This window comes from Mus musculus, chromosome 16 (assembly GCF_000001635.26).
Source record: "Mus musculus strain C57BL/6J chromosome 16, GRCm38.p6 C57BL/6J".
NCBI classification, from domain to species: domain Eukaryota; kingdom Metazoa; phylum Chordata; class Mammalia; order Rodentia; family Muridae; genus Mus; species Mus musculus.
The window spans coordinates 97,510,928-97,790,490 of NC_000082.6; the positions used below are offsets into that span (position 1 = coordinate 97,510,928).

General features: G+C 46.2%; 2 protein-coding genes, 2 long non-coding RNA genes and 1 pseudogene across 10 annotated transcripts; 1 reads left to right on the plus strand and 4 right to left on the minus strand.

The window, feature by feature from the left end:
* The first annotated feature begins 25,153 nt into the window (after window positions 1-25,153).
* On the plus strand, window positions 25,154-49,974 carry Mx2 (MX dynamin-like GTPase 2; annotated as a pseudogene). Its single transcript, NR_003508.1, has 14 exons — window positions 25,154-25,246; window positions 27,691-27,802; window positions 33,541-33,733; window positions 34,685-34,822; window positions 35,398-35,552; window positions 35,820-35,958; window positions 36,411-36,609; window positions 39,970-40,048; window positions 40,469-40,591; window positions 40,997-41,139; window positions 45,034-45,192; window positions 45,675-45,751; window positions 47,593-47,841; window positions 49,412-49,974. The product of NR_003508.1 is annotated as an MX dynamin-like GTPase 2, transcript variant 2 (transcript).
* A 3,780-nt stretch (window positions 49,975-53,754) lies between these two features.
* Tmprss2 (transmembrane protease, serine 2) lies at window positions 53,755-148,614 on the minus strand. Of its 3 annotated transcripts, none has more exons than XM_006523064.3 (14): window positions 148,565-148,614; window positions 88,328-88,395; window positions 85,813-86,032; window positions 80,497-80,583; window positions 79,893-80,012; window positions 67,603-67,729; window positions 65,289-65,399; window positions 61,078-61,121; window positions 59,448-59,616; window positions 57,967-58,142; window positions 57,481-57,576; window positions 56,669-56,811; window positions 56,096-56,248; window positions 53,755-55,224 (listed from the first exon to the last, which is right to left on the minus strand). In XM_006523064.3, exons 2-14 carry the CDS (start codon window positions 88,340-88,342, stop codon window positions 55,213-55,215), a joined length of 1,473 nt encoding a protein of 490 aa, XP_006523127.1. In that variant the 5' UTR covers window positions 88,343-88,395; window positions 148,565-148,614; the 3' UTR covers window positions 53,755-55,212. The 3 variants fall into 3 exon arrangements, with proteins under 3 accessions (XP_006523127.1, NP_056590.2, XP_006523128.1); NM_015775.2 differs by lacking the exon at window positions 148,565-148,614 and adding an exon at window positions 100,092-100,268; XM_006523065.2 differs by lacking the exon at window positions 148,565-148,614 and adding an exon at window positions 99,710-99,732.
* A 1,220-nt stretch (window positions 148,615-149,834) lies between these two features.
* On the minus strand, window positions 149,835-159,780 carry Gm41512. 3 transcript variants are annotated; one of them, XR_876311.2, is made up of 3 exons: window positions 159,313-159,780; window positions 156,029-156,289; window positions 149,835-155,178 (listed from the first exon to the last, which is right to left on the minus strand). It is a non-coding gene; the product is annotated as a predicted gene, 41512 (long non-coding RNA). The 3 variants fall into 3 exon arrangements; XR_876309.3 differs by having other exon boundaries at window positions 149,835-153,917; window positions 154,989-156,289; window positions 159,313-159,775; XR_876310.2 differs by having other exon boundaries at window positions 149,835-151,352; window positions 151,989-156,289; window positions 159,313-159,772.
* A 53,468-nt stretch (window positions 159,781-213,248) lies between these two features.
* On the minus strand, window positions 213,249-219,259 carry Gm41513. The gene is made up of 3 exons (XR_876314.1): window positions 219,094-219,259; window positions 218,414-218,504; window positions 213,249-213,378 (listed from the first exon to the last, which is right to left on the minus strand). It is a non-coding gene; the product is annotated as a predicted gene, 41513 (long non-coding RNA).
* Window positions 219,260-231,005: 11,746 nt separating this feature from the next.
* On the minus strand, window positions 231,006-252,852 carry Ripk4 (receptor-interacting serine-threonine kinase 4). Of its 2 annotated transcripts, none has more exons than NM_023663.7 (8): window positions 252,601-252,852; window positions 244,141-244,432; window positions 240,567-240,715; window positions 239,166-239,215; window positions 237,096-237,254; window positions 236,366-236,469; window positions 234,933-235,197; window positions 231,006-233,317 (listed from the first exon to the last, which is right to left on the minus strand). In NM_023663.7, exons 1-8 carry the CDS (start codon window positions 252,780-252,782, stop codon window positions 232,158-232,160), a joined length of 2,361 nt encoding a protein of 786 aa, NP_076152.2. In that variant the 5' UTR covers window positions 252,783-252,852; the 3' UTR covers window positions 231,006-232,157. The 2 variants fall into 2 exon arrangements, with proteins under 2 accessions (NP_076152.2, XP_011244456.1); XM_011246154.2 differs by lacking the exon at window positions 252,601-252,852 and adding an exon at window positions 252,153-252,557.
* Between the last annotated feature and the right edge of the window lie 26,711 nt (window positions 252,853-279,563).

Consider the following 279,563-nt stretch of genomic DNA (forward strand, 5'->3'; position numbering starts at 1 on the left):
GAAACCAGCCAGCATAGGTGCTGTTTGGGGAGGCTGTGGAAGCTTTAGGAGGTGAAGCCTTGCTTGGGGAACTCTCAGAAGCAGAGGCGCTTTAAGGGTTTATAGCCACACACTCCACTTCCCGTTCTTGCTATCTGCTTCATGTGTGTAATTAAAAACATCATCAGCCAGTTTCCTGCTCCTACGGGCATGCCAATCCCTTTCCTGCCATTCTGCACTCCAGCCCTCTGGAACCATAAACCAAAGTAAACGCTTCTTCAAGCTGATTTAAGTCACAGCATTTATCACAGCCACAGGAAGGTAGCCAACACTTGGCCTGGAGTATTCCAACAGAAAACATATTTCTCAAAGGTAGTCCTTACAGACATAAAAGGAAAGTATCTCAGGGGACAGAAAATGCTGCTTCTCATTGGCATAGGGTTGCAGGAACCACTACATATAGGAAATGCAAAGGAAAGAGACAGACAGAACTTTTCAATAGGCCAAGACTGCATTATTGGATCAGCAAGGGCTCACAGCCTTTTCATAAGATAAAGGCTGAAAACATTTAGAGGGTTGGATAGCATGTATATATACATAGGTAGCTACCAGGAAGTTATAGCTGTGTGTGAGTGTTTTAACTGGAAGCAGGGTGGGCTATTTTTTGATACATGAACACATGAACACATTGTTTCTGCAAGTGGGGCTCAATCATCAGGCTGGAGACAAGCAATTCTTCATGGCCTGACCTAGTTACTCATGACCTGAGGCTGTTAGCCAACAATACACACTCCAGAACCTAGTCATCAGGTCAGGTGCATAGGCCTGGTTCCAAGCAAGCCTATTTCCTATTCTTTATCCCTGGAAAGAGAGACCTGGTGCTCACCCAACAAGGGTTGCTCTGTCAGAAGTCAGATCCCACAAGACAGAGGCTAGGACTGAACATATCTCCCTCCCTTCTGAGCTATGAGAGAACTGAAACCATTGTGACAGAAGAAAGGAAGGTCTTGCCCTCCATTGCCTAAGCAATGTCACCTGCAGCCAGTCCCCCAGTCAGAGATATACAGCCTACCTGTCCCCAGCTGGTGTGACCACACTCCATTCTTAGATTATAGAGTTGCCCTTTCTCTGGTGTCATTCCTTCCAAACAGCCACCACCACAGCCTTGAATGAGAACTTCACAAGCCCTCCAGGCACTAGGACAGCGCCTGGAAGTGCTCACTTCTGCTCTGTGGAATGTTCTGGAATCCTCTCCGGTGAGGCGGCCTTCGCTGGTGGCCCAGGCAAGGTCCTAGTTTCCCGTTGGGTTTCCGACATGAGCACAGACATGAACCAAGGCCTCAGCACCCACCTTATCTGGGTTTAGCAAGCCCAGGAGTGAAAAGCGACTCAGGACCCACGCAGTGAGAACTAGTCGGACTAGCCGACTCCCCTCATAAGCGTCCCCTGCGTGAGGAAAGCCCTGGCTGGGACCAGTGGTGTCCTGGATCCCTTGGCCCAGCCTTCCCCTGACTCCTACCCACCTCCTCCACTGGGACCCTTGGTCCTCACCACTTTGTTGGCTCCAGCCCCTATGGGCCCGGAACAGCCGCGCCCTTGCCATGTGCCTAGACCAGCTGACTCCGCAGTGCTCCGCCCTCTGTTCCTGTTGCCCCACAGCGCCCCCTTGTCCTTGCCTGCGCTCTGTGCAGCCTCTTCCGCCTTAAGGCTCCCAGAGAGGAAGGCCTGCGCTGTGGGGACGGACCCCTTTATGAGGCCTGTGCAACCTGCAGGGATATGACCTGAGTGGCAGCCAGGCTCTCAGGAGGGTTACCTGGGCCTGTGAGACTTCACCCATTTGGGAAGCCCACAGGAATGCAGCCCTAGAATGGAAAAAGCCCCCTCCCCTGACTTTAGGGGTGTGTGTTGGTCTTCTGGGGCCTGGAAGGCTCATTCAGTACTCTGGAAATCACTGCCCATTCCTAAATGCTTTGCTGAAGCCAGGTTCTATGCCTCTTCTGATGTCCTGAAGCCCTTATATTTAGGAGTACAGACTGAAGTGCTTTTAAAGTAATTTCCTTATACTAATGTTTCATGGAAATGCATCCAACATCTTGTCTTCTCATCCAAGCAAGAAAGCACTTTCATGTCTTTGTTACAAAGTGGGATTAAGGACAGTTTCCTGGCCAGGAATCTGCAGATTTGTGGCCTCCTGGAAAGGTGGATTTCTCCGCATCCCACCCAGGACTCCAGTCCATGTAGAATAAATTCCTTATCCCAGCAGGAGCTAGAAGCCAGAGGATTAGGAGTTCTGCCACTTAGTGAGTTCAAGGCCAGCCTAGGCAAATTGTAATGGTGTCTTAAATTTTTTCCTGAAGTCCCGGATGCCATCTGTGATGCAGATATGGTGTGAAAGATATCAGGAATCTCAACAGAACTAGGATGCATGTTTCTACCTAAGCAGAACACTGGTTCTTTAGCCTGTTCCACGCTGGGATTAGTGTTATCAAAACTCTGCACTGTAAGGTTGTAGATAAGATTAAAGGACACTGCCCCTCAGCCTCAGACTGTGGTGTGTGTGTGTGTGTGTGTGTGTGCGCGCGTGCGTGCATGCGCTCATACACACACACACACACACACAAGTTTTTGGGTTTTGTTTTGTTTTTTGGGGTTTTTTTTGTTTGTTTGTTTGTTTTGTTTTTTGTGACCCAGAGTTCACCTTTGCTGGCCAGCCAACCTCTAGGATCACAGCTCAGTTAGCATGGACGATGTTGCCGCCCTGCACGTTGATGGGTCATTCTCTGCTGAGGGGCCTCTCTGTGTGCATGAGATCGCTCTGCAGCCATCCGATCTATGTCCTCTTGATGGCCAGGGCCACTGGCTATTGTCTCTAGGAACAAATATTCGAGGTTGAGTGCTCCTGTGGTTCACAATAGGAGTGGAGAAGGGAGAGCCTCCCTGACTCTAGGACAAACAAGGAAGAGGCCTGAGATCAGCAAGACCTGCTCTCTTAGAACAGTAGCCCATCTGCCAACACCTAAGTGATGCTTGATCTAGAACTGTGGGGACTACTACATGCACATGAACACTGTTGTTGTTCCCTTTACTAAGCCTCTATTCTTCGTCTGCATCTGAATGGTATGTGTCAGATGTCAGAGGGAAGGGGCCTGGAAAGGACTCTTCAAGGGTTGCCTATGTCCGGCATAGCTAGACAGGATGAGGCAGGGCAGGGAAGCCTGATTGAGGGGGGCACCTTAGTGATTATCCTCATTGGAAACTAGAGCAATAAGCTGGCTGCTGTCACAGAGGTCCTGCTCTCTGAACCTTGCAACTGACTTTCATGCCAGTTTAGGATAAGTGTAATAAGGAAATAATAGACTGTCCACAGCTCTCAGAACCCAGGTGAGGTGTCTCCTGACACAGGACAGGTGGGGACAGAGGCCAGGCTAAGTGACTGCCTGCCACCATGACAGGGAAGGCAGCAGGGACAGTGTGGAAATGGGCTATGGCAATGAATGGTCAGTGGGGTCAGTGGGCCTGGAGTATTTGTCTCAGCTCACACCTTGCCTCTCAGAACTCTCCTAGTTTCTGCCTTCCACTCCTTCACAGCACCACGCACCATGTCAAACACTCATCATCCCCTTCTTGTTGGTCTCAAGTTCCCTGAGATTTGGGTCTTTGGCCCAGAATTTCCAGGACCTAGTTCAGGCTTGAGTCACAACCCACTCCACAAATATTTGTGGTGTGACTGAATGAAGTCTGCAAACAGGCTAAGAATCTTGTTTAACGATAACCAAAGAGCCAACTGTTTTTTCTTCCTCTTCCTCTGACAGTTGACTTAGTGCCAACTAACCTGCTTATCAAAGAGTGACTCTGGATTTTCCCAGTAAGGATGGAAGGGGTGCCCCAGGGATCCCGTTGCTAGGGCTCCATTCTATTAGCAGAATTCACTCTGTTCCAAGGACTGCCTTGTTCTGTTCAGTGACCTCATAACACCACCCTCTGTTCATGAAGAAAATGATGCTTGGAACAAAAAAAAAAAAAAAACGCACAAAAAAAACTTTGTAAATAAAATAAACAGATGCCTTGTAAACCACCAGGGGTTTGACTGATAACTTTAATATAACAAATAACCACTGTGGGTACCCTGCTTAGAAAAGCATCCCAAAAAGCCACTGAGATGATACAGACTCTAAGTCAGGGATGCTGCATGCTGAACTAGCCAAAGTCTTAGGGAAATGGCAGTCAAAGTAAGGGTAAAGCTAGTTTATCCCTTAAATGGATCCCCAGGACTACACAAATAATCTAAACATAAATTGGACATTGCAATGGTGCTGGGTGATGTCTGAGAGTTTTGTTCTCCTTCACCTGTAACTGATGCAAATCATTTCCTGGCGTGACTTAGAACTGGTTCTGTCTAGATGGGAGTGGTAGCTTAATGACTTTCCTATACACCTACACAAAATCCCCATCAGAACAAACACCTCTTATAATGTGGATGGGGCAATCTTGCAGCTCACAGGAGCTGGACCAGGCCCAGTCTCATTTATTCCAGTTGTGCAGACCCTGGCTTGCTGGTGATGACATGGTAGCCACCCCCAGCCCTGTACACAGCACTGGACTCCAAGGCACCTGAAGACAGGAGAATGACAGATGTGTATCCAGAGAAGTATATCCAGAGAAGTGGAGCCAGGTCAGGCTGCAGTGCTTGATTTTGGGTCTTCTGTGGAACGAGGCTACTAAGGCAAGTGCTTATGTCAAAGTGGCACAGCCAGGGGTGGTATCAAGGCGAGGGCAAGGGGAAAGCCAATCCAAGAGTTCAAAAGACAGATCATCAGAACAAGTTGGGTGAGAGCAGAAAGCTTTGAGCTGTTGAGAAAACAAAACAAATGAATAACCAATGCAGAGCAGGACAGGGAGAGGTCAGAAGGGCTCTGGTTCCAGACTGCTTTGTGAAGGTTTTCTACCATCCAACAAGGCAGACCCCAAGGGAGTTAGGGGTTGATGATAGATAGGCTGTCCTGAAGGAAAGAATACATATCCTTCCAAGCACCCAGGCCGTAGACCATGTCAACCAGCCTGCACCAGGAAGAAATCCTCAGTTCCAAATGCTCACGTGGCCATGATCAAAATCAGAAGGAGAAGGAATTTTTGCCTGACAGAATATGCAGTATAAATTCCTTGATGTCAAAGAAACTAAATAGGAAATTTAGAAAACAGTGTTTAGAGAGTAGTGAGACATGACATGTCAGAATATATGAAATTCAATTAAATCTGTGTTCACAGCAACACAAGATAGGTGAAAACTCCCTTCCCATTAACAATAGGAATAAAAACTAGGGGCTGGAAAGAAAATGCTTGCTGCTTTTTTAGAAGATGTTGGATTGTTCCCAGCAACCACATCAGACAGCTCCCAAATGTCTGTAACTCCAGCTACAGGGAATCTCACACCCCTCTTCTGGTTTCCTTGGCCACAGAGCATGGACTCCTCACAACTGGCACACTAGTGAGTTGCCTTTTCCAGTAAAAGTAACCAGTTGCTGGGGCTAGGGAGATGGCTCAGTGGTTAAGAGCACTGACTGCTCTTACAGAGCTTCTGAGGTCAATTCTCAGCAACCACATGGTGGCTCACAACCATCTGTAATGGGGATCCGATGCCCTCTTCTGGTGTATCTGAAGACAGCAACCATGTACTCACATATATTGAATAAATAAATAAACAAATAAACAAAAAAATCGTTCTTTGTTTGTTTTTTTTTTAAAGTCACCAGTTGGCATATACTCAGCTAGCTTGACTGCAGAGATGTGTCCAGTTCTCTGACAGTGTCAGTCATGCCACGTCCAGTTGCTACCCTCACCATTGTAAGTTCTCACTGTGTGGCAGGCCCAGCGAGCTCAGTGTTTGAGAAGAGGACAATGGTCCTAACTTTGAATTATTTGAGGAACTTGGTTCCCTGTGATGGTTTTAGTTCATTAATCTTCAGCAGTTGTCTGGAGTAGCAGACAACCACGTGAGGAGGTCAAATGAAAAGGAGTGTTGTGGGCTCATAGCAAGGCCTATGTTTCCAGGAACTTGTAGAAATGACCAGAATTTAAATAGTAGAAGGCATTGGACATACAAAAAAGATACTTAAATCCTCATGTCTGTCCCCAGAGGGCAAAGTGAGCTGCATTAGTGGAGAACTAGTCACATCTGGGCATTGAAACATGGGGGCCTTTTGAGTCCATATTTTTTATGATGTGTAGGGCAGCGTCCCATCAGCAGGGATTATACTTGTCCTAGGTTACTGTCCGTTCATGTCACTACATAAAGCAACTTGGGAGAAAGATTTATTTAACTTACAGGTCTGAAGGGGAGGCAGAACAGAAGAAAAACAGGAAGAACCTAGAAGGAAGAGCTGAAGCAGAGGTGATGGAGAAATGCAGCTTACTGGCTTTCTCTCCATGGCTTGGTGATAGAGACTTGCCCAAAGGTCCTGATCAGGATTTTTGTGGTCCTACCCATCACTGACCTATCACTGTCTCAACTCCAACTTTCCATGCCAGGTAGTCTGAATAGTTATAAGAGCACTATAAAATTTATTCTCCCTCTGGCTGACACCAGGCCTTGGTATTTTCCTTCTTCTAGCATGGAATTTCTGGAGAAATTAATCAAGACTTCAGAATGGTACCTGGCACCTAGCATCATATGAGTCTTTGTTGTAAGTGATAAGGCACAGCCCTGTACCACTTAACAATAGGTTTAAGGAATGTGCTCTTCTTCTGGCTAAGGTTCTTCTGAAATTCTAGACAGAAATAACAGACAGACAGGTGCAGTTTCCATGAGCATGGGCACCCTGGCATTCCAGAGGTTCACCAACTGAGCATCTAAATCCAAAGGCCTGTGACTCTTAGCCTTGAGACTAGTGGCCTATGGCTTTCAGACATGGAGACTTATTGCCTCAGGTACTAATGGCAGGGCTTCACTATCCTGGGATTTCTTGGCAGGCATTTACTGTTGTGTGTGCAAAACATGGCTTATTCTCTGGGCCTATAGGCACTGCAGCTCCTGAGCCCTGGTGTGGGAATTAATCATTAATCATTGATGGCTCCTGAGATCTTCTTGTGCAGGCCCTTGCAGCCTTTTAGTCTGGGCTTGTCTTATGCTTTAGGCTGTTTGAAGCCTCTAGTTCTCCACAGTCACAGCTGTTATAGTCACAGCATCTAACCTGCAGTCTCTTCTCCAGAACTTTAAAGTTTTCAACTAACCTTTAGATTTGCAACTCAGAGCTCCAGGTTTGGGGCCCTCAGCTCAAGATGGCTCAAGAATACTTAACCACCTCTTCATCTTGGATCTTAGGGTAACAGGCCCTCCAGTTCTGGTGACTCCAGAACTCTTTGGCCATTTCCTTGTAAGAGCTTCTGCTGGGCTGAAGCCCCAGTGTCTTGCTAGTTTTTCAGACAACCAGCCCAGGCTTCTTAATGAAGATAACACATGGGCAAAGAAAACACCCTGAAGAAGGCCTTTCATGAGCCTAATGTTGCAGGTGTACATTACATGCAAAAGGGCTTCTTGGCTAACCTACTAGGCACACTGTTTACCTAGCTAGAAAGGAGGTGAGGGATACCCTTTTCAACTTGAAATTCCTGTTCATCACTGCACTGTTCCCAGTTCCACCAGTTGCTGGCTTCACATGAAGCCAAACATGGATCACCCCACTCCACCCTCAGAAAGGGCCAATCAGATCTTGCGTTGCAACAATGACAAACTTTCTGTTGAGTCATTGGAGAAATGTTCCTCCCGATTTAGATTTGAATTAGAATCACTTCAAAGGAAGCAGTGTCATCTAGGTTGTCTTTCCTGAAGTGGCCATGACTGGAGGAAGGTCTCCTGGAGCAGGAGCTAGGGCCCCGGCAGCAGAAGCTATAATGCTCATTATAGTTGGACTGCAGTTTCCTTATGAAGTGTTCAAATCAACCATGATGCTGTGATGACACTCTGGACTGTCACCAAAAGGGGAAGGTCTCCTCTAGGAAGCAGCAAAATAAATAAGTAAATAAGTAAATAAATAAATAAATCTGTCTGCTGTCTATCAGAGTTATCTTTCTGACAGTTTATCCCACTTAAAGGAAAAGTAAACACTAGTGGGTGCTCACAATGAGGTCTTGTATTCAGCACTGACGCTCTCATCATTATTAACCCCTAACAAAATCCCCCATAGAGGGATGAGTTCATGAACTTGTCTCAGAGAGTCAATCATGTGTTTTACAAAGGTACTCACTAACACTAAGATAGCTTTGGTGTCTCCATGGATGATGGGACCATTTGAGCCATGTCCTCCTATGTATCCTTAACCAAAACATCACATGTGGCTAAGACTTAATGTTTGAGCCAAGAACTGCTCTGTCTTTCTGTGGATGGCTTGCCTCCATCCATGAGTTGATGAGATGATAAGACTCAGGGTAGGGAGTTCCATACCCTCCCTGCCTGGTCCATGGCTGCCTCTGTCAGCCATAACCATCTTTTTCCTCTAACTCTGGCTCCCTGGAGGCATGGAGACACATGCTGATCAGAGAGCTGGGATCACATGTCACATGCAAAGCTTGTGCCACATATAAAGCTCAGTTCTGAAGAGATACTAACCCAGCCTGAGGTTGCCTACTCCGTGAGTGTCAGATCTGTCTGGGAGATGAGGAGGCCCTGCTATCCCAGAAAGACTGAAAGTCAACATCATCCTCACCCTGGGTCTAACTCAGGGTGACGACAGGACCACACACACATGTCACTCTTGCTCTGCAGTTGGATGAGAGTCCTCACTCTTTGCTTCATAGGTCTGAACTCTCCTCAGAAGCCCTATCTTGCTGTCTTCCTGTGGTATTTATATCTAGAAGAAGAAGAAAAGAAGAAGAAGAAGAAGAAGAAGAAGAAGAAGAAGAAGAAGAAGAAGAAGAAGAAGAAGAAGAAGAAGAAAGAGAGAGAGAGAGAGAGAGAGAGAGAGAGAGAGAGAGAGAGAAAGAAAGAAAGAAAGAAAGAAAGAAAACAAAATGAAACTCTTACCCAAAAAGACAGTCTGCCTCAGTGTCTCTTTTGAACTCTAAATCTGAAGTTTTACTTATAAATTTGAAAATAAAAAATAGAAAAATTAATACAACCCTTCCTGTCATATTGTGGTGATTTGAATGGGACTATCTGCCCACAGTCTCTGGCATTTGAATAGTTGGTCCCCAGTTGGTGGTACTGTTTATATTGTTGGTTGTACATAAGGTATGACCTTATTACCATTATTGGAGGAAGTATGTCCCTTAGAACAGGCTTTGGAAGTTTAATGACTTGGAACCATTTCAGATTCACTTTCTCAGCCTCCTATTGTGGTTTAAGACGTGAGCCTTCAGCTCTCATCTTACAGCTTGAGTTGATTTGCCTTCCAGCTCTCATGCTTTCCCCACCATGATGCTGCTGAGCTACCGTCCTTCTGGAATTGTAAGCTCAAACAAACTTTCAGTACAATAATAGAAAAATAACTAATATGCCAGTCCATGAATGGAGGAGTTTGTGAATCTGAGACAGTGCTCTGATGTGAACATCTTGCCTCATAGAATCTGTCCGCTGTGCTAATCCACAAATTATATTGTACCTCACAAACTGTTCTTGCCCTGCTTTCTGGAACTGAGCCACTTCCCCAAAGGCAAATATTTGCTTATGTGTCTAGTGTCACCACTTCCCAGTTCAGAATCTCAGAAACTCAGCCATCCCTCAACTTTATTCTGAACAATGGGATTAAATGGAACATGGGTTGTTCTCAACCCCTAAGAGGCACCCTATATGGTTTCCCACACAAAGTATCACCCAAAGAACATTCTACCAGGAGATACCCCATATTCAAGCTCATTTGTCCTTTGCATATAGAGCATCAAATCACACCAAACATCATCTTACTAACCCAAAGTAGCCAACAGTTTACACTTAATATTCCAACAGCACAACAGCAAAAAAAAATATGGCCCACCCAACATTCTGTAGAGCCTTGAGGCGTGCTGGGCAAGTTCTGACCTGAGGAGATCAACTCAATTACAGAAACCATGATCCCTGCAGGCTGCACACGGGAGCCTCCTCATCTCTGAAGATCTGATCTGTTGGAAGTTTTCCTATACTTCATGGAGATCATGAAGAAATCCTGCGAGAAAATTTTCGACATTAGAAAGATGATGCAAGGCCACTAGAAGGAGACATGGTGTTCCCCTGGTGTGGAGGGAGATCCCTGCCAGGAAGCTGCCACCTATACCTCCTTCCTGAAGAGATTTCCCTAGATCTCTACCCAATTCTGTAACAGAACCCTCTCCTTCATTAAGACCCTTCAGATGGCTCTGCCCTTCCTTAGTGGCCCTGTATTTCCTGGAGGTGGCTCACTGGTGCTAGGACTGAGTTCTGTCTATAGCTATCCTATCTGTCTCACCATGGAGTAGGGATTTGGGTAGAGTCTCTTTGAAGCCCCAACCCAGCACCAGACCCTACTGTCTAGGCCTTGACTCTTCTCCATAACTATAGCATAGGCTGACAACAAGAACTAATTTCTAGAAAACTAAAGTCTTTACTAAGGATTTTGTGAGTAGCTGAAGAGAAATAAGCCCTGTCTTAGTATTTCTATTACTGCTACCTAACACCATGACCAAAAAGCAAGTTGGGAAGCAAAGTGCTTATCTGGCATACATTTTAAGATCATAGTCCATCATTGGAAGAATTCAGGATAGAAGCTCAAGCAGGGCTAGAACATGGAGTCAGGAGCTGATGCAGAGGCTGTGAAGAGGCTTCCCATGCCTTGCTCAACCTGCCTTCTTATAGAACGTACTTGTGTCAAGTTGACACACAAAACCAGCCAGTACAAGCCCCATTGGCATGATATTCAGAGTGTAACAACCAGCTACATGTCCTTATACCACACCCAATATGTTCAGCCTAAACAGTGTGTTTTTCACAAGCAGCACCCTATTCAGAGCTTTGTGTAGTACACAGCAACTGTTGGCAGATATGTGCATTCCCATCCAAAGGACTGTGGGCCCAAAGTCACAAGTTACTGTTGTGCCCGAGTCCACAGGAAACCCAGACGAGCCCAAGAATTTCGATGTCTGCTGCAACTTATAAAAGAGTCTTTTATTGTTTCAAGTTCAAACTCGGATTGCCTGCCTCGCACTCACCGCGTGAATTCTGGCAATTAATCCTGAGTCCAGAAAACACTGGGTTTATATACAGTATAGTTAGGAATCCCCTGAATGTTGGTTAATGGTGTTTGTTCAAGGACTAATTTTATGGTCAGTCATAACTGTGACCTCTGATTGCCTTTTCTCCATGATTTAAACGTGAGGCCCTAATCTCCCTTGAGCTTGTTATTTCTCTAAGGTCTCAAGGACAGGCACCTAAAGAGTTCTGCTGCTTATCAGGAGGAGTGCTGGGTTTTGACAGAGAGGATATCTCTCAATGTTTCCTCAGGATGTCTTTATTAAATGGGGAGTTTTATGGGTAGTGCCATTCTAACGCTAGGGGAGAGGCCAGGGAGAGGGAGGGGCTTGCTGCAGGAGAATGCAGCACAAAAACCAGCTGTCTGAACATCTGTGCTTGCCTCAGGCTAGAGTGATGATGGGAGCTTCTGGTGGGTAAGGGGGCATGGGGGGTGGGGAACGTAGAAGCAAACTAACTATCCACAAGACTGAAGTTTCTCTAGTATCAGTAATTCAGGGGTTACAACAGTTACCATTGCCTGACTCTGGATACTTCCTCGTACAGACGAAGGTTCAACTACTACTTTCACAGGCTTTGTGTTGATGAGGCTGAATGTCACTGGACGTCCTATTTGAAATATGCAGAGTTAGCTGGGCATGGTGGTACATGCTTTTAATCCTGGCACTCAGGAGGCAGAGGCAAATAGATCTGTGAGTTCAAGGCCAGCCTGGTCTACAAATCAAGTTCCAGGGCAGCCAGGGCTGTTGCATAGAGAAATCCTGTCTCCCAAACCCAAAAGAAAGAGAGAGGGTGAGGGAAGAAGAAGAGGAGGAGGAGGAGGAGGAGGAGGAGGAGGAGGAGGAAGAGGAGGAGGAGGAAGAAGAGGAGGAGGAGGAGAAGGAGGAGGACGAGGAGGAAGAGGAGGAAGAGGAGGAAGAGGAAGAGGAAGAGGAGAAGGAGGAGGGGAGGGCAGGGCAGGGCAGGGCAGGGCAGGGCAGGGCAGGGCAGGGCAGGGCAGAGTGATAATGGAGAAGATAGCTCCTGATATCACATAGAGGCTTAACCAAAATTGTTCCTGATAGCATGGGTAACACAGAAATAGAGCCTTCATTAGTCCCACTGAAATTCAGTGTTTGTTGGTGCAATTCATTCTGGCACCAGCAGAGGGCAAACACAGCAAACCAGCTTGAAGTTTGTAACCAGTTTATTGTAGCCTCCCATAAGCCTGAAGCAGGCTGAGCCTGACCTTGTCCTTGCTGCCACTAAGGAGATTATCTAGGGTGGAGCCTTCCTCCCTAGATCACTCTATTGTTCTGCCACTGCCGCTGTTCTTCAAGATACTGCTACCTGCTAAGAGGCCCTGGATCTCTTCTGGAGACTATACCCTATCCTGCACTCATCACCTGCAGCTGGTTCCAAGGATGAGTTAGAGGGAATGGACTTCCCCTCCCCCCTCTTTTATAAAGCATGTCCGCCATTAGAAATTTGAACCTTGAGCAGACTAGTTGTCTTGGTTCCATTATTTCTCAACCCGCCTAGGCTCCCTCTTTTCTTTCAGTTCCAAGATGCCTTCCAGGCTCGAACCCAGACATGTGAGCCGCTGGCCAGCCCCAACAGTTTATCTTCGATTATAGAATCAGAACAGTTCTCACTCCACCAAATAGAACCAGTGTTCTTAAAGCAGAACAGGAGAGGCCTCTGACACAGAGAATAACTGGCTCTAAAACAAATGGAAGCTGAAAGGGCAAAGAGACAATGTCATGTCTTTCCAAGCAAACACAGTAGCTGAGTGGCTAACCCCAGGCTAACTTCAGTGACTGTCACTATGAAAACCAAAGGGTGAGTAGGATTCCTCATCACATGAGAACTGAAGTTCCAGGGAAAAGCTCCATCTGTGCTGAGGATCTTGCAGATGACTGACTGACTGACTGACGACTGACTGACAAAACTTCACTATCATGGGCAGTGGAAATTGTGCAGTTTGAAAGACAAAATAGTCTTGGACTAACTTTCGTCCCCTGAAAAGCCTTTTATTGCCTGCCTCTATGCATGACTGTGGGGTGAAACTGAAAGGAAATAAACCTTGAGACCTGTGATTCATGTAATTTATGTCAAATAGCCCAAAGAGTTGTTTGTGAGCTTTGAAACCGGGGGCTGAGAACATAGCAGAACAGGCCAGGACATGCCCGGGCAGGCCCGTGGTTACATGTCCTGACTGGCCTAGTGCCTCCCTATCTCCCGCCCTTCTGACAGTCTGTTAATGTTTAAATGGACCAATCACGTGAAACCACACCAATTCCTCCCCAGCCCCACCCCTTTTCTATAAAAGTCCCTAACTTCCAAGCCTTGGGGTCGAAACCACTGTCTCCTGTGTGAGATACGTTTCGAACCGGAGCTCCGCCATTATGGCTCCACCATGTGGTCAACACCTCTGTCTCCAGCGGGAGATATGTGTCGGCCTGGAGCTCCGTCATTAAACTACCTCATGCTTTTACATCAAGATGGTCATCTGTTCGTGATTCTTGGGTGCACGCCGAACAGTAATTGAGTGGGGGTTTCCCCACTAGGTTCTTTCAAAACCTTTTGGGCTGTATTAAACTAGTACCACTAGCACCTACCCATGCCAAAATTAATCAAGTTCTTAGACCTGCAGCAGAGGTTCCCCCTGCCCCTTGCCATAGCCTGCTCATTCATGTCCCTACCAATGCCATTGGTAAATGCATCCAGTTCATGACTTTCTCTGCTCAATGACTTTACATAAACGTTCCTGTTAGCACTTTCACGGTAGAACCTTGTTGGGTAATAGCACAGGATTACAGAGGAAGGGCCAAGGGGAGCTTCAACACCGATAGCTCGGATGATACTAGAGTTGGCTCCCTCCTCACCCCCAACCTGACACCATGAAGCCAGCTGCCCCACCATCAACCCTAGTAAGAATTTATTACCCTGACAGGTATCAGGCTTCACTCCTTGTCTGACATTATAAAGCAACACACACACACACACACACACACACACACACACCCTACTCCCCTTGAGTATGCAGATGAAGCATCTTCCTGTCCTGGCCAATGGTGTAAAGACACACAAACCCCAGAGACCTTAGCCACCTCCCTGGGGAAATAAATACCCCCCTCCAATAAACTGAACCAATTCTCCAAAACTGTTCCCAGGTGTGGGTTCTTTGCCCAGGCACTCATGACTAACATGCCTGTACCCACTCACACCTCACTCGCCACTAAGCTTCTCTCCCTCCAGTCCAGCCTGGTGCACAACAGATCTGACTACCCTGAGGGAGAAGTGGACCTGAGGTGGCAGAACATATCATTTAAGATACTCTAAGTCCATTTCCTGACCATGCTCACTCACATTTGGCACAAGATAAATTCCCTTTCTTTCTTTTTAAAAATATATTTAAAGATTTGTTTATTTTATTTATATGACTACACTGTTGCTGTCTTCAGACACACCAGAAGAGGGCATTAGATCAGATTACAGATGGTTGTGAGCCTCCATGTGGTTGCTGGGAATTGAACTCGGGACCTCTGAAAGAGCAATCAGTGCTCTTTAACCACTGAACCATCTCTCCAGCCCCTCAAGATAAATTCTCTCCTGTTCCCTTTGGAGTAAGAGCTGGGTTTTGCATCAACCTTTGCAATGAACCCAGAAGGTTGGCTATGTATATATGCTCTTACAGAGTAGGAGGTCAGGATATATTTCACAGAAGGACTGGAAATGAGGATGCAATTTAGAAATCAAGTATGTGTCCTGAATATGGGACCTCACCAATATCTCAAAGCCTTCAAGATCTGGTTCCTGTTGCCCAGGCAAGAGGGCCAGTTTGACAAGGCTAGTGCTCATGGAAGAGCTGAACTTTACATTCTGCTTCTTCCCCATCAGGCACAGTTTGCGATGCCTCTTGCTGGGTCACAGGCCTCCTACACTCTGCAGCATTAAAGCAGCCCTGAGAGGTCTTGTCTGGGCTCTGGGAATGGGGTCTCTTCCTCCTACTGGGCCCCAAGGCTCCCCATAGCTCCTAGTCACAAGGAAGCCAGACAGAGCTGAAAGTTCCAAGGGTCCTTGCTACAATACTGTGCACCCCCACCCCACCCCACCCCCAGGAAAATTTAACATTGTTAGCACTGTTTTTTGTTTGTTTGTTTGTTTTTTAATTAAGAAAGCTGCCTAGCTGTTGGTATCTGTCCTTTGGCAGTTGGCCAGGTGACCGTGCTGCTCAGAATGAGCCTCCTAGAAGTTCCTCTCTGTGGACCCTGCTTGAAGGGTCTGTATATGACAGGGAAACCCCTGATTACAAGTCCAGAGTCTTCTATCTTTGCAGGGTGACGTGGAAATCTCTGGTTTCTTTGGAGACTTGGCTGTGTCATGTGATGTTATTCTGGAAGCTGTCTTATGAGAGGATGTTTTGCTGAGGCAGACACTTGAGAAGTCATGTGACATTTGGAAAGAGTATGCATTGAACCCAACAGACAGTGAATGATGCTTTTGCCTTGGTTTGCCTAACGACACTTCACTGGCCTTTGCTGGTCTTTGCTTGTTGTGACTTCATGGAGAGAAATGCACCAAAGAACTTTTCATGATATTCTGACTGCTTTTTGCTGTTTCTGTGGACTTGTGCCAATTTAGCAGAGAGCTTCAGTTTCTACTGGATCATGTGTGGTGTTTGCAGGTTGGACTGGACTGCTGCTGCTGATTCGTGTTTGATGTTTTGGACTGGACTGCTGATATCCTGACAATAAATATGGGAATCATCCCCAGAGAATTACTTCTGAAGAGGTTCACATCCCCCTTGTCCTATTAACCATCTTTCTCCCTACCTTTGGTTGGTGGGCTATGGGGTGGGGGGAGGGATTGATGCACCTAAGAACCCTAAAAATAGGTTTTGAAAATTCTAAGCCTACCCAGGGTGAGGTGGAGATGGCACCTGCTCTCAGCTCCATTCTCTGTGTTCCCTTGGTTCTGGATCTTTCCTGAATGAAAGGCTTATAATTAAAAATCTATACATAGGTAATCTTGGCACAACACACTATATATGTGACTCAGCTCTTCTTTAGAATATACTGTGTATGTGTATAACTCAAATTCAACTCTTGTCTGAGAAAATAGATTTTTTAAAAATAGCAACCATGTGGCTCTCCTTCATCTTGGCTGATGACCTCACCAAGATGGAAGCAACCATGTGGTTGACAGCCATCTTTATTAAAGTTAAAGGGCACATGCCATGTAACTTTAGCATCGTAAGATGACCACATGGTATAAAGCAACATTTATAAACATTTATAAAACATTTCGATCTCCTCTTAAACTAAGGAAACAACAACTAGTCTCTAAAATAATTTGGATTGGTATGGAATTTTTGCCTGATACATTTTTAAGGTTATAAAGGTCTATTCAGATGAACAAAAACGGACTCAGATATTTACACCTATTATTGTCTTTGCTTACTGTTCAACACCAGGCTTCTAGAAAATTAAAGTAAGTGACAACTATGTTTAATAAATAAGATATAGTTGATAAATAAGGTTTATAAATTCCTAAGGTCTACTCAGGTTTACAGTAATATTTATCTAGCTTCTTTGTCTTTGTCCAAGTTGTTAAGCTTTAGTTATTTAGATAAACTGAGCCATACAAAAAGACAGTAATATTCTATGATGGTGCACTATAAAATGATCATAAAAAGAAGAAAGAAAAAAGAAAGGAAGAAATTCCCAGTCTCCCTCTGTATTTATGGTTTATTCATAGTTTAATGTTTCATTTTGATGGTAAAGAATATTCAGTTAAGTCGATTCAGATTTTAGGACTCAAATTTAACAGGGATAAAGCTGTAAAATCCTAACTTACAAAAGCTATTAACTTATAAACTGTTTGTAATACATTTAGTGACAAGCTTCATTTAGCCTCCTGTATGTGTTTTCAAGTTTAAGCCTAAAATAGTGTGTATTTAATAGATAATGGTCCTCAAATTCTTCAGAAATCTGCTGACTATAGGACTTACATTGTTTAATGAGAAAGCTTTCCATTAGAGAGGGAAATGTTCCTAGTAGGAGCACTATGGTCTCCAAAGAATATAGATGGGGCCCAACGACAACCCCATCTGAATTGTAGTAAAACTAACTGCTGGGGAAAACTGCCCAGTGCCTCACCTGCTGCCAGTGTTGAGGCCCTACTCCCCTAGCAGAACTGTAGCCATTTTGTTCATGCCTGCAGCCAGCTGTCTTATGCTTTACTAGGAAACTTTCTCATGCTCACATTGATTGCATGTTCTGTTATGTTCTATGCTTTGGAATCCTTGAAAACCAGACACAACACAGATAAGTTAGAACTGCTTTGTATAGTTAGTCACAATAAGCTTGGATCTGAACCAACCACCTGGCAACACTTCCTGCAGCCACGTATAGCTCTTATGGTTTTTGCCCTTATAAGCTGCCCCTGGGATGGACCCCAACATATAAGAGACACCTGCAGCAATATAAGAAGTCATTTGTAATAAAACTTCTATTTTGAATATGGGTCAAATAAAGTTTTAAATTTCTGAGCTCTCCCTGAGAATTGACATCCTACTTGACAAAAAGAAACATGTATGTAGGTACCTGACATCCTGGTTAGCATGTTAAGACATGAATGCTAGGCAAGTCAAGTTGCCCCACCACAGGTGAATAACTCAGCAGTGGGAACAGGATAAATGTACAATAAAAACATGTTTCTATGGAAGTCTCCTGTCTTAGTCAGGGTTTCTATTCCTGCACAAACATCATGACCAAGAAGCAAGTTGGGGAGGAAAGGGTTTATTCAGCTTACATTTCCATACTGCTGTTCATCACCAAAGGATGCAGGACTGGAACTCAAGCAGGTCAGGAAGCAGGAGCTGATACAGAGGCCATGGAGAGATGTTCCTTACTAGCTTGCCTCCCCTGGCTTGCTCAGCCTGCTCTCTTATAGAACCAAGACTACCGCCCAGAGATGGTCCCACCCACAAGGGGCCTTTCCCCCTTGATCACTAATTGAGAAAATGCCTGACAGTTGTATCTCATGGAGGCATTTCCTCAACTGAAGCTCCTTTCTCTGTGATAACTCCAGCTGTGTCAAGTTGACACAAAACTAGCCAATACATCTCCTATCCTAAATCCTTATTGGTGGAATAACTTGGCACAGATGTTTGTGGATTTCTGGCTTAAATGCTTTGTAGGATTCTGGTTCAGGAAAAAAAAAAAAGTCCTGTGTGGCAGAGGAAGACTTACCGTAAAGTCCAACCAACGCCATTTTGTGTGAGACCAGGGGCCAAACTCCAATTCCAGAAGGAAAATCAGAGTCCTCCTGAGCAAACATCCTATGGCAACTTACCCCACCCCACTTAGCAACAGCCAGTCAGGCTAGAATAGCATGGTCAAGGTACATATAGATAACTTAAGGCACCCTGCAGAGAATAGATAGCTTAGCCACCTTGCTCATCCAGATGGTTTTGTTCCTATATTCAATTCCTGCAGAGTATGCCTTTTTTTTTTTTTTTTTTTTTGGTTGTTTTTTTTTTTAAAGACTGCCAGAGGTTTTACATTTTAATGACATAAAAAAAAATTCACAAATCCAAAGGTTTTATAAAAAAAAAGAAAGAAAGAAAGGGAAGGGAAGGGAAGGGAAGGGGAAGGGGAAGGGGAAGAAGGGGAAGGGGAAGGAGAAGGGGAAGGGGAAGGAAAAGGGGAAGGGGAAGAAGGGGAAGGGGAAGGAGAAGGGGAAGGGGAAGAAGGGGAAGGGGAAGAAGGGGAAGGGGAAGAAGGGGAAGGGGAAGAAGGGGAAGAAGGGGAAGAAGGGGAAGGGGAAGAAGGGGAAGGGGAAGAAGGGGAAGGGGAAGGGGAAGGAAAGGAAAGGAAAGGAAAGGAAAGGAAAGGAAAGGAAAGGAAAGGAAAGGAAAGGAAAGGAAAGGAAAGGGGATTTAGGACTTATTAACAAGAAGAAATCTGTCTAAAATTTTCTCTGGCTGAAAGGACTTTTAACACCAATGTGATCAACTACCTTTGATCGAATGTACCAAATGATAAATAGTTTTCATATGTATTAATCCATATACTATAATTATTATCATTTGAGTTACACATACAGACATTGTAAAGAATATGAGCTCAGAGTAATTGTTTTATTTTACATCTGATCAAAGTTTATCTGGGATTTTTTTTCTTTTTTCTTTTCTTTTTTTCACAGTTTTTTATAAATTGGATATTGTATTTGTTTACATTTCAAATGTTTCCCCTCTGAAAACCCCCTATCCCATCTCCCTTTTCCCTGCCTCTATGAGAATGCTCTCCCACCCACCCACCCACCCAGTCCCACCTCACTGCCCTAAAACTCCTCTACACTGGGCATCAAGCCTTCAGAGGACCAAGGACCTCCCCTCCTATTGATGCTAGGTAAAGCCGCTTAAACTCCTCAGTCCCTCTCCTAACTCTCCATTGGAGTCCCTGTGCTCAGTCTGATGGTTGGCTGCAAGCATCCACATCTGTATTGGTCAGGATCTGGCAGAGCCTCTCAGGAGACAGCTGTATCAGCCTCCTGTCAGCAAGCACTTCTTGGCATCAGCAATAGTGTCTGGGTTTGGTGTCTGCATGTGGCACGGATCTCCAGGTGGGGCAGACTCTGGATGGCCTTTCCTTTAATATCTGTTCCACACTTTGTCCCTGTATTTCCTTTAGACAGGAGCAATTCTGGGTTAAAATTTTGGAGATAGGTGGTGGTCCCATCCCTTAACCGCGGGGCCATGCCTAACCTCTGGATATGGTCTTGACAGGTTCTCCATCCTCTTTGTAGGGTATTTCAGCTCATGTCATCCCCGTGGAGTTCTGGGAGGCTCTTGCTTTCCTGGCATCTGGGACTTTCTGGTTGCTACCCCCAGTTCCCCATCCCCTATTGCTACACACCTCTGTTCAATTTCCTGACTCTCCGTACATCTCCTCCATACCTGATTCCCTCCCTCTTTTTCCCCTTCCCTCCTCACTTCCTCCCAAGTCCCTCCCACCCTCTACTTCCCTTGATTATATTGTTCCCCCTTCTAAGTAGGACTGAAGTAGGGACTGGTCGGTTGATATTGTTGTTCTTCCTGTGGGCTTGCAATCCCCTTCAAAGCCTTCAGTCCTTTCTCTAACTCCTCTATTAGGTGCCCTGCACTCAATCCAATGGCTGCTGGATGCAGCAGGCCACTAAGGACCAAGGTTGGGGGTACAGAGCAGAAAGTGGCTGCTATAGACTTGAGCACCCAGCTGGTTGGGCCAGGTCAAGGTCCAGACAAACACTTTGGGAAAGAATACTCTTCCCTGGAGTGTTACAGTTCGATGAGATAGGCACTCTCAGATGATCTTTGGTGAAATAACTCATGCACTTTATTGCTTGTGAATAGGATCTTATAAACATCTTGGAGTGGGTTGGGATCTAGAGACAGATGCTTTCCATTGGCTTGGTCTGAGAGGTTAGGTGCTTCATCTGCACATGGAAGGACTTCAGGTCCTATGTGACTGATTGTCACAGTCCTCTCAATGGGGCACCTTGGTCATGTGTTCCAAGACAGGAACCTGGTTGGGAGTGGATTTAAGTGCGTACTATTCTCAATTATGAGAATTTCTGGGGCTCATGAATCTGCTCGACCTAACCAGTTTTTCTGTCTGGTGGTACAGTCCAGTGCCCCACAGTTCTCTCATAATCTGCATCCTAGATGGCTTCAAAGCAGCTAGCTCTACGGTCCAGCCTCACAAACTGCTCCAATGTGCCTGCACTTCCCTAACCTGAGAAGGTCCCAGAAAGCCTGGTCAGCAAGTGAAACAGCTTACTCTTCCTAGCCTTGGCCAGCAATCCAGCTTTCTTGGGTCCCTAACAAAGGCACATGAAAGTCAGCAGCAAGTAGTCATAGAAAAGATTACACCTTCTCTTATCATTTATTTATTATTAATAGGAGGCTGGGATGTTAGAGGTGCCCACTAACATGGTCTTAGTTTAGGTTTCTATTGCTATGAAGAGACACCATGACTAAGGTAATTCCTATAAGGGATGACATTTAATTGGGATTGGCTTACAGTTTCAGAGGTTATCATCCTGGCAGGAAGCATGTCAGCATCCAGATAGACATAGTGCAGGAGAATGAGCTGAGAGTTCTACATCTTGGTCCAAAGGCAGCCAGGAGGGGAATCTCTTCCAGGCAGCTAGAAGGAGAGCCTCAAAGCCTATCCCCACAGTAACATACTTCCTCCAACAAGGCCACACCTACTCCAACAAGGCCACACCTCCTCCTAACAGTGCCACTCCCAGGGCCAAGCATATTCAAACCACCACACACATCAAAACAGATGCTGGCTGCCAGGTTCTCCCAGCACCCCTAAGTTTCACCTGTTACAGGGTCCTCTTGGCTGGCATATCCCAGCCCCTATCCTGAACTCTTCAGTCCAGGGCTGGCCTTTCCTCCCCTTCAGGCTCCTTGGCCGCTATATAACTCAGTTATTTTGACTATTCCAGTTTCTTGGCCCAGGCTACCCTTCTCAGTTGGTGGCTCTTCTCCCCTTGTTCCTGCCCCTTTTCTCACATGCCCAGGCTCAGGGTCACATTCACTCTGGACTCTCCCAGATGTCTATGCCTCTAACTGTTCTCTCCCTTTTCTGTACAATAAGCTTTCTCTTCTATCATACCCAGAAGCAGTCATGTCTTTCCTTTTCTTTTTCTTTTTCTTTTTTCTTTCTTTCTTTTTTTTTCCATTAAAGGGGAAGATGGCATTTGTGTTTTAGGGGAAGGAGAAGGGGGGCACTGCCACAATGATACGTCTCAGCTTACACTGGAAATACTGTCCTGGTGAGTCCAAAGTGCCCAGTTTTGTGGACCATGCTTCCACTTTATGGAGTAGGTTTACTGTTATTTTATTTTTTTTCAAAGCCTTCTCTGAAAGGTTGCTTCTTAAATGCTCCAATCTACCTTCTAGCCCACCATCCATCAGAGATGGTGGAAAAGAAAGGATACAGGGAGGTGGACATGTTTAGAAATGGTTCTTTGGAGAAAATCCTATCTGCACTGTCAGAAAGTCAGTAGTTCAATTCACAGGAATCAGCAGCAGCAGCTCTATCCACTTGTAAACACTTCACAAAAATATCAGCAATCTAGTTCAGTAGTGTTGGGATAGCAGCAGCAGTGGTCTGACCTAGCAGAGACAGCCAAGCCTCAGCCAAATCGGCATGAGTCAGTAGCAGGGACTCCCTCCAAACATCATGTGTCCTCCACAGGTGTTGCCTCAGCATGTGAGTCTGACTTAGCAAAACTCCATGTGAGTCTTAGCTGTAAATCACTCTGCCAATCAGCTTGAGTTTGCAGAAGTGGCAAGAAGCCATAGCATATACCATGGCCAAGGCAACTTGTTTTTTGGTGCATTTCTCTCTGTGGAGTTCCAACAAATGGAGCTCAACAATGCAATGTAAGGGGGACCAATGTCACTAGTGAAGAATCCTTTATTACATGTCCTTTCACACGCTTGCTTTAGCAAGACATTCTTTCACCTGTGTCTCCTTAATGTTCCTTCACTTGTTTGCCCCAGCAAAACACCATCCAACACAACTGACTTTTCAAAGAACCCTTAAGTCTCCACTTCAGTTGACATTTGGGCAAAGTATCTGAAAATTACACACACCCCTTTGCTGGTGTTTTAGTTACTTTTCTATCGTTGTAATAAAACACCATGGCCAAGGCAACTTGTAGAAGGAAGGGTTTATTTGGACTTACGGTTTTAGAAGGATAAGAGTCCAGCCTGAGAGGGTAGAGGCCGAAAGCTGGACCAGCAAGTACGCTGAAAGCTTACATCATGAGCTACAAGCACAAAGCAGAATGAACTAGAAATAACATGAGTCATCAAACTCTCAAAGCCTGCCCCAGTGACACATTTCCTTCAGCAAGATCACACCTCCTAAATTATCCAAACAGTGCATGTTCAGTTTGAGCCCAGTTTACCCCCTCCCTACCCCCCATGATCCAGTAAACTCCGTTCCTCCTTCTCTCTCCAGCCCTACCTGTCCACTCAGAAAGCCTCCAATCAAAGAAAAGTCACCAAAAGCCCAGTTCTGCATTCCTGATAGCTATTGTGACCCCCCCCCCCACCGAAGTTGCTAGCCACCCAGATCCCCACCTTATGTGGCCATACCTGGGCACAAACCCAGTCTGTAGCAGACACGTCTTTTTCCTCTTGCTGAGAGCCATTCCCAAATAAACCTGCCCTTTTAAATTTTTAATTTGGCTCGAATTGGCTTATTTCATCCGTGGTGGAGGAAACCTATTAGTGCCGTCAACCGGGCGGGGGTTCCAAGTGTTCAAATGTCCAAGACTATAGGGGACATCTCATCTAAACCACCACAGTGATGACCTGCCTACCTGCTGTGTATTTGGTAAGCATCTCCAGCTGTGTATTTGGTAAGTAGAAAAGATGATTGGGAGAAGCAGGACCTGGTGGTTACCACACCTTCCCTTTCTGTCAGGAAACTGGATGTGAGCTCTGGCTATGGGCTGTCTCCTCCCCCCTCCCCCATCCCTGGCACAGTGCTCTTGTTCCACTACCCTTCCACCCATCCTCTAATACAAATGCAGAGCACACTCTGCATGCATCTGTGCCCTGTCTGCTCTGTCCTCAAGCTTTTCTTCAGTTCAAACACTGCAGAGGCAAGGATAGAACATATGCAGTGCAGGTCGGGGTTTACTCTGCAATTCTTTCAGTCCTAGACACCAGCAAAACTGTGCAGGCTGCTGCAGCATGGCAGCCAGAGTGCAGAATTACTGGCAGCCTTAGGCAGGTGCTTGTCCTACCATCTCCAAGGCCACCGATCCCAGGCAGCCCAGTTCTTTCCCCTGTCTCACACACTCTTCTAGGCCTCTTCCTCTCAGCACTGCTCACTGATAACACCTCTTGCCCCTTCTCCGGGAGCTGTCACTTCCCTGAGGTCACCAGCCCCAGGGATTCCAGCTTCCCTCCAGCTTCCCTCTGGGCTTCTGCCCAGAATCAGGCAGGCACAGGCTGAATTAAGTTCCCCAAGAACCAGAGAAATGAAAGTGAAACTAAGTAGGAGCTGAGCTGAGAAAGGCAACAGGGAGAGAGGGAGAGGGAGGGAGTAGGAGGGAAAGGAGCTAAACAAATCAGAGCACTGGGTGTCATCGTCTGAGGTCACTGAACCTGCCTTTCCCATCATAATGATTTCTAGGGCCAAAGAACATTGTATGCCAGGAACCATGCTTGATCCCACTCCTGTGAGCCACCGGCACGGACCAGGTGCTAGCCACCAAATCTGCCCTCACCCTTGGGGCTGAGGTCAAGACCCTGTGACATGGTCTACTCTAAGAGGACCCTGGTTCCCAGGGCAGGCAGCCCAGGGAAAGGGCTTCAGCAAGCAAGTCTAAGGGCTCTGAGGACAGACACTGACTTCCCTGAGCTGGGGGATGTTCTCTGCAGAGCAGGGCTCTCCTCTGGAGAGAAGGGCAAGGTGCAGCAGGCCCCAGAAGGCCAGCACTTCTCATCCTCACCAGCCCTGCAGCAGCAGTGTGCTCAGACCTCTAAACCTGTAGTCACAAGGGACCCAGAAGGGCTGGCAGGACTCCTCAGTGATTCCTGGTATGGTTTGTCTCTGACCCTTCCTAGTGCAGCTGGAAGAATCCAGTGAAAAGAGAAAGTTAGTCTAGGTTGTGTTCAATTGAGAGGAAGTCAGGCTGAAGGCTCAGCACAGAGCTGGGGAGGGGGATGGTCCTGGGAAAGCAGGCAGCCCTCTAAACTGGTGTCCATACTGCACGTGTCTTGGTGGGCTGAGCCTACAATATCAATTTCCCAACCTCAGGACCCAGCCAAGGCCCCCTTAGGGTGAGTTTCCTTTCTGAGCTCCATTCATGTGTGGTGGGGGTGGGCAGAAAGCTCAGGCTTTTTCTCTAAGTTTCAATTCTCCTCTGGAAGGGGCGGAGCCAGCACTATTTAAAGAGGTCTGAGCCCTGGCAGCTGCACACTCTGTCTCCAAGCCGGGAGGGGTGAGTATTGCACAGGATTCTGTGGAGGGATAGAGGATACCTTCTAAGGCTTCTTTGTAGACACTGGTAAGTACAGCAGGGCATTTGTTGGTGCTGTAACAATAATGGGGACAGTGACAGTTTGTGTGTGGTGTGGGAGGACAGCAAGCTCAGGCAATCTCTCTAAGTTTCCATTCTCCCTGGGAAGGGGTGGAGCCAGCACTGTTTATAGACACTGGAGCCCAGAAAGCCAAGCACTCTGTCACTAAGCAGGAGACTGGTGAGTATCACCCAGGCCTAGAGGACACCCCATAGCTCAGGGCAAGGATGCCTCTGGATTCCTTGTGGATCCTGGGGGGTGGGGTGGGTACTGTGGGACATTTCTCAGTTCTATTAAAATAAGGGGGTCAGTGTCAGCACAGGTTGTTGCGATTATAAAAAGATAAAAAGATATTAAGATTTGTTCTATGAGGGTGTGATGAGATGTGGGGAAAGGGCATATCCCGGCAGGCCCATGCCAAGGCATCCCTTCCCCCTGAAGGACCAGCCACAGGACAGTAGAGTATAGAATATAGTTTATTCAGGACATGGGGAGGGGAGTTAAGAGGGTAGAGGAGGCAGAGAAAGGCAGAGAGAGGAAAAGAGTAGAGAAGTAGAAGCTGGCCATGACCACATGGAGAGAGGGGGAAAGGAAATGGGGACAGACTGGGAGTAAGAGGGCAAGAGGCAAAGGAGAGAAGCTGGAGTAAGAGAGAGAGAGGAGGGGGCAAGCAGCCCCTTTTGTAGTGGGCCAGGCCTACCTGGCTGTTGCCAGGTAACTGTGGGGAGGAGCACTGACTGACTGGGGAGGCTGCTGACTGTTAACTGTGGGGTTGGAGTTTAGACAGAATACTGGTGGAGCTTCTGGGCTAGACACAGTGCTCCACCCAGCTGCTGATTGTGGGAGCAGTCTGAAATAGCTCCCCAAACCGCAATTATCTCTGCTAGGAGGCAACAGGAGAGGATGGGGTCCCAGGGCCTCCTGGATCTGGGGCTAAGGCCTAGTAGATAAGAAGTTCCAGATTCCCTGCTGTCTGGGCCAGGAGTCCATGAGAAATCAGATGGAGGTCTCTTGTTAAGAGGAAGCCAGGTGACCCAGGGGCAGGCTTTGAAGTGCAGACAGCCTGCTTTGGGAACCCTGCTGGAAAGACTGACAGAGGATCTGTGTAGAGAAAAGCATCTGTCCAGGGACTTCCTGGTCCCTAGATAGGACATGCTCTGGGTGGTCTGAAGACCTACCTCTGCTCAGAGTGCAGGTGTCCCTCAGACCTTCCATTCTCAAAGGCTCAACTGCAGGGGACATGGAGGACAGGAACCCTGGAGAAGAAAGGGCTTTTGAGCCTCTCTGTGGTCACTTTAACACCCTGATGGACCTGGGAAGGCTCCCACTCTTGGCATTTTAGAGTTGCTCTGGACAGGCATGGTTAGGGGTTCTGACAGTGAAAGGAGCTGGATTCTGCTCCCATGTTCTTGTTTCCAACTGGGCTGAGGATATATCCCCAACAGGGAGCCCTGCCACAGGGATCTTTTTTAGTATAACTGATAGGTGGCATATAGTGTCCACACAAATGTCCACTACATGCTGTAGAGTAGAAGCAAGCCAGCCATCCCGAGGACAGAAGGAATAGGCACAGGTCTGCCTTTGTAGGAATGCTTAGACCCCGCACACCTGTTTACTTGTGTGTGCCTGACCATGACCTTCAGGTGAGGCATGAACCTGCAAGAAATGTGGTCGTCTCTGTGCGATGTGTTCTGCAGTGGGAAAGAGTCAAGAAGTGGGGAGACAGGAGGCAAGGGTGTCCTGCAGGTCCACTGAAAATTAGGGTTGATCCAGTGTTGGGAGTAGCTTCTACTTGACAGGGCCAAGATCTGGATGGGCTGATGAAGTCACCTCAGGTTGACCGGACAGCTGGCTATCCAGGACACTGAATGTGCAGAAAAAGCTGTGACCTTTCAGGTTTCTCTGCGCCAAAGATACACCAAGTCTCAAAAGCGACTCAGGAGAATTGTACATGCTTGTGATTTGCAAACAGAACACAGGGTTTAGATCCCAGAGAAGGAAACAATGGAACAGACACCTAAGTCTTGGTCACTAGGAATCTTTGGTCATGGGACACAGGCTGGGAGCAGTGATGTCCCTTGATTGTGCAGCAAGACTAATCAAGACAGCCATGGACTAATAGATAAGGCTCAACTGAAGTAAAGGGGTGTTCACTCTGGAGCCTGGGTCCCCTTTAATATATGGTCTTTCCAAAGCTGTGTCTGAAGGATTTTTTTAGACTAACAGACTCCATGAGTGCCTTTAGAATTACTCTCCTTTCATGATCCCCTCCCACATGAGAAACAAACACCCGCCTTTCCAGAAGGACCCTGGGATGGGATGGGAAGGAGAGAGTGGAGGTTGTAATGTTGGTATCTTTGTTGTAAATCCTAGCCAAGGTCCAGAAAATTGTATTCCAGACCTTTTAATTTATAATATTCATTTCCCACAGAGTACCCAACTGAGAGAAGAAATAAAAGATGGTTCTTAGCACAGAAGAAAACACAGGCGTTGATTCAGTCAACTTACCCAGTGGAGAGACTGGCCTAGGAGAGAAAGACCAGGTATGACCCATGTCCATCTGAGGACTGCTCCTTTATGTCATACCCACTGGAGATGGAGAATGCATCCTGGGGTAGGATGCAGATGTGCCTACTGTTATCTTTGCTTGGGCCAAGGCAAGACCAGTGGCCCTCTTGTGCCCTTCACTGAATGTGTCCAGGATTTTATCTTGCTCTGGGAAAGGTAGTATTATTAGGGACTGGCAGGGCCCTGGACAGTGCAATGTTGTCCCCTGTCCATGCCATGGGTGTGTCTCCAGCTACAACCCTTGTTAGGACTCACTGAGACATTACCTCCTGGGAGAAGCCACTTGGTGTCTGTTTTCCTAGAGCTGGGATGCAGTTTTGCTTTGCTTTGAATCAAACCTGATCTCTAGAAGGAGACCCCCTCCCCAGCATAGTCCCAGTCTGACCCAGTCAGCTATCTGACCTTGGGAGTGTCTACCTCCCTTTAGCACTGGGTTTTCTGTTTCCACAGTGGGATCGGCAACATGGCTGTTGAGAGGAGTCAGTACAGCTGATGTTGGTACTCAGAACTGTGTTGTCATTTCCTGTTAGAGACACTGGGATGCCTGGCTGCCTGGCTATGTAGAGCTCAACACTTTTAAAATCAGTATTAACAACAGGGTCAAAGGTCAAAGGCAATGAGAAGGATCAGTGTCTCTCCCTAGATTTGTTTGCATTTCCTTCCTGCCAGGCTACAACCCTCAGAGTGAGGGGCACAAGAAACTCGCACTCAATACATTGGTCAGCTTTTTATTGGTGTGACCAAGTTCCTGACAAAAATCAACTTATAAAGAGGAAAGGTTATTTGGGTTACAGTTTTGGAGATTACATCCCATGCCCATTAGATGCCATTGTTCTACAAAGCTGATATCTAATGGCTGGGAAAGAAAAGAGAGGTAGAAGAGGAAGGCTTGGAGTCCAGGTTCATTTCAAAGCCATGATGCCTATAGATAGTACCCTCCCAGCTGCCCCCAGCTATTCCAATCCATCACCTCCCAAGAACAACCAGTTGGGGACCAAACCTTCACCAGGAGGTCTTTGGGGGATGTTTCAGATCTAAACTCATATACACTCACACTCGCATGCTTTGGGAGCGGCTATCTATGGTTACTTAGCACAATCTCTAGACAGATAGGTAATGAGTTTTTGATTTGGGTGTTTTCAGGCCCACAGTAGCAGCACAGTCTCCTCTTGTAAGAGTCCTAGGGTGGGAGCCACTTGATTTCACAGGCACAGGTATGCTCTGTTAGAGGAGCAAGTGAGACTCTTATACCTCTTGGGGGCAGAGCTGTTGTTAGCAACAAAGCCCTAAAGGACCTGGTGCTGCGGTACTGGGAGCAAGGCCCGGAGTGTAGGGGTACTGTTGTTAAAAATCCTTTCCTAGGGGAGACAACAACATATGCCCCTCCTTCTAAGGTCCTAAGGACAAGCCAAGGTGCAGTTCAACCAGCATTCATAAAGGAACCAATGCATTAATTAGGCTTCCCTGCAGAGCAATGGGTAAGGGTTTACAACATGAATGTGAGTGGTCTTAAAGCAACCACAGTGGAAGGTCTGCACCCAGTGGGGATGATGGCTCCCCAAGGCTATGTAGAGGAAGTCCCCTCCCCTCATTACTCCTCACATGTATCCTCTAGTCCTATCTCAGTCCCATGATACTCTCCTCCTTCCTCATGTGAGGGAAGTCCAACAGTTTACAAAGTTGGAAAGGAAATGGCTATGTGGCTGTGTAGACAGCTTCAACACAGGTTACATAAAGCATGGGGAACAACTTAGGAAGAGGCAGGCAAATGATACTGAAAAGTAAGGCTATGGTTGCCGAGAGCCTGAGGCAGAGGGGCCTGCTGGAGGGGAAAGTATGAGAGAGGTGAGGTGTGGATGGAGTGTCCTGACCCTGGCAATAGCTCTTTCCCTCACCTGGGGGTGGGACACCTGCACCTTCGATTATTGCTCTATTTTATCAACTGTTGTGAAGGGATGATACAAGGGCATGACAAAAATGTTGCCAGGACTCAGACTCACCGCTGGGCACCAAGGGCACAGTGAAGTCTCAGACCCAGCCACCTAGCAGCTACCCTGAGAACATTCAGTGGGGTCAGACCACAGCTGACTAGGGAGTCAGTGTTGTCTGTGTTAGGTTGAAACCCTGGATTAATCCTTTGTCAAAGATATACTTTGCAAACATTTGCTCCCTAGCTGATGCTCCCCCCGCCCCCACTTTGGAGACGAGGTTGCTCTGATGACTTTACGAGTTCTTGTCTGGCTTATGCCTTTTGGGCCATTTTTAAGAAACCAAGATCTAACCCATATTTGTAGATTTTGTTGTTCTTTTCAAGAATGTCTACATTTTATGTCTTTCCCATCTATGTCTATGATGGATCATGAGTCAATTTTTAGATTAGTTTTCCCTCCCTCCTTTCCTCCCAATTCTTTCCCCTCTCCCATCTACCCCTCCTCCGTTTCTCTTCAGAAAAGGGCAGACCTCCCATGGATATCAACTAGCCATGGCCTATCAGGCTACAGTAAAACTAGGTACCTTCTCTTCTATTAAGGCTGGATGAGGCAACCCAATAGGTGGGAAATCCCAAAATCAGGTACCAGAGTCAGAGATAGACCCTGTTCTCTAAGAGTTTCAAAGAATACCCCTCTGCCTCAGGCTCTTGGCAACCAGAGCCTTACTTTTCAGTATCGTTTGCCTGCCTCTTCCTAAGTTGCTCCCCATGCTGTATGTAACCCATGCTGAAGCTCTCTGCACAGCCACATAGCCATTTCCTTTCCAACTTTGTAACATAAGTGCAATGAACCTGGGTCAGACCCATGCAGGCACCCTGGTTGGTTGTTTACTATACTTTATGATGTAACATAGCAATGTAGGTTTTTTTTTAAGTGTAGACAGTGAAATGATCCAATATTGCTTAGTGAAAAACTGGCCCTTTCCCAGATATTCCCTTTGTATCTTATCAATGTCAGTTTCACATAGTGACTTTCAGGGTTGTATGTCGTGTTCCACTAATACCATGTTCCATTCCGTGAAATATTACCTTCTCAGTTACAACTTTATCACCACCTTGGGGCCAGAGGTGTCCATCCTTTCACTTTGTAACTCTGTTTTAGAGTAATTTTGCTTGTTGGAGCAGAATTTAAGCCATTTATATTTAATGTACTGTTAGATGAGAACAGTCATTGCTATTTGTTTTTTTATATGAAGCATTTTTCTCCCTTTCCTTATATTTTTCCACCTTTGGGACTAAACATCTATATTTTAGGGGTGCATACCATATCCTCTGCTGACTGGTTCACTAGTTAGTATGAAACTATATAGTGTTCACCTTTATCAAACACAATAGGTCTACCTCTGAAGGACACAATAACAACTTCCCATGTGGTTTAAGAACCCTTTCTCTGCTATTGGCCTCCATCCTATCTGTCATGGTCTTCCTTCTCCATTCATCAGAAACCCCACAATGCATTGCTGCTGTTTATATTCAGCTACCATCTAAGGATAGTGAAGTCCTAAGAAACTGGTGCCAGTCACCCGCTGCTTGTGGTGTCTGATCCATGATATGGAGTTTGGATGTCTCTTCTTCTCTTCTTTCTACATGTTCCTTCTGTATGCAGGACACTGTTTACAATTCCTGCCATGTGGATGGGATGAATTTGTTCAGGTTTCATAAATGGAAAGTCTGTATTTTGCCATTGTTTTCTGGGTTGATATTTATAATAATCATCTCCTGATTTTCATGAGAAAAGCCCAGGGGAATTTCAGAATAGAATACAGGTTATCTGACTCCTAGATGGTCACATTTCAATCAAGGTGCTTACCTCTCAAATTTTATTTTTTTTCACCTAAATTATGGGGTCTATTGATAACAGAGCACTTAAATTTAATTTAATATAGCTTAGTTTAATTGCTTTACCATAGGGATGGAAGAGATATGTACAAAGTGCTCAGTGACAACAACTCTAAGCTAAACTCTCATCTTCCTTTTTAACATAGTTGCAATTTAATTAACACCTCTAAAAATTACATAATTAAATAGATAATTTTTTAAAAACTTCCTGGCTTCTTCCATTTTATAAGGTAAAGACCACATTACTGGTCAAAGACATACTAATTCCAAGTTATCAAGCATTTATTTCCAGTCCTCCATGTAGCTTCATTCTTGCCCTCAAAAAGATATTTTTGCTGAGTATAGCAGCCTAGGTTCATGGTGGTTTTGTCAGCAATATGAATATTTTTCAAAATGGAGTTATAACCCAGTAGTTAAGATATTTTGGCAAATGCCACCCTACTGTTTTCACACTTCCATTATTTCTGATAAGAAATTGGCTATCAAGCTTGTCTTTGTTCCTCTGTATGTAAGGGGTCATTTTCTGACTACTTTTAATATCTCCTATTTATAACTAGTTTTAAGTAATTTGATTCAAATGGACCTTGATGTCAGTGTGTGTGTGTGTGTGTGTGTGTGTGTGTGTGTGTGTGTGTGTTCCTGAGGCTTGTTGACTTTCTTCATCCTTTTGGTTATGCTTATCATTAAGGAAGTAAGGCCCTGGCTCTCAGTAGGTAGTAAGGGGAAAGTAGTTCAGGGTAACAACAGTAAGCTCTCAAACATGTCATCATGAGAACACAGGCTCTGATTAAAAGGGGGATTAAGGGTTAAATGGGTGGAATCTGGAGCACTGGGGAAGATGCGTGTAAGAGCTATGAGGAACAAGCCAAACAAGTAGAATAAGAAGCCGGGCTCTCTCTCAGCAGGCACACAGGAAGCTCTTGAGGATATATGTAGGGCATGATCGACCTTCTTATGTTTTGGCTTTTAATGAGGCTAACTGTAACAGAGTAAATTGTATATAAGGATGGCTTCTAATAAGAATCTTGCATTAGGGAGACCATCTCAGATCACCCCACAGACAAGAAGCCAAATACGAGGTAACCAAAACAGACTGTAGTAACAACTTGATAAGTGTGATAGTTTTCTACTGTAGTGGAGCTACAAGCTGATCAACATGAGAATAAAGAGAGTTTAGTATAGTAAGCACCACTGGAGATCTATGATGTGTGTGCATCTCAAAGGGGGGTGGTAACCCTTCAGAGCAACCAATAGCTGGGGGATTGTCATTATCAAAGCAAAGCTGGAGTCAGAGATGGATAGAATTGGGCTTTAATTACTCCTAACTGAGCAGGCATAACATAAACAGTATATATGATCATCTCCCTGGTTGAGCCAGAGGGCATGCATAGAGTATGTGCCCTGCCATATAAAAACTGTGGACAAGGGAAACTGAATGGCTTTACTTCTGCCTTGGAAACCCATGTTACTCTCTTTGTCTCTGTCTCTCTGTCTCTGCCTCTCTGTCACTCTCTCTCTCTCTCTGCCTCTCTGTCTCTGTCTCTGTCTCTCTCTTTCTCTCTCTCTCTCTCTCTCTCTCTCTCTCTCTCTCTCTCTCTCTCTCTCTCCCCCCTCTGGAGATAGTGAATCTGGGGTTACCTTTGCAGGTTCATTACTGATAACCAGGAGCATTTTAGGTGCTTGGGCCATGCACAATATGGATCCTGTCCCTTTCATCATCAAGACAGAAGAATCAACATTTTTTGTATTTCCTTAAATATATTTTTACCTATTTCTTACTGTTTAGAGAATTCTAACAACACATATATTGCTCTTGAACTCTTTTGGCTTTGCTGGAACATCTCCTGTAGAACATGACCTCACTCTTGCTTTCCCCTCATATAGGAGTCTGTGAACAATCTCTGCAGTCAGTATGAGGAGAAGGTGCGGCCCTGCATTGACCTCATCGACTCCCTGCGGGCTCTGGGTGTGGAGCAGGACCTGGCCCTGCCTGCCATCGCTGTCATTGGGGACCAGAGTTCTGGGAAGAGCTCTGTACTAGAAGCACTGTCTGGAGTGGCCCTCCCCAGAGGCAGTGGTGAGAGCTCAGTGTCTATTGCTTTGCTAGGCTATGGGCCCAGGAACTTCAAGGGTAGAAACAGGTCCCCTCCCAGTTTGGAGATAGCAAAATAAAGGTCAAGGTGCTCTTATTTTTTGGCTTGTGGTTCAGTCTTATAGCTTCTTCCTCCTCTCACAAGGGCACCAGGTTCAGGGTCAGTCACTTGGGTTCCACCCTTACAACTTCTGAAGCCCTCCATCAGCCTACATTACCTCTTTTTGGGCTCTGTATCCAACAGAGCCACTCCAAGTGTTGGGGCCGATCACATGTGCTGAGGGTGGGGCAGCTTTCAGTCATCACACTCTCCCATTGTACATTTTGAGAGTCACATGAAATCTGAGTTTGCAGGAGCTCTGACTGAGTGGGTCAGTTCCCAAACCCCTTCCTTTGAGGTAACTGCTCCCTTCAGAGAAGAGTCTGGTGTCCAGGTTAGTGTTGCTGTATAAATTCTATGGCTGAGGCAGTCATTGGGCACCCAGGGTACCAACTGGTTCAGGAACCCAGGTGAAATGCTATAGACATGACAAGAGTTGAAAGGAAATCATAATACGAGGCATGATGAAGTGACCTGAGGGACACAATGACCAGGATGTGTAAGCTAGTAGGACATGCTAGGTATGTTAAAGGTTCTACCAAGGTCCCTATGGAGCTGAGAGTGCCACACTAGGAAGAATCCTCCTAAGGGTTCCTTAGCTATCAGCCTAAATGAATTGGTAGCTTTTACCCCAAATATATATCCATGACCTGGGTTCTTATTCCCAAAATATAGACCTGAGGTCACTCTGGACAGGCAGCATCAGAATGAGGCCAGATATTTCCATTCCCAGCATCTCTGCAGATGAGAGTGTGAAGGTGTGGGCACCTCTAGTCTAAGGCCCCATATTGGTGTGTGTAGCAGAACACTGGATTAACATGGACCTCATCTTATAGGTATTGTCACCAGATGCCCTCTGGTGCTGAAATTGAGGAAGCTGAATGAGGGAGAGGAGTGGAGAGGCAAAGTCTCCTATGATGACATCGAAGTGGAGCTCTCTGATCCTTCAGAGGTGGAAGAGGCCATCAACAAGGGTCAGTATTCTGTTTCTCCCTTCTCCTCTGACTGTCAACACTGTGTCTTGAGTCAGTGGAGAAATGCTGAGTCTTTCTGTCAGGACCTTGCTCCCTTCATAGCTGCTATCACCTAGGACCCCTGCACAGAAGAGGCTTCGAATTCCTTCTCTGTGGCTGTGGCACAATTCCTCTCAGAATGCCCTACAGGAGGATTTACATTCTATCCTGGATTCAGAGGGTTGTGTCCATGGTCACCTTTTCCTATGATCCTGGGAAGAGCACTATTGTGACAAGAACAAGTGGAGCAGACAGGAAACAGAATGCCACAGAAGAGACCAGAAATAAGACATATGGACTTGTCCCTAATAACCTACTTTCTCTAGTGTAGTCCCACCTCCTAAAGTGTCTAGAAGCTCAAAATATGACCAGCTGAGGACCAACCCAACTTTTCAGTGCAGGAGCCTGTGGGGTCACTGCATAGCCAAGGCATGCTTTTCCAGAATTCTCTGGAATAAGATCCCCTCCATCTGCCCTCTAGGCTCCTTATCCTACCCCACCAAGCTTGACTAGGCTATCTTTTTCCTCCTTTCTAGGTCAGAACTTCATTGCTGGGGTAGGTCTGGGGATCAGTGATAAGCTCATTAGCCTGGATGTCAGCTCCCCAAATGTCCCAGACCTGACTCTCATTGACCTGCCTGGAATTACCAGGGTGGCTGTAGGCAACCAGCCTGCAGACATAGGACGCCAGGTGAGACTTTAGACCCTACTCTGGCACACTGGGCTGCAGGGGTGCTGGAGTATGCCCAGGGCCATGCCTAAGAGAGACCTTGTAGAATTGGGAGTAAGACTGGATAGCTAGGCTTTACCACAACCTCAACGTTTGATGGAGACAGGAAGACAGATGGGTGCAGTCCATGGAGGTCAGGGCCTGAACCTTGAAGCAAGTGGATAGTCAGGACCATCTCTTTCTGGATCCTGTCTCCATAATTAAGAGTCATCATCTAATTTATTACAGATCAAGAGACTCATCAAGACATACATCCAAAAACAGGAGACCATCAACCTGGTGGTGGTCCCCAGCAATGTGGACATTGCCACCACAGAGGCTCTGAGCATGGCTCAGGAGGTGGACCCTGAAGGGGATAGGACCATAGGTAAGGAGAGTGGGAGATGACAGTGGTGTGTGATACAAGTGAGATACATCTCCTGAATCCAGATAGACCATGCTCAGGGTCTAAATGAGGCCAGAGACAGGGAGCCTCCTCATCTCATCTCCCTGGTAGAAAAGGCCTGGAGGAAATCATATCTACTGAGACTCATGGGGCCAGGAGCCATGGTAAAGTCCATGGCAGAGTGAAAAATGAGCAACTGTTGTCTGGGTGGTGGCCATGGAAAGGTACTGAGGCATATGCAGATGACAGAGGGGCTTGACTGTCTTCACAAAGCCACGTACACAAGTCTCTGTGTGTGGGTTTCCATCTTGCATGGGGTTTGTATAGATCATGTCTGCCTCAGCCAAGGATGAGATCCTGGTGGCCAGTGAGAGCTGAGCTTCCTGCTATCTCGGAGCAGTGTGTGTCCTCTGATCTCAATGCCTGTCCTTCAGGGATCTTGACCAAGCCCGATCTGGTGGACAGAGGTACTGAAGACAAGGTCGTGGATGTGGTGCGGAACCTGGTGTACCATCTGAAGAAGGGCTACATGATAGTCAAGTGCAGAGGTCAGCAGGACATCCAAGAGCAGCTGAGCCTGACTGAGGCTCTTCAGAATGAGCAAATCTTCTTCAAGGAACACCCTCATTTCAGGTGCCTCTGCCATACTGTCCCATGTAGTGAAAATTGCTTGTCAAGAGAAGACCTGACATGAGGGGTGTGTGTGTGTGCAACAGCCTGAGGATGATATCACCTTGAGAACCACTGTAGAATTTTCCTTAAGGAAAGAAAAATGTACAAAGTAGTTCTTAAAGAGTATTAAGTAGTGAAAAGGGGAAGGGGACTTGCCAAAGTACCACAGTCAAATGCTACAGGCACCAGAGTCACAACTAGAACAGAGCAGAGGAAAAGTTGGAGACCCAGATCCTGGCCGTGCCTTTGACATGTCATAAAGGTAGACTCAGTTACGAGAGATATCAGTTCAGCCATCTATGTCAGGATGACTATTCAGTATCTCCAGAAAATAATGTCAGGCTATTGCTTGATACATTGCAGCAAGACAAAGGCTGGCCAGCAATAGACATAGGTTATAAGAGCTGAGCTTCCAAATGCACCTGTCGCCGATGGCTTAAAATCCCGCAAGACCTTTGGAACTTCCTACTGCAGGAACATTCTCTTTGAAAAGAAAAGGCTGTCCTAATCTTAATGGGAACTGTTTGATTTTTTTTCCCATTTAGTGTGATATTGGCTATAGGTTTTTCCTATATAGCCTTTATTAGATTCAGGCAAGCTCTTTCCACCCCAAGCTTCTCCATGACTTCTGTCCTGAAAAGGATATTAGACTTTTGTCAAAGCCTTTTTCTGTGTCTACTGAGATGATCATGTGATTTGTCTTTGAGTTCATTGTGTGATGGATAATCATGAATTGATTTACATATGTTAAACCATCCTTATATCACTGGAATGAAGCCAACTTGGTTGTGATGAATGATATTTTTGTATGAGTTTCAATTTGGTTGTCAATATTTTATTGAGAACTTTTGCATATTTCTTCATCCAGGAGAGTGGACTGTAATTTTCTTGTTTATGTTTTGTGTTTATCTGGATTTGGTATCAAGGTAATACTGGAAGCTATTCTTCATTTTCTATTTCATGGAACATTTGAACAGTACTGGTATGAATTTCTTGAAGGACTGGTAGAATTCTGCAGTGAATCCATCTGGTCCTGGGCCTTTCTTAGTTGGGAGAGTTCTTATTACTGTTTCAATCTCATTCCTGGTTATGGGTCTGTCTAAACTGTTTATTTCAATATGGCTTAATTTCAGTCAGTATGTTGAATACGTCTAAAATTTTACCCATGTCTTTTGGGCTTTTCAGTTTCTATAGAATATATAGATTTTTAAAAGATTGTCCTTATGAGTTCCTGCACTGAATCTATTGTAATATCTCTCTCTCTCTCTCTCTCTCTCTCTCTCTCTCTCTCTCTCTCTCTCTCTCTCTCCCCTCTCTCCCCCCCTCTCCCTCTCCTTCCCTCCCTCCCTCCCTCCCTCCCTCCCTCCCTCCCTCCCTCCCTCCCTCCCTCCTAACTTTGGTTAATTTAGCCAAAGGTTTGTCAATCTTGTTTATCTTTCCATTTCATTTCTGGCTGTCCTGGAATTCACTATGTAGACCAGGCTCACAGAGAGCACTACCATGCGTGGGTTTGGTGTTGATTTTGTGGTGTTCTTTGACCTCTTTTGATAGACTATTATGGTGTTGCCTATTTATTCCCCATAAATTCTTGAGTATGTTTATCCTTCTCTTCAGATCCCAGTATGATTAACAGTCATAAATTCCCTAAGTCTGTTTTTATCTTGGAAGTTTTTATTTCTCCGTCAATTTTAATAGATAGCTTTGGTGAGTGTAATAGTCTAGGTTGACATTTGTGCTTTTTCAGAATTTGGAATACATCTTTCCAAGTTTTCCTGGCTTTAAAAGTTTCCATTGTGTGCATGTTTTTAATCCCAGCACTTGAGAGGCAGAGATAGGTGGATTTCTAGGAGCTAGAGATCAGCCTAGTCTACATAGTGAGTTTTAGGACAACCAGGGACTACATAGAGAGACCCTGGTTCAAAATAATCAAAACAAAAGCTTCCATTCAATTCCATTTCTATTCTAGTATGTTTGTTATGTTTTTTTTAAATCTGTTTAAATAAATTGACCAGTGTAGAAATTGGGTCCCTAATAAGAGTAAGCTGTCACAGCAGGAAGAGTTCTAACGTCCTTATGCCTTGTATTCCAAGCATAACAGTGCCCTGTGTGAACACAGATTCTGGCATGAGACTAGTATAGCTTCATGCCTTTAAGAGCTCATGGCATAAATCCTGTCTTGGGCCAGGGTGAGTCTCCCCACTTTACTTGTTCATCACGCATATGCAAATACATGTCAGTGAATTTGTATAGAGACCTGGATCTATATGTATTGTATATATTTCTGTGTATTATGTATGTGAGTGTGCATATCTGTACTCATATGTGTAGCCTATATTGGAAGGGTATGAATATTAATATGTATTATACATGTATATTGCAGGTGTTTTGGGGAGTCCTGCTTAGGGTTTAACACAGTATAGTACAAATCACTGTACAGTACAAGGCTGCTAGCCTGTTTTCTGGGGCAGTCCCTCAGGTAGCCATCTAGACTCACCTGTCTTCCCTGCCTCTGTGTCTCTATCACATGGCTCTCTCCACTGTCTCTATCTCCCAGTACTGCTCCTGTTCTTCCTCTGCTTCAGCTCTAGCCTTCATCTCTTTATTCAGCAAGAGCCACACTCATTTCTCATACAAAAAAGTTATTACAGCTTACTCACTCTAAGACTGTCAGTAGCAGGCAGGACTGTACTCTCTGTCTATAGCTGGCCAGATTGAGAGCTACATGACCTCCCTCTTGGGAGCTTGCTTTTTAACATGATAATCTCAGAGAATCATCCTTTTGGGCAGATGACAAAGTGATAAACATTTCCATTTAGAAAGTAGGTATTGTGAGCTATAGAAATGACAGTACCATATATACTGCCAGCAACTGGCACTGCCAGCACAGCAATTAACCATCGAGAATACAGGGACGTACCTTCATAGCCAGTTGATAAAATGTCTATGGGGATAGGTTACTCCAACACATGTAATGTGTCTGTTTACTCACTTACCACACATGGAAGGTTGTATGTTTGTGTGCGTGTGTTCATGTGTATCACACATGGACAGGGATGTGTGTGCTATGATAACATATATGTAGTTGTGTACATGTGTTTTGTGGAAAGCAGATTTTACTCTGATTATTACATGAGCCAAGGTGGATCATTGCAGCCCACTGTAGAACTATTCAAGCTGATTCCCCTGCATCATTCCACAAACCCACCTCTGAGTAGGTATCCCATTCACTAATAATACCCAAACTGCCCTGACCTACCCACAGCAGGCTGCAGACTTGTTTTCTGGCCAGGTCTGATGGAACCCTCTCTCCTGTTCCCTCAGAGTTCTTCTGGAGGATGGGAAGGCCACAGTGCCCTGCCTGGCAGAGAGACTGACCGCAGAGCTCATCTCACACATCTGTGTAAGCTATAGAGATCCTGCTTGGAAACAAGAGTTCTTGGCACCTGTTGACCTGTTGAAAACAACACATAAGTTTAGGAGTCTTGTGTTGTTCCAACATCTTCTGTTTTAGAAGCTACTAGAAGGTGCTTTGTGGCATTTTCCTACAGAGAGTTCATGTATCTGACAGAAGGAGTTGTCCCTGGGTGGCTTTTTTCAGGAACCAACCATATATAGTGGACAGGTTTATGTACCAGATGGAGGGTGGGCAAACCTGGGTGGAAAGAGATACTTCTCAAGTACTGCTTTGCACCAGGAAAATTGTCTCAGCACCTTAGAATGTTGTTGCCCATGTGTCATGATGACTGTGTAGAGTAGGCTTGGGGCCTCCTTTGCATTCCAGTCTTAATTTCTATATTCCATTCACCTCTCTCCCTTTCAGAAATCTCTTCCTCTGCTAGAAAATCAAATAAAGGAAAGTCACCAGAGTGCAAGTGAGGAGCTGCAGAAGTACGGTATGGACATACCAGAAGATGACAGTGAAAAAACTTTCTTCCTGATCGAAGTGAGCATTGTCTATGTTTCCAGACATGGGGACTACATCACTCTCTACATAGGAATCTGTCTGATGCTCTTTAGATCTCATGTCTCCAAAGCTGATAGAGATGTACCCTGCCCACTTAGTGTTAAAAAGGGAGTCAGGACAAGACCATCATTGAGTCCAGGGTGAAGCTGGGTGGCATTTTTTTAACCACACTGAAAGAAGAGTTCTCCCTAAGTATCTTAAAGGAAGAGGGGGTAAGGGAGATACTTCCTGCTGCAAAAACCCCTTCTCCATACTGTTCTGCTGGGGCCCACCCACGAGGATGAGGTGATGCTCCTGCCTTCAGGGTACACGTGTCCTTTCGATAACTTATCCATTACTTGAAAAAAATATCTCTGCTTATATTGACGTTTTTCTTCTTGACAGAAAATCAATGCTTTTAACCAGGACATCACTGCCCTAGTACAAGGGGAAGAGAATGTGGCAGAGGGAGAATGTCGCCTATTCACCAGGCTCCGAAAAGAGTTCTTGTCCTGGAGTAAGGAGATCGAAAAGAATTTCGCAAAAAGGTGGGTATCTTGTTCAATCTGTGCTGCTATCCTTAACAATCTTACACTCCATTGTTATAGACACTAGAAGTTCATCACTCACAGTTCTGGGTGCTAGGAAGTCCCAGGTCAAGACATCAGAAGATGGGGTGTCTAGTGAGGTCTTCATTTCTGCTTCCAAGATGATCTACCTGGTCTTTGTGTGAGGAAGATGAGAATCAGCTGCCTCTGTCCTCTGATCTGAGGACACACATCTCCTCTGTGAGGATGGGGGAATCATGCCCTAGTCACTTCTTAAAGACTCACTTTTCGATGCCAGTGTACTAGAAATGAAGTTCTACTTATGAACTTGGATAATGCATCAAGATAAGGACCTGACAACAGACCAAAGTACAGATACTACCTGTCTTAGTCAGGGTTTCTATTCCTACACAAACATCATGACCAAGAAGCAAGTTGGGGAGGAAAGGGTTTATTCGGCTTACACTTCCATACTGCTGTTCATCATCAAGGAAGTCAGGACTAGAACTCAAGCATGTCAGAAAGCAGGAGCTGATGCAGAGGCCATGGAGGGATGTTCTTTACTGGCTTGCCCAGCCTGCTCTCTTATAGAACCAAGACTACCAGCCCAGAGATGGCACCACCCACAAGGGGACCTCCCCCATTGATCACTAATTGAGAAAATGCCTTACAGCTGGATCTCATAGAGGCACTTCCCCAACTGAAGCTCCTTTCTCTGGGATAACTCCAGCCTGTGTCAAGTTGACACACAATACTAGCCAGTACACTACCAAAGTCTAACTTGGTGAAGCAAAGAGGGTTTGGGGGGAGGTTACTTACAGGGATATGGGTGATTACAGGCACAGAAATGACTCAGAGACATCTGTGTCCTCAAAGCCCGCCCCAGAATATGTGATTGCCCATGGTGATTGCACAGCCTGCAGGCAGCTTAAAAGGTTGGAGAGTGTCCTTTCTGGGTAGTTCAATTGGTCTGAGACTCTGCCAGGCAGCTTGACTTATCTATGCTTCTGCCAGGCAGCCCAGTTTATCCAAGAGTGACTCTCAACAGTTCCTGTTGTTTATATACACTTGAGGAGGGGGCCTAGCGAATCTTATCAGTTTCAGGGATTTCCTAAAACCTTTCAGTTGTTTACTTCCAGAGTTTAAGGAACTTCCCAGTAGGTTGTAGTATTTTACTTCCCTTAGGAACATCCTATTTTTTTTTTCACAACCTTTTTAACATCTCATGCCTTAGAAGCATCCCTCCAAAATGAAAAGTTTTAATCTTGGAGAAAACTGCTGCCTGTGCAAGGCCTTCAGTCTGGGGTGTCTCAATGTGTTTCATTATGACAATGAGAAGATAATATAAGTGCTTGTAGCCCTCTACCTCTGCAGTACCCCACTTCTCCATCTTCATATCTTTGGAATCTAAAGCAGGGGAAATGTGTTATAAATCTATTCTTTCATCATATATCAGTGCTGACATGGCTAAGAGGAAATCCAAAGGACTTTGCCTTCCTTGAAGTTGTTTGATGAAGACATAGAATTGACTTGAACCAGTCAGATTCAGACAATCAGCTTCCCTTGGCATGAGTGTAGGATATATAAAGTGGAATGCTCTATTTCCTGCAGGTCACATGTAGAATCCATTAGTAACCTAGTGGAGAATGTGATGGGTGATCAGTTTGGGTAGTGATGTGCCTCTGTAGAGAGCTTTATGAGACACTTATTTAAAGGCTGTAACTTTCCATGTCCTCACTGGGCCCACCGTTTCTGGTGTCACTACTAAGCCTAGACAGCTGAAGCTGGACACTATAGGCTCTGTAGTGTGTCTTCACTCCAGGGAACAGCCACTGTCCGGTTTCAAATCTTGAGAGGTGTCTGCCACTATATCTGATAAATGAGGGGAGGGGCAGTTAAAGAACAGAATATGAAGCAGCTTTACAACTCCAAGATACAAGAACAAGATCCAATTAGAAAATGGGCAAAGGACTGTAAAAGGCATCCTGAAAAGAAGATATACAAATGAATAATAAAACACTCAAAAGATGTATGACCAGAGACCATCGGAAATGCAAATGAAAACACAGGAATAATTCATGTCCCAGGCCCTAGGCAAAGTAGAATCAGAAAGGCAGACATTACCAGATGCTGGAGAAAAGGCAGGGAAAAAGGAAACCCTGGTGTACTGATGGGGAATGTGAAATTACCATTTCACATCTACAGTTGCTGTAGATTACAGGAGTGACCCCTCAGAGAAGCAAACACATGCTTCCCACTTCCACTCCCAGGGGGATTTGAAAAAATGTCTATAGGAAATAGACAGCATACAAGTCCTTTTGCTCTAAACCTGACATTTCTCCCCAGGTCTTTACAAGTCTTCTACTCTAAGTATTTATGCATTCTTGTCAATCCCTGTAAGAGCACAAGTCAGAGTGGATTAGAGACCACCCTAACAGGCTCCTTTATAGTTAGTCAGTACCTTTAAAAACAATCATCTGCAAATAGGGCCACCTTGAGGTGCTAGGTGGTTAGAACCACAACACAAGAGTTTTGAGGAAGGCAATTCAGCTCTTAGTGTCTCAGTGGAGTGTTTTAACCCACAGAAAGGCATAGAAGGAGTGGAGCCACAAGGTACTTGGCTGATGAGCCTTGCATGCAGGATACTGAGTGAAAACCACCAGTCACAGGGTGTGTGACAAGCCTGTGTCTTGTAATTCCATTTTAAAGACACCCAGAATATACATATGGTGTAGACAGAGGGAGAGCACAGGCTGCAGAGTTGGAGATGGAATAAGGTGAGATATCAACTGCTAGTAAGAATAGTGGTTCCAGGGGTGACAGAAACTTCCTAGAACCAAGGGTAAGACTGTAGAGCTTGACTTACAACTCTCTGGATAGATTCAATGTCTTGTTTAATGATGTAAGCTTTCTTTTAATTAACAAATATTCTTTGGAGGCTGGAGCAATGGCTCGGTGACTGTTCTTCCAGAGGATTTAGGTTTCTTCAGCACCTACATGGTGACTCACACAACCAACTGTAACTCCAATCCCAGGAGATCTGACACTCTATTCTGGCCTGTGGAGGCACTGTATGCACTCTGTGCACAGACATACATGCAGGCAAAACACCCAAACATATAAAATGATAAAAACAAAACAACAACAAGCATAAACAAACAAAAAATGAATTATCAGCTTATCACAGAGAAAGCTGGTGCCATCTGAGTCTGCTTCCTACTTCCAGCAGAGGGGAGAGGGACTAAGTGTTTTGTGTCATGAACAGGGGAACAAGTCACACTGGGACATCAGATGCCTATTTCCCCTGTCATCCCTTGATGAAGGTGCCTCTCCTCCCACCCAGCTCATGATGCTGTCTAAGGGTCACAGGGCCTAGTGAGCCATGTGCTCTGACCCTTCTTCTTTGGTCAAAATCCAGTTGGATTTATAAATTCACATGCTCAGGTCTTTTTGAGGCTGCATTTTCCTCTGGTTTCCAGATAGATTCTGCCTTTTGCCTTAACTGAGAAGTAACCTTGAGACTGCATTCTTCTCTATAACCCTGAATATTTTTCTTTCTTTCCTCTTTCTTTTAAAGATTTATTTATTTATTTTATGTATATGAGTACACTCTCACTCTCTTCAGACAAACAAGGAGAGAGCATAAAATCCTACTACAGATGGCTGTGGGCCACCATGCAGCTGCTGGGAGTTGAACTCAGGAACTCTGGAAGAACAGTCAGTGTTCTTAACTGCTAAGCTATCTCTCCAGCCCTGCACCCCCTGCATTTTTCAATATGCAGGCATTTATTTGTTTCACTTTATCTTGGTAAATTCAGAAAGATCAGAATGAGTTTGTTTAGAAAAATCTGCAAGATGGTTTTATAAACAAGTTGCTGTTGCCTCCTATTATAGGTTATGCTGTTTTATATAATGAAGTCTGGGCATTTGAAAAGCAGTATCGTGGACGAGAATTGCCAGGGTTTGTGAATTACAAAACATTTGAGAACATTATAAGAAGACAAATCAAAACCCTGGAAGAGCCAGCTATAGAAATGCTGCACACGGTCACTGGTGAGTGCTGCTCAGGGCTTCACTGGAGAATGCTGTTGTTGCTCTTAGCCATTTTATTTCTGGGGTGGGGACACTGGCAGTGCTGCACCTCAGAGCTGTCTGTCAGCATTGGTTCTAGGCCAGTGTCAGATTTTCTGTGATCTTGGATACTACTGTGGTGTTCAGGAATCCAATCTATTCTGACACTGTGGGAAGATTTGCTGTCAAAAGACAGAGTCACGAAACCTCCTAGGCCCTTCGCTCAATCCTATAAGAGCACAGCCAGTGTCCTTCATTCAAGGTGATGGCCACCCTTCTCCTGCAAATATATTATCTCTGGAAACCTAAGTGTGCTTCTCTCTTCATTGGGCAAAGAGAAGAGAAAGGAGGGAAAGATCAGGAGAGCACCCACATCCCTCATCTCTGCCCCGGTTTTGCATCGACATAGCGTGAACATGTTACCCCTTACCACATTAAACTGGTTTTTTCCTCTCTTCAATCAGAAATTGTACGAGCTGCCTTTACAAGTGTTTCTGAGAAAAATTTTTCTGAGTTTTATAACCTCCACAGAACTACCAAGGTAAAAACCAAATTGTTATTTTTAAAGCATAATGAATATAACAGTAGAGAATCAGTATTTTGGACTGAGGTTATTTCTGCTTTTCTGTGCTTAATTAGCCTCCTGCTTAAATTTTAATGATGACACTGCTGGTGCTGTCTGACTAAAATGGGGGCATGGAGAGGAAGGAGAATGGAGGGAGGAACAGAAGGAGAGAGGATTCAGAGATGAATGCTGACATCCACAAATGAACACCCTGTCAGGGAGACTCACAGACTCATGTTTTAAAGACACTCCTCACATTGAGTGAAAGGTGACAGATATGGGACTCAAAGGGGGACATTAAGATGGATTATGGGAAGTAAGACATTTATTAGAAAAGTTGTTAGTGTTATAGACAGACAGTATACCAGTTGCTCTGAGGAAAGTCAGGCCCGAGGGCCCCAGACACTCTGACAGGGATCTGATGAGGAATGAAGCACACAGAACAGACTTGGGTCCCTTATAAGTCTCTGAGGAAGGAGGAACATTTTATAATCATGTAGCCATGCTCTCTGATACCCCAGCAGGCAAAAGGGAAAGGGGTAGGGGAATTGTGACCACTGGTAAGCGTCAGATAACCAGAGTAGCCTTTCAGTGTCCTTTGACATGTGCGATGTGTCTTAGAAGACTTACTTCCCAAAGTGAGAAATCCAGGCATCTGAAAGCCCATTGGCTTAATAGGATAGCTGATATTCTGTGAAGCAGAGGGAAAGGAAGGGCTGCTGGATTCTTGGGGCCAGAGTCGTAGTCTGGGCTGGATTCCATCAGTGAGAATGCTGAGTGAAGGCTATCCTCTATGGCTGTCCTTAAAGCCCAGGACATGATGGCCATAGATGACTGACCTAAAGTGAGCCCTTCTTATATCTGCACATTCTCTGGTAGAAGCTACTTTCTGTAGATGTCAAAGCTTCTAAAAAAGCAAGGAGAGTAGTTGGGTCAGAGCTGAGAGTCTACACAGGTCCCAGCCTTTGCCTGCCTGTATTCCTTGGTTGTGACCAAATACCTGATAAGAACAACTTAATAAGGGTTTATTTGGGCTCGTGGTTTGAGGGGGTATAGTCTGTTGTGGCCAGAAAGACAAAGCAGTAGGAATGTGAGGCAGCTAGCCACACTTCTCTATTCAGAAAACAGATGAATTCTGATATTCAGAAGCACAAACTATAGGATTGTACTGCCCACATTAGGCTGGATTTTCTATCTCATTTAAACATCTCTGGAAAAACCTTCTCAGACATGCTGGGATATAAAATCTTGTGTGATTCTAAATCTAGTCAAGGAGCTGGGGAGGTGATTCAATAGTTAAGAAAGCTTACTGCTCTTAGAGAGGACTTGGGTTCAGTTCCCAGTACCCACAACCAGTAGCTCCAGTTCCAGGGATCCAGACCTTTGAAGGTACTTACATGAATATGGTACACAAACACACACACACACACACACACACATACACACACACACATACACACACACACATACACACACACACACACACACCACATACAACACAACATACATAAAATAAATAAACAAAAAAGTCTTTAAATCCACTCAAGTTGACACTGAAGATTGACCCTTGTAGTAGGGGACTACTCATACCTGACTCAGTTTCCCCTGGTTTCTACCTTCAGCTCAGGTGACCTCCGCATAGCTGAGCTGAGCAGGGGGAGTGGGGGTGGGTGGGGTGGGGGGAGAGTGACAGGGGAGGAACAAGGACTGCTTCCAGGTAATGACTGCTTTTATTTCTGCCTGGTGGCTTGATGCTTGTGGATCTGTTGGATGTCCTGTGTTCTTACTCCATGGTAAGCATTTCTCTTTCTTTGCAGTCCAAACTTGAAGACATCAGATTAGAACAAGAAAAGGAAGCAGAGATGTCGATCCGACTCCACTTCAAGATGGAACAAATTATCTACTGCCAGGACCAGATTTACAGAGGAGCCTTGCAGAAGGTCAGAGAGGAGGAAGCTGAGGAGGAGAAGAAGACAAAGCATGGCACTTCCAGTTCCTCTCAGTCCCAAGATTTACAGACCTCATCCATGGCTGAGATCTTCCAGCATCTGAATGCCTACCGCCAGGTAAGTGTGTGAACACATTGGAACTGGGTTTTAGGCCACTTGTTCCCTTTGTTTCTGTGTGTCTCTCTGTGTAGGGTATAAGTCTGCAACGGGTTTCAGGACAACTCTGCCCTACGGCACCTAGGTGAGCCTCTGGGAAGTGGTTCTAATTCCTTCAAATGAAAAGGTAGCTTAGAGAAACAGACATCTGCCTTTTATGGTCCATGTGGCTCCTGACTGTGACTCTGAGAATATCAGCTTTCTTCTCTGTAAGATGTGGTTTCCCCATCCTGAGCACCAGTGATGGAGTGTAGGGCCCTTAACAGTGTTGGGATTCCATGCACTCATTAAGTAGACGCTAGATCCTGACACCTGTTTAGTGGGGCATACATCATGTAACCCAGTTAACAGCAGGTCCTACTCAGCTAGAGCCACAGGGACTTGAAGCAGCCACACAGAGGATGTCATGGTTACCTTCTCGTGTACAGACCTTTGTTCTAATCACTGGCTGCTAGAAAGCCAGCCTTGCCATGTGGCCAAGCCCATGATTCCTGGGTCCTATGGCCTTGCACCTGTAGATAATCAGGTTTGCTATCTGTCTCTGGGACTCTGACAACTCTAGGGACTTCAATAAGTGGTGGAGTGGAGGTTTTATCCTTCCCAATGGGCTTTTTTTCTCAGAGTATAACGTCCTCAGTGTCTCTACATGTCATACTGTGGATCAGAGCTTGTCTGTAGACATCATCCCTTCCTTTTGGCCAAGGCTCTATTCCCACCCAAAGCACCCATGACTGGATATCTCGGGTCTCTGTGCCTTCTTGATGCCCCTCAGCTCTGCACCTCACTCTTTCCCATTGCCTCAGCCCTCTACCAGGACACTGAGGGGCCTGAGGGAGGCCTGTATCTGCCCAGATCTCACTTCTCAGAGATGACATGGGCCACACCCTAGCCATCTGTCCTATGTCCTGCCATGACTTGAAGTTTCTACCCCAACTGTGACCCAGTACTTATCCCTTGTCTGGCATCTTCTTACTCTGGTGTCTTGTGACATCCATTTAACCATCTCCAGAAGGCCATGGTCATGGTATACTTCTATTCTAAAGAAGAAAAATGAGTACCTGGGAGACACCAGATAAGAAACCAGCAGCAGATGACATGTAACTTGGAGAGCAACCTGTCTCAAGACTGGGAGAATTGAGCTGTTAGCTAGGACAGTGGATGGGGCAGGTGGGGGCTGACTTCCTTCAGGCGGTTCATTTAGACTCTGCCTAGCCATACTTCCCTTCTATTGAGAAGTTTGGGTCTTAAGGACAGGTGAGCAATGCTCTTAGCAGAGCAGTCAGCTAGTTTGAAATGGAATTGGGGTGTCTTTGTGGACTGTGTTCCACTACATACTACTCTTTTCCATTGAGAATCCATTTGATGGTCAGGGAAACTGATGGAATCCAAAGTCTAGCTGCCACTTTGGACCTGCTCTGCCAGGGCAACTGAGGGGCCTGAGGGAGGCCAGTATCTCACTACTCAAAGATAGCATGGTAAGCTCAGGCTCCCTGCACCTCTCCCTCAAGCCTTGTGTGTCTCCCTCTACTAGGAGGCTCACAACCGCATCTCCAGCCACGTTCCCTTGATCATCCAGTATTTCATCCTGAAAATGTTTGCTGAGCGGCTGCAGAAGGGCATGCTCCAGCTCCTGCAGGACAAGGATTCCTGCAGCTGGCTCCTGAAGGAGCAGAGTGACACAAGCGAGAAGAGGAAGTTCCTGAAGGAGAGGCTGGCAAGGCTGGCCCAGGCTCGGCGCCGGCTAGCCAAATTCCCTGGTTAAGCTGGCTCTGTCCTTCCCTGTGTTTCCTGGATTGTGATTCAGGGACAGAAGGGCTCCTGCCTTTCCTGGTAGCTATACCACCAGCCTTTATGCTCTGATAAGTGCTAGCACTCAGATTTGAAGGAGCTTTCTGCTCACTCTGAGATGAGGAAGAGAAAGAGGCTCTCAAAGCTCAGCAAGTAGATGGGTAGAGGAAGCCACTTTGCTAATAAGACAACGGCTTCACCCTGAGTACTCTTCTTGCCCACCATTTAGCACACTGCTAGAAATAAATATTTGATGTACAAATGGGAGCTGCCTGTTGCATTCCTTAATAAACCACTTTTCTTTGACTCACTTTGAATTGGGGGAAGGGTTTGCACAGGACTGCAGAGGGTGGAGGGCAAATGTGGAAAAAAAAAAAGGATGACTAAAGCCCCTTGGAATTGGGAACCAAGGAGGGTTTACTTCCTAAGGACCACAGCAAGTGAAAACAAGCTTGGAAAGACAAACTATCAAACATGTGTGCACATGCTTTGTGCACATGGGCAATGGTCTGCAGGGAGTACAAAGCAGTCTCAGTGTGAGCAGCTGTTGGAGGTTCTGCATTCACAGCTGCAGTAGAAAAACCATCCAGGGTAGGACCAGGTCAGTTAGGGAACCATACTCTCCCTGAAGAGCTGCAGAGTCCCTCCATGACTAGGAGATGAGTAGATAAGCCTAACCCTCAGATTGGCTCTCCCAGAACCCGGCTCCAAATCTACACAGCACTTCCTGACTTCATGTTTAAGAAGCCTTAGGTCACAGAACTAGCTGAAGTCAGATGCCCAGGTTCATTGAAGCACTGAAGCATCCGGAATACCGGACCCAGGAAGGAGAAGATGCTCCCAGTAGGGAGGGAGAGGAACAAGGAGCTGAGGGACATTCTACAAGAAACACGATGAAGAACACAAGGCACAGTGAGAATTCCAGGAAAACTGCCTGCCTCAAAAGCGCCTTGCTCTCTGAGGAGACCAGCTGTGTAGCCCACTCTTAGATGGCAGCTGGGCAGTTGACTAACCACCCTGTGCCCTCCTAACAGATCCCACCCTACATGTCTTCTGACCTTTGAAACCATCACTGACTTTGGGAGGTTCTAGCATAGGCTTACAAGGATGCTAGGAAGACAGTGGCCACTATCCATTTGCAGTTCCACAGCCTGGGCCACCAATAGGCCTCTCCAGGACTGACTGACTACTTGTCATTCCTAATGTCACTGGAGCTCCCAGAGGCTGACTACAAACTGGAGCTTGAAGTACCCAAACCTTTTGTCACAGGAGATTCTGGGAGAATATGGTGGGCAGGGAGTTTAAACATCTCTGACTCAAGTGTATGTCCTGTCAGCCTGTTGCCTTAGGAGTTTCCACATCCAGTCCTAGCTCCATCTTATAGAGACATTAGATTCTGATAGACCAGAAACAGTCAGAGGCATCCAAGTATCAGATGTACCTTGCCTGGCTGTATTGGTTCCCTGGATATATGGGGGGGGGGGGGGGGCAGGTGAGAGTCTGTGGTATAAAGGGGATAGTTTATGTAGCCTGCTGGGTGTGGTTCTCCCAAAGAGCCAGGAGGATGATCCTTTGAGGCTATAAAGAACAAGTGTCCAGACTCTATCTCTGTGGTGATCAGAACCCAGAGTGAGGGCTCTGGGACCTCTCTATGAGATTCTAGCCCTAGGAGAAGCTAGGTTCAGGCCAAAGCTCATCAATGACTCCAGGATGACAATCACATCCAAGCTATTGTCACCTGCTGTGTACCACCTGCCTGACATGGTGTTAGAATTTGTAGCTTATCTTTTAGACCCTCAACCCAGGAAGGAGAGTATTATAGAATAAGCCCTGGTGAATATTAGAGTGGGGACATTTGGTATAGTAAGGGGAGTAAGAGAAGGCCTAAAAGGCCTAGACCAATATTAACAGACTGCAGTAAACTGAACGCTGGGGCTGGCATGCTTCAGGGGCTCAACACATGTGTGATGGGGATTCTTATGAGCTTTGTTTCAAAGGTCTTGTGAACATGATGTTTTCAACGAGAAGAGTCTTCTGCTTTCTATATATCCTCTTCAAGTGGAGCATATACTTGCCACCAGCCAGCCAGCAGAGCCCCACAGCAAACCTGGTATCAAGGGAAGGAAGTTGATGTGAGTGTAACCCAATTACCAGGTGATAAAAGATCTGATGAGCCAGCACCCCAGCAGTGTTCCTCTCAGACTCACTATATCCAGGCCAGGCAGTGATGTGTCCCCTCTGTTCCCATAGTGGATGCTTCAGTGTTCCAGCTTGTTGGGCCTCAAATACCACGACTGCAGGCTGATGTATTTAGGATAAGCCAGAAGCCCCCTGAGGGGAGTTCTCAAGTCTTCTTTCCAAGTACAGAGCCATTGTCAAACACTGCACCCACCCAAGTAAGCCCAGGTTACATCATGCCGCATTGTCACCACTCTATACTGTGACTGGACAAAGTTGCACTGCAGGTGTGGCTCTGGAACCACAACCTTGGCCTGAGTGGAAAATAGCTTTGAAATCAGGGACCTAGATCGCAGGAGAATCTCAGAGACATGAGCTCAGGCAAAACTGTCATCCCCAAATTCAGCTAAGCAGTGATCATTTCAAGGCTGGGTTCAGCTCCTTACCCAGCTATGAGGAGCCGCCAAAGCTGATTCCTACTCTAATGAGAGGCTGGGTTAATTTACACTCAGAAAATTAATATTGTTGTTTAACTACACCAACATCAGTGTTTTCCTTGTCTTGTTACTTTAGGCTTAATCTTTCAAGTGAAGTCAGCACTGTATACAAATGAAATTTCTCAACATGGAAGGAGGAGACATCCCAGCTTGTTTGCCCATGGAAGCATTTTATACCAGCATCAGTCTTCACTGTCCTCAATGTGATTGTAGTAACCCCAAGGCAGGAATCTGCAGCTGTGAATGGGCATGACCCAGTGACAGCCAGTAGCTAACACTTTGCTTGCCTTTCCAGCACACATGCTGAGGCAAGTCCTTCCACCAGCAATTTACTGCCATAAGTTACCTTTTTTGCATGTTTGCATTTTCATTATAATTTTGCTGCTGCAAGCCCCAAACACAGTGCTGCATATCTGTAATGTATTCTCAGCCCCATATGGCAGAAGCAGCTAATGGGAACATGTTAGGGAAGGTTTGTTCAGGCTGAGATAGGAGTCTGACGAATGTGGGTTAATTGGTGAGGAATCTACAGGGTAAGTTAGATATGCTGCTTAGAGATAGAGATGTAGCCCAGTTAGTACAGTGCTTACCTAATACCCAGGAAGCTCTGGGTTCAATCCCCAGTACCACATAAGATCGAGTGTGGAAATACATGACTTTGATTCTAGCACTCTGGAGGTAGAAGGAGAAAGTCAAAGTTACCCTCCCTGTATCTATGTATCTCTTTTCTTTCAATCTATGTAGCATTTGAGGCTATCTTGGTGGTCTTATACATAAGGTCCTGCTGGAAGGTAAGGCAAGAAGGGAGAATGGTGTCACCGCAGAAATATATGTGTGTTAAGAACTACAAGCAGGGTGGCTTTTAGCTCTTATGTAGAAGACCACATCCATCCTTTTCCTATTCATAGTCCCAACTACAGGGAAGAGAAGTGTACACTGTATGAGGCAGCATCTCTGTCACCATGAACCATCTGGGACTTTGGAAAGAAGTCACAGGGTACAGATGCTGGACTTAGTCTATGTCAGGTTGCCTGATGATGTGGGAGCCTGGAAATGTGTCTCCATAGCTAAGGGCCTCCACATGGCAGCTATATAAAGAGGCTTTACTAGGTGCCCAATCTGCTCTTTTTCAGGGCCAAGGGGCTATGAGGGAGACCTAAGGAGGAGCTGAGATGGTGTGGTTCTTGGAGTTGGACTTTGGGAGGCTGTGTTGGGGAGCTGGTAGTAAGGCTTTTGCAGGAGTCACTGGAAAACTATGTCCAAGCACAGGGGTCAACCAGGGCCTGCCAGTTCTGGGGTAGTGCTCTGACAGCATCTGTCCCCAACCTAGCAGCAGCACTGACATCCTTTTGGAACTAGGAACTGTAGCCTGGCCTTGCCCCTGGGGCACAACTACAGAGCCGACAAGTAATTAAAAGAATTATATACTTTATTCATATATTTCACAGTGGAATCTCACAGCTCAGAACAGACACAAAGCAGGAAATAACCAACCAACAGCAAAGACAAGGAGAGCTAAGGAGGGGACAGGTTCTCACACTTCAAGGTGCTTGCACATTTAGTCTGTATGTAGGTACCTTACAGCATCTAAGAAGGTCCCAGAGGACGCATGAGGGAGTTTTCTTTACATGGAGTGGTAACCATTCCCTAGGTGGGAGACTTTCCCCAGCAAAGATGGAGTCCCAGTTATGACCCATTCACTGCCTTCTGAAGAACCAGGCAGAGAGAAGGAGGCAGAGCCTCACCGTGGGTAAGACATTCATACTTCATATTTGGTAATTCTGGCATGGCTTTCCTGGTATAAACCCAGGGCCAGAAGAAGACAGAAGACAATGATCTCCTCTCTTTCATCTTTATCTGAAGCTAGGAACTTCTAATCTCATTGCCAGTCTACAGAACAACCTAACCATCTGGAAGAGGTCTAGTGTCTGAGGCACAATCACACAGTCCAAATGCAGGTGAACTCCAGACATTCATCCACTCTAGTGTCCAGGTGCAGTGAGGTAGTAAGAGAAGAAACACAACCCAGAAGCAAGGTGACTGAAATCACAAGTCCCTGATTCTGATGGACCTGAGCCTCCATTTGATTAGCTGAGCTATACAGGCTCCATCAGGTACTAGGCCATGCCTGTAGCCAAAGCTAAGAGGTAAGTTTCAGGCTCTGAGAGGCTGAGAGAAACAGTAGTGGGGAGCCAAGAACCAGACTGAATAACACCATGTAGAGCTCACCCAAGGGACATGCCGGCATTAGCTTCTTGCTCTGAGAGATCTGCCTAGGCCCTTAGCTTGGGAAAGCCTCCATCACCCTTGGAAAGGGCCGTCATGTCAACATGCAGGAGAGCAAGCCCTTTACTCCCAGCCATGTTCACCCAGGCTGTTAATGAAATCATGACAGTATGACCAGCCCAACCTGCACAGCAGATTTAGGCCACAGGCAATGGGTAGCTCTCACTCTCAAGGTACCTGTTCCTGGGCCCAAGGCCCTGCCTGGCCTCCTTACTCTTTCTCAGGTCATCAGGTTACTCAGAGGTCATAGTCCTTAGTGATCCAAAAAAGGCCTGAGCATGAGCCCAAAAGAAGTTCCAACATGAGAGTGCCACCCTCCTCTGCCTTTGGCCCTATGTGCCCAAACCCAACAGAATCTGGTCATCCATTCTGGTGGGAGCTGCAGAAGTGGCCCAGGGGTGGGGCACTGAAGCCCTCACAGGACCAGGGAGCACAGTCAAACAAGTCACTGTTTAATAAAAGTGAAAGGCCCTTCGAATCATCTCAAAAGGTACATTGTGCACAGGAAGTTAAAATTCAGGCCCTTGGTTTTCTTGCAGAAGGTTGTTGAAGACAAAGGAAGTCTGGGACAAAGCCACGTGGATTAGCTGTTCGCCTGTGCAAATAGGAAGAAGAGATAAGGTTATTCTCCTATGACAGACAAAGCTCAGTGCCCTCAATTCTGCCCCCTCCCTGTAGTCTCCTCTTTGTGCCCATCAGCATAGTCTGACTTGTCCATTCCCAACTCTTCCAGGAGGACTTTCCCTCAAAAGATGTGACACCGTGGACCCAGGTGTCATTGCATTGACACAATCAGGCTTCACAGCAATACCTCAGTCCCATTCTTTCTTTATCGGACAGATACTAGGAGAGATGCTCTTTCCCTAAGAAACCCTCCATCTTTTTGATCCCTGGAATGGAAGGAGCTGGAGATCTAACAGATTGTAGTGATAAGCCAGGAGGGTAGGCTCACAGGAACTCCTGGGCTTCTTCCTTGCTGTGCAACCTCTCCTGGACCCAAGTTGGGGAATTGAGATCTCTAGTCACCTCTCTCCCTCTGAACATGAACATAATGCCCCTCAAGAGACTCCTCTGAGGAAGAGTACCATTCTGACTATTCTATCACCCAAGTATGTGAGTGGGTGAAGGTTGGGTAGGTGCCTGGCTTTGCTGACCCTGCACTAAAATGGGGGGCCAAGGGGATTCTATGAGTCCAGCTCTGCCATCAGCGCTAGCAGGAAGGCCAGTAAGGTTGACACTGCCTCTCTCTAGATATACAGGCACCATAGGCCTAGAGTGGGCATATAGAGGGATTGAGAAATCATAGGGATAGGGAACAGAGGGGTGAAAGGATCTGGAACAGAGGGGTGAAAGGATCCAGGAGAAGCTTGGGTCATGAAAGTGTCTGCTTTCTGCCAAGGTGCAATCCTCCCAGATCCACGACTTGAGCTCAAGAACATGGACAGCCCAGGAATAGAGGAAATTACCCTCATTTGCTGGTAGATCCAATCTGTAAATACCGTCACGTTCCCGTATACTCCAGGTCTGAGTGCCTTGGCACAGCCCGAGCCCCAGCTCGTGTCCCCAATCAGCCACCAGATCCCATTCTTCAAAGTAACCAGCGGCCCTCCACTGTCTCCCTGGGGAACACAGCAAGTTACTGAGAAGAAAAAGGCACACTAAACGGTATATGCAGAGAGGACACTGGATATGAGAGAGGGTATGGATATGTCTCCCCTGAAGGTGGTAATGGTCACAGAGACATAATCCAAAAGGTTATATTGGTGCATGGCAGTTACAGTTAGCAAATGCATGGCAGAACACACTTCAACCACACCAACACTTGTGCCAAGCTAAAGCTTCTCTGGAGACCATAGCATGCCCAACCCTGGTTTCTGCCAGAGGTATAAATGTTGCCAGTGGCCACATCCCTCCCCACAGCTGTTCCCAGCTGGTTCCATGTCCCTGAGAGGTATCTCTGATCCCAGAAGAGCCCCCATGTCTCCCAGGGGCTCAGTGGGAACTGCATATTCAAAGGTTAAATAAAAACTCACAATTACCTGGCAAGAGTCGACAGACCCCTGGAGGAAGCCGGCACAGATCATGGCTGGTGTGATTAGGTTGTTGTATATGTATTTACTATTACATTTGGAGGGCTCGATCAAGGGTACCATGGCAGCATTCAACACGTCCGAGGTCTTCCCTAACAACAGAGGCATCAGCCAGCAGCTCTTGTGGACATCTTCCTCAAGAGGCCCATATTCCATGCAGATGATCGAATACCACTCTCCCCTCCTCCCTCCCTGTAATGGTTAACATTGATTGACAGGCTCTAGAATCAACTAGGAGACAAACCTCTGAGCATGTCTATGAGGGGATGTCTAGAGTGGGTGGATCAAGGAGGGAAAATGCTCTAAATTTAGCTGGGTCCAAGACTGAATAAAAAGGAGAAAGTGAGATGAGTATCAGAATTCATCTCTCTCTTCCTGAGTCCTGAATATATAGATGTGACCTGACATCATGTGCTCCTGATACCATGCCTTTCCCAAATGATGGATGGCACCTTCAAACTGTGGACAATAAATCCTTCTTCCCTTCAGCTAAGGAACTCCCTTGAGTTACTTTTGTCAAGAATTTTGTCACAGGAATGAGGAAGTAACTAGTATACTCCCTCAGTCCATCAAAATGTCAAGCTCTCTTCCTATGTGCTAGGTAGGGTTAATTTGATGATGTAATCGAATGGGGAAAGCAAGATACATAGCTCATGTAAATTGTCCAAAGCCAGAAACCACTGAATAACTGAACTGGGATTCAAATGAAGGGGTCCCACTGTGGAAATCAGTGTCCCATCCTGTGTGACCCAAAGCCTCACCTTTCTCATAGGTGGCCCCCCACCCCGAAATCCAGCATTCCTGGTCTAGGTCTAGCATCATGCCTGGGTTCGGCAGACACACTGGCTTCACTAGATCTGTTTAAAGAAGAGCAAAAGGTGAGTTAACAGTTGTCTTGGGAGTGATGGCTCAGTAGTTAAGAACACAAGGACCCATGTTTGATTCCCAACACTCACATGGTGGCCCACAACTGTCTCAAGAAATTTGACACCTTTTTCTGGCCTCTGTGGGAACCAGGCACGCAAATGGTGCACAGATCATAATTATAGGCAAAACACCCATGCACATAAAATAAGTTAAAAAAATTTTAACCATTTTTAAAACCAGCAATCTTTACAAATTATCAACCAGATGGCCTCAGCGGGAGAGGATGTTGTCCCCCAGGGACACTAGTGATGTCTGAAGCCAGTTCTGATCCACACAACCAGGGGGCGCTACTGCCCTCTAGTGGGCTGAGTCTCACGTACCATTAAAAGCCAAAGGTGTCTGCAGCTTCATGAGAGCAATGTCGTTATTCTTGGTCTTAGAGTCGTAATTTGGATGGGAAATTACTTTTTCTACCTGGTGTCTACTTCCATAGAACATGAGAGACTGTCTCAGAATTCCCGCAAATGCCGTCCAGTACCTCGGGCTGCTGAGGGGTCTGAGAGACAGAAGGGCAGACATGGAAACTCAGGACTACAGATATGAGGTGTTCACTTCAGTCTTTAAAACACATATGCTGAGTCCTGGAGTAAGATGACAGAGTCACAGAGTGAGGCTGGGGCAAGGAACTTCTCACTTCCCTCCCACCTCCCCATAGCTGAATGGCTCCCCAAGGATTCTGTTCCTTCACCCATCTTCTGCACCAGCCTACAAATAGAGCGACACCTTTCTGTGATACTTGAGATCACATCCTGACGAGCCTGGGTCTCACTAATCTTTATATGCTGGAGCATTTACTGACACAGGGGGTGCTTAATAAATGTGTACTGATGGACATACTTGGAGTCTTATCACTATCACGTTTTTCTTTCATCTGGGGATTTTCTTTGAAACTTCTAGCTTCAACCACTGGAGGAACCTCAGAATCTGGGATGCATGAGGAATGAAGGTACACTCCCAGGAAAGATAGCTTCCCTAACTTCCCAGCAGTGCCAGGGAGGAAGAAGAGAAGGGCACTCCTGTGTGGTAGTAACAGGCTAAGAGACATTGAGTCATCTGTCCAAGGGCACATAGCCAGAGAATGGCTGGGCCAGAAGTTGAGTCAGACTGAGGCTCACTTAAGGCAGAAAGTGCCCAAAATCTAATAAAGATATGATTTTGTTCTAAGTGGGTTGTACCTGTACACTCAGGAGCCTGGGGCATAATTATTCTTTTGAGGCCAGCCTGAACTAGATAATAAAACCCTTGGAAATGAAGAGAGGAGAGGGAAGAGGTGGAAAGAAAAGATGGAGGGAGGATGGAAGATGGAACAGTGTCTTTGGCAAGAGCTGACACTATGCAATATGGCGTAGTCACCTTTCCTGCCCACCTGTGAGGGCAATGCCAAGACAGAGGGTATCTACACAGGCTCCCAGAGAACCTACTAGGATAGTGTGAGGTTGTCAAAGTAGGCTTCGCCCTGAGATTAGCATCCAGGAAAAATGAGACTGATAGAGCAGGAGCTCTCAGAACTCATAGATGAAACATATCTAGTCACAGTGATGCTGATAATCATCCCTATCCCAGGCTGGGATGCAGCAGCAGGCAGGAGATACCATGGGGACATTTGTGTAATGAGTGGATGAAGCTGTGCACCTGTAGCACACATGTCCCCCACACAGCAGCACTGTCACCCCAGCAGGACATGGGAGCTGCCACACAGCTTGGTGTGGATCACATGGTGGCAGAGCCACACTCCAAACCCAAAAGTCTGGGCCACATGACTCCACTCTACTACCCTAGACTTCACAGAATGGAGGCATACTCTTCCACACAGTGGGCGGCCGTCACAATCCACTCGGGGGTGATGATGGAGCCTCCGCAGACGTGGACGCCTTGGACGTGCAGGCTGACCTGCCAGGGCCAGTCTCCTGGTGAGGCATTCAATCCACCCACAATCCTGCTCTGGCGTTTCACTGAGCGAACCCCGCATTCTGAGGGTGACAAGCATAAGTCAGGTGTCAGTCAACAGAACAGAAGACACCAGGGCCAGCACAAAGCCAATCATGTGTGCTCCAGCCAGCTGCTTTTCTCTGGCCTCACCAGGCAGTGGGGCCATTGCTGCCTCTGTTTTCCTATTATTAGGAATTTGAATAAGCAAGTGGCAAGTAGATGGTCACCTAGGTCCCCAAGGGGCCACTCCTTCCCTGGCTGGAACACAAGCTAATTCTTATTGCTATCTGATTCCATCAGATCTCTGACAGGATTAAGAAAGCCCTGGGTAACAGGCTCCTCATGGAGACTGACACACTCAGCACCCCAACCCCCAGTGAGGGAGGAGGCAAGTGAGGGTTTCAGCAGGAGTTATAAAGGGGAGCCAAGAGGTGAGTGTGTGTGAGGTGACTCAGTAGGTAAGTGAGGGGCAATTGGGGTAGATGAAAGCTGACCCTCCTCCACCCCCCCCACCCCCCACCCCCCAGGAAATAAAACATAGAGGTTCTTTGCTGAGCAGGGATGAGATCTACTTCAGGGTGAACAGTTCCTGCCAGCCTGAAGATGGAGCTCTTGAAACTTCACACCTGTGGGTCAAGTTTTCAGTTGAGAGAAGCCAAGGTAATATAAGAAGTAGATGGAGATATCCTGGGGTGCTGGAAGGCCCCCAGGCTAGTGGCTGGTGTTGGGGTAATAGATGAGCAGGCCTGATGTGTCTCAGCACAGTATGGGGCAGGACTTCTGGAAGGCATCCTTTAAGTGCCAGCTACACCTCTGTGAGTGACTGTGAGAACCCATGAAGCACATGTAGACAAAGGGGCTAACAACAGTGCTCTCCTAGCTGTGCAATAAGGGGGCCTTAAGGAGATTCAGAGCTCCTTTGCTAAAGTGTAGGCTTCAAGTCCCGGGCCTAGGCTGGACATCTATATTTATCTAGTGTGGGGTCCATGAGTAATTCACGCATACACACAAGCACACACACACACACACAGAGAGAGAGAGAGGGGGGGGGGTCTCCAGTTATCCCCTAAGCAAGCTCCCGAGGGAAGGTAGAATGCATGCAGGCATGCTTGATGTCAGCTCTCCTCCGGAAGCTATGTCCAGCGGAAGACTGAATGATACTGCTCTGGCTTTGGCCTTGGCCAGGTCACTGATTCTGAGGCTTCAGGCTCACCTACAACTCACATTCTTCTGCTTCATGGAGAAGGATCCACTAAGGCCCCCTATTCATTATGGCACCTAAAAGCAAGGCCTATCAGTATCCAGCCACCACCCACACTACAGTGCAGCAAAATGTCAAATCAGAGATCCTAGTGTAAGCAAGAGGCCTCAAGGCACATCCTTGCTGGTTCCTGGAGACCTTCTCTCACCATATCCCAAGCCCCAGGGACATTTTCCCAAAAACGACAGACTGGATCCTACTCAGAAGCATAGAAAAGCACCATTAAGAAGTACTCACTCACCTATACAGCGCAAAGAAACCACCATGCGGGATGAACATGAGTCACTGGAAAGAAAAAAGGACTCTGGTTACCAAGGCAGGGAGAGACACCGGTGTCTTCTCCTGGTGTTGCCTCCTTCCCACTACTAATGACCCTAATGATATGACTAGACCTGCATGAAGACAGTGGCAAAGACTGGATTCAGTCAGCGTACCAGACTCAGAGTCTAGCTATGCAACCTTGGGTGTGATGCTTACCCTCTCTCAGCCTCTTCTCAACAGGTAGAATAAGATAACAACCCAAGTTGATCACTGATCTGCACCATGTCAAAATTTTAAAACTTTGGAGCTCCTACACAATACCACAAATGACCTAACCACATGTGAAGTGTCACAGTCAGGTTAGAATGTAATGACCTTCAGTTTATGCATATGAGGTATACACAAGAGCTAGAGAGCTGGCTCGGTGAGTAAGGGTACTGGCTTCCAAATCTGAAAGTCTGAGTTTAATCCCTGAAATCCACATAGAAAGGACTGATTCCTCTGACCTCTGCCTGTGTGCCATGACAGCACCCCCACCAAATACACGGACTAAATAAATTTTAATAAATAGGAGAATACATGAAATAAATGAATTCTGTCCTTAGATTTGATTCCTAGCCCAAGGTTATCTCATACATAAGTATTTTAAAAATCTAAAATCTGCAGGGGCACAGGTGAGCTGGCCCCAAGGGTGCAAGCATAGGAAAGCTGACCCCACAACATGTCGGCTGTCCTGTGGGTAGGTGAAGGAGAGAAACCCTTCCTCTCCACCTTGCCCCTTGCCATCTGCAGGCAGGAGAGCTGGCCCTGAGGTCATAAGAGTGGGAGAGCTGGCCCTGCCCCTCACTAGCATTCTAGAGAGAGGGCCCTGCATCCTGCCTGGGCAGAACAATAGAACTGGCCCTACTGGTGTGGGCATGGGTGAGCTGGCCCCAAGGGCATGGCAGCAGGAGAGCTGGCTCTGCCCTTACCTAGCTGCAGAACTGGGTGAGCTGGGGCAGTGCTGGGGAACCTACCCTGGTGGTGTAGGTGCAGGAGAAATGGCTGACTGACCAACTCAGCTACTATACAAATCCAGATCTAGGGCTTTAAGTTGGCCCACCCCAACATCTACCCCATCAATGAGCTGCTGGAGTCCATGAAGGAACCAGTCCTATAGAACCAAAGCTGCAGGATCTCCTAGACAACAACAGTATACCTGAAAAGAGTCCAGGTGAGGATCCAGAACGGACAGTATGTAGCAGAAGCCAGATGACTTGAAAATGAACATTTGCAAGTAAAGATGTGTGGACATACTATGGGACACATGACGACACACTACAACTTCCTCAATGATATCTTTTTTTCTTTGGTAGGGGGAGGTTTCAAGGGAGAAGGGTGGGTATAAAGGAATGCAGAGATGAGTGGAATTAGGGTGCATGATGTGAAATTCACAAAGAATTAATAAAAAGTTAAATTGAAAATTCTGAACTCCGAAATTCTTTCTGCCCCCAACATTTCAGACAAGAGAATTCAAACCTTGGTACCCACTAGGAAACCAAGGATTTTGGCTTGGTGGCGAGGGCAACTCAGGTTTTACTTCTGTCCATGTATAACTTAAAATTATTCTCTAGTTTGGGTGTCATGACAAATTTCAGTGTTAGAGTGTCTGAGGCAGGAGGATCACCAGTTCAGAGCTAGCCTGGGTTATACAGCAAGACCCTGTTACAAACAAATGAGCAGCCATCCATTAGTGTCATCAGGAAGTTGTCTGGAAACTTCTGATTTCCCTGGAGGGCTTTACATGTAAACCACAGATCACAACATAACCAACACCTTGGCAGGGATAGAAAAAAAATAAAGTCACTCAGTTGGGTGTCAAACTTCCCACGTTGTGCATGAGAAGGAAGAATCATTGAGTTCTGTCCTATAGACACTGTCCCTGGTGCACTTAAGAGGCCAGAGCATGCTCTGATGGCATCAACTGCCAGCTGTGATTCTGTGGATAACGGTTGATTTCCCACACATCAGTGTTCCACCAGGCCACTTGGACAGATAGAGGCTCACATTCACGAGCCCACTTCACTGTCACCTATACACACACTGAATAGGGACCTTTCCAAATCCCCAAATAAGGAGCTCCACTCACCTGACCTGGCTATCTTGTGCTTTCACCCAGGTACCAGGTAGGAAGCCTCAAAAAGGGAACAATGGAAAGAGGGTATTTCTGCATCATATGACTTCACAAAAGCCTTGGCTTTGAACACATACCATGGACACTGTACTGAGCACACAGTCAGGCCATATGCACCAATGATTCCCTCTGCAAATGCCTCACTGGAGGGTCTAGACTTCTTTGTATAGCAAGCTGTAGAATGTTACTGTAATGCCTCATTTTTGTGTATAAACTATTCAGGTTCAATTGTAGAATACAGGGACTCCTGTGTATGTAAGTAAATTCACATCTTTCTAATTTATATTGTGCTACACAAACAAATGCATCTATCTCATTTATTTTTGTATGCAAGTTTGATTTAATCTTTAAACCATATATTCATATACATACACACACATATATATACATATATGAATACATACATACATACATACATACATACATACATACATATAAAATTGTATGGAGATAAATTGCTTTATGATTTATTACCAGTAAACATTTTATTTGTATACCTATCTTATAATCCCACATACCTGAGAGGTCACATAATATATTCTTGGGTGAAAAAGGGTCACAACTTTAAGAAACTCAATACTGGACAATAGCTTTCCTGTCAGCCACCTCTGGAGTTGTGAAGGCCCTCACCTAGGCTGGCAACCTGAGCCTCCCCCTTTCTGCTGTGCTCCCTTCTGCACCAGAAGCCTGCACCTCCTATTTCCTCCCTTCTACACCTGCTGACTCTTCTAGGCCTGAGTTCTTGTGGAAGACAAAGAGCCATTCAACTCACAAAAAGCACCCTGACTCCTATGCTCAGCCCTGCTGTCTGGGTGAACACCTGGCAGGGTACTGCTCTCCAGGAAGGCCAGCCCTGCCACGTTCTCAGGGACAGCCAGCCTACATCAGGACATGCTGGCTGGTGGCCACCAAGAAGATAAGCTGCTCAGTAGAGATGTGGAGTGAGTGATTAGTTCTCCAGCCCTGATATGTAGTAGCATCTGACTGCTGGCCCTAGGGGCAGCTGAGTCACCTGGAGGAGAGCAATGAGGCCCTGGGGGGAAGAAATCTCTGCACAAAGAAGACATCATGGGTCCCCAATATCAAAACCATCGGAAAAGAGCTAAGGCCCTGTAAACTCACCCACAAATGATGGTTGTCTCTATCCCCCCTCCAAACTCACAACAGTTTAGCCATCAGTCCTATTATCTGTGGTTTGGGTACAGCAAATGTTTATTGAACTAGCCACCCTATGTCATCCTCTCACTGACAGTCATGGGTTAGAGCCAAGGACCAGAAAGTCTCTTGAATTCCTGGTGCCCAATGCTACAGTGTCATACAGTTTGTCCCTCTGAGCTTATGGCAGAAAATAAGCCCCAGAGTCACGGTCCTGAGTGCAGAGACTTGGTGTAACTGTGATCCTCAATGGTGGAGTTTTGTGAAATTGAGTCACTGAATTCAGGAGTCTCTATGACAGAGCCCTGGTGGCTTCATAAGGACAAGAAGAGAGGCCACACAGGGCTTACCATTCCTGACATGCTGAGATGTGGCCCAGAGACCCTGCTAGAGCTATGCCATGACATATGGATCTTCTATTTCTAAGAGCATGAGTCAATACAATAAAAATCAAAACAAAACCATTTTCTTTATAAAGAAGTCAGCTTTAGGCATTTTGTTATAGTAACTAAAAGCCAACCAACATATACCCTAGCACAGTAAATATACCTTCCAGTGTCTGGAGAATGAAAACCAAACAAACAAACAACAATGAAAGTCTAATCTCATTTCACAATGTTAGCTATTACTAACAGTAGGTCACACAGTAGAGATTGAAACCAAAATGACAGAGTACCATGTAAGTCACAGAAGTTGGTAAGAATAAAGTCAAGGTCATTGCAAATCCTGTTTCTATTTTCCAGCAGTGTGAAACACTGCTTACCTCCACCCAAAACAGTCTAGAAAAATCAGCTCAGGAAGGCAGTGCCTGTGAGATTCCCTCATCCCTCTCAAATTCTGCAAATCAAAGGAGCCCTTCATACCTGTGGTAGAGTTTTTTATAGAGGTCAACGTTGCCTGAGCTCACATTCAGCTTCATAAAGCTCGTTGCCCCGCTCTGGTCTGGTATCCCTTGGCTAGAATAAAAATTGTTCCTGGAAAAAAAGACAGAAAATCTTACTGAAAATAATGCTTCAGGCGTATCAATTCACAGAGCATACTCTGCATCACAGAGCCACCCTTTGATGATGGTTGCAATAAAAGGGACACATGAACATTCTAGAAAACAAAACCCAAGGCCAAATTCAACCATGCTGTCTGAAAACCATTGTCCAATCCAGAAACCTTGCAAGGTTAGAGTCTCCCATCAGCTGTGTTTCAGACCCGGGTTGAGCTAGGACAACAGGATGCTAAAGATTCCCAAATACACACTGTCTAATAAAATGTACAGATGTTAGCCTACCTGGTTATAAAATTTCCACTGGTTCTAGATATGGGGGTATCATTGTGTACGTAAAAACTCTGAGTCACACATGATATTTGTGTGTGTAGAGAGCAGAGTTCAACACTGAGCCTCTACCTCAGTTGCTCTCCACCTTATATTTTTATATTTTACAAAGTATTTTGTTATTTTATATGTCTGCATATATATGTGTATATATGTGTGTGTGTGTGTGTGTGTGTGTGTGTGCGTGCGCGCGCACACATACATATATATCCTACATATACCTAGTGCTCTCAGAGGCCAGACAATGGAACTGAATCCCCTAGTACTAGAGTTACAGATGGTTGTGATACTCTATGTGGGTGCTGGGTATCAATCAGAGGTTCACATGTTTTTGTGGCAAGCGCTTTACTTACTAAGCCATCTCCCCAACCCTATAGGGTGGCATTTTGAAGCGTCTCATTAGCTAAGATGCCAATTTTCACACCATAGACCAACTCACCTTTGAGAACTGACGAATAGAATGCCCTACTGTGCATAGGACCCCATGGAAGAAAAATCCTCATTAACATCAGAGCTCTCTTCCCAGGCTTAAGGCCTGCCATACTTCATGAGAGCCATAGTCTGGGTGTGGTTCACCTGCTGAGAGGACTCTGCAGTGGTGAGATGTGGCAGGAACTTTAAGTAACATTTGTGTAGTAGCAACTCCACTCCTACAAAGGGATCAATTCTGTTCTAAGGGATCCACTTTAAGTCTCTGAAGAACAGACCATTCCACAGCAGATCCAGCCCCCTCAATCCTCTCTACCACATGTGCTCATCAGCTCTCCCACTTTTCCACCACGAGGTGAATAAGACCTTCACCAGAAGCCAGCACGTGATCTTTGATTTCCTCCAGAAGGGTGAGCTAAAATGAACCCCCATTCTCTATAAAGTATTCAGCCTCAAGTGTTTTGTTATAGCAGAGGACACTTTGCAATGCTGGAACCCCTGGCCAGGAAGTGATGGCTGGAGATATTCCAATATTCCATCTCAACCTTGTCAAAGTCTCTGGTTGCTGCACATAGGAAGAAATTCTTTTTTTCTCTTTCCTTTCTCTTTTCTTTCTTTCTTTCTTTCTTTCTTTCTTTCTTTCTTTTTTTCTTTCTTTCTTTCTTCCTTCCTTCCTTCCTTTCTTTCTTTCTTTTTCTTTCTTTCTCCCTTTCTCTCTCTCTTACTTTTTCTTTCTTTCTCTCTCTTTCTCTTTCTTTCTTTCTTTCTTTTTTATCTATCTATCTATCTATCTATCTATCTATCTATCTATCTATGAACACATTTCTCTGTGTAGCCAAGAATTTTCTGGAACTCATTCTGTAAACCAGGCTAGCCTCAAAATCAAAGATCCAACTGCCTCTGCCTCTGCCTCTGCCTCTGCCTCTGCCTCTGCCTCTGCCTCTGCCTCTGCCTCTGCCTCTGCCTCTGCCTCTGCCTCTGCCTCCTCTGTCTCTGCCTCTGCCTCTGCCTCCTAGGTGCAAGGACTAAAGGTGTACACCACCATCACCCAGCAGAAAGGAATTCTTAAATGTGACTCTGCTCAGGTCTCTTCCATGCCCAAAGTCTTCAGTGGCTCCCACTTACAGTGAACAGAACAAAGTCTCAGCTTATCTGATGGACTGTGACCTATTTTTCTTGTTTTGTACCCTTCCTCCTGGCACCCCAGCACTCAATGGGCATTCCCAAGTAGCCAGGAAAGATGTAGGATGGGTGCAGTGAGGTGAGGTTGACAGTAGCAGGGGATGAGTTTGCCCTCTGCTTATAGGGCCAGCTTTAGGAAGGTGACAAGTGTCTGCAGCATCCAGTCCCTGAGAGCTGGAGAGAGAGTCTTTAAGTGTCATTATGATGGCATTGTGTCCCTCCTGGGCTGCCATACTCACTTGTATCCCATGTCTTTACATGCTGCTCTCCCGTAGCTCTCACTCCAATCATCCTGGCACACGGGATACCAGGCTTTCCTCTGAGATGAGTAAACCTGGAGGATGAAGCTTTGTCCGTAGAGACGAACTGTTGAAGGAGAAAGAAATGTTCCATGAGTTCTTAACTCTAAACCTGTATCTTCTGATTGTTGCCCTACCCCAACACTGCCCATGCACACCATTACAGCTTCTTCCTAAGGCTATGGCTGCACACAAAGAGGGACCATGAATCTCTCTGTTCCTCTGATCGAAAGCATTCTAAAGGAATTCCAGACAGATATTCAGACATAAATTCTTCACAATGGCCCACAGCCTGTCAGTGACCACAGGAGTGGAAACATGCCAGAGTCATAGTGGAAAGTCATTCAGCTGTCACTGGGAGCCAGGCTCTGACAGGATCAAGCTCTGACAGGAGCCATTATACGAATGAGCCTTGAAGGCATGACAAAATGTGAAGGAAAATCACAGCTTAAGGCAACCTCAAACACATGAAATGTCTGGGCTAGAAAACCTAAGAAAGGGCTGGAGAGATGACTTGGGTCATTAAGAACACACAGAGCACACTGTAGAGCACCCAAGTTCAGTTCCCAGCACCTATGTTGGGTAGTGTTGGGAGCAACCTAGAGATGTTGGGAGCAACCTTGTTTGAACATTAACTGCCTTGTCAACCATAAGTGCTTACTGGTACAAAGTCTTGGCCTCTGTGGGAAAGTAATAGCACAATTGAGAACACCTGGCCTCTGTGGTACTGCCCCCCAGTTGAGAACAAATAGCTTTAGATCTTGTAGACAGGTACCTAGCAACCCGTTCTATTCTGTTCCTCCTGCTGAGCTTTTTACCTAACCAATACCCCAAAGAACAGGTGCATTCTCCCAGAAACAAAGTGACCCCCCTCCACCTCCCTTACCCCATATCCTGCTTCTATGAGTATATAACCTGTGTGGGAATAATAAAAATGTGCCAGCTTGATCAGACCTCCTGACTTGCTGTCCATTCTTCATGTTTCTTGTCCCCCATTCTCTCTACAGGTGATCCTCAGACCCTGTTCGACTGTCCCAAGGGTCAGGTCAGGATAGCTCAAAACAACCTGTTACTGTAACTTCAGGGAATCTAATGCATACTTGTTCTGGCCTCCTGACAGTGCACTCATGTGGCATACACACACTGAGAAATACACATACACATACACATACTTTTCTAAATCTATTTTAAAATAAAATATTTAAAAAGGGGGAGATTAGTAATTCCTTGGGACCTGAGCAAGCCTGGTTTAAAGAAGAAGAAGAAGAAGAAGAAGAAGAAGAAGAAGAAGAAGAAGAAGAAGAAGAAGAAGAAGAAGAAGAAGAAGAAGAAGAGAATAAAACACAGAGCAACACAAAGTCCCTACCAAGCTTCCGTTTTGAACAAGTTGATCTCACATCCAAATTCCATGCCCTGGCAGAACACTCAGGTCCCTGAGTGTTGAACTGATCATTTGCATTTTGCTTCAAAAGGCACCAGCTCTTTCATTTAAAGACTAACATACTTAGATGCAACTAGGATCTTCCTTACTCAGCTCTGATCTCTAGAGAGATCTGCATATCCCAGCATTCAAATGATTTGTCATCTGATAGACTTGAGAGAGTGGCCAACTCAGAGCAGACTCTTAGGTACCTGGTGGGTCACCCAGGAGATAAGGAGTTTACAAGAAGAATCTTCTAAACAGTACCACACCAAAGAGAGTTGGCTGTCAAAAGACAGGGCCACATGACCAGGGGAAACAATAAGATCTGGTCAAGCCCTGGCTCACTTCCAACCTGGCCCTGACTCATTGGACAAATAGCCTGACACCTTAGGGTCCCCTCTCAGAGGGTGATCATTTGGGGCCCAACTGTCTCTTTTGTTTTGCTTTGCTTTGCTTTGCTTTGCTTTGCTTTGCTTTGCTTTGCTTTGCTTTGCTTTGCTTTGCTTTGCTTTGCTTTGCTTTTTCAAGATAGAGTTTCTCTGTATAGCCCCGGCTATCCTGGAACTCACTTTGTAGACAAGACTGGCCTCGAACTCAGAAATCTGCCTGTTTCTGCCTCCTGAGTGCTGGGATTAAAGGCGTGAGCCACCATGCCCGGCTCCCCAACTGTCTTCTATGACTTCAGGGATGAGTGAAGCCACAGAGCATGTGTGTTTAGTGGATATATAAAACTCTGCTACAAGCTGGGCAATAGGATGTCAGTCAGTACTTAAGAGAAACCACAAAGCTATGAAAAGCCATACAAAAATCCCAATCACAGACTGCAAAAAGAACCGACTCAATCCAAAAGGTCTACACCTCACAGAACATCCAGCACAGAACATTCTGGAACAGCTAAGTCAAAGATCTGAGACTGCCAGGGGACACTGAGGGAAAAGAACATGCAGGGAACAAGAGGCTTAGGGCAGGGCAATCAGGGTGTATGTACAGCTCCCAAGGAGATATTTTAAGAGTTAGGACTTTTCCCCTAATTCTTACAGAGCTATAAGTGATAACTCAAAATTTATGTTTGTGGGATCCAAGGTGGTTAGTGTCCATTATGACACATCTCCACTACCAATTGAGCATGCTTGCCTCCTTTCCTCGAGCTGGGTTCCTTCTGTGTATCCTTCTCCTGTCTATGGTGAGGACACTTAGGATGGGCTCTGTCAATGTCTTAGAAGAGGGCTGCTGATCACAGTCACATCTCACAGCTCTTCAAGTTTTCTGACAGTTTTGAGAAAGACTCAGTAAAATGAATAAGGAACTGGTAGGTTCTGGTGTTCACTCATTCCCTACCCTTGGGAAGAAAGTGTCATGCACATCAGCACTCTCTCTCTCTCTCTCTCTCTCTCTTACACACACACACACACACACACACACACACACACATCCTTTTTTTTTTTTGGCTTTTTGAGACTGGGTTTCTCTGTGTAACAGCCTTGGCTGTGCTGGAAATTATTTTGTAGACCAGGCTACCAGGCTAGCCTTGAACTCACAGAGATCAGTTCATCTCTGCCTCATGAATGCTGGGACTAAAGGCATGCACAACCAAGCCCAGTTTCAATGCACATTCTTAAACATGTCACATTTAAGAGCAAACATGAAGGAGAGGGTGAAAGTATGCTATTCCCATCTATACGGGCATACACCATGCAAGGTCATCTGCCCCTTTTATATGAAAATTATAAACTGCACAAACCTAAACCTCAAACAGAAATGCCTTCCTAGCAGCTCATGTTGTGCTAATCCTACTGCCTACTCACAACCTAAGTATTGCATCCTAGGCATTGAAATCTAGACCTCAGAAGATCATGAGTTGAGATCAACTTGGGTAACTTAATGAGACCCTGCCTCAAAAAAGTAGGATATGCACAGGAATGCAGGGTAGTGGTAGAATGCCTGCCTTCCATGTGGTCCTAATTTCCACCTAGTGTTGAAATAAAATGAAACGAAAATTTGTTGCTCATATATAGACAAGAACAGAAACGGAGTGGTATTTACTGCACATGACACCTTAGCCATTCTCAACATAGACCCTGCCCTCTTTTCCTAAAACATTTGCTGCCACCCAAAGAAAGGGAAAGAGTTATCTTAAGCTCTAGGCACTGTATCTCCCAAGCACACATCCAAGCTGAGGAGCCAGGGGGAACAGAACAGGCATCAGTCCACTCAAGTGAAAACAGCCAGGCCCCTTGGGAATTTCTTTGAGACAAGACCAACGCCAAGGAATCTAATGCACACAGGGCATGGAGGAGGGTATGCAGCAGAAAGCTGCCCCACCCAAAGTCAGCCCTAAATAAATAAAACCCACCTTGGACAACTAGGTCTGTGGGATTTTTTTTTTTACCCCAAATTCTAAGATGACTGGAGATCATTTGGGTGGAGACAGCAAAGCTAAGGAGATTCCTGTAGAGATTCGGTCAGCAATATGAACTTCCTATTTAGGAGAATGGCTCCTGGGTTGGGACACATCTGAACTTAACAGAAAGTCAGAGAGGAGCCATGGCTAGCCTCAGCCCCTGGGCATGGGCAGTGCTTGGGGAATGAGTTCCAAGAAAGGCAGAAAAGCAGGACAGGACAGCTGCTGCAAGGCAGAGACAGCAACTCACTGTCAGCTGCAGAGCCAGGGAAACACAGGGTCTATACCATCTCATCCCCCCTTCAACATGGAATGCCACACACACTCGGAAATGCCACGCACTCTGGTCAAGTCTGCTTGACAGGCTGAAAAGTCTTTAAGCACTCAACAAGGAAAAGAGTTTCAAGGAAACTCACCTCCTGGAGCTTTGGTGTTCTCATTTACCCATATACTCATACTCTATTCCCATGTTAGTCTGGTGTATGGAACAACGAGCTCTCTTTTAATATTTTATTATAAATGCCCTTTAAGATTAAATTCTGTTATAGTTAAGTCTCCCCAATGTTCCAAGGTCCCAGAAGCCAAGCTTAGAATCCTGTAAGAATGCAGTAAGGAAGTTAACCTATTAGGTAACTAATTAAGCATTACAAAAGATGGAGCCAGTAGCTCAGAGCTGGTCTGCAAAATATTTACTAAGGACAGTAGCAAATCTCACCCAAACAAGGGAATACCATGAAAGAGGCAGGGAATCCCACTGAAATAGAAATCTTCAGTACAGGCTACATTGCATATTAGAAGCAAGTTGGTAAATTCTTCTGACAAATGGAGAGTCTCCAGTTACTTAAAAGTTACACTCATATAAGAATTTAGCAAGGCCTAGGAGATAGGGGGGTTGTGATATTGCATTATTCATGAGGTCTGCTAAGAGCAGAAACCCCTGGTGTTAGCCTGTTCACAAGGATCAAAGGTATAGCACTAGAGTGTGAAATCCTTACCTGTCACTAAGCTGACCCTAGGTAAGACTGCTTTATCTTTATTGTAAACATTTACCTGGTTCCTGTAAGTCCTTTTGTAGTCATTCCTTTGTTTTGTATCAGGTAACTTCAATGTACCTTGCCTGCTGTGACTTCCAACCCCTTGTATTTTCTTTACTATATAAGACTGGTGTTCACTTTGTGAGAATACATTCAGATTCTACACAATCTCGTGTGTTGGTGTGTCTGTCACCCGCCGACGCCTTGTCCACCTGCCCCAGAGACTCGTTCCACACAGACAAAGGAACCCAGAGGGTCTGCAGCAATGGAGCAGCCAGACAGCAGGCTTTGCCCACAATGCCAGGATGTCAAACAGTTTAGCTTCAGACTCTGGAACATGATTAGCACAACCCTGCCCCTTAGGTGTCTTTCTTGGGCCCAGTCTCCTGACTGTGCTTGAAGTCAGCTTCAAAAATTAACAGCACAAGATAGACAAATCCATTCAAGAAGACTCAGTGGGTTAAGAAGCATGCCATCAAGCTGAATTTGATCTCCCACAATCCTCATGGTGAAAAGAGACCCAATTCCCATAAGCTGTCCTCCACCTCCACACATGCATCGCAGCATCGCCGTTCCTGCCATACGCATAGGAAGTAAATTTATATTTTAATTTTAAAAGTACAAAATTAAAACTTCTTCAAAGGGATATCACCTTGTGCCTGTTATAACAGAATGGCTGTCATTAAAATTTTTTAACATAACTTGTGCTGGTGAGGGTGAAGAGAGAAGAGAGCCTCTGAAATCAGCAATGGGATTATAATGTGACTAGCCAGCGGATGAAAAACAATATAGAGGTTTCTTGAAACCATGAGGACAGAATTATCACATGATCAAGCAATCCAGCTTCTAGAAAGGAACCTAAGCATCCATCAGCTGGTGCACGAACGAAGAAATGTGCTACATGCACACAACGGGCTAGGATCCAGCTATCAAAAGAATGGAACCCTGCCACTTTGTGACAATACAAACGACCTTGAGAAACTCTGCACTGTCAGTTCAGAAAGGGAAGCACCACAAAGACATGGGATCCAGGAGTCATATTCACTGCAGCTGAGGTCAGAGTACTGCTCACTAGGAGTGGTTGGGGACAGCTTGTCAAAACACACAAAGTATTAATTACACAGGAAGAATGAGTTCAAGAGATCTTTAGTACAAGATGGTGGTAAGTACTAACAGCACACTGTCCATCCAAAGAAAGACCACACAAGTCCTCCATAAACATAAGAGCTCAGGGGATATATGTTAAACAGCGTGACTGCCCCATCCGTGGGGGTACATGTATAGAGACATCACACTATACCAGACAAACGTGACACATCTTAGCTTGTCAGTTATTAAGTAAATAATTTAAAGAAAAAAGCAAATATATGTTGAGAGCTATTAAGACAATACAATTGTCCTGATCTCTGAATTGGGCCTCTCCCCCTCGAGAAGAAAAGGGGGTCAAAAGTGGGCCACCGATGCACCACTCCGAGAACAACCACAGATTGTTCCAGCCCTAAGTCAGCACTGGATGTCCTGACCTCAAGATGCACCCTGATACCACCAAGTTCCTGCTTCCCCGAGCAGTCGCCAAAAGAAAAATTTCCGCTGCCCCATTCCTCCTGCTGAGAAGTACGTCCCCTTTTGCTTGTGCATTTAAGCCTTGAGCCTTGCTAATACAGTGACACCTTGATGTTATTCAGAATGGTTCCATGTCCTTCTTCGCACTTGGTGTCCATCTTTTCTCCCCCCCCCCCCAATTTGGTTCTTAAGAGAAGGTCCCCTTGAGACCCTCCAATAACTGGACCTGCTGGACGGGTCAAGTGGCACCAGACGTGGGGTACGAGGCATGACCACCCTCCGGACAACGGATTCAAGAGGTACCATGCAGACAGTGAGACAGTTCCCCGCCACTTTGCTCGAGTGTTGCAGACATAGAGAGGTAAGCCTAGGCATTCAGTTGTTGTCCCATTTACCATGGGGAAGGTTCTGTCCAAAGAGGCAGTTTTTATTCAAGAGATGAAGGGGTCTCTTAAGGAGAGAGGGATAAAAGTTAAGAAAAAGGATTTAATAAATTTTTTTTGTTTTGTGGACGAGAGATGTCCATGGCTGGTATTGAATGGTCCTGAAATACACCCTTTAACTTGGAATAAAGTAGGCAAAGATATCAATGCTTTGATAAAACAAGGAGAAGATGTCCCTGAGTCCTTTTTTAGCTATTGGGGAATAGTCAGAGACCTCCTTAAACAGTCAGAAGAGGGCGGAGAAGGCGCCTGCCTCTTAGCCCTTACTGAAGATTTTTTTAGAAAACTCCCATTCGCTGTCCCGTAAAAGTGAAACCAAACCGCCAATGCCTCAGCCATAGTTGATAATTGATGACCCTATTCCTAAAGATTCCCTCCCTACTCCCCTTGCTCCCCAGGCTAGGTCTGCCTCAGGAGAAAAGAGTACTCTTCAGCCCTCAACAAAACCCAAGAGAACTTATCCGATTTTATATAAAGAATTGTCAAATGACCCCCTTGATTCCTCCTCTGAGGCGGAACTTGATGAAGAGGCTTTCAATTATGAACGGGACCGCTATGGTCCGGGACCCGGTGCCTATGTTGCCATGGAGCCCTTTAAACACCACCCCCTCCTTACTTGCCCCCCATTTCCCCTACTGCTCATCCCATATCACTGGCTTCTCCATCCGTTCAGCGATTACTTCAAACTAAGAGAGAGCTTCAGACTCAGATTACCAATCTTAAAAATGTTCTAAGACTTCAAAAGGAGCTATAAGACCTCAGCCTAGAGACTCAGAGTCTACAAAGAGCCCTCATGGGGAACCTTCAAGGTCCCATCTCAAAAAAAATCTCAAACTGGCCGCAAAGGTCCCTCTCAGAAACAAGGGAATAAAAAAATGGCTTTTCCTGTCCTCACTCGAGCTCCAGCCCATCAGGCTACTCCAGGTCATGAGGACCCCCCCCCCCACTGGCTCCTCTGATAAAGATCAGGGGGAACCAGAGAGTGATGAAGAGGAGGATCAAGCAAACTCTGATTCCGATGAGGGTGGCATGTCCCCCGATGAAGGGTTAGACACCAACAGCCAACCAGGCTACAAAAAGCTAAAACTGAGACATGTAAAAGGTCTTCATTCAGCAGTCAAAAATTATGGGGTTAATGCCCTGTTCACAGTATCTATATTAGAAGGTTTAGCAGGAGAAGGCTACTTGATACCCAATGAATGGAATAAAGTTGTTCAGTCTGTCCTCACTAGAGACCAATATTTAACTTGGAAGTCAGAGTTTGTGGACAGAGGAGAAAATTTGGCTGCAAATAATAGAAAGATTATACAAGGGCCCCAAGAGTCCTATGCGCAGTTCATTGCCAGATTGCAAGAAGCAGCTGAGAGAATTTTGGGACCTGAGAAAAGTGAGGGTCTGTTAGTCTGACAACTTGCTCTTGAAAACGCCAATTCAGCATGTAGGGCTGCCCTGAGAGGTAAACCCAAGAGTTTAGATATAATGGTATGATCAAGCTTTGTAATGAGGTAGATGTGTTTTCCCAACAAGTTTCTAAGTCTATCAACCTGGCTATTGGGGCTGCCTTACAACTAAATAAAGGAGAAAAAACTTGCTATAGATGCAACCAACCTGGACATTTTGCTAGAGGATGCCCTACACAAAGACAGAGCACCCTAGTCTCAACCATGCCTGTTACCCAACAAAAATCCCCCCCCCAGTCTTTGCCCTAAGTGAAAGAGAGGTCGCAATTGGGCACAAGATTGCCGATCTAAGACTGACATTGACGGGCCACCCACTCCCTGTGGTCCAGGGAAACGGCCAGAGGGCCCCCCCTGCGGAGCCCATCTCCCCTGATGACAACTGCAGACAACCCCTTAGCCCCCACGGGAGATTGTGCAGGGCCACGGCAGGGAGCACAGGGTTGAACCTGTATTCCTCCACCACCAGGATTATAACTCCTGAGGAGGGAACAGTGGTCATTGAAACAGGTGAATTTGGGCCCCCTCCCCAAAAGACATTTTTTTCTCGTCATCGGCCGAGTGTCCAGACTTTTACAAGGCCTAACAGTGACTCCTACAGTGGTTGACACCGACTACCATGGGGAGATAAAAATCTTAGTCGCCACCATGCAGGGACCACTTACCCTTAGGGCTGGAGAGCGCATAGCCCAAGCCCTAGCACTCCCACTATTCGGCCATTTCCCTTATATGAAAGAGGAACGAGGACCATCCTCCCTGGGATCCTCAGAAGTCTACTGGGCACAGAAAATAACCATTCACGGCCCATGATGACTTTGTTTATAGAGGACAAACAGTTTCAAGGGCTCCTGGATACCGGGGCAGATGCGACAGTAATTTCCTCAACACATTGGCCTGCAGCCTGGCCCTTACAGCCCACTAAGGGATGGTGTAATCCACTGATCCTAAAATTTACTGCTAAGAGGAGGAACTTAGAGGCTTGGAAAAGTTCTCGCCCTCTCACCTGGGGCCTAAGATTGTATCAAGATAACTATGATAATGGCCTGACCTTTAAGGTTCAGCTTCTTAAAACCATCCCTAATAATCATAAAGCATCCATAGGACCTAACCCCCAATTACATCACCCTAAACCCCCAAACAATCCCCAACTTCCAGGTACCCGCCCCCCTGTTCCTGCCCCAGGATGTGCTGTGACCCTATTTCAGCCCACTCTACCTGAGGGGGCCTCCTTTTCCACTGATTTACTGTGGTCTATATTGAATGCTTCTGCTTTAGCCTTGCTGGATAAGACACAAAGAGATAATGTGTCAGAATTTGAAGATTGTTGGATGTGCTTTTCTGCTTCCCCGCCCTTTTATGAGGACATAGCCTTATTTGGAAATTTTACCCTGCTTTCAGATGCTAGGCAGCTCCCCTTCAAGTCAGTTCAGCTTACCTTGACAGAACTCTCTGGGATAGGAAGTTTTGTGTTGAGCCCAGGCATGCTTCCTTGCTAGAGATTTGCAATAACACGTTTAGAGTAAATAAAAATGGGTTTTCTTATCTTCTTGCCCCAAATGATACCTTTTTGGCATGGGCCTTACACGGTACATTATTATACAAGATTTTATAAATAATAGAGATTATTGTGTCTTGGTTCAGCTTTTTCCAAATTTTAGTATTCATGAGTCAGATGACCTACTGAAGTTTTGGGACCGAGGTGCCTCCTTGCCATTCTGCCACAAAAGAGAGCCTATCTCGGCGTTGACCCTTGCGGTCCTTCTTGGCCTGGGTGCTGTTGGGACCGGGACCGGAATCGCAGCCCTTGTGTCGTCTCAACAGAACGTGAGCAATTACCATCTGCTCAATGAGGCTATTAGCCAAGATATAGAGAATATAAAAAGGGGCCTAGATGATCTTACTGATTCCTTGGTCTCCCTTTCAGAAGTTGCCCTTCAAAATAGAAGGGGGTTAGATTTGCTTTTTCTACAAGGAGGCTTATGCGCTGCACTTAAGGAAGAATGCTGTGTATATGTTGATAAAACTGGATTAAAGATAGCATTGCCAAAGTTACTGCCAGTTTAGAAAAAAGAAAAAGAGAGAGAGAACAACAAGAGTCATGGTACCAAAATTGGTTTTCAACCTCCCCCTGGCTTTCGACCTATTGCCCTCCCTTTTGGGGCCCCTATTGGGACTCCTATTATTGATTTCTTTTGGTCCTTGGGCATTTCAGAAATTGACCCGATTTGTTAAATCTCAAATTGATTCATCTCTTTCAAGCGCATCTGTTTCAGTTCATTACTATTGGCTGGACGTTGGCGATAACAAGCAGGTTACTGGAGAAGAGTAAGACGTGGATACCACTTCATCACCCTCGTCTCGGGGAGAGAGACTCAATTTCCATAAAATGCTTAAGTAAGATCATTCCCCTCCCCCTAAATTCGGCCATCAGTCTCATGCCACGAATCATTTATAGATTGCCGTAGTCTGTGCTTCCGACATGGTAATATACATTCTCGCCACATTGGAAAATAAACAGTCATCCCAAGACAGACACATCGAAAAATTGGAACTTGAAGCCATCGCCCGTGAGAGTTGTAAGGCTAAAGCACTGCACAGAGATTAGTCTGGAAGCTGTTAGACGTCTCTGAGAGGCATGTCTGATTGCATGAAGGTTGAGTGCCCTAGGGTCCTTCTCCCAGGAAAAACGGCATGGGAGCAGGTCAGGGTTACTCTGGGTAAAAATCTGTGGGCCTGAGAGTCAATCCTGTACATGGCCCCTAACATTGCACACTGGGGATCAGACCTCTACCTCTACCCACGGAGCTTGCTTTGTTCCTAAATCCCTTGGCTAGCCCAGGTTATACCCAACAGACTGAAACCGTTAATTCAAGCCTCATAGATGACTTGTCTTTGTGTCCTTCGTGGTTTTAGAGAATCACCCGGTGAGCAAACAGACGTTTAGGTGGTCGTTAAAAACGTGGCTACAAATTTATTATACAATATGCCTTTATAAAAATATTAAAACGGGGGAGATGTTGGGAGCTATTAAGACAACACAATTGTCCTGATCTCTGAATTGGGCCTCTCCCCCCGAGAAGAAAAGGGGGTCAAAAGTGGGCCACCTATGCACCACTCCGAGAACAACCACAGATGGTTCCAGCCCTAAGTCAGCACTGGATGTCCTGACCTCAAGATGCACCCTGATACCACCAAGTTCCTGCTTCCCCGAGTAGTCGCCAAAAGAAAAATTTCCGCTGCCCCATTCCTCCTGCTGAGAAGTACGTCCCCTTTTGCTTGTGCATTTAAGCCTTGAGCCTTGCTAACACAGTGACACCTTGATGTTATTCAGAATGGTTCCATGTCCTTCCTCGTACTTGGTGTCCATCTTTTCTCTCCCCCCCCCCCCCAATTTGGTTCTTAGGAGAAGGTCCCCTTGAGACCCTCCAATAACTGGACCTGCTGGACGGGTCAAATATACTTGTTCACTGCTGTCACACTGGGCACAATCTTAAAGACACTCATTTTAAAAACAGCATAGTGCAGTGGTGGCTCATGCCTTCAATCCCAGCACTCAGGAGGCAGAGGCAGGCGGATTACTGAGTTTAAGGCCAGCCTGGTCTACAAAGTGAGTTCCAGGACAGCCAGGGCTATACAGAGAAACCCTGACTTGAAAAACCAAAAAATAAAAAAATAAAAAAACCCAGCATAGTGCACCCTAACTTATTTTCAACAGCCTGCTTGTTTTAACTGTCATCCAAAGGCAGTTGGGAACATGTGTGTTTGAGTTACTGAGCCCATCACTGTGTATGCTGCAGGGCCAAAACCACAATCCTGAGCCTGGGCTCAGCACCGTGCCTGGCTGTCTCCAACTGCCACTTTGTGGCAGATGTTAAGAGATCAGTGCTTCCAGGGCCAGGGATAACTCACCACAACGGTTCTCATCTTCTCCGTTGGGACAATGTGCTACCCCGTCACACCAGAGAGAAGAGCTGATGCATGTGCCTGAAGACCCACACTCCATCTCAGACGTAGAACAGTTGCTGTCCCCTGGCATTGTATTGGGAGAAAGGGAGGAAAACTCATCAGGCTGAGCATCCAAGGAACTGCAGAGCCCTTAGGAGTCTTGTCATTCACCCTCAAGTCCAGTGAACAGGAAAAACCACCTCCTCACAAGGAAAGGACATGCCATTGCTACATGTAGCGCTTTGAATAAGTTTGGCTCTTGGAAAATGGCACTATTAGGAGGTGTGGCCTTGTTGGAATAGGTGTGACCTTGTTGGAGGAAATGAACAGCAGGGTACAACCTTGTTGCTACTTGAATGAGAGAACTAGTTTAAGACTCCCACAAGCTACAGATTTGTGGAAGCAAGAATACATACACTGTTTATACAGCAATAGGTGCATGGAGAAAAGGGAGGAAAAGGCAGCCTTGCCCTCAATGGAAACCAATCTGGGAGGCATCAGGTGGCTCCTCCAGCCTGGGGAGAAGGTCACAGTCACGGCCATGCACACAGTCCAGCCCCAAACTTACAGAACCTCCAAAGCAAGACAGCAGCCACAGCAGCTCCCGTGAGGACAGTGCCCAGGGCGAGGGCTAAACACAGCGATTTCTTAGACTCTGCGGAAGAGAGGGGTGCTCAGGTCAGTGCTGTAGGAAGATGGTCCTTCTGCCATGCTTAGAGTCATTTTGACTTGAAAATACCACATGTCAGGCTGGGCATGATTGCATATGCCTGCCTCTAACCCCAGTACTCAGGAGGTGAGGACACGGGCAAGAGTTTAAGGCCAGCCTGGAATACAACAAAGAGGAGGAGGAGAAGCAAAAGGGGAAAATCTCAGAAGTCCAAGTCCAAAGTTCACTTGCTACACATAGCAACAAGGCCAGCTTAACCTGGGCACCTTTAAACTTGCTCAGAACTCTTGCATTACCTAAGGCTGGGGAAAACACCCAGTTAGACACCTATTTACAATAAGGTGCTGGATTCTGCATGCTCCTCATGGAACACCACACTGAGCCTGAGAAGCCGAATGATTTTATGAGCACTCATTCACATTGTCATGCAGCCAGAAGTCCTAGTTTAGCGACTGACTGACTGTGTGTGGGTCCATTTATTTGCCACATTAGGGAAGAAAAGGCACCTATTTAATTCATTTGCTTTCGTGCTGCTAAGGATCAAACCCAGTGTCTCACTCATGCTAGGCAAGTGTTCTACCACTGAGCTACACAACCACCCTATGCAACAGTATTGCCACACACATGCAAATGTTAGCTTGAACGTTAAGGGCGCCACTTGGGAGTCTCAAGGCTTCTGCAGCATGAAAATATGTGCTTGGGGGAAATGGAAGCTGAAGCTCCAATTTGAAATGAAATCCAAGAACACTAAGCTCTTAAAACATCACCTTAGGGAGGGTTTGAAAATGGGCCAATGCTCACAAAAAACAAACAAACAAACACCCAGATCGAAAAGGAGAGCTGCCTGGTGTCAGCAACTGCAAGTACAAATCATATAATACTGTCCCCCAACACATCATGGGGGTGCCAGGGGCTTCAGGTAGAGCACCTATCCTTCCCCTAGTAACTTTGGGCTTTTCCTCCTGGCCACTTTGTTCCCAGAAATAACCACTCCAAGACAAATTATTTATGAATAAATGCTTAGGCCATAAGCTTCATCTTGCTCCCCAACTAGCTATAACTCAATTACCCTATTGATTCTATTCTATGTCTTCCACATGGTAAGTTACCTCTCCTCAGGTTTATACAGCTGTCTCCTCCAGAATTAGAGGCAAATCTCCCCCATCTGACTAGTTCCCATAATTCCTCTCTCTCTCTCTCCCTACCAGATGTCCCACCTTCTAGTTCCTGCTACAGCTCATTGGCCGTCAGTTTTTTATTGACCGGTGATGCTTCAGAGATTCTCTCTACATCCCATGGCTGCTGAAAGAACCCTGTGGTATTTGACAGCCACTAGCCATTTACTGCTATTGACACTTTCTTTCAGTAATTACAATTAAGTGGAATTAAACTAAAGTGTATAAATTGAATCACTCAGCCTGCCACAGTGGGGTTTACAATGGTTTGGCAGATAAAGGCACTTACTGCCAAGCCTGATGACCTAAGTTGTCCCCAGAACCTACATGGTAGAAGGACAGGGCTGAATCCAACAGACTACTCTAACCTCTACACACTCTGTGGTACACAAATAAATAAATGTTTAAAATGAGCAAACAAGCAAAAAACAAAGAAGGAACTCTTTGTTCAGAGATATAGCAATGAGCAAACAAACAAAAAACAAAGAAGGAACTCTTTGTTCAGAGATATGGCTCAGTAGTTAAGTTGCCCTTGCACAAGTCACATACTCGGTGACTCACAACTAACCTTGGCTCCAGTTCCAAGGGATCCAGTGCCCTCTGCTGGCCCCTGTGGGTACTACATGCACTTGGTGCACATTATGTATGTGCAAGCACTCATAAAGAAAGAATAAAAAATTTCAGCTAAGAATAAAATAATTTAGAGAATGATTTCCAATACCTAACTGATTTCTTCTATCCATAGCAAACAGGGGTAGCACTGCTGGACAGTGGTTTCAGCCAAAAGTATCAAGGTTTAAAGAAAAGGCCTGATTTCAGAGAAGGGGCCCTGGGGAGTCTAAAATTTGGCATCTTCACAGTGAGGGGCTGGTCATTCCCAGCAACTCCCTCTCCAGATGAAGTTCTAGCAGGGGGTAAGGGGTGGGGTCCCTGGATCTTTTCTTGGAAGAAAGGCTGAGAGATAGAATACAGAGCATAGGAAATATCATTAAAATGGACACTCCCAGGCTAGAAAGAGCCTTCAGGTCTGGAGACCCCAGCTGCAGTGTCACTGTGCTTCCAGAAGTTGGAAAGGCAGGCTGGGGTTGGGCTCTGGAGCCAAGTGACCCAAGCTGACCTGCTTAGGACTGAAAGACTTGCTTTCACCTGGTTCCTACGTCCTGCTAATGGTATAAAAAAAAAATGCCTGGGGATTGGTCCTCATCCCCATCAACAGGGATTGTGCTCCTATGCTAAAGCAGGCAACCTGAACTCTCAGCAGCCTCATAGGGGAGGCCTGGGTCTGAAAACCTCACAAGGCAGTGATTTTATCAAAATGCAGTGAGGGGTGACGGTGCCTTCAGGCACCAGGGTGGAGCCACCAAGAAACCCACAAGAGAAATTCCTTATGGCTCACCTGATGAACTACCAAGTACATTTTCCTCTTTGGGCAACTTATCTGCATGCCATTGTACCTGAGATAAAATGACTCGCTTAAAACTGCCCATGTGGCTCAGTGGTAAACATTTGCCTAGCATGTTCAGGAACCTAGCTCAGCGGGAAAAAAACAAACACTGAATCAGTAACTTGGCTGGTGAGTAAGGGAGATTAAATCAGGTGTCCTTCACCTCTTGTTGGGGCATGTGCAGAGTCACAGTCTGGCTGGTTCACTCAGGACCATGTGTGCAGCAAGAAACCCCCATTTCACCTCTGAACAGGCATTTGTCACCAGCTACAGTCTGCACAGCATAGACTTGCAAGGTTCAGTCCTGCACCATTGTTCATTTATATCTATCCTTCCCAACAGAGCCTGTTGACTCAGCCCTATGGCATCTCTGCATCACAGGACTGTTGACTTTGATCTTCAAAGGCTCTTGCAGGTGCATTCACTGCCACTCAAATGGGTAAGTTCCATGACAGTTGTTAAAGCAAACAGATGGATCCAAAGCAGAATGTCCTTATACTCCCAACATTTAAAGTTGTGCTACCAACATAATGTAGGACACAGGTTCAGAGCTTAATGTCATTCTGACAAAGATGTAGTTTTTGATGCCTTAATAGCAATAACATGTTCTTTTTTTCTTTTTCCTCTCTCTCTCTCTCTCTCTCTCTCTCCCTCTCTCGCTCTGTGTGTGTGTGTGTGTGTGTGTGTGTGTGTGTACACCTCAGAGGCCAGAAGATAACATTGGATTCCCTCCCGTTGGAGTTGTAGAGGAATTCAGATGCTCTGTGAGAACAGCTAATGCTCTTTACTACAGTTAACCCAGTACTGTGATTTTAAAAACATTGTCAAAGTGAGTGAAAAATAGTAAAATAAAATTACTAAAATACTTTCCGGTTCTTGGGACAAGGGGGTCATTCTGTACTTCTGGTAGGCTAATGGTGGGAAGCCCAAGACTGTAGTCTGAATGGATAACTATCAGATAGTGATTTTATCAAAGCACAGCCAGAGATTTTACAATGCAGGTTTATAATGGAAAATCGCACCTCAGTGTTTATCCTCCCTATTTATAGGCAATTGACAGAAAACTAAGATGTCCCACCCCCCATCTGTCACTTCCTGATTACTCCCTGGGAGTGCAAAAGTATTCAGTAGGGTACACCGGGATGCTTCTGCCTTCTGGGCTGACCACTGAAGGCAGGACAGTCTTTTTGGAGGTGCAGCCTTACATGGGGCTCTTTGGCTTCTGATAACTAACAGTTCCTTGCCCTGACTTTCTTCCAGCCAGCATGGCAAGGAAAGGCCAGGTCTTCTGCACCTCAGCTGGGCTAAGATGAAATAGTTCATGCAGACAGGAAAGAAAGCAAGTGACTAGAGGTGGATCAGAGCAAAGAACAGAAGAGCCACTCAGATGTAGAGAGGGACAGCAGGAAAGCCAGGAATGTCCAAGTGGGACAAACAGATTCCTGAGGCCTAAGGTCTATCACATGACTGCTGATGAAGTATGGGTGGCCCACAGGATTCACTTTTGTATCAACCTTGAACGATACATGAAACACACAGACAGGTGCTCATCTCATAAAGCAGCAACTCTGCTAGAAAGCTGGTGTGGAGCTGGAGAAATAGCCATCAGTTAGGAACATCTACTGCTCTTCCAGAGGATCCGAATTTGGTTCCTAGCATTCATGTTGAGTGTTTACAACCACCGAAAATACCTTGGACTCCAGCTCTAGAGGATCCAACACCTTCTGGCCTCCATAGGCACTGGCACATATGTAATACAAACAAGCTCAGTTTTAAAAAATAAATATATAAAGTAGCTTATCAATAGAGTCCCTGGTGTCCTTGACACCAGAGAGGCAACACTGAGAACAGCCAGAATTAAAAGGTAGAGGGACATAAGAGGTAAGGAATCTAATGGTGAGAATAATCATCAAATGAAAGGGCCACAGGAGAGGGCAAAGAGATTCGGCTTTCATATTCAACCTTCAGCACTGTTCTGGGGCTATGGGGGGGGGGGGGGTAAGGGGCTATGGGGAAGACATGATACATCCAGGGCTGGGAGAGTAATTTTGCCGTGGAGAGGCAGCCTGGCTCCCCTAGAAAGTATATGGGCAGGCCCTGGAATGGGAGAAATCCCCCTTGTGGGGAAGACCCTTCTTCTTCTAGGGCAAGAACTGGCAGAGGTGAGAGCTCCAACAGATCTCTGGCTAGTCACAGGAGGTATCTTAACCCTGAGCCCTCTGTGTTCTGAGCACATCAATAACATCTAAGACAGTTCACTCCCAACCTTGAGTGCTTACTGTTGATTCAAGACAACACATCCATAAGCACAGAGGCAAGAAGGGACTGAGAAACCATGCCCTAACAGTCCAGCTGAACTGGGCAAGCACACAGTGGTGCTGCACCAAAGGCCAAGGGGAGAGGAAGGTCTCTCCCTGCCAAAGAGAGATGAGGCAGAGCCCATGGCTCTGACCAGCCAATGTGGAAGGCAGGTAAGACAAGATTGGCCCTGTTGGCAGTGCAGTGTTATTGACAAGGTAGGAGAAATAAGAGACCACAAGAGAAGGCAGATCCAGAAGCTGTAGTCCCTTGTGATACAATGCTAAGGAGTCTTACTTGAGGTGCACAGTGCTCCTGAGGACTTGGGATGTGTGTGGATGACAGATGTTGAGGCTTGCGTTGTAATCCTCGGAGCATACTGAGGCACTGGAGATGGGTAGTACTGGGCTGGATACAAGTTGTAGCCATTGGGAGCCACTGGTGGTCTCGGAGGACAGATGTGCTCAGACTGATACCCGTGGTTCTCATAGCAAGGTCCGATTCCTGGAGGTGACCCCTAAACAATGGGAAAGGAGATAAATCAGTTACAGCTCTCACTCACTCTAAAGGTTTGGAAAGTTAGCATTGTTCACAGAAAACAGGGAGAGAGCCAGCAGATTGCCAATCACTCTGTCATCACAGCAACTTGCTTAACATGACTAGACTCTTGTTTCTGCACTAACTAGAACGCTCAACTATCTGTGTTTCATTAGCTTTGGTTTCCTGGACCATTTTTTTTTTTTCATTATTTGTTCTTTGAAATAAAGAAAAGGTGACCGATAACTAAGATTCTGTAGAAAACATACATACAAGTTTGGGGTCAAAAGTCACACAGTTAGAGTCGCATTCTCTGGTTCCTCCTCTAAATCACCCCCTGAGCCTTGAGGTCTGAAATTTTGAGCCAGGTTAATGTCAAGGTTCAGGATATAGCTCATATCTGAGAACTCACCTGCTAAAGGGACCTCATATTCAGATAATGTGTGCAACCTTGGGTGTAGTAAATACACTTTTCAGCTGAGCTGAGAAACTGCTAGAAGGGACCCACAATGCAGACTCTGTGGCCATTCTCTTCCAGGGTCCTTCTCTCATGCAGCTGTAGTTGGTAGTCCTTTACCCATCTGTTCTCACCAGGATGGTGTTAGCTCAGTGTGAACATCCCTATAGAGTGTATGCATTTTGGTGCTGAGGGTGTAGGTGCCCTTTCAGGGGAACTTGGAGGTCAAAGTAAGTGCTGTGTGAATGTAAAAAGGGCAGGATCCACTTCTTGGGTATCAATCCTTTCACTCAGTCCATTCACGTGACCTTCCCCAGACTGTACTCCTAGTATGGCCCAGCAGTTGTCAGGTTCAGTAGCAAGTTCACAGGTTGGCATTGTTATTTCCACTCTCCCTACTCTCAGTAGCTGGACCTCTCCCAGAGAGGTCTCCCTATGCATGTCTAATGGTTCTTACCCCAAACCTCTCCAGCTCTCTTTCTGCTCAGGTTCTCTCATGGGCCTCAGGAATGACAGAAAAATCATCTTCTGGAAGCAGATATCCTCAGCAGGGACCACTGGATGCTCAGACTTTTAAAAGCTCATGTATTTATTGTGTGTGTTGCACGTGTGTGTAACCAGAGATCATAGGACAACCTGTGAGAGCCAGTTGTCTCCTTCCACCCTGTGGCCACAAAGATTGAATGCAGGTCATCTCTTACCTTATGGAGCTGTCTTGCTGGCCTAAAGGTTGAGAATTTTAAGGCAATACCAACACTCCAAGGTTAATCATCTGTGCTTAATAACTCACTAGCACTCTCCTTCAAAGGTCCAAAGATTATAACTTGAAACCTCAGGGTGGGACAGCGAAAGCTATTCCCATATTAACAGAGCATTCCAGATTGAGAAACCAGGTGTCTAAGAATGTGTTCCCCTCTCCAGCAGGAAAGAACAAGATACACCTAGCACTTTGTCCTGGATGACGCTCTTAAAATTATAAAGGGATCCAGTAAAAAAATAATTAGCAGAGACTCATAAAATGGAACACTGGCATGTATTTTACAGAACCTAGGGAAACATTCTTATTAGCCAGTAAGTATTTATAAATGTGGAAAGTGTACAGTGAACTGGTCCGGCTTTAAGGTGACAGAGACAACTGCTTTTATTGCCCTAAGGAGAAGAGTTCCAGCAGGAATAGACTACCCAATACCTCATCCAGATGTGTCTGATCACCAGTTGTTGATAGGCAGACACTGACAGCTCTGTCACAGACTCTCTTCCCTAAACTGATGCTCTCTGCCTCATCCTACCTCTCCTGTATACACACCTGCTGCCCTTGAAGGAGGAAGGAAGTGCATACAGTGTACCAATCCCAGCTTCTGCCCAGCAGTGGTGGCTTCCCTCCCTGTCTCACCCTTTCCAACATAACCGGGGGTTTGAGTAAGAATGTCCCCATAGACTCATATATTTAAATACTTAATCACTAGGGAGTGGACCTCTTTAAAAAGCCCATGCTTCCTATAGATCAGGATATAGAACTTTCAGCTACTGCTCCAGAAACTGCCTATGTGCTACCATAGTCCCTACCAAGATGACAGACTAAACCTCTGAACCTGTAAGCAAGACCCCAATTAAATGATTTTTACTTATAAGAGTTGCCTTAGTCACAGTGTCTCTTCACAGCAACAGAACAGTGACTAATACAAACACCTTGAACAATGTCCAAAGGGCACCTGCTCCTACACACAGTTCTTAAAATTACTGATGAACACCTGTGGAAGATACCAGAGTGATGAAGGAACAAGGAAAAGGCCAGAGACGTAAGAATTAGCCACTTACTGAGTTCAATGCCATCCTGCCTGTGTCAGCAGCATGAGGAGGTCAGTATGGGGCTTCCTCCAGGTGACCTGAAGGAAAGAAGCATACACAGTAATATTTAATGTAGTTTAGCTTTAGAAGACTCTGAGTGAAAGTCACATTGTACCACAGCAAACTGCAGTTATGCCCCTGGCCTTCAGCCTTCACTTCACACATGCCTTCCCATGTCTCTTCACTCCCTGGGTCATTGCAGATGGTGTGTTTATGTCAGGCAACCTAATGTCCTCCTCTGAGGTACAGAGAACCTCATGAATGAGCCTGGGGTACAAATTGAACTACTGTGGCCAGGAGAGCCCACCTAACCTTGAAGAAATGGGGACAGGCAGAGAACCCTGCCTACAGAGGAGCACCTAGGGTTGAGCCTGGGACTCCAAGCCCTTCCACACTTATATGGTTTAGTAATGGCTATTCCCAGTTACATTCACCAAAAGGAAGATTCGTGGGAGAAAAACCACAGAAGACCTTGCTCCATAGAGGGCAACAGCAAGCCTGGAAGGCAAACACCCAGGGCTACCTTCAGCCTGTGCCCTTTTCCAAAAGCATTCTTAGACAAATATCTAAACCAACCTGACAACTCAGCTTCCATCTCTTCAAAGTGGATATCACAGTTGACACATTTAAGATGAAGTTCATTGCAAATGTACACAGAAGGGGGTTTTCAGAGAATGAACAGCAGAGGAGCAACTGACAGGGTCAGACCCGGCCTCCTTACAGGTGTGTCCATGCAGACAACTGCATGGAACTGGTGGCCTACAATTGAATACCAGAAACAGGCTGCATTTGACTCTTCTACATAAGCCTCACAGGATTACCCAAGCTTTAGTAAATAATGTGTCCTTATGACTCATTGTTATGGTTCGAATGTGAAACAGCACCCCAGATAGTTTGGGGTGCTTGGGAAAAGCATAGAGCCTTTTGGACATCGATCTGCAGGCCAGCTTTACTCCCTGGCTCTGCTTCTGGATAGAGGCACTGCTTCCTGATGTAGTAGGATGTCAGCAAGCCACTTCATACTCCCACTGCTGCAGAAAAGAGCTGGTCCTGGTAGACCAACTCGACGATTTGTAGTTATGAAAAGAAGTCCTTGGATCATTGCATATGTAGCCATGTGTGAAATGCCAGCAACAACCAGAGATGCCATCAGCATAAAGTTCCTTACTTTAAGTGAGCCATCTTTCCAGCACTGTCCTCCACTGACAGCCTCACTAAGCTTCTCAATCTCTGTGCACTCCCACGTGACATCTAGCTTAATGAAACCTTGATAAATCAGTTTGCTAAGAATCTCAACTTTCAATACCTGAGCAGATTCTCAGTCCTCTACCATCCTCAAAGGATACTTGGTAAGCCTGGCCTGCCTTCAAGTCAGGCTAGTCAGATCCCTCTCACCCATCTCGTTTCTTAATGATTTTCTATTTGCAGACATTCTGCTCTATGATTGTAATTTCCCATTCTCTCTTGCTCCATTGAGAATCCAAGCAGTTTCTTCACCACTGGCTCCTTGCCTGGTCCATCCATCTGCTGAGATGTTCCTGAAGCCATTAGTCCTCACCTTGCTTTACTGGGGGTTGTTGCATTATTTTTTTCATTGATATCCTCTCTATAGGGCTTTGCTTCACTCCTCCATGCTGGACTTGAAACGAACCAAGAACATTCTAAGACACCATTCTGGGGAGTCATCTATTCACCAGATAATATGCCCAGGAGGGCTGGAAGGAGTCCAGAAGCCAGGATAAGCGCCCTTCATTTATAAGAATCAGGTACTCTAGTGATGAGGAGATGATCAGTGGGCAAAGTGCTTGTTACACAAGCATGGCAACCTGAATTTGAATCCCAGATCCCCTTAAAAGTTTAGACATGGAAGTGCCCAACTGTAATCCTAGTGCTAGGGAGGCAGAGCCAGGGGGATCCCTAACACATGAATGGATAATCTTCACCATTCAGTAAACTCCTGGCTCAGTAAAATACCCTATCTCAAAATTAAAGTGGAAAGAGATTGAGGAGACACCGAGCATCCACCTCTAGGTCTCCATACATGTACACATGTGTATGGACAGCTATACACACATGAACATATACACATGCATACACTACACCACAGATGCACATAGAAGCCTGACACTTGGGTACACAGAAAGCAGTAGGCAGCACTACATAGCTAGAAGCTATGACACACTAGGCTTTAGGTGGGACTTGGATCCTAAGCTAGATTTAATCTCTCACTAGCTGTGACCTGGAAAGGACCCGTGTCTGAGTTCTCTATCAAGACAGAAAAGAGACGCGGCCTTTTATACTACTCTCAGGAGCACTGAGTAATGTTAGCAATAACATGATTGGTGTTGGCACACAGTGTTACCTTAGTAAGAGTTAAATAAAACTAATTTTACCTGGGGACATATCTTGGAGATGGAGTACCTGCCAATCACACAGGGGGCCATGAGTATGATCCCCAACACCACCAAAAAAGCAACTCTAAAGACTTCTGGTATCTCCTTCAACACTTGCAGATTGGTACTGCAATTCTTCCAAGCTAATGGGAAGTTCACCTGCTCTCAAAGCTCAGTGTCTCTGAAGGGAGCAGAAGAGGCCACCTGCTCATCTCCTAAGCAAAGCTAGGATCATTAAACACAAGAAGCCCCCCAAACCAACAACCTGCAATGAAGAAAGATGATTATAGCTTTGTACATTGAACAGATCTCAGTAAAAATGCACCAAGTCTTTCATTTCTTAGGTTGTAGATCACACAAATAGAAGAACCAAGTCATGCTGAGAGATTCTAGGTTTTTCTAATATTAAAGTCAACAGCTTTGTGGGTATGAGAATGAAACTGAGTACCATACAGTGAGAGGGATCGCCATTTAAAATGTATGGGAAACACCCAAACCTCTTAAAATGATGCAATTGCCACCCACTGGTGTGTCTTCTCTATGACCACTTTGCAAATAATAGAATCTAAGCCTGGACATCTACCTGGTGAGTGCATCCTAACTTCCTCCCATAAGCAGAGCCAGCCAGACACTGTCTAGTGTCCTTCCAGAAGAGCCCAGCTGCAGTGGCTTTCACTCCTGTGAGTTCTTTCTAGCTTGTTGATCTGGCTCACCAATTACAGGCTTGGTTGAAGTTTCAGGAAATGAAAATCTGATCCACTGGCAGTCTTCCCAGCTTGGAGCCCTCTGAAAGGAGCCATGACTAGGTGCTTGAAATTCATGCAAGGAGGAAGCCAGGACCATAGCCGTGAATTGTCAAGGGAAAGCCATCAGAAGCAGAAGCCAGCAGAGACTCTTAATCTTGTCCAGGGATCCCATGACTCACAAAACAGAAGCCAGAAATAAAAGGAGGGCCCAGTCCAGCTACCATGAACTTGGGAAGAGAAGGGGAGGCAGCCTAAACTCCCCCACCCCTGCAAGAGAAAGAAAGAAAGAAAGAAAGAAAGAAAGAAAGAAAGAAAGAAAGAAAGAAAGAAAGAAAGAAAGAAAGAGGGAGGGAGGGAGGGAGGGAGGGAGGGAGGGAGGGAGGGAGGGAGGGAGGGACGGAGGGAGGGAGGGAGGGAGGGAGGGAGGGAGGGAGGGAGGGAGGGACGGAGGGAGGGACGGAGGGAGGGAGAGAGAGAGAGAGAGAGAGAAAGAGAGAGAGAGAGAGAGAGAGAGAGAGAGAGAAAGAAAGAAAGAAAGAAAGAAAGAAAGAAAGAAAGAAAGAAAGAAAGAAAGAAAGAAAGAAAGAAAGATGCCCACACTAGGTAGGATCAGGAAAGGTGTCAAAAAGAGCAAGGGAGTCACATTCTATCCTGGTCATCTTCTAAACAGAAACAGGGATTTTCCATAGTCACATGCAGCTCTGACTCCTACATGTTGACTTTTTTCTTCTTCTTCTTCTTCTTCTTTCTTTTTTATTAGGTATTTTCCTCATTTACATTTCCAATACTATCCCAAAAGTCCCCCCATACCCTCCCCCCCCAACCCCCCTACCCACCCACTCCCATTTTTGGCCCTGGCGTTCCCCAGTACTGGGGCATATAAAGTTTGCAAGTCCAATGGGCCTCTCTTCCCATGTTGACTTCTGAAAGGGGCAAGACATAACCAGACAAGAGAGCTACCCTGTCACTTAAAGAAACCTGATACTTACCTTTGACACTGGGAAGCCAGACATAAGGAAGCACTTTGGGTAACTGTCCTTTAAAGGTCAAGAAAACAAATGAGGACGAGCTTCCTAAGGGCCCCTGGACAGCAGCCTCACCCACTCCATCTCAGAGGAACACAGCACCCTGGTGCTGTCTAGTACGAGTTCATGAATCACCTGTCCAGCTGTCACACAATGAGACAACACTGGGGAGTCTAGTTCCATCACATGATGTGAAAAAAAAAAAAAAAAAACTTTTCCAAACAAAAATGGCCCTGTAGTCCTTTCCTCTGAAAACGATGACAAGTTCATTGATACTTTCCTTGAAGAGTGTGGGATAACCCCAATAACTGAAGTCCACCAATGTCAAATACCACCTCACATGTGCTGGCTCCTTCATGAGACCCCCAGAGTGCCAGGTACTGTTGCTAGAAGTGGGAGGGGACACCCCCCCGAATCTTTCTCCAACTCTGTCACCACACTGCCACCATCACCAGACACTGTGTAGCCAATAAACACACAGAAGAGAACCATGACCCAAGTCATGTTATAAGATACTCTCCCTTCTTAGGGGCACAGTGCACTGTTAGGAGAAAGCTAATCAATAGTAGTATAGGGTGGAGGTATGAGACGTTCAGCATAGACAAGTATTGGACATGGGGATACTTCCTTACCAAGAAGTTATTTAAAGAGAGACACTTGTACTATCAGACTATCGAAACAGTGAACCTGGAAGAATTAAGAGCTCCTCGAGGGCAGGCATAGTGGTGCATAATTGTTAGTCAGGGCTCTCTAGAGTCACAGAATTTGTGGAATATCTCTATATATTAAGGGAAAATATTGGAATGACTTATAGTCTGCAGTCCAACTAACCCAACAATGTGCACCTATGAAAGGGTAGTCTAAGAGTATAGTCATTGCTCAGTCGCACAAGGCTAGGTGTTTCAGCTGGTTTTCTATATAAGCTGGAATCCTAAAAAAGTAGGATCCAATAGATGTGCTGGCAAGTAAGTGCAAGCAGGCAAAAGAAGAATGAAGCCTTCCACTTTCCATTGCCCTTATGTAGGCCTCCAGTCGAAGGTATGGCCCAGATTAAAAGTATGTACCACCATGCCTGAATTTGGAACTTGCTCTGTCCCAGGCTGGCCTTGAAGTCAGAGATCTGCTTGCCTCTGTCTACTGGGATGAAAGGCATGTACTACCTTGCCTGGGCCTCAAAAGCATGTGTCATCCCATGTTAAGATCCAGGTCAGAAGCCTGTGCATCCAGCCTGAGGATCTGGATCCCAGGTGTGCCCTCCATTTCTGGATTAGAGTTCATTCCAGATGTAGTCAGGTTAACAACCAGGAGTAGCCAACACAATGACTTCAGTCTGCTCTTTGTTATGACTTGTCGCTTTAGCTGATACCAGAAGATGGGTGGCTGGGCCTGGCTTGTGGGTAGTGCCAGCTCCCAAAAACTAGGGGGAAGAGAAAGAAAGTGAAACAAAACACCTCAGAAAAAGCAGGCCCTCATCATGTACATTTCTTTTTCTGTGAATGCCTCGCTGTCCCAAGATTACAAGCTTTTTTAGGGTAGAAATTAAGTCTGTTTGTTTTGTTTTTAATCTAGCTTTGTACCATACCAAATCAATATCTCTCTCTCTCTCTCTCTCTCTCTCTCTCTCTCTCTCTCTGTGTGTGTGTGTGTGTGTGTGTGTGTGTGTGTGTGTGTCTATGTGTGTGTGTCTGTGTGTGTCTGTGTGTGTGTCTGTGTGTGTCTATGTGTGTGTGTCTGTGTGTGTGTCTGTGTGTGTCTATGTGTGTGTCTATGTGTGTCTGGTATCTGCAGGTGATACCTAGGGGCATCTTGGAAGAGGGAACCTCAGGTGAAAAGATGCCTCCATCCTGGAGGCAAGTGCATGGGGCAATTCTCTTGACTGAGGATTGAAGTCCACCATGGACAATGTCACCCTGGAAAGGTAATCAAGGTAGATTGAGCAAGCCACAAAACAAAGTTCCTTAATGGTCTCTGCTTCAGTTCCTGCCTCTACATTCCTGCCCTAAAAATCCCTGGATGAGGGACTGTAAAGTATAAACTGAAATAAACTCTTTTATCCTGGAGTCATTTTGGTCCTGGTGTTTTTTACTTGTTTAATCACAGCAATAGAGAAGCAAACTAGGAAGGAACACATGTATACAAACACAGATACATATGCACACATAAACACACACATAGAGATACACAAATGTGCATACAGACACAGAGACATGCACACAGACGTTCACACACATATGCAGAGACACATACTAAGACACACACATGCATGCAGAAACATATGCATACAAATACACATACACCTACACACAGAGACATGCATACACATACATTCACACATACAGACACAGACTACAGAGACATATACAAACATACACATATACACACAGAGACTTGCATACAGTCATAAACACACACAGACACATAGAGACACATACACATGCTTCAGACACATAGATGTACATACACATGCACACATTTTTTTTTGGTTTTAGTTCCAGAGGCTACATGAATAAATGAAATTGAACAGCCAGGAATGGGAAACTCACATCAGGACATTACCAGCTTCACAAGTTGGGCACAGTGGGTGTCACCGCAGAGTCCAGGTACCTAGAGCTAACACTGATACAGGCAGAAAGGCCCCAGGTCATGGTAGACAAATTCCAGCTCACGTTCATGCTCCTGGCTTGGTTAAAGGCCTTACCCAGGCCAGTCTGTTTAATGAGGATAATAAAGGTGATGTTATGAAGATAATAAAGATAATAAAGGCAGTGTTATAAAGATTGAGTGAAAGTATGAGCTCCAGCTCTGAGCTCAGTAAGACAGAAACAGGCTTTGCCTTCCAGTATTTATGCTACTGCTATGTGGAGAAGGGACCTGATTCAGGCCATTTAAACCCAAAGGCCGGCCTCAGGATTAAGGATCAGAATCAGAAGGCAGGCTTTGACTGAGCGCAGGAAAACCAAGTTTCCCACAATTCAAAAGTTTAGCTGAGTTCTGTGAGCTACTAGGAAAGTGCAAAGTCCTCAGAGCACAAGATCCAGCACATACTAGACCATAAATGACTAAACACTTGCTACGAGGCCCCGAGGTGGTGAACACTCACTGCCGCGCATTATAATGTAGTGAACCTGAACAACTCTCAGAGTTCTGTGTAGAATGACCTCCAAATTTGTGGTCTCTAGAAATTTATTTCCTGTGTCTGGAGGTCGGATCATTCTGACCAGGTAAGAGCTCAGAGCCACCTGCCTGGATGCCCCCATGGAAAGCAAGGGCCATAAATTAAAGGGAAACCGACTCTTTGCGTTGTACCTTAGTCAAATAAACAATAACAAAGCCAGACTTGTTCCATCTGCCCATTCAACTAACTTGAAAATACTGCAGTGTCAGCCTCACTCTTCAGCCAGCATTGAGGCTAAGCCTTCTGTCTACCCATTGTCCTTGTGTGAATTTCCACGGCCACAAGCACAAAGCACTAGGTGCTTTGTTATCATCCCCTGACTCTTGAACCCATGCCCCTGTGCCTGATGGCTCACCTGTGTACACAAGCAAGGCATGCAGAACTCCTCCCCTCCCCCACTGCCTCCACTGGGAACAGAGAGAGTCTCTGGGTCACCTGACCTCTTAAAAGGCTACCCTGTGCACAGTGTAGGTCACTGACGATATACATACCCTCCAGTATCCTACATGGATTCTCCTTCAAGACCTGCCATTGCCCAACATACCCCTATGCATTCCTATTTCTTTCTCCTGCTGGGAGAAGCAGCCCTAGGCTCAGCTCCACTCCCTTCCAGAATCCCAAGTCTATTCCAGGGGTCATCCCTTAGAACGGCCACAGTGATCAGATGAGACATAAATGACCCTGTCCCTTCCCAGGAACGCACAGGCAGGTTTAGACCACAGTTGCCCCTGGAATGAGGTATACTTGAACCACCCTCCTTCATTACCAGGTCCACTATACCTGGGAACTGCACATAAAGACTTCCCAAGTCAGCCTTTGCAGGTCTCAGCTTTTAGGATCATGATACTTCTGAATTCCTGAATTGCAATTCTTAACAGTCCCTGAGCTGGTCCTGGGGGCAGCGTAGGAGGGCCCCTGGGGAGTATTCTAGAAAGTGGGGAGGAGCCTGAACAACCAAGGCTTAGCAATTTCAACCTTAAGGACAGCTAAGGGAACAATTCAGAGAGGATAGTGGATGGAAAAGCCTCTGACAAGTTGTGTGGCTCTCCTGCCCATCCCCAGATGTCTCCTTTGCCCTCCCCACCAACAGGGCCAGTTTCCAGTCTTTCGGGAACCTAAACTGCTCAGCCACTTGTCTGACCAGCCATCTTTCCTTTCTTCCTTAATGCCCAGCACTTGGGATGAGCAAGAGTTCCCAGACATAGAACTTTCTGCAGAGCTTACCAAAACTCCTGGTCCCCACTTTCAAGGCTGGAAGAATACTTGGGATGAGGGCAATGACCTCACATTAAGGAAAGCCCCCTCCCCCAAGACCTTCTAGGCTCCCCTTAATACTTAAATGTAAAGAGTGATATAGTCAACCAGATTCTTAGTTGCCATTTCTTGGTTAAGTCCTGGTCCCAGGCTGGTCTCATCATGGAGAGCCTCTGCTTAGGCAATAAAGAAGAAGGTACTGGAAATCCATACTTCACATATTCACACTTCATTGCCTGCAGGATAGTTGCGCAAGTGTCTGTCAGTCAGTGACCTTGTAACCCAGAGAGGCAACCTTCTGGTTCATTCAGTAATTCCAGGTCCTGACCACAGTGGGGCTGCAGACAGAGGTAGGCCTATGAGGTTAAGCAGCATGGCTGCCTGGCCCTAGAGCACCTGAGGTGTCTACATTCCCTAGTCTTCTTTCTCACTTTTCTTCTCCTCCTCTTTTGACTTGCTGCCACAGTGTGACCTCAGGACTAACGGGAGGAAAAGGAATTGAGACTGTACAGCCTTAGGTCCAGCTATGGCCAACAAAGCCTCTTGTGCACACCTCTCCCTGAGCTCCCAATGCTTATAGCACTGACCTACTAAGGCAGCTACCCTGTGTTCTGCACTGATTCTGCCCCTTTCATCCCATAGAGGCACCAGACAAGCTACTGAGAGATCCAAAAACCTTGGGAATAAAAATGTCAATTCCCTGGGAAGCATGTTGGCTCCTCAGAAGGAGCCACTGACAATGGCTAATGACATTTAGTTAATGACAGCCCTGACTTAGGGAGAATAAGTCTGGAACTGAGACAGCTCCTGGGACGCCTGACTAGAGGAGATAACAAGGTCAGAACTGAGCTGGTTGACAAATTCTTCAAGCCCTCACCAAATAAAGAGAAACTTAGCAACCAATCAAAATTGTACTAATGTCACTGCTTTGCCCCTACCAATCAGAGGTAACCTAACCCTTCTGGAAAATTCCTCTAGCCTGTAAGCCCCTCAAGTCGTCACCTTTTTGATGAATGGTTGACCCCTCCCATCCCCACCTCCACCCCACATGCTGGTAATTTCTACAGAATAAACACTCTTTGCCTTTGCATACTATTTGAGTCTGGGGTCTTCCTTCAGCGATTCTTGGGCCCTAATACTACCTAGCCTTTGCATCAGCCTCCCTGTAGCTGAGGCAAATAGGTTATGAAGAACTCACTATGTTGTCCAGCTAGAAGAAATGAAGTGTGTAGCTATTCTACAGTATGGTCAAACTTCCTCCTCCAATGACTATACTGCCACAGGCAAGGCTCTCTGCACTGGACTCCAAGAAAACTGACCCTAAAGGTGTGCATGTACGTGTGCACATGTGCACGTGTGCGTGTGCGTGTGTGTGTGTGCACATGTGCATGTGTGTAAGACCAAACCTGGGTACGAGCTGAAAGCATTGGCCACAGATGCCTAAAAAGATCTGAGATGTGAGTCCAATCCACAAGAACACCTCTCAATTCTTTCAATTAGTCTCATGCTGTGATGACACTCTTCAGTTTCATTCCTCTTTCTTCCTTCTCTCTTTATACAGGGTCTCACTGGGTAGCCTGGACGGCCTTGAACTCACAGAGTGCCAGATGTGTCTGCCTCTGCCTCCCAAGTTCTGGAATTAAAGATAAATCTCACCACACCTGTGGCTTTTGAGTTTTCATTCTAACATCATATGACTAGTCAGGTCACTTGAGAAAGATCCTAAGCACCTCTTCAGTAGAGGCAGGTAAAGGTGGGGAGTGGGCCACCTTGCCTGCCTGGAGGTCCTTCACCACCTACCGCTGCAGTAGCTTAGTAGCCTGGGATCTTTCGGTCCCTGTGTCCTCATGAAACTGCCCAGCCCCTACCCCTAGCCTTCCTACCAGGAAGGAAGCTGTCCTTACCCTCACCAGCAGGAGAATCTCTCCCCTCCTCCCAAACCAGGTAAACAACCCCCACCTCACTTTGGATTTTACACCTTGCAAGTGGCCTGCCCTTTGGAACTTTCCACAATGCCTGGCTCTTGCCCACTGAGTGTTGAAGGAGCCAATTCTAGATGGCTTATCTTAGCCCCAGGACTAAGGTAAGCATTTGCATAAAAGGTCTGCAAGCCCAACCTTGTGGGGATCCCTGCTTTCTTAGTACATTTAAGGTGTTCTTCTCCCTTAAATAAGCTACTAGAGTCCTTTGCATGCTCTGAACTGAATTAGGGGCCATTGTGAAGGTACCTGGGCTCCTAGCAACCAAAAGCCCAGCCACAAGCCACCCACATCCTCTGGGGCATGGACACACAAAACTTTCAGACCATGGGACAGTTAATCTCTTCAACTGGACTCGCACACCGCGTCCTCTGCCAGCCTAGTACGTTGGGTCACCCTGCCACTGCCCCAAGTCCCAATTAAATGCCCAGGTGGTCACCCTTTTTCCCAGTAGACAGCTCGCCCTTGGCAGCCCGGCCTGCTGCCCCAGGACCAGCTCCTCCAAGGCCCATTCCAGTGAATTCTCAAAGCCAAGGCGGGCCCGCACCGTCGCCTCGGGTCACCGCACGCGATGGCTGAGCACTCCCTTCCCACAGGTGACGGACAATTCCCGTCTTGCCAAGGTCCCCAGGGCCCAGCAGCGCCGCCTGTATCGGCCCTTGGCATCTTAGCCAGTTTTCAGTTTCTCTCCACCTCTGTAGAGACCAAGGAGCGGAAGGAGTTCAGGTAACCAGCCCGACTGCCGAGATTTTCCCGAAACAAAGAGAACTGCGGACAAACCTCTAGCTCTGCGCTCTAGGAAAGGATATCAGCACGTGACGCGAGCCAAGGGCTTGCTCCACTGAAGGACCCCGGCCCCCAGGAACTCTCTTCTCCAAGCTATTAGTCAGGGATCCGCAAGACCACAAGCCAAGCCGCTCGAATCTATAGAGTTGATCTGGGATCTCTGCCGCGCGTCACGGAATCGGGGTCGTCGGGACCCCTTCCCAGTCCCCAGGACGTACACTCGGGCGAATCAGTCAGACGGTCGCACCTGTAGTGCCTTGGCCTCTCCTAACTCACTTGTACCCTAGACGCCCAGGCCCGGCACCGCCGGACGGACCCAGGTCACCCCATTTCCTTTTCTGTGCCGGGACCGGAGCTTGTCAGGCGCGCTACTCACCTGTTGCGCTTCCCGCCCCTCTCCGCCTCTGTCCGAGCTCTTGGCTTCCTCGTCCGCTCCAAGTACACGACCTACTCCAGTTCTCGCTTAAATCTCCGGAGGCGGCGTCCCGGGAGCCAGGGTGACACCCCTAAACGCAGGCACCTCGGCCAGAAGGAGGGAACGGCCAGGAAAGGCTGTCCAGGAGGGAGGAGGAGGAGGAGGAGTTTCCCCGAGGGAAGCCCAGGGAGCGCTCCTCCCCTAGCACCGAGAGATCAAACTGGACTCTAGGCATTCCCCTAGCAGCGACCCGCCTCCGGACCAGCGGACCCTTGAGGCCCAGACCCATGGGAACTCCAGGGTCCTGCTGCGACGGGTCTTTGGACTGCACTATTAAAGAAGTAGGAAGCCCCAAGGGAGCGCTAACCTGGTCCCTTGAAAGTCTGGGAGTGGCTACATTCCCAACTCCGACAGGCTCTGTCTGAGCTGTGGACACCAACAGGGCACATCTTTTAAGCGTAGGTGTTTCAGCTCCTGGGCCCTCCCCTGTGAGCACAGGCTTTCCTATTGAAGAAAATCCCTTGGGTCAGAAGTCCCCATTCCCAGCCTCCAGCTCCCAAAGACTGAGGTGTTACTTGTACAGAGGATCGGGCAGAAGTCAGAGGACAAAGAAACTGCAGTCTACAGCAGACCTGGTCTTCTGCTACTTGACAGACTCCGGAGACATCCGGCCTAAATAAGGCTCTAAGAGACCAGAGTAGTCGTCCCAAGCAGCGCTCTCTCTGCCAGCGAGCACCGAGCTGATGATTTTTCTATTAAAGCTGCGCCTGTTGTCTGGGGCAGCTGCAACTACAAAAACAGAATAACAAAACTAGAAGAAAAAAAGAAAAAGTAAAAAAAGTCCTCTTTGTAAAGGTGTCTGCACCGGGAATATGCTGCTTGATAGGAACTTTTATTTATCTCCCCAGGTTTTCCCCTCTAGCCCCTCCCCGTTTGCTCCCATGGACCCCCATAGTTTACCTTCACAATCTACCGAAGAAGTAAATCACTTTTTCTCTTTATCATCTGGTGGAGTGATAAGCCTAGGTCCTTGGACAATTTCACAGTCTCGGATCAGTTTTTCTATTTTGAGACAAGGTTTTACTGTGTAGCCCTGGCTGTCCTGGAATCTACTCTGTAGACCAGACTGGCCTACCTCTGCCTCCCACGTGCTGGGGTCAAAGGTGTTCAGAGCAAGAAGGGCATTCGAAGTGGAGAATTTTATGGAGTTTTGCAGGGCCTCTCTCCATGCCCACATGAATTAAAATGATCTTTCTTCTGGAGAGCTGTTGTGTCATTTTAAAAGAATAGATTACCCATGATTCAAGAGCATTTTCCCACTTTAGTAACAGGCACTTATGAAGTATTGTTGCCCTAAAACTCTCGTTGCATCCACACGACACACAAGTCAACACAAGTTGTTTTAACTCAAAATAGAGGCAGAAGAAGAACATTAGGAATGTGCTAGCGCACCATGGCTGCTCACCCTGCGAGCCTTTCCTGTCTTCCCCGAGACTCTTTTCCCCTCCCACTCTTCATCGGTCCTGTCTGGAAAGGTGCTTAACATGCATGTTTGTAAAGTTATATCTGGAAGAGATCAGCCCTAGACCTGGTGAACTTGAGGCAGGATAAAGAGACAATAGAAGGCAAAGAAGCCCCTTCCTTTGGGGTACAGTGGATTGAAATCTCTCTCCAGCCAGTCAAGAATGCCACACACTTGACAGTCATCTGTGGATATGCCTGTGTAGCTGATGGTTTTTTGATAGGAAGGTGTTTCAAATAAGAATGTGAAAATAGCAACGGATCATGATTAGGGTCTGAACTTGTGAGGTTGCCTTATTTCTTTCCCAGATGTAAACCTGATCTTTTTTTCACCCCCTTTTCTGGTAACCTCACAAACAAGACTATAAACTTTAGTTTTCTTGTTAAAATATCTTGACTTCTGTGCAACCTGTGACCAAGAGTTTTACCATATGAGCTGCAATCCATAGGCACCTCAGAAGCCAACTAATGTCACTGAACTTCCTTAACAGCCCTTTGAGGTGTAACTCCAGAAGTCACTAATATTGTCTATTATGACTGTTGTAAAAGCTCTTAAGCTTGACTCTCTCCAAGAAGCCACACCCATTCTTGAGTGTTTTATTGTCCTTTTCCCTAAGTGTGCTCCCTTCCGTCATCCTTAACCCCTGTGCCTCAGTTAGGGTCTCACACAACCAAAGCTGATGAACTCACTCTGTAGGCCAGGCTGGCCTCAAACTCAGAGGTCTACCTGTTTCTGCCTCTCTAGTGCTGGGATTAAAGGCATGGGCTACCATGCCTGGCCGTGACCTTGACCTTCTTATCTTCCTTCCTGTACCTCCTTACAGGTGTTCTAGGTATGTACCTCCACCTTACCCTTTTATAATGTGATGTTGAAGGTTCCAGAGCTTCATTTACATACACGTTAGGTAAGCAGCCTCCCTTATCACCTGCACTACATCCCCAGCCCTAAAAAGGTCTCTTATAAAAAACTCCAACTTTACTTTGTATTGGCTCATCCTGAAAGTCTTTCCAATGGCAAAGTCAAGCAAGACCCCTGGTTTCAACTGAGTGGAAGTCTCTGAGAAGAACTTGGGCTGAGCGCTTGTTGCCAAGACCGAGACCTGGGCCTTGATTCCTGGAAGCCACATTGTGGAAGGAGAGACCTGACTCCTGAAAGTTGTCCTCTGACCTTCACATGAACACTACAACACACAAACACAAACAACTACTAATAACAACAACAACAGGCTGCTGTAGGCTACACCATTGTGGCTATATAAATGTATAACTGTCTGGACCACACTGTCATTGACAAACTGAGTAAAGCTGGTGCCCTCATCAGTGCCATCAAGTATAGAGGGGACTTTCCCAGGTGTGTCACTGCTGTCTAAGTGGGCTCCAGTGGGTCTATTCTTCTCCACATAAGTTAGGCCTTTGGTCACAACTCACTTGTGTTTTGACACTGTGTTGAAGGCTTCTAGTCATGACCCCCTAATGTCTATCTGCACACAGCTAGCATGTACACTCAGCTCTCTTGTGGAAGGTGTTCACTTCTTCAGGGAAACAGAACCAGGAGGAAATATTTAAGAGAGTTATTATCAAGAATTGGCTCAAGATTTGGGAGATGAGAAGAGTATCATAGTCTGTAAGCTAGAGAGAGAGGAAGCTTGTATCATAGCGCAGAGGCCTGAGACCAAAGGCCAATCCACATCTGATGGAGAGAGAACCAGGCACACTCAGGAATGGAGACTAACAATGTCCAACTCAAGCCTCCTCCACCTTTGGTTTTTCTACCCAGAATATGGACAAACTACACAACCATGAAGACACAAATCTGCTCTCCTTCATTCAGTGTTAATGCTAACCTCTTCCAGAAATGAGTGCTAGCCACTACCTGGACATATTGCAGTCCTGCCAACTTATAGTGTGAAGTTAGCCATCATAAGTCTTCCCATACCAACAACACACCCAAGTTGGTCTCCCTCAGCCATATCAAATCCCTGAATAAAGACTGTGTGAGGCTGTAACACTACAGAACCTGAAACAAACAAACAAACAAAACTAACTGCACACAACTGGAACGATGCCGATTCCTTTTCCAGAGAGCATAGAGTCCTGCATAGTATCTCTGATCCTCCCTGATTCTCCCCATAGCTTACAGACCATGATGTCAAATTACAGTGCTTATGAGTGCAATGATATGAAGTCAATTCATCTTTGTGTATGTGCCACATGGATGTACATGCATTTAGAGGCCAGAGGAAAACCACCACCATTTTGAATTTTTCATTTTGAAACAGGGTCTCTTGCTGGCTTAAAACTCATCAGGTGGTCTAGGGGGCTAGACAGCAACCCCTCTCCTCAGGATCCATCTGTCTCTCCCAGCACTGGTATTGCAAGTATGCACCACCACGCCTGGTTTTTATTACACAGTCTGAGTACTAAACTTAGCTCCTCATGCTTGAAAGCAAGCTCTTAGCTACATGAGCCATCTCCCCAATCCTAAAGCCAGTACATCTTATGTATATAAGGGAAGAAAGGAAGGAAGGAAGGAAGGAAGGAAGGAAGGAAGGAAGGAAGGAAGGAAGGAAGGAAGGAAGACATATTTACACAAAAGAAGTATTCAAAACAAAATAAGGTGTGCATAATCATGACAATAGTGTTCCTTTCTATACAGGTTAAATGGACCTAACCGGCATTAATAATTACCTTTTGTCATTACTCACTGTGTTCACTATGCCTTCTCCAAGCACCCGAGTTGGTTGGTGGTGTGACACATGCCTTCATTCCAGAAGGGTCTGGACTGTTAGCAGTGTTCCTGAATTGGGTTGTTAAAGTGTCCCTTAATTGCAAGCATGATAAACTGAAGTGATTCCCTCAGGAATGGCCTGCATTCCAGACAAGGGTCTGGACCACACTGCATAGTGCATGGTGCATGTGAAGTAGCAGTATTCTTTCCTCTTAGTGGTCCAAGTCACCCATCTCCAATAGGACTGCAACTCTCTTTTTAGCCTGTCTACCCAAGGTGGTCAAGTGACCCTTTTCACTTACAGCCAAATGGAAATTGTGTGTCTCCCAGTGGAAGCATCAGCCCTCTGGAATGAGGTTCTCTGGTCTGGCACAGCATAAAGTAGAAGGATCAGGAAGCAAGGATTTTTTGAGTGGATCACTGAATATAAGAATGGTGCCACCCCTGTTTCCATCCCTGATTCCTAAATCAGTGAGTCCAAGCTGTGAGAGAAATAGCACTGTGTAGCATAGCACATTCTGATCTCCAGATCATCTGTAGGCCTCTTGGAGAGCCCTGCTGCAGCCTTACAAATTATTGTCACCTGGCTATAGCTGTAACTGCATCTTCAAAAGATCAGTCTACTGCTCTACCCTGCCGGCTGCCCGAGGATGGCAGGAATGTGGTACAGCCACTGAATTTCGTGAACCTGGGCCCAGTGCTTCATTCCTTTTGGCTCCTGAATGAATTCCTTACGGAAGCAGAACTATGTGGAATGCTATGGTGATTGGCAAGACACTCTGTAGAAATGTTGCATACATCAAAGGTAATTTGCAGCCAGAGTGTCCATTCCAGTAAGAACAAAGACACTGGCCTTTCCATGATTGAAATGGCCCAGCATAATTAAACTGCCACCAGATCACTGGCTGACCTCTCTGGGGAATACTGTTACATCAGTGAATCTACTGCTGGCAAATTGGGTATACAGAGGTGGGTTAGCCTATGTCACTGAGCCCTCCTATAAACTTAATTCCTGTCACCATGGCCCATTTGTTCATAAACCCAGCAAAATGACCGAGAGAAGCAGCAGGCTGGTGTCTACAGGATAGACTTTCCTAATTTTGGTTATGAAATCTTACTCTGATGAAGTTACCTTTGGTGAACATACCATGTACTGTTTTGGGGTGTTTTGCTTGGTTGGTTGTTTTTTGCCACTTTATAGAGTTCTAGTCACATACCTCTTCCCCAAATTTTCATATCATTCATCTTTTAGCTAAGTGCCTTACCATTGACCAAAACACTGGCTGCAGGCCATGAATTAGTATACAATCAGATCTTGCCAGATCTTCACACCCCCTCCCTTTTCCTTATGGGTCTCATGCTTTGTGTATACTCTTCCACCTTATTCATTGAGCCAGGGTCTCTCACCTAAACCTAGAACTCATTCATATGGCCAGATTGCATAGAGGAGTCACTGTCCCTGCCTTCCAAGGCTGGAATTACAGGTAGAACTGCCATGCCTGCCTGCCATTTACATGAATTCTGAGGATTCAGACTCCAGTCTTCTTGCTTTTACAGCAAACAGTTTAACCCCTGAGACATTGAAGGCCTATCCTGTCTGGACATTTCTAAGAGAAGATGGGGTACTTAGCTCAGAGCTCCTTGTGGAAGCTGTCTCTTGATTCTGTCTTCCTCTGTCAGGAATCTTTTATGGCATCATGGATGTATGTTGGGATAGAACAGGCAGTATATCAGGGCCAGAGGCCTGGCCATTAGTATCATTTCTATGTAACTTGTGCCAACATGACCTGTTCTTCCCTGACTGTATATTTCCTACTTCTATGTAATGATGAATTACTCCTGAGCATCATGTTTTCTTGATTCACAGCTCAGATAAGACCCAGTTCATGAAGGGCAGAGCAGGTCACAGGATAGAAACTTGGTGGCCCTTCAGTTTCCACTGAGGCCCAGCAACAGGCCAAGAACTATGGTCCAAAAGAACAAGATTTTAAGGACATTTCTGTGTGCCAGCCAAGAAGGCCTTTGAGAGGTCCCACACAGTACTTTTCTGCTGCTGCTGTCTCTAGTACAAGGATGTGCTGAGAGAGCTACCTACACAAATAGCCTGGTTCTGTTAGACCCTCCTGGCTTAACCTGACTCAAAATTGAAAGCTTTGTGGGCGACTCAATAAAAGAGCCAGAGTACCACACCTAAATGAGGAATTTATTACCTCCAGAATCCAGATAGATCTACTAGGTTCTGAACCTCTGTTCTGCTTGCAGAGGGAACCTGCTATTGCAACTTGTCCTTTGCCTTAGAAGGAGTGTCTCAACGTTCTCCATACCACCAAACCTCTAAACATTCCACTGAGGTTTTGGGAGTATTGGAAAGTGTTTGTTGGTTAGTTGGTTGTTTCCCAGGCTCTGACACATCAACAAATATAGTCGTTACTTCTTTTTCACAAAATGTGAACCACCACAGTGAATCAAGAGTTAGGCAGGCCTTATTTGCTAAGGAAATCATGGGGCCGCTAAGTTAAATCAGTCCTGGTGTTAAACAGCCTTCCCTCTTATTTCTATAATTAAAAATGGAAAATCAGAAGTATTTGCTAGGCCAGTAGCTGTGATGCAGTGAAAACAAACCAGTGATAGTTGAGTATGCATAAGGCCTTGGGTTTGATCCCCAGCACACACACACACACACACACACACACACACACACACACACACACACACAAAGCCACAGTCGTAACAATATGGTAGAAGGACCATACCAAACTAGTGATCATGTTACAAAAATAGCCTGACAGGCTGAATAAGGTATATAATGTGGTATTCTGAGTTTACAGAACCACAACGAATCTCAAACAGGCTCAAAAGGAAGAAAGCATGGTTATCTGAAACTGTAGTATCCCCTAAAAAGAAGTTCCCAGAAGTTACTAAACAGGATGTTACCTCAAGTGGAACATCATGGGTTTTCCTGGGGTGAGGGTGAAAATTACTACTGACTTTGCAAGAAAACTGCATCTGTGAAGGTGGCTTGTGAGCATATGTTGAGGAGGAACGAAAGAAGTCACAGAGCATCTCTGGTAGGGTGGAGCTTGTCCTCAGGAAGTGCCAGACAAAGTCCAAGATTCAGCAAAGTAGGAAATTGGCTGGGACCCTAGCACCCCAAGCCAGGACATGAAAAGTCACGCCCTAGGAAGAGTGATTATCTGCACTTGCCTGCCTTAGTCAGCTCTCAGTGGGGGTGGCAGAAACCTCTCCTGAGAATTTAAGATGACAAACACACCCTTGTTTAAGGTTAATGATTTTATATGTGTACCTTCTCAGATTATGAAATACTCCATATGTACAAGAGAATACATATAATACAAAACAAGATACAAAGAAAAAAGGATCAAGTAGCCATATAGACTAAGAAACAGACTATTACCCAGGGCTGACCCTGCAGAGGCAGGCAGATACCTAGCAGTTCTAGGCCAGCCTAGTCTGCATAGGAAGTTCCAGGTCAACCAGGGCTGCATAGTAAGACCCTGCCTTAAAAAAATGGTTGAGATTTTTCCAAAATCTATTAAAATTATAAATGCTATGATGGTTGAAACACAGAAATCCAGTGGGAAAAAGGACAAACCAGGGGTTAAAGGAAATTTCAGCACCCCTAAAATAAAATGGTCTGAAAAAAAGGTTTCACATACAAAGAGAGGATTTTCCCTGGAGGAAGCTGGTTGGAGAGCAATAGGAGTGGAAGTCACAAGTTGGGGACACTGGGCAAGATGATGCTGGAAATCGTTTGTTTCTTAGGCTAGAAGGATACTTGATCTAAGCTAACTCGTTTGTTTTGTTCGTTTTATCAAGACAGGGTTTCTCTGGGTAGCCCTGACTGTCCTGGAACTTGCTCTGTAGTCTTTGTAGTCCAGGGTGACCTCAAATTCAGAGATTCACTGGCCTCTGCTTCCTCAGTGTTGAAATTAAAAGGTGTGTGCCATCATTCCTGCTCGTTAATTTACTTTAAAACATGTGTACTCCAAAAGAAGTTTCTTGGTGTGGATAATGTGTGATCACTCATGGTATGTCAATAGTAAAATATCATCTGGGGCTGGGAGGAATAGCTCAGTGATTAAGAGTGTGTCTCAGTTAGGTTTTCTGTTGCTCTGATAAATGACCATAACCAAAAGCAACTCCAGGAGGAAAGGGTTTATTTCAGTTAACAGTTTATAGTCCATCATCCAAGGAATCAAGACAAGAACTCGATGCATGAACTTGGAGGCAGGAGCTAATGGCGTGGAGGAATACTATTGGCTTGTTCCCCATGGAACTCAGCCTGCTTTGTTATGGCACCCAGCATCACCAACCCAGGGATGGAACTATCCACAATGGGCTGGGCTTTCCAACCTCAATCACTAATTAAGAAAATGTCTTGCAGGTTTGCCTACAGACCAATCTTATGGAGGTGTTTCAATTGTATTCCCTCTTCACAGATAACTCTGCTTCTGTCAAGTTGACAAAACAAACTAACTAACTAACTAACTAACTAACCAGCACTGAGTGTTCCTCTTACAGAGGATCCAATTTCCAGCACCCATGTCAGGTGGCTCACAACCATCTGTAACTCCAGTTCCAGAAACTCTGATACCATGGACACTCCACTCATGTGCACAAGCCTATATGCAGACACATGTGTATGTGCATAATTAAAATTAAAAATCTTAAAAAGTATATCTGGCCAAACCTTGCTAAGATGAAAAGTTTTGCACTTTGAATTTGATGTTAAGCAGCTCCTGAACTCCCACAGGTAGGTACTCATAGTGTCTAGGACCATGCAAGACAGCTGAGGTCCAGGAAATGACTGAAGTCACTCTAGTAGAGACATTTTCATGTCCTAAGAAATATGGTGGTAACTCCTAGTATTTGTAGGCTTTCATCTCCCCCCCACACACAGAATGGGTGAGGTCCCAAATATATACAGTATTGCTTAGAAAAATGAAGACTCATACAGGCCCTTAGGTCCTAGAAGTTCCAAAAAGTGAGAGAGTTTTACTGTTAATATTTGTTGTCCTGTAATTAAAGCCAGCCATATGTTCATTGCCAAGGCTCAGTGTATTCACTGTAAAAGTAATTACCTTTTATTGAACATCCACTGTGCCAGATAACACATTGAGGTTTACATTACTTCATGGTGAGACAGGTGTATTGACTTCTCTATTGCCCATCAAGAGAGCTGGGGTTCAAAGAAAGCGCAGAACTTGATTGCATCACACAACAGGCACTAGATGTAGTCAAGACCACAGCTGAGGCTACCAGCTAGGAGCCAGGGGCTGAGATACCTGCCTCCAGGACTTGAGAAGGGCCCCTTGTTGATATGTTTGCTCTGTTCCCAGGAACCCTAAGTCTTCCAGATCCCTTCTACTCCAGAGTCAAACAGGAAAGAAATGCAGGGAAAGGATGTATGTGAGGACAAAGGAAGCATTGGTGGTAATGAAAGAGAAAGCCACACTAGATGTCCCTGGCTGCTCATGGTGCAATTTTCTCACTGTGAGTAGGAGGTTCCAGGCTGGCTGTTAGTGTAACTAGGAACAAGTTTTCTCACCACAGGTTCAAGGTTGGAGGGGAGATTAATTCACTGCAATGAAGACCCACTCGGCAAAGAGAAACAATATATAACATTTGCCATTATCCCTACCCTGCTGTCCTGAGCAGTCCTACTGAATACTTGTCCTCCAACTCTGTCCTGTCTACCTTAGGAATGCTGTCTACTTTATAGCCCCTAGCAAGATCATGGTGGAGACTTCAGTCCAGTCAACTGACTTGAAAATTTCATACACAAGCCTCTAGAACCATCCTCTGCCGTGGTTTGGCGGCATTTCTCCAAATTCATGCCTTGGAAACATAGTCCTCCAATTCATTTGTCAATGATCTTTGAGAAGGGATCTTTGGGGAGCTCTTAAGAGTTCATGAGGTCATGAGGTAGGACCCCAGGTAATAAGAAGAACAAGAAAGGCCCAGACTAATGGTGCCTTCTGTCTCCCCTGTGATCTACTCTACCATGTTCTGTTATAACTCATGCATAGTGTTTCATGCATAGTGCATGCCTTGGAAACATAGACCTCCAATTCATTTGTCAATGATCTTTGAGAAGAGATCTTTGGGGGGCTCTTAAGAGTTCATGAGGTCATGAGGTAGGACCCCAGGTAATAAGAAGAACAAGAGAGGCTCAGACTAATGGTGCCTTCTGTCTCCCCTGTGATCCCCTCTACCATGTTCTGTTATAACTCATGCCTAGTAGTTTCATGCATAGTGTGCGTATGTGGCACAGGCAGTCAGAAGACAGCGTATGTATAGGAGCTGGTTCTCTCGGTTCTCTCTATCATATGTATCTCAAGGCTTCAGCCCATACTCAGCGCTCAGTAGTCTCCCAATTTTCAACTCTCCGTTAGACTCGTGTTCTCTTGACCAGTGAACCTGACTGTTCCTTGGGGTGGCATTGAGAAGATGGTGGTGAGGCTACATTCTGCTGAGACTAGAATTACCGTATGTAAATAGACAATAGTGTTTGCACACTGTTATTATTGTCCAATAAAACTAATAAAATAGAATAGCGCTTTCATTCTCAGTCATGAAGATCTTTGGTCCTGGGTGCAAACTGTCTTCTAAAACACAAATGTAGTTCTGCTTTAAAGGAGAAGATCAAAAAAGTAAAAGCTGTTTCCTTTCTTTGCCCAAATATCCTTCAGAGGTCTCTTGTGACTCCTTGGGAAAAACAGCTATGTGGAAATCAGGGCTAGAATATCTGGGATCCTTGAGAAAATGCTGCCAGTCAGCTGCACGGTGTGCATTACACAAATGCACTACAGAAGTGCATTACACTAAAAGGTTTGCAGAGATTTGAACAAGCAAGTGTACCTAATGAGCAACCCTGGTGCCTCTGTGACAGCTTGAGTGCACTGAGAACATGTCAGAAGTTGTCTGTGTGCAGCTTGGGGTACAGGTGGGGGCACCTTGAAGAAAGAGCACTCACTCCAGGGCATCCCAGTGATGCAGTGACCTGAAAGGAAGATGCTGGGGACATATCACCAGTGCATCTCTGAGTTCCAGGCCACTGAAATTTACTCCTTGTGCTTGCTTTATAGGGAAGTTAGTGACAGTAACTTTCTGTAGTCACCAAGCAGGCACAATAAAATGTGAGTCTGGACAAAGGAATGAGTGACCCTGTGATAAGAAAAAGACTTGCAAACGCCACAGGGCTAAGCACATTCAAAGCATATTTCCTAGAGAATCCAAGCAGCTAAGTGCTGTGGGGCTGGGGTTGACAGGTGGGGGTGTTAGCATTTCTTCTAGTCTCCGCCCCACAGTTACCTGGCAACAGCATGACTTAGTATAAAAAGGGATACTTGCCCCTCCTCACTCTCTTCCTCACTTCCCCACTTCTCTTTCTGTTCCTCCTCTTCCCATTCCCCTCCCCCTCTCTCCATGTGTTCATGGTCAGCTTCTATTTCTCTCTCTCTCTCTCTCTCTCTCTCTCTCTCTCTCTCTCTCTCTCTCTCCCCACCCCAAGCCTTTTGTCTACTACCCCCTCAGCTCCTCTCCCCAAGCCCTAAATAAACTCCATTCTATACCATTCTAATTGTGTGGCTGGTCCCTCATGGGGAACCAGCATGGGTCTGCAGTGGCACTTTCTCCCCCTACACCATACTGCACCTCCACCAAACATATCCCTGGCTTCTTTTTCTTTTTCTTTTTTTTTTAAACAAAAACTATTTTTTAAGATTTATTTATTTATTTTATGCATATGAATACACTGTAGTTGTACAGATGGTTGTGAGCTTTCATGTACTTGTTGGATATTGAATTTAGAACCTCTGCTTGCTCTGGTCAACCTAGCTCTCACCGGTCGGTCCCACACACTCAGTACCTGTTAGCTCTGACCCAAAGGTTTATTTATTATAAATAAGTACACTGTAGCTGTCTTCAGACACACCAGAAGAGAGCATCAGATCTCATTACGGGTGGTTGTGAGTCACCATGTGGTTGCTGGAATGTGAATTCAGGACCTTCAGAAGAGCAGTCAGTGTTCTTACCCGCTGAGCCATCTCACTAGCTCCTTTTTCTTTTTTATAAAACACAACAGGGTGGAAAAGCTTGTGTACTATACAGCCAGAAGAAGCATCACTCAAATCAGTAGTCAAGAGAGGTGTGTACCCTCAGTGTGACAGCTCCCATAGATGCCATAAGATGCCTCGTGCAGTTGATGATTTGTTCTAGACCATACGAAATTCTCAGGAAAACTTAGGTGAGGTTCTGTGTCCATGTAGGTCTCTAACCAGGAGAGTTTGAACCTTATGGCTGTGCTCTTTTCAATCTGGGTTGTAATATTTGGTCTACTTTTTTGTTTGTTTTACCTTGTTAGACAATCTCACTGTGTAACTCAAGCTATCTTTGAGCATACAATCTTTCTGCCTTGGACTCCTGAGTGCTAGAATTTAAGGTATTTTTTTTTATTTACCTTATTTTTCTTTGGGTTAATTAAATAACTGAAGGGCAGAAATAAAAGGGTCAGCTTTCAAAACAAACAAACAAAAAACCCAACAAACCAAACCATAGTCCCTTGGTATGTTGGTGCATGCCTATAATCCTAGCACTCAGGAGGCTGAGGTAGGAGAATCGAAAGTTAGAGGCCAGACTGGGCTACATACAAAGATATTGCTTCAATGAACCAAATTGAGGGCTGGGATATCACTTGGTGGCACAATGATTGCATATAATGCATGAGTCCCTAGGTCCAGGATCATGAAAAACAAAAGGTGAAAGAAAAATATGAATAATTAATTAGGAATAAAAAGAATTGAAATTTATGTATTATCTTCGCACTAGCACACACACATTAAATAAATAATAAATGAATGAATAAATACAATTTTTAAATTTAAAGACTAAATTGTAGAGAACCAGAGAGATCCAGTCATGTACTTTTCTCACTTCCCAGAGCATCCAAACCATGATGTAACGCAGCGGACAGGGGTGGACGGCTGGGGCACACTGCCTAAAAGGAAAGGGAAAGCCTTGGAGATTGCACAGCTGGAAGATGGGATTTTCAGTTGACTGGAGAAATTTCATCAACCCTTCTTGCTATTCCATCTGCAAGGGATGGTCTGGGGGAAGGGGTCCCACAGAGACAAGTGCTCAGATAACCAATGATCCTTCCAGGAACTGTCCCCCTGGTCAATCTGATGAAGCAACCTGCTTTATTTATAAAGCCATTTCCCTCTGAACAGTTGTCCATGGAGTTGTTAGCTGGTCTGTGAACTACAGACATGTCTGACTCCATAGAGTTGTGGGTGGCCTAAACACTCTGCACATATGCCTATGCTAACCAGTTAGAACCTCCAAACTCCTCAAACACTTGCCAGTAAAGCTCCCAATCTTTCCCTTTGTTTGGGGGACACTTGAGCAATTGCCCAACTGGAAATAAACGTTGAGGCCTGCAATACTGTCCTTCATTTCCAAATGAATGCTCTTTCTATTGGACATTGTGCTGACTAGTTTTATGTCAACTTGACACAAGCTAGAGTCATTGGAGAGGAGGAAGCCTCAAATGACAATACCTCATAAGATCAGGCTATAAACAAACCTATTGGCATTTTATTAATTAGTGATTGATAGGGGAGGGTCCAGCCCACTGTGGGTGTGACCAACCCTGGGCAGGTGGTCGTAAGTTCTATAAGAAAGCAGGCTGAATGAGCCATGATGAGAAAGTCAGTACGCTGTACTCCTTTATGGTCTCTGCATCAGATCCTGGCTCTAGGTTCCTGACCTGTTTGAGTTCTTGTCCTGACTTCCTTCGATGATGAACAATGATATAGAAGTGTAAACCAAATAAACCCTTTCCTCCCCAACTTGCTTTTTGGTCATGATGTTTCATCACAGCAATAAAAAAAAAACTAACTGAGATAGAGATCCATCTTGTCTCTGCATCTTTGTTTGACTTTGGCAAAACAAACAGGAACACAGATGAAGAAAGAGATCAGACCTTTTTCTTGGACATGTTAAATTTACCATTCCATGGGGATTTCTGGGCTTCTGTGGAGTTTAAGAATGGAAAAGGGGGCTGAGAGTCATCAGCAAGTCATGTTACATAAAGCTGGGCCTTGAATAAGCCACTAGGGAAGGCTGCAGCCACAGATAGAGCTCAGGGATACCTGTGAGGGAAGATTGGTAGAAATCTCAGGACAGAAGGCTAGCAAAAAGGGCTCATTGAGGCAGGAAAAGCCCTGGATGGCAGCACTCTAGAAAGGTGGATGAGGAGAGAGAAGAAAAGGTTTCATTCATCCAATGAACCCAGAAGGACCAGTGAGGACCTGGAACCCCTAGGATGAAGAAGAGATGATGATCCCAGCAGTGACAGTGATCTTCAGAATTCTGAGCACAGAAGCCTTCTGTTGGGGAATCCAAAGAGGAGAAACTGGAGGTGACCCTTGCCTCCCCTCTGGAGATAACAGGCTTTAGGCTGTCTCAAGAGTGGAGGGTTTTCTGTTTCAATAATGAAAGAAGGACTGGCTTACCTGGGCCTTGGCTTATGTGACTGCAGAGTGGGGACATGAAGACTGAAACTCAGGGTTAACACATGAAAAAAGTTGGCTTGCAGAGAAAAACTGAAGCCCATCCTGACCAGCACGTCATCTAACAAACAGAGGGATTTATCTATCTCATCAACCCAAGACTATTCTGCTCAAAGTTACATACAGGTTTGGATGTATATGAAAGTATGTGGTATGTAGGTGGTGTGCTATGCATATGCACACATGCATATTAATGAGTTATGTGTCTGAAACGCCTCCAGTCAGTCTCAGTCACTTCAATGTAAACAAAGAGAAATTAACTGGATCTCAGGTACAATGCAGGAGATGCAGGCCTCCCAACCTTGCTTCAGATCCAGAGTGCCTGTAGTCAGGGACATATTTTCTCCCATGTACTTCTCAAAAGACTGTGAAGCCATCTTCAGAGTATACCTGGAGAATCCCCTCTGTGTTGTCCTTTGTACAGAGAAAGGTAAAGACTCCTGGTAGTGCTGAATGAGATGGTCTTCCAGGGGCATGTGTGTATATACATTTGTGAGGGACATGTGTGTACATGTGTGTGTACCTGTGTATGTATGTATGTATGTATGTATGTATGTATGTATGTATTTTATATACACACTTGTAGAAATGCTGAGAGTATGAATATGTATATACATGTGTGTGTGTGTATATATATATGCATATAGAAGAGGTATGTGTGTGCATATATGCATGTAGGAGGAGTATGAATGTATTGTAGAAGCATGTGGGAGGAATATGTATATGTATATGTGTATGTACATGTATGTAGGAAGTATGCTATGTATATGCATGTGTGTGTGTAAGTATGCACATAAGAGGTTTGTGTAATATGTTCAGTAATTCTCACATTCCACTCTATATTGGGGTCACCTAGAAGTCCAGACTAGAAATCTGAAAATCTCTAGGCTTTGCCTCCAGAGACTGTGGTGCTCTGAGCCTGTGAGAAACTAAGGCTAGTGGCCCTGAGTACACCTGTGTACTCTCTCAGTAGTGTTCAGGCTTGGAGAATGTGAGGTATCCCCAAGGAACATCTGATCCAATATATGCTGAGAAGTCAGGTTTAATCTTGGAAGACAAGGGCCAACGCAGCATAGTGACTTCCCTAGGGTAGTTCCTTCATGGGAATACCAGGGCATCTGGTACAAGCCTGAGACTGAAGAAGAGGTCATATGATGCCATTTTTTCTTCTTTAGCCACTTTAGTTAGTTCAATAAAAGTCACCACAAGAGTCACCTCTTCCAGTTGAGACAGCAACATTTGTTGAAAATGCTGTCTTTTTTCCCACTGGATAGTTTTAGCTCCTTTGTTAAAGATCAAGTGACCATAGGTATGTGGGTTCATTTCTGGGTCTTCAATTCTATTCCATTGATCTACCTGCCTGTCACTGTACCAGTACCATGCAGTTTTTATCACAATTGCTCTGTAGTACAGCTTGAGGTCAGGAATGGTGATTCCACCAGAGGTTCTTTTATTGTTGAGAATAGTTTTTGCCATCCCAGGTTTTTTGTTATTCCAGATGAATTTGCAAATTGCCCTTTCTAACTCTGTGAAGAATTGAGTTGGAATTTTGATAGAAATTGCATTGAATCTGTATACTACTTTTGGCACGATGGCCATTTTTAATACATTAATCCTATCAATCCATGAGCTTGGGAGATCTTTCCACCTTTTAAGATCTTCTTTGATTTCTTTCTTCAGAGACTTGAAGTTCTTATCATACAGATCTTTCACTTCCTTAGTTAGAGTCACACCAAGGTATTTTATATTATTTGTGACTATTGTGAAGGGTGTTGTTTCCCTAATTTTTTCTCAGCCTGTTTATCCTTTGTGTAGAGAAAGGCCACTGATTTGTTTGAGTTAATTTTATATCCAGATACTTTGCTGAAGTTGTTTATCAGGTTTGGCTCAGCTGGAGGTTAGCATGTAGAAGAATGCAAATCAATCCATTCATATCTCCTTGTACAATGCTCAAGTCCAAGTGAACCAAGGACCTCCACATAAAACCAAATACACTGAAACTTACAGAGGAGAAAGTGGGGAAGAGCCTCAAACATACAGGCACAGGGGAAAAAAATCCTGAACAGAACAGCAATGGCTTGTGCTGTAAGATCAAGAATCGACAAATGGGACCTCATAAAATTGCAAAGCTTCTGTAAGGCAAAGGACACTGTCAATAAGAAGAAGGGCAACCAACAGATTGGGAATAGATCTTTACCAATCCTAAGTCTGATAGAAGGTTAATATCCAATATATACAAAGAACTCAAGAAGTTAGACTCCAAAGAACCAAATAATCCCATTTAAAATGAGGTACAGAGTTAAACAAAGAATTTTCTCAACTAAGGAATACTGAATGGCTGAGAAGCACCTAAAAAAAACTGCTCAACATCCTTAGTCATCAGGGAAATGCAAATTAAAACAACCCTGAGATTCCACCTCACACCAGTCAGAATGGCTAAGATCAAAAACTCAGGTGACAGCAGATGCTGACCAGGATGTGGAGAAAGAGGAACACTCCTCCATTGCTGGTGGGATTGCAAGCTGGTACAACCACTCCGGAAATCAGTTTGGTGGTTCCTCAGAAAATTGGACATAGTACTACCAGAGAACCCAGCAATACCACTCCTAGGCATATACCCAGAAGATGCTCCAACATGTAACCAGGACACATGCTCCACTATGTTCATAGCAGCCTTATTTATAATAGCCAGAAGCTGGAAAGAACCCAGATGTCCCTCAACAGAAGAATATATACAGAAAATGTGGTACATGTACACAATGGAGTACTATTCAGCTATTAAAAACAATGAATTTATAAAATTCGTAGGCAAATGGATGGATCTACAGGATATTATCCTGAGTGAGGTAACCCAATCACAAAAGAACACACATGGTATGCACTTACTGATAAGCAAATATTAGCCCAGAAACTTAGAATTTCCAAGATACAATTTGCAAACCACATGAAACTCAAGAAGAATGAAGACCAAAGTGTGGACACTTCGATCCTTTTTAGAAGGGGGAACAATATACCCATGGAAGGAGTTACAGAGACAAACATCAGAGCAGATACTGAAGACATGACCATCCAGAGACTGCCCCACCTCGGGATCCATCCCATAAACAACCACCAAACCCCAGCATTATTGCAGATGCCAACAAGAGCTTGCTGACAGGAGACTGATATAACTGTCTCCTGAGAGGCTCTGCCTGTGCCTGACAAATACAGAAGTGGATGCTCACAGCCATCCATTGGACAGAGCACAGTGTCCCCAATGAAGGAGCTAGAGAAGGTACCCAATGAGCCGAAGGGGTTTGCTGCCCCATAGGAAGGACAACAATATGAACCAACCAGTACCCCCAGAGCTCCCAGGGACTAAACCACCAACCAAGAAAACACATGGTGGGACTCATGGCTCCAGCTGCATATGAAGCAGAGGGTGGTTTAGTCGGTCATCAATGGGAGGAGAGGACCTTGGTCCTGTGAAGGTTTTATGCCCCATTATAGGGGAATGCCAGGGCTAGGAAGCAGGAGTGGGTGGGTTGGTGAGCAGGTGGAGGGGACCAGGGTCTTTCAGAAGGGAAACCAGGAAAGGGGATAACATTTAAAATGTAAATAAAGAAAATATTTAATAAAAATAAAATAAATTTTTTTAAAAAAGTGTTTGGAGACTGGAGATATTAAAAAAAAATCACCTCTGGGCTGTGTGCTCATCAAAGCATTGACAACCTAAACTTAGATCCACAAACCCCACATAAAGTCAAACATGATAGTACATATCTTTAATTCAAACATTCCTATTCTGAGGTGGGAGGAAGAGATAGTGGAATCCCTATAAGTTCACCAGCTAGCCAGCATGGTGTTCAAAGTGTAACAACAAGAGACCCATCTCAGATAAGGTGGCAAGCAAGATCAGCATGTAGATCCTCTGGCTGCTATACAAATATTATGGCATGTGCACACTTACACCCACCTCACACACAGAGAGGGTGATGGTTAGTTTAATTGTCAAACTGACACAATCTGGAGTCACTAGAAGAGAGTCTCAGTGAGGGATTGCCTAGATCACTCTGACCTGTAGGCATGAATGTGGGGATTTTCTTGATTATATATATTGAGGTGGGAAGACCCACCCACTATGGGAAGCAACCTGCTATAAGGAAGGGATGGAGGCATGTCTCTGCAGTTAAGAGAAGTTGCTCTTATATCTTGGGTATTCTAAGTTTCTGGGCTAATATCCACTTATCATATTGTGCGAGTTCTTTTGTGATTGGGTTACCTCACTCAGGATGATGCCCTCCAGGTCCATCCATTTGCCTAAGAATTTCATAAATTCATTTTTTAATAGCTGAGTAGTACTCCATTGTGTAAATGTACCATATTTTCTGTATCCATTCCTCTGTTGAGGGGCATCTGGGTTCTTTCCAGCATCTGGCTATTATAAATAAGGCTGCTATGAACATAGTGGAGCATGTGTCCTTCTTACCGGTTGGAACATCTTCTGGGTATATGCCCAGGAGCAATTTGCTAAAAGCATGAAACTCAAGAAAAACGAAGACCAAAGTGTGGACACTTTGCCCCTTCTTAGAATTGGGAACAAAACACCCATGGAAGGAGTTACAGAGACAAAGTCTGGAGCTGAGACGAAAGGATGGACCATCTAGAGACTGCCATATCCGGGGATCCATCCCATAATCAGCTTCCAAATGCTGACACCATTGCATACACTAGCAAGATTTTGCTGAAAGGACACAAATATGGCTGTCTCTTGTGAGACTATGCCGGGGCCTGGCAAACACAGAAGTGGATACTCACAGTCAGCTATTGAATGGATCACAGGGCCCCCAATGGAGGAGCTAGAGAAGGTACCCAAGGAGCTGAAGGGATCTGCAATCCTATAGGTGGAACAACAATATGAACTAACCAATACCCCCCAGCCCCCCGGAGCTCGTGTCTCTAGCTGCATATGAATCAGAAGATGGCCTAGTCGGCCATCAGTGGAAAGAGAGGTCCATTGGTCATGCAAACTTTATATGCCTCAGTACAGGGGAATGCCAGGGCCAAGAAGTGGGAGTGGGTGGGTGGGGGAATGGGTGGGGGAGCGTGTGGGGGACTTTTGGGATAGCATTGGAAATGTAAATGAAATAAATACACAATTTAAAAAAGGGGAAAAAAAGAGAAGTTGCTCTAACAGAGGATTTGGGTTGGATTCCCAGCACCTACATGTTAGTTTATAAGCACTTATAACTCCAATTTCTGGGGCTCCAAAGCCCTCTCCTTACCTCTGTAGGCACTAGGGTTACATGTGATGCACAGACATACACATAAAATACTGTTACCTATTTTTAAAAAAAGGGACTATGTATAGTGTTGGCATATGCCTTTAATATTAGCACTTGGGAGGCAGAGGCAGATAGATCTCTGTGAGTTTGAGGCCTGCCAACACTACATAGAGAGGCCCTGTCTCAAGAAAATAGATTAGGTTAAAAGAGGAAATCAAGCTGAACATGAGAAGGTCCACATTCATTCTTTCTGCTCTTGACCATAGATATGACTAGCTGCTTCAAGCCCCTGGTGTTTTGACTTCCCTACAAGGATGAGCTATAATCTGGAATCATGAGACAAATAAACAATTCCTCTTATGTTGCTTTTGTCAGGGTCTGTGCTGTATTTTTTTTTTTTTTGTCAACTTGACACAAGCTAGAGTCATCTGGAAAGAGGGAACCTCGATTGAAAAGCTGCCTCCATCACATCGGCCTAATAATTTGCAGTGGTTTGAATGAGAAGGGACCCCATAGGCTCGTATATTTGAATACTTTGTCTCCATTGGGTAGAACTGTTTAGCACTCCTTGATCATGGTGTTTTGTCACAGCAATACAAACTTAACAAAGACACCAGGCTAATGCAATTTCCCCAGGAATGTTATCTAAGATCCTTGTTACCAGGGTAGAGTTCAGAGGATAAATGGATGTCACCAGGCCAGGCATGAATGATGTCACCAGGCCAGGCATGAATGATGTCACCAGGCCAGGCATGAATGGATGTCACCAGGCCATGCTGGTTCTTGTTCAGCCTCATACATAAAAGATAACAAAAGAAATGGGGAAAATATATTAGAAGGGGAGTTGAGGGTATGTTTTATTTAATTTATTATTCTCAGTGTGTTTAAGATGCATGCCCATGGGTTGAGGTCAGAGGACAATTCTATGGAGTCAGTTCTCCATCTTCTCTCTCACATAGCCCAAGTTGACTTCAAATTTGCTATCTACCCAGGAATAACTTTGAACTCCTCCTGCCTTTGGCCTCCCAAGTGCTGGGAGGATAGCTGTGCCATTGCACTTGGTTTATGTAATACTAGGGATGAAACCCAAGGCTTCAGGCATTCTAGGCAACACTACCAACTGAGCCACATGCTCATTACCCCAATTTAGATTCTTGAAACAGCAATGGATGTAGATGTGGACATCACTGTGGTCCAGAGGAGGCTTGAGCTGAATGTAATATCAGAGTAGCTAGTCCATCTTGGTCAGCCCATGCCCACTGTATCTCCTTCAGTGTAGTCAAACTGTACACCAGGTGAACAGGCGATCATGCTGCCCAGGTGTGAATGTAGAGACCAGGATGGCCCCTCCATACATGGAGATGGACCAGTAAGATGATATCTGACAGGCACCTTAAAGGTAACCACGTGTCTCCAGATAACTCTGCTGGGAACTATTGGAGGGTCCATATTTTTGACACTACTTCTAGGCTCCAGAGAAAGTGCTGGCCAGGGATAAGTTTACAAAAAGATGGCCTGTTTGTTCTACTTGGAACCTAAGAAGAGGGGCAGCTGGCATGAATAGGAGGTGGTGGGCTGGCTGGGGATGGGTAGTAGAGAATGAGGCAGTGATTCCTGACTTCTTCCAGGCCCAGAGGCATCTAGGAGAGGATAGGGAAGGCTGTAAGGTCTGGGCTCCCTCCCCTTCCCAGGGATCTTCCTGTCCTTTTACCCACTCAGGAATGCATTGAATCTGCTCTGTTTATTGAGCCATCCAGCCTCTCTGCGCACTACCTGCACCTGGAGGCACTTTTTGCCCAGTGGTTACCCAGACCCTGGCAGCATCTCTGGTTTTTCCAGTTGGACAAGGAACACCTGCAGAGCCAATAAAACCCTGTGCCTCTGGAGAGAGAATGTTCCCCAGACACATCCTGGCTGTCTCTGGACTGTCAGGTTGCATTCCTCAGTGGCCATGCGTGTGAACCCCAGGATACTGGGATTCCTTTCCAACGAAGTGGCTGTTGCCAACAAGTGAGCCTTGGCCATAGTCCTAGCCAGGCAGAGGAGGAGGTTGGTGGCTACCTGAGCCCCTCAGGGCTCTGTTTCAATGAGCACAGGGAACGGTGGAGGTGATAAGACCAGTGCTTTGCAGAAGGAAGAAAGCCCAAAGCAACTACAGAACAAAGCACAAGGCCACAGTCAACAGGACAGGAAAGGGGGGTGGGGGTGGGGAATACCTGGATTCTTAGGCATTGTTTCCTTTAAACTCTTCTTTTCTGTGTCAACAGAGACCCAGTCCACTCTGACCATCTACCCCACCTGGCTAGGCAGTTAGCATTACAAAATATTGCAAAATTAATAAAAAACAACTGAAATGATTTTCTCGACTTAGGATATTGGTAGCTTGTTAACTAGTTTGTGTGTGTGTGTGTGTGTGTGTGTGTGTGTGTGTGTGTGTTTGGGGGGGGGGCAGACATGACAAGTGTCATTGCCTTGAACTCTCAATACTCCCTGCCCAGTCTCTCAAGAGCTAGGTGTAATTCCAGGCCAGTTTGACCATATGCTGATCACAGAAATGCAAAGGTCTAATTTATAATTTTAAAATACCCCAAAATATAAACAATTCGTAGAGGTGTCATCTATCAATACTTCTAGGAAATTCTGTACTGTGATTCTAGCCAATGGGATAGGGAAAAATAAGAAAAGAGAGATGGGGAATAGGGAAGAAAAAAGAGAGGGAGAGGAGAGGGACAGAGGAAAGAAAGAAGGTAGAAGAGAGAGAGGGGGAGGGAAAGGAAAGTAAGGAGGAAGATTGGAGAGAAAGGAAGAAAATGTACAGTATTCTAGAAAATTATCTTTATATGCCATTGATGTCTTCAGGGAAAAAATCTGAAGGTGAAAATTGCTAATTGTACCACTAAAGTTTATTAGGGTTTTAGATTTGTCAGTAGCAGACTACACACCAGTCATCTTAACACACCCCCCCCCAAAAAAAAAAAAAAAAACGAACCAGTGCAATAGTAACATGGTTGGATCCCCAGATCTAATAAAAAGCTGCAAAAAAACCCAAAAACAACAACAACAACAAAAACCTTGGCCAAGTAAAGCTGCATTGAGTCAATACATCAGAAGACTGGTGAAGATACCACAACACCAATTGCCTTCTTCCAAATACATCTAATGTCACTGAGTAAAACTCCAGAGGGCTTTCTAAGAGTTGTACCACACTAATCCCAAAATTCACACAGGGACCTGAAAAGTTTTTGCACTAAAGTTGAACATTAGTGCAGAGCTGTTTTCACAGAACAATGAGCCAGGGGACAAAGCAGGAATACAAGGGACCAAGCCACATGTTGGTGGGATTTGTGCTGCAGGAGTAAGGGCAAGATGGAAAAGGAGGCCCTGGCTTTGAGTGGCCAGGCTGACCAGGGATAAAGGAGACTAGATTGCCCTGTGGTCAGCTTCAGGTCATTTCTGCTCTTGAGTGGCAGGTATGAACAGGATGCTAAATGAGGGAAATGGGAAGGCCCACCCTAGAGCCACATTCTGAGCTACTTAGGTTTGAATCCTAGGGGAAGGATTACAGCCTCAGGAGGATGCTAAGCTTCTGAGTGATTCCAGGTGGATATCCTCCTTCCCTCCAAAAAGAAGGCAGCCACCACTGAGCAGGGTTCAGCTTGGGTTCTGTCAACATGTACTTTAATGAGAACAAACTATTACTGCTGTTGTTAAGTGAGCCCAAGTCTGAGACCCAAAGTGTTTCCTTTTTCTGCTTTTTTTCATAATCCATCCCACTCCTAGAACTTACGCTGGAGAAGTGGGAACATCTTACCCTAGCTTTTATTATTCTATCTTAAAACAGGGCCTGGGAGACTGGGATGGAGGACGAGGGAAAAAGAGCCAGATCTATTTGGGTTTTGTTCTCTGGCTTGTTTGTTTTGAGACAGGTAGGGTCTTGCTTTGAAGCTCTATTAACCTGAAGAAGAAGCACCTATGTGTGTGTGTCTTAGTTAGAGTTTCCATTGCTGTGAAGAGACACCATGACCAAGGCAACTCTTATAAAGGGCAACATTTAATTAGGGCTTGCTTACAAGTTCAGAGGTTCAGTCCATTATCATCAAGGCAGGAGCACGGCAGTGTCCACGCAGGCATGGTGCTGGAGGAGCTGAGAGTTACTCTACATCTTGATCTGAAGGCCACTAGGAGAAGACTAACTTCCAGGCAGCTAGGAGGAGCATCTCAAAGCCCACTCCAACAGTGATACTTCTTCAAACAAGGTCATACCTACTCCAACAAGGTATTAGGATCTGCTTAATAGTGCCACATCTTGGGCCAAGCATATTCAAACCACCACATTGTGAGTGTATATGTATATGTGTGAGTACAGTAGCTACAAAGTCCAGAAGAGAACATTGGTTCCCTTAGAGCTGGAGTTAACAGACAGTTATGAGCCTCCCAATAAGGGTGCTGGTAACTGAGTATGGGTCTTCTGCAAGGACAGCAAGCATGCTTAATCAACTGCTGAGCTATTTCTTCAGTCATTGCTCTAGAACTTTCTAATCACTAAACCAGAAACCATAACTTTACAGTTTATATGTGCCCCCAAGTCCTTCCAGATAAATGTGTATGGGTGAGGCCTAAACCACTGCTGTAGTTTGCATACAAAGTGTCACCCACAAGCTCAGGTGTTTGGTCTCTAGCTGATGATGCTGTTTGGGAAAGCTGTGGAACCCTTAGGAGGTACAGCCTCACCTGAGAAAGTAGGTCACTGGAGGGGACGGGGTGGGGGTGGGGATCTTGAGGGTTTGTAGCCAGGCCCCACTTCCCATCTCATCTCTGCTTCCTGAAGGCAGATGAAATGTGACCTCATGCTTCTGTCACCATGAAGCTGTCTGCTGCTGTGCCTGCTGCCATGATGAATTGGATCCTGTCAGACTATAAGCCCAAAAGAAACCCTTCCTTTCTGAAGTATGTTCTTATCAGACATTTGGTTATGGCAGTGAGAAAGTTATTAACATACAACAGAATTTGGTGGGCACCACATGCCTCTGCCAAGATCAGGATGCTTGTGAGTGAGAACCATTGAGTGAGTTGTGTTGTATATTGTGCTCTGATTGTTTCAGTAATTGTTGGGCCTTGTCTCCCAAGTTGGTGGACCCTCATTCTTCTTACTCAGCTGCTGGTCTCACTGTGTTCTCCTACACTGCAGAATAGAACAGATCTCACCACTGACTGACCTCTGGGTCTGTTGCTCTTAGTTCACTGTGGTCAGAACAGTTATGACTGAGATGATTTCCAAATGCCATCCTACCTTCAGCTCAGTGGGCTCTGGAGATAAATGCACTCTGAAGTGCTTGCAAGTGGGCACCTGCATGCACATACACATATATATAAATTCACATGTACACACTCCACTCACAAGTATTTATGTCAAACATGAATATATGAATGCAGATAAGTATACACACACACACACACACACACACACACACACACAAGTCCTCAGGCACACCTGCCAGCTTGTGTTTTCCTTTCAATAATTCTATTCTTTTAAACCAGGATTCTCCAGGGGAGACCAAGCAGCTTGAGTATGCTGATGATGGAAAGGATGAAAGCAAAAAAGGAAGAGAGGTGATGAATCATTACATAAACATTCTATAAAGTTCATTGTATAAACGTCCTTTTATGATTGTACAGAATGATCTGGAAAATGACTCCTATAATTTCTCTTCTCATGAAGAAAATCACTGAAATGATGAGTCATGCATAGGAACTTCCTCTGACGCCAGAGTCACATGAAGAAAAGAAGGGGTTACTTGATGTTTGGTGGTCTACATGGTTCCTCAAGAGCCATTCCTATGCAACCATAGTCCTTTGGAGTGTTATCATCTGAATCATGAGCTGGCAGGGTGGGAAGTGACAATCACAAGGTTGTGTTCACCTAGCCAGCTTCCTCTCCAGTTGCTGGGATTGTCTTCATGGGAGACAAAGTCACATTCTGGGGAACAGAAGGCTAGGAGCAGTCTACATGGACAAAAGGAAGCAGGTGGCACATCCTCAAGCCACCAGCCAAATATGGTTGTGTCGCAGGTGTATAGCACTCATGTGTGCCAAAGCCTGGAGACTATTCTCCCTATGAAGGATGGGGTATGTATGCCAGGCTGCACTGATCTAAATAAGCACTGTTTGCTTACCCATGGAAGAAGAGACTTCAGAATGGAGTTAGCCACAAGCCTACCCACCACAGTGGGTTAAGAGAAGAACAAAGAGAGCTAGGCACGTGTGCAAAATGTCATTCAGAGGCTGAGAGGAAAAAAAATGATGCCTTGAAAAAATAACAGGTGCATTAACACAAACAGGTGCAAAAAATAGAGAAAATTTCCTGAGGAAATCTAAATGACAAAGTAAATAGCAAAGGACCTGACTATGGGTAGTCTTGAAAGACACAGAAGGGGGTGGGGGGGGGGGAGATCATGATAAGAAAAAGAGAATGGGATGCTCTGAAGTAATCAAGTAGATAAAAAGAAACACTCCCATAAGAATGACTGATGGAGATTCTGTGAACAAAATCCCAAAACTCTAAAAATGAAGATAATCCAATAAATTTCATAAACTTTAAACTGGACACAGTTAAAGAGAGAATCAGTGAAACAGAAAATTCTACAAAGGAAGTAATGCTAATAGAACACTAAGAGAAATAGAAAATATATAAGGAACTTGAATAATGTGTAGAATAAAATAACACTCAACAGAGTCTTAACAGGAATTCTAGACTTGGAGAAGCTCAGTAGTAACACGAAAGTGGCCATATCAGGTCTGTCAGCATCCCAAAAGTGAAGGACATGCTTTTTCAAGTGGAAGTGTAACACTAAAGAATCTGAAAGGTAAATAGAAATAAATACACAGATTCTTTACAGTGAAGATGGAGGTCACCAGGGACCAGGAGAATATCTAAAGATCCCAATAAGAAAAAGGCAGACACTGACACACAGCAGTGATGAATGGGAAGCTGACATCTCAATGGGGAAAGTGTAGGTTAGAGAAAGCGTCTCCAAGGCAGAGGAAATAGGCTTTGACTGTAGACACTTCCAACAGTGAAATGAGGAAAGGAGGAGGAGGAGGAGGAGGAGGAGGAGGAGGAGGAGGAGGAGGAGGAGGAGGAGGAAAGACTTCAACAGATTAGGTGGCACCACCACCTATATCCCAGCACTCAGGAAGGAGAAGCAGAGCTCTGTGTGTTTGAGATCAGCCTGATATTCAAGCTTCAGGCCAGTCAGAGCTACACAGTGAGAACCTGTCTCCAAGAGGGTGTGAGGGACTCACTATGTAGCCCAGCTAAGGTTGGAACTCGTGATCCTCCTGCCTCAGCCTCCTGAGTATCAGAATCGCCAAGCTCATACAAACTTTGATGGAAGAATTACAAAAGCAGTGGTTCTCAAACAGGAACCCAGGAAATCTACTTGAAAACGTGAAAAACTTCCCAAAGCTTAGGCCACACCTAATCCAGGCACCTGTTCTTTTTTATTTCAGAAATTCCAGTGTTCAGCCGGGGCTGAAATCTTAATTACCCCAGCAGAGAGTTGGATCCAGGAGTGGTTACTAAGAGCAACCACATAATAAACTTCATCATCTCATGTTGTTTGTGAGATTGTTACCATCTAGGGCTCAAGATCTGGATCGTTTTTCTCTACCAGTCAAAGGATTAAAAGGTAGGAAAAATCTGGGACATGACTGGTAGCCACGGGAAAATTGTTGAACACAGCAAACAGTAGCAGCAGGGTCACAGAGAAGGACTTTTATTAGGGAAACATACATACAGCAGGCACATATATGATTGCATTGAGACTGGAGGTGTCTCCTTCCCATTGCTCTCCACCTTATATACTGGAGCAGGGTGTCTGGGTAAGTCTGGAGCACATGTGCTTGCCTGACATTTCAGATAGTCTGGCTTCCCAGATTGCATTTCATTCTCCAATTTTCCAATCATAGGATTACAAGTGGCTGCCATGCCTACCCAGCTTTTATGTGGTCGCTGGCATTCAAACTCATGTACTTGCATTGTGCTTTAGCTACTCACTGAGCCATCTTCCCATCCCCTGAGGACGAATTGTTGTTTAGGGATTCATGCCTCAAGCTCCTCACTGAGGCCAGAGGCAGACACCTCCATTTATTTATAGGAGTTTTTTAACCCCCCTCAGCAACAGCTAAGTCTGAGGACCACTGAATGTGGATTTCTCGGGGTCAGAGAACCAAAGGAAACAAAGAGGGAGGAAGTTCTAGAAATTATCATCTGCTGGGTCCTTTTGAAGTTGTGATTATGGCTCATTTTCAACATTAGATAAGAGATTCATGCTTTCTCCAAATTAAAACCCTCTAGACAGACTGGGGCATCTAGAGAAAGATGGTTTCAGAAAGACGTGCTTGTTTGTACTTCTTAGTGTATTTCTACTGTCCATGCCCAGATCTGACCACTCACCAGAGGACAGTGATGGCTTAAGCAATCTTATCATGGTGCTTTCACTTGGGGGATTTTGAACAAATCAGTCCAAGATGTTGTGGTATAATTTCCTTGAAGGGAGAGTGGGAAAACCCAACCCATCCCATATGTGGGTCGGTTATAAAATGGTTTGATAGTCAGCACTGGGCCCTGTGCTGGTTGGTTATTGGAGATAAGGTGATTGTTCCCAACTTCCTTGAGAGCGCAGTGACCTTAGACCATCTCATAAGCATTTACAAGGAACACAATCATGGTAGAGGCCCCATGCCCTAACAGAGACAAACCCAGGATGAACGAGCCAAGGCTTGCTCAAAGGTAACATCAACAGTTATTCTTAGAGTGAGGGTTTCTGACAACAAAGGCATCATATGCTCACTGACACTACTAAGGCCGGGTCTGTGAGCCTGGCCCACAAGAGTTAGTGGGTAGGAGGCAAGGTCCAGGAACCAGCATATAAAAACCAACCCAATGGGGCAGAGGAAATGGCTCAACCAGTAAAATGCTTGTCCTTAGAGCAGGAAGATCTGACTTTAATCTCAGAACCCACTCAAAAAAGATAACTGGGTGATGGAGTTGACACATATAATCCCTGCTCTGGGGAGATGAAGACAGAAGGATTCCTGGGGCTCACTGGCTAGCCTGCCCTGCCTAATTAGTGAGCTCCAAGTCACGTAGAGACCTCATCCCAACAAAACAAGGTGGGTGGTACCTGAAGAATGACACATACTCACACAGGTGTGCACCTGCACACATACAAACACATATGCGAGCACGAACACACACACAGACACACACACACATGCACACACACGCACGCACACACACACACACACTCTCGCATACACGCGCGTGCACACACACACACACTCTCGCATACACGTGCGTGCACACACACACACACACACACACACATACACACACACAGGCATACACTAGCACACTGAAACCCATCTCAAATGACTGAATCACCTTGTGAAGGAACCTACAAATGTGAGATCCTGTCCTGCAGGTGTGAGCTTCTGTCTACAGGTTCCCTCCTCTCGAGGTGGGTATATCTCTGTCTCTTCTAAGTTTCAGAGTCATTTTACACCCTGACATCCACCTTCCCCTGCGAAGCTGGGAGAATAGAGAAGTCTAAATTTTTTTTTCTCCAGGGCAGTTTATAAGCATGGATTGTGCATTGCTGGAGACTCCATTGTCACCACAGAGGCCACACAATCCTGAGGCAGGGATCGCTGGGCTACTGGCAGACAGGGAGTCTTTAGACATCACCTGGTTTGTTTCTGCTATTGCTAAGGGGAAACTGCAAACAGCAATTTGCTGCCCTTTGGTTTCAGCGCTGGGACAGAACTAGAATGGACTGCCCTGCTCTGGACCCTGCTGCTATCCTGTGCCAGTCATTTTATCCTCGTCTGGTCAGATTCTTGGGCCAAGTTGTAATGCACTTGAGTTCAGGGTGAGAACCACCTCCTGTCACAAGGGCCTTGTATCAGCACAGGTTCCTGTCCCTTGTTGACTGTGAGAGCCAAAAGACCAATGCCATTGGAGAGTTAGCCTAAAAATCTGTGTCCCTGCTGTGGGCACGGTTCAGTTTCTTCTTAGCTGTGAGGGCAAAATGTTTGAGCCCATCTTCAGTAGAATGTGAGTTATGGACTACAACTGGTCTCTGGAAGGTTCTAGGCTTCAACATATTCTCTTTCTCCCTCTCTCTCCCTCCTTCCCTCCCTTCCCTCCCACCTCCATCCATCTATCCCTCCGTCCCTCCCTCCCCTTCCCTTCCCTCTACCACTATCCCCCTCTCCCTTTCCTCCCTCCCTCCCTCTCCCTCCTTCCCTCTCTTTCCCTCCCACCCCCATCCATCCATCCCTCCGGCCCTTCCTCCCCTTCCCTTCCCTATACCACTATCCCCCTCTCCCTTTCCTCCCTCCCTCTCCCTCCTTCCTTCCTTTCCCTTTCTCCCCCTCCATCCCTTCCTCCCCTTCCCTTCCCTCTACCACCATCCTCCTCTACCTTTCCTCCCTCCCTCTCCCTCTCCCTTTCTCCCTTCCTCCCTCCCTTTCTCCGTTTGAGACAGGGTTTCACGTAGCCCAGACCAACCTTGACCTCACTATGCAGTGTAAGGTAATGTAAATTTCTGGTCCTGTCACTATCATCTGAGTACTGAGATCACAGGTGTGCAGCACTAGGCCTGGCTGCTCTCTCCTTTTTTCTCCATGCAATCTTTCTACATTAGGGCTTTGTAGATTTGGTCTGCTCCCACCAAGAGGAGAGCAGGGGGTGGGGGGTGGGCTCAAGATAGTTTCAACCACTGCTCCCAAAATAATTCAGGCAGAGGAGGGCCTGGGATCTCACTTCATCCTCTAGAATATACAGATGGAAGTTCTGTTAGGCCAGTCACCTCAGCAGGGCTTACAGTCACTGTGGGCCGTAGCTGGAGCCATCAAGCACAGGATAAACAAAGTACATTGCATTTTGTTTGACATGTAATGCTGACAAAGCATTAGGGTTTTTACACACACACACACACACACACACACACACACACACATACACACACACACCTTTAAAAAATACAAATTATAACAAAGTAAACACCTGCTCAAAAGAATAAAAGAGGTGTCCCATAAACCTCTGTTCATCAAGATATTGTTTCAGAACCCTCTGTCTCTCTAGGTCACCAGCAGGTAGGTGAGTGACAACCTAGCCTATTGTTTCAGCAATAGCCCTTGTGAAGGAGCCCACCCTGCTCTGCACAAGTGGCCCAGTGTTCTCTAGCATGGCCATCACCTAGGCTGATCCTGGCAGAAGTAAAGACATTTCACACAAAGACCCTAGTTCCCCTCATTTCTATTCTAAGAATGTTGTGATGGGACCCTAAGGAATTGAGATTTCCCCAGTGTAGTACTGGGAGAAGAAAAAGAGAAGAACTTGTCTGCCAGGAAGAATTCTCTTCTAGTGCTGACAATGGGCACAATGACTGCAGGGGAGAAGAGACTGGAGACGGATTTGTGACCTAGATGGGTCAGGGAAGGGCAGGACTACACCTTGACCAGACCTGCTTAAATTTGCCTTCTATTTAAACCTAGACCTCATGTCAGGGCCCTGAAGGTGAACTTGGGAAGTGGTCACTGGCCCTTTATTTTTGCCTATTTCTAAAGCAAGAAGGTTGGGAAATCTTCAAGGTTTCAAAGCCCCTGATGGGTAGCAGGGACAACAGTTGGTGGAAGAGGGTGGGGTTCTAGAGGAAGGTAAACTTCCTGACTTTTTTACAGTCTAGAAATCTCCATGATCCCAAGTGGGTCCTAGAGGACAAGACCCAAAGGTGAGGAAGAAAAGAAAAAAAAGGAAAGGATGGGGGAGGAGGGGAAGGAAGAAGAAGATACGCATGGGGAGAGAAAGAACAAGAGGATGGTTATAGAGGAGTTGCAGATACCATATGCTATCAAGAAATATTTGGCAGGAAATGTAGGAAAGACCTTTGGGAATTGGAGAGAGGGACACACTTGTGAAGGGGTTAGGGGAAACAGAGGGGCCACAGCAAAGAAGGATCTGGGGTGGCAGGTCTGACAGGTAACTGGCATATTTCACTGAGGTAGGGAAATGAAAGATATGGGCCCAAGATTCTCCAGGGATGCCCCAGGCAGCCCAAGAGCTGGGTGGAGTCTGGAGAGGATTCTACACAGACTGACTGAAGGTATATCTACCTCATCTACCTCCATACTCAAAGACATGAGGTCAGGAAATGGTGGGAGGGTGGGGATAGTGCCAAGTCTTGTCCCTCCACTTTGAATATCCTTCTGGCCTCATGTTTCCAGGGACAGGAAAAGCAAAAGCAAAAATTAAAAAAAAAAATTAAAACCAACTAAACAAACAAAAAATAACCACAACAAAGAAAGCGACTTCAGTCTTTTTTCTTCCTATCTGATGTGGACTTTGAGCTTAGGAATTATATCCTTTGGGAAGACCTGAAACATTTGCATCTTAGTAGCCTGGATATGACAGTTTTAAGCATACCAGGTAGGGAGAAGCTATGAGGTTGGCCCTGCAATAAAGTGTGGCCCTGTCACTTGACTTCCTCAGTGACAGATTTCCCTTAGGACCAGTTTCCAGATGGAAGGGAAAGACTGCCCTGTCTGAGACGCCTGTATTCTACCTTCTGTGCTCCACCATGTTTAATGAAACTTCTTGTTTCTTGTGGTGTCTGGCAAGCAGTGAGGCACTTGTTCCGGGAACATAGAACAAAGGGACCCTCCCAAAGGCCTGGCTGTTTCCTTGTTTCTAAGTCTTTATTGATTTTTTTTTAATTACAGCTTTCTTTTCAAACAACTGGAGGCTCTTTAGTGCAGGGCATACTTCCTGGCTTGTCCCTTGGCTGTTACCCCACCTTCTCTCATGTGTCCCCATCTCCAACAGCTGGAAAATAAGCCACCTGGATTTCCCGACATCCCCAAATTTCTGAGTCAGTACAGAACCCTCTTCTAGTGTTCATTTTTTCCATACGGGGCACTTCAGCCTACCTATCCACTTATCTGTTCAACCTCTGTCGTCTTCTCCCTCTCTCCACCTCCTCCACTCCCCATTTCCTTTCTTTCCTACATTTTAAAAAATATTTTAATGACTTATTTTATGTATATGTGGTCTATCTGCATGTACACCTACATGCCAGAAGAGGGCATCAGATCTTACTACAGGTGGTTGTGAACCACCATGCGGTTGCTGGGAATTGAACTCTGGACCTCTGGAAGAGCAACCAATAATGCTCTTAACTGCTGAGCCAACTCTCCAGCCCTGCTTCCATACTTTTGTCTAAAAGTGCTGGGGATGCGGGCTAGATCATGCTGGGCAAGTGCTAATGCTGGGCAAGTGCTCTCTGTTTGGGCTGCACATAGCTCTCTTGCCTTCTTCTCCCAGAGTGTTGTTCTGGATCTCTGACAATATTTTTCAAATGTCAGTATTAAGACAAGACTTTTCCTGTCCTTAAACTGAAAAGAAAGGTGGCCTTTCATTGCATCTCTGTTGCCCTCCAGCTTGTCACCTTAGCTGTTCCCACCTGAGGCTGTGTTTAGAATCAGCACAAGGTCCCTGCTTGCTACCTGGTCCTCTTTAAACCATATGGAAAACAGTATTGCTTCTGGAAGGGAGCCATTTACTGTACCTGGACCTTAGAGATGTCATCAGCATAACAGCACAATGAACTGGCCCATCCCATGAAGGACTGTGTATGTTCTGGCAGGAAGCCATTTACTGTTTCTGAACCTTAGAGACTATTAGATAGTGTCATAAGTCACTCACACAGCTGCCACAATGTGGTTACTGTCTGAGAACCAGGATGTAACTGGGAGTTAGCAGGAGGTTTGATCTGTCCTCCAGTGTCCTATTCCCTGGATGCTTGATGGCTCTAGTAAGGTTTCCTCATAAGAACAGTCTTTTCAGGCCACTGCCATCCCAAGTCCCCTTGATTCAGGAAACTTCCTGGAACAGAGGAGCAGATACTCTTTCAGGCCAGTGACCTGACCTTTGTCCCACTGTCTTACAGTGTATTTGGAATATAAACATTTGGTTCCAAGCAGTCTGAGACTGTAAGCCAGCTGTAAGCCCATGACAGCTAAAAATCCCAGCATTCGAGAAAAAGCTCAGAGCCAGAGTGGGACATCAACACTTATACAGCTCTTCTACAAAATGCACATCACCTGGAAACAGCAGGTGACTCAAATCCAAGGTCCTCTTACCACTCACAACCCAGTTTTCCCCCAAAGAGGCTCAATCAGATATTGTTCCATCTTCAAGGGGATGGAACAGCATTGCAACCAAGCACAGCTTACAAGCTGGACCAAACAGAGCATGCTAAGGAATGGATGAACCTTGGACACAGTCTGCAGGTGACATGGTATCACCTACTATTCTCATTTTTAGTTTTTGATAGTGCCCAGGGGCCATGGAAATGCTACCTTGAGGGAATCAGAGCTAAGAATGCTACCACAACCCTTAGTCAGGCTGCATTTAAAAATTCAAAGGTAAGACATTAAGGGGCCTGGAGAGGTTACTCAGAGGTTAAGAGAACATGCTGGTGCTGCTCTTGCAAAGGATGTGGGTTCAGTTCTCTGCATACACACTGCCGGCAACTCACAACCACTTTAACTGCAGATCCTGAACCCTCTTTTGTCCTTCATGGACACTGCATACACATGGTGAACCCAAACACGCATGTACATAAAATAAAAACACATCTTTCTTTTAAAAGATAAAAACAGTGAAGTAAACTTGGAATTAAGGATGAGTCTTGTCTAGAATGCAGCCAAATGAGACAACAGGAAGAAAACACACAACTGAGTGGTATGGAGGGAGGACATCTGACATCCACCATGAGGACAGAATCCCAGAGGCTGTGGGGAAATTTGATGACTGGGAACTTTCTAGAATATTAAGAAACCTCAAATCCTGGACTCAGGAGATGGATTGGGAGCTGAGGGTGGTATGGTGTAGATAAAAGAAAGCATCACATCTAAAGGCAGCAGAAGACATTTCAGAGCATCAGAGGAGAAAGAAAAATCAAAGGACAACCTGATAACCAGACGGGAGCTGTGGGACTGTGATAGGCAGCCTATTTTGGTTGAATGGGGCTTGCTCTGGTGACCCAATACAGAAATCTACAAGCGATGGAAAGGCAAGCCACCTTCCCAGAATCAGATGCATGTCCATAATTCTGTAACTATCAGTCACACAGACAATGTCCCAAGCTTCTGGCATTCTAGCTAGACTCCACCCCCACAGTTACCTGACTATAGCCAGGTATGCTCCTCCCCACAGTTACCTGGCAACAGCAAGATAGCCCACTAGACTTGGCCCCTCCTCGCTCTCTTTAGCCCTAACCTTTCTTACTCTCTGGCCCTCCTTCTCTCTTTTCCTCACCCCCCCCCTTCACGTGGCCATGGCTGGCCTCTCTCTTTCTACTTTCTCTACTTTCTCCCTGTCTTTCTACAATAAGGCTCTAAAACCATAGACTGTCTCTGATCATGAAGGCCCACCGTGCTTGAACGAAGGGATGGGCTTTCTCCTAAGGAGCTAAGTCTAACCTCCCACCAGAAGGCCATCCTGTGCTCCAGCCATGGACCTGATCAAGGACTCTTACCCATGTGGGAACCATCCAGTGCCCCCTCTCCCATGCCCTCTCCTCCCTTCTACCCCGGGGCCAGAGTGCTGCCCTGGGGGCCCCTATTCTGGTCTCAGCTCCTCCGCTGTATCCAGCATGGGATAACGGAGGCTGAAAACCTGGTACCTGGGGCTGCCCCTTATCCACCACCTGCCATGTGGGCTCAGTAGCTTAACACAGCCAGACGCACACCCAGGGGCACGTGGAAAGTGTGTGCAGTCCTCCCATGTCCGCCTGCCCAGAGCACCAGAACTCTGGTGGGACACGGGTTCTCTCCCACTCCCCTCTTTCCTCCACGGCCACGCAAGGCGTGAGGTAAGGAAAGGAAGATGTGAAGTCACATGTCTCTCCCAGGCCTTGTGAGTCTGTGTGCATGCATGTAAGAAATCCTGCAAAGATAAACGAACAGATAACCAGATATGAATGAGTATGGGAGGCTGCAGGAAGCTAGGAGGACTATAAAGAGTTAGCTTTGATTTATGTGAGAAAAGAACTTTTAAATTGTTGTTTAAGCAATATCAAGGAAAAAGTCACTGTTACAGACTTATCTTAGTAGGTCTAAAATTGCTACACTGAAAATTACATATCAACATTGAGGAGAGTGTTTAAAAAACCTAAAGAAAAAAGTCCGGCCTGGTGCTGCAAGCCACAGAATGAGCTACTTAGCAATACCTTGTCTTATAAAAATAAGAAATACTTGAATAGGAGCACTATAGGTCATCCTTTTGGGGAAAAATGGCATAGACCAAGGGGCCCAAGAAAGGACCTCACAAATGTCCCTCACTCACCTGCTCAACTCTGACAAGGATGGCAAAGCACTTCAATGGAGAAAGAAAAGGTGCCCTGAACTGAAAGGAGGAGCTAAAATCCAAGGCCACAGGGAAGGGCCCCCTGACCACATGTAGAATTAAGAAATATGACAAAAAAACTTAGCTGTTCCTTGTATCTGAGGTGATGGTGACCCTCTTCCATTCCTACTTAAACATCTGGACTCCCTGCCATAACATCTTGGCCACCTAATAGCTAGGATGCGGTGTTATCCTGGAGACTGCTGTACATCGTAATAAACTTTTGTTTAAAAAAGAATAGATTGAATAATACAATGCCTTCTGAGTGCTAGGACTAAAGGTGTATATCACCATGCCTGATTTACAGATGCACCAGGGAGCCCAGAGCCAAAGAAGAGCCTGGCCCAAACTGGTTCCTGCAGAATCTTCAGCTGTATGCATAGCAATTGCTGGAGGATCCCCCAAGAAATGGGGAGATGTGTCATTCAGGATACCTAACTGGCACAAAGCATGTTAAGCACCTGTGTCTAGGGCTGCTGAGTGTCTCAAAGGTTGAAGAGGCCTTCTACAAAGCCCAAACACCTGAGTTCAAACCAGTATGGTGGTAGAAAAGAGTTTACTCCTTTGAAGTATGTCACCAAGTAAAACCGAATGACCTAAGTTCAACATCAGGCACCTCAGCACTCACACAGTGGAAGAAGAGACCTGATTCCACAAATCTTCCTCTGACCTCCACATATGAGCTTTTGCATCCATATCCCCACACATAAACACACACAAATGAATAAATGTAATTAAAAACAAACAAACAAGAGAAACCTCACCTGTGTCTATCCAGAAATATGGCAGACACCTGAATTCCATCACTCTTGACTTGGAGGCAGGAGAATCAGTTTGAGATACATGGGCTACTCTGTCCCAGTTTACTTTTCTGTTGCTCTCCATTGGACAAGACGGCCTGTCTCTTTTTTGGCCTGAAACTCTGGTCCATCTACTGCATTCTTTGTGCCTAGTGCCCATTCTCATCTTCCTCTTTTATCTCTACTCTCTTCAGAATGTGTATTTTCCTCTGACCTGTCTTTCAGTTTATTAATTCTCTCTTCAGCCTTTTCTAACATCTGGTAAGACACTCAACATGTTTCTAATTTACTATTAGATTTTTCAGTTCTATTATTTTTAGAGCTGCTACAATTTTTGTAAATTTCCAGTTATCTATTGAAATTTAATTTTTTTCTTTTACATTCTTGAGTAGTATACGTTTAATTCTTTTAAAGACTATATTTTTTAATGTTTTATTTATTTGCAAGGTACTGGGAAGGGTGCACACATGTTGAAGTCAGTAGACAATTTATTCTAGCCTTCTACTATGTGGGTACCAAGGACTGAACTCAGGTAGTTAGGCATGGTGGATACGTGCTCTTACTCACTGAACCATCTTGTTGGCCCTGATAATTCTTTTCTAAAGCCCTGTTTGTTTCTATCATCTGTTCTTTCTGCTTCTTCTGAGTCGTATTCTCATGTCTGCTTGCATATCTGATGATCTTTGATGAAAGGCAGACCACTTGCGTTGAAGAAGTGGACTTGTGAATACTTTGAGGCCCAGTGGGATATCTTTATCCAGAGATGATCCTTCTGTTTTAGCCAGGTACCTGGAGGTGCAGTCAATATGGGGTCACCTTGATGCCATACTATTGGTAGATACTTTTAGGAACACTGGGAGCTATGCTGTAGTAGTGTTTGCTCTGTTTCAAGGTCCTCTTTATTGGTAGGATGTGATCCACTAGACTTCCCATTTATTTTGTGAAGTTATGAGAGCAATGATCTGACAGCCCTGAAACCTGATCTTGGCCTCCTGACTCTCAATGTGGTCAGAGTAATCCCCAGATTCTTCACCCCAAATCAACAGACCCACAAGAATGAACACAGAACCCAGCTGGCATGCTTGTCTGGATTTCTGCCTTCTTCTTCATCTACATGATTTATTGCCTAGTTCAGGCTCCAATTCCATTCTGCAGGCTTAAAAGACATCTTATCTGGGTTTACATTTGTTCTCATTGGGACTGTTGATCCAAACAGCCAGAAGTGGGAATCCTTAGAGCTTCGATGAATAAAGAGGTACTCTCAGGTGCTCGTTTCTCATTAATACGATCTCCCAAGTCTCTGCCAAGGAGTAATCCTCCTTCAAACATCTCTATCTCAGTTTACAACCCATCACCATTGGCTTTAATAAACTCAAGGACCAAAGTGATCATTATGTCCTCTGTTTGCATAACTTACCTGCCATTCTAGACGACGGCCCATAACAGGCCTGTATCCAAATAAGAGGAAGTGGGGCTATTCAGTCCCAACAATAAAGACGCAAGACAGGTGTACTGGACCCGGAGCTGCATCTGAGTCTGCTCGGGGTGGGACTCAGCTCAGAGCCTGAGCCAGGGTTCAGAAGATAAGCCCATGCTCAAACTGCCACGTTGATGTGGGCCCTGTGGGGCTTTCCTGATCAGTGTGGAGTGGATGATGTTTGCCAGGGCTGGGGGTGGAGTGGGGGAGGGGCTGGGGGTGGAGTGGGGGAGGGGGCTGGGGGAGGGGGTGGAGGGCTGGGAGTGACTTTTGAGAAGAAGAATGAGACATGTCTATGTAAAACACAGCTCCTGCCTCAAATGGTATGAGAAGCAGTTTATTCTGGTCCAAATCTAAGCAACCATGGCCTGGGAATAGGGATTCAGGTGACCCCAAACTCCATGGTCCAAGGTAGAATTGGTTTTGTACTTTTTCATAGTTACAGAACTAACAGTCATAATCACGGCACTTTTCAGGCACGCTGGTGGGAACCACAGGCAGGCAGATTACTCCAGACCAGCAGAACATTAGCTGTAGGCCCCGGATGCTCTCTGAGGACATGATGAGCTTTGGGGTTGAAAAACAGTGGCTGCTAACCTAGTGCGTTCAAAGGGACATCAGAAAAGACACAGAAGTGGGCTAGGAATGGCTACTAAGGGAGCTGAAAAATAACCCAAGGTAATTTTCTCTGGCTCTGCAACATTGCAACTTTCAACAACCACAAGCTCCAATCTGTCCATCTGGCTTGTAGAATCATCCACACAGGTGCAGCTTTTTTTCCCCTGTGAACTTTAATTCAGAGGCAGATCCATACCAATCCTCTCCAGTCAAATCTCTACCTTTGTCTCTTTTCTCTTCACCCACACAAAATGTACACTGGCTCCATTCATGCCTCCTTTATGTCCCCAGGCATGGTTAAAGTCACAATGTGCAAAGCTGAATGAGCACTTCCCACTGTGCTGTCAGAGTGCATTCATCCACGCAGGACAGTGACACTTAGGGCAGTGGCTCTCAAATGTCCTAATGCAGTTCCTCATGTCATGATGACCCCATCCATAACATTATTTTCATTGCTACTTCATAACTGTAATTTTGCTACTAACATCAATCCGAAAATATCAGTGTTTTCCAATGGTCCTAGGTGACTCCTGTGAAAGGCTCATTTAACCCCAAAGGGGTCACAACCCACAGGTGAGAACTGCTGCTTTAGTGGGAGGGCAGTTTTGTGGCATGGAACAATGACATCAGCTCTCTGCCATTTGGCATAGGGAGATAAACTAGGGTCCATAAGCCAGGGCAGTAAAGGGGGAAGAGCAGGAAAACTGGGACTTTATGGTGGGGTGATGGGGCTGCAGCAAAGTAGAACCTGAGCAGCTCTGAGCAGTTTAGTGGCCTTGTTGCAACTCCCTCTGTCCCTGCACATCCTTCCCATCCAGCTCCCCTGCTGGAGTCACCCACTGAGACCTTCACAAAAGTCATTGGATGACAGTCCTTAGGACAAGACCACAGTTCCAAACTGGGGCCTTCAGGTGCCTTACATGAACCTTTTCTTACATCAGGCTTGACTCAGAAATCACCAGGCAGATAGTAAAAATAAAAAAAGAAAGAGGGAAAGACTTGTTAGAAGGTGGGGATGTTCCCAGGGTGTAGAATGTTTGCTATCCAATAGGGATAGCACCCTGTCCTGGTGACTATTAGGAAAAGGGGTCTGAGCTGGGGCTTGGTACTGGGATGTGCAGAATAGGGCCACAGAGCATAAAACACATCTTCTGGTCCTCTCTAATGGATCTACCATATAGTCTCAGACATAATTTTTAAAATGCTGAGGCAGAGGCTGGATGCCTGGCTTTCTGCATCCTGGCTTTTCCAGGAACAGGGTAAGTATGCAGGAGGCACCTGGGGTAGAAAGCACGTTAGGAGCAAGGTCTGAATGTGCTCCCAGCAGCTTATGTATCAGAACAAAGGGTGTCAAACACACTGCCTTCTGTGGTGTTTTGAACCCAGAACCTCCGTCAGGGGCAGGCTCCTGGCTTCTTTCCCAGTGCCCAAGGGAGGCTGCAGGCTCTGCAAGTCACCCTACTGCTCAGAGCAGGAAGAGAGTCAAAACCTTGAGTGGGGTATTTGAATTCCCAAGTAGGCTATGTGTGAATGCAGGGCACCCCTTTAAAAGGTGGTCAAAAGCCAGAAGTGTGGATCTCCTTAGCTGGCCATGGTGCCCAAAATCATAATCCAGCATTTGGGAGATAGAGGCAGGAAGATTAGGAGTTTGGGGCTAGCCTCTGCTATATAGGCTGTTTCTCCATCCAGAAAGGGGAATTCCAATATCACAAAAGCCTCTGCACCTTTCTGGTCTCTTCACTCCATGTAATCACTGACAGTGACCTGGTTCTTTAGTTGGTCTAGATAGTTCTGCCAAGTGACCTGCCCAGGATCAGAGGAACCATGCCACACTCTGCTGTTCCCTGGAAAAGCCAGAAATGTGGAAACAAATAGGCAGATGCCAAGAACTCCATAGTGAGTCACAATGATTGACAAGAGTTAGTGACACAGCTACCTGGGTCCTGGAAGAGGAATGAACACAGCATCCTCCACACCCTGAAAACAGCTAGGCCCAGAGTGCTGTAGAAAAGTAATCCCTTAGAGGTTCTTCAAGGTCATCCTAGATAGAGGGCAAACAGAACATTATTCATTAGGGTATCTATACTCAGGAGGGCTTGGCCCACCCTGTGCAGACAGGCTCCAACTGAGAAATTCCAGAGCACATCAGAGAGAAAAAGCCACCAGGATCCAGGGAAATTCTTGTGTTCCAGGGATCACAGAGTCACAAAGACAGGCTCAGCACAGCCCAAGTCTCAGGCCGATGAGCCCCATGACATATGTTTGAAATTGCAAGGATGCTTGACTGTAAAAGTATCTTAGTTAGGCTTTTACTGCTGTGAACAGACACCATGACCAAGGTAACTCTTATAAGGACAACATTTAATTGGAACTGGCTTACAGGTTCAGAGGTTCAGTCCATTATCATCATGGTGGGAGCATGGCAGCTTCCAGGCAGGCAGGGTGCAGGAAGAGCTGAGAATTCTACATCTTTATCTGGAAGCTACTACCAGAATAAGGGATACTGAAAAATGACAGTGGCTGGCTGCCTGGGAGAGGCCACAGAGACAGCAGGATCAACAGGACTGGGTCAGGGCTTGCTTACCAGGAGGAAGAGAGATCTCACTCTCCTTTTTTCTGTCTCCCCATTGCTTCTCTTTTCCCCTTCTCCTTCTCTGTCCACCTCCTTCCTCTTCCTGTTTAAATGGTGACCCACAAGGAGGATCAATCCAAGAGTCAAACAACAACAATAACCACAACAAGGAAGTGAGGGCAGTTTCTTAGCTGGCCTGCCCTAGCTAGAGTCCTGTGTATACTTTTTGTGCAAGGAAACAGTAATGTGGTACCTGCCTATGGCTTCCTCTGCAACAGGCATTTTAGAAATACCCCACCACCACCACCACCATGAGTGACCATGGGTTTGTGCATCTGTGCCTTGGTTTGGAAACCCAGACAATGCAGTGAGTTGACCCTATGTATGGGTCACGCAAGTGGATGCCCAGAATGATGAAGCTGGGTGGCTGAAGTCCAAGAAAGCTCTTCCATAGGAAGTGACATCAAGCAAGATGAGCCATCAAATGGGCACCAGGAAGGAACAGCACAGCAGCAGCAGTTAACCATGTCAGGCTCGCAAGGCAAGTGCAAAAAGATGTCCAAAGCTACCTGCAGCCACCCAGCCTTGACCAACCCTCTACAAGACACTAAGAGTAGAGCCTGGTCACTTAGAGCCAAGGGCTAGCTGTTCCTGCCTGCCAAGCAGCTCCCAGTTTCCACTGGGCTTGACATCTTGGGTGCTCTGCTATTCGCAGAGGTAGATAGTAGGCCTGGCTAAAAATACTCATATAGGAGTAGTCACAGGATATTTCTGACAAAGTTTGGGAGAAAGTTCTGCTTCCCTAAGACCTACACTGTTTTCTTTCTCCCATTTTGTCTTTCCCCTTGAGGCATAGAAGTAATGTCTGGATCTGCAGCAGCCATCTTATGACCATGAAGCAATATTCCAAGAAATGAAGATACAAGCTATGGCAAAGCAGAGAAAAAGACCAAGGATCCCTGATGGAATTGGCTCCTCTCACAGCCCTAGGAGGTCCACTATGCAACTTGTCATTTTGTGAGTCAATTGTGTTGTGTTGCTATGACATTCAGGCTAGTCCGGATTTCTATAAGTTGCTAGTAAATGGTCACAACTCGTGGGGAACCTAGGCTTGGCTTGGAATTTGTGGAGCATTCATGGGGCAGCCTTGAGTTCTGGGGAGTGTACCAAGGGGTAGGGCAGTAAGGGGTGGGCCAAGGAGCTAGGCAGCACAGGTAGAGTTGGGAGGGCTTAGCTTCTACCTCTTTAATTGAGTTACTCTGTTACCACTGGGAATTCTGCTCTTCTGGGGCCACCCAGCCCCTCCCTAGCTGAGAGCACCTGCGATTCATGGGTGGGGAAGGGAGGGAAGATTCCTGGTGACTGCGACTTCAGCTTGGGTTGCTGATTGTGTTCTGTTTATATGAGCGAACTGCTTTGCTTTGCTTTGCTTTGCTTTGTTTTCCATCTGAATTACTGTCCTGTAACTGTGACAAAATATCTGATAGAAGAAACTTAAGAAAGAGTATAATCTGTCTCACAGGTTAAGTTGGAGAAGGCAGAGTTTAAGGCTGTTGATCACTTTGTATCCACAGTCAGGAAGCAGAGAGAGAGAGAGAGAGAGAGAGAGAGAGAGAGAGAGAGAGAGAGAGAGAGAGAGAGATGTTGGCCACTTTGTATCCACAGTCAGGAAGCAGAGAGAGATGTTGGTTACTTTGTATCCACAGTCAGGAAGCAGAGAGAGATGTTGGTCACTTTGTATCCAGTCAGGAAGCAGAGAGAGAGAGAGAGAGAGAGATGTATTCTGGCAGTCCTTTGCTTTATTCCTTTTCACTCAGAGACCAGCCCATGGCATGGTGCTGCCCACATTTAGAGTGTGGCTTCTCACCTCAGTTAACCCAATCTAGACAATCCCTCATAGGCATACCCAGAGGTTTATGTCCTAGGTGGTTCTAACATGACAGTCAATATCAACCATCACACTTTCTGTTTCACAGGAAACACAAAGGTACACCCAGCTTGAGCCAGGTCACCTTAAACCTACTAGTTCACAACTAGGCCTGTCATTCTTGCTGTGAAGCAAGCTCCCTAGAACCCTTGCATGGGACCCATGCCCCTCTCACCCAGAGTGCTCATCTGGGCAATTGCTGCAATTGTGGAGTAGTCAAAGCCAGGCACTCTCCTGTACTACTTATGGAAACTCACCAGCACTTGGGTCTAGATGAAGTCTACTTAAATCACACACCCAACATCCATCTGAAACCCCAGGCAAAGAACAAATCAGCAAACAAACCCTGATATTTCCCCCAAAGACATGCTGGCAGAATTATCAAATGACACCATCTAGCAAATCTGCTCACTGTGTGGTGCTAGGAATGGAAGCAGCTGGTTTTCAGCATATTGGCTTCATGGCTACATGTTTCTTTATTACTTGTGTTTTGTGGTGCTAGGGATGGACCCTGTTTTCTTGCACATGATAGGCAGGTACTCCAGAACTGGGCTATGTACCCAGGCAGAACCCAGGGATAGCTCTCTTGCAATGCACTACAGAGTCATCACCAGGACACAATGGCAAATGAAGATAGGGTAGAGACTGGGATATGAGAAAGGCCTGTGATCCATGTTTGATTCCTCCACAAAGTTGTCCTCTGATGTCTATGCATTATACACACACACACACACACACACACACACACACACTAATAATATAAATAAACAAAAATTCAAAACCATGGCGAGGTAAACACAGTAAAGCCATCATCAGCCCTGGGAGATAAGGAAACAGGTAGTTGTGGGGTCTGGGCAGGAGCCAGCTCTCTGCATGTGAGACTCAGAAGGGTAACTACAAACAACTTTCAGGACACAGACTCCCCAGGGCAAAGTGACCACAGCTGGCAGGTTCTGCCTGGGCTGTGCCAGCCAGTGGGAACTGCCTTGTCTGTGAGCAAGAAGGGATTATGAAATTCTCAGGAATTTTGAAAGCTAGCTGTTAAAGGGTGGGTGGTGTCCTACCTAAGCTCTACTACCTTCCAGGTCCTGTGAGAGCAAGCGACTGCCACCACTTGTGGAGGTGACAGTGGCCCTCACTTAGTAACCTAGGACTCCTTTTCTTCTTATTTTCTCTTTCTGCTTTGTTCTTTCTTGTTTGTTACTCAAATTCTTTCTTTCTTTTTTTCTTTTTTCTCTTTTCTTTTTTCATTTTTCTTTTTTCTTTGTTAAAGTCAAGGTCTCATGTAGCTCAGGCTGGCCTTAAACTGGCCATGTAACCAAGGATGACTTTGAGCCTTCAACTCCTAAGTGCTTGGACTGCAAACATGCAACACTATGCCTGGCTTATGCATGGTGCTGGGCTTTATACATGCCAGACAAACACTCTACCAACTGAGCTGCATCCCCAGCCCTGGCTCAGATTCTTCAGTTCCAGAGTAACATGCAGGTAAACCTACTTTCAACAAACGCAAGCGTGTTTCCCATTTCCTAGGACACTTGCAACACACCCTGGGAGAGTACAGAAACCTGTGCCACTCTGACAACTTAAAAGATGTAGATGCAGCCTCTGTAGCACCCCATTTTAATTCTCTGACCTCTACAAGGACCAGATGGAACCTAAAGCTTTCTACCAAGACAACCAAGGGGAAACCCAACTCTCCTGCAGGAGACAACATACTAGACCAGGCACTTGGGACACAGCAGGCAACTGTCCCCTCCATAAGTGTGTCCTGTTCACACCTTCAGAGAAGAGGGTTATCAAGTACTCATATTCAGAAAAGTGTCAGAGGGTGACACATATGGTGTTATAAGCACAGATCTGAGTCCTGAGCATAGGATACCACGGGACCATGCAGCCATCATGCCCATCCCAGGGACCTTCTCAAGGTCAAGAATATAGCAAGGTGTCAGATAAGCTCTGACCCAAAGCCTCCCCATCAGACTAGCACCTCTGTCACCAGAGCATGGCAAGGGAGATAAAGCTGTGCTCAGCACATCAGGCTGGAGGATGCTACCTTTGAAGACATAAGTTGAAGGTGTCTAGTGAGCTTGAGAGCTCTGAAGCCATATCAGGGCAGAGCACACAGTGGTTTACATGTGGGACTAACGGATTGTTCAGGAGAAGGATGGGAACTTTCAGAGCTTGCCAGCCAGAAGTACCACACTGCCTGCCGGGCAGTATCATTCCTCAGAACTGAGACTGTATTGAGTCAGTATCTAGGGCTCATCTTATACAGAAAATTAAACCAGAGGAAGTTCCAACACAATACAAATGGCAAACCCAGCATGTGAGAAGCTCCAAAGGACAATGGCATCTTTTCTGCCACAAATCAAGGACATTCAAGGAGAAATTTGTTAAACTTAAACGGACTTGTGGGTGATATGTGCCTGGACTTCCAGCACTTGGAAGGTGATAAAGAAGGATTAGGAATTCAAGGTTTTTCACAAGTTGGAAGCCAAACTGGGCTGTAGGAGACACTGTCTCAAAAAAGAAAAAAAAATCAAAATAATATGCAACATTTTGTTAAGACAAGACCTCATGTAACTTAACGTGGCTTTGAATTTTCTATGATTAACCCAAAGCACAGATCTACCTTCCTAAATCTTAGGAGTACAGTTGTGAATCACTACACCCAGTTTTGTGTGGTGCTAAGCATCAAGCCTAGGGCTTTGCACATACTAATCAAACATTCTACCAAATGAGCTACACCCCCAGACTCCAAACAGAATAATAAGGGTGTGTCACCCATATGCTTTTCATGAACAGTATTGAAGCTCTTACTCGACGTCATCTTTCAGATCTTATCATCAAGCGTGGACTAGGCAACTACTGAACCCTGGTCAGTTTCACTGTAACTGTTTGAAGTGTGTACAATGCTGGCAGTCTACATGTCTCCCAAGCAGCACCCACAGATGCCTAGCCACACAGAATATGGAGCCCCATGCTCCTGCTGGGCCAGTCCACCCATCTCAGAAAAAGACTTGCTTTCTTCCTGTGTACACACACACACACACACACACACACACACAAGCTCTGCCTTGTTCTTTTTTTTTTAATAGTTTAAATAATGGTGCGCTCGCGTGTGTGCGTGTGTGTGTGTGTGTGTGTGTGTGTGTGTGTGTGTGTGTGTTTATAAGTTGCCCTGTATGGGAGCTGGGATTTTAATGCAGGTGCTCTGGAAGAGCCACACACACTCTTAACCACTGAGCCATCTCTCCAGTCCTGCCTTCCTTTTTTTTTTTTAATGCCTGTGTGGCATTTCACTGTACATATATGCCAGAATAATACCATTCATCTTTTCAGAACTTCATTACCTTTATTTTTTGTGTATGCCCACGCTGCATCTGAGGTTGAAACTCCATCTATCAGGCGAGTACAGAGAGCACCCTTACTTGCTGAAACATCTTGCAGGTTCCCATTCTCCCATCAACAGTATTCATGTTTTTATTGTTTCTTCTTGTTGCTTTAGTTACAGACCATATAAGCACCCTTGTGATGCAGCTCATATTTTTGTTGGGCCGTTTCCTACGAGAAGGTGCCTACTCTTTTAAACAAAAGAAAACAAAGACTCTAACAAGATTTAAGTGCCCACCACGACACGGTTGGTAAACAGCAGGACTGATGTTCAAACAAGGCTTGTGTAACAGAAAGCTGACTGTAGTTTCCTGCCACCTGCCCGCTCTGAGTCTCTTGCATAGTGTGAGATGTTGGCCTCTGTGCCTCAGAAGGAGCATCTACGCTTGAATGTAAACACCTAAAAGTTAGTGTCACTAAGACTGGGAGCATAGAATTGAACAGTCTGAACAGTCACCTATCATAATGAGATGAAAGCTGAATGAAGAGCCTGTAGTTGGGGCAGGATTTCTCTCAGGGGACAGTGCTAGGTAACACACACTGAGCCACACCTAGGCTTGTCACTGTCAAGCACATTGAACTAAGGACTAGGGAGAAGAAAGAACAATGAAGTCATTTGAGTGGGTGGTCCCAAGAGAGGCTCCCCTGTCCTGTCTCCTTCCCAGGGGCCACTGCACTGACCTCAAATGGAAGCTTCTTTCTGGAATCTCTCCTGACCCATTTTGTCCATCTCAGGTGAAGGAGTCATTACCTAGCAACAGGAGGAGGGCAGTGACGCGCTTGGACCATTTCTATCCTGCCAGGTGATACCTAATGCTGGTTGATAATTAGCACAAAGACAGGATAAGGCAGCCACCTTAAAGGAAAGCAAAGCCACTGGGGACAGAGGAGACCAGCTGGGACTGGATTTTTCCAGCCTCAGGAAGGGCCTTTCCTGAGCTGACAGATTTCTTGGTCAAGGGGACAATAGGTGTTAAGAAGCTGCTTTGAAATCTGAGCAGTTTTTCTAGGTTGTAAACTGTATTGACTGAACACTGCCCCCCCCCCCAGCCCAGCACTCACCGCCTTCATGCTTTGTAAGCAGAGTAAGCTGCCTCTGAAACTCCTCAGTATGTGGGGTGTGCTCTGTGCCCTTTTCTATAGAATTGGTTAATGGTTTACACTGTGACTAAGAGTTGCTGTTGACACTGGAGCAGAGAGACTTTTCAAAGAGCAGGCTTCTACCACCAGATAAAGACTCTCAGATAAGCTCAATAGGACTTGGGACTTGAGTGTCTCAGTGAGCCCTCTCTCCTTCTAGCCCCAGTCAGAAAGAGCAAAGCAAAAATAAAATATAAAATAAATAAAAATCACTTTCACACAAAGAAATGTCAAAGTGGCTTTAATTCCAGAGAAGAAAGAGTGACAAAGGTGGAGGCAATTGCACACACACACACACACACACACACACACACACAAGCTCTTACATGTGAATGTGCATGCACACAAATAAAAATAAATCTTTAATTTTTATTTTTCAGGACAGAGTTTCTCTGTCTGTCCAGGAACTTACTCTGTAGACTTGCTGGCCTGAAACTCAGAGATCAGCCTGCCTCTCTGCCTCTCTGCCTCTCTGCCTCTCTGCCTCTCTGCCTCTCTGCCTCTCTGCCTCTCTGCCTCTCTGCCTCTCTGCCTCTCTGCCTCTCTGCCTCTCTGCCTCTCTGCCTCTCTGCCTCTCTGCCTCTCTGCCTCTCTGCCTCTGCCTCTCTGCCTCTCTGCCTCTCTGCCTCTGCCTCTCTGCCTCTGCCTCTGCCTCTGCCTCTGCCTCTGCGCCTCTGCCTCTCTGCCTCTGCCTCTGCCTCTCTGCCTCTCTGCCTCTCTGCCTCTCTGCCTCTCTGCCTCTCTGCCTCTCTGCCTCTCTGCCTCTCTGCCTCTGCCTCTCTGCCTCTGCCTCTCTGCCTCTCTGCCTCTCTGCCTCTCTGCCTCTCTGCCTCTCTGCCTCTCTGCCTCTCTGCCTCTCTGCCTCTCTGCCTCTCTGCCTCTGCCTCTGCCTCTCTGCCTCTCTGCCTCTGCCTCTCTGCCTCTCTGCCTCTCTGCCTCTGCCTCTGCCTCTCTGCCTCTGCCTCTCTGCCTCTGCCTCTCTGCCTCTCTGCCTCTCTGCCTCTCTGCCTCTCTGCCTCTCTGCCTCTCTGCCTCTGCCTCTCTGCCTCTCTGCCTCTCTGCCTCTCTGCCTCTCTGCCTCTCTGCCTCTCTGCCCCTCTGCCCCTCTGCCCCTCTGCCTCTCTGCCTCTGCCTCTGCCTCTCTGCCTCTCTGCCTCTGCCTCTCTGCCTCTCTGCCTCTCTGCCTCTCTGCCTCTCTGCCTCTCTGCCTCTCTGCCTCTCTGCCTCTCTGCCTCTCTGCCTCTCTGCCTCTCTGCCTTTGCCGTACATTCTGGTGCTAGCCATTTCTTCTATGTGGCCTTCTCTAGACATATTCTAGTCCTAATATTTTATTTTTAGGGACACAAGTCATACTGTGTTGGCTCCTACACTTCCCAGCCTGGCCTCTCTTCCTTCAACTATATCTATGAATGTCTTTTCTCCAAATGAGGCCATAGGCACATGTGTGAGGTGTGACTTAGTGTATGGACACTGAGGCTAGAGTTCATTGGTACCCTGGAACTGCAGGGTTTGTGAAGGTCTACATAAGCTTTGCACAGTGGGGAGTCACCGCCCATGATGGTCACAGCTGGAAATCATAAACTATTCAGCCCTCCCTGACAATGTGGACATGCCTGGATTTCATCCAGAGGGTGGGCAATTGAGTTTCAGGACCCCTGGTAGTGTTTGGGTGGCTGGATCTATAAGGTCTAAGCACGTATCTCCCTGATACCCACAGGCGGTTCAACCTATGGCTTATTGGCCACAGCATACCAAGGTGCATATGCCACTCAACACAAAATTGAAATTTTACTTAAAATATTATGAGGATGTTTTGTGATTTGGGGGGAAGGGATGGGGCACAGTGGATACTCAATTGTATGGTTCTCAAGGGTGACCTTTATTGACAGCATATGTCACGATATCAAAGAGTTGCACATGCCTGCCAGGGTGTAGGCTATCTTAGAAACAATCAGAACAGGAGTCTGGGAGAGTGTGAGTGCCTGTGAACTGCAAAATGGCTCAGGTTCAAACCTTTCTCATAGGGCTCATTTCACCCCACCAAAGTCTGTACTTAGTCCTGATTTGTTTTTGTTGACTGTGTTGTTGCCTTTGCTGTGTGGACCAAGCCTGCAGCAAACGTTCAGCTATCCCCCTGCCTCTCTGCCTCCCAAGTGCTGGGTCTCCAGACCAGGGGGTGGAGATCCCCAGACCCATGTGATTTGCTCTTCTTCAAGTTTTTCCTCACTACCTAACAGAAAATTATTATTTTTTGTATTTTTCAATATTTATTTTAGCCTGGGTATGGTGGCACACACCTTTAATCCCAGAAGAGTCAGATTAGTCACACCCCACACATGTGCCTATGGCCTCATTTGGATAAAGGACATTTGTAGATATAGTTAAGGAAAGAGAAGCCAGGCTCAAAAGTGTAGGAGCCAACACAGTATAACTTATGTCCCTAAATAGAAAACATTAGGAGTGGGACACGCCAAGCGAAGGCTGCACAGAAGAGGCTAACACCAGAATGTACAGCCATAAAGTCAAGGACACCAAAGCTTTCAAAACCTACATGGAGACAGGAAAAAGCACAGATGGATGTTGGTTGCTGCTGCTGCTGCTGCTGCTGCTGGAGCCTCCCATACTGGTAGACACACATAGTCGAAGCAAGCTTATTTCACAGCTCTGGAGTTCGGACACTGAAGATCCAGGGCAGGCATGTGATGAAGGCCTTTGTGGGGCATCATAATGTGAAAGAGGGCAAGTGAGCAGCACAGAATGGAAGAAACTCAGCTGGACTCACCCTGTTCATCTGGGATCCACTCTCACGATAACCCACTCCTGTGATTACCAACCCACTCTAACCAACCCATCCTCCTCAGGATAACCCACCTACTTCTGTGATAACTAAACCAATTCCCTTGATTACCAACCCTCTTCCCCAATAACCACCTCTCTCCCATTATAACTAACCTATTCCTATGATAATTGATCCATTCCCATTACAATCAACACTAACAACTGACCCACTCTCATTATAACCAACCCACCCCATGATTACCAATTTATTCCTATGATAACTAACATAGTCCCATGATGGTGGCATTAATCGATGAATCTTTTAAACTAACTCACTCCCATGATACTAACTCAGTCCTGTGATGGTGACATTAATCCATGAAATCTCTTTAAATCCCTACTTTTAGTACTTTTGTGATGCTAATTAAGCATCTCCCTGAGTTGGGAAGGGGACAGTCATGCCCTAAAAGGACTCTCCCCCATGGGTCTCATTGGGAGAGCAGCCCTGGTACACTGGATTTCACACTCTGGCCTCAAAACCTTGGAACAAACACTTTTGTTGGCTTACATACTGCTGTGGTTAGGCTCTGGACTGTGCTCCACAGGTTGTGCTGAGAGTTAGGCTTCACCTTGGAACAGTCAGGAGGTGGGGCCTGGAGTGAGGATTAAATCACTCAGGGTGACCCCCAGGGAATTGTGGAACTCCATCCTTTCATTTTGTAATCTGGCCATGAGGTAAGCAGTTCCATACCTCATGCTTCCTCCATGATCCCCTGCCTCACCTCAGACCCAAAGAATGAGGACCCACTGACCATGAACTGAAACTTGAAAACTGTGAGTCTTAATAAGGCTTTCTTCTTTGTAAGTTAACTGTAGCCGATATTTGTTGTAGTAACAGACTAGTATAGCACAGGCTGTCTAGTCTAGTCATTGTCACCACAGCTAGAGGGAAATCACATACACTCTCCTGTCTTGCTGGTTCCCTGTGTCAGTGTCCTTATGGGAGCTAGCCCTGACAAAGGCAGCAAGCATCAGGGAAGAGTGGAAGATCACCTCTGCCACCTTCCATTCTATGGGACTCACTCTGTTCATACTTCATACTTCATAGCCTTCTCCTGTTCATACTTCCAAGAAGAACTGCAGAGGAAGAGAGGCCTAGGTGGGGAAGAACTCTGGCCAGAAGACAGTAGGGAGCTGAAGCCAGCAATATAAAATCTATCAAGGGGACTTGCAAAGAACTGGCCCAGGTAGCTGTGATACCCTGAAGAATCTAGCCTATCTGAAGGGATCCTAAACTCACAGAAACGTAGGTAACTGATGTTTAGAGCCACTTGACTGGGGTAATCTGTTACACAGCTGTAGCTAACACATACAGAGCCTATCATAGGCCCTCTGGATCTCTATGGGTAGGTGGAAGTAAAACATACATAGCCTCTGAAGCAAAGGCAGGATCTGGTCCTCTTCAGAGGCATGTGTTCCACTGGGTCACAGTGCCAGGGGTACAGGGCACTGAGGGGCTGGTACCTACTCTGTGACCTGGCAGCCACACAAAGCTGGATATGAAGGTGATCTGGACACATGAGCAGAGCTGGTGTTTGTCCCTGAAACATCAAATTGGCCAAGTCTTCAAAGAGCTACATCTCAGAGATCTATTCCCCCAAGGAGCTCTCCACAGGACCATCCCAACCTCCCTTGAAGAGCTTGATCTCATGGGACCTCCCCACACTAAGCACTTAGAGAGCTAGGTTCTATGAGACTTCCCCACACTCAATGCCCGAATACCTGTGTCCCATGGACCTTCCCCACACTCAGCACCTAAAGAGCTAGATCCAGGCACAGCGTCTCAAGAGTTCATCAATGTATGGACCAGGTCCCTCTGGATGGCTAGTGCCTGGAGCCTACAATGGTCAGTTTCTATGAATCTCTCACTCCAGTTAATTGAGCCAGGCTGCACTGCTTCTGTATGGCTTGTCTCCTTGCTCCATCCATAAAAAGACAGCTACGTAGGGTATGTTCCATCTGACATAATAGACAGGATCTTGGGCAAGAAGAGGAGCTGAGCAAAGATGGAGCTATAGTCTCCCTGTATGGGTGAGCCAGCATATGAGGGCTTGGTGCTGGCAGCTAGGTTGTAGGTTTGGCATTTCATCTTATCCAGCTGGTATGAGACCAGGCAAGCCTTTAGGGCATGGGTTATGGTAGCTATCTGAACATCTGACAAATAAACAGAGAAAACAAGCATAAGGAGTGTTTCCGGGTTTATACCTCAGCTCTGCCTTAGTCATCCACTGGGTATCTCTGGATCTGAGCAGAGTGCTGGCCACTATACCAAGCAGACTTACCTGCAGCACTCTGCTACTGGAGCAAGCACTACCTGAAGCCGGTCACACACTCAGCATCTGTGTTCCTGAGCTGCCTCCTCAAGGTTTAAAATGTCTTCAAAGACTTCTATCTCATCCTTGAAGACCATGGAGTATGGAGATGTGTTACACATTTGCTTTAAAATAGAAAGAACCCTGTGGTCCATGAAATAATCCATGTAAGAAGACTTTTCTTAGGATTACTATTGTGATGAAACACGATGACCGACAGCCCCCAAGCCAGTAAGTTCTGGCGCTGATAGTGGTTTGGAGATGGGAACATCTGCCCTTTCCTAAAGCAGCTCACTGGGGTGCCAGCCCCTGGCATGGGGCTTTCAGACCTTACCTGGGGACTGAAGTGGCAGAGGAAGTGAATACCTGGTCCAGTATTCACAATCTTCCCTAAGCTCCCTAACCAGGTAGCTTAAGCCATCTTTCTCCTTCCTCTCTTCCTACCATGGTCCTGATACCTGAAAGGAAAAGTCTAGACTCTTTTGGTAGTGATGCAATGACATGCTAATTTCATACTCAGAAGTATTGACAGCAAAGCTCATCCATTGAACCCAGAAGGGGACATCATGACATTGTCCAGGCACCCCTGTCTACCCTGTGCATTGGGGACTGGGGTGCTCCCTGGGGAACTCCCTGGGAATTCAAGGCAAACTGTGTGTTTTGGTTCAGAGAGGCTGAATAACTGCTTAGGCAGGTGACAAGTAGCTGCAAAAACCTGGAAAGAATCCCAAAGGTGATGCTACTAAAGTTGCAAATGAGGACCAAAGCCAAGCCAAGAATAACATAAAGTTGTGTGTTTCTTCTTGAGTACCAGACCAGTGTCACTTAACCCTCTATGGCCCTGGAGAAGAGTGTCAAATGGCCCCTTCTTACAGTTGAGGCTGCAGGGTTATTAAAAGGTTCACAGCTAAAAGGTTGAGTTGGGTTCATGACCTCTGCGGAGACATACCACACCACACCACACCCTACCCCACCCTACTCCTGTGCACCCAGCTCAGTCCCTCCCCAGTGTGGAATGGTGGCCCCAGGCCAGACAGCAGCAGACTCCTTGGTGAACTAGCAGTGCTGAGCCAAAGCAAGCAGCCTAGGTCCCACAGTGTATGTGTAGAGAGACCTGGGGTTTTTTGCTATCTCTGGTAAAGGAAGACAGCTATCCCCCTGAGCAGTCCAAGGCTGGGTTCTCAGGAATGACTTACCTTTCCCTGCAGAAACATTCTTGATCCAGTAAATGTCTACACAGAGGCAGAGGGGTAGTTACTGCTCTTGTCCTACAGTTCAGGCTTACAGTTGAAGTCCTAAATCCCTGTGCCTGTGGAGGTGACCTCGTTTGGAAATAGGAAGGAGTCAGTTGATATTAGATGAGGTCAGGCAGAAGTGAGGCAGGTCCTACGAGACAGAAATCATGGAGGAGGCTATGTGCAGATATAAGCGGAGACTAGGATGATATTACTCCAAGCCAAGGACACCACAAGCAATACAGAGGTGAGAAAGGGACAGGAGGCAAAGCCACCTTTGGTCTCAGGCTTCCCACCTCCACCACTGTAAGAAAACACAGCTGTGTAGTGGAAGGTGGATGCCTACAGCTTTTATTGAGCTAGCACCAGCATTGCAGGCCCCTGCAGGAGCAGAGAAAGGAAGAGAAGGGAACTTAAAGTGAACTTGATGGTGTGACCAGCCACGACTGACATCAAGGAGGTGGAGGCTGGAAGCAGAGGCCATATTTAGTCACCTAGAAGAAGCGAACTTGCAGCTTCTGTCCTACCCAGACCTCACTCCTGAACTCTGTGTCTACTGAACATTTCCTGTAAGGATCCAGACAGCACCTCACATTGCATCGCAGGAACTGAGCCCTGCCCCCCCCCCACACACACACACACACTCCCGTGGTTGTTCCTTGCCCTCTTCTTGCTGCAGGTGACCATCAGGCTCTTGGAACAGATTTGGCACCTGCCCAGCTAAGGTTTCATTCCCGGGTCCCATTCATGGCCATATAGAGGGGAGCATTGCCGGTTCTCAAATGCTGCCTCCTTCATCTCCAGACTCCAACAAAGCAGGCCTTCCTTGTCATCACTTGAGACTGCTACCCAGCTGCCCACATGCCCTGTCAATGACTGAGAAAATTCACATTTATCTAGTAGCTCAACCCACTTTGGTTCCCCCGTTCTTCAGACAAATCCACAGTGAATGTCCATTCTGGCCACACTCAATCCCTCCTTATGCTCTCTGAGGTGCCTACCTGTCCATACAGGATGTATTTAGTCAGCAAACCTTATGTATTCTCTCCCTCTGGCCTACATTCTATCCTCTGTCACTGTGACCTGCTTCAAGAAGCATCCTGAAGCCTATGGAGAATGGGAGGTACCCTTCTGCAGGCATTTCCACAAAGTGCTCACGGGTTGTCCTTGTATGTATTATTGCCTGTCATTGAACTTCTGATCCCTGCAGGCATGAACAGCAGCTGTGCTTATCCAAGCTTGTGGATGGTCCTGGGGTGGCCCTGAAATGGGAACCAAGAAAGCCAGTAAACAAAGAGACCAGGAAAGGCAGGACTTGGCAGGGTGAGGACTTCTTCTTGTATTCAGTCACTAATTTCTTCCCCTGATGGTACTCAGTTCTTTGTGTATTGTAATGACACAAGGTGACATAAGCATGTGTTCAACACTGAAGCAGACTGAATAGGTCAGGCCCTCCCCTGCACACTGAAGATGTCTCCATCTGCAGAAGGAAATCTTTGAAGGCAGGGTCTTGAGGGAATCTTGACTTTCCACGGCAGAGTGCAGCTGAGCAGCATCTTGCTGTGCTGGCCTGTCATCTCAGCTATTCAAGAGCCTGAGGCAGGAGTGCTGGTTCAGGTTCTGGAAACTACAGGGCCAATTCAAGGATGGACCTTGCAATTTGGTGAGATGCTATCTCACAAATAAAAAGTAAAGGGAGGGCTAGGGGTGTGGATCAGTGGTAGAGCAATTGTCCCTCGTGCCAACTGCAGAGCAGAAATGAGAAGCTGACACCTTCTGGCCAGCAGGGAGCATGCACATGTCTCCTTTCCTGGGGTTATGGCTTGAGTAAGGACAAAATGACAGCTTCCATTAGTCATAGGGCAGGACCAAATGATTCCCAGAGCATTGAGTAACTTCTGGTAGTGCTTTAGGGAGAAGGGTTTGTGGCTTTTTGTTTGTTTGTTTGTTTGTTTGTTTGTTTCCTGACAGGGTTTCTCTGTGTAGCCCGGGCTGTCCTGGAACTCACTCTGTAGACCAGGCTGGCCTCGAACTCAGAAATCCACCTGCCTCTGCCTCCCAAGTGCTGGGATTAAAGGCGTGCACCACAACGCCCGGCTCTTTTTTTTTTTTTTTTTTTTTGAGACCATCATAGATGGTGGGAGGGATGTAAGGTGATTGAAATCCCATCTGTTTTCTAACAGAATTGTATGCTGCAGAGGTTCTAGGTCTGGAGTGCTCCCTGAGGGAGGACCAGCCTGAGTAGAGGAATTATAGCTGGCAAAAGAGACAGGTGTATGTTAGAAAATTGAGTGGTTCCTGCTTAGAGGAGGGATCCACAATAAGCCACACAGTGACAATGTGCTGACCCTGAGGCTTTCTTGAAGAAGGCCCTAAATATGGCCCTGGTGGTCAGAATCAGCCTGTGGGGAAGAAACGGCTCACACTTCTTGTCCTGGAAAGGATTTCAGCAGGGATTCACACTTCTAGAAACTTCTCTGAAGTCCAATGATCAACTCTGGATAAACCCTCTAACTGTACTCGCTTTTATTTTTTTTAATTATTATTTTCTTTCTACAATTTATTTTTATTCACATTACAGTCATAGCCTCCCTCCCTCTTCTCTTCCTAGTCCTGCCCTTACAAATCCCTCCCCCTACTACCACCTCCCCTTTTCCTCAGAGAAGGGTTGGGTACCTCCCCACCCTAGGACATCTAGTCCCAGAAGGACTAAGCACCTCCTTTCCTACTGAGGCCCAACCAGGCAGTTCAGGTAGGGGAAGGGGATCCAATGGCAAGCAACAGAGTCAGAGATAGCCCTGCTGCAATTGTTAGGGGACCCACATGGAAACCAAGAGACACACTTGAAACCAAGTAATGCAGACCTAGAAAGACATATGGTATGCACTCACTTAAAATTGGACATTAACCATAAAGTACTGAATAAGCATGCTACAATCCACAGACCTAGAGAAACTGGGTAATAAGGACAACCTGAGGGAAGATGTGTGTCTCGCTCAGAATGGAAAAGAGAATAGTCATCAGAGGTGGATGGAGAGAAAGAACTGGGTGGGAGATTGGGGTGGAAAGGGGTATGAAAATGGCAATCAAGTAGGTGGGGCAGGAGAGGGATGGGAGTAAGAGTGGAAGTTGGTGTGAGACTAGATGGAATCCTGGGATGGGGGAGGCTATGAAGAGTCTTATATGTGAGTCACCCTAGCTTCTATTTCTTAAGATTTACGTTTATTATTCAGTCTGTGCGTCAAGTGTGTATATGTGAGTGCAGGTGTCTGTGGAGGCCAGAGGTGCTGAACCCCTAGAGCTGCAGTTACAGGCAATTGTAGGCCAACTGGCATGGGTGTGGGACTTGAACTCAGGTCCTCTATGTTCTTTACCACTGCTCCCTCTTCCATCCCCATACCGGCTTTTAGTCACTTGCTTTCATGATCCTAGGGACTAAACCCATAGCTCCTTGCATGCTAAGCAAGTGCTCTGCCACCCACGACCACTCCAGCCCTTGTCATTTTGCTTTTGGTTAACTTTCAAAAATCACAACTTTTGAGGCTATACATCTAGAAGCCTGTCACTAGCTTCCTACAAGAGAAGCTCTTGTACTCTGTCCTATGGGTAAAGGCAATAACATGGTTGTATGGTTACTTTTCAGCAGTTGAAGGCACTTTTCTTGAAACCACCAACCATTCACTTGTACCTAGAAAGTGTCTGATGGGTGAGCTATGGCATCAGGAGCCGATGTTTTCCTGTGCACTCCCCCTACTCAGATCATAATGCCATTGCCGTGTCCTGAGCATGAGTCAGATGAGGAACTATGAGGACAGTGACTTGAAACACTGGAGACATCACGTCCAGTCACCTTTCCTTGTCCTCAGGCACCTACTTCTTCACTCTGTTAATCCTAGGGGGAAGTGGTATTAAAACCCAGTTCCTGCTTACATGTTCAACAGCCTTTGAATAAACACTTAGTTACAAAAGCTGTCGTCTGGGTAATTCACACTCTACGCACAGGTGAAACAGGCCAGGCTCAGCAGGAGCATCTCAGAGATATGTCTGACTTGTATTTTTAGCTGCATGGTTATTTTTAATGATTCTCAGTATTGCAAGTGTTCCTTAGAAAGTAGTGTCTCCCTTCCCTTCCCATTCTGTCTTTTTGCAGAGTGTGAAGTAGCCTGAGGCTCAGCCAGTCACCAATAGATGTAGACACCCCCCACTTCCCAAATAGATTATTCGAAAGAAAGAAATACACATCATTTCCAGACAGCTTGAAAAATGTAGCCCCCAGTTTACTCACGCTTAGGTACGAATCTCTCAAACAAGGCCTCTTCTTCTTCCATTCCCTGTGGCTGTTTCTCCCAAGCAGTGGCACTGGTCCTGAAGCCCAGCGTTGAGCCATCTGGTGAAGATGACAGATGGCTGCTTCTACCTAAGGATGGCCATATTTGTCCCATGTCGGTTAAGCTTGTGGACTTTGGTTTTTATTACATCATGTTTTATGGTACCTTAATTTTTAAATGGCTTCCAGGTTTTTTTTAGCAATAAGAGAAGTGCAGTAAAACACTTTGAATAACAAGAGCCTGGACACAGTCAGAGATGGCAGAACCTCACAGTAAGCTGCTGGCTATGGGAGGGTAGATATTAGGTGACAGAGATAAGACTGGATTCTGTACTCAAGAGGTTCGTTCCATGAGCCTGTGGACCTTAATACTAGGCAGGAGGGATGGCCACACATGAGACACAAGCCCTCCCAGGGAGTTTTTCACTCCTTCAGATTTGGCAGCAAGTGCTGGCTCTGAAAACAACCAGATGCAGCCTAGCAACCGGATTCATTACATACATATTATTGGTCAGAAAGATTCAACAGCGATACCACACCCCAAGTGGAAGGACAAGGTTCTGCTTGCTGGGTGGAACCTAGCTGATCCTGAGCAGGGAACAGCCACCTGAGTACAGACACACAGCTTCCAGGGGAGGGAGCCCTATCCCTGTCTTAGCTATCAAGCCACACCTTCAACATCTGGAACTCCCAGATGCTGGGAAGACAGCCATGACCACAAGTATAGTGGGATGAGCAATGTATTTCTGAAGCTTACCTCTGGTTGTAACATATACTCAGTATATGTAAACATATACACAGTATCCTTGGCCATTCAGGAAGGTTACATCATCATTCTTCATAGTGGGCTTTGCAACAATACAGGGCATTTTATTTTGTTCTTAGCAAAAGCAGTCCCAAAGTACAACTTTGAGTTGTATGCTCAAATCTCTGTCTTCCAGAACTAGCTAACTAGTGACAGATCTTCAGCCAAGCGTACATTGAAGACCTTCTCTAAGATGGGTTGAGGAAAGGAGGTGGGAAGCATAAACCTCATTGCTCAGAAGCAGTGCCAACAGACACTGACCACCAATGCTAACAGTATCCACAGCCCTGCCTCCCTGGGCTGACCAGTCAGGTCTTGCCTCAAGCTCATGGACTGCCTTAGTTCAGAACACATCTTGCAGCCTTTATACTCCTCACCTGCACTCTGTGGAACATCACACTGCCAAGCCCCACAGGAATGTGTGGCTACCTCCAGCAACTTCAGCCTCCAGGGCTAGACAGAGCTTTGATGCAGCCGCCAAGATGGGATCCTGGAGCCAGTGTGGGAAGCTTGTTGCCTGGCCTGGGAACAAGCCCAGACAGCCCAGCTCAGAGCCTCGCTCTGCCTAACCTCCTGGGATAAAAAGCAGGAGACCTGGTGAGACATGGGCTCTAGAAAAGGAATTGGTAGGCCTCCACTGTGTACATGCCATCTGGCATGGACATGTTGGAGGACTTTATGTGTGCCCGTGACTCTGCAGAATGGACACTTCCTTGGCTTTCCTTTCACTTAGCATAAATCACCCAGTGCCTCTCTCCATCCATCCATCCATCCATCCATTCATCCATCCAATTAATCAACACATCTTGGATCAATGCCTATGCCTAGCTCAGAACTAGGTTCCCATGGAGATAGATGGACTATTAGGTTCTGTATTGATAACACTTGAAATCCTTCTCATGTGACAAGATAAACCATGGACAGGAAGAGGTGCATGGAGTCTGTCCATAGGCATAGCCACCCCACACATTATATGGCAAGTGTGGAAGGAGCCTCCTAGCCTCTATAATCAGGCATGCCACTTGATTCCATATATATTGTAAGAGCTAAAATGTGCCATGAAAATGTACCATCCAGGGCTGGGGGATATATGTAGCTTAGTTAATAGTGCCTTTGCTTAGCATTTGCAAAGCCTAGGGTTCAATCCATGACACAACATAAGCTGGTTCACACCTGTAATCTCAAGACTCAGGAGATAGAGGCAAGAAGAACAGGAGGAGTTCAAGGTTATTGACACTCAATTACACAGAGACCTCAAGAACAGCCTAAGCTACAGAAAACTTTGTCTTGTGGGAAAACAAACAAACAAACAAAACCAAGAAAATTTAAAACCTTGACTCAACAAAGACTGACAGCAATCTCACTGACCAAGTGGACTATGGAGAGCCAAGCAAATAGAACTCTGTACTGGGCACAGACAGGTACAGTCACCGCCTCCTGGACCCAGCATGGGTTCAGAAGACATTCGTGAAGTTAACAGCATTGGGAATTGAACTGAGCTAAGAAGGTACCACAGTGGAACCCACCTGCCCTTGTCAGTTGGAGCTGCTGAGCCCTCAAACAGAAAGAGCAGTAGCAAGGAATAATCTTCCAGCAAACATGTGAAGAGCCCCTGGGTGGGAAGGTCTTGTTCACTCGGCCCTGGCCCTCCCTGGGGCAGAGGGAAGCCAGGGTCTGTTGACTCCAGGCACCTCAGCAGCTGTCATAAGGAGCCATTTGCATACCAAATAACTGCTACTAACCCAAAGGAGCAAATTATGTAGACTTTTTACAAATATCTCTTTGGGCTGGAGAAAAGGCTCAGTGGTTAAGAGAACTTGCTACTCTTCCAGATCCTAGTACCTATTTCATGTGGCTCACAACCACCTGTTGTTCAGGTTCCAGGGCATCCAAATACTTTCTTCTGGTCTCTATGGGCTCCTGCACCCACTTGGTGCACATATATACATACATGCATGCAGGCAATCACCATACACATTAAATAAATACAGACATCTTTAAAATACATATGCAAGAAGCATGTATTACCTTAACATGCCTGTGGCAGTCAGAGGATAAATTTAGGTGTTGGTTCTCACCTTCTGTCTTATTGTTTTTGCCTTTGTGTACACCAGGTTGTTTTTTAGTGTCCAGAGATTCTCCTGCCTCACCTCCCATCTCTCCTTAGTAGCAAGGGTATTACAGACACACACTGCCATGATGGTTTTCTGTGGGGTCTGGAGATCTGATCTTGGGTCCTCTTGGGCAGAAAAAAACCTCATGCGCTGAAGCATCTCCCAGTCCATGTCACCTTCCTCCTGAGGTGTACAAGCAATACCATTTATATCCTCTCTAGCAACGGGTAAAGCAACAGCATGTTGATGGTGGTGTCAGGGGCAGAGCAGATGGCAGCTCTTTTTTTCATCCCAGATTGATGCCTGGCTTACTGGCCAAAGCTATCTTATGCCTAGGACTCATAAAAAAAACAAATCAAATCAAATCAAATCAAATCAAATCAAATCAAATCAAATCAAATCAAATCCAGGCAGCACAACACAGGAAGAGGAAGACAGAGGCCTGCAGGCAGCTGTGCCACTATCAGACTTGCCCTCCAGCACTTGGCACAAACAGGCTATAGATACCCGATTGCTGCTATGCCATGCAACATAGAGGGAGGATGTCACCCAGGGACCCACCAGCCACATGGCCATCCTGCAGTGGGATGTGTGAGTATGTGGTGGCCAGATGGGAGAGAGAGAGAGAGAAGTGGAGCAGCTGACACATTATGAGGAGAGAGGGAACTGGAGACTTGAGAGTGGAGAGGAGTAGCCTGTTATGAGTAGCCATCTGGGGCCGTGATGAGGTCCCAGCCTGAGCTGCTGCTGAGAGCCATGTCTGAGTTCATGGCTACGCAGAGGCAGGGGTTGGCGGAGATGTGTGTGGCTTATAACACCATTAGAGAACATAAGGATGTCCCTGGTCAGGACATTCACCAGGAACCCTGTGGATGACCAGGGGCTGTGTATAACTGCCCCTGCCCCTTACTGCCTGCAGCACTCTGGAGAGCTGACCTCATCTCTCAACAGTGGCAGCACTTGGGAGAGAAGGCCTTGCACCTTGCCCAGGCATCACAGTAGAGTAGAGATGACCCTGATGTGAGTGCAGGTGAGCTGCCCCAGGGTGTGTGAGAGAGCTTACCCAGCCACTGGTCTGCCATGGGGTGGTATGGATGCAGAGGTGTTGTTGTTCCCCTCTCACTGTTCCTTGTCACTTCTGGCAGTTGGGAAAGCTACCCACAGGGTCATGGGCTATATCTGTCCCTCACCAGCACTTGGGAGAGTGGGCCCTGTACCTTATCTAGACAGCATAGCAGAGCTGAACCTGGTGGTATGGGCAGTGTAAGGAAGCCAGTCCCAAGGAAAGAGTGCAGGAGAGCTGTCCTACCACTCATCTGCTGGCTGTGAGGCAATATGATTGTAGAGGTGATGCTTCCCCTAACCCCTGTGGCATTTGGAGAGCTGACCCTGGGGTCATGAGAGTCTGAGAGTGGCCCTGCACCTAGCCTGAGCAGCACAATAGGGCTGGTCCTGGTGGCAGGGATACAGGTCAGCTAGCCCTGAAGGCATGAGTGAGGGAGAGAGAACTGGCTCTGCCATCCCTCTGCTATGAGGTGGCCTGGGGAGGAGGGGAGAGATGCCCTCTACCCTGTCACCCCTCACCAAAGTAGATGGGAAATTATGAGAGTGGGTGATTAGACCCTGCCCTTCATAGGCTGCAGCACTTAGGAGAGCAAGCACTGCACCTCTTTTGGGCAGCACAGTAGAGTTGGCCCTGGTTGGGGGATGCTGTTTTCTGGTAAGCCAACCCTTGAGAGTGTGAGTATAGGAAAGCTGGCCCTACTACTCATCTGGCATGAGGTAGTGTTGTTGTGGGGGTGATGCCCTCTTGCCTCCCCCCTCGCCACCTGCATGCATGATCTGGGAAAGCTGGACCTGGGGTCCTGAGAGCAGGAGAGTTAGTCCTGACCCCTTACTGGTTGTAGCATTCTGGAGATCTGGCCCTGCACCTTGCCTGGGCAACACAGTAGAGATGGCCCTGATGGTGAATGGACAGGTGAGCCAACCTGGAGGATTGTGAGAGCAGGAGGGCTGCCCCAGCCCCTCACAAGCTACAGCACTTGGGAGAGTGGGCCCTCTCTGCACCTTGACTGTGTAGCACAATGGAGCTGGCTCTGGAGGTGTGAGTGCAGGTGAACTGACCTAAAGCATGACCTAAAGCTGACTGCCTCCTGCTGATGGTAGCATTGTGTGGCCTAACCAGAGCAGTGATGGACAGCTCACCCTGGTGGTGTGGGTGAGAGAGCTGGCAGACTGACCAGCACAGCTAATGTCCAGGCCCAGATCCAGGGCTCTGAGTTGGGCCTCCCCCAAATCTATATCATCTGCAAATAGTTGGGATGCATGAAAGGGCCAGTGCTGCGGTTCCAAAGCTGCAGGATCTCCATGACACAGGACAACAATAGGATAACCAGGAGGAGTCCCTGTAAGGAGCTAATACTGATACTATCACAGAAGCCAAAGAAACCAGACCAATGATGCATTGATGTGTAGACAGAGAGATACACTGTGGGACACACTGTGACTTGCAAACTACAGATTCCTCAGTGAGAATTTTTTCTATGCTTTGTTGTTTTTGTTTGTTTGTATGTGCATATTTGATTTGGGGGGAGATTGCAAAAGCAAGAGGTGGTTTGAGCCTATAGGGGATTTCACCTCCTAGCTGTAACAACCTAGAGACGGATAGAGTTGAAACACTGCTCTGAGTCCCAGCAAATAAAACCAATCAGTAGTGAAGTGATCACCCGACCACCCAGCTTTGGGGCTATGACTACAGCCAGGAGGGCTGCTATCAGTTTTCCAAGGTGTAGCATCACCCACCACACATAATCTATACACATCACACTTAACACCACACACATAACATACCTTACACTACATACACACTATATACCTCACAATTCAAACATATTATGGATCTATATGCCACACACTATACATGCCACATGTACTTTATATACTTCGTTTCACACACCTTACACAACACATACCTAACATTCTTTATTCCACATACATACTGCATACATCACAATTCACATGTTATGGAGTGAATACTACATACCACACACTACACACACCACACACACATCTCACACCACATAGTTGACACACCACACACCTCATTCCACATATGCCTCATACACACTTCACATTTCATACAACTTTCACCTCACACAACTCACATACAACCTCATATACCTCACAACTCACACCACACACATCTCATGCCACATACACACTTCATACTTCACATATCATACATACTACACACTTCTCATACCACACAGACTACATGTATACTGCTCATCTCACACTTCATAATAAGATGGCACTACATGCACACACCACATTCAATATATATGTATATGTGTGTGTGTGTGCGCGCACACACACATGTGTATGTGTGTGTATATATATATGTGTGTGTATATATATATATATATATATATATATATATATATATATACATGCCAAAGCACACATACCACATATCACACACACTGCACACTTTATATCTAACACTACATACACTGCATACCACAACCACACATTTCACAAATCTATAACCTCTGGTTCATCCCTCACCCTATCTCACCCCATATACAGATATCTAGGAGTGGCCAAGGCAGAGATTTCCCCCCTAAGGAAGACTTTTTCATGTGGTGGCTTAGCTATGGCTACTAGTTGTGCACTCTGGAGTCCTTCAACTTCTTTAGTCTTTGTGACATATAGGCTTTGTAACCTGTGGATTCAAGACAGACCAGGGAGCCTCTGGCATTGTAAGATCACCAGGTTTCCTATCCTTACCATACCCCACACACACACACACTGGTCACTTCTCAAAGTTTTGGACCCTGGGAAAGCCTAGGTTTTATTCTGTGTCAGTGTAACATGGCTGTACAGCACATGACCACAAACTGTGTGGTTTAAGCCAACAAAAATTTATTTTCCACAACTCTTGGAACCAGAACTCCAAAATCAAGGTATCAACAAGGGCATGGCCCTTCTGAAGGGTCTTTCCTCATCCTTCTAGCAGGTGTCCTTTGACTCTAGTTGTATAACTTGACTGCTGCAGTGTGGCTGGCTCTCTCTCTCTCTCTCTCTCTCTCTCTCTCTCTCTCTCTCGCGTGCATGCGTGCGTGCGTGTGTGTGTGTGTGTGTGTGTGTGTGTGTGTGTGTGTGTGTGTGTGTGTGTCGGTGTGTGTCTCTCTGTGTGTGTCTCATGACTCTCTACATAAGAGCAGACTTCTTAGATCTGGACATATCATCCTAATGTACCCTGATACCACTTCAATTTAACTAATTGTATCTGTAAAGACTTAACTTTTAGTTAAATTCCAGGTAGCCCTGAATTTGGGGAGACACTATTGAGCTGATGTGTATACCAGGGAATAGAGACAGGAGACACACGTGCCCCAGATACATTTGTCTCATTTATCAATGTGTGTGAGTCCTCATTGTGTAAGAGGGTCTATGGGGTCCTCCTGCCCATCCTGGCTTGGTGGGATTGGTTGGTGCCTCCGGGGTGTTTAGTGTGTGGATATGGCTTTACTTAGAGGCCAAGCCTGTCTGAGGTATGATGTTCTCTTCCCACAGCCCATTGCTATCATCTTAGCTGACTCAGGATTAGGGAAACTCCCTCTGACATCTGTGTGCAGTTCAGTCCAGGGTGTCTCTCTGAGGGACTGAGTCAGAAGACATTCATGTACATTCCCATCAGTGGGTCATACACAAAGACACGGGAATTCAACAACTTTAAAACAAGGAGAGACCCCCTACAATCCCCTCAAATCACTTGAGTAACCCTGACAAAGCTCCCAGCTAGAGCATCACCTGAAACATGGATGACCTATATTATTTATTTTTCCTGACCATGGTGAATAGCAAACCTATATTCCCACAGTTAACTAGGCATATGCATTGGTTATTTTTTGTCAACTTGGCAAAAGCTAGAGTTACCTAAAAAGAGGACACCTCAATAGAGGACTTGGTGCCATTAGATTGGCCAATGGGCATATCCTCTGGGACATTTTCTTAATTGCTAGTTTATATAGATGGGCCCAGCCCACTGTGGGCAGTGCCATCCCTAGACAGTCTGGGCTATATAAGAAAAGAAGCTGAGCAAGCCAGAGGGAGCCAAAAGAAGAATTTCTCCATGGTCCCTTCCTCTAGGTTCCTACTTTGAGTTCTTGTTCTGGCTTTCCTCAATGGACTGTGCTATGAACATACAAGCCAAATATACTCTTCCCTCACACCAAATTGGTTTGATCAGTGACTTATCACAGCCACAGAACTCAAACTAGGACAGCATATCAATAACAAGACACAGTCTTACAGACCTTTGAAGTGTTGAGTTTGACATAATGGTCATAATGGACAGGCATATTTATAGGGTTGCCCTTGATCCTGTGAGAAGCTGGATGCCAAAAGCACAGGCAGCAAGGATAAAACTCTATTTCCCAACCTTCCTTGACTATCCCAGGTGGGAGAGCACTGTTCCCTTTCCCCTCTAGCTGGCTCAGAAGTCAATCAATTCTTCCAACCTTTCACATAGGGACTAGTAAGCTCTGGCCCTACTGCCTATTTTTATAAATAAAGTTTTATTTAAACTTGTTTGCTTGCTATTCATAGTATTTCTGTACAACCACAGCAATGTGGGTCACCATACAAAGACCCCAGAGAGGAAAAAAAAAGCAGGGATGAGTTAGCTTTCAGACAGTCCAGTCAGATAAAGGTAGAATGTTCATGGCAACTCACTATTAACCACCCAAACCTGCCAATGACCCTGGAGCATATTAGCAATTGAACAGGGATGTATATATTAATAGACAACACAGGCCTGGTGCACAGACCCCAGGCATTTACAGAGCATAAGGGGGAGGTCTGGAGCCAGCAAGGTTCTGGGTGACTCCACTGACATGTTTTATAAAATGTGATATGATGTGGTGGGAAGGGTTCCCTTAGCAGACCCATGCTGAGGCATCTCCTCGCCCTTAGGTATCAGCCATATAACTGGTCTAGTATAAAAGGAAGTTTGAGATGTGGGAATGGGATCTGGAGAAAAGACTAGAGGCAGAGAAAGAAAGGGGATAGGGAAAAATGAAAAACTGAAAGAAAGAAGAGAGAGAAGGGAAGAGGCCTGCCAGGAACGCCTGGGAAGAAAGGAAGAGGAGGAGGAGGAGCAGGAGGAGTTGGAGGGAAGGAGGGAGGGAGAGAGGGAGAGGGAGAGGCTTGAACAGTCCCTTTATAGGTGAGCCAAGCTTATACCTGGCTGTTGCTAGGTAACAGTTGGGCAGTGCCTAGAGGAAATGCTAACATCCACCCCCACCTTTGTTGATATTTTTCGAAGAAATTACTTCCTTCTTTTCCTACAGTGCTGCCACCAAAGCATCTCCCTCAATAAAGGCTAAGTTTTCTTCTCACAGACTACTGACTCATTAGGATATATGGATGGAGCCCTCCAAGAAGTGTCTCTAAGGACTCAGAAGGACCCACTTGTGCCTGCCTCATTTGATGTGTTCTCTTCCAAGCCTTTCCCAGTTCACAATATAGAAGGCCTTCCACCTTTAGAGATCTTAAAAATGTTGCTTTAGGTGGACAATGGAGTGCATGTCTGTGACTCCAAGTACATGGGAAGCAGAGGCAGGAAGCTTGTACTTCAAGGTACATAGTGAGTTTGAGACCAACCTGAGCTACATGAGAAAGGTACCACTGCTGAAGTTCCTGGTGTTTGGAGTTGGAAGACTGAAGCATGACTGGTTTCCAGCACACCTCATACTTTGTGCATTTCACCTTCCTGGAAAACCAGCGCCATGTGGATAACACCAAGGTCTGCTGCCAGTTCAAGATATAGCCTGACACCACCTGGGCCAAAGTGCAGCAGCCTCTGTGTGCCTTGTGCCAGGACAGATAAACCATGAAAAACATTTCCCTAGGCAGTGTCCAGCACAGTCAGGGGGCCACTTGGGCTCTATTTTCTTTGTAACTCTCCTTTCAAATTGTCTTGTGTTTGTACACCCTGGAGTCTTCAGTGAGTGGGACCTTGCTCTAAAGGCACCTCTGGTATGCTTCTTTTTGGTGGTCTTTATACAACTGCAATCACTTCATCTGTATCTACTTTGTATCTACCTTTTAACACTCTTCTGTTCCTTTCTTTACTAAGCTGTGCACTCTTTGTGTCTTTCTGCTCCACTTTTTTTTTTTTTTTCAGAATCTTCATTGTAAACTTTGCTACAAGTAACCAGCAGTAGCCATGCCCTAGCCTGGAGGCTATGCTGGCTTGAAATGTCTTTCAGCAAATCAATTAGCTCATTGCTTTTGAATTCAGCTTTATTCTGTTTTCAAGGCAGAGACAACACATAGCCAAGTAAGTTCTTTGCCAGCATGTCACACAGATGTCTGGTAACCCAATTCCCAGAAGAGTCTGTGAAGGTTAACATTGTTTGTCAACCTGACAGACCTAGCATCACCAAGGAAATAAATCTCTGGGCATGTCTGTGAGGGAGTTTGTAGAACAAGGTGAAGTGAAAAGAGCCCCCTGAACTGTGGGTGACACCATTCCATGGGCTTTGATCCTGGGCTGAATAAAAAGAAGAAAGTGAGCTGAGAATCAACACTTCTTCTCTCCTTCCCCTCTGCAGTTGCAATGTTGCCAGCTTCTGCCATTGTGCCTTTCACAGCGAGGACTGAGTCCTCAAACTGTGAGCTAAAACAAAACCTTCCTTAGGCTGCTTTTTACTGGATACTTAGTTATAGAAGAGTCACTAATACAAATATGTTCCCCTCTGAAACCTCACAAACCTAGCATCCACTGTCTGCCTCTCGCCCAGCATTCAGATTCCACGATTCCCTAGCCTAGTTCCACAACCTCCTGAAACTCATGATCAGCTGGAAATCAGAGTTCAAACAAGGAGTCAGTAGGAGGCATTTCACATTCAACCTCTAGCAGGAATGTATCAGATATACCTGTTTGTATAGCATCTGCACACAATGTAAAGAAATAGCAAAGTGGAGAAATGGCCCAACATGTGTGGCCATGTCCCCGTGGAGGAGGTAGAATTGTCACATCTGCACTCCTGTGTCATCCGTGTATCTAGCCACCACACCCTGGCCCACCTGAGTCAGCTCTAGCCAGGCCTGGCAAGTGTGGCCGTGACTTATCACTAATCTCCCTGAGAAGCCGGCTCACCATTCATTCATCTTTAAAAGCCCTAAGGTGACTCACGAGGCTCTGCACAAGGGAACTGATGAGGCAACACGTATTGCCTTCTACAGTCTGTAGAAGCAGTGATGAGCAACTCAGGCTGTGAGTAAAGGGGTAAGGCAGGGCTCCATTGCACAGCACCAGAACCACCACAGGACAAGAGGCTCTAGGTCATGTTACACAGATCTGCTAACCCACTCCTAAAGATTCAGATCATTGTCCAGTCATCGGCCAGAAGTTACCCTTTGAGATCACAGTTAGAGAGTAAGTTCCTACACGTGCACCCTTGAAGATAGAAATAATTGTCCCTCTCCTCTGTGTTTGTCTTTCCCTATCTCTGTCTTTCTCTGTCTTTGTGAGTTTCGATTTTCTCTGTGTCTATATGTCTTTTTGTCTCTCGGTCTCTCTATTTCTTGGTCTCTGTCTCCCTGCCCCTGTCCGTGCCCCTGCCCTCTATGTGTGTGTGTGTGTGTGAAAGAGAGAGAGAGACAGAGAGAGAGAGAGAGAGAGAGAGAGAGAGAGAGAGAGAGAGAGAGACAGAGACAGAGAGACAGAGAGACAGAGAGACAGAGACAGAGAGAGAGAGACAGAGAGAGATGTGTCAAAGAACAATTTGTGAGATTCAGTTCTCTCCTCCATGATATAAGTCTTAGGGATCAAATTCAGTTTGTTGGGCTTGGTGGTGTCTTTACCCCACTGAGCCATCTTGTTGATTCCCACCTCATCGGTTAGCTGTTCTGTTCTGTTTTTTAAATAGACCCTTTCACTGGGACCCAGGGCTCTCTGATTTGATTAGGCTGGCTATCTCCTTTCCAGAGCTAGGGTTTTGGAGATAGAACTCAGGTCCTCATGTTTGCACAAGCAAGCACTCTACTGCCTGAGCTACCTTCCCTGTCCTAGAGTCGTTCCTTTATTTTGGTTTATGGCTCTCCCCCTCCATGTCATGCCATGCTGTAGCTGAGATGTGTCTCCCCTTCAGATAGTGAATGCACTTGGGACATCTCATCCCTCTGTGGGTGACACGTCCCCAAATGACTTTCCCTTCCCATCCTCTAGTTCCATTTGTAACTCTATCCTCCCAAAAAAAGGTGGCTTGTGAGGTAGGAGAGAGAGAGAGAGAGAGAGAGAGAGAGAGAGAGAGAGAGAGAGAGAGAAGGAGGAGGAGGAGGAGGAGGAGGAGGAGGAGGAGGAGGAGGAGGAGGAGGAGGAGGAGGAGGCGGCTTGGCTACCACTAGCTGGTAAAGACTGCTGTTCTTGCCAATCTGGATATATCCTTGGCTTTAGCTTGTCAGAGCTCCTGTCACAAAGGACCTAAAACTATGTGGTTTCATCTGACAGAATTTTACTGCATGACTTCTAATAAGAGAATTCTGGGACTCCCAGGAGGACTCTGTTTCTGTCCTTGCTCCCAACTTCTGAAACATCCATAGCATTTTGTGACCTATGGCTACACTACTTTCTCTGGTCTAGTCTTCACATAATCTAGTCCCCTCTGGACTTTGAGATCTCTGTGTGACCATCTCTGTTCTTAAGAGGACATTCTCCTTGAAAATAGGACTCATTAGGTTCAGTGTGCCCTCATCTGTCTTTGATCGTATTGGTAAAGATTTGGTATGCAAATACCCACTGCCCAGTACTGGGCTTATGACTTGGAACATGACTTTGAGGGACACAATTCAACCACTGCACAAAAGAGTAGGGGCAGACATAAAGGTCTGTATGAGGTCCTGGATTGGAGCAGGAAGAGAACACCCACACCTGAAACCACCTGTTCACATTGGGCATGAGTGCTGCACATCAGACCCTGAAATGACATCTCTGGGAAGGACAATGTTTGCAATCCTGGTACTCTGGGACCTCTTGAAAGGAATGTGGATTGTGCTCTTTCTGGAGAGTATCTGAGTGTGGAGTTGGCATCACCTTGGTGACAAAAAATGTCAACGGTGTGTAACAAATAGGCTCCTCTCCAGATCTGCCTGTGTGGCCCGGGACCTATATGATGGGGTTTGAGGCTTCTGAGCAGGCCTGACTAGAAAGCAGATGTGTAGTGTATTTTTACTGAGTTCATCAGGCCTCTGGACCAGGACACAGGGCAACCCCCACTGAGAGGTGGGACAGGAATTTGCTTCTGTGGGACACAATTCAGTCAACAGGAGAAAATGCATCTCTCTCACTGTGGCCCACAGGAGTGTCTGTCAATAGCAACTTAGCTGTTAGCCTTCCCAGCCACAAGTGACTTTTCAGTGTCTTCCATGATAGGTGGGCTAAGGGGACTGTGATGTCTAGAGCTGACCCAGGTAGAGGCCCACTGGGGCCATCTAGGTCAGCAGCCCATTTTGGGAGCCTATGAAGAGGCAGCAACCTGCCTAGTCAGTGCTGAAATATTTTTTTAATTAATAAATCCTGAAGGTGGGTTTGCTACCCACCTCAATGGTTCATGTTCCTGAATGAAAGACACACATACAGCCTTTATATTTTATATGCCTTAAACAACGCAATAGTTGGGCCCCTGCCTAACTTCTGTGCTGTTAATCTACCTCCTGTCAAGAATCCTGAGTTATTACTTCCTAATTCTATGTTCTATCTTGGCTGCCCTGGAGCCAGTTGGGCATCCCTCTGGGCTGGGCTCTCCTGGCTCCTTCACATGGCAGCTATGTCTCTCTGTCCTCCACTCTTCTCAAGCATAGCACCTCTCCTCTCCTCCACACTCTCCCAGCATGGTGAATCTCCTCCTCCTTCTCTTTCTCCTTCTCCTTTTTCTCCTTCTCCTCCTCCCCATCCCAAGCCTGGGAATCCTAAAATCCCTCATCTCTCTGTTCTCTCCAGCTATTGGCTGCTGTCATCTTTATTTACCAATCAGAACCAACCAGGGACAGGTTCCCAGAAGCTATGTGCAGCCTGTCTTGTGCAAAGAGTATTTGGGGGGAACATAATTAGCATATATAGTGTAAGTAGCTACAAGTCAGAGCCCAAGGTAGAAAATGTGACCCTGAGAAACTCCAGTTATGCAGGCATAGGCCCCAACACTTGGCTGGGTCTTCCTTCAAGTTTGTGTCTGTTGCCATTCTGGTATAAATATACCAGCAGCCAGAACTAAAGTCTGGATTAAGGACCTCTTTTTAAAAGAAGAAAAATGATTAGGTTAAATTAAGATCCAAATGTCAATTCCCACCTAGAATATGGACAAGCACAAAAGGTAGTCAGAGTTTGGGAATTCAAGTTCTCCCTCTGTGCTGTGGATGGCAATCTGACCTCACCATTCGTCCTGTTTTAACTGTGACAAAATAGTGATGTCCTTGCCATACTCTATAGCTTCCAGAAGCTCTGAACACTTCCAGTTGCCAGGCCATTTGGGGAACTCAAAGCTTCTGTTCATTCGCTTGTAGATAGAAGCCTCTCTACCTCTGACAGGGAGTGCTACTATAGGCCTGTGTAGGTGTCAGCGGCTACATAAGAAGGCTTGGAGGCCTGGCTGGGCAGGCTGCACTTAGCACCTTCTTCTCAGTCTTTACTAGCTGCCCACTCCAGAGAACCAGTGACCAAAGACAGGGCTCCCTCCAGTCCCTCCTCCCATCCTGATCCAAAGCCTTCACTGGCAGCTCACCATGTCAGAGCAGTTTGAAAGGGCCCACTCTAGATGCCTTGGTTTTGTGTCAGTTGTAAGATGGCAGGATACTCATAGCTCTCTGCACTGGATGAAAGGCATCCAGTGAAAGGACAGATATCATTGGGTCACCTGAAGGCCCTGTCAAAACAACAGGGCTGAACCCAGGTTAGACTCTCAGGAATGCCAGCCTGGCTGGTGCAGCTGGCATGAGAAGCAGGCAGAGAGCCATGGAACGAAAGGCCACTCTACCCTGCTCTCAGGCCGCTCATCCTTTTGAGTACCCTTCTTCCCTTGGCCACCAATGTTACCCGTTCTGTTGCCTACCCTTCCATGCTCAGGTCTTGGGTAGGCTGCTGAGCAGAAAGAAGTACAGGCAATTCCATCTACAGTTCATACTGAAGCCTGGCCTTTATAAACATTTCATTGAACACCCTGCTACAAATGAGAATTTGGCAGAATCCCAAATCTCCTCATTACCCAGGATCTTATTTCTATGACCATCCATTCCTTCATCCATTTCCCCATCTATCCACCAGTCATTCATCATCCACGTATCAGCCATCTATCATCCACCATCCATATATCATCTCCCACCCATGTATCTTCCATGGATGGGTCAATCTTTTGCCTAACAAGCACTGCAGTGTTCATATCTAGAGTATGGGGTCTTTCCATGTGGCTCCAGATCACTACTGAAACAGAAAGACCCATGTGCCTCATGGAGTCCATGCACGTTGGTCTATGAACCACCTTCACCCTCTGCTCACAGCTTGCACTCCAGTAGCTTGTGTTTACCAGATGCTCAGCAGCAGAGCCTGGGAACACTCAGGAAGAGCCCTCAGTGACTCCTTGCCCCAGGCCCAGATGATCAACAGCCCTGTGCCAGTCTGCACAAGACTTCCCTGCAGCCACTGAAGATCAATAACACTACATTTTTCTCATTTCAATAAAGATACAAAGAGTGCTTCTAGAAAGGAAGCCAAAAAACAACACCCATAAGTTGGCCCTTCAGGGACATTCTTGGCTGCTTTGCTCTGGTTGTTTTTCACAAGGAGGGGGAGCAGGGCTGCTGGGTGGAGCTGCCTTAACAGTTTACCTATGACTCAGGTGCCAGGAATGCCAACCACCTACCTCTGTCCTCCAGCAGAACCCACAGCCCCTGACCTGGTGACAGAGAAGACTGTGGTTAAGTGCTTGCAGGGAAGAGAGATTTAGAAGAGCAGACTGGGAAGGGGTGGGTCCCATGGAATAGTGGAACCCACTCATCAAAGAGAGGGACAAGATGAGAAGTTGAGATCAGAGGAGCCAAGCTTCTTGAAGCCATGAGTACCTGTGCAAGAAAGGAAGAAAAGCCTACAGGTTTCTAGGAGGCTGTATCATGCCTCATGGACCCTGGGTCATTTCCCAAAGAGTAACCTTGGCCCCTACAATCCAAATTCGCCCTCAGATGGTCCTAGCTTTGATGCAACCAGTGGCTTAGGACAGACTTGGTGAAAGAGCTTGTCATAGCTGCAAACTCACAGTGTTTCATGGCAATCTGTGACTTACAAATTCTGATTCTCTCACTGGCCCTGGGAAAGCTCAGGCAAGGCAGGTATGTAACTCAGAAGGTCTGGCAATGTTCAGGCTGTAGAGAGATATGCTTCTTCTGACTAGTCCCTCCCCTGATCCAGAAGCCTGTAACTTTGGGCTCCTCCACTTCCCTGGATCTCATTTATTCATTATTAACTGGTGACAGTAATAACACACCTCCTCTTCCCTCTGAAGAATGTCAGGGAAGGCTTTGAGCTCCAGGGGAAAGGTGCCAAGTTGCTGCAAGCTGTTATTAGACATAATTGGGCTTGCAACGGGGGAAACTTCAAAGCGACTAGACTCAGTTTACTTTAGCCGCTTTCCTTATCCCCTTCTCTGTCTCCCTCCACCGTGTTGTTGCTTTGTCTTCCCACCCACCACATCATCATCCTTCTCCTGCCCCTCACATCTTCTTCCTATCATATTCAATCCTCCCAGATAACACCCTTCACTAGGCATTCTACCTCCACAGTGATAGACTGGCAAGAGTGTGAGCATTAAACCCAAGCCTCAGACCCCATAGGTGAGAATTGCACATTCAACCACCTATCATCCACCTGCTCACCCATCCATAACCTACTCCCCATTTCTCATCTGCCTATTCACCCTTCAATCCTTCCAGCATCCATGAATCTACCAACTATTCATCCATTTAATTAGTATCTACCCATGTATCTACCCACTCTACTCCATCTATTTACCTCTCTACCTTCCATTAAATCTCCATCCACCTACCCACTCATTCATCCATCTGCCAACCTATCCAGGGATGTCTCTGTCATGCCTCTGTAACAAAGCCTAGCTCTGCCATCATTTATAGCCAGGATACAGAAGGCAGGATATAAAACGGTAGGACAAATGTGAGCTGGTGTCCATGCTTGTCACAGAGATCCCTTGCCCTACCTTGTGGAACTCTATGAGCCCTTCTTCATCCTTCTTACCCTGGCCCATGCACTGTGCTCCTCTGTGGTGGCAAAGGTAGGAGGAAAGAGCAGGAAGAGGCACTAGAGCCTCTGTAGTGACATGACCCTCTGACCTCATGATTCCTAGGAGTTGTCTTCTAGGGAATCATGGTGCAAGCAGCCACATGCGGGCCCTGGGAAAGGAGCCCAAGGTGGGCAACTTCCTGAAAATGAACCCATTGGCTGGCTCCCAGGGCATTCCCTCCCACCATCTTCAACAGCATAGAACTCTGAAAAAGGATAGGTTCCCAGAGAGCAGTTTACACAGGGTGGTCCTGGAGCCATCAGCAACAGACTCGAAAGGGCCAGCTGACACATGTATGTTCCCATCAGGTGTTTTGAGTCTGCCTAAGGCTGGGCAAGAATCTATATGTAAGCTAATTTCCAGTGTTCTCCAGTACCAGCATCATGTGGGAGAACCTCAGCTCAAAAAAAAAAAAAAAAAAAAACAGCATTGGGTGAGCTTCCTCCTAGGATGTTCTCTACCCCTGAACCCAACAGTGGCATAGCATTGCTGTGGCTGAGACTTGTCTCACTAGGTACTCTTGCTAATATGAGGAGACATGAGGTTTCCCTTCTTATTATCATCCTGAACCAGGGAAAGACAGTTGAAACGTTGGAATGTCAAAAGGACAGCTTATGTGGACACCTCAGATTAGAGCCAGGCCAGCCCAAGCAAGGCTAAGTGAGTAGAGCCGTCTGTTCCTCACCTCCATTCTCACACACAGCCCTGCTCACTGCAAAGGGCATTTGTGGAATGTGAAATTTATTTTATGGGTCTTCTATGGTATGTTGGGCAGCCTGCCATGTGTTTGATTGGCTGTTGTCTGTGGTGCTAGAGATGTAACTAGAGCCTCCGGCATGCCAGTCGGGTACTCTGCCCTGAGCTCCAGCCCAGTCCTTCTCAGGTGACCTGCTTCCCCTCATCTCTCCTTGTCTCCTTTCCTCTTTCCCTTATATCCTTCCTTCATAAGACGTTTTTACCTAGTGTCTACAGTTTTCCACTCATCCTCCAGACACTTAGAGTATCTGTGAAACACACACTGTCTGAGCAGCAAGGGACCAGCACAGTAGAATGAGGGACTGCAGGGAGCAGCATCTGACACTAGATCAGAGAGAAAGTACATGTGACAGTCACCTGAAAACCTCACAGGGAAAACAGCCATTATACAAACTCCCTCATGAGCTGTGGGCTAGGCTGAGCTCAGTCAGGCAACTCCTCTATGGCTATCCTGATGTCCTTTGTGTGACATGTAGGTAACATGGTGACTTGGTATAGCCTGTTTCTCTCTGTAGTTCTCTCTTAGGGTTTTGCTTCCCACAGCAAAATCTCTAGAGCTCTATCTGTGACACTCTTAGAGCGAGCTGGCCCTGTGGGGTACCTCAGAGTTCTCAAGAGTACAAAAGGAGAGGTTGGCCATCTTTTAATACTTAAACCAATAAGCTGCACAGCATATTCTGCTAGGGAAAGTGAGTCTCAGAGACAGACAGACAAAAGAGATCTGGGCATGATGCTGGGGTGGAATTCACAAAGGACCGAAGGTATAGAAGGACACAGACTAGCTGTTATGGGGACAAGGAGAGGCTGCAGGCTACTGACGGACATTATCTTCATCCCAAATGGTGGTACAAGCCACCAGTTAATGACCTCCATGTTGACCTAGCACCTCACAATCAGAGGTGCTAGGTCAACGACAAGGGCACTTAGAGAGCAAGTCTCTGTGGGTCATGGTGTCACCATTGTGGATGTAACTGTGACTGAGGTAGTAAGTCTAAGGTAGGATCATGCTTATGGTAGCCTAGAAGATAAGGGCAGAAAAGAGTCTCTATACTGGAGTGACAGAGCAGGTGTGATGGCTGCTGCCTTCAGGCGAGTGGGGGGGGGCATTACTTTTTGTCCCCTGCCTCCTCTTAACTCCCCATAAAGAAAACAGAAGGGAGGCATTTCCACAAGCTGTGCTGGGTAAAAGCATGTTCCAGGCCCTGTAGCTAATGGGGAGTTCAGTTTGGATAAGTGGGATATGAACTCCCGACAGAGATAAAAATGTGCAAGTGAGGTTTCCATCCTTCAATCAGGTAAGTTTAGAGTCAGCATGAAGGGACAAAGGGTTCTCAGAGAGTCGAGCTCCTCCTTTAGAAGAAACAGAGGAGATGGGTACTAGAGCCAGAGAGAATGGGGTAGGATGATGTCACACAGTACTAAGTCGAAAGTATGACAGGCAGAAAGTGGTCATCTACCAGTGGCTTGCTGACCTCAGTGAGGAAGCTTGTGGGGTGGTAAGGCTGGTTCAGGAAGTTCAGATGAAACACAACACCAAGAAATGGATGCCATAAGATGCTGTTTGGCTGGTACAACAAAAAGGCTTAGCAGAGGTAATGCCTCGTCTGTGGACTCTTCACATCTCTCTATACAAAACGCAATTGTATTACTGTCATATAGCAACACTCATATTGCCACCATTTTTCTACAAGTTCTTACATTCCTTAGCAGAGTTATCCAATATCCCACCTACACTCAAGACAAAGGCTTGAGCCTGGAGACAAGGGTGGCATTGTGGCTTGTACATGAAATGCATACATCTCACCCTCCACTCCACAGGCCCCAGGTGGTGGTGTTCTTTGGAAGACTATGGGGTCTTTAGCTCAGTAGTTTTCAACCTTCCTAATGCTGTGACCCTTTAAAGCAATTCTTCATGCTGTGGTGACCCCCCCCAAAGTGATCTTATTGCTACTTAATAACTAAAATTTTTGCTACTGCTATGAACTGAAATGTAAATGTTTGATATGCAGGATATCTGATATGTGACTCCTGTGAAAGGGGCTAGGACCATGTCGCGAGGACTATGACAGGTTGAGAACTAGTGTTTTAGGAGATGGAACTTTGATAGAGGATGCTGAATAATTGGAGGAGGGGGTGCTTGAGGGCTGAAACCCACCTCTGGCTCTGATTCTGGTCTTGCTCTCCCTGCTCCCGGATCTACCTATGGCCACACCTTCTCACCATGCTGGAATATATAAACAAACTGTGATCCAAAGTAAACCTCTCCTCTTTCAAGTCACTTCTGTCAACTATTTGGTCACAGAGAAAAGAGAAGCAAAGTAATAAGGGGACATCCCTCTGTGGGTTCCCTTGATAAGAGAAAGGCTCAGATTGGGGTGAAATGGCCAAGCAGGATTTTCTTGAATCTTCTTTTAGGTAAGTAATAGACAGAGAAGGAAAATGAAGTGTCCCAGAGGTCCTGTAGGAATGGGTGGGGCCAGTGTCAGAGACATGCCACCAAGAACAAGAGGGTCCAATCCTATCAGTTTCTTGCGAGAGCTAGGTTTAATCATCCCAGGGCTTTAAGGGCAAGAAGCCCTTTGGTTCAGTTTCCTGGGACTGCTCAGGCAGTACCTATAGTCACATGACTATAGGTGACCAGTAGTCACATGCTTCATGGGAACATCTAGTATCTGGCATGGAAATCATGTTTGTCCCACCTTTTTTTTTTTTTTCATACTCACAAACTGATCCCAAGTACTAAACATTAAACATAAGAAGAAGGACATGTTCTGTGAGAAATACCTAAGGTTTAGGGCTTTCCTGCCTGCAGGCAACTACATGAACATTACCATCAGCAATGACTCTGAAGGCACAAATCCCTTTAGGAGTTGCAAAGGAGCCTCAAGGATTCACCCTCATGATCTGGGATACATGTGCAACAGACCTGCCAGGTGCTCCTGTAACTGGCTAGACTTTCCGAAATGATCAGACTGAGCAGGATCAGTTCCACCAAAAGAAAAAGAGTGAAGAGCTATAGAGCTCTCTTAATATAGGTGGGCAGCCCTGCTGCACAGGGAGTCTCTGATACAGGGGTGTGGGAGGAAGAGGAGGTAGCAGAGAAGGACTAGGATGGGATGGGACAGAAGGGCAGGGTAGTGTCAGTGTGAGATTCTTTACCACACAAAGATGGTTTAAGTTTCTTTGTTTTCTAAGTTTTCCTATCACGAAGTGTATTAAGTTTCACAGCATAGCATTTCATTCCCCTGAAGTTCAGAAATTTGTTCTACAAAATCGAGTTATTTTGTTCATAATGCTAGGAATTTTCATATCATTGTCAGGGGAGTGTAACTTGCTTACTGTTGGAACTAAAGGCTTTGAGCTACTGAATTCTGTAACTTAGTCAAATTCACAAGCCTGATACAACGGGTTCCCTCAAATACACTCCAGACTGCATTTGCAAGTCACACCCATTATCCTTTAAAATGACTTCTAGGAACCCTGAGATAACAAAGCATCTCCCATACTGAAATCCAACCACTAAATCTAGCAAATGGACTGTAAGCCAGGTGACCATCTCATGTCCCTAGCTATCCCTTTCCTGTGCACTCGGAAACCTGCTCCTACACACTGACACCTGAAATCAAGGTCTGAAATAATGTCTCAGTAGCAGCAACCACACTGACTTTCTGCAGTGTGCCCACTTCTCTCTATATTTCATACCCCAAGTACCTCCCAGGCCTGATATTTCCATCCTAGCTTAATCCCACGGTGCTAATGTTTGTGAATAGAGTTGCTCCAGCATTTGGTATTTAATTCCAAGCTATTCCAGGGCTGGAAGACTCTGGCCAATATAAGAAGAGGCATTCCTCTGAGGCATGCTGGGATGGGTCCCTAGCTGAATGTTTTTAAAGTGGATCCCAGGCTTGACTCTCTGATATGCAGGCAGCTGAGGTGTGTGACCCTAGGGGTCAGAGGTTACCCTAGGGTTCAGAGGTTACCCAAAGGGTCAGAGTGGCCAAGGCTCCCCTAGCTTCTTCCTGTCCCAGGTATGTCTTTTTTTTTCTTTTTTTAATTTTGAAATCACCCCAGGAAGGTGGAGGGACTCAGAGAGGAGGCCCAGAACCAAGGAGTAAGGCGCCCAGTACCAGGCTTTTCCTGTCCATCCTGTGACCCAGTGTCCCTGGGTGTGAATGGGAACTCAGCAAAATATACAAGACCAAACCTGTCCTGTAGGCATCAGAATTAGTCACTTACAGGGCGAGGGCATTATTGAATCACATCGCCAGTTGGCCATCCTAAGCTCCATTGAAATGGCTTTACTTACTGAGATGGCTCAATAAGTAAAACCACTTGCAAGCCTGGCAACCTGAGTTGGCCCCCAGAACCTGTGTAAAAAGTTGAATGCAGTGGTGACATCTTTAATTCCAGCTCTCCTGAGGGGAAATGGCAGGCAGAGACAGAACTGACTAGAAGCTCATCCAAGTTGCAGAGCAGCAGACAAGAGCAATCCCGACTCAAAACAAGGTGTAAAGAGAATCAACTCTCAAAAGTTATTCTGTCATTTCCACACCACTGCATGCATCTGCCTACACACACACACACACACACACACACACACACACACAAATAGAAGCAACTGAAAACTACCAACAATTGGACCCAGGTTAAATAAATTATCATAAGCCCATAAAACAGACGACTTCACAGCTACTAAAAACAATTGAAAAAAATATTGAACAAGGGAAAAGGCTTGTGATATACAGGAGATGATACAATTTTATATACTATGTGAGAGAATTTGTATAAAATTTACTTTCAAGTAGTTAAAAGCTGAGACTTAAGTAGAAAAAAATGCACTGTTAGAAGATTAATTTAAGGGGCTGGAGGATGGTTCACCAATTAAGAGCACTTGTTGCTCTTGTAAATGACCCAGGTTTGGTTCTCAGTGCCAATATGATGGTTCACAACCATCTATAATTCCAATTCCAGGGGATCTAACACCTTCTGATCTCTGTAGGCACCAGGCACACATATGTTCATGATGCCAAACATTCATACACATTGAATAAGATAAATAAACATTTTTTTAAAACTTTAAAAAATAAATCCCATTCACTCATTGGAGACCTTGCAGGAAGGGCTCCAGTTCCATCTGTGCCTCACTAATTTCGAGCTTCATCAAGTGATGAAGAAGTGACCTCTGAGAACTCCCAGGAACCTGACACTCACTGGGACTGGGCCTCCTTCAGGGTCATGGGCTCTATGGGCTTGGATGAGCAGGGCACATGGTTCTAACCATGCCTCTCTGTACCGTTTATCTGTGTGTGTGGACATTCACAGAATCACCTTGTAGAACATACAAACACGTAAGATAACAAGATAGAATTTAAAGTGGTTGTTCCAAAGGTAAAGAAAAAGGATTGTTATGATGCTCACTTTATTTCCCAACAGACTGAAAATGTCAATCAGCAATCTTAGATCTAGGACTCTTCCCATCAATGACGGATGAAGAAAGAGATGACAGACCAGAGAGGTGAAATGCCTTGCCCCAGATCACACAGGCAGCAAAGCTGGCTCTCAAACCCAGTTTGCCTACTTCTCGAACCAGGATGGGAGGCAGACAGAGCCTGACTCCACCCAGAAATAGTGGTTGGAGGATGAGGGTCAAAGCAGATATTATGAAGTCCCAGGTCCCACCAAGCCCCTAGAGGCAATGAGGGCAAGCCCTAGGCCATGTCCTGATCAGTGTGGTAGGGGAGGGATGGGACTATCAACAGAGCTTGAGCTGAGGAAGGACAAAGGTCAAGAATAGAAGACCATCTGATTGATAATGGAGCTAAGACTCACACTACCAGTTGATGAGGGGGTCTAAGACATTCCTGCTTTAGAGGGTTTTTTTGTTTTCATGATTTGCACTTCTAGAACCTTGTGTAGACTCTGTAGACTCTGTCATCCACCAAGCCACATCCCCAGCATCTTGGTGACCTTTCCACTTTTTTTAAATTAAAAAAAAAAAAAAAAACTGAGATGGCTCAGTGAGTGAACGTGATTGATGCCAAGCCTGACAACCTGAGTTTGATCCCTGGGGACCACGTGGTAGAAAGAGAAAACTGACTCCCTAAAGTTGTCCTCTGACTTCCACCCCCACCCTAAAATAAGTGAATAAATAAATAAATAAATAAATAAAATATTAAAATAAAAGTGTATTATTAGTGTATTATAAATCTTACAGACTGTCTAGATCATTACTGTCATTGTGCTGGTTGGTTTTGTGTCAACTTGACACAGGCTGGAGTTATCTGAACAGGAGGAAGCCTCAATTGAGGAAATGCCTCCATAACATCTGGCTGTCTGGTATTTCTTAATTAGTGATTGATGGCAGAAGCAACAGATGTTGTTCAGCTGGGACTGAAGAATCAGCTGTGATTGAGAGGCCAACATCATTGAGGCAGAGTCTTCTAGGAAGTGTTCCCTTAGGGTCAGCACTCAGAAGATATGTTGATGAGGCCAAGGTTGTACCTCATGCTGACAGCTGAATTTGGTAATGTAAGACTCAAAGAGGCATTACTGGTGCTTTCTCCATGAAGGCATCATGAAGAACAGCTGAAGTTTGACACTGTGTGGCAGAGTTGAAGTCCCTGAAGAGAGCCTAGGAGAGACTGTTGGTGAAAATGCAGCCCAGCTAACAGCAGGTGTGGGGTGGAGCCAGCTGGAACCTAGAAGACAAGCTATGTGTGCTGCAGAGGGAAGAACCAAAGAAGTGACTAAAGGCCTTTGGAGGAGCCCAGAAGATCATGAATGAATCCCACATAATTAGACATTTAGTTACTAACATCTGTGGAGTTTGTTTTTGCTTTGTTAAGATTTTGAGTGTGCTCTAGTTTTCCTCTTGAAGTAAGAAACTATTTGGTTTATTTTTTTTTGTTTTCTAGGAGCCTACAGTTGAGAGGCTTTGTATTTTAAAAGAAGACTGGTTTATTGAAGACTGTGGGATTTTACATTTTTTGTATGTTTATATTAATGTATGATCTTGTGAAAGTAAATAAAGGAAGGGTTATAGCTTAGCAGTAATATGCTTGTGTGTCAAGTTGACAAAGGGTCAAGTGTGCTGGCTGGTTTTGTGTTAATTTTACACAGGCTGCAGTTATGTGCAACTGAGAAAATGCCTCCCTAAGATCCAGCTGTAAGGCATTTTCTTAGTGTTTGATTCAGGAGGGTCCAGCCCATTGTGGATGGTGCCATCCTTGGACTGGTTGTTCTGGGTTCTATAAGAGAGCAGGCTAAATAAGCCATAAATTTCAAGCCAGTAAGCAATGCCCCTCCATGGCCTCTGCATTAACTCCTGCCTCCAGGTTTCTGCTTTACTTGTGTTTCAGTCCTGACTTCCTTTGATGATGAACTGTGATATAGACTTGTAAGACAAATAAACCCTTTCCTCCTCAAGTTTCTTTGGTCATGGAGTTTCATCAGAGCAATAGTAATATTAACTAAGACGCTCATCCATTTAAAAGGTACATAGTCTTGGGTCACTGTCAGTCCATCCCAGAATATTGTCAACAGCTGAGGATGAGGTCTTGTGCCTGTAATTGCCATCCGACCTCTTCCTCTAGCTGCCAGCAGCTGTCCTGCTGTGGACGTTTTGCAGTGTCAGGTACCATGTGTCCTTTGCACCATGTGATGCCCTTGGGTTCATCTGCAGAAGTCTGATTTGGAGCACCCTTCTTTGTAATGGCTAAGTCACTGTATGCCACAGATATTCTGTGGCATAGCTGTAGACCATGGATGGAGCTCTGTGTCCTGAGTCCCGGCAGGATGCTCCAGGAAGCTCTTCCACACTGTCCTTCATTCTGTCTAGAATGGCCTTAGTCTCAGTTTCTGGTTTTCTTTACCTGAAACCCCTGTGTTGGATATTGCTAGAGACTGTTCTTATGCCAATCAACTTCTACTCCATATGCCTCTAGTCACATGGGAATTGGCATATGAAATATCAAGAACATGAATGTTTGCACTGTAGCCTGAATCTTCCTGCCCCAGCTCTGGGTCTCATTCAACACTATCAGGCTCCATTCCATCTGATGTAGATTAGAAAGGTACCCAAGATACAGAGCAGACCACCTCTCAGCCCACTGAAGCTACTAAGCATGCTCACCACAGTAGGAGGAATACAGAAGTAAGATGGCCTCTCCTTCACCATGGGAGAATGTTCTGGCTCGACAGAATTCAACATGCACTAACTAGCCCTAGGTCTTTGCTTCATTTCAGACAGCCTGGGTCTCACATGGCATCCAGAATACTGGCACTTCCTGTTCTTGAGTCTAGTTACCATGGTGCTCACATCTGGGCCACCACAATACTCAGCAGAATGTATAGATAACCCGGGTCACAGTCTGTATGGGAAATAAGAGGATCAGAAGACAGAAGATGCTTGTGTTGAGTCCTCCCTGTGGAATGCAGACTTCTTGAGCATGGATCTGTAAATGGCATGCAAAGGGGCTGTTAGGGAGCATCCTGAAAGTTCTCAGCTGTGGGTAGCATTACCAGGATTGCCCCACCGTGGTGGGAAAGTGGCCTAGTGCCCATAAGACTCCTCATGCAGAAGAGGGCAGTGATCAGCTGAGGTAATAGATTAGGCAGATCCCGTCAAGAACCTGGTGCAGGTACAGGATGTGATAGAGAACTTGCCTGGAAGCCATGGAACTGGAACTGAAGTGAATCACCTTGTAATCTGCTCAGCATCTTCAGATTGTGCTAAGAAAAGAGTAGAACTGTTCTGCTAGGAACGGTTAAACAACAACTAGCTGTGGGCCTGCAGATTCTTGTCCATAGATGGCCTTTGTAACTTCACATTCTGACTTTCAGGCACTGCTTTGATGAGGACTTCTGGCCCGGTGAGCACACTGATGGAGCCCTTGTCTCCAGCTCTTCCTTGTCTTTCCATGGAGGGTCCCAGTCCATTGTCCCTTGGTTCCATGACTGCATAGAGCTTCCAGACAGTATCATGTGAGGAAACACCAATGCCAAGATCCTGTTAGAAGGTGACACACAGACAAAAGCTACAGGGTAGATGCTGAGGTAGAATGGTTGCCCCTGCAAGAGGTTAGTCTGTTCATGAGCAAGCCCCCAATCATTTCAGGGCAGAGATCACCACAAGGAGTGACAAAAAATGGTCAATTGTCCCTAAACCCTAGGAGTCTCTCCCTGAACCCTAATAACCAGTAGTCATAGCCAAAGCTTTCCTCACACTCAACCCTCAGAAAGTCAGAAGGGGAGAGCTCAGCCTTATGTCTCCTGGGGCCCCTGGATGGTAATGTTTCTCCCCACCTTCCAGCCAATCCCATAGAAAATCTTGCAGGCTAAACTCAGAACTAAACTCAGGCAGGTCCAGGCTGGGGATGAGCATCCAGAGTGCACTCCTAACCCACAGAGTAGGCCTCAGCCATGTGTTAGGACTGGGGAAAATGACATCTGAAATGTTAAAAACTAGCTATTCTGGAGCTATAGAATGGAGATCTACAGACACCAAAACTTCTCCTGGAGGAACCTCACATTCACCTGGCTAGAAACAGTTAACAGAACACAGGAGACATGGGGTCTTCCCTGCCCTTCACAGATAAATTGGCACCTCTAGGGGGAGCTCTCCTCTGGCCCTGGATTTCAGAGGGAAGTATGCTGGCACTGTCCCCTCCTCTGGCCCTGACGTAGGGCTCCTGTGTGGGTTGTGCCTGTGGACTCTGGCCAAACCCTAGGAGAAAAGATCTGATAAGGGAGCCCCTCCTGGAAGCTCCAAGGATGACCTCACCTCCACACCACCTGGAAGCCAACAAAACAAGGGCCTGGTCTCTTAGAAGGACATTTTTAAGGAAGGAAAGTAAGACCCTCCCAGGAAGCTTACGCTGTGCTGTGCTCATAGTTGATGGCACTCCTAGGCTCTTCTATAGGCACACACTACTTAGAGACAGACACCAGATCTGTGAGTTCTGGGTGGCCCTTGATCTGGGAGCTGGGGGCTCTGTGGATGCCTCCGGCCAGTGATATGTCCAGGTCAAGAAGCAGTGTACTCTCTAAGCCTTGGAGAAGAAGCTAGAGAGGACCTAAGGCAGGCACACAAAGGAGCAGTCTCTTGAGTCAGGGTGGTCCCCCTGGTGACCCTGGATGGTAATGTTATAGATTTAGCTCCTGGCCTTAATTTGTGCCACAGTAGGTGCTGCTCAGATTGTTTTGAAAGTAACACAATTAGGATTTTGAAGGGAGATCAGAGTAAGACATTGCAGAAGCTGGTGAGACGCAGCGGGTAAAAGAGCTTGTTACACACTCCTGACCTGAGTTCAATTTCCAGAGCTCATGTGAGGGTGGAAGGAAAGAACAGATTTCACAAACTGGTCCGTTGACCTTCACATGAGTAGTATGGCATATGGACACACACACACACACACACACACACACACACACTAGTTTTTAGTGTAATGTATTAAAATAATAACAATAAAGCAGGTTTCCAAACGTTAAAAAGCAGTTTGGATGTAATGTCTGTGTGCACTTATTCATGAGAGCCTTTTGTGGTGATACAGGCATGAGTTTTAGTAACTGTCACCTAGAACAGGAACGGGGTAAGTTAAACATAGGCAGCAACTGAATGGCAACTCAGATGTGTGTGACTTCAGTAGAGAGTAGGATTGATTGCCAATGCTGTTGTGGATGTTTTATACACCAACAAAGAAACTTCTAGTCTACCTGTCTTCAGGTCAGAAAAGCAAACTGCTGCTACTTTGATCTGATTTTTTTTTTCAAGATGATCTTATGGAAAGATGGAGTCAGTAAACCTTTGAGAAGGTTTAAAGTTTGAGAAGCCATGAGGTGATCTGGATGGTGGTGTCTCCTGAGAAATAAGCCTACTCAGCAGAGCTCCTAGCACTCCTAGCTGACAGAAACAGGGCAGATAGAAAAGCTGTTTGCAGCAGCTGTGGAAGGAACCATCTCCTAGCTTTAAGAAAGTTCATTCCCATGCCAGAGAACACCATATCCTCTATTAGACCCTTCCAGTGCTTCCAAACTGGCTGATTTCCAGGCAAAGGGTCAAAAGATGTGGCTGTGGACTGTGTGTCCCACCTAACTATATCCTCATAACCTTTTCTCCTCCAATGCTGGATTATAGTACCCAAGAGCCTCTAAAACATAACAAGGAGGCATGTTGGATCATTGGGACATGGGGGTGAAGAAGTGGGCCTCTGAGCTCCCACTCCAACCTTTTATCATATCTGCAGGTCCTCCAAGTTTTAGGCTATTAAGTCCTCTTCCTGCCCCTCTGGGTTTACCTAAGCAAAGACCCCATGGTCTAAATGGCAGAACTCCCACCTGTATGGTCTATCATTTATCTCACAAGGAAGGTATGGGGATAAATGGCCTCACACAGAGGTGGGTCTTTGGAAAGCTGGTGGTGCTAGAATCACTCAGCACAGGACTGTAGTCACAGGCCTCACTTTAGGCCTGGCCTGCCCGACACAGGTTCTTGTCCTGAGGATCTGATCAATTTTAGTTCTGACGTTTAAGGACTTAGTGTGATGCCATTTCTAGCTCCACAGAGAACATTCCCCTGAGCCCAGCCTGGCCACAATGGTGTCCATCCCAGGAGAAAGATGGTTGTGGCCATATCACACAGGCTGCACTGTTGTGCAGATCTGGGAACCTATTCAGGGCAGTCTTGGAACTTCCAAGTGTCTTTCAATTATTTCTCAGAAGAAAATGAATTTCCTGTGAGAGAAGTCCAAGTTAGTTCCTGGAGGCCCTAAACATTTGTCCTTCTACCTGCCCTTCTGAGCCTGACCCTCTCCTAACACCTGAGTCTCCTTCAGAACAAAATAATCCATCCCCATGTAAGAATCCTGGAGCAAAACACCACAAACCAGCAGCTTACAGCATATTCATCTCCTCTCAGTCTTGAAGGCTAAAAGTCCAAAGTCGAGAAAGCCAGGCTGGGTCTTCTTGAGGCTTGTCCCATTGGTGTGCAGATGGCATCTTCTCCCTTTGTTCTCACCTAGTGGTCTCTATGTATGTCTGTGAATCAGGGCTACTCTAGTGACCCAATTTAACTTTAATTACCTCTATAAAGCCCTGTCTCCAAATCCAGCCTTCTAAGAATGTCAGGCCTACATTGGGAACTATGCCATCATGGTGAAGGATGGAGGCCTCAGGCTACAGGAACACCATCTCCATCATGAACTCTTGTGATCCTCTCTTCCATTTGATTGTCCATTTCTGTCCCACATTTTGGGAGCCCAGGATTGTATCTTGTATGTCTCAAAATCAGCATACACACACACACACACCAAAAAGCATTCAAGACATGTTGGACTGATTTTATGAGTTAATGATAAGGTATTAGCAAGGTATTAGCCAGCAACAAGAAGGTGCAAGCCAAGGCAGTAATCTCCCACACTGAAGAACAACAGACTGTAGGAAGGGAGGACAGGCTGGATGAGGCCTGTGACACAGGGGCTAAACTGGTTTTTAGATCAGAAGAGACATGTGGATACCTCAGATCAGGACCAGGAGGGAGAGAGGGAGGGATCGAAGAAGGGAGGGAGGGAGTGAAGGAGGGAGGGAGGGAAGGAGGAAGGGAGAGAAGGAGGAAAGGAGGGAGGGAGAGAAGGAGGGAAGGAGGGAGGGAGAGAAGGAGGGAGGGAGAGAAGGAAGGAGGGAAGGAGGAAGTAAGAGAGGGGGAAGGACGGAGGGAGGGAGGAAGGAAGAAAGGGAGGGAGGGATGGAAGAAGGGCTAGGTGGGTTTTCTTTGTGTTTTTCCTTTCTCTTTTTTTCAGTTTTGATGTAGTCCCTGATTGAAATTGGCCTTGGCATGCAAATGAGCAGCTCCCAGAACATTGTGTCTGTGAAGAAAACAGGCATCTATCACATTGGAGTGCCTGACTCAAATGTGTAACAATCAACAATGGTGAGAGATTCAGAGGCTGGAGCTGCTTGCTATGAGACTCCAGCTCTCTTCAATTGGATTTAGGCATTGTAGACTGGTCGCCATTACAGAGACAGAAGATTTGGTAAAGATCAGCCCTGACTAGACTCTGGGAAAATGGCCTCATTCCTCTTCCTTCCAGAACAAAGCCATCTTTTCTTTGGGGTGGGACATTATGAAACCAACCCTCAAAGCAGCAGAGACAAAGAGGAGATAATGCAGGTATGTGGGCATCCAGGCCTGTAACCCATGTACAAAGTGCCCGGCAGAACAATGCAAAGCCCAAAGCTGAATGGAGTATCAACTTGAGCCAAGTAAGGAGCCAGCACCCATAGATAGTGACCCCCCTTTTCCAAGGTACAGAGCCCTTCATTTTTGTGGGGGACCCTCCTTGGCCTTCTGATGAGCCTGTAATTAGGTTTATTGTAATGACAGCTTGGATTTATGGGATGTTCCGCTCCCAGAAATGCTTAGTTCTCAAGCCAAATCTTATTGAGGTTTACAGAGGAGGCCAAGGGTTAATTGGCTATTGGTCTTGAGGAAACTGAGGCACAGGTATATTAAGAGACTTGCTTAGGGCATGAAGTTAAAGTTAGCAGAATGGATCTCAGATTTCAGGGTCCTATCCTGAATGGCATCCTAGGCCTAAATGTATAATTTATAGGGGAGGATTTGGACAAAGGACACGGGATAGAAAGTGGTAAGCAGAAGCCCAGACACAGCAGCCAAGAAACAGCAGGACCCCCAATGTTCTGGAGATGTCTGGCAGCTCCTGGGCCAGTCCTGCCTACCAGGAGTGAGGTCATGTGGTGGCTTGTCTGTCAGTCCTCAGCTTGTACAGAGCCTGCCATTGTCTAATTATATGTTCTGAAAGGCAGCCAACAGCACAAGGATATGTAAGAGATTGGAGATGACAGTGTGCATTGGAGCCAGCTCCATGAAGACAAAAAATAATGGTGAGGAGCATCAGGGAGCCATAGATGAAAACCTCTCTATGCAACAAAGAAAGACAGGGGCTTTCGGCTGTAGTGACTTTGTGACTCTAGTGTCCTCACAGAGGGTGTAAAGTCCTGCTGGAAAGAAAGTGGCTCACCCAAGGCCCTATGAGCTTGCATGGCAGGCAGAGTGTGGGGCATGGTCCTTGGTAGTTGGGGATGCTGAGTACAGGCTTCAAAGCAGACAGACTTGGTCCAGATGACCTGAAAAGTCAGGACAGTGGTGTCCAGAGCAGCAGAAAGGAGGACATGTGCAAAATGCAAAGGCCAGAAGAAAGTGTGCAAAAGGGTACAGAATCCTCAGCAATATAAACTAGGAGCAAAATGAGCTGCAAGGACTACCATAACTTATCCTAGATCAAAAGAATTCCTGACACATGGTGAAAATAAGAATATCACTGTACTGGCTACACACACACACACACACACACACACACACACACACACACCAGTGTGTGATTGTGTCTCTATCCCTTTCTGAGGTAGAGATGTGACTGTCAGAGGTCTTCTAAGCCTAGCTATCACCTCAGCATATGCCTGAAGACATCCTCCAGCCTCCATTATAATTGGTCCTCTTCAGAGTCCCACATCACAGCCCAAGAGTCTCCATAGCCACAATTAAAACTTTTTTATAAAGGCCAGCAACTTGGCGAAATTAATGGCCAGTGTTTCTGTTTTCCCACATTAGCATCATGGCTGACATGAGCTATTCTTACAAGGACATCACATTGGTCAGTGTCAAAGGAATGGAAGACTTTGGATGTCCATTTTGTATCGCTAATGATATCATGGGGACAGAGCATGACCCAATGTGTGACACTACCGAGTGACAAGTGAGAAAGTGGCTTTCCAATGGACTCCACTTGTTGACCAGCATCTTTAGAGTTCTGGATTTCTCTCCAACCCCTGTGTAGTCTATCTTGCTGAAGAAGCAGAGAGTGAACAGATAACTATCTCACCTGATTGCTAGATGCTGATATGAGCTGGGACATCGACAGCAAATAGCCACTGCTCCTTCATGTTAAATAAATCCTTCCTTTAGAGACAGCACAAGCAAATGCTGTTGAGTCTCTGTATGATTCCTGCTTCATGAATGGTCTGCATTATCCAGAACTGGCTGCCTATGATCCATCTTAGCACCTGGCTGCAGCACATGAGCCCTTCATCTAGTGTGGCAGTGACATTCACTGAGATCTCAAAATTGACTTCCAGGCCAGAGTCAGGCATTCCGAGGGAGGGCTATGAAGATCTGTTCCTGACATCTGATTCTGTACCAAGAAGCAGATCTTGGAGCAGTTGGCATCCTCAAAGAGGAAGCACCCTTCCTCTCCAGAGTCCTAAGTGCTACACTGCCCTGTTCATCCTATCATTGATGAAGTCTATGAGGTCTTCATGGGGTCCCTTGACAGATCCCGACAGGGGGCCCTCTAGGGTCCAAAAACCCAGCCAGTGCTTCAGCTGAAATATCTACCTCTGCTTTGCCCTGTAGCAGTCCTAAGGTACAGCAAGATGGCTTGGTGAGGTAAGGCAAGTAAAGGTACTGCTGTCAAGCCATCTCTCACCTAAGAACTATCTTATGGGGAATGTGGTAGAAGCAGAGAACTGACTCCAGAAAGTTGTCCTCTGTCCTCCATACCTGTTCCCTGCCACTACAAAGTCATTAAATAAATGTAGTTAAAAATATTTTAAAGACAGCACAATAAAAGCTGCTTGACGGGCTGGTGAGATGGCTCAGCAAGTAAGAGCACTGACTGATCTTCCAAAGGTTCTGAGTTCAAATCCCAGCAACCACATGGTGGCTCACAACCATCCATAATGAGATCTGATGCCCTCTTCTGGTGTGTCTGAAGACAGCTACAGTGTATTTACATGTAACAATAAATAAAATCTTTAAAAAAAAAAAAAAAAGCTGCTTGACAAAACAACACAGCCAGACATGCAGATGGAGCAAGAGCCACTCAATCTGAAGTGTGTGATGGCCATTCCCAGAGCCCAGCTGGTATGCAGGTCTACTAACTGTACAGTGACCAGAAACTGGAGCAGAATGTTGTAGAATCCAGGAGATAGTAGCTGGTCAGGTCAGGCAGAGCCAGCAGAAACTGCTTGTTGGTTTTAGGGAGATTTGTGTAAGGCATGGAGACTGATAAATGAAACACATTGCATAGGACAAGGTGTCCACAGGCTAGCTATTTTAAAATATAATTAATATCACATTTTGGCCATGTGTGTGTATATTTGAAATAAACTCTTAATTTGGGCTATGTTGAGCCAAATAAATAAAATAAAAATGCATGCTAGATCAAAGAACTTAGTTATTAAATTCCTGTTTCTCAAAATAAAACCAGAAGTGATTATAAATTGAGAATTCAGAGTGCTAACCACTACACAAAGGAGGTGAGTCCAAATTCTAACATATACAAAAAATGTTTGTGAACATTCAATCATGCACAGTTTAAGTCTACTATCTGTTGCTGTAGCAAAATACAGTAGACTGGGTATTTATAGAAAAAGAAAAGAGATGTATTTGGCTCAATAATGTGGGCTGAACATTAAAGCAGCATTGCTGGCCCTTGTGAGGAGCCCTGTAGCTGAAGTTCTGTCATATTAAGGTGATGGGTCAGGAAGAGGGCAGAGGTCACTCTTGCTTTTTTATAACTTGTTCTTCTGAGAACTAACTCAGGGTCTCAAAGAACTACATTATCCTGCCCCACCATGGTCTCTCAGTCCACCCTACCTCTTAAAGGTTCCACCACCATGGCCACACTGGAAACAAGTACCATCCAAAGTACAGCACACAAGTGCAATGAAATCACAGAGGCTACAGGTCTGTTAAGCAGCCTGGGGCATCTTCTTCCAAAGGAGCCATTTTGAGGCCAAACACCCACACACACACCCTCACACTGGGCGTGGGTTTCTGGGATGAGGCATAACAAGAAGGATCACTTGTAATTCAACACGTGCCTTTTCAATTTCATCTTTTCTTGTAAATTTGAGTGATGAGGAGATAACTCTCTGGATGCACCTCCCAGAAGCCAAATCTTTTAGTTAAGTGAGGCCAGTTTAATGTGCCTGTTATCAGATGCTTCAAACAGAAAAGCCAATTAAGGTAATTTCAACAATGGCTTAGTTTTTACTCAAGTCACTAAGTAACAGCAAGGCTTTTGAATACTCATTCAATGAAGCTCATGTCATTTGTTGTTTTTGAAAATGCAAGGTGTGAATGTAAATTCAGTTAAATTTCTAACACAGCAGATACAATCTTTTGTTTTTCAAATGAGGACACATAAATAAATGGTGGAGCCAAAGGGCATTATGGGAACATGTGTGATTATTGAGTTGACTGTGGGGCAATGTGACTTCAACTGAATAAAAAGCTGCTGATACTAGAATTTACAAAGATGTTTTAGGTTTTCCACCCTAGTAGCCATTCACTTACTTAATGGGGTAGGGTGTGTTCTCCCTTTGTGGCCCACAGAGTTCAGGTCTGTACAACTCTGAGAACAGAAGTTTGCTAACTCCTCTAAATTGCTTGCAGTGATGCTAGGTAGGGGTGTGTGTGTGTGTGTGTGTGTGTGTGTGTGTGTGTGTGTGTTTGAGGGGGGAGCAGGGCAGTGCACATGCTTGCATGTGGGTATGCATGTGTATATGTGTGTGTACACAAATTGCAATCCAGTTCTCCAAATTTGAGTTATATTTTGTTCCCAAGCAGTTAGAAATTTTTTATCAATCAGCAGATAACCAAAAACTTCTTTTAAAACCTTTAGCAAATTACCACATTTATTGAAAACACGATTGCCCACAAGAAGACTATTTAAATTTGCCAGTATCAAAGAAGAGAAGAACCCAGCAGCTTAAGTGACTCCATCCTGGAGTAGGAGGAGCTTCAGAACTCAAACTGCTCTTTGGAAGAGCTGGATTTGTGGGCCAAATATTTCACACAGCTTGCATTTAATTGACTATATGTATACTAGGTATTAGATTGGAATGAGATTTAAGAAGCCTATAGGTTTTTGTTGGTGGTGGTGGGATTTTGTTTGTTTGTTTGTTTGTTTTTTGGTTTGTTTGTTTGTTTTTTGTTTTTGTTTTTTTGGTTTTCTGAGACAGGGTTTCTCTGTGTAGCCTTGGCTGTTCTGGAACTCACTCTGTAGACCAGGCTGGCCTCCAACTCAGAAATCCACCTGTCTCTGCCTTCCAAGTACTGGGATTAAAGGCGTGCGCCACCACTGCCTGGCAAGCCTACGGTTTCTAAACTCCTTCAAAAGCATAAGGACCCAAGTTCAAATCCTCCTCATCCACATAAAGAGCTGGGCGTGGTTGAGCATGCCTATAACCAGTGCTACGGGGCACTGGAGAAAGGGACATTGCTGAGGGTTGCTGGCGGTTAGATTAGCTCCTGGTCTAGGGAGAGACCCTGCCTGTAACCCTGTTCTAGGGGATCTGATGCTCTCACACAGACAGACATGCAGACAAAATACCAATGCACATAACATAAAACCATAAATAAATAAATATCTTACCTGCATTTCCTACCCTGTACCCTCCTCTCCCCTTTCACTAGCCTTATCCCCTGTCTCCCACCCTAACTCTCCTCTTGCCCCACAATATCAAGCAGTGTCAGATGAGATTATTAGCTGCTTTACCCACTGGCAGGACTGAAGACTCACTCCACAGCTTTAGGCTCAGGAGGGAACAAATTCATTCCTCTCAGAAAGAGGGCTGGGCAGCCAGTAGAAGCCAACAAGACCCTGGCATGAGATAGGATATGGATGCCGCCCTGGTCATGAGGTTATTTCAGAAGCACAGCTCTGCTTTGGAGGCAGGTATCAGGGATATCACCTTGAACAGATAGTAGCCAGCAATAAGAGCAGCATAGCAGCTGAGTGGAGACCCAGAATCGCACCCAGCCTTGCAGACATGAGCATGTGGGACCCTCCACAGAATGACACCCCCACCACCACTGAGCCTCTCTAGCCTTCCCTTTTGAAGTCACAAAAGTTGACAGGTGTCACAGCCTGTATTGTCCTCTGCAGTGTTTGGGGTTGGCCCTCTGTGTCTGCCCTCTTTCTGTTATATGTCCTTGGACAGAAGGCCCAGGGCCCAGATCACATGTTATTCTAAGGAAATAACTCTGGAGTTCTCAGGCTATGAGAGGGAGCCTATTATTGACACAATAACATCACAGGAAGTGAGGGGCCGTGGTGGGATGGATCTAAGTGGGTCATGCTCATCAGGTGAAATTTGGTTGTGCACTGAGGTTGCTGTTGACATCAAGGAAGAAGATGGATCATCCCAAAGCCCCTGGAGAATAGGAGTCTACAAAGAGGGCAGGGGATTTCCTGGCATCCAGAGGGTATTATTTTGTACATACCAATGTCCTAGTGAACAAATGAATAGATAAACAATCAAAAGAGAAGAAAAAGGAGGAAAGGAGAAAGGATTTGGCTGCCCAAAGAAAACCGTGTTCCCTGCATGGAGCTGAGTATTGGGAGCTGAACAAGCAGAAGAGCAAGTACTGGTGAGCTTTATATCAAAGCAGACCTGCAATAGGACAGCGATGGAAGCTGGGCCACTGGAAAAGGAAATTCTCACAGCATTTAGTAACAGTATGCAAGTGCTCCAGGATCTTCCCCGCAACCCATCAAGCAAAAACTCTACTCACCTGCCACCTCTATTCACCGTTCACCTCTATCCACTTGTCTGGGGTCATACTTCATAATTAACACACACACACACACACACACACACACACACACACACACACACACACACTGAGCTCCCCATGATGAGACAGTTCCTGCACCAAAACACTCAAACTGGGAGAATTTGTTGCCTCTGCAAAGTAGAGCCAGGCAGCTGCTGGAGGAAATAGGTTTTGAAGACCACTACTACCAAAAATCTTACTTAAGTCTCAAAAGATACCATCGAGAACTACCAGTGTCTGATGTAGGTGTGGCCTCCAAGGAAATGCAGCACTTGACAGATTTGGTTTCTCTCGTCTTTTTCCACTTTTCTCAGAAGTCATTATGGGTCAATGGTAAGGAGCTTGCTTTACTTCCAGAGGGAAGAGTCTAGTAGGCTAGGAAATAAGGTAAACAGAAACCCATTAAGGCAGTTTCCTGATGCTCTGGAAGGCAAATGTACATTAACCTAGTATTTTGCTTTGTTTCAGTGAGTAGAAATGGACCCTGCTCAGAAAAGACAGGTCAGACCCCTGCCAGGTACTGTCATCTCTTGGGCAGACAAGACTGAGGTGACATGCCTCAGACAAGTAGGAACCATCATTTTTCCCTTTACAAGAAGGTTGGTGATGAGTCCCTACAGGACGCATCCTAGTTTCACATCATCAGAGCCAACAAGCATCTCAACAAGACTTGGCTCATTTCCTGAGGTCACAGGTGACTGTGAGGTTTAACTGAGGCATTTCTCTTGTGGCAATGGAGACCAGGACAGATCTATGCAACTTCTCACCCTCTGGGACCATAGTAGCCAAGACTAGCAAGTGTGGAGATGGTGACTGGGTTGGTCTTCGGCTGCATGCTGAGCCCCTTAGGGCCAAGCTTGCAGCTTCTGCAAGACTGGTGTGGTCTGAGCTCATCTCCAATGACAGAGAATGACAATAGAGTTGTCTGCAGAGCTGGCACCCTCTTCAAATCCCTGCCTCCTGCCTCTGCCTGCAGCATTACTTACCTCCTTGCTACAGCCTGCCTGGCTAGGAGCTCTGACTCTTAGCTGCGCCTCCCCCCCCCCCCCCACACTTTGGTGCCAAGGCGAATTATTCATGAGCCTAACACACATGCTGGTAGAGTTCCCACAAAGGCCACTAAGGGAACAGCCTGTAACCCGAGGCCCTAATAAAGGCTTTGGTGGGAGAGGGAAGGTTGTGATGAAGACTCTAACTTCATTTCCAAGTCAAACGGAAGGAAATGAAGGATTTTTTAATCTGGATGACTGAGGTAACCAGATCAGAGGCAAGTCAAGAGCTTTTTCCATCTGCCATCATTTCCAGTCTCTGAAGATGAGACTATAGAGAGTTGAGCACTGGGCCTGTGACTTGGGGTCCCCATCCTGGGTGTCTAGGCCTTGATGAGAACAAAGATCTTTACTTCTCTGTGCCTAGGTTTCTAACCCTAACCCTGCTGCTGCTGCTGTGAGGATTAAGTACAACAATCCCCTTGAGATAGATGGCAGACCTACCATGCCTCTTTCCTACATGACCTACATCTCTCTCCCCAAGAGATGGAGTCTGAGGCACATCTATAGTCTATCAGGCCAATGGCTTTAGCAGCCATTAAGATGCTATGCACATAATATCACTCCGCTTCTGAGAATTGGAGTTTCCTTTAGAAGTGAATAACAGAGCAGTACCTAAGGAATGGAATGCTGTCCACAAGGAGACCTGGGAGCTTAGCCCAAAGGCCTGGTTCTCACCCAAGACTCCTGTGTCCTTTTCAGATAGGAGGGCTTCTACAATGGGCCATGGTAGACAGATCCTGGCAGTGGGGGACACCCTGCTCCATAAGTTTTCTGGGGTTACTCAGTATGACCATATGTGGGAGTTGTAAGAGATCTCCCACTTCAGTTTGCTAGATACCAGAACTTTGGTGTACCCAATGCACACAGTGAGAGGTAAGGTGGCACAAGGCAAGTTGGACTTGGCTTGATCTCTTCTGGGTGACTCTGTGCATCTAGAAAACTGTTTATTCATCCTTAGATTATTCTTACATTGTGCCTTTCCTTTAAATGGCTCACTCCACCTTTGTGTTATATTTTGTTTCTTAGGTGATGGCTTGCACTTTGATTTGAGGCTATGTCACTTTGTCTAAACTATGAGGAAGGAAAAGAGGAAGTGGAACAAATTTTAAAATGTCCTGTGTTCTAACCAGTGGACACCACATTTGCCATCAAGAGGGCAATGCTGCTTTCCAGCCTCCTCCTTATATCTGAGTTTTCAGCCACCAGAGTTTAAGGACATCCTTCAAAATGTCTGCTAGTAGCTGGAAGGCTAAAACAAAGTCACAAGGCACAAAGTTTTCAAAATTGTCCCTATTAATCTTCTGAAACAAAAGCCCAAGGCACGAAATCTTCAAAAATGTCCCTGTTAATCTCCAGCGAGCTATTTTCTAGAAGCTAGGATCTTACTATGATATGTTGCCTAGTCTCCAACTCTAGTCTCAACACTCCTATAGCAGTTTACAGAGAAGAGCCTAGGATTACAGGCATGGATCTCTAAATCAGCTCCCTGTCAGTCCTCAAGTCTGAGGAAGATACTAGAAAACATAAAAAGACGTGTCTGAAGGATTGCTCAGTTAACCACAAAGATCTAGAAACATGAGATCTTGCTCACTCCCTTTAACCACTGTTTCTGGAAGCTTCCTGTAGGTCTTTGTGGCTCTTTGGGCTACGGCTACCTGAGGCTCTTGGCACTGGACTGGGAAGGCTGACCAGGGATCTTGGTTAGAGTTCCTACTTTGGCTGAAACAGCCCAGAGACCGAAGGTGGTTTGGCTCCAGACCTCTGGAGACTCATTTCAGACATGATTGTCTTTTTTTTTCTGGTCACCTGTGTCTTTAGCACTATCCTGTACAGTGACTTGTATAGGAGAGAAAGGCCTAACAAAGGCCCTCCTGGGCCTGGGTCAGGATCCCAACATAGGTTTCTTACCACTCAGATAGCTGAGTCCACCCAAATTCCAAGGGGTCACCTAGTCCCAGGTAGGTAACAATCTCTTTAAGAAGCAACAACTTAGAAGATAAGAGTCTGTGTCTGGTGTCCAATGGCCTTGTGTGGCCACATGCTGAGCATAAGACCATTGGCAGCTTCTGTCTCAACTTCCTCTTATGTAAAATAGAATGAGCCGGAATGTTAGTAGCAAATGCCATATCAGCATCTAATATGGCTGGTGTGTTTTGTTTTGTTTTGTTTTGTTTTGTTTTGTTTTGTTTTGTTTTGTTTGAGACAAGATCTTACTTTGTAGCTTAGGCTAGACTGAAACTTGCTATATAACCCAGGCTGGTCTTTCAAACTTAAGACAATCTTCCTACCTCAGCCTTCAGAATGCTCGGGTTATAGACATAAGCCACTACACCTAGATCAGTTTTATTTAAACCATCAGGAAGTACCAGTGAAGAGTGACCCTCTTCCACTGTCCTGTGCTCAATGATTCTCCTCCTGTCCCTCACCCACCAGGCTAAGTGCAGGTTGGCTTGGACCCTGCACTAGGGTGTCTCTGTTTCTCAAGCCTTGTCTCCCTAACACAAGCAGATGTCAAGTCAAATTTAGACTCCTTGTTCCAGCTCAGGTATCTGAACTCACAAAACCTGAAGAGCCAGTTCCTTGGCTCACTTGAAAGGTCAAAAAGGGGAGGAGAAAGTGGGTTTAGAATCTAGGGGGTGCTCTGCTTCCAGAAGAGGCCAGAACCTGACTCCTGTGTCTTTCTGCCATCATGGGCTCAATCCAAAGACAGCCAGGAAAGGGCTAAACAAGTCTTTCCTAGGAGTCTGGATTCTCTGCTGAAAGTCTCCTGGAAGGACAGGGCAGGGTAGGGAAGCCACCATCCCCTAGACACACTTGTACTGCATCCTCTGGAGACTCAAGGTCTTTTCTAACCAGGGCATATCTCTCCATCTGCAGCATGAGACCTTCCATACATCCCCTTCATTGTCTCTCCCTCAAAACCCACCAGGACAGCTTAAGAACTCTTTGGAACACGGACTGTTCCCTGAAGTCCCTGTGCTCACAGGTGGCTCTTGGGCTCTCCATCTACTGCCTTCCATTTAGCACACCATCATGCACCCCTGTCTCCACTTCCCACTGCTGGGACTGTCAGTCTTCAGTGTTCCACCTTGAAGCCCTAGCATCACCCATTTTCTCTGCCAGCAAGATTCTTGTCACAACACCCTTGGCAAGCACTAGCCTTAGGGGAAGCTTTGGTGAAAGATCTAAGAGAACCTCTTCCCTCAGCTTCCATCACAGCCACTATCTAGGCTGTGCAATCTAAGCTCAAGTTTTAAATCACCTGTTTTCACACCTGCTGCCTCACTTGACCCAGAGCTCTTACAATAGATCTGGTGGTTCCAGAGTGCAGCTTTTATTCCTGGTGTAGGCAGCTCAAAGTTCAATGCATTACAACCTGAGGGACTCAGGCTTCAGACAAGCCCTGGGCTTCAGAGCCACAGAAGCTGGCCAGACTGTTTCTCTTGCTGATAGTCTGCCTCCTTACATGCAGAATGGGTCCAACCTCTGACTCAGAATCTGCTGGGGATCCACATGTGAGCCTGCTTTTTTTCAGCATGGACACACCCATGGCCAATGGGCCACCAGCTGAAAATCTGTCAATAAAATGATGAACACAACTGCCAGGAACCCCAGGCAGTGACATGGGCCGCAATGCCTATGAAGAGGAAATTGTCAGAAAAGGGGCCTGAGCCATGAGCCCACTATGCCTAAGGGCCAGAGAGGGCCCTGCTGTTCAGAGTAGAAGCATTTAGACTATTCCTATGGCATACTTTGCATCTTTTCTTAGACACCACCTCCTGTCTTCTCTCCTGGAAGTATCTAGATCTGCCCACCCAACCAGACACCCTAAGGCCTGGCATTGCCATACTTCCACCCAGGCTGGAGGTGAGCTTCCAGGCTGTGCAGAGGCAGCCATATGCTTGGACTCTTATGGGATTTGTCTTTTATATTCTCTGGGCAATTGATTCTTCTTTCTCTTCTTGGTAGCCAAGGATAGGTTGGGCCACATCATCATTTGTTTGCCTTCCAAAAGCACCTGATACTTGGGAATCCACTACATGAAAAACTGGAGACTTGTAGTTAAAATCCTTAGCTGGTCACTCACCTGAGCTGTCACACAAGTCTTCTGTCTATCTTAAGGATCAGAATTGTATTGGGAGCTATGGTTATACCACCCTGAACATGCCCAATCTCATCTCAGAAACTGAGTGATGTTAGGCCTGGTTAGCATTTGGAGGGGAGAACTGTTCTGGGAGCTATACACACAATAGGAGAATACATGTATACACAAACACACATATACATATGTACACATGAACAAACATGTACAAATATGTAACTGGGCTGGTTTTTTTTTTTTTGGCTACATTCTGGGTTCTTTTTTTCTTCTACCCTTCCCCACCCCTTTTCCAACCCCCTAGCACTAGATAGGAGAGAAAAAGTGATAGATTGGAAAGGGGAAAATGTTCCCATTAGACTACTTCCTCCTGACTGGGGGTGTTGAGTTCCTTAGGAAAAGTTTGATCTTTGCCGTCAGGATATCTAATTTCTTCTGCTTGTTGCTTCTTCTTTGCACCTGACTACTTAACAAACCACAACCAACAGCAACCAATTATCAACCAACCTCTCAGAGGCCCTAACATTTATCTACCTCTTAAAAGTTCAAATAGCACACAATTGCAGAAACGATCTGCTACTGTCAAAATCATGGTCCTGCTAGAGCATAAGACAAATCTTAGCTGTGTGGAAAATCTGAAGTAGCCCCATATCCCACACCTGGGATTAAAACATAAACATATTCTCATAATATTTCTGTTTTTTTTAAGAAATCAAAAATTCTTGCCATAGAAATTTACATATATACATATGCATACCTATGCACACACTACAAATACATACACATGCATACCTACTCATATCTACATGCAAAAATGCATACAAGCATACAGACATATAAATATATCTATATACATTCACACATACACAATACAAACACACATGTACACATATGTACACATGCACTACCAGCCCAAACAAGCACCTTGTATGTTCTTGCTTTAGGTTTCATGCAGTGGAAACTAAAGGTGATTCACAGGCTAAATACTGGTGCCTAGAAGCACAAGTGCACATGTGCACAGCAATGCTCAAAACCCCACAGGAAATCGCCATATAGGACTCATTCCTCACTTCCACCTGTGGGACAGGAGAGAGTGGGACCTTCTTTTACCCCAGAAGTAGAAGCTGGAAGCTAAGCCTGTATCCAGGGTCCCAAATCAAAGTGAGTTCAGCTTCAGATCTTCACCACCTGGCAGGAGATCCCTCTCTGGGGCTGGAAAGAGGCCCACAACATTGTGGAGTAGGCTAGCTTCTAGTGTACAGAGGTTGTGACAACCTTGAGCCAGTCTTAGCTGGATTGATTCAGTCCAGCCTCCAAGGTTCCCACCACTGTGTTCTCTCCTTTAAATATGGGTGATGCCAGCTACTTTAAATATGGGTGATGGGATGGTTGGGAAGCTGGGAATCATATTTCTGGAGTCCAGAGCATAGTGCATGGTGTGAAGGAAGCGTGTGGCAAATGGTAGCTGGAACTTGAATGCAGCAGGCAAGGGGAGGTGTGGCACTATGTGAAGGCAGGCTTCCCACATAGGAAAGGAACATTTGGGTTTGAAAAACGAGCCTTCAAGGGGCTGTGGGACTGACTCAGTGCTTGCTGAATAAGCATAAGGACCTGAGTTCAATATCCAGAATGCATGTAAAACATGCAGGGTGTGCTGGTACATGTCTGTAGTCTCCAGGCTGGGAGGGTAGAGACAGGCAGAACCTTGGAGCTTGTTGGTCAGTCAGCCTAGCTGCTTTGCAAGTTCCAGGCAGTGAGACACCCTGTGTTAAAATCAGGTGGACAATTCCTGGGGAACTATTTCAAGGCTGTCCTCTGGTCTCAGTATGCACATTTAGGTGCACACAGGACCGTTCATGAACACACACACCAAAATAATAACAAAAAGAAGAAAGAAATGTGCCTTCAGGAAGGACTCATCAGCAGACAAGGAGGGTGGATGGATGTCCAGACAAGGTCATTCTAGCTTATTCTTTCCTTGTAAGAGGTGGAGCAATGGGAGGGGTGGGGGGAGATGAAAGAGGAGCCAGTTGCAGTGGGTGTAGCCAGAGACCTGATATAAATTTATCAGAGTTGAGGACGTTGTTGCTGAATTGTCCCAGTGTGAGGCTGCCCCAGGGAACCATTCTTTAGACTTCAGAGATCAAGCCTGAATCAGGGTGGCAAGGCTGCCCAAAGGCTCCATGTCCAGAGGTGCCTTCAGGTCTGACCTTCTTGTTTCTTCAGACTTCTCTTCTTCCCTACCTCACCTTATTCCTAGCTTTTCTCCACTTTGTCTCCAGTACCTTGCACCCTGCTGGGGACCCCTGCTTTCCCAGAGCTGAAACTCCTTGCTTCCCAATCCTCTTAGGATGCCTTAGGCTCTATAAAAATTGAAATCTGCCTCTGAGTCTCAGATGTGTGTTCCTTCAGGAGTTTCCCCCATGTCTCCTCCTGACTCTGCTCAGCTTCTAGCATGGCCCCAACACCTCTCTAGGACTGTCTTAACCAGACTGTTCTTAGGCTTTCCTCACTCTGCACCAGAGACTCCAGCAAACACACACACACACACACACACACACACACACACACACATACACACTGCTTCCACAGTCTGGGCATTTTTCTGGGAGGGGAGACAGCAATGTGGGCAGAGCTGGGCCCTTGTCAGTAGGCTCCAGTCTCTCCTCATTCGTGACAGGGACCCTCACATGGGGCCTATCTTCCCTGTGCCGCACCATTAGCCCATGAAAGGTGCATCAGAGCTTAGGGTGGCATTTAGCAGCTTCTCCCTGTCTGCCCATCAGTAATTAGAAGCTGGCAGGTGGGTGGTGAGGCAATGGCTTGGCATTGTTTTCACCGGCATGGAAATACTTTCCCTGGAAGTAAAAACCTGTCTCAGCTAGTTCCCATGACTGTGTCCCCAAAGGGGAAGGAAAGCATGTTTGATGCCATCAATAGAGGACAGAATTATGAGCCTTCAAACATCATCTTAAGGACCAAGCCACATATGAACTCTTGGGGCACCATTGAGATTTCTCGGCCCAATAGGGAAAGTCTGTTAGTTACACTTTGTTCACAATTTCCCCTCCACCTGCTATGGGCCAGGTGAGCATGGGGGGCCTCATGGAGGGCAAAGAGTTATCTTCCTGGGTTTGATTCCCTAGACTTTAGTGCCTAGTATGCAATACACGGGAAACAAGTTAGTGAGGCACAATAAATTCCAAAACTTTAAAGTCCATTGCCACAGTAGAGTGTCTCAGCATCTATCCCCAGCGCATGCTTTGGACCCTAATACCTAAGGAGTTGGTATTAGGGGTAGGGCCTCTTCAGGGACAGGGGTGTGTGGGGTGGTGATTAGGTCTCAGGGGAGCAGCCCTTATGAATGGGCTTCATATCCTTGTTGGAACTTAGAAAGGTGATACTTCTCCCTCTACCATGGGATAATGTAACAGAAGGGGCCATCTTTGAACCAGAAGCCCTCCCCAGACACAGAACCTGCCTGGATCTCAGACTATCCCCCTCCAGAACCGCAGAAGCTTCACCCAGCTTCTAGTAGTCACACATTTTCCATGTTCCGTCTCTTCTGTGGCCAGAGAGACGCTTGCACTCCCCACAGCCACCCAGAGTCAACAGTATTTTTGGTTGTGTGGTCAGAATAAACCAATGCCAAGCCATTGCCTCACCGCCCACCTGCCAGCTTCTAAACCAACGGTCATCAGAATGTTTAACATCCGTCAACTGAAACAGTGGAGAAGGGAATGCCATTCAATTCAGACAAATGAATCACCTTCCTGACTCCTGGAATGCACAGTATTCCTGAGGACAGACAGATATCTTAAAGCAACATGACCTGGTCTCAGGCTCAGTCTGCTTAGAACCCAAAGGCTGGAGCTGGGAATCATCTCAGGAATAAATTGATTGACTTACATGCATGAGGCCCTAGGTTCAATGCCCAGCACCACCAGAAAATAAACAAGCAGGCCTAGGACCATTTTCTGTATATGGACACTGTCTTTAAACCTGGACCAGACTCCAGAGCCCAGCAGTACCCTGTGGATGTCCAAGCACTGGAAGCAAGCAGGTGCCTTGAATAAGTGCTTTGAGGCCATGCCTGGCTTTGAGAAGATAGATGTAACATTCAGAAAAGGCCAGAGTTTCTCCAAAAACAAAAATAGTGCAGGAAGCAGATAGGATTAAGCTGAGGGTTACCTAAACAATAACATGGCTTCTTGCATGGGTAGTTAATAAAGGGCTTTGTGGTCGTTTAACAGAGAGGACTCAGGGAACAGTCTGAAGCTGATGACCTGTGGGACCGGATACCAGACACAAAATTCAAAATATGAAAATGTCTCTGATCAATGCCTCTATCTCTGTTCTCCTCCAAGCCAATGTTACAGGTGTTTACATCTTCCCTAAACTTGCTGAGTAGAAAAGAGTGTGGAAGGGAAAGGAGGAGAAAGGAAGAGTGGGAAGCATAGGGTGTGTTTACCATCCTGGATAGGGAAGGCTCTGGGAGAAGCAGCACTTAGGCTTGTCTTGGGGTGAGCTAACCCAGACCCACAAGCAGATACCTGCAGAGAGGGTCAGAAAGCAACTAGGCCAGGGCAGGGCCCCAGCTGAGACAAGGTCGCGCTACTTTAAGATATCTGTCCTCAGGAATACTGTGTTGTGCCAGGATAATGTCCACTGCCCCCATGGAAATCAGATAAGGAAACAAGCTAGATCAATTGAGTCATTTGCCAGGCCACACACCCCAAGCTCCCTCCTTACAGCCACCCTGCATGTCATTGTGTTTCTCTCTGCCCAGGGCATGTCTGAGCACCAGTGTCTTTTCAGGCCTTCTCTGATTTCCAATGACAGTTTCACAGCCCTGAAGCCTAAACCTTTTTGGACTAGAATTGTAATGCATCTTTATGCTGAGACAGCCTACACCAGCCTGTCAGGGCACCAGTCAGGAAGGATGCCGGGTTTTGTTTCTTTCTTTTTTTTTTTTTTTTTTTCCAGAATGTGAATGAGAAGGAATGTGGGGAGGCAGGTTAGGCCAGCCATCTTGTTAAGGTTCTTTGACCTGGGGACAGCGCCTCCCTAGACCAGGGAGAGTGAGGGGTATGAAACACCCTGCTGCTAGCACTCTGGGGACACATTTGCCAAGGAGACCCCACAGAAAAGTTAATTTGGATAATAACTACATGATACTTGATCCAATGACAGTGATAATCACCAGACAGAAGCCTCTCCACCCAGGATAGTGTCATATTTCAGAAAATCTTTGGAAGGTTGACATAGCGTTAGTAAAAAGTTTGTAGCTCACCTGCCCCATCTGACATTATGGTTGAGCCACACAGCACTTCACGGTGCCCATTCTTTTCCCTCATAATCTGGGATGACAAGGGCTGTGGTTGCTACCACTGCTCCATGACTCCAGAAAACCTGGTACCACCTATGGCTAGTCCAGGAAAAGTGCATACAAAATGCTAAATTCAGTTTCTACTGACTGTGCATTGCTTTTTATCATTGGAGATTATAGAATCCTCCTTTGAGCCATTGTAGGTCAGGAACCTTCTGGGATAGGACGCATTGAAGGAGGTGGGAGTTCTGCAGCAGTTGTCAAAGTGCCTCTGAGTTCCCAGGGTTCATGAGGTGAGTGGAGATCCCTAAGTCACCAGGCCTGACAGGCCAGGCTGGGCTTCACAACTGCTTTTTCTGGACTTGCTGTTCATGGACCTTTTGATACCACTCTAGCTCTGCCTAGAATATTCTACCTGACCCACCATCCCTTTATCCCTTATCTAGTGACCTCTCCCAGTATCTTTGGCACTAGCCTTTGGACCTTTGATATTCATCTCACAGAGTTTGGCCAAAACCTCAGTGAGAATCATGTGTCCCAAAAGCCTTTTTAGCTTGGCTGGGGCCCCTGGAAAACATTCTTCAATATATAGACAATGGTTGTCCAGTTCTACATGAAGAAGTGTTCAAGGTCTAGCAGGTATAATCAACCTTTTCTTGTTGCAAAAAATAAAAGTTCACATTGAAGAATTATGCAATCAAGTTATCAAAGCAACTGGGGGGGGGTTGCTGGAGGGAGACACCTCATATTTTAAATTACAGTTTTGTGTTGACCCATGTTTGTGGCTGTCCTGGGCCACATGAGGGCCATACAGCCCACAGGGCACAGACCAGACTTATCTGCTAGGATCTTTGAGAGCAGATGTTGAAAGCCATTGTGGCCCAATGGTGAAGCAGAGGCATTCTGAAGTGGGAATGCTTGATTCCTGTTGCTGTGATACAAACATCATCACAAAAAGTAACTTGAAGAGTATGGTGTGAAAAAGAGTCCCCCATAAGTCTTGGGTATTTAAATACTTGGTCCCTAGGTGTTATTTGGAGAGACTTAGGAGGCCTTACTGGAAAAGTGTGTCACTGGGGGCAGGCAAGCTTTGTGTGGTTTCCAAGGTACTCTCTCTGCTTTCTGTGGTTTTTGTGGTTCAAGACATGAGCTCTCAGCTGTTCCAGTCACCATACCTCTGCTTGGATATTACTGACCCTAACCCTCTGGAATCTTAAGTCCAAAATAAACCCTTCCTTCTGTAAGTTGCCTTGGTCACAGTGTTCTATCAAAGCAACTGACAAGTAACCAAAACAGAGAGGGAAGGACTTATTTCAGCTTACAGTTTATGCTACATCCTCAAGGAAAGTCAGTGCAGGAACTGAAACAGAACTAGAGGAACCTGGCTTACTTACTTACTTTTCATGCTTGCTCAGCCTGTTTTCTTATATAGCCCAGGACCACCTACCAGGGGTGGCACTGCTCAGGTGTTCTATGGACCTCTCACATCAATCAGCAATCACAAAAATGTCCCACAGCTGTTTCCAGAGGCCTACTGAATCAATTGAGGCTCCTTCTTCTCAAGTGACTTTCATTTGTGTTGACAAAAACTAACCAGCATACCTAAGACCCACATGTCCTTACACATCTCAGGATCCTTCTCTGCTAACCTGAGGGAGCAGTTACTGCTCACCTGGGGACCAGGTAAGGACAAAAGGGTCAAGTGAGCAAGGAATCTTGGCTAAAGTGACCTTCAGGAATTGGGAGGACTCCTTTGTCAGCCAAGAACACACTTGTATTTGATCTTGGCTCATTCAGACCTGCATGCTGTCACCATACCTGAGGAGGGCAACCCCACACCTAGCCCACACATGCCCTGCCTTGTGGCTGCCTCTTGAGCTCTGGGGCACCGGATATTCTCTCTCTTTTGTTTTACTGTTTGAAATGCTCTATCTGGTATTACAGTGGGGCCAGCCCCTTATTTGTCCTCTGGCTTCCACTGACACACCAAGGTATTTCAAGGTACATGTGGGAGGACCTTTGGGTTGTGGTGAGCTCAGCTTATCCCTGCAATCCTGATTGCTACTCTTTGCAGCTGTATCTCTCTCTCTTTCACACACACACACATACTTCTGCCAGTTCATCTCAAAGGGCTGCTAAGAAACCTAAGTGAGAGCACAGGGCTGAGTTGCAAGAAGAGGGTTGGAGCTCAGACCTTGGGTGTAACCAGCATAGGAAGCTTAGATTATTTTGTTTTGTGACAAAGCATCACATAGCCCAGGCTGCCCTCAAACTCTACTATGTAATCAAAGACAACTTTGAACAACTTTTTCTTTCTTTTCTTTTTCTTTTCTTTTTGTTTCGTTTCGTTTCGTTTCTTAAGACAGAGTTTCACTATACAGCCCTGGCTGGTCTGAAACTTCGGTAGATCAGACAGGTCTCACACTCACAGAGTTCCTCCTGTCTCTGTCTCTAGAGTGCTGGAATTAAACACATGAGCCATGGTGTCCACTCCTATAATCCTTTCTGTGAAAGAAGAAAGAGTGCTTACCCATCATGCTTGATGCTCTGGGATCCACAGCACCTAATAAACCATGAGCTGTACCCACCTATAATCCCAGTACTCAGGAAATGGAGGCAAGATGGTCAGAAGTTATAAATTGTCTAGGCTTGGTGGTACACACTTAATCCTCTCCTGTGAGGATTCAAGATGGCCCATCACTGACTCCTGTGAAGACCGACGTCCCTGCTTATACTTATCCCTGCTTCTGTCTCATCTAGGGTCAGCCTGAGACTGTCATGTATGTTTCCCTATTTAATCACGTGGGATACCTACTTCTAGGGATCCTCTTTCCCCAGGATGGCACACACCTGGTGCCTTCTGTCCATGACAAAGCTTTCCACTCATCTTCAGAGACAAAGGGTCTGACTGTCTTGCTCTAGAGAATAAAGCAACCCTCGGTTTTTCTTATTCAGGTGGTCTTCACCTATTGCACATGTGTGAGGAGCGGGTTTGGCGGCAGTCCCAAAGGCGCCAGGGACTGCAGCTAAGTCGTATGACTTGCACCTGACTTCCTCGTATAAGCCACAAACATCTTGAGAGTTGCGCAGGTGTACCAGGATACTGGTGAATTCATTTTGATGGAGATATGCCCCTGCTGCCCTGATTAGCTGAAGCTGCGTGCCTGGTGAGGTGGCGTGGCCTGCTGTGCGTGGATGGGAACTGATAGTATATAAGAGTGAGAGGCCCGGGTCAGGGGGATGATGATTATTCGGGAGAGATATAAACAAGGGAGATATAAACAAGAAGAAACAGGACTGAATAAACGTGTGCAGAAGGATCCTGTTGCAGCGTCGTTCTTCCTGGCCAGTTGAGCACGCGCAAGAAGTGGTGCCGAAACCCGGGACAAGAAACATCTTCAGGCACGAGCGAAGACCCCCTGCTACAGGGAGGATTCAGAACTGCATCACGGGGAAGGAGTGGTTAATAAAGGTTCCCGTAAAACAGACTGTTGAGAAGGATCCGGCGTGGATTCAGAACTCTTCAGCTGGGGAACGGTACTGGTAAGTCTCCCAAATTGATCCCCGGGTTAAAGGGGGATATTTTTAAGAGAAAGAAGAAAGATGAGATAAAGTTGAAGCGAGAGAGATGAAGACTGAAGTTTGCTGAATAAACTGCTGTTAGAAGGACTGGTGGTTGTGTCGTTCTTGCTGGTCGAGAGCGGACGCGACAATTGGTGGCCCGTAAGGGGAACCAACAATTGGTGGCCCATACGGGGAACCGACTCCCCCACCGAGTTCAGAACTTTCAGCAGTCAGTGGTTGCAGGCAGGGTAAGTTCACGGTGAGTGAAACTTGCGACCCCAGGAGTTTGGGAAGAACCTCGGATAAAATAGAGGCAAGCATAAAGTTGCCAGGAAGCAGGCACAAAGTAACGATAAGGTTCCTGGCTTTGGGACAAGTTAAGGTTCCTGGTTTTGGGATAGATTAAGGAACTATGATAACCTCAATGTAGTGATCAATAGATCCTCGCTGTGTAGTTATGCTTTTTTCTCCCATTGACCCTTTGTGGGTAGGTCTGATAGTTTTGGTCTTGTTTGTTCTGATCTATGGACTCTGTTACTGTTTGAGTCGAGAGGCAGTCAAGACAGGTCAGAAAATCCTTATAGACAAGGTCGATTTGCACAACAACAAACAGGATATCCACTGCAGGTGTTTGAGCAGGTGAATCAGATTGCTATAAGGGCGTGGAAATCATTGCCTAACACAGGGGAAGTTAGTGAAAACTTGACTCTCATATTGACTCCCCAGATGGACACACAGGTGATTGAGGTTATGGTCTCATTACCACGAGGTATTGTGTCCATCCCCCCTGGGGATTGACCAGATCCGGTGTTGACGTGGGCGAGAGGGTCTGTTTGTGTGTTTCCACAGGACCAGATGGAACCTCTTTGGGTGCCGGAGAGGTTGGTGAGATGCTGCAAGAATGAGGCTCCTGATCCAGTTGCCCCTGTGGATGTGGTGGATGGTCCCACAAGCACAAACGATGGAGCCGAGATGGGAAATCCTTTCGGTATTCCAGAAGCTAATACCAGCTCGACATGACATTCAAATTTTTCCATGCCTTTTTGATCCCTGAATTCCCCTTAAAGAGATAGCTCCTCTGGCTATCTATCCCTTGCTTCAGGGAAGATGAGCGGGGATGAGAGCCCTGGGATGTATGCTTGTTATAGTGTGTATGTGTGTGTTGTGTGTTTGGCACATGTGTTAGGTGCAGAGTGTGCAGGCCCGCACTTTCGCCATGGTAGTGTAGGCTTTTGCTGCAGTGGAGGCAGGACAATCTCCTCAGATTCGGTTTGCCGCTCTAAAAGAAATTATGCTGCGTTATACCGTGGGGTGCGAGGCTAAGCACTGCACAGAGGATAGCTTGCTGTTGGCATCTTATGGAAGGCACGTCTGATTGCATGAAGGTTCAGTGTCCTAGTTCCCTTCCCCCAGGAAAAACAACACGGGAGCTGGCCAAGACCTCTCTGGGTGATGAGCCCAAGGGATGGTTTTGTGTAGGGCCCCTATGCTTGCACATTGGGGATCAGACCTCTACCTTCACCCATGAGGCTTGCTTGCAGCAATTAAGATCTGGCCATAGATTAATCAACATCCTGGCCTTTTGATGCACCTGCCGCAAGCAAAACACAATCTCCCCAGGTGTGGCTTGGCATGATAGAGAGGTAGTCAGTGATAAGACTCCCTGGGCATGTCACCAACCTAAGACAGGGATCAAACCAATGCTGTTTGTCTCCCAAGGACGGGTAAGGGGCATGGCTGCGGGGGGCTATCTACAGACATTCTCTCTGCCAAAAAAGAAAAAAGGGGGAGATGTGAGGAGCGGGTATGGCGGCAGTCCCAAAGGCGCCAGGGACTGCAGCTAAGTCGTATGACTTGCACCTGACTTCCTCGTATAAGCCACAAACATCTTGAGAGTTGCGCAGGTGTACCAGGATACTGGTGAATTCATTTTGATGGAGATATGCCCCTGCTGCCCTGATTAGCTGAAGCTGCGTGCCTGGTGAGGTGGCGTGGCCTGCTGTGCGTGGATGGGAACTGAGAGTATATAAGAGTGAGAGGCCCGGGTCAGGGGGATGATGATTATTCGGGAGAGATATAAACAAGGGAGATATAAACAAGAAGAAACAGGACTGAATAAACGTGTGCAGAAGGATCCTGTTGCAGCGTCGTTCTTCCTGGCCAGTTGAGCAGCGCGCAAGACACATGCAGATAGAATGCTGCTCCATGCATTCCAGTCTCTCTCTGATAATGACTGCCCTGCTTGGGAGCCATAGGACTGATTGGTTCCACTCCCCTCCTTCCTTCCCCTTTATCCTCAAATGGGATTTTCATGCCTGGCACAAGGTAAAAATAACATAGATAAGAAGCAGAACAGGGGATGCACTTGAGAGCTAGAAGCAGCAGCAACAGCCTGGTAGTAAGGTTCAGAACTGCTTTCACAAGTAGGGCACTGGATTTGGATTTATGTCTCTTGCCTCTGCCAGGGGGATCCCAGCAACATTAGAATGGATCTAGTGTTAGTGCCATCTCACATGGGCCTTGAAGGACAAGGTGGGTTATCGCTGCTTACTGCACTAAGTCCTGGGGTCAATCTTTCATCCGTGAACTTCCAGAAGCAAAGCCACAGCTCCAGGCAAGGGCTGAGCCTGGGAAAGTCATTTTGAAAGTGGCTCCCAAGGTACAGTAGGTGCAGGTGAGGGAGGATCAATAACATTCATCTGCCCACATCAGGGAAAGAAATCAAGGCAGGTAGCCAGGTTTTTGCTGCAGGGAAGAGATAAGGGGCCTCACAAATTGATAGTGGAGATTGAGACTTGAGGTAGCAGAGAAGAGATGTGCTGTGACTTTGCAGCATAGCCCAGGAAGGCTAAGGTTCAAACTTACACCAATGGCCGGGCTACATACAAAACAGTAATTGATGCTCTGCCTCCCTCCAAAGACTTAGTCAAGTGTGGAGCCACAGAACAATATAGGGTGAAAAGTCTTGTTGAAGACCAGGCAGGTTCTTTTCTTTCCACGCAGTGGATATGGGTGCCTGAGAAAGTATAGAAACAGCAGGTCCCTCCCAACCACTATGTTCCAGCATTTCCTGCCTGTTATGGTCCAGCATTTGGAAGGGTTGAAAGGGCAGAAGATGGCAAGGGAAGCTGAGCAAAGGGGACTCTCAGAAACTGCCTTTTGTGAAAATGGCTAAGCATAAGAGAAAGTTTCACTAGAGAGCTTCAAGAAAATGTATGTAGAACAGCAAGAATGGAGAAAGGGTGTCAGGGAGAGGTGAAGTATAAAGAACTTTTCCAGAAGTTTGGTGCCAAGGAAGATGCAATGAAGGAGCCTTACACTCCACTCAAGAGTCATTACTCAATTTCTAAAGTACTTTCCACTAATTGATACTCAGTGATTAAAACTCTGTCAAACTCCTAGTTTTAGTTTGCTTTCTGATGCTGTGATAAAATATCCTAACCAAAGCCATCTTGAAGAAGGATAGGGCTTATCTGGCTCACAGGGTGCAGTCCTTCATTCAGGAAAGTCAAGACAACTCCCGGGGAGATGGGAGTGACTTCCAGGGGACAAAATACTAGAAAAAGCAAAGTTGTAGAGATGGAAAGCAGCTTTGGGAAGGAGACTGTAGACAGCCAAGGGAAGTAAGGGCAGTTTGGGGATTCCTATGTGTCCTGTGTGTGTGTTATGGTGGCTGTCCAAGAGTTCACAGTATACCCATTTTATCCCAGAAATTTTCATCTTTCAAACCAATCATATATATATATATATATATATATATATATATATATATATATATTTGCTGTTGTAATTGGGATGCGACCTAGGAAATCCAGGATCTTGTACATGCTAGGCAAACACTCTACCACTGAGTCTCATCCCAGTCCAAGGAGTCTGACTTTTAAAATAAAGGTTTTGGAGCAACAATCCCTGCTCACAGAGTCCCTGCAGATTAAGCTTAATCAGGGTCCTTAATCAGAACTGAGAAGCTCTACAGTTCATGTATCCAATTTAATTCTTTCTCTAGTGCTTTCCAAGGGACAGGCTTTGACAGCTATCCAGAGGGGCCATCTGATCTTGAGGCTGCTCAGATTTGGCCAGTGGACTCTCTGAGGGCCCTGGAGTAACTTATTTGATTCTGCATGGGGCTTCTCTGAGGAGGGAGTGGCTTCTCCTCCCTTTGCACAGCTGCAGTACTTTATGACCCCCATTAGTCAGCAAGAAAGGTAACTCCCTCAGGGACCCTTGATGAAGCTCAGGGACCCTGGGGACCTGAGGGCAGCTAGAGGGCCAAAGCTCTGATTGTCCTTCACATCTACCTTCACAGAGGTGACGGTGGAAGTGCCCAGATGCAGAGCAATGTGTCATAGTGGGTTGAGAATGATGTCCATTTCCCCCTGAACTTGCACAAGACCCCTCTAAGTCACTATGATGTTACTTTAACACGGCAGGGGAGAGGGGACCCTATACCAGGCAGTACAGAACCATCCTTGCCAGAGTTTGTCCTTGAAATCAGAGCAGGGTAGGGTATTCATATTAGTACATTCAGCTGCTGCCAAGCCCAGCTCCATGGTTGATAGCCCCCAAGGGAGCCTTGCATGGAACCCAAACCAGAAAAAGAGGCCGTTGTACAGGGCTGGCCTGTCTCGCTCTGCCAGACTGGAATCTCAGGGCCCTGCCTCTGCATCACCTTATACCTAGGCTGCCAGCCTCCTGACAGCCAATCAGTTGCTAAAAATAGTCCTAACCTGCAGCCAGAGTCGATGACATTCTTTCCAGGCACCAACCCAGTGACAATTGAGACTGTTATGGCTTCCACTGCCTCCTGAAGGCAGGTAGCAGTAGTAGCCAGAGAAGTGTTGCAGACTCAATCATGGGCCCTGGGAAATCTGCATTTGAATGGTGGACACTGGGACCTCTCTGGAATCCACACATCTTCTGAGGGTAGGTACTGTAGACCATGGTAGCAGTGCACCCTAGAGAGGAGCTGGCCTAACAAGGACTTTCAGATCAAGAAACAAGGAGTTCCATGGCTCTTACAGCAGAGCAATTGGGAAACATCAGTGTAGATAAACAGAATCCATAAATATGGGTTGGAGTGTAGATCAATTGGTAGAGTGCTTGTTTAGCACCCATGATGCCTTGAAGTTAGTCCCTAGCACCACATAAACCAGATGTAGTCGTGGTACATGTCTTTAATTCTAGCACTAATGTATAGAGTAAGGAGGATCAGGAATTCAAGGTCATCTGCTGCTACATTGTAAGTTCAAGGCTAGCCTGGTCTATATGAGACCCTTTTTTTTTTTTTTTAAAGAAACCTATAAATATGGTCTACCACATGTTCTTGTTGCTTTGGGTTTCTTGAGATAGGGTCTTTCTACGTAGCCCTTGTTACTCACCATAGCTACTCACTATGTAGACTAGGCTGGCCTGGAGCTCACAGAGATCCATCTGCCTCTGTCTCCTGAGTGCTGAGATTAAAGGTGTGTGCCACCAAGCCTGGCCCCACCACATATTCTTTATTTTGCAAAAGAAACCATGAGCAAGCTCAACGTCCTGGAAACATTGCCTAAGTTTTCACCACTGTCCAGGTACTTCCCACAGGGGAGTGTGTAGGTGGTACAATATGGCCCCTTGCCCTGGGCAAGAGTTGAAAGAATGTTTTCCCCTCCCCCATACTTGGCAACTTGACTCCATGTTTTAGTCTACTAGGGCAGTGTTGACAAACAGTTACAGACTGGGTCCCCTCGACAACAGAGTGGTCCTGTCATAGTCCCAGAAATTGAACTTTTGTAATCAAGGTATCTCCTGAGGGGTGGCAAGGGTAGAGAGTCTGGGGAGGTGGGGGGGTTAAAGGAAGAAGGGAAAAGAGGAGGAAGAGGGAAAACTTCTTCTGGATAGTTGGATTGGGTTGAAGTAATTTGCATCAGGAGACCTACCAGACAACAGAACATAGGATAGTAAATTCAGGTCAAGAATTCTTCAAAGTATTGAAGACACTACAAGATAGAGATGCCATTTTCCTGTGGACCTCTGAATAGCTCTTCCTTCTAACCTTATTCCAGCTGTCTCTAACTTGGACAAGTTCTAAGCCAGAAGCAGGTCCTTGGTAGCCATATTGAAGTCATCGAAGCCACAATGGAGATGCACATCTTGTCGGGAGATATACAACTTGCTTTGCCAGCATCTAGGAAGCTGTTTCTAAACCATCAGGAACCTCTGAATGGACTGTGGTTTCTACTCCACTCCCATAGAGATTTTAAGGCTTGCTTCTGACCCCAGAGGACCCATGAGGTATGCTCCTATGAGGGCTTGAAGTCTCCAGAAGACCTTCTGCCTGCTTTGCCTTTAATAACTTTCAGGCAATCAAAGGCTCCAGTCATCCAGCTGGCCACTAACTCAAACCACATACCTGCCTAGCATCCTCTAAATGACAGCTTTCCTAAACTGATGGTTTGTGGGTTGGATGCACATATTTGAAGGAATCTTGCTTTTACCTCAGTAGAAATGGTCACCACTCAGTACAGGGTGTGTGATAGCCTTTAAGATTCCTGAGACCCTGAGCACCTACATGAAGGCATCTTTTCTCTTCAGAGGGTTATTGCCTGCCCCTCACTGTACTAAGCCTTGGGATGCATCTTTCAGGGTCCTGCTGGCAGGAAACTTCCACCCACTGGGACAGTCCCCTGCTTTCTCTTACACACTTATTTGGAACTTGTGCCAGGCTGGGCCAGAGAGAGCAATTCCACTGAGCTCAGAGTTGTTCTACCTGGAGCCTACCACACACCCAGGAATGCTTTACCATCAGAGCAAAAACCTTACAGACTATTTGCTGGATATTCTTCTAGAAAGCTGAGGTTGTTTGCTTGTCTCAGGTAACCCAGGCTAGCCTTAAGCTCACTGTGTAGCCAAAGATGATCTTGAACGGCTGATCTTCCTCCTTTAGGTGCCAGGATTATAGGCCTGCTCTGTCACAACCAGTTTAGGCAGTGCCGGGCTTAGTGCACATTAGCCAAGCACCACACAACCTGAGCCACATCACAGTCTTCCTGGAAGATCTAATTATTTGTATTTTTTAGGAGGAGGAATTGCCCCCCACCCCACCCCAAAGGAGAACTCAAAAAGTCACCAGGTTACAGACACCCAACATCTCTGTCACACACTCTCCCTGTTACAGAAGTGAAGTGCTAAGGTTAGGACGACTCAGAAGGTAGCATGTTCACCCAGCATGCTAGAGGTCCTGGGTCTGATCTCTGGTGCTACATAAACTAACTGTGGTTCTATTCTGCTCACAGGCACAAAGGGCCAGGAAACCAGGGCTGTGCTCTGTGGTGTTCTCTGTACCTAATCAATTAGAGGAGTTTGGCTTACCTGTAATAAATGGAGGAAGAGTGATCAGGAGTCCAAGGTTATCCTCAGCTACCCAGAAAGTTCAAGGCAAACCTGGGATATGTGTGACCACCTAAAAGAAAGACAAAGGAATAGGGGAGGGAGGAAAGCAAGCAAGGAAGAAGAGACTTGTTAAGTTTCAAACCTGGGACCAAAGATTAAGGTGCCTACTTAACATACCAAAGCTCGGCCACCCTGCCCTCAATCACTGCCCCTCACTGGGTTCTCCTGCTTTGCATACCCGTCCCTACTCTAAACTCTCCAGCCTAGGGGCTGGACTGCTATTCCCTATATAATCCAGACATTTGGGTTAACAGTTCACTTTGTACCTTTGTACCTCTTGGCTGCTGCACCTGGTTCTTCTCTCACCACTCCCCACTCTCCCCACATGGCACAGCTCAGTCTGGTCATGCCTGCTCTGGACTCTTCCAGATGCCCCTGCCTCTGACTGTGCTCTCCCACATATCTATAATAAACTGTCTTCTCCACTATACCTAGGAGCAGTCATATCCTCTCCTTTTTATTTCTTTTTTTTTTATTTATCTGGTTTTGTCCTTTCTTATTTCTTTCATGTATTCATTTACTCATTCATTCATTTAGGAGAGAAGAATAAAGAGTGATGCTTTTTTCTAGAAGAAATAGATCCAAGGCTGGCAGGATACACTGCAGAAACAGTATGAATAGTCATATCCCTTTCTTTGTTGGTGCTTTCTTTGTTGGTTGGTTTCTTTTCAGCAATTGGATTGTGTTGTGATCTCAGTCTCTTGGTTCAGAAGTGGACATGAGCTCCATCTGGCCAATAAAGAATAGGGAGAAGTGACTACATACTCTGGTCAAGGCAGGATTCTATGGTGAAAAAGTAGTAAGATATTAAGATATTCTTCCTTTCTGCATTGGTTGTTGTCCTTGGAGGATGTGAGGCCTGGAGCTCTTGCAGCCATTTTGCTACTATGAGGAAATCTAAAAAAATCCTATCCACTCAGTGACTGTCTCTAGACTTTGTGAAGCATCACTCTAAGAAATTTCATAATCCCTTTCCCAAATATCCTAACATTGCTCTCTGCAAACAGGGAAATCCTGCTCACAGGCAGAGAGCCAGGAAACAAGACTTGTACTCTGTACTTAAGTCAGTGAGTAGAGTTTGGATCAGAGACCTTGGCCTGACACCCTCACTCTATAGCACTGTAAATGTAAACTCTGCCTCTTGAGATTTCCTCACCTCCCCATAACCAGGAAACCCAGTCTTCTGTTTGTGAAATGACTCCCGGTTTCCATGGAGACCAGACACCTACATTAGAGGTAGATTGTTAGATGGGTCTAGGGCTCAGTCCAGGGGCAGAAGGCAGAGAGAGCAGATTGGGCCCTTCCTAATGGCCCAATTGTTATCATTCTCACACAATGGTCTGATTACTAATTCTTCCCAAAGGACAAGAGACAGACCTGCCCCCAGATCACCTTCCTTGCCTTTACAAGGCCTACCCCTCCCAACCCTGCATATGTCTCAGCTTCTAGGAACCTTCAAGCCACTGCCAAGCTGTCCCCAGGGCAGAGGCAGGGCCTTTACTCAGCAGCCCTAGGACTGGCAAGGGAGAGCCCACAGGGAAATGGCAGGAAGCCTCACCCACTGAGCACATCAAACCTAGGAGAAGTTCTGGGGAGGCCCTGTAAGTTCCAGTTAAAACATCAAGCAGAAAGGCAGAAGCACCTGTGAAGCACCTACTGTATACACTGTCCATTCTTGCTTCAGCCCCTATTAGCCTCTCTGAAAATGGAAAAGATGCTGACACCTTTGGAGGAGCCATTATTCTGCCCACCACAGCAAAATCCTGCCTGAGAACAGTCTAAAGTAGACTCAGTTAACTCTACAGGAAAGGTAGTAGAGGTGCCTTCCCTAGAAGCCTAGGCAAGCCACTTCCACATCAATGCAGACTACTGGCATGGTTTAGCTGAAATTGGAGAGGGAAGATTGTCCTCAACTAACTGGGTTGCCAGGAGTCATCACAGCCCACCCCTGAGCTTGTTTGATTGCGGCATGATGGCCTGACACCATGATTCTGTCTTCATAAAAAACAAAATAACCCCTCTTCTTGGTGTTTGTGAAAAATGTGTGAGGGCATTCCTGAATGTGCTTGTGGGCATGTGCCATGGCACATGTGTGGAGGTCGGAGGACCTTGGGTGTTAGTCCTTCTTCCTTGTTTGAGACAAGGTCCCTCCTGTTGTTTACCACCCCCTACGTACGCCCCAGGCCAGCTGTGTTAGAACTCAGGTGCTCCTCCAGCCTGCCCTTAGCAACTCAGCACCAGCAGACACCAGACCGGTCAATCACCTGCTGCTGAAAACGTTCCTTCCCACATCACAGCTCTCTGTCTTGTTCCCTCTCTGTGTCTTCCAATCTGTCTGCCTGTCTGTCTCTCTGTCTCTAGCTCTCTCATGTCCCCACTCTGTGGCATCCTTTCTCTTCTCTCCCCACGCCCCTATCCCACATCTCACCCTGCCAGTAAACTTCTTGCATTAGATCTATTGCATGGTGTGATCGCTTTGTGGCACTCCTTGGCCCAACCCACCAAGGCACTTCTGCCACTAATCCTAACAAGCTGGCCTATATCTCCAGGGATTCACCTGTCTCCATGTCCCATCTCACCACAGGAAAACTAGGATTACAGATGCTTTCCCAGGATCGGCTTCACATAGGTTCTGGGGATGGCCTGTTCAGGTGCTCACACCTGCTCGGCAAGCACTCAACCACCTCACTCCCCCAACCACTGTGGCTCCCTTTTGACTCTGGTCACCATGCAGACTGAATCCTTATGCTGAAGGTCTGACTTCCCCCTTCTGAGTGGAAAGCCTGCATCAGGCTCAGGGGCCTGCTGTAATCACGTCTTCTTCTTTTCACCAGTCTGAGATTCAGAGCCTTTCAGTGCTGAGGGTAAACCCAGGCCTTCCAGGTAACAAGGACCCCTGTCTCTGTGTAAAGAGGCATGTTGACTTCTGTCACATTGTATAACCCACACATTTACTGACCTCTGCTCTCTAACCCAGGGGTCTAAGACTGACCTCTGGTCACGTGTGTGGCCCCCCTCCCCTGCCTTGCTGTGTAGCACAGGTCAACATGCTGCTCCTGAGAGCAAGTTCTTCTTTTACCTCAGACATCTTTTTTAAATACTTTGGTTTGTCTTGAGGAGCTGAAATACTTGACAGACCCTTACTAGCCAGCCAGGGGTGTTAATAAGGCTCTTGCCTGTAGGGCTTTCCTTGGTTTCTCTCTGTAGAACACCCCTCTCCTTTCCTTTCCTAAAGCCTAACAGTCCATCCTGTGGAGAGGCTTTTGTCTGACTGTCTGGGAGAAGGTACGTGAGCTACAGGGCCAGGGATCTCAAGTGAATCTTGGAGATCTTTGGCTGCATAATCATCGGGCCTTGTTTCACAGATCCCCATTGTATGTACCACATGACAAGCTTGGCTCCCAGGGCTGGAGACACGGAGGGAAGAGAGGCAGCAGCCACTGTGCCTTGCCTGACTTCTAGTCCCAGTGCAGAAAGACCAGGGTGAAACTTAGACTCCAGATAGGTCTAGTTCACTTTTGGCTTTGAGAGAATGGGCTAAGAAAGGGAAATATTCACAACATTCCCCACACACCTTCTCATTCCCAATGAGTAAGACCAACTCATGTGGACTGAATGCCTGGCCCTGGCCCAGTCTTTGATGTCCATCCATGTCCTTTACTCAGCCCCACACTTCTTTCTTCTTTCTCCTTTTCCCAACACCCCCAGTTCTCTAGCCCATTGTACATAGCTATACCTGGAAAATTGCAGAGAGAAACAAGCCTTTCCCCCGATGAGAGATACCAACCATGATAAGACTCTCTTTGGCTGCTGGGAAAACACCTCATGGGGTAGATCCTTTGTGCAGACTATAAGAAGCTTCAGCTTTATGTTTCCAGGCATTGTCTTGTACTCCCCGGGCCAGTTGTGAACATCTGCATGTGGGATCAGAGGTTTCCTGGAGAAGGTAATAGTGACTCGGGGGCAGAGGCTGTAGAGGAGGTGAGGAGTGAATGGAACCCAGAAATAGAAGGATAGATGACAGGGGTGGGGGTAGGGGTCCCAGACAGTCAGACACCCGGAAGATGAGATGAGGCCTTGACTGCCTACAGAACTTAGAATCTGAAAGCTTGAGGGACACTTTGAGACCATGTTTCCTGTAGAGAGAAAGGCTGAGGAAGGCTGAATACAGCAACCCAGAGGCTGCAGCCTCGGAGCACTACCCAAGATGAGGGGGACAGGGTCAGGTGCTGGATTCAGAGAGATCAAGATAGAACCAGTGGTTTGGTTAGATGTGGGGAGATTAAGAGGTGTGAGTAAGGACAGCTGCCCTATCACCACTCAGATTTATGACAGAGGGAGGGAAAACATCAGAGCCTTGCTATCAGTGTCAAAGGACAGAGTCCTCCCCATTCTGCTGCTTGATTTGGGGGCCCTTGAGGCCTCTGAGATCTAGAGTACACGTGAACTCTGATCTGCACTTTAGCCTCATGAAGGAGTTTCTAAGAACAACAGTCAGTCACAGGCTTTCTTTCTCTCTTTCTTTCTCTTTCTTTCTTTCTTTCTTTCTTTCTTTCTTTCTTTCTTTCTTTCTTTCTTTTGTTTGTTTTTCAAGACAGGGTTGCTCTGTATAGCCCTGGCTGTCCTGGAACTCACTCTGTAGACCAGGTTGGCCTCAAACTCAGAAGTCTGCCTGCCTCTGCCTTTCAAATGCTGGGATTAAAGGTGTGCACCACCACTGCCTGGCTCTTTCTTTCTTTTTAAGTTACAATATTTATTTATTATTTTTGTGTCACACGCAAAACAATTAAATGTAAAAAAAAAAAATTTGAACAGGACCCCCCACACTTCATCTACTTCCTCTAACAGGGTAAACTCAAATTAGGACTCAAAAGTCCATTAGAGCCATTTGCACTGGGTAACTAACACAAGAAGAGAATCCAGGTCTGGGGACTGAGGCGGGAAACCAACCTGCTCAGTGCCTTCCAGCTCTGAGGATCTTTAATTCAGCTTTGTCCTGGGGCTGGGGAATGGCAAGCCTACATCCGGCTTTGCTTAACCTTGAGGGTGGCAGTGCTTGTCAGAGCCCGAGGATCGGGCTCCGTGGTTTCAGGTGTCAAATCACATCCCTCTGCTTCCCAGAACCAAGCTACTCCACTCTCTGTAGGGCTGCTCAGCCCTCAGACCCTCTTCAATGTTGCAGGTTGCTCCACCCCTGGCCTTCTGCAAACTATCTGGGGAGCAGAGAAAGGAACAGCTTCCTTTCCACAGCTCTCAACCCAAGCACCGTCTGCCTCAGAGGAAAATCCCAGTCCTTACCAAAGGCTGACACCAACCTCACCAGTTAATCCAGATTAATAGGAGGAGGCCGGTGATCCCTCAGGCTAGGAGACACACCCTGGACCAGTGGCTAACCAGAGAGCAGCCCGTGTGCCAGATGTTTGTCTTCACATCAGCCACCCAACCTCACCTGATCCTGCCCCACCCTCTGTGGTCAGCACTAGCCAGACACTAAACTTGTGGGAGCCAGATCACGTTGAGCTGAGCCGTGTGGGGCTGCATATACTGGATGTCCGCTCTGGGCTCTTGGCTTTGCCTGGCACAGGCCACTTCATGTCCTTAGCCACCTGTTCCAGGTCAGTCCCTCTAAGCTGGAAACGGTCACCATACAGCATCCTCCAGCTGTTTCACCAGTGGTTGCTATGGCAATTTCAGCAGTTCCCACAATTTGTCATTTTGTGGGAAACGCCTGCCTGCTCTGAGTGGGCCTGGCTTTGCCAGTGGCAGAGCTGCTTCTGAAAGGCAGCTAAGGACTTCCCCACTAACAGTTACAGCATCCACGAGCACAAACCCAGAGAGACGCTTATTTAGGGGGAACTCCTAATCCAGGAACATTTCAAAATAATGTTCCTGAACATAAGAAGTGCTAGGAAGCCAGAAGACCAAGAAAAAGAGGCTATTCTTAGCCAGGCATTAGGAGCATGCCTGAAAACTTAGAAGGTGGGGGCAAAAAATCAGGCATTCTTCAGTCTGGACTAAATGAGACCTTGTCAAAAACAAAACAAGACAAAAACTAAGTAATTATACTATCACTGTTCATAAATAATAAAGTATAAACATAAATTATAAAAACTTACAAGGTATTCACCAACCAGTGCAACAACAAAAAAAAACAAAAACAACAACAAAAAAAACCCAAAGCCTTCATAATACCTGGAATTTCAGATTTCAGTATGCAATAGTTAGAAGATACAGTATAATGCACACACACATATATAATATATATTATTTATATACATATATATTTATATGTATATAATGGCCTTGTGTTTCTGGATGGGGTGTGGTAGACATAGAGAATCCTTGTAGAGAGTTCTATGCATTCTGGTAGGGGCTTTCAAGTCTGGTGCTTTGCATGTAGCTAACTGGTCACACTGGCTAGTAATCAGGTGGGGTCATACTGCACTTTCCTTGGCTGAACATGCGGTACAGCTTTCTCAACCAGGTGATGCCTAGCTATGGTCCCACCACAGGGCATAGGCACCTGTTCACGGATGTATTAAGACATCCAACATGAGATACATAGAACAGTAAGGTTCTATGATGTCCTGGGAGATGTTCTTTAGTAGAAGTAAACTCAGAGATGGTAAGGACAGAGAGGGAAGCCATGTTATAGAAGGAGTTGGGGGTTGACAAGACCCAAGGAGAGGCCAAGAAGACCCAGGTTTCCTGGCCAGGGGCTGGAGACTTAGTGCCGTAATCAGAGGTAGGAAAGTCCAGGCAGGGCTGGGGGATGCAGTGGGGGCATTTTTAACATTCACAGTTGACAATGATGTAGGACCCTGAGCACCTGGCCCATTGTCCCCACAGCCCTACACTCAGACCCAGTCCCTCCCACACCAAGTCCTTTGGCTATAGTTCTGCATCAAAGACCAGGGACTCTAGATCTGCTCAGGCCAGGTACACAGCTGGCCATGGTTGCTGCAGTGCACACAAGCCCTTCAGAGAATGCTGGACTCTCCATATTCTTTGCGAACAGAGTATGTACACCCTCTGAGAAGATGTTCACCCTGGCTGTCATCCTATCCCCCTGCCAGTCTCCCCTGGTCAGATGGTGGGAGGTTGCAGGCCTTCCCCATCTCCAAGACAAAGGATAGTCTACTTCAAGGACAATGGGATGGATACACCCAGAACACAAGGCCCCCACCCAGTGGAGATTGGCTGGTGATGATTTCCGGTAGCAGGTCCCAACAAGCCACGGCTGGCTTTGAGAAATGAAGGAAAAATGTTCCCAGCAGTTCTTGGCAGCCTATGAGAGGTGCACAGCCTCTGCTCTAACCTCTTACCTCCTGAGTGCAGCCCAGCCCTATGTAGGGCTACTGGGACTGCCTGCATTCCAAGAAGAATGTCACAGCCAGTCCCTCTGGCCTCCCCTGAATGTTAAGTAGTGTCCACAATGCTTGCTCAACCCAAATGGGTCAGAAGCATAGTTGGGGGGATGAGGGACTATGACTCTGCCAGCTCCCCCTAGCCCTTGTGCTGGTTAGTTTTTGTCAATTTGATACAACTGAGGATCATCTAAAAAGAGGGAAACTCAATAGAGTTTTGCCTTAGCTTCCCTAGACGATGACAGTGACCTGTAGGCCAAACAAACCCTTTCTCCTTACGTTGATTTTGGTCACCACAGTGATAGAAAACAAACTAGGACATCCTGTCATCTCCTCTCGTTCAGTTTTCAGCATCAATCTTGACCAAGTGAGCTTGGTCGGGACAACAGGGCCAGGCCTGGCTATCTGCCCTCTGCTCTCCCTACTGCAGAGGCATCCTGGTGATAGAGGTGCATGGAAGGAGATAGAAGACAAGTTCTTTGCCTTTCTATGTTGGGCAACATCCACCAGGCCAACCACAGGCAGTTACTGAAAGCAGACCTCAGTCACCTTCCAGTATACCACATTTGCCCACACATGAAGCAGCTGGAGGGCACCTGGCTAGGGCCTGGGAGCAAGATCAAGGTGGGATCCACCCAGGGTCAGAGGCCTCTACATCCTCTAGAGGCTAAATGAGAGGATGGGTGGAGGGAGCCAAGCAGGAGAAACAAGCTCCTCAGAGTTGCTCTGCCCAGTTACTCAGACAAGGAAACACAGGAAACATGGAATGTTCTCACTGGGGCCCAAAGCGATGGGCAGGGACGATCTCAGAACACCACCTCCCCATCTCTGGGAAGCTACTGGTGCCTCTGAGGGCTGCTGATTGCATGGAAAGAAGTCAGGTGTGAAGTAGTAAGAAAGCCAATTGGCAAGTGCTAAGTTGGGGCAACTTTGCATGTACTTTGCAGGTACTTTTGTCTCACTTCTGTGCACTTTTCTTCGGGAAGCTACCAGACCACTGGCCCACTCATTGGCACCTGGGGGACTGAAGACATACGGTGTTGTAGAAGCCCACCATAAAACACCAGGCCACTACCATAAAAAGTGAAAGCACTAGTCAGTTCCTGTGATTCTGAAAAAGGCCCAACACAGTTGTCAGATTCTCCCCTGTCCCCCTGTGTTCCTGCGCTGCGCCCCATGGAGGCCCTCCTGCTTGCATACAAGTTGAGACAGTCTTTTCCATGTTGTCTGTTCTTAAATTAACACAGTAAAAATGCTACAGTGTAGAAACTGAAAGGCTCACGTGAAGGACACAGACCTTAACAACTCCTCTGTCCCATCACCGCCCCCAGCCAGGGTCCATCCGAGGCCTGGCTTCCAGTGATTGCCTATCCCTGCTCTCTTTACCCGGTGCTTTTTCTGCTAAAGACTGACTTCCCAGCTGTGCAGGGTGCAGATCTGCCTCTTACACAACAGCCCCACCCACACCCATGGGGCGGTTATGGTTATGTCACTGCTGTCACTGGAATCCAAATTCACTGTTTAGGCATCATTATGACTAGGTCATGGTTATTAGACCCACCCCTTGTTGGTGATTTGGTGAGACGTTGACTCCTGGCTTGCAGAGATGTTCATTTCTGGCAATTACATTCCCTTGCCACACTGCTGGACTTTTGGCTACACCAGAATCCTTACAAGTGACTATTAACAGACAAGGAGGAGAGGGGACAAAACCCCAGGGCCGGAAGTAAACGAATGAAGATGATTGTGGCTGACAACCGGCTGCCCTCAACTGAAATAATGTCTGTGCTAAACTCAGTAAGAAGGGATGCAAGCAGAATCATTCAGAGACCTGAGGAAGGCAAGGCACATGTGATATAGTTGTTATGACAGAAACCCTGAAGGGCCACTCCTGGAGGAAAATACCCCACCCACCAGCAAAGGGGGATGATTTAAACATGTATCCCAGCCAGTACAGTGTAGAAATCTCTTGCCATTTAAAATCCTTCTACCTCCATGGCCCAGAACCCACCGAACCCTGAAAAGAGCATAAAACCAATCACAGTTTGGTAGCCCAGCTGTGGATCTCACAAAAAATAAGAAATAAAAAAAATCCCTCCCAGGCACAAAAGTCTCCCACAGATAGAACAATATTGAGAATGTGCTCACAGTCCATAAAGATAAGACAGGCAGAAAAGCAATCTACCAGCAGGCCTAACAAACCAAAAAATTAATTCCTTGAGAACTTTAGGTAATAGTGTAGGGAGGTGATGGCTTTGCGGAAGTGTATACCTATTTAAATTACTACAGTGGAAAAGAAGGAAGTGAACTCCAGACAGTACTATAGAAAGATAGATTTGGAGAGAATGGCTAACTTTTGGAAAGAAGAAATAACGTGAAAGAAATAAAAATCTCAGTGCATATGTTAATGGCAGAATAGATGCAGGCCCATTTACAGCAGTGCCAGGGCAGCTCAGCAACTAGAATGTACAGTCTCTGCTGAGACAGAGATCACAGGTTGGAGCCCAAGGGACCAGAAAGTGGAACTAGGAACAGCAAGTCCAGATTCAAAGCAGTTCTCTGCTGAAAATCATTTTCTTTAGAATGTTGAAGGTGATGATCTCTTATTCCTGGCTTTGATATTGTTCTAGAAGACAGATACATTGGATTCCTGTGTTAACACCCTCCCAACCCCTCCTGGAAGCATCAGGGTCAGCATCCCCCCAAGGCAATGCACTGAGAGGGTGTTCTCACTTGCTCTAACCTTCAGCTTGGGGAGCAATCTCTTCTTTCTGTAACTCCCATATTGCAGATATTTTGCATTCTAATATATAACTCTTATTTCCTTCATCTTCCCTCTCCCAAATTCTACTTTTTTTGCTTATATTTTTGCTTGTATTTTCTTTCTGTGAACATTTCTTCTTTTAAAAACATTATCTATTATTATTGTTGTTGTTGTTATTGATGGGATAGATCATATCTGCAGTTATGAACTAAAATAAGTTCGTCCTCCCATAAATTGCTTTGCCTGGGCACTTTGTCATAGCAAGTGGAAAGGAAACCATGACACTGTGAAGTCTCCTTCGACCACCATCAGTGAAGGCATCTTTCAAGTCTTCCCCAGATGCAGCTCTCTTCCTCCCTCCCATCTCCATTCTCACAATTTCTTTTACCTGTGACTCCTCCATTCACCTTCTCCACCTTTTTATGAAGACCAGCACAAGCTGGCTCTTCAGCAAATCCTCATCTGGGGCTGGCTGGGTCCCCAAACTCACAGAGATACTGTGCACGGGTGTATAGCCAGTATATGGCTACCTTGTGTCATTGATGTCCCCAGCATCACCCCCATCTCCATTTCTTGCTTAATTTGCCCTGTCCTATCTGTAAGATGGGGTCTTTGCTTGTCCCTCACAGTGCAGAGAAGGCAGCGATCCTTGTATAGCCTCCAGGGAAGATGGAAAAAAGAAGCATGAGGAAGGACAACTCAGCCTGCAGCCCATGGCGGAGGCTCACTGTCCTTTTCTGCAAGGGCCACCTCCCACCAACCACACCTGTCATACCAGCCCCACCTGCAGCCTCAGCTGCCACCTCACAGAACCTTGTTTTTCCAGTAGCCCAGTTGTTCCTGGCAGTGACTCCAGGGGGAAGAGGAGCTGGAGCTATGAAAGGAAACCAAGAAGAGCCCTCACTTTTTTGGGTTGCCACAGAGGAAAGGCAACATCTTCAGACATTACATTGTGAAACCGGGGAGGGGGCTCTTCTCCCTTCACCTAGAGTTGCACACTTAGGGTCAGCTCACACTGTGGGGATCTTTCTAAAGAGCTTGCCCAGCAATGGGTTTAACTCTGTGACAACGAGCAGAGGAAATACCCACCTGAAGCCTTCTCTGTCTCCTTTCTCCTTAATCCAGCACCAGAAGGGCTTTTTGTTCAAGCTTCCTTGCTTAGCGTGCAGATATTTCCATATACGACACAGATGGGAGTCCGCAAAGCACCCTCCCTGATCTTTTTGCTGAGGGTCTAGCAGCAAGGTCACTCTGAGTGTGTGGGAACAGCACTTGAATCAGCATTTTTCAACATTCTCTGCCAACTTTCTTGAAACACACACAACACGCACACACAAAAGGCTGCTCCTGGTAGGAGGGCTGTATAGCAAGCCTGTTCGGCCTCAGCCAGTCCAATCGCTAAGTCCTCAAGCTGGCCAACTTAGGGAAACACTGAGCATTAAGGGATAATAGAGTTTGGCCCACTGGCTAAACAGGAATCTGTGATTGTATATCAATACCAGTGAAAATAAACAGGGAGATAAGAATACAGTATTAAGTCTGTTGTGTGCTGGTCAAAACTGGTGAGCCTAACCTATCATGAGGAGGGTCAAACCTCATGTAGTAGTGCTGCACATATCATATAATGTAAAGGTTATGCAAGACAAGAAGCCTAGAACTGAGCAAAGAAGAAAATTGGGAGATGTGACAACTAAACCCAAGGAACTGAATGGAATCCAGGTCCCCCAAGGTTAAGAAGAGCCACTTCTGCTGTCTTGAGATCACCAGTAAAATTTTAAAAGGATTTATGGACTAGATAGCACGCTGCTAACTTCCTGATTCTGACGGCTGTTAGAAAGGTAAAGTCCTTGTTTTGAGGAAATACACTGAAGGACTGAAAACTAACTGGGCATACTATCTGCAAGCTACTCTGAGGGGTGGTGGGTGGATGGGTAAAGCGGATGGACAGTTGAGTAGACAAGAGACTAGTTGAAAGGTTGGGTATGGTGGTGGTGGTGGATTGATAGACAGTTGGATGCAAAGGTAGTGGCTAAGAAAAGGATAGTCAGGAAAATGAGGACACTTAAATTTAACTGAATGAGAAACCCAGAGTCGATGTGAAATTATCATTGATACAATCTGAAAGCATTTCAGATGTAAAGTGAACATGAGAATAGTAAATAATTAAAAAGAAATGCAAACATTGATGCTAGGAGCTCCTCCCCACCAGATCCGGTATATCCAAGAAAGACAGATGCCCTGGGCCATCCTGTTTCCAGAATCTCCCAGGCCCCATGCTGTATCATATGGAACATCTCCAAGCCCCATGTTACTGCCCCAGCCCTCTAGTTTTCAAGAGCAGATAATTAGAGCTTATTGATAAGAAATAATAGTCTGCGAATTCCAAAAGTAGGCGGAGTCCTTTATTGACATAAAACAGATCTCCTATGGTCCCCGTGTTTTACACAAGAGAGGGAAGCAGTGAAGACAAATTGAGGCATATTAAAACATAGCCAGCTCCACTACTTCCTGTCATGAAAGAGTATCCTGTCCATGATTCATGTCAAAGTACACAGTACATTAATATCATTCTGTGTCACATACCATGCTATAGCATGTTTGCACACAGGTCATCTCTACAGTGACAGTGTTCAGAACAGAAATGGGGAAGGTACAACAAAAGGCTATCGAATCTGACTCCTCAGAGTACAACAATCTCCAATGGCCACCTCTGCCCACATTCATCTACTGTAACTGGAACATAGCAGAAGTTGCTAAAGGGCAAGTCAGCAAAGCCCTTGGCCCAAACCATCACTTCACCAAGAGAGCCTGAAAGAGCAAACTGTTTGACTAAACAACTTTTAGTATAAAACCCATTTACAAAAAAATTTCCGGTAACTTTTATATATATGGCTCTGACATTTTAGCTGAGAACTCAGCAGGGAAATCGGGGGAACGAGGCATGGTGACCTAGACATCAAAACTAAAAACCAAAACCAAAATACCAAATGAAACAGCAGTTTCATGTTGGCAAGGCTGTCCAGTGTTAGGACCAACCCTGTGGCTTTATAATCACTCCCTTTCTAGACTCCAGCAGCCAGATCCTCACAGGTCTCAAGCAAAGCTACCATGTCACTCATATATTAAGAACCCACTATGCCTTCAGAGACAGCTACTCTGCCCATCACAATGAGAAGACAAAGGACACTGCCCTTCCCACATCTCTACTGAAGATGTCATGCTCCAAGCAAGCAGAAATGGCTTGCTCTATGGACAGAGGAGACATTCTTGTATAGGCTTTGTCATAAAAGGCCTGCATCAGCAGCCAATCAATACCACAGTGACATGACACCAACCTAGTCCCATCTGACATCAGACACTTTGGCTACTGTGCCCCAAGACAGCTACTCCTGCCTTGTCCATTAGCCTCTGCTTGGTCAGTGTATGGGCAGGCCACCAACAGGGTGAGCAGTGTCCCAGGACCATTCTGTCCCCATGAGGAAACAAGGATGGTCCAGAAGCCTACACGGAGCCCTGGTTTTGTGGTGGCAAGCTAGGTCTTGCTGCGTCGGAGCAACGTGGCAGCAGAGCTCTGGCCTCCTTGGAACTTGAGACTCTGCAAGTTGATGTGTGCTCCATGTTTGAGCAGTGTCTCCACAGTCTGTGAATGCCTGCCCTGAGCAGCCAGGTGCAGTGCGCTGAGGCCCTGCTCATCAGACAGGTCAATGAGGTCAGCACTGACCAGCTCTTCTACCACCTCTGAGTGTCCACGGGCAGCAGCCAGGTGCAGTGCTGTCTGATTCAGGGGACCCCGAGCCATCACATCAGCCTTCTCCTCTATGAGCAGCTTGACAGTAGCCAGGTGTCCATTCTGGGCTGCCAGGTGCAAGGCAGTATAGCCCTCTGAGGTCAAAGCCTCCTTGCCAGCACCACGATGCAAGAGTAGCCTGGCAGTACTAGTGTGTCCAGTCTCTGCAGCAACATGCAGAGGTGTCTGTGCCTGTAGGCTGCAGATGTTAACATCAGAGCACAGGTCAATGAGAATGCGAGCCACACGGTAATGCCCCCTCTGAGCAGCCAGGTGCAGGGGTGTCCTCCCGTCTAGTGTCTGGGCATTCACACTCACCCCAGGCTGCTTGGCTAGCAGCTTAACAATGGGAAGGTGGCCCTGCCAGGCAGCATAGTGCAGAGGCAACCAGGCATCCTTTCCCTGCAGGCCCACATCCACACCACGGCGGAGCAGGGTGCGCACAATGTTCTCCTGTCCATGCTGGCAGGCTACATGCATGGGTGTTCGGCCCTCAAAGTCCACCTCATTGACAGAAGCATTCTTCTCTAGCAGCAGCCTTGTGCTGGCCTCATCCCCATTCTGGGCTGCAAAGTGCAGGGCAGTCCACTGGTCTTCATCCTTGGCATTGACACTGGTCTTCCGGGCTAGCAGTAGCTCCACAATTCCACGTCCCTTCCGCTCCACAGCCATATGCAGTGGTGTAGAGCCCTTCCTGTTGGTCAGGTTGGGGTTGGCATTGTTAAGCAGCAGCCACTTGACACACTCCTCCTGTCCGGCCTCCACAGCCAGGTGCAGCAGGCTGGCACTGCTGTCTAGAACCAAGTCCACATCTTGGGGCTGTAGGATCTTCATCAGCCTGCTGGTGTCCCCTGATATGATGGCATCCACTAGCTTCTTCTTCTGGATGTCTGTGGGGCCCAGGTCTGCAGGGAGAAGAGAAACAATGTCAGAGATCAGAGTGGGGCAACCACTATAGAATGTGGGCTAAGGCTTGGGGGCTGAGGTCAGGTGGACCACACGTCTAAGGACTCTGAACAAGGACATTCAGGATACATCCTTTATTTTCAGGTCTTAAAGCATCTACCTTGGGTAGTACAGTTGATGTCTCCAAAGCATTCCTCTGTTGATTTGCAGAATAAAATCACTCTAGCTTTTCCAGGGTTAGGAAAGCCCTCCCCAGCATCAGCAGGATTGCTGACACTCATTTGAAAAGAGGTGTACCAGAAAGCAAAGCCAGACAGGAACACAACCTGCCCAAAGACTTAGATAGACCTGCAAGACACTATTCCTGGGGCCTCTAATTTGAGAAGCACAGACTCAAAGCAGTACCCCCTGTTATGGGGACAACACATGGGGTGTTTCTGAAGTGAGTCTCAAAACTAGATTTCTTAGAACACACTGCTCAGAAAACACATACAGTTCCACTGTATTCACAATGGAACTTCTATTGAACCTGAAGATCCACCGAATTATTGGAAATCCTGACTCCCATAAATTCTTTCCCTCTACAGCTGGAACATTTCCTAGGCTGTTCCTACAGAACAGTGGAGGTTTGGGTGGTACTAAGGAGACAGACCCTGCCTGGTGTTTAAATACTGCATTCTTTTTTTTTTTTTTCTTTGTTGTTTTGAAACAGGGTCTCTCCATGTAGTCTTGGCTGCCCTGCAACCTGCTTTATAGATCAGGTTGACCTCAAACTCACAGAGATCCTCCTGCTTCTGCCTCCCAAGTGCTTGGATTAAAGACATATACCACCATGACTGGCTTAAACACTACATTCTCATGGGGTGGTAGTGATCTCTTAGACATGAGGACAAGGCATCACTAGAGAGGGTTAAGTCTGAAGAGAAGATTTTAGAACACATTTCCCCATGGCAGACGGTGACACTTCTGTGGCTGCTGTGAACTTAGCTCTGACTGTCCTTTTTGACTGTGCTGTCCACTGCTTGGCTAGAATCAAACTCAGTCCTCTCTACCTATCTTTGCAAGGCATTTCCTTAACCTTCAATGCTTTAAGACCTCAAGTCACCTGTACTTGGCCTCCCTCATGCTACAGCCTAGATTGAAATGTCTGTGCCTTAGAGAGAAGCCACAGCACCCCAAGTGTCACTACCTCATAGGAAAGTCAACCCAGCTTGATGCAAGGTATCCATAAACACAAAAGTTTGGGGTAGGGGTTATCTGGAAGTGTCTGAGTATGAGGCATAAGGCTGGCAAAAGTACAGTCTCCAGGTGTCACTAGTTTCATTAGATGGGGCTTAGGGTTTCCAGGTTGCAGACTTGAGACCAACCTCTGCCCCAGGGCTGACTCAGCCTGGTGATGTGGTTTATCTTCCTCTAGTTAGACCCCAACAGAACCACACCACTGATGTGGGAATTTCTGGATCTGTGGTCTGAGCACAAGCTATGATGACACCAAAACCTCATTAGAGAAAACAGAAAGAAGACAAGAATTACCAGGGCAAGAGACCGCAGCACAGTAGCTGCTCAGATTCAAGAGAGCCCTGTGCATGCTCACCAGTGCTCAGAGACACTCACCGCCTGTTGAAGCTTCCCGCTCAAAAGACAGTGACAGCGATCCTCTGGAGGAAAAGGCTGAGTCCACTGAGGACACCCCCGAGAGCCTCTTGCCACTGCTGGACGATGGGAGCTTGCATTCAGAGGAACTTCGGCTGAGCTCTTCGGGGCCTTCAAGAGTCTGGGAGATCCCAGAGTCCAACTGTGACAGCAACTCGGAGAGACTGCAGTCGTTATCGAAGGGGGGAGCAGAGGCGCGCTTGAGGCGTGAGGACTCGGGCCTGGCCTGCAAAGATGGAAAGGGTAGCAGTGAAGACTCTGCCCCTCTAGGCTCCACGTCAGAGCACAGAGAACAAGACAGGGGAACCAGAAGCTATTAGATGGAGGTCCCATAGCTATGGACTACCACGGACAAAAAGCATCAAGAAGCCCTGAGACTCAGGGCTGCAAAGAAACCTCATGGACTTCCCTGGCAGAAAGACACTGTAAGAATAATGACTTTGCAAAAACAAAAAAATCTAACTACATGATGCTGTCACCCACTCAGGGGCACTGTCTAGGCCACAGGCAGTCCTTGGGTAAGCTGTGAGAGCATAATGCAGGCAAGGCCAGACCCAGTCTACCCATGACAAGAAATGAAAGCAGTTAGGCTGGGGTTCTCCCTTGCTTCAGACTTCTCAGGTATGTCAGTCTGGCTTAGGGCTATGAGAACAAGGGCATGGGGGTGGGGGGGTGTAGGGGTGGGGGTACGGGATACATGTCTGGTTGCTTTAAGAAAAGCAGATTTCTAGTAACTAAGTCTAAGGATTGCTCCCTCTTTCTGAGCCCTCCTCCCTTTGGGAACCACTGCTTTACTGTGCTTGCTACCTGTGCACCAAGTCACGTCTACTTGCTGGCTACCAGCATATCAGAGGTAGGTTCTGTCCCTTTATTGCTGTCAGGAGAATCTTTGTCCCCAATTCTCACCTGTCCCATAGCAGTTCTCCTCAGGAGAAGCTGTTCTCCTTGGGAGAAGCTGTCCAATGCCAGAGAAGCCACCACCACCTCACCACCACTCCCAACCCTGACAATGGAGAGTTCCTCGCTTCAATCATTACGCTTGAGGCATTCAGCAACTCCTGGCATTTGGATCTTCTCCCCACTCCTGAATAACCACATATACTTGTAACACAAACCATTTATGAGCAGACTGTGCTCAGATCCTCAAGCCCTACCTACCAGGGGTCCAGGAGGATGGAAGCCATCTGCCCTCCTTCATGGGTCTACCTACACTTATTAATCTCTAGTGTGCTGAGCAGATGGGGGTCCCCAAACCTACCCATGGGATCTACACTTCTGGAAGGAGGTGTAGGACAGGCTCGGAGGGAAATGGGGAGGAATTTTCAGGAAAGATGTTGGGTTGGAAAATCCCACCACCAGCCGGAGCCCTGACAATGCCTATCAGAGGTGCCTACCTCACTCTTGGACTCTAGAGAGCTTTTCTCGCCTGGCTCATGAGCCAGGTCTTTCACCTCCTCATCAGGCTTCTCACAAAGGTCTTCTGTTTCAGAGGTAATTTCTAGGAGAGAGAGAACAAAAAAGGCTGTCATTTAGATATAACTCCTACATAATCCTATGGGGACAGAGGCAGTGATACCCCAGTCCCAGTGGGGATCAGCAGAGGACATGCTCAATACCATTGTCAGTTTGTAGAAAACACTTCAGGCATCATTAGAAGACAACCCACCCACCATCCTGAGTGTATGGGCAACCACCTGCGAAGTCTCATCAAGATCTAAAAAGGTCTTTTTTAGTAACCTGCCAGACACAAAGGGTTAAAGCAATCAGGACTGGCAAGTGAACCCCGACTACTCATGTCTCCCCAGATTCATGTGGTGTGCCTAAGTGCACAACATTGTACCTGAACTTGAAATCCAGGATTCTAAGCTCCCTGGAAGCAAATGCAGCCTGCTAAGAGAATAAGTAGATTTATTCTCTGACAACCCATCCCAGCCCTCAGTGTTGGCCAGCCAAAGTAGGGGGATGGGCCAACCTGTTAGTGGTGGGCTTGTTTCATCCCTGTCTCTGCACACATTGTTCCCCACCTGAGCTTGGCCCTCAACCCTGTCCTGGTTATCAACTCTACGGCCTGTGACACTGGAAAAGCCATTGCATAGCAGTGATGAGACAGGGAAGGACACTCACCTTGGAAGGTGGGCCGCACCTGTGGGTCTGCATGCCAGCACCGTTGCATGAGCCCTATCAGGCTGGCACAGGCACGCGGCCGGGGTCTGCAGATGGGTGGCAGCTCTGGGCGGTGGCCCTTTACCACTTTCATCATGATGTGTAGGATGTTCTTTTCATCTGCAACGGAGAAACAGACGTCAAGACATTGAGGAGAAGGAGATGGCTCCTCACTGAGATGTGTAGACAAGTGCCAGGGATATGCTGTGACATGCCCATCACCTAGGACTCTACCAAACCTGGTAGTTTCCCTTTCTAAACCTGGAGTTTTCTTTAATCCATATCCTTATAAGACATAACATTCTCTGTTCTTCTCAGATTTACAAACTCATGGGCACAGATGCTGCCATTATTATTACCAACCAACCCTAACCAGAAAGGGCTCAAGAGGGACTCTCAGTGGGAAACCTTCGGCTCATCTTAAACCACACAGCCCATCAGCCACTTGTTCCCACGGGCATTTCCCCACCCCTACATTCCAAGCACACCCGGTGGAGCAGCAGGCACCTATTGGCAGGTATGGAAAATTGGCCCACAGTCAGGTCCACACTGAAGCTTTGTTCACTTTCCCGTTAAGTCTTGTGCAATGCCTATCTCTTCAGTATCTGCAGGTTACTTCCATGATAATCCAGCTTTCCAAACCCAGCAAGCTTTCCAGATGCAGCGAGAGTCAAGAGAACACCTACAACATTTTTTTTGCTGCCAAAGTTTGATGGGGTCTACATGGCATCTGAGAAATTCTGCTCCCCGATTCTCCCAGTTAGTAGGCAACAAAACTTGAGAGCCTAGAACCTTGAAGCACCACACACCTGACTCAAGAGTCACTGCTATTAGACAATTTCATATCCAACAGGTAGGCTGTCATGCTGAAAAGAATTCAGCATGTGGACCTCCATGGTGGGGAACACAATTAAAAGAAAAAGCAATGGGGGAAAGACTGGAGAGATGGCTCAGTGGTTAAGAACACTGGCTGCTCTTGCAGATGATCTTGGTTCAGTTCCCAACACCCACATGGCAGTTCAAAACTGCCTGTAAAGTCTAACTCCAGAGAATTCAATGCCCTGTTCTGACCCCCCCAGACTCCTGCACACAGGCCAGCGCACAGGCACCACTCAGCCAAACACAAATACTCATAAAATTAATATATCTTTTAAACGAACAAACAGTGGAAGGCAGGAACATAATAGAACCACTCTGCTAAGTGCTTAATAAACTCCCTAGACCCCCTAAATCCGGAGTGATCTTTTCTCTACCCTTCCCCTTTTCCATGCCTGATTTGAGTGTATGACTGTGCCAGCAATGGGGCCTCAACTTGAGGGCTCTGACTTAGTGATAGCTGCCTGTCTGGTGCTGGAGACTGAACCCAGGGCCTCATAGATACAGAGCATGATCTCTACTTTCAAATATCTTTGGTCATACCCCACAGTGTAAATAGCCAGAGATGTCATACAAGAAGAGAGAGGACTTTCTCTTCCCAATGCAGCTAAAAATGACTTAAGTTTTATAAACTTGAGTTGATATGTTAAAACTTCTGGAGAGGGGCCCAAGCACATGAATGTTTCTACTGCTATCCTCGGTGTGTTTAGAATGATTAACACAGTAGATCCTGCCATGTGTGCTTTACACCATTTGTTTTTGAAAGGGATGGAAAAAGGAAGGTGAAGGAAGGGTATCTTGCTATACAGACATTTATCAGCACAAAACACTAAGCAGCATCAAAGAATAAAGCTGCATATGGTCTGATGGTCCCACAATTGACCTGCCCTTACGTAAGGAACACAGCAGAAGGGCCACGCCTGGATGTACTATCAATATCAACTTGATGAATGGGGAAGAAAGTCCATGCAGGTATTTTGTCAACTTCCTGCAAAAAGCTGGCTGTGGGCCTTCAATATACTTGCAGGGTGGGCATAAGGCCACATGTCTTGAAACCCTGGGGGACCCAGCCCAGCCAAGTACAAACCAGAGGCACTATGGAAGGGCTGAGAAGGTTCAAGCACATGTCTATTGTCTTTGTGCAGGGCCACTTACCTGCAAATGGCTTCTTCTGTGTAAGCACACCCCAGATCACAATGGCGAAGCTGAAAGAGAAACTAGGTATCAGTTGGTGCTGTAGCCTCAGGTTTGATAAGAGTTTCCGAGCTCGGAGCTGCCATCCCACAGGGGCACAGACCAAGTACTCAGACACCTAGGGGCACTTTTACCCCCTGTTCTTCTTGCCTTAGCTTCAATCCTTTAAATCCAAGGTCAGTTTTGTCTAAAATAGTCTTCTAAGAGGCCCTGGTAGGCTTCATCCGAGAGTAGCTAAGAAAATGCATAGAAAGTACTAAGAAGCAAGAAGCTGAGCCTAAAACCCTCTCAGCTACTGGGAGACAAATGTTTAAATAAGTGAAAATTTTGAGATACATTGAAAATGGCCCAATCTTAAAAAAAAAAAAAAAAAAAAAAAAAAGACTGAAAATTGAGCCTAACTCATTAACTGGAAAATGCAGGTTCAAAAGTTAAAGCCAACATTAAAATAAACAAAGTTCTTGACTATCCCCAAACTCTGCAAGCCCTGACTAGTCTCCAGAGGGCCATGCCCAGTGGGACTCACTATTCAAAAGCCCAACACTGGCACACTGGCTTCTGTCAAACCAGTTAGCTGGGCCTAGTGACAAAAGATGGAGTTGGCTGCTCTGGTCCTTTCTTTTCCAAAAGGTTTTCAGAATAGGACCCTTGCAATCTGAGGAGGAAAGGGAGGTAGTTCTTAGGTACACAAATCCTGGATGTCAGATCCAAAGGGAACTCCATTTCCCCAGTTCTGACGAAAGCCAGCATTAACCAGGAACTCCAGAAGCAGGTTCCCCTTTAACAAAAGGAGCCATTTCCCTTATCACTAGCAGAAGGGACAATTGGCTATCTGGGGTGCCTATTAGCATACCATAGCTCAGGCTGGGTCTCTAGGCTCCTTCAGTATTAACAGAACCTGCCACATATTTTAAAGCCCATGCTGGTATCCTGGCTCTTCTTGCCTCCCCCCTACCCTAAACTTGTCCAGCTTTCGCCTCAGCCACTCATTCTCCTCATATCCCTGCTGTGTTCCCTCTCTGCCTTCCTTTCTTGATCAATCCCGCCCCCTCCCATCTTTTTGCTCTACTCCTGCTTCTCTTCCGGCTAGGTCTAGTTTGCAGGCCATTTTCAGACTGGAACAGCCTCTTTGTCAGCCAGCATCACCCACAGGAGAGAAAAGTCATTCAACGCCCCTGGGAGCAGGTACCTGCCAGCTAAAATCCCCAAGTCCAACAGGCATACACCATTTGCATGTGCAGCAAACCCCAAGGCTGAATGGTACCCCAGAGCTTTTCTGGAAACTGCTGCTCAGGGTAGGGAGCAACAGTGAAGCTTAGAGCTCTTAGCCTGGCACCTAGGGCATGGTGACATATCACACACCTGTATACATCATGTTTGGTGTCAAACAAGCGGCTCTTCTCACGAATTCGCTCTGGAGGGAGGTAAGCGATTGTACCAAACAGGCCATCCATGCTGAGGTCATGAGAGTGGGACATGCCATTGCACTTGGCCAGCCCAAAGTCAGAAATCTGTAAAAGCAATCCAAAGGAGGCATGTCAGCCTTAAAGGGAGCCACTGTGGCATATCTCCCTCTGCACCATCGGATGGTGGTTACCCAACACACGCTCTAGGGGCTCACCCCCAAACAGAAGGGCTGCACTCCAGACCACTCTGTCTCTAAGCAGGCAGGAAACAGGAATGCAGAAGGGTCAACCCTGAATGTACCATCATTATAAACTTGATGGATGGGGAAGAAAGACACCATGCAAACAGAATGACAGCCAGCCCTGCTTCTGTAAGGCTTCACATCCACCCTGTTGGCTGACGGTCACAGTCAGCATGATGGAAGGGAAAAACAGCCTCTAGCTTTCAGGCCAAGGGAGCCACGTGACAGGCTAGGGCATCTATCATCTATCGTCAGTCCGGTTATGCAACCTTCCAGCTGGGGCAGCTACAAGTGCCAGCAGGTCCTTTAAAGCGCAACACGCCTTCAGAGAGCTTTAGAGTGAGCAAAACACACGCCTCATCCCCTTCCGGGCTCACTAGTCTACTCCAGACTAACCCCTCCCTTGGTGATGAAGTCACTGTCAAGACCCCCATCTCTACTTCCAGAGTTCACAGGGGAGGCAGGTTCCCTGTTGGTGAAGGAGTCCTTGCAGCTCAGACCTGCAGACAGCTCTGGGAGTCTCCCTTTTCTGCCCATGCTACCACATCTTGGTGCAAACCAGACCCTTTGAAGCACTGTATTTGTAAGATCCAAGTAGCCTTCCAGTGCACATATAAATGGCCCTTTTCTAGTCTCCTTCAAGGCTGATGTGGTTTTAAACCTTTTAATTCACTCCTGGACTTATCTTCAAACACACCCTGGCAGTGACAGGAAATGGGCTGAGTCAGGATTCTTGACTGGCCATACCCATGAAGGGCGCCCACAGCCTAGTGTCATCAATGCCGAGTCAGGGAAAGCACACTTCTGCTTGTTTTCAGCTTTTTGTCAGTGACTACCTTTTCTGGTAATAGCCTGGTACCACACAAAAGCAACTTTTCCAGCTCCTTTCAGGGTGGCTCAGGTGAGGAGGTGGCCTCAGTATCCCAGCTTTGGGACAAAGTCCCTTCGTGCTAATAGAACACCTTCTTATCATGACTCCACACTTGAAGCCCAGTCATCCAGCTGACACTGTAAGAATTACAACTGCCATCATGCTGAGGGGACAATGGCCTGCAAGGGAATGTCAGCCAAGAATTTGTCAAGGGCAGCCCTTACTTCCTCAGTGAACAAGCATTAAGTGCCTGTTGTGTACCAGGTCTGAGAAAACACCTAGATCAGCCAGCACCCAGAACTATAAAAGACAATCTACTAGTGACAAACTAGGTACCAGGACATCACTCTGTACTCCCAAAGGGAGTATCTCTAACCCTAACCCTTACTCTACTAGATAGCAACCCAGAAGTAAAGTGTGTCTTTACTCCACTAAGCAGCAAAGTTGTGTCCTTGTCCCAACTCTTGACTGCACTCCCAAGGACAACACTTGGAAGAGGATAGTACTGCGTCCCCTCTGAAGCACATCACAGCTCTCCCAAACACCCACACACCTCTCAGAAGAGGAGGGCAATATACAAGGGAATGAAATATTAAACATTGGCTGCACCTAGGGCAATACGTAGGGACTCTACAGAGACTGTGTGTAGAGTGACTTGGGCTACACCAGACCAATGGCCTCCCAAGGTGTTGCTAGGTGTATACTTACAGCATCCCTAGTTAGTTAAAGCACATGCGCTACAGCCAGCTCCCATTCAGTAGCTCTTAAAGACACAGGAGCCTTCATACACCACCCTCCACCCAGCACTGCCCGCTGCTTCCCTTATCCCTTCTGAAATGCCCAGAGTTTTATGTGATTTTTCTGAGCTTCCTTCCACCTCAAGTTTACTCTCCCCTGCACTGGCATGCCCTGCTGAATACAGAAGCAGAGCCTGCTCTCTATGAAGGCTAGCCCCAGGTATGCCAGGGGCTGTCTGCACCTTCTACCTTCACAAACCACTCTCTGTGATTGTGGTGTGTAAGAGTGTTTTCCTGAACATGTCATGTATGCATGGTAGTGGGTTGTCAAGATCTCTGGAAGCTATTATTTCAATCTCTGCTCTAGACCTGCAGCCACCAAGTGACTTTACTGCTCCTCCTCTATGTGGTGAGACCCTGACCCAGAGTACAGGCTTGTTATTATTTTCCTTTTCTGGTTTAGGTGTCGTATATGAGAGCAATGATTTTATGACCCACTGAGCCCACAGGTCCTGTTCTGCCCAGGAACAATGGAAGCCAAGCTCTCCCAGCCACAAGGAAAAAGAACCCAAGAAAACTCAGGTCACAAGAAGATGCTGGAAGCCACCTTGGATGATATGCTGGGCAATGTCTACCTAAGCCACAACTCAAAGCAATTGTACAGAGTGGAAATCAATTTCTCTGCCTGGCTGAGTCTGAGTCTATGAGTAGCTTCACACAGGTTACTGTCACATAGGTTACTGTGTACCGAGTCAAGCTGAGTTTCACGATGAACCTCCTAAATGCCAGGCCAGCAGGGTGGATCTGGGAATGTTATATAAGCAGATATATCTCAGTGACATAGGCTGGGGACACTGTTCCTCGTGTGAACACTGCTTGCTCCAGGGCCCTCTGTCCCTCTCCCTCACTCGGTCCATCTGCTTTCTTGCACACAGAGGAAGGGAGGTTGTGATCAGTACTGTGGGCCCATGACCTGGACTCCCCAAGGCCATGTACATGTCATATGAGAAAAGTCCATGACAGGTGCTGCCATTGGTGTTGAAGCAGAGGTGTTCAGAGGAAAAACATGTCCAAAGCCATACAACCTGGTACAAACTGTCAATACTATATCCAGGCACATAGCACCTGTTTCCTGTATCACTCTTCACACTCTATTTTATAAATTTCAAAAAAAAACCCAAAGAATCAAGTATTGTAGACTTCATATCGGTGACTGCCCAAAGCTTCCTAGCAGAGAACAAACAGATGAACAAGCCCTCTTCACACCCTGTGTCTAGAATACGGCACCTATTCCATAGTCCCAGAACACTGAGGAAAACCAGGTTCTGTTATCAGACGACATCAAGTCTCACCAGTCCATAATCCAACTTCTGAGTGATTTCTCACCCTGAAGCAGAGCAGGACCTTAAGAGTCCCAGGGTACTCAGAACCTAACATGCCAGGATATGGGGAGAATCCCATTGGTTTACAGGGTACCTATCATGTTCAGATCAAATGTGGCCAGCTGGGTTCTCTAGTGGGTCTTACAGTGAAAAAGGCCCTGGCTTCAAATTGTCTGCTCCAGGGAGAATCGCTTCCTTTCTTGGGCTCTATTCCAGAATCCCAGACCATCTAGATAGAAACTCCCTAAGGCATCCAGCATCCTGGTTGCTCACTCCCCAGAGCACAGGCTGTCCCTACCTTGACATGGTAGTGGGCATCCAGCAGGATGTTCGCTGGCTTCAGGTCTAGGTGCAGCAGTGGCGGAGACATGCAATGCAGGAAGTTCATGCCCACGGCTGTCTCGTGCACGATGCGAAAGCGCAGGTCCCAAGGCAATGGCTCTGAGGCCAGCAGCTTCTCCAGGGAGCCTGTCTCCATGTACTCCATGACCAAGCCGACAGGTTCCTGGCATATGCCGTACACAGGTAGAATGTATCGGAACTTGGCCATCTCCATCTTCTTAGCTTCCTCCAGGAGCTCCATTCGTTCCCTGGAAAAGTTCAGAGATATGAGGGTATGCAGCTATCACCTTGCTGAACATGGAGCCACCGGTCAGGATACAACCAGTGATAAATACACATGTACAAAGTTCACTGTTGTAGAATTAAACCCGCCTCTGTACCTGGGGTCACTGTGAGGATAGAGCCTAGGAATTATCTGGATAACAAGAGGCAACATCACATCCCTTGTCTGGATGGAAAACTGCTAGCTAACTATCCAAGGGCCGTCACTCTCACCTTCTGTTTAATCCCAACTCTTTCACTAACCCAATCACTCCTGGATCTAATCTCAAAAGAGCCTGTATCAAGAGTTGGGCAAGGGCCACACTTTCTACCGATTATATAGTCCACATTCCTCTAACTACCCATAAGTGGATAACAGAGACATTCCATATGTAGCCATCACTACCATCTACACCCAGGGTACTGACATCATCCCCAGCAAACTGTACCCATTAACCACCCACTAGACCCACTAGACCACACACTCTCCTTTTTCTGAATCTGGGTACCCCAAATGGGTGGAATCATCTCTACCATTCTACCATGTCTGCCTTACTTCATAAGGTGTTTTCAAAATCCATTTATATTGTTACACACATCCAGGTTTTATTTGTGCAGCCAAGCAATGGTGCAGGAATATACTACATTTTGCTAATCCACCCTCATGGCTATGGACAAGACTGCTTGTACTGACTAGGGTTTTTTGTTTTTTTTGTTTTGTTTTGTTTTGTTTTTTGACAACTTGACATATCTGGAGTCATCTGAAAAGGAACCTCAAATGAGAAAATGGCCCCATCATATTAGCCTGTAGGCAAGTCTCTGGGAAATTTTTTCTTAATTCAAGATTGATATAGAAGGGGCAAGGCCACTGTGGCAGCCGGCCCTGGATTGCATGAGAAAGCAGGCTAAGTAAGCCATGGGGAGCAGGCTAGGAAGCAATGTTTCTCCATAGCCTCCGCTTCAGCTTCTGCCTCCAGGTTCCTCTCTGACTTTCCTTTACATCAGCCTGTAACCTTTAAGATGAAATAAACCTTTTCTTCTCAAGTTTCTTTTAGTCAGTACTTTTATCACAGCAACAGAAAGCAAATTGTTCTTCCTGTTTGCTCCTAAAAATAATGTCTATAGAGTCTTCATGTTAGTTCTTCTGGGCATCTGCCCAGAAGCAGAGCTGCCGGATCATGTGGCAAGTCTATGCCTAATGTCTAGAGAAGCTGTGGTGTTGCTGACCACAGCCTGCTACTTCCTAGCCAATGACCTTCCTACTGGGGCTGTCTCTTCACACATGTAGGCACAGTCTGTGTCAGAGACAGCTGCAGTATGGGCTGCATTCACCAGCCACAGCCAAAGGTTAATTCCTGATGTTTATACAGATGACAATTGCTGTGTAATGGTCTGTGCCAGCAACAGAGGTCAAAAGTCTCAGTGTACACTAAGGGTAAAGGGCCTCATCCCAAGAGGGTGTGCCTGAGCTACATAGGATCCGGGTCAGTGTCTCTCCAAATACACACAAGAAAGTACTCAGGAGGGTGGGAAGAGGAGAACATGAGAACATGGCAGGGCTACAAAATCTGCTTTCTAGTAATAGAAAAACTCCTTAAAGGACACTTCTAGAACCACTCCTAGAGAGAGACCTGTTGGAGCTGGTAACCTGGTAACCTTGGTGTCCCGAATAGGCCTGGTGGGCTGAGGTGCCTTGGTACCTCCCCAGAAGGCAGACAGAGTAACCTGAGACTCACTGGATCTTCATTAGTCCTCCATAGGGGCTCTTTTGGTTCTAAAGTGGATGTTGTGCCGGAAGACCCAGAATGGTGCTAACAAGCCACTTTCTAACCTGACCCCCCTCTGAAACTGTAGAAGGCTTCCAGGCTTCCCTGGCCTCATGCAGGAAGGACAAAGGCAGGCAAGCGGAGCTGCATGAGCACCAAAACCACAGCCAAAAGCATCATACTCTGGCAGGTGAGATTGCCACAAGTTCTAAGGGCTGAAGAGTTTAGCCCTTTGCCAACCACTGCCAATCCTACCTGTATGTAGCTAGAGCTTTGAGCCTATTGCTGGAGAGACAGGCAACAGACACCTGGCTAAAAACGATGCATCTGGAATGAGTCACTAAATGACATCAGAACAGAGTCTAGCATGATGTGTTGTCCCAACCTTCTGGAAACACGGCCGAAGGAGCTAGTCACAGGAGTACAGGGCCAGCCATAAGATACCTGGAATAGGTGGACAAATACCCTCACACCAGGATCTTTTCCATTGCTCTCTTTCTCATTGGAAGGCTTCAAGAGTCTGGCGTCAACAGGAGGCAGAGCCCTGAGCAGCATACTTGCCTTGGACACTGACAGTTTAGAACAGGCTGGAAGACTCCCAGCCCTGTTTCTGTATTCCACAAGCATCTGATATACAGACCAGTAAAGAGCTAGATGCCCAGGTCAAACATTAACAAAATAAAGCTGGTACTTGAAGGAGAAGATAGAATTTCTTAGGCTGGGTTCCTTTCTCCCCAGGGGATGGCAGGAGCTGGGGACCCTCCTGTTCAGTCCCCATACACAGCATCAGAGACCTACCATCAGCTGCTGCTTGGTCTTTTGTGTTAAGAATAAAAGTTATAATTTGTGGTACACTCCAACCCCATTCTTTTTTTTTTTTTCTATAAAATGGCCAGCTTGCACCTTCCAGTGTGGGTATCCTTCGTGCCCAGGTGATGGGTCCCTACACTCTGCAAACTGAGGAAGTATACCTGCCCATCTCCAGTCTAAGGAAATCATGTCTGCAGGCTGGCTACAGCATGGGCCACTGTCCCCACTCTCTGGACATCTTTACTCAGCCAACCTAACCAATCTCTTTATTTAACCAACGGTTTTAATAATCACAGCTAACTTCTGCTGGTAGCTCTTGGTACCCGATCCCAGCAGCCCTGCTGGCAGAAATGGCTAGTTCTACCCTCCTCACCACTCAAAATTCACCAAGTTCTCCCTCTCTGCCCCAGGCCCTTTCCAGGACACAACCCTTATTTAAAAAGAACAGGACTTTAGGGCTGCTGACCCCAGCACATTTACACAGGCTGTACAGCAGGCTGGAGGGAGCACATGACCTCACTCCCTTGCCCTGGCCACTTGCTTCAGGGCACTTAACTGGAAACTGGCCACTGTTTCCTGGGTCAAACATCAGTCATCCTCATGGTTGCATAACCAGAAAAGCTCAGGGCAGAAGGGACTAGCACTGAGGCAGAGTCCTAGGACATCCAGAAAAACCTTTCAAAGCCTTTGTTATCTAACGACCTCGGAACTAAAACACACAACATTATCCAGATGCTCTGGAGACATACAACCTGTGGCCGGAAGCTCCAGCCTTTAGGCGTTATCAGGAGCACCTGCACTCTGGGCCTAAACTGGGTCAACTCCCAGCCTGGGAGAGGCAGAAGCACCCCAGTATACACAAAATTCATTTTATGTTGTTGGTTCTTATCATTTAAAATACATCTTTCTCATAAGCAACATTTCTGACTAATGCTGATAACAACATAGAAAGAACTGTACACTGTACACCATACAGTGTAGTAATTCTGACTATTGTTCTAAAACCTGGAAGGATTTTCCGTCTTGTCCCTAGCCTGGGTGCCTGGGTGTGGCAAGGATCATCGGTGGCAAGGTCATGCTCCTGGTCGCCATTCTGTTCCATCCTGTTCTTTCTGCTCACAACGAATAATGTTTCTGAGCCATGGAACCCACTGACTCCGGTTAAAACACAACTTGATTTTTGCTTCTGCACAGTGCAGGAAGGCTGAAGTTACATTCTCATCTCCTTTGCCCCTGGAATAGGGATGGTAACTCAGCCTCTGAGGAGGAAGAGAAAAGATACCTCTGCTCAACTCTCACCCCTGTTTGGGGGCTCCATTTAGAAAATGTGTCCAAACAGGCAAAGTTAGGGTTACAATTTCTAAAGAACCCCTTTTTTGGCATAGCTGGCTACTGAACCCAGAAACCCGGCACATGCCAGGCAAGGCCCTAACCATGAAGCTAACTAACTCTCCTGCTCCCCTCCAAGTTTCTTTCTTTTCTTTTTCTTTTTTGCCCAGACCAACCTTGAACACATGTCAATCCTCCTGTCTCAGCTTCCTGATTACTGAGATTACAGCCTAAGATACTTTTCAAAAGCATTTACAAGAATTCACACACTTGCAAGCCCATTTACACCTACCACGTCTAGTCTCCCACCAAGGAGGGAACTTGTGTACAGAGGAATGTCAGGGGTAGCTAACATGTATCATTTCTGGAAGGTCTGCCACCCAGCTGGAGAAATTACTGAAAAGGGGAGAGAGAATCTAAGACCAGGTGTGAATGAGCCTGATGTCTGTAGGCAACAGGGGGGTTGAGGGGGACTCAGCAACAGCTGCCAGGGAACCCTGGAAGCATTGCTGGGAGAAGAGAATTTCAGCCTCTCCACTAAGGCTCCTGTGCACCAATCCAATTAAGTTCCCAGGAGCCTCAGAGGGGTTCCCACACTGCTATTTTTAAAACTGACAAGAATCAGGCTTGTCCAATTGTCAGCTTTGTAGTTACAAACCTGGGGTTTGCTCGGGCTCGTCCCAACGAGCTGAGGCCCAACTCTGCATTAGCAGCTCTTGGGCCCCTGTGCCAGGGACTTTGTTTTTCTGAGCTCCTCTTAGCTGGGAGCAGGGAGAGGCCTAGGGCCCCTGGGTCATTTTGTTCTAAGATTGCCAGACCTGCTCTCCTGTACCTGTGATCTCCCAAGTGAGAGTCAGCCAGGGAACAGGACCCTACCCCCACCCCAAGACACCTGGCCCCAGGAAGAAGAGAAATCAGATGAATGGGGGAATCGCTTATGAATTATGACCAGGTCCTCTAAGTGTCCCCACCTTGGCAACACATTTTTATAAGTGCCCCAGACCTGATAAGAAATGGAGAGTCACAAGAAGGAGAATGGGGCCTGGGCAGCTGCTGGAGAGCCAAGAGAACCCCCACCCCTACCCCCACCCCCACCCCCCACCCACCCCCCAGCTAGCTTGAAGGGTGAAAAATGTGACTGGCCCACAGCTGAGGCTAAAGTAAAGACCATAAACAACAGCAGGAAACTATACGAAGAAGAGGTAGATGTTAGCTGGCCTGGGTGTCATTATGGATGGACCCCACCCTCACAATCAGCTTTGAACACTATTTCCAGGACCCCTGGGGAAGTACCACAATGGCCTCTCCTTAGAAGTAAGGTTAGCAGGGCTTTGTCAAGAAGCCCATTAGAGGGAAAGCTGTTTCCTCCTAGTAAAGTATGGCTGGCTGGCCTTTCTTTCTTTCTTTCTTTCTTTCTTTCTTTCTTTCTTTCTTTCTTTCTTCCTTCCTTCCTTCCTTCCTTCCTTCCTTCCTTCCTTCCTTTCTTTCTTTCTTTTAAAGACAAGGTAGGTCTCTTTGCATCAATGGTTCGAAACCTGTGCATTATAACCCCTTTGGGGGCCACATATCAGATATTCTGCATATCAGATATTTACATTATGAATCACCACAGTAGCAAAATAACAGTTACGAAGTAGCAACAAAATAATTTTATGGTTGGGGATTACCACAACATGAACTGTATTAAAGGGTCACAGCATTAGGAAGGTTGAGAAACACTGTTCTACAAAGTCCTGATAGCTCTGGAATTCACTAAGTAGACAAGACTGGCCTCAAACTTTTAGAGCCCTGCCTCTGCCTTCCTGAGTGCTTGGCTTATTTACAAGGTAGCAAAGACAAACTTGTCCCTCCCTTTAGAGTTAAGCCAAAGGGGCCTGTCAAACATCTGAACAGAAAAAGACACCTCAAAAGCTGTAACTTCAGGAATCACAATAGACCTAAAGAAAGGAAAGTTAAAGAGACAGAAGAAATAACTACCCTCTTAATGAAATGTATGTGTGATGCCTGGGGAGCCCTTCCTTGGGGAAGCTACTTCAGACCCTCACCGCTAAGCCTATATGCTTTTCAGTTTTCCCCTTCTTTCTTTCTGGAACCCTTTTTGCTAAGCCTGCTCACTCTGATGCTCTGGGCATCTTCCTACTCTCTCTGTTTCTGAAGTCCTTCCTTTCTCACTCACCCCTTCCTAACTTCTTGAGGTCCACAGCAGAGCCTTCTGCCTGACCTCACAGAAAACAGGACTTTTTCTTTTTCTCTTTTGTGTCTCCACTGCCAAGACTGCTTGTTGGCCCTGTTGTTTTCTCTGAAACCTCAAAAAAGTTCCTTCAAGCCCATGTTTAAATCCTCTTATCTCTGAGATTAAGACCCTGCAAATAAGATGTTGTGTCCTCTGGCTGGGGATGGGCAATGGGGGGCAGGAACTGCACACAAAGCCCCTGGGAAAATTCTGTTTCTACTTCTACATAATGCCTTGCAAAGGCAGGCAAGGCAGGACTACAGCACAACAGGCCAGGGAAAGTCAGCCTCCCTCAACAGCTATTTCAAGCTTCAGAAGCAACCTGGCTAGCCTGCAGGACAACAGGCCCCTCAGGCACAGCAGAACACAAACATTTCCTAGCGGCAGAACTTCCTAAAGCAGGGAGCTTAAACACAACCTGTCCTGGGTGGGAGAAGTCAACCCCACATACAAAGGAGCAAAGCAGCTCCAACCTGGTGGCCAAGTACTTCCTGCTGAGTACTGCTGACCTCTACCTGCCTGCTAACATGCCACCACCTGCCTGCTTCAGTCAGGGAAGAAAGGCCTTGCAATTAAAGGACAGTTTGACACAGGCTTTCTCTGCAAGTGGAAAAACCCTGCCTTCAACCTGGTCACCCCCCAAAAAAGACCTGTATAACTGTACCGAATATTGACTCCAAGGACACCACACCTGGGGTAGTTCATATTTAACCCTCCAATAGTCAAATTCTGTCAAGTATTTGATGGTGAATAACATTGACTCTGCCTAGAAAACAATCCCACTAAGTCTCTGAGGGCATAAGAAACATCCACGCAGAGGTGTTGTGGTCATTGCTGTTTTGGTTTTTACCTTTGAAAAAACTGTGGGCTGCTATTCAAAAATGGTTTGGATTTCACCAAAATAACCACAGGGCTCCCCTGGCCTGAAGGGTTCCCAGAACTGGAGTCTAGGAGGGTTTACACAGCATGATGAGCTGGTAGTGATTTTAGACACTAGTTCCCACCGTACCAGTTTCTAAGAAAAACTGGGTGATAGCAGAAGGCAAGCAAGCAAACAAACACAAACACCCGATAGCTCTGACAGTTTCCAGGCTAGAGATGAGGCATAAAGAGAGAACTCAAACCATCCCTCTTATTGTCACCCAGGCAGCCATAGTCACTACTCCAAAGTAATGTTGGAGTTCAGAGTTTCCGTGACTTAAGGCTGGTCCTGCAGACAGCTCAATGGAATTTAAGAGCTTTCTTTCTCTGGGTAAAACGCAAACACCACCACCATGTCGGCTTGGTTTGAGAGGAAGTCATTTAAGTCTGCCGTTCTGAGGCTCATACATAACCTATTACTACCAAACCTAAACAGTGAAACCTGAGGAAAATGTTTTTGAATAACTGCTCCGCACCTCGCCTCCAAATTTACTCACAAACCACAATCGCCAAAGAGTTTACCAGGGACCTCTCTGAGTCCTTTCCTATCGCTGGAATAATCCGCTAGGAGGGACAAAGAAAGGCCCAAGGTGCCCGGGGCCACCTGCCCAGGGTCAAAGAAAGACGTTCCCAGGGTCTCGCTCCTACCTTAAGTCCTTTAAAACGAAAGTGTGCGGGAAAAAGCTGTGGCATAACCAGATCTCAGACCTAAGCGAGACCCGGAGCCCTGTAAGCGGCTGTGCGCCGCGGACGCCTCGCCGGAACACAGCCGGTGCTTCCGAACGAAATAATTACGGTCTTACACCAATTTGTGCTCCGACGAAAATTACTAAGTGGAACTGAATCTAACTCGTTCACAAAGCGCAGAGGCCCACACGGCAATTTCTCTAAGCCCGGCGCGGACCGCAGCATTTGGTGGGTCCCGGACGAGCCCGACGCACCTCACAGGGCTCAGGGCCATCGCTCCCCGCCAGCTCCGAATCCCAGAAGCACTGGAGCTGCGAGGGACCGGTGGCCTGAGTGGCGCAAACTCTCTTCCGCGGCGCTTCACGTAGCACGCAGCCCCCATCCCACCCGGCCCCGCCCGGGAGCTGACCTGTCGTCGACGTGCAGACTGGGCGAGCACTTGATCGCGAGCCACGTCTTCCAGTGCACATGGCGCACCTTGTACACCTGCCCGAAGCCGCCCGAGCCCACCTTCTCCCAGCCTGCGAATTCGCCGGCGTCGAAGGTGCGCAGCAGCCCCAGAGCCCACCGGCCCCGGCCCTCGCCCTCCATCGCGTGCGTATCGCAAGCAGCCTGGCTCAACCGTGTCCGCCCAGGTGCTCAGGTGCATGCCCCGCCCGCTGACGTCACTTCCGACGCTAGCCCCATCCCGCCCCGCCAGTCCCCTGGGCCCACCCCCGACGCCCTCAAGGGAGCGGCTGCCGGTGAGAGTCTAGCGCCGGGTGTTGCGGTCCCACCAGGGATCGGTGGAATCCCTGCGCTCCTAGGGGCGTGCGCTGTGGCTGGCCAACTTCTCACTGTAGTTGTAGTTCGTACCTAGTTCACTTCTCACAGTGCTGCCACTCTGCAAAACACAACAAAGTATAGTTTCCAACTGAGACGTGGACTTAGATCTGATCGCCAGGCTTGCTCAGGTTTCCCGGGTTATGCGCATCTTCGTTTGCAAACGTTAAATCCTACACAATGTTATCGTCTGGGTCAGTTCATGTACCCGATGCCAGTGGAGAAACAGAACATTCTGTGCCCTCCTGGGAGGCTTTTGTAACTTGCACTCTTAGGCCCTGGCGATCGCTAATCTTTTTTTCTCTCCCTCCGCCCTCCCCCGAAAACATTTGTTTATATTAGAGTTATATAGTATCCAACCTTTAGGACTGGTTTTCCACTCCCCTTGCGTCTTGGTTTGTTTTTTGTTTTTGTTTTTGTTTTTTTACCGAATTCTTCATAGGAGGTAACTGGTTCTTTAAAATTCAATCGCCCCTACCCTATAGTTCAAGCCTGTAAATCACAGTTCTGAGGAGACTGAGGCAGGGGCATCACCTCAAGTTTGAGATCAGCCTAGGCTTCAGAGGGAGGTCTTGTTTTAAACAAACAAACAAATATCCCTTCATTATGGAAAACAGTGACCTTTTAAAGGTAAACAGATGGCTGGAAAAGGAAGGATAATCAACCTGTTCATCTTTGAGAAAATTCAGCTTTGGGAAGGTAGCCTGGTCAGAGGTGGAAATGCCTGCTGGTTAGGTCTCTACCTTCAAAAAACATTTGTGCCCGCTGTGCTTTTATTAAAAGTGAGCTATTCCTTACCAAGGCATATGAAAACTGGGCATGATGGGAGAAGAGGAGGGGACGTTGTGAGGACAGTAATTCTAGAGAACCTCTCTCCTGAGAGGTAGATTTCAAGTCACACCTAGCAACTGAGTCTTCTCTCCTGAGCCTCATCCCCCAGCTGGCTTCCCAGTGGAGGGGCCCACAATCCCAGCCCTACATGCTTGGAGGTGGGGGTGGGGGTGGGAGAGTCTCCTGGGAGCCATAGGCACTACCTTCCTTTTCCACACAATTTCTGAGTCCAAGGCAGCAGATAGCTATTTTAAATTCATCTGTAGTGAATATACCTAATGAATAAGCTAACCCTTTAAGAATAATTGGGGCTTTTCAATGAATAAAAATAACTTGAAAGTCAACATAGTCATTATTTTGGTAAGGAAAAAAATTGACTAGAAAGTGAGTCATGGCACCCGTTTCCGGGGTACAGCTCCAGGTATCTTTCTCTCCACGTTTCTAGTCTCACCCTGTCTGCTCAACTCCAGGGAGGAAGGGGGTGACTAACAACAGCCCATAGCAGTCAAGTAATAAAACACTCCAATTTCATTTATTTAATCATCTATGTGCTTCACTCAACAAATATTTATGGAGTGTCTGCTGCAGGCTTCATATGGAAACTGGAGCCCAGGGAGCCCAAAACAGCCAGCCCACTTAGAGACCCAAGTCCAGAGATGTCACTAGGTTAAGTCCTCCCTGCTTCCAGTCTGTTAATCTGTAAAGAGGGAACCAGATTCCTGCTGGAACTTCTCTGGAGCACTTGCTAGCAGGTGAAGTTGACATCTCCAAGTGGGAAGGCGAAGCTGCAAGTTACATTCATCTTTTGTAGGTCAAAAGATGAATGTTCAGATTAGAAGAAAAAAAGTAAGTGAGCAACAATTCAAGTTTCGTGCCCCCAAACTGGGAGGCTGCTGGACTGGGGACTCCAGCTACATTAATGAATCTGACAAAGGACCTGTGTGATCACATGACACATGATCACAGACAGCTTGGATCCCAGTTGCAAAGCCCTGCCACAGTGCATTCGCCTTGAATGGTTTTTAGCAGATGAGCTGGAAAACATGAAGTTCAACGTGGAGGCTTGCTTATCAACTAGGAACCTGGGGTGGGTAGAGGATGCTGCTTACAAATTCAAGTCCCCTCACCTTCCCTGATGCTTATTCTACCCTTTAATTGTAAGAGTGCCAAAGCTGGGGTTCTACCTACACCAAACTCACGAGTATATCTAAGTGGGTGATACTTGGATATCTTAGATCTTGAAGTGAACTCTTCTTCATCTGACCCATGTATTACTATGCCCAAACCAGTGAGGCTGTCAGAGGACACTGAAGGGGACAGGGTAATTGCCTTTGGCATCCTCCCTGGAAGAGCAACAGGTAAGCCTTGCAGTCCCAGGGGACTAGAGCAAAGAACTCTGGATTTATAGCTGTTCTATCCGGGACAGGGTCCCAAAGACTGTGGCTTCGAGAGAGTGAGCATCTCCCTCAGATACTTGGATGTGGGAGCATAACACCTGCTTCAGGATAGTCATACATGCAGCCCTGAGATGATAATTTGAAAGCGAACACAACCAGAAGACTGCTAAACAATGGCAGTTATTTCCTACCCCTGGTGTGTATCTGGGCCAAGGGGTTTTAAACAGTTATTTTCAAGTTCGTGAACTTCAAGATCCCTAGAGCAATCACAGTTCTGGGATGTAGTTGAAGGTCTAGGAGTGTGGAGCTAAAGGATCCTGAAGCCTGAAGGCTGCCCTCCCCCTACCCTGCCAGCTTCTTTTCTGCCAAAACTTGAGACTCACCAGTTGTCTTTGAGTGGTGTTTCTAAAAGATTCCAGGCTGCTCTTGATAGGGATTCTGCCTGCCTTCATTCTAAAGACCTGGCTTGTGTGAGGCCTGGGGTAGGTGTCTAGCAGCCCCTGGGGCAAAGGGCTGAGAATACCCTCCCTGACTCCCCACTGCTTGTCAAGCAAATACTTTCTGTTTACAGAAACACTCCTCTCTCAGAGACTCCACCCCCTTTGGCCCCTGATCACCACCACTCCCATCAGTCTTTCCCACGCTCTTCTGGAGAACTTTCATTCATTCCCTGCCGCAGAGCTTTAACCCCATAATGACAGCCCGACTGTCCCAGGAGGGTGTGTGAAGCTATAGCCATATTGGCAATGGCATACCTCTCTAATTCCTCCACACACGTGCTTCTGTGACCTTAAAGTCCTCATTCGAAGGCTGAGGTGAAGCTCAGCACATGCATGAAACTCAGGAATGGAGCCCTAGATCTGCGCAAACCAATCCCAGCACTTTGTAGAACTAGCTGCTCATTCTCAGCTACATAGCGAGAGTGAGCTATGGGCCAACCTAGGCTCTTGGAGACAGTTCCCCGAAACAAAACAAACAAACAAGCAAACAAACAAAAGACACATCCAGGAACCCCTCCAACTAGACTGACTCACCTCCTTGGAGCCACTGAAATTGGGGTTAGAGCCTCCAGGGAGCACCTGAAACCTTTGCTTTTAGCTAGAACCTCAAGGGAGTCCTATTTAGGGGACCCCTGGGTGCACAGGAGCTACTGTCTGTGCTCCCCATACCAGACTCACTCTACCAGAGACACCCAATCCTGGTCATTTTTGTCTAGTGTTTCCAGACCCAAAGCAGTACCTGATGGTCTTATTTGTTAGGTAGTTAGAACCAAACAGTTTCTAAGATATTATGAGAAAACAACCTGGCCCCTCCTACAAAATTAAATCTCAAATTGCCAGGTGACCCTACAATTCTACTTTTAGGTATATATCTTGTTTAAAAGGTATAATAATTGTATATATCTTGTTTTAAGGTATATATCTTATTTTCAAGTATAATACTTGTTTGAAAATAAGAATTCAAACTAAAATATGAGTATAATGTTCACAGAGGTATTATCCATAACAGCAAATAGTAACAACCCCCAAGCCTAATAATGCATGGGTGGATAAACCAACCAGGGCATCTCCACACTGTAAAATAACTATGCACCCACTAAAAGAGGTAAATTCTGGGGCTAGAGAAAGGCTATGTAAGTAAACCCTGACAACTTGAATTAGACTTTAGAACTCACACACACAAAAAAAGCCCAGATGTGACCTGTATTTGTGTTCCCAGTAACTGAGTGGTAGAGGCAAGAGAATTCCCAGAAGCTCACAGAAGCTCCTGAGCTGGCTGGGTTAGCGGCTAGAGTATACAAGACAGAAACAAGAGAGACCCTGCCTCAAAAGCAAAGAGGAAGGAGAGAGCCAACTCCCAAAGTAGTTCTGTGACCTCCATGACAGTGACGTGGCATGTGTACACACACACACACACACACACACACACACACACACACTAATTAATTTTTTAAAAATTAAAGAGTAAAGTTCTGATGTGTGCCATATGGGTGACCCTTGAAGAAACAAGGTAAGTGATAAGAGTCACATACCAAGAAAGAGAAAAAAAAATCATGATTTATGGGATCCATTTACATGACACGTTCAGAGTAAATGAGCTCATAAGGGCAGGAAGTCGGTCCCTGCCAAGGGCTGAAGGATGACAGGATTAAGGTTTCTGTCAGGTGAATGGGCATGTTTTAGAATTAGAGAGCATAGCTGGGTGGCGATGGTTTATGCCTTTAATCCCAACACTTAGGAGGCAGAGGAAGACAAACTCTCTGAGTTTGAGGCCAGCCTGGTCTAGGGTTCCAGGACAGGCAGTGTACACAAGGAAATCATGCTTGAGTAAAAGCCAATAATAAAAATAAAAGAAGAGAGAACATGTTGGTTGTTCATCTCTGTGAATGTACCATTTGTGTTGCTTGTTTCTAAATAGTTAATTTTTTATTATGTAAACTTTACCACTACTTAAAAAAAAAAAAACTACACCCTAACTACTTAGCAGGGTATCACAAAATTAATGCATATAAATTAAAGGAAAAGCTGCATGTTGCTCAAGAGGAGAGCACCTGTCTTGCTTGTGTTGACTATGGACTGCATCTCTAACCCTACAAAGAAGAAAATAAAAATTTGACCTGGGCTAGCTATGGTGGTGCACACCTATGTCCTAGCCCTAGAAAAGTGGAGGCAGGAAGATCAGGAATTTAAGGCCACCTCAGCTATGTTGTGAGTCTTTGAAAAAAGAAAAACACTTGGTAATTAATATTTTTTTTTCAGTAGGGCATGGTGATACACACTTGGAATCCCAGCATTCTGAAGCAAAGGCAGGAAGATGACTGCAAGTTCAAAACCAGCCTGGTCTCCATAGCAAGCTCTAGTTCATCCAGGACTTCACAGTGAGAGAGCTGCAGGCATACTTTCTCCCAGCGTGGGAACCTCACTGGGCCTGCTTTTACCCCACATTAGTGTGCACTCATTCTATATCACAACAATCTCTGAAAACCCAACTATGCAAAGACATGACATCATCAAAAGGAATTCATTAATACTGCCCGGCATGGTGTGACATGCCTGCAATCCTGTATCCTAGCGCTCAGAAGATGGAAGAGGAAGATCAGACAGGGCAACCAGGCAAGACCCTCATCTTCAAAACCAAATAAATATACAAACAAACCCAAACCAAACAAGAAATTATCTCAACCTAAAGTTGAAGCGCCAAGTTCATATGTTTCTAACAGACTTAATTGGCTCCCTCCAAAATTTGAGCTATCACACTGCCTTATGTGAATTCTCTGTGCTGCCCTTCCCACAAGCCTAGGCTGTCCTCTTCTGCCTGGATGGCTCTGTTTACTGCCAATGCTTACATGTTTCTTTAAACACCAATTGCCTGCCCCAGTTTTTCCTTCCTCTCTTGTTTATTTGCTATCAACTTTTCCTTTCAAGTGACTTTGTAAATACTGGTCAGTTACTTCCCAAAGAATCACACCTCTGGATGGCTTTCTTGAACATACAGATCCCACTTTCACTGGGGCAGCAGAGGGCAGACCCTGATACCCACCTCCACACATGTCACATGGATGCTTAGGGCCCATTCAGGGAACTGAGCCTAGATTTTCCAGAATAGGAACACAAACCATGGAGGCTGGAATATGGTTCCAAAGACAGACAGACAGACAGACAGACAGACAGACAGACATGAGCCACATAGAACATCAGTGAAAGGATGGAGAATGCCCTAGGAACCTCAACCCAGTGTGTATGATACCAAGATAGCTGAAGAAAAATTAAACAGGCCTTCAACATCAGCTGCTGTTACTCTGAGAGAAGAAGAAAGGGGAACAGGAAGGATTAGGGGGTGACAATAGCTAATGAGATTGATGTTCTACCTTCATGTGAGAGGAATCAAAGCAAGACTATGCAAGGGTAAATGTGATGATGCCCCCCCCCCCAATTTATAGGAGTACCCTAAAAGCCACCTTTCTTTCTAGGAAGCCACCCTGGATACTGGAGAATGAGTTTGATGCTGTCATGAAAGGTGTCCTTAGTGTCCAAGAAAGGTCTGTAGTCCTATCTTCAGCTGTAAAAAGTCCAGCACAGGGTCCAAAACTTATCCCAGTGGGCAAGCCAGTGTTGCATGCAGACTTTAGGCAAGCTACAGAGGGCAGGTCCACTGGGTCCAGTCTTGAGTGGTTCAGGAAACTTGGTTTCTTTTCACTAGTGTAGAGTCCTAAGGCCTGAACAGGTCAAATGTTCTCTGAGAATGGCTGACTCCACTCCTTGGCGCTGGCAGCCCAGGAGGTGACCATGTGCCTTCTTGGTAGCCTCCTTGATGACTGACTAGACAGAAGTACAGGAGAAAATTGAGTGGCAGGCTGTTATTAGACGCGTTCTCACGACCGGCCAGGAAGAACACCACAGACCAGAATCTTCTGCGGCAAAGCTTTATTCTTACATCTTCAGGAACAGAGTGCAAGAAGCAAGAGAGCAAGAAGCAAGAGAGAGAGAAGCAAGAGCGAGAGAAAACGAAAACCCCGTCCCTTTTTTAGGAGAATTCTCCTTCGCCTCGGACGTGTCACTCCTTGATTGGCTGCAGCCCATCGGCCGAGTTGACGTCACGGGGAAGGCAGAGCACAAGTAGTCATAAGATACCCTTGGCACATGCGCAGATTATTTGTTTACCACTTAGAACACAGCTGTCAGCGCCATCTTGTAACGGCGAATGTGGGCGCGGCTCCCAACATCTCCCCCTATCCTTTTAATAAGAGCAAATAGGCCACCCATATTAATGAGAGTGGAGATAGAGGTCAAATCCCCAGTGTGTAGGTAAAGGAGCCATGTACAGGATTAGCTCTTAGGCTTACAGGCTTTTACCCAGAGCGACCCTGACCTGCTCCCGTGTCGTTTTGCCTGGGGGAAGGGAACTAGGACACTGAACCTTCATGAAAGATGACATGTCTCCCTAGAATAGGCTCATATATGCCGCAGAGCCTTTCCATTGCAGTGCTTAGCCTTGCAACTCTCTCGGGCTGCTGAAGCACACTCACTTTATCCCGTGCAATGAGACTAGCCTCGTGGGATATAAGAGCTGAGTGGCCAGCGACCTATTGCCTAAGCATAGATAACCATATATCAGGGGGAGCTCCATGTTCTAGTCCTGCAAGCGCCTGGGCAATAACCACCTTGTCTCTCCTAGTTTGGGCCTTAAGCTTACAGACCAATCAAAGAAGCAACACTAATCCACAGCAAAGTGTATCTCCAAATAATATTAATCCCACCCATTTTTTAAAGAAAGAAAATGCTGAGGAGATCCAATTGGGTAATCCTTTGGTCAGCGACAGGTCCAAGCGCGTGGAGTTGACCTGAAGTCTCAATTCCCGAAGGGATCTGTTCAAATTCAGCCATCCAATTCTGTAACATATACTGAAAAAGACTTTTTGACAAATTAGCTGTCCTAGTAAATTTAACATACTGAATGGAAATAACACACAATCCCGGAAACTTTTGTTCACATCCCTGCTGAGTTATTTGTCATGATACATCTAGTTGTATCTGGACAAGATCTATGAGTTGATTAACCAGCATGAGACCTCTCTGTATCTTGACATTAGCTGAGGCCTGTTCATCTATGACTGTAGTCACTGAGGCTGACAAAGTGTTAATGGTGTCAGTCGTCTGGACCTGTCCAGACAGAGCCAAGGCTGTCTGAATCAAGGCCAAACCCAGTTCCCAGTTAGTGGTAAAAAAGCAGGAGAATACTTGAGCATTATACATCACCGTCATTGGGAGTGGAAATGTCGACATTATCCCCCAACGCTGCTCTCTTTTTATTATTGACGCCCTGGACATCACCAAGACGAGGGACATTAGTATTCCCTTGGTCAGTCTGGATTTTTCGGGTGAGTCTTTCTGGTAACCAAAATGGGTTGTCTTCATTCTGTGGGAAAACACAGATAGCTCCCCTGGATCTTATCAAAATAGGATCCGGGCCATACCATTTATTATCAAGGACATTTTTCCATTTAACCATCTCATTGGGCCTATCTGGCTCTGAACAATGACGTTCAGCCGCAGTATGGCCATGAGCATCAATATTTAAAAAATTGAGTGTAAAGAGTGCCAAAGACACCGACACTCTTGGTGCTCGGGGTACAGTCTCCTCAAAAGTTCCCCTCTTCTGTTTTATAAGATAGGTTTTGAGGGTGCGATGCGCACGCTCAACAATACCCTGTCCTTGAGGGTTGTATGGAAGTCCAGTCAGGTGGGTCACGTCCATCTGACGGCAGAACTGCTGGAATTTTTGAGACGTATAAGCTGGTCCATTATCAGTCTTAAGGAGTCTGGGTTTCCCCCAAGCACTCCATGCCTCAAGGCAATGTTGAATCACATGTGAGGCTTTTTCTCCGGTTAACGGAGAAGCAAACATGATGCCAGAACATGTGTCAATGGACACATGGAGATATTGAAGTTTTCCAAAGGAAGAAACATGTGTAACATCCATTTGCCAGACCTGTAGAGGTCGAATACCGCGTGGGTTAATTCCCACATGAGGAACTGGCAAGAACTCACAGCAGCTTTGACATTGAGTAACAATGTCACGGGCTTCTTTTCTTGTCAAGGAGAAACGACTGCGTAATGTTTCAGCCGTCACATGAAAATTGTTATGAAAATTTCTTGCAGCCTCTACCGGGGATGATAGGGCAGCAGCCACCACTTTAGTGGCCTTATCTGCCAAATCATTTCCCAGAGCCATGGGGCCAGGTAGGCCTGAGTGGGCTCTAACATGAGTAATATAAACAGGAGATCTTCTAGATAACAAAACTAATTGTATCTGCTGAAAAATATTGGCAACTCTACTGGAAGGCTTAATCACTCCAGCCACTTCTAAAAGATTTACTGCATTAACCACATAATAGGAATCTGACACAATATTAAGGGGTTTTAAAAAGGTTTTTAAAACTTCTAAGACCACTAAACATTCTACCACTTGAGGTGAATTTTCATTATACTGTTTGGATACCACTTTACCATTAGCCACATAGGCACCTATGCCAGTTTTTGATCCATCAGTATATACCACAATCCCATTTTTAAGTGGGTTTCTTACTGTTATTTGTGGAAACACAACAGATTGATTTTGGGCAAACTGTAAGATTGGATGTTTTGGATAATGGTTATCTATTTTTCCTGAAAAGGAGGTAACTAAAACTGCCCAATCATTAGATGCGGCTGCCAAGGTTTGAACCTGTGCAGCGGTATAAGGTACAATTAAAAGATATGGACTTTGCCCAAAGTGGGTGATTGCTGCTTTTAGACCTTTAAGGGCAAGCTGTGCAATTGCATCAGGATACCAATCTATTATTTTAGCTGGGGATACGTTTGGATGGATCCACAACAATGGCCCATTCTGCCACAAAACTGCAGTTGGCAATTGTGCTGTCTTAAAGACACACAAACTGAAAGGTTGCGAATCCTCAATACGTTGTAATTGTGCATTCTGTAAGGCTTTTTCCACCTTTTGTAAGGCCTGGTTAGCAGCTAGAGTAAGAGTCCTAGGGGAGGAGATATGAGGATCTCCTTCTAAAATACTAAACAAAGGCCTTAACTCAGCGGAAGGAATCTTTAAAAAAGGTCTGAGCCAATTAATATCTCCCAACAGCTTTTGAAAATCATTTAAGGTATGGAGGTGATCTCTTCTTATCTCTACCTTTTGGGGCACAATCTTATCTGGGGACACCACAGAGCCCAAGAATTGTCCTGTATCAGAAATTTGGACCTTTTCTGTGGCTATCTGTAAACCCCACTGACTTAAAGTTTTAAGTAGAAAAGGATATGCCTTTTGTAGCATGGTAAGGTCTTTATGGCACAGGAGGATGTCATCCATGTAAAGGAGCAAAATTAAAGAGGGGAATTGTTTCCTCACTGGCAAAAGAGCTTCTTGCACATAAAGTTGGCACATTGTAGGACTATTGGACATTCCCTGTGGTAAGACCTTCCATTGATACCTCTTATCAGGTTCCATGTGATTAATAGAGGGGATGGTAAAGGCAAATCTGGGCCTATCCCTTGGACACAAAGGTATAGAAAAGAAACAATCTTTAATATCTATAATAATTAAATTCCAGCCACGTGGTAAGGCGGAAAGTACAGGGAGACCCCTCTGTACTGGGCCAAATAAGTTCATTTGCTCATTAATGGCTCTGAGGTCATGGAGCAGTCTCCACTTTCCTGACTTTTTCTTAATTACAAAAATTGGAGTATTCCAAGGTGAGGTAGAGGGTTCAATATGGCCTAATTTTAATTGTTCCTCTACCAGTTGAATCACAGCTTCTAGTTTTTCAGAGGATAGGTGCCATTGAGGAACCCACACTGGGTCCCCTGTTTTCCATGGTATGGGTCGTGCTGCCCCAATGGCCGCTAAGGAAAACCCAGACCCTGTCTGTCTTGGTTTCCATTAGGTGAGATGGGCTCTATCCTTCCCTGTTCTTGATGTCCTAACCCTTTTCCTTCTTTATAACCCATCTTTGCCATGATATTTTTTGCTTTAGCTGAATACCCTCCTGATGGGGCGTTTTCATTGGACAAAATAAGGCCCAAATGCTGCATAATATCCCTTCCCCAGAGGTTAACCGGGAGTGGGAGCACATAAGGTATGAATTTCCCTTGCTGCCCTTCAGAGGATTCCCACGTCAAGGCAACGGAGCTTATAGTGGGACATGATTGATATCCTAGGCCCTGTAATGAATGAGATGACTCTGTGGTGGGCCATGCTTTGGGCCACCAATGTGTAGAAATTATACTTTTATCTGCTCCGGTATCAAGGATGCCTTCAAACTCTTTTCCGTTGATCTTAAGGCGGAGCTTAGGTCTATCATTTAAAGATACAACCAAATAGGCAGAATCATTTCCTGAGGAGCCCATTTTCTTTATCTCAGGTCCTGCAGATTTCTCCCTGATATTATCAGGGAGGAGCAGCAGCTGAGCTATCCTATCTCCTTTACTAATAGAAAAAACGCCCTTAGGGCTTGAGCACAGGACCTGTATTTCAGGGGAATGTTGACAATCCATAACTCCAGGGTGGACTACTAAGCCCTGCAAGGTGAGTGAACCCCGGCCGAGAATAAGGCCCATGGTTCCCGGGGGCAAGGATGGTATAGGCTCCACCGGCACCGGCTGAATACTCATTTGAGGCATTAATAGGAAGTCGGAGGCGGCACGCAGGTCCACCCTTGTGGGTCTTCCTGGGTCGCCTCTCTGACTGCTTCCTGGGTCCTGACAAACCGGTTCCCATATCTTTGAGGGCCCTGGGACCGAGGGCCCGATGACCCGTTTTTTGGCACATCAGTTGATTGACTATCAGGTGGGGGAAGAATTCTGCCCTTTATATCCCTCACAGAGCGACACTGGTCAGCTCTATGATAACCCTTGCCACACTTAGAGCAAAGAGTGAGAGTCCCTCCCTGTTTATCTGGAGCTCTGCAATCTTTCTTAAAATGCCCAGGCTTTCCGCAATTAAAACATGTCCTCTGATCATTTCTGCTCATGGAGCGGTTTTGGGATTGAAGGATGGCAGCCGCTAAACCTGCATTGCTGAGAGGTCCCCCAAGCTCTCGACAGACCCTGAGCCAGTCTTGTAAGCCTTTGTTCTTTCTTGGGGCTATGGCCGCTCGGCACTCCTTTGTGGCTTGCTCATAGATTAGCTGTTCTATTAGAGGCGCAGCTTGCTCTGACTCTCCAAAAATACGCTCTGCTGCCTCTGTCATTCTGGCCACAAAATCTGAGAAGGATTCCTGAGGTCCCTGGATTATCTTTGTTAACTGACCAGTGGTTTCACCTGCTCGAGAGAGCGCCTTCCAGGCCCTAATAGCCGTGGAAGAAATCTGGGCATAAGCTCCCCAATGGTAGTTTGTCTGATCAGCAGAATAAGCTCCCTGACCCGTTAACAAGTCAAAAGTCCAATCTCTCTGCTCTGGAGTCAAAGCAGCTGCGTTTGCTCGGGCCTGCGCTTGTGCAGCTTCGTGCCAAAGCGCTTTCCATTCCATATATTTGCCCATACTAGGGAGAGCGGCTTTTACAACCGTTTGCCAGTCAGCAGGAGTTAGTGCCATGCCGGCGAGCCTGTCTAACTGCACCAAGGTAAAATTAGCATTGGTTCCATATTTACGGACCGACTCGGCAAGTTCTTTAATCTGCACATATTCTACCGGAGCGTGGACACGCCCACCCTCGGCTCCTTCAAAGACTGGAAATGCCTGTTCTATTTTCCTTTGTTCCTCTCGGGGAATGAATGAGTCTGCGCATTGCCTCTCTGCGCACTGCCTCTCTGCGCATTGCTGACGCACTACGGGCTGACGCACTACGCAGGGCGGGGACTCCGCATAGGGCGGGAGTGCACCTGGTAGCCGATTGCCCTGAGGCCAATTAGCAAACTGGCCTTCGCCAGCCGCTTTTGGCTTTTTTCTTGACCAATTAGCTGGCTGGTAATGGGCTGCTTCTTCCTCCCAGTCTGTTTCCTCAGAGGAGAATTCTTCATCTGCTTCAGAACTACTAAGAGCTGGCTTCCTGAGCTCATCCAGCGATGAGCACAGGCTCCTTTTCCTATAGACCTCCGCTAATTGATCTTTCTTCTTTTCCCTTTTTCCTCTTTTTCTTCTAATCTCTCTCCAGGTATTCCTACCTAACCTTAACTTTTCCTCGGGTTCAAGACCCTTGGAAAGGCCTGTATACTTAGTTTGTGTACTACATTTTCTTTTTGCTCCTACTTTCTCTCCCCGCTTTACTTCTGATAGATTACCCTGAATTTCCTCTAGAATTTTCAGCCCTATCTTAATCACTTGATAACATGTGAAAAGGAACAAAAGGGCTCCTAACACCAGAAAAAATTCAAGGCCAAACATATTCCACTTTACTTCTGATAGACTGTCTTGAATTTCGTTAGAAAGTTCAAGGCCAGGCTTACCTCGTAAAGCTGTACTCACTGGTACTCTCGTTCCCCAGCTGAAAAGTTCTGAATTCATACAGTTGAATCCTTCTTAACAGTCTGCTTTACGGGAACCTTTATCACCGTCGTTCCCCAGCTGATGAGTTCTGAATTCGGCAGTTGAATCCTTCTCAACAGTCTGTGTTACGGGAACCTTTATAAACGTGATCCGCAGTTCTGGTTCTGAAATGAAGTATCCCTCCTGCGCCGGTGATGGTTAACTCCCTCCCGGGTTTTTCTTCCCGGTCTTTCGGCACCAATTGTTATTAGACGCGTTCTCACGACCGGCCAGGAAGAACACCACAGACCAGAATCTTCTGCGGCAAAGCTTTATTCTTACATCTTCAGGAACAGAGTGCAAGAAGCAAGAGAGCAAGAAGCAAGAGAGAGAGAAGCAAGAGCGAGAGAAAACGAAAACCCCGTCCCTTTTTTAGGAGAATTCTCCTTCGCCTCGGACGTGTCACTCCTTGATTGGCTGCAGCCCATCGGCCGAGTTGACGTCACGGGGAAGGCAGAGCACAAGTAGTCATAAGATACCCTTGGCACATGCGCAGATTATTTGTTTACCACTTAGAACACAGCTGTCAGCGCCATCTTGTAACGGCGAATGTGGGCGCGGCTCCCAACAGCAGGCCTTTTCTGTGTGACTTAAACTGGTTCTAGGGAATGGGATGGGGACCTGCTAAGGCCACAGAACAGAACCAAGCACACAGCAATGCACTTGTTTGTCCCTGGGTACAGAGGCACTGTTCAATAGGTAACTTGCTGTCCAACAGGCTTTGACTTAGATAGATCTTCCTAGCTGTAGGCTGATTTCAGTGTTTAGAGCATGTTTAAGGTTGACAAGGCCAAACTGGGAGAGTTGGAAAGGTATACTCAATACACTCACACATGTTGATATTTTTCAACTTCCTGTGATTTCAATGGAATATAGTCTCATAGTAAGGCAGGAACATGTGTGATTATATACATGTTACATAGACGCATCTCCTATTGGTCCTGTTTTTCTAGAGAGTCCTCAGTAAACATGGGATCTTGACAGTTTTGTTTTGCTTGAACCACAGTCTTCAGAACCAGAACTCTTTATTTCCTAGACTTACCAGACTCACTTGTATCTGGGGTTGGAGGCTGGTTTTTTGTGTAGCCCAGGCTGGCTTCCAACACACTCTGTACCAAGGATGACCTTGAACTTCGGACCTTGCCTCCATCTCCTGAATGCTCCTTTTATAGGGAGCCACTACTTCCCCAGAATAGTTAACTCCTTTGCAGCCTGCTTTGTAGTTGTGTTTCCTTTAAATTGGAATCCATTTCTAAGCCCCAGGGAGAAACCTGTGGCTGCGTCTACGACTAGAGTACATCCTGTGCACAATGCAGACTATCAGCCTCAGTCCCTCTAGACCATCTGCCAGAAAGCTTCCAAAAAGTAAGCTGTAGGCAGTCTTCCCGAAGTCGACCACGGTGGTCAGCGTCATCAGAACCTGTGAGCAAGGTGGCAGTCGCCTCGCAGGAGCAAATGTAGGTGCACTGTTCCTCCCCCCACCAACCTCCTGCTGTTCCAGGGAGGCGGTCCCTGCCTGCCCCAGCGTGAGTCACCCTGCTGAGTCCTGAGCACTGCAGCTCTGCCAGCGGGGTCCTTTCTATCAGTTCTCAGATCACACACCGGCAGCCAAGACTTTTCTCCTTAAGCCCTCTGTTTGGAAAAGAATGCTCTCAGGGTTCTGTTTCTCACACACGCCCCATTCAGCTCTGCCAAAGTCTCCAGGCCGTCCCCACCTGCCACCTGTGGGCTGTTCTGGGAACTGCAACCTGGCTGCTTGGCCCTCTACACCTAATGAACCTACTAAAAATTCCAACCAGACTCCTCAGTCACAAAAGCCCCTGGGTTCCTGCGGACACAGATGTTGATGGCCTGGCCACTACGTCTAGATCTCTCTTCTGTGCCTCAGTTATAACTCTGGAACTCTATTTGGCTTATTGAACAAATGATGTACACTTATAACTGAAATTTTCCACTTTTTTATTAGTGCTAACGTCTCTGTAACTTCTGGGTTGGTTTGGGTCCATTAGTTTTCCTCCTTGTTTTGGGTCTCATCTAGTCTCTCTCTCATATATGCGGTAATCTTTGGTTGAAATCCAGGCATCTTGGTCTTGCTTGCTTGGATCCTGGGTATTTCTTATTGGCTCTCAACTCCCTAAAAATATCTTATACTTGCATCTCTCCAGTCTGTCTCCTCCAGCACCTAGCTTCTCCCATGTGCCCATCTGTGTCCAAGAAACCCTTTTCTCATAAGGATTTAGCCCCTGAAAGGCCTACATAAATCTAGTATGTCACAGTAATGGTGTCAATGTCCCTTCCAAACTTGTGTAGAAACTTTCTTTTTGGCTTGGCAGTGGTGTTAAGGAGATCAGGTCAGGAGAGCTCTGCCCTTGGGTACAGATGAATGTCATTACAGTTGAGTGAATTCTTTATACCAGGATCTCACCCCATCCTGTGATGCTGGGTGCTATGGATCACCCAGAGGCCCTTAGCAGAAGTAGCGCTTCTATTCTGGACTATGATTCCAATAAACTGTTATTTTTGTTTATTTGTTTTTGTTTTAATTTTGATCTCTCTCTCTCTCTCTGCCTCTCTCTCTCTCTGCCTCTCTGCCTCTCTCTCTCTCTCTCTCTCTCTCTCTCTCTCTGTGTGTGTGTGTGTGTGTGTGTGTGTGTGTTTGTGGTGTACATGCATGCCAGAGCACCTGTGTGGAAGTTAGACGACAGTTTTCAGGAGTCAATGTCTAACTGTAACTCAAGCTATCTGGTTTATGAGGCGCATGCTTTCACCCACTGAGCCTCTTGCCAGATTAACTCCTGCTGCTATTCCCAGTCTATGGTAGTATTGTTGTCCAGAAAGTGGGTCAAGCCACACAGGATCCTGGCTAACTACGGCTGCAAAAACCCTATTTGCAAAAGGGATCACTCACAGAGGGGTAGGGTTGGGTGGGACATGTCTCTAGGGGAATACAGCTCTCACAGCCTCAGCACCCAGCTTGCCTTCTCCACAGTGCTTTGTTGGTTGTTCGATAGGCTTCCCTTCAGTGTGTAGCTTAGAAAGATGGCCCAGATGCCTACTTTGATGCTGAGTCCTCACCACATCCATAGGCTTGCCCTTATGTGGAGACCCAAGAAATAGGAGATCTTTACGTCTAAAAAAGTCCTGTCTCATTAATCCCCCAGCTTTCCTCAAAAATACAATTACACATCTGCTGGCACAGCTTTTGTCTCATTTATGATCTTTCCAATTAATTTTTTATTAGAGTATGTGTATGTTTATACCTATGTTTGATGTGTATGTAAGTAAGGTGTTTTTCATGCCACAGCATGTGGAAGTCAGGGGAAACTTTAGTGAGTTGGTTGTCTCCTTCCACCATGTTTTTGAGGCAGGATCTTTGTTGTTTCTGCTGCTGTACTATGTGCTCCAGCCTTCAAGCTTCTGGAGGATCCTCCTGACTCCACTGTTTGAGGTTTTACACACACACATACACACACACGTATACACACAGACACACACACATATAGACACACATACAGACACACACACAGACACACACATATACACACAGACACACACACAGACACACACACATATATACACACACAGACACACACATATACACACACAGACATACTATATGTATATATATAAATTTCCCATATATTATTTATATTTATTATATATAATATATATTTAATTATGCATTCTTGGGGAGTGCCTGAGAAGGCAGGTGCCTTTGGAGGCCAAAGACATTGGAATTCCCTGGAGCTCGAGTTACAGGGGGTGTGAACCTCAATAGTAAGGTTTTCTTATTTTTTGGTTTTTTGGTTTTTGTTTTTTTAACTCATTGTGGTTGGAGAAGTCATTCAGTGATTAAAAGCACTCATACAGCATGTATATATCCACACATGCAAATACTTGTATGCATAAAATAAAAATAAATAAATCTCTTTTTGTGAAGCTGATTACTATTTATTTTAGAGGCCAGCAAAAACACAACCAGCTTTCCCTTTTAAACAAATATACTATTTCATTTTATTTTTTAAAAAGAGTTAAAGGCCAGATTAAACTTTTCTTGAGAAAGAGAAGCAGGTAGAGAGAGAGGAAAAAAGGAAGGGAGGGAGAGAGAGTGAGACAGAAAGAATAAAAACCTTATGTTGTAGCCCTTAAACACAACATAATAGTTTTTATTTAAAAATTAACAAAGCAATTCATCAAACAAAATAAAGAATAAAAGTTATTATGCAAAAAGCCAAAAGAACTATATTTGGGAGGGAAAAATAAATTTAAAAAGATATAATTACGAAGCAAAAGTAGGCCTAGTGTTTATAACGTTGTAAAATGAACTCTTCAGAATCAGGGCTTTGAGTTCACGGTGTCCTGACTCAGGAGCAGAATGCCTGTGCATGTGTGGTGCGATCACTCCATCTGCCCTTATAGGTGATCCCAGAAGTACCTGCTTACCCAGACCCTGTGACAGCTGCTGGGATGGAATGAAAGGGATCACCACACCTGTACTTTATGACTTTCACCCCATTTGTAACCTAGAGATTAAATAAAATACAGCATTATGCAAATGATAATTTTTAACTTGCTGAAAGCAAAGTCAGTATCCATCATTAAAAATGTGACTTGGGGCTAGAGAAATGGCTCAGCGGTTAAGAACACCGCCTGCTCTTCCAGAGGTCCTGAGTCCAATTCCTAGCAACCACATGGTGGCTCACAACCATCTACAATGTGATCTGATGCCTTCTTACGGCATGCAAGTATACATGCGAATAGAACACTTATAATAAATAAATAAATAAATAAATAAATAAATAAATAAATAAATAAATACAGAGAGAGAGAGAGAGAGAGAGAGAGAGAGAAGGAAGGAAGGAAGGAAGGAAGGAAGGAAGGAAGGAAGGAAGGAAGGAAGTTAGTTTTAAAAAATATGTGGCTCAAGAAGCCAGGAATGGTGGCACATTTCTTTAATCCCAGAACTCTCAGGAGGCAGAGGCTGCTGGATCTCTGTTGAGTTTGAGGCCAGCCTGTTGAGTTTCACAACAGCAAGGTCTATGTAGAGAAACCTTGGTCTCAAAACCAATGTGGCTCAAGTATAGCTCTATCCAGTAGAAAGCAGACTATCAAGATTTACTGTAAAATATGAACCAAAGTTTTGAAACATCTCACTGTATTGCCCAGGCCAGCCTGAAACCCTTCTGCCTCAGCATCTTCTGTTCTAGGATTGCAGGTATAAGCCACTGTGCTTGGCTTTGTGTTTTTTAGCTAAAACTGTATCCTTAAACTACTTTCCTTCATTTCCTGTACTTTCTTCGGGCTCTGTTTTTGCACACATGGGTCAGGTGTGTAGGGCATATGCACAAGGTTAGATGTGCACAGTTTTGCCTGTGTGTTTGCATGTGTGCACACAGGACTGTGCAGAAGATGTTTCACACCAAGCCTCAGTGGGGTAGTGTAAAGTGGACGAAACATTCTAGCATGGTTCTCATCTTTCTCTCCACTGCATTTATCAACTGGAATATTATCAATATATGTATCTGTCTCTCTGGTGTGGATTTATTATGATGGACAAGTCAACATGATTATTAACCAGTTTTTGAAAATTAACATCTAGGGGGCTGGCTCAGGAGTTAAGAGCACTTGATGCTCTTGTAGAAGACTCAAGTTCAATTCTCAGCACCCCTGTGGTGGTTCCAGGGGTTAAATGGTCTCTTCAGGTCTATTCAAGCACCCAGGCATGCATGTAGTGCATAGACATACATATAAGTAAACCCCACACATATACATAAAATAAAATGAACAAATATTTTTCAAAACATTAACACTTAACAAACCAACAAAACTAAAGTTCATACCTATATTTGCTAAACATTTTAAGTATGTACATGATGAAAACATTAATTTGCCACATTTTTGGTACATTTGTAAAGATGTACATACCTTCCGTGGAAATAATCTTTGCCTGAAACTAGCCATTATATGTGTACAGTTCTGAAAATGCACAGCAGGGAGGTGCCTGGATGAGAAGCAGGCCAGAGAATTCTAGCTAGGTAAATATTGACATGATTGGTGCCTGCAGGAGTGAACACATCCTCCAGATGGGACACACCCCAGGTGTCCCGTACAGGTGGCTGGCTGCTATAAACCCTGTGTGGGATGCTTTGAGTGTATTACGTTAAAAGCTGTACAGTTACTCTTTGGAACTTGTGCTAAGTATAGGACGCTTATTGTGAAGACGCATAGCAGTGCCAACAATAAACACTTCCTAAGTCTAAAATAGACATAGTAACTTTGGACCAATTTTTCACCTGTTCTTGATGCTCAGCTAGAACAAAAGTCACCCAGGAGCCACTGGCAGGGCTGCCTAGGGGACAGCTGAGGGCCTGACTAGAAGAAACCTGCAGGGAGCTCAAAGCCATGTGAGTTGTTTTGTCTCAGGAGTTTGAGTCTTTAATTTGTAAAAAAAAAAACAAAAACAAATAAAAAGAAAAGCCTGTGTGGTGTTGTTCTGTTCTGTTTTTTATTTTATTTTTTTTTATACAGAGGTCCAGGTTAGCCTTGTAGTTGTGGCAATTCTCCCATCTCAGTCTCTCCAGGGCTGAGACTATAGGTGTGCATCACCATGCCTGCTTGTTTTTGTTTTTTGTTTTGTTTTGTTTTTTCCTCAACAGTGAGTCCCAAATCTCCTGGACTTTCCTATGGTTGTATTTTGGTTTTTAAGAAAGAGTAAACTATTTTGTCGTTCTTCTTTTCAACTTTGGTAGAGTAGAATCAAGTTGGTTAGTTAGCATAGAAGGTTAAATAACTATACAGTAGCAAGTCTTTTTATATCTCTGCAAATCAGTGTGTATTTATGGGAACGACACAATGAGGTCTCAGTCCCAGCTCTACCTTGGCTTCCCACCCAGACCTCCTGGTGTTTCCAGTAACATTAACAAGCATCTACTTAGGAATGAAATTAATTTTTGTCAGTATGCTATGGTTAGGTAAAAGAGTTTTTAAATTTTTAATATACATTCCATTGACAATCTATGTAAGATAAAATATAAGATATAATTTGCTAAACACATGAAACTCAAGGAGAATGAAGACTGAAGTGTGGACACTATGCCCCTCCTTAGATTTGGGAACAAAACACCCATGGAAGGAGTTACAGAGACGGAGTTTGGAGCTGAGATGAAAGGATGGACCATGTAGAGACTGCCATAGCCAGGGATCCACCCCATAATCAGCATCCAAACGCTGACACCATTGCATACACTAGCAAGATTTTATTGAAAGGACGCAGATGTAGCTGTCTCTTGTGAGACTATGCCGGGGCCCAGCAAACACAGAAGTGGATGCTCACAGTCAGCTAATGGATGGATCATAGGGCTCCCAATGGAGGAGCTAGAGAAAGTAGCCAAGGAGCTAAAGGGATCTGCAACCCTATAGGTGGAACAACATTATGAGCTAACCAGTACCCCGGAGCTCTTGACTCTAGCTGCATATATATCAAAAGATGGCCTAGTCGGCCATCACTGGAAAGAGAGGCCCATTGGACTTGCAAACTTTATATGCCCCAGTACAGGGGAATACCAGGGCCAAAAAGGGGGAGTGGGTGGGCAGGGGAGTGGGGGTGGGTGGATATGGGGGACTTTTGGTATAGCATTGGAAATGTAAATGAGTTAAATACCTAATAAAAAATGGAAAAAAAAAAGTCATCCTCTAAACTCCACTTACTCACTGTAGCATATATATATACACACAAGAGCGCATATGCATGCAAAATATAATAAAAATTATATCAACTTTAAAAAAAAAAAAAAAAAAGAATGATGTCCACAGACCCTGTGAAGGTCCAGCATAGCTAGGACAGATCTGGTTAAAATCCAAGAATAACCCAGCAAACAAAACCTTCTGAAAGCAAACAGTGCCCAGCACACTTCAACCTGGACTCCAGTTTGCCAACATTAGACACTCACTTGAAAAGACAGTCAATATCTAAGATAGCCTATTCTGAAGCCTTAAGATTGAGATGTACAAACACGTGTGTGTGGGCACACACACAAACAGAAAGAGAGAGAGGGGGGAGAGAGAGAGAGAGAGAGAGAGAGAGAGAGAGAGGGGGAGGGAGGGAGGGAGGGAGGGAGGGAGGGAGGGAGGGAGGGAGGGAGAGAGAGAGAGAGAGAGGGGGGGGGAGGGGGAGAACCAGCTCTCAAAGGTTGTCCTTTGACCCCTCTATCATGTCGAATGCTTCTGAAGAGAATGCTGAATTTATTTTAACTTTTTTTAAAGATTGTATTTTCAGGAGTTGGAGAGATTGCTCAGTGGTGAAGGACAAATGCTGCTCTTGCACAGGATCAGGGTTTGGTTCCTAGCATATACACAGTGGCTCACAATTTGCAACTTCAATTCCAGGGAATCCAGTGCCCTCTTTTGACCTCCAGGAGCACCAATAGCAGGTGTAGTACACAGATATACATACAGGCAAAACACCCATATAAATACATAAATAAATGAATGAATAAATCTTTTAAAATATTTTATTTTTGTTATTTTTAATTATGTGTATTCACGTGTTTCTATGTTGGGATATGTCCATATGCGTACAGGTACCTAGAGAGAACAGAGGCTCGAGACCAGAGACTCTCCTAAAGCTGGAGCTACAGGTGGTTCTAAGCCACTTGATGTGTGCTTCGGTTCTCTGTAAGATCAGTATGCACTGGCAAACACCGAGCTATCTCGTCAGTGCCTGAATTGTTTCCTTGCTTTTGTATGTGAGCTCTAATCATCCAATAGGTGTGTATAGGTTTACATGTGTGTCTACGTGCCTGTACATGTGCCATTTCCTTAGGTAACCTGGAACTGCCCCAAACCTGATTGTACTAAATGACCACCATCTCAGTGAATTTCTGTACAATCTATTGATAAAGATAGACATTCTAGAAGATTCCTGTGAACTTGAGTAATATACAAATGAAATAAGATGCTCTGGAGTCTTCAGATCACTAGCCTCTGATCACATATAGCCCTTCCAGAGAGACTATTACTGAGCATGTGCAGAGAGCCCCTCCCCTCCCAGCCTTCCAGACGGCATGTGAACCCTTTTAGGTTCAGAGGGGAGAAAGTGTCTGAGAAGCACTGCCTTCTGCTGAGATAGCCTAGGGGTCTAAGAAGTGAAAAGCTATTAGGCAGAAGGCTATAATCAGCTCTTCTTGATCTCCACCGTGACCAAGAACAGAATAAGAGTGGGCACTGCCAATTACCTGGCACGAGGCTGCTTTGGGGCAGGAGAACCGTGGGAGGATTGTGCATTGAGAAATCCATTCTATCTGTTCCCTTCATAACAGAATAAATCATGTCTGGGGTAGTTCAGCCATGTTTCTGTTCTTGGCTTCAAATAATGGCCCTCAAATTACAGCTGAGGGCTATAAAATGTGATTTGTCTTGAGATGAAGGCAAAGATGGTAGCCTCATCCTTGGTCCTGTGAAAGTTCTATGCACCAGTATAGGGGAATGCCAGGGCCAGGAAGTGGAAGTTGTTGGGTTGGGGAGCAGGGGGAGGAGGTGAGGGGATAGGGGATTTTCAGAGGGGAAATTAGGAAAGGTGATAGCATTTGAAATTTAAATAAAGAAAATATCTAATTAAAAAAATAAAGGACTTACAAAAAAGAAAAAAAAAGATGGTAGCCTCAGCCATAAGTCAGTGCAGGGGTCATGAGCTACCCACTAAGAGTTCTCACAGGAGCCGCACTGCAGAACAGTATGCCAAGCCTCATGGTTGGAAGGTGACTTTGACAAATCAGTTCAAATGTTAGCTTTGACTCTACCTGAAGGCAGGTATGGAGGAGGCAGTGAATTGCACCCCAGTAGGGATGCTGGGATGTGGTACCACCACCACCAGTATGGCATAGGGGCCAGCAAAAAAAAAAAAAATTAATGTGTGCTTCTATTTGTGTGTGTGTGAGAGAGACAGAGAGAATGTGAATGTGCATATGTGTACACACGAGTGAACGTGTGTGTGTGTGTGTGTGTGTGTGTGTGTGTGTGTGTGTGTTTGTGTGTGTGTGTGTGTTGGGACATGGGGCATGCATGCATGTAGATGTGTACATTTTGTATGGAGACCAGAGTTGAACACTGGGTGTTTTTCTCAGTTGTTTTCCATCTATTTATTAAAACACTGGAGCTTTTGGATTTGACTAGGCTGGATATTCACAGGGCCCCAGAGGCTCTCCTGTCTCTACTTATCTGACACTGGAATTACAAGCATGCACCCTCATGCTCAGCTTTTTTACATGGGTTCTGACACTTAAACTCAGGTCTTTACGCTTACATGGAAAGCACTTTATTGAGTGAGCTGATTCCCTGTTCCCTTATTGAAATTCATGTTGGTATCTATTAAATGACAAAGAAAAAAAAAACATTGTGCAGCTTAAGGAAGAGAGAAACTCTTTTTAAGCCCTACAATTTTTAGTATTACTGTATCATGAACTAGTTTATTCTGACTAGAACAGGTTGTATAAGAAATAAGATGGGTTGGAAAGCATCTCAGTAGTTAGAGCACTGGCAGCCTTTGGAGGGAACCTGGGTTCAGCTCACAGAACCCACATGGTAGCACACAACCATCTGTAACACCATTTCTTCCTTCCTTCCTTCCTTCCTTCCTTCCTTCCTTCCTTCCTTCCTTCCTTCCTTCCTTCCTTTCTTTTTTTTTTAAAGATTTGTTTGTTTGTTTGTTTGTTTATTTATTTGACTTCAAACACACCAGAAGAGGGCATCAGATCCCATTACAGATGGTTATGAGTCACCATGTAGTTGCTGGGAATTGAACTCAGGACCTCTGGAAGAGCAGTCAGTGCTCTTAACCGCTGAGCCATCTCTCCAACCCCTGTAACACCATTTCTAGGGGATTCAGTACCCTCTTCTGGCCTCCATGGGCATGTACAGACATACAAGCTGGCAAAACTCCTATACTTGTGCATACACACATCCTATTGGTACATACACAGAAAATAAAAATAATCTTAAAAAGAAGAAGAAGAAGAAGAAGAAGAAGTTGGGTGTGGTGGCACACACCTTTAATCCCAGCACTTGGAAGGTAGAGGCAGGCAAATCTCTGAGTTTGATGCCAGGCTGCAGATGTCTACAGAATGAGTTCCAGGGCAGTCAGGGCTACACAGAGAAACCTGTCTTGACAAACAAAAAACAAACAATAGCAACAAAAAGAATGAAGTAAGACAAAGTATAAGGTGATGAAGCACACAGATAGGACCCATACAGAGTATGATCAACACATGCACACACTCATATATGCACATGCTCACCCATACACACATGTACACACATGAAGGTACCCTTGGTGAGTAGCAGCTGGTTGTTCTGTCGTTGACCACTAGTTTTTGCTGGGCAAGGTAGGCTTAGGGGAATGTTGAGAAAGTAAGGAAATAATCATTCCCTTCTGCAGCTTATTGAAGGGCAGGAATAAAAGCACTAGAGTGTCTAGGAACCACTCACTCACTGTGTGACTGCCAGTCTCCAGTCCTATGAAGAAGACAGACCGTTGTCTGAGTGGGAAATGAGGGTTTCTGGGAGATTTCTAGGAAAGGTATTTGAGCCATAATCTAAGAGGCACATAGGCATTAACGGGAGGGAGAGGCAGGGGCCAGTGCTCAGTGGGGACAACTGTTTCAAAGCTGGAACCGTATCAGGCCACTAGGGAAGGAAGCAGACAGGTCACTTGCAGTCCAGCATGTCACCAAACACTCTGAACACCTCCAGAGACTTTTTCACAGTCTCAGGGTCTGTGGGGATCTGGTGACAGTTACATGACACTGAAGGCCCTACAGAGGGGGTTGGGCTTGGTTTTGGATGCCATAGTGGAACACGCATCTTTACGAGTGCCACTGACAGCACAGTGATCCGTCTCTGGGTGAAGGATGCTTAGTTTGATGGCCTTCTGGAGGTCAGAGCTAAAGATATGAACTGGGGTGTGTGTGTGTGTGGAAGAATGGGAGCTAAGCTGTACACTGAGTGGACAATAGGCTGCTGTCTGCGTGTGAGGACACTGGGGAGGGCTAGGGCTAGGTCACAAGACTGTGACTCCATAAGTTACATATAGTCATCTTGATCATTCTTTGAGACACTGGGTGGAGATGGATTAGTGTTTAAAGTAATAAGAAACAGCAAAACAGGCTTCCTGTGGCTACAGCCAATACACGTGACAGATCTGTATCATCATGTTCTAACCATGGAATATTCTAGAAGACATCTCATAGCCTGGCCAGCTCCATTTCATCCTGAAGAGAAGAGCTTATTGGGGGCTAAGCTCTAGGCTTCATACAGGTGAACTACCAGTGTTGGGATGGACATGCACCCCACCTGTGTGGAACGAGCTAAGCTCAGCAGGAAGCAGTTCTTGGGTCCCCAGCCTCTCTTTTCCTGGAGTCACAGATGGGTCTACTTTAGTAAGGGGCACCCTTACCCACGTGCTGGTGGAAATGAGAGAGGGCAAGCATGTGAGGAGGACCAGCAAACTGCTGGGGGCTGAGGTACCTGATGTACTCCTGTTTCCAGTGCTCAGGGAATGCTAGCAGCCTGTATACGTTTAAGTCTCAGAAACTCAGAGGAGTCAGTCTTGGGTAGACCAGCATCTTCATTTTAACCTGTCAAAACTGATGTGTTCAAGTCACCCAGAAACTGGTGAGAGAAGTCAGTGGCCCAGTTGGTTCTATTTCTTTGGGATCTTGTTTTTATTGTATGCAGAGAGAACATTAATAAATAATAACATGGCTTATATACATAAAGGTCTGTATATTAAGTGTCTTCCCAACAGCTAAGGTTTGCTTACATGGTACCTGGAGGCTGCTGCAGCCACAGTCCAAGGGGATAGACCTTGAGCTGCAAGCAGAACTTATATTGTTTGTGTGCTGCTGGTTTTAAACTGGTGCTGGGCTCAACGTTTACACCAAGGTTCCAGAGAAAAGCCTGGGAGGCCAGGCAGTGCATAGCAGGGCTGTGTTTCCTTCAGGGAGTTCCCAAACATCTGTAAAGGTGAAGTCTCAGTTCCAATGGAGACTCCTGGAGAGATTCCAAGAAAACAAATCATCTTCCCAGAAGAGCTACAGGTACTGACAAGGTGAAGCTGGCCCAAAAGAAACGACGTGTGCTGCAAATCTAGTGGAAGTGAGGGCTGCTCTAATCACTGGCACACAGATGATGTGCTCTTAAGCCCCAGATGTGGGGTTTCAGGGTTTAACGTTGGGTTAGGGTCAGGGTTATGTCCTATCTCCTAGGTTACTCTGTGCCTTGATTTTCTCATATCTAAAAGGTTGTCTTGAA

Bases quoted from the DNA above. Each gene is read 5' to 3' on its own strand.
- Tmprss2 (XM_006523064.3), bottom strand. The intron at 67,730-79,892 runs GTGAGTTATCCC...CTCCTTCAACAG, and splicing joins AGAAGATGAGAACCGTTGTG to TTCGTCTCTACGGACAAAGC. The intron at 58,143-59,447 runs GTATGCCTCCAT...TCTGTCTCTCAG, and splicing joins GCCGCCCACTGTGTGGAAGA to ACCCCTCAGCAGCCCGAGGT.
- Ripk4 (NM_023663.7), bottom strand. From the start codon at position 252,782: ATGGAGGGCGAGGGCCGGGGCCGGTGGGCTCTGGGGCTGCTGCGCACC. The intron at 244,433-252,600 runs GTCAGCTCCCGG...GAACTTTTCCAG, and splicing joins AGTCTGCACGTCGACGACAG to GGAACGAATGGAGCTCCTGG. The intron at 236,470-237,095 runs GTGAGTGTCCTT...TCTCTCTCCTAG, and splicing joins GGTGCGGCCCACCTTCCAAG to AAATTACCTCTGAAACAGAA.